The sequence below is a fragment of the Acomys russatus genome, chromosome 3 (genome assembly GCF_903995435.1).
Source record: "Acomys russatus chromosome 3, mAcoRus1.1, whole genome shotgun sequence".
Taxonomy (NCBI): domain Eukaryota; kingdom Metazoa; phylum Chordata; class Mammalia; order Rodentia; family Muridae; genus Acomys; species Acomys russatus.
In genome coordinates, this window is record NC_067139.1 from 4,992,733 (window position 1) to 5,212,892 (window position 220,160).

General features: G+C 41.9%; 1 protein-coding gene, 1 long non-coding RNA gene and 1 pseudogene across 10 annotated transcripts; all 3 read left to right on the forward strand.

The window, feature by feature from the left end:
• The first annotated feature begins 53,122 nt into the window (after positions 1 to 53,122).
• On the forward strand, positions 53,123 to 204,442 carry Vps41 (VPS41 subunit of HOPS complex). 2 transcript variants are annotated; one of them, XM_051168098.1, is made up of 29 exons: positions 53,123 to 53,176; positions 60,601 to 60,639; positions 79,828 to 79,932; positions 87,229 to 87,306; positions 116,053 to 116,127; positions 126,706 to 126,768; positions 129,387 to 129,452; positions 141,494 to 141,613; positions 142,672 to 142,818; positions 147,087 to 147,153; positions 154,055 to 154,152; positions 157,510 to 157,639; positions 159,441 to 159,556; positions 161,154 to 161,210; positions 166,276 to 166,337; positions 167,202 to 167,283; positions 168,400 to 168,492; positions 169,394 to 169,521; positions 170,688 to 170,832; positions 180,907 to 180,948; positions 181,524 to 181,574; positions 185,583 to 185,720; positions 189,959 to 190,013; positions 191,906 to 192,046; positions 193,678 to 193,814; positions 200,605 to 200,704; positions 200,808 to 200,852; positions 202,231 to 202,310; positions 203,867 to 204,442. In XM_051168098.1, the coding sequence occupies exons 1-29, from the start codon at positions 53,156 to 53,158 to the stop codon at positions 203,945 to 203,947; spliced, it is 2,562 nt and encodes an 853-aa protein (XP_051024055.1). In that variant the 5' UTR covers positions 53,123 to 53,155; the 3' UTR covers positions 203,948 to 204,442. The 2 variants fall into 2 exon arrangements, with proteins under 2 accessions (XP_051024055.1, XP_051024063.1); XM_051168106.1 differs by lacking the exons at positions 157,510 to 157,639; positions 159,441 to 159,556.
• On the forward strand, positions 70,564 to 73,723 carry LOC127208620 (uncharacterized). Of its 8 annotated transcripts, XR_007833106.1 has the most exons (4): positions 70,600 to 70,619; positions 71,182 to 71,241; positions 71,480 to 71,509; positions 72,372 to 73,723. It is a non-coding gene; the product is annotated as an uncharacterized LOC127208620 (long non-coding RNA). The 8 variants fall into 8 exon arrangements; XR_007833101.1 differs by lacking the exons at positions 71,182 to 71,241; positions 71,480 to 71,509 and adding an exon at positions 70,976 to 71,005 and having other exon boundaries at positions 70,564 to 70,619; XR_007833100.1 differs by lacking the exon at positions 71,480 to 71,509 and having other exon boundaries at positions 70,564 to 70,619; positions 71,182 to 71,211.
• LOC127187250 (60S acidic ribosomal protein P0-like) lies at positions 182,836 to 183,817 on the forward strand (annotated as a pseudogene).
• Positions 204,443 to 220,160: the final 15,718 nt, after the last annotated feature.

Genomic DNA, 220,160 nt, shown 5'->3' on the forward strand with positions numbered 1-220,160 from the left:
ACCTCCCTTTCTCCTGATAAGAACCTGTTCAGCAAGCACCTGGGATTTCCAGAATGCCTCTTCATGTAAATGAGGCATCTCAGTACCTTGTCCTTCCAGCCAATGACATTTGCCCACCCTTGATGTCTCCGCCTCCTTCCCAAAGTTCTATATAAGCCTACTTCACCCAGAATAAAATTGAGCTGTCCCTGCCCCCACCCTCCCCCGCAAGCCTCCCCAGCTTGGACATTTCTATTTGTTCTCATGAGGCCTTGAACCCACAGTTCATCACTTCTGCTCCCTTATCCCTGGGAACTGGTGGCCGACAACCCTGGAACAAGGGAGAGCCACAGGTGGTGCCTATACAGGGACTTGAACCCTGGACCCCCAACTGAACACAGGCATATTTTTAAAAGATCATCCACCATGATTAAGTTGCCTTATTTGAGATTCAGGAATGGCTCAACATATCTAAGTTGATAAATGTAATAAGTCATCTAAGAGGACTAAAAGACAAATTTTACATGATCATCTTAACAGATGGGGGGGAACAAGGCCTTTGACAAAAATCAACGTGTCTTCATTTTAAGAAATCCTAAGGAAAGTGGGACCAGATGGTAAATACCTCAGCATAATAAGAAAGGCTACACGCACACACACACACACACACACACACACACACACACACACACACACACACACATATATACACACACATACACACACACATACACACACACACACACCACACACACACATACACACACACACACACATATACACACACATACACACACACATACACACACACACACACACACACACACACACACACACACACAACTATAGCCAGTATCATCCAAAATGAGAAAAACTCAAAGAAATACCATTAAAATCAGAAATGAGGCAGGAATACCCACTATTCTCCTTTTCAATACAGTGTCTGGGGCATCAGCTAAAGCAAGAAGACAAGAGAACGAAATTGAAGAGATAGAAATTGGGGGGGAAAGAGTGAAGTGATCCCTACTGGAAGATGCTATTACATCATACATATGAGATCCCAAAATCCCATTCACTTTTAGAAATGATTAACATGTTCAGCCAAGGGGCACAATAAAAAATCAATTCATCAAACCAAACAGCAGCCTTTCTATATACTAATAACAAGCATGCTTAGAATGAGAAGAACTAAACTTTTCTGTCAGGTGTCCTGAAAACACTTCCACTTATAATGATCTCAAAAATTAAAATAAAACATCTAGGAATAAACTTAAGCCAGGGGATGAAAGACCTCTACACTGAAATTTAGAAAGGCACTAGATCATGGAAATACCTTCCGTGTTCTTGGTTTAGTAGATTTGGTATTGTCCAATGATCATCCTAGCAAAAGCAGTTTAAAGAGTCAAAGCAATACCAATCAAAATCCCCATGATAGTTTCTACAGGAATGAAAAAAAAAAAACCCTAAAATTTATATAAAACCACAAACTACTCTGAATACTCAAAACAAGCTTAAGAAAAAGGACAGTGCTGGAAGGGTTACTGCACCAGATTTTAAGGTATATTACTGAGCTATCGTCTTACAAATCAAATAGTGCAGGCACAAAAACACACATGTACAGCAATGGGATGTAATAGAAAACCCAGACATGAGTGCACAAAACTACAGATAACTGATATTTGACAAAATGATGAAAGGCAGCATATTTAGGAAGTGGGTTGGGGAAACTGGATATCCACATATAAAAGAGTTAAAATGGATGTAGCCATATTTATTATCTTGCACAAAAATCAACAAAAATAAATGAAAGACATCCGTGTGAAACCTGAAATGTTTAAACTGCTAGAAGAAAATCCGGGAAGTACCCTGAAAGATACAGGTGCATAAAAGGACTTTCTAAATAAGATTTCATTTGTTCAGGAATTAAGATCAGCAACTAATAAACCTAGTAAAACTAACAGGATTCTGAACAACAGTCGAAATAATTTAGTGGAAGGGAAGTCTTCAGAATTGGAAGGACTTCTTGTCAGCTATATATTTTGTATAACCAGAATATACAAAAATTTCAAAAGGAAAAGAGTCAAGAAAATAAACGACCTTATTTAAAAATAGAGCCATGGATCTAAATGGAGAGTTATTAAAAGAAGAAATAAAAATGACTAAGGAATATCTCAGAAAGTGCTCAGCATCAAGTAAAAATTACTCTGAGATTTCACATTACTCCAGTCAGAATGGCTAAGTTCAAGAAAACAACTGACAATAAATTCTGGCAGGCATGTGAGGAAAGGAAAACCCCCATTCTCTGCCTATAGAATTACAAACTATGGCAGCCACTCTGGAAGTTTCTCAACACATTAACATTAGATATACCATATTTCCCAGCTATGCCACTCTTTCGAAAACACCCAATGGACTTTATATCCTTCTATGGAGACGTTACTCAGCTGTGTTTGTTGCTGGCTCAGAGATTCACAATAGCTAGAAAATGGAAACAACTGAAATGTTCTCCAAAAGATTAATGAATAATAAAAATGTGGTAAATACTTATGCCACACCAGATGATGATGCTCCCCATAAGATCCATAAACCATCTAACAAAAACACCAATACCTGGCATGGGGAACTTCAGTTGGGGATACCCAAGATACTACCAAAACTTTATAGATAGTTTTGCCTTGGTTTCTTCCAAGAATTTGAAGGTAACACTATTGCTACAGACACAGCATACTTCAGAAACAGGAACTGAAGGACTCAAGATGCAACTGACTTGAAAGGCTCTTCCCTGAGGACAAGCTCCCATAGTATTTGAAGATGTCATGCAAGCTTCTGGGGGTGAAAGCCAATCAAGTCTTACATAGCTGTCACAGCTACAAATCACAACAATGACCACCCTGGCAAGGTATCCCCAGTGATGTATTTTCTTGGCAGTAACCAATAAGTACATAATTGGGCTTAAAGCTCTTCAATAGAAAATAACCAATGTCTGGGTCTGTAAATCTAGCTAGCAACCCATGGCTGGAGAGATCATAGGCTCTAGAGGAGAAACCTAATATTACAACTTTTCCAAACAGTATAATCTCTAACTGCATTCTTAATATTTGCCCTTATACCCACAGCTAAGCGTAGCTCTCATCTTTCCTCTTTTATGCCGTATGAAGCTTTCATATATTGACAGAATTCTAGAAGAATCCTAATTTCATCTCCAGTTATACAAATAAATTGGAGTTGTAGCTTTACATGTAAGTTATTAATTATTTAAAATAAGTAAGTTTATTTTTTAAAGGAAAATGAGATGTTCCTTGAAACCAGAGGAAACTAAATAAGAATCATCTCTCAAAATATATTAAGAACCCTGTATAACAGCTTAAGTTGCTCACTATATAACTCCTGAGTGCTCTTCACTTAGGATGAACTCTCAAAGAGGCAAATACAAAGCAATTGCCACACAAAGCAAAGGAAGTGGGTCCCCAAATTCCTTATTGTATGTTGCCATTCAGCACACAAAGCAACTCCCAGTTACTAGTGCAAACACAGTATGATTTTATGTCTGGTTTTGTGCCAATACCACGCAGTTTTTATTACTATAGCTTGTGATACAATTCGAGGTTATGGATGGCAGTTCTTTTATTAGTCAGGATTATTTCAGCCATCCATGGCTTTTTGGTTTTTTTGTTTGTTTGTTTTTGTTTTGGTGTGTGTATGTGTGTTTCCATTATTAAGCTGAAAGTTGTCCACTTTACATCTATGGAGAATTGTGTTGAAATTTCGATGGGAATTGCATTCAATCTACAGATCAGTTTTAGCAAGATGGACATTTTTACCTTACCAACTCATGAGCATGGGAGATCTTTCCATCTTCTGCTATTTTCTTCCATTTCTGTTTTGTTATTGTTGTCTATCATACAAGTCTTTTACTTGTTTGGTTAGAGTTACCCCCAGATTACATATTATTTGAGGCTACTGAGGAAAGTATTGATTCCCTGGTTTCTTTCTCAGACAGTTTGTCATTTTTATATGGGAAAGATACTTCTTTTGTATTGAGTTATGTTGAGTTGATTTTGTATCCAGCTACTTTGCTGAAAGTGTTAGTTTGTCAGATGTAGGAGTGTCCTAATGGAATTTTTAGGGACACTTATTTATACTATCATATCATCTACAAATAAAGATACTTTGACTTCTTCCTCTCCAATTTGTATGCCACTCACCTCCTTCATTTGTCTTATTGTTCTAGTTAAGAACTTCTATAGTATATTGAATAGCTATAGAGAGACTGGACAATTTTCTCTTGTTCCTGATTTTAGTGGAATCGCTTTGAAATTCTCCCTGTTTAAGTAGATGTTGGCTAGGGGCTAGCTGTAAAATGTCTTTATTACATTGAGCTGTATCCTTTGTTTCCCTAGTGTCTCCAGGACTTTATTACAAATGCCAGGTTTTGTCAAAGGCCTTTTCTGCATCTAGTAAAATGATCATTTGGGTTTTTGTCTTTCAGTTTGTTTATATAGTAGACTACATTTATCTGTTTACATATGTTGAACCATACATGCATATCTGGGATGAAGCCTACCTAATAATGGTGGATGATTTTTTTTTATGTGTTCTTGGATTTGGTTTACAAGTATTTTATTGGGAATTTTCTCATCTATATTCATAAAGGATATTCGTCTCTTTCTTTGATGAATCTTTATGTGGTTTGGGTATCGGGGTAATGGTGATCTCATTTAAAAAATGAAACCATTTTGTCTTTAATTAAAGATAATTTGACTTCTTCTTTTCTTAATTGTATCCTCCTAACCTCCAGTCTTAATTGTTCTTGGTAAGAGTTCAAGTGTTATCTTGAATAGTTATGGACAATGTTCCTAATTTTACTACAAACGGTTTTAGTTTCTTTCCATTAAGGATGATATTGACTATGGGCTTGTTGTAAATCATCTTTTACATTGGGATATAATCCTTGTATCCCTACTCTTTCCAGGACTTTTATCATGCAGGGATGTTGGATTTTGTCAAAGGCCTTTTCTGTATCTAACACTGTTTTGGTCTTTCAGTTTATTTATGTTGTGAATTATGTTTATTAGTTCACATAGCGTTTTCATCATTGTGAAGAAGTCAACTTAATCATTGTGGATGATCATTTTTATGCCTTCTTGAATTTTGTTTGCAAGAATATATTGGAATTTTTACATCTATGTTCATTATGGATATTAGCCTATAATTTTTTAGCTTGGGTCTTTGTGTGGATTTGGTATCAGAATAATAGTGATTTCACTGAGAAGAATGTTGAAGGGTTCCTTTAGTTTCTCCTCTTTGGAATAATTTGAGGAGTGTTGATGTTAGCTCTCCCTTGAATGTCTGGAAGAATTCTTCCCTGAATCCATTTTGTGATGAGCATCTTCAGTTGTGAGATTTTGCTTCTATTTCACTAAAGATTATGGGTCTGTTTCAACTATTCATTTTATCTTGACTTAACTTCACTAGGTTGTATAAATCAGGAAATATACCCATTTATTCTTGGTTTTCCAGCTTGTCAGAATACAGATTTTTAAAAGTATATTCTTACAATTCTCCGCATCTCCTTGATATCTTGTAATGTTTCTCTTTTCATCTCTAGTCTTACTAATTTAGATCTTTTTCTATCATTCATTTGGTTAATTTGGCTAAATCTTTGTCGAGCTCCTTTGTGTTAATTCTTTATATTGCTTTTTGTTGATTCCATTTTATTAATTTCAGTATTGATTTTGGATTTTATTTCAAGGTTTTATAGACACTGCACAAGTGTGTTGTTGAGTTACTAATATGAGATATCTCTTTTTTTTATTTTTATGCAGGCACTTAATCCCTTGCTTCTTAGAACTGCATTATTTGTATACCATAGTTTTGGGTATGTTATAGTTCTATTTTTATTCAATTATTTTTAAAAGTTCATTTTTTTTTTTTTTTGGTTTAAGTCGACTCAATTTTGATTCAGTAGTCCAGCTTCCATGAATTTGTTTATATTTTGCTCTTTCTTATGGAAATCCAGCTTTAGTCAGATAGGGGGTGTTCTGCTTTGTGTCCTAATATGTGGTCAATTTAGAGAAATTCCATGAGCTTCTGAGAAGAATATGTGTTCTTTTTGGCTTTATACAATATTCTGTAGATGTCTGCTGGGCCCATTTGATTTATGACATTATTTTACTCCAGTGTTTTTTGTTTGTTTGTTTGTTTAGTTTTTGCCTGAATGACCTGTGTCTATTGTTAAGAGTGTGTTGTTGAAGTCACCCATTTTCACGGTGTTATAGTCAATATGTGATTTTGGCTGCAGTGATGTTTCTTTGGGAAACTGGATATTTTTGTGTTTGGTGCACAAATGAATAGAATTATAATATACTCAAGGCAGATTTTCCCTTTAATGATTATATAGTGTGTCCTTCCTCACTTCTGATTAGTTTTGACATGAAGTCTATTTTATTAGACATTAAAATAGCCAAACCTTTTTCCTTCTTGGTCTCATCTCCTCAGAATAACTTTCTCCATCTTTTTATTTCTGTCCTTGATGGTGAGATGTGTTTCTTGGATGTAGCAGAAAGATGTATCCTGAGTTTTAATCCAGCCTGGTAGTCTGTAACTTTTTGTTGGGGAATTGAGACCATTAATCTTGAGAGTTATGATTGAGTAGTCTTATTAATTTCTGTCATTTTTCTATGGTATTGGTTTCTGTTTTCCTTTTAGTACAGCCGAGGTTTGAAGTTGAAGATTATAATGTGGCACGATTGATTTCTTCTCAGATCCCCGTTTTTAGCCATCAAATAGGCATTTTCTGTGCCTTGCCAATCCCTCCCTTTGTACCCATGTGCATCCTCATGACCTCTTCTATAAGAATCCCAGTCATGTTGGATTAAGTGTCTGCCCTGCCCTGCCAATAATTTTACCTTAATTATCTCATGGAATCCTGTGTCTTAATACAAATACAACCTATATTAAGCACACACCACAACAGTTCTTTGCTCAAAATTTTATCTCCCCAGATTTAAACTCTTCTCCATTGCTCATAGTAATTTATCTCTGTCCCACCAGGTTCTCTTGTTGGCCAGGCACTGATCTCTTTTTTGTCCCAACTCTGCACACACTGACTTTCCTCCAGGGAGGCTCTGATTCATGCTTTGCCTAGCTGCTTACCAATATTAAATCTCAGCTTGTGTTTCATCTGAAAAGACTGAGATCTCAATTTAGGCTCTCTTTCTTCATTGTATTTCGAAGTTTCATTTTATAGTGCATAGGTATACATGTTTAGGAGATCATTTAATAACACACATAGAATATCTATAAAGGATTGGTTAAGTTAACTAACTTAATTAAACTCAGATTAAAAATTTTAAAGTAATATTAACTTTTTACTTTGATCACACATTTTCCATTTCTAGTTCTCTTCATTCTCTTTAGTTGATCCAAATTTTATTCAGTCCTGTTTTGTTCTGCCTGAAGAACTATACATCATGTTTTATTATGCTAAAAAGAATGAATTCTATCAGACTTCTGGTATCCACAGTGGCATCAGTCATATTAGATTAAAGCAAGTATTTTCTGGATGAATAATTTTATGTTTCTGCTTTTTGCCTGTGTTGGCTAATTTTAACATATGTAGGGTGTATACTAATTTTTCTTTCCTTCCTGATTCTGGTAATTTACACATTTTTTTTATCTTTACAAGTTTAAGGCATGACAGATACAGGTTCTTTCAGGGAACCAACTTTTAATTATACTTATATTGTTTATTTATTTGCCACTTATTTGGAAGTTTAATTTTCTCCTTTCTTGAAACCTTTTCAAATTTAAACTTAGGACACAGATTTAATCATCATTCTTTTGATATAAGCACTCAGGAATACATATTTTCTCCTTTTTAAATTTTCTACTTTTTTTTTTAAATTTTTTATATATACATTTATACCATTACACATATATACAACAAACTAACTACAGCAACAAGAACTATGAAACAATCAGGATTATACAAATGTTACATTAATAGTGTTTTGGATATTTGTATTTGGAAAACTTGAAGAAAACATCTTTTCTAAAATTTTGAATGTAAAACAATATCTATCATATCTCATCTTTATCAACTTAAAACATCTATCTAGACCTAAAAACATCCTAACCCCTAAACAACTAAGCTTAATTGTAGGACTAAACTGTCTGGTCTTCAGCCCCACCAGAGACTTGAGAAGGAATAAAACTTAATTAACTGAGTGAACCAGAAGTGCAGGTTAGCAGCTTCCAAACTGAGAAAAATGACAGAGACAGTTCGCTGCATGAACAATCACCTAAAACTCTCTGTAACGTTGGAGCATCATCTTCAGCCTTCTGGCCCAATATATTTGACAGACATGTTTCTGAGGCAGGAACTATTGAGGACTTGCTTACCCTGTCATGGTAGAGTTTGGCCATTGACTCTGCCTGCATCCACACTTTCCCATTTTTAGGCAGAATTCTGTCTGTGGCCAAAATGTCCTCATTTTGTGCATTGCCACATTTGAAGCCATCTCCATAAGGAGGCTCATTGATGCTCATCATCTTCTTTGAGGTAGGCTGGGTGTTGCCAGGAGCTAACCTGTCATACTGTCAAAGACTCTCTAAAATGCATCTTTATATCCCATATTCTGTAGGTGTCTGGGGTTTTTGAAGACCTTATCTAACTATTTTACCTTATCTGTCTATAGAATCATATCCATCTGTTAAACCTAGGATGTGTCTTCTTGTGATAAAAATAGACTAGTAATTTGCATGGCCATGATTTGATCAACTACCAATTAACTTGTATCACCTAATTATCTCAGCAGCCCGCAAAAGCACTTTCAAAGTATTGGAAGTAAACCTCGTATCATAGTTGAGTTGTATGGGTACAATAATTCATATTACAGTAGAAATATATATAATGTGTGTGAATAACAATCTTAAACTTGAATTCTATATCAATGTATCAAATTAAACTTATTTTGCATCAATGTACAAAATTCTATGCCGGTGAATTAAAAATACCCTAGTGAGTAACAATTAAGGCGTTAAGCTGAAGAATAGATTCAATAATCTACTTTTTGTCCTATCACCCCTATATAATTCTAATTCCCTCTTCTTTCTTTTCAACTCCTATCTCCAAACTTAAGAAAAAAGATAAAGGAAAAGATAGGCCCCTAAGTTCAGCTATGTTTTCTCTCTGAATAAGACCAATAATACCTTATAACCAACTCCCAATGAAAATAAACATCGATAGCCCAAAAGCAACGAAAGCCTACCCAACCTCCCTTAAAGCAAATGGGGTGTCATTATCTTAAGTTTTTTTTTCTGGCTGATTTGAGATGAATAATACCTTTTCAGTGGCCCAAATAAATTTAGGGAAGATGGTTAAAGAAGCTAGGAATAACATTTGTGCTCCAGTTTCTAAATGTTGAGAAATTCCAGGCTTAATTAAAGTCCTTTGTGGGACAGTCTGAAATGCTGGACCAATTAGAATCAAAAGCTTTCTTTGAAGCTGTCCTGGGAACATATCTTCTCCTTAAACACTGTTCTGTGTATATTTCAGGAAATTTTTTTCTGATTGACCTCATTTTCTTCGTTGATCATGAAGTATAAATATGTTACTTACTTCAAATAGTTAAATATTTTCCAGACCCATATTTTGTTTTGATTTAATTTTGTTTGTTTATATAGATGTTTTGTGTGATCTCCGTCCCTCAATGTGGCACAGTAGAGAGTCTGAGATGAGATGTGCACATGTGTGCCTTGAAAAAAAAACCCAGAGAATGTGAAGCAAGTCTTGAAATGCCAAGTAGATTGTTGGCACATAGCACTGTCCTAATCTGACCTATCTTTTATCTCCCAATTTTTGGCTGCTTACACTTTCAACAGAAGATGATTAAAATCACCATCTGTAACTGTGGATGTATTTGTCCCATCAGTTTCTATTTTATGTATTTTAATTCTGAGATTGTTGTACCAATAGGACTTTTCTCGGATGTTGTTCTATACTTAACTCATCAGAGAAAGACCATTTTTTTTTTTAAATCATATGAATGAGGATATTTGGCCTAGTGGCTGGTTTGCCACATTTGAAGCCATCTTCTTAAGAAGGTTCATTGATGCCCATCATTTTCTTTGAGGTAGGCTGGGTGTTGCTAGGAGTTAACCTGTCATGTTGTCAAAGACTCTTTAAAATAATAAAAACATCTTTAAATGCCATATTCTGCAGGTCTCTGAGGCTTTTGAAGGCCATATCTAACTATTTTGCCTAATATATCTATAGAATTATATCTATCTGTTAAACCACAAAATGTCCTTGTTTCTGCCACAGACAGAATTCTGCTTAAAAACGGGCAAGCTTGGATACAGGCAGAGTCAATGGCCAAACTCTACCAAAACAGGGTAAGCAAGTCCTCAATAGTTCCTGCCTCAGAAACATGTCTGTCAAATATATTGGGCCAGAAGGCTGAAGATGATGCTCCAACGTTACAGAGAGTTTTAGGTGATTGTTCATGCAGCGAACTGTCTCTGTCATTTTTCTCAGTTTGGAAGCTGCTAACCTGCACTTCTGGTTCACTCAGTTAATTAAGTTTTATTCCTTCTCAAGTCTCTGGTGGGGCTGAAGACCAGACAGTTTAGTCCTACAATTAAGCTTAGTTGTTTAGGGGTTAGGCTGTTTTTAGGTCTAGATAGATGTTTTAAGTTGATAAAGATGAGATATGATAGATTTTTATTTTTATTCAGAATTTTAGACTCACCAAGATATGAAAGATGTTTTCTTCAAGTTTTCCAAATACAAATATCCTAAACACTGTGAATGTAACATTTATATAAATCATGATTGTTTCATGGCCTTCCTGCTGCATGTAGTTTATTTTATTTATGTGTAATAATATAAGTGTATATGTAAAAAAGAAATAAAATAAAAATGAAAAAAATTAAAAATCACAGTAATTCCTCAATATAAAGAAATGAAAACATATAGAGCAAAACATCATAAACTTTCTACCTTTGACTTCCTCCTTCTTTTCAATTTACCCTGCTCGTATTTAACTGTGTCAACCTTTTGAAAAAAAAAAAAAAAAAAAAAAAAAAAAAAAAGAGGCTTCATCTAAAAACCATTCTAAAACTCTAACCCCACCTTCAACTCTTATTTTAATGCAGGGTCAGTTTCACGTGGAGCTGTGTGTCTTTTTTAAATAATGAAAGTGATCAATGCGTAAAAACTATTTTTATTAAGTCTTTAATGATTTCATATGTCTCCTTCACCCATGTCCTTCCAGATCCACCTCCATTCCATACCGACATTACTTTGTGGCCTCATTTTAAAAAATCAGTGCATTAATGATGCCTAAATACTCAGGAATGTGGACATCTACTAGTGCATGTTAGATCTACCAGTAGCCACATTCTTAAATGATGGACCTCTCCTTCCCCAGCTGTAGCAGGTAGACCAGCTCCTCAGATGCAATGGACCTTCATGCCCATCTCCTCCCTCCATGCTGTGATCTTGTCTGGCGTGAGCTTGTGCTGATTGTATATTAGGTCACAGCTACTGTAGGTTCTTATGTATGACTGCTCTGTTATCCCCCAGAAAACACATTTTCCTTGTGGCTCTTACATACAATCTTTCTGCCAACTCTTTCCCAATGGCCCCTGAGCCTTGGAGAAGGAGGTTGTGATGTAGATGTTCCCTTTAGGGCTGAGCACTCCACGGTCACTTATTCTCTGCAGCTTATCCTGTCATCAGTCTCTGGGTTAAAGCCCACCTATTCCAAAAAGAAACTTCTCTGATGAAGGTTGAGAGATGCACCGATCCATGGGTACAACAGGAAGTCCCCAAGAGCCACCTTGATGCTATGACCCATTAACAGAATAATGATAGCAACTCCTCCCCTAGGGCCACAGGTTCTTGTTCACAATAGCCATGCAAGACATGGCCTCCATTTTCTTCTACGAGATTTTAAATTGGAAATTAGTTGGTTTCTCTCAAGACATTTTTGCCACTATTGCACCAGCGGCATGTTTTGCCAGTCAGGTTGCTATTTTAGTTCTTGAGGTTCATAGAAAACATGAGATTGATAGTTATTTCTTTTCTCTGGTAGCATGCATAGCGCCTACAAACACTGTGTCAGCTACTCAATAGCAATGAAGCTTGCAGGTCAATATCAACTTTATTTGTCCATCTTCTATGACTCAAGTATGGGATACCTTCAGGAGTAGAGCCTTATTGTGACTTTCTGGAAAAGAAGCTAGGAGCAAGGGCTCCAGCCTGTAGCACTCCAAGGTTCTGTGGGGCCTCAACGTCCAACAACTTCAATAGAAGTAATGCATTCCTGACATTGTGTATTTCTAATCCACCATTATCAAACTGGTTTCATGCTAAAGGGATGGTTCAACATATAGGAATAAACAAATTAAATAAACTACATGTCGACTAAATGAGAGAAATCATACAATCATCTCATTAGAAACAGAATAGGTCTTTGACAAAATCCAACATTCCTTCTTGTTAAAAGTCCTGGAGACCTTAAAAGTACAGAGGACATATATCAGGCAATCTACAACATAGTACAGGGCATAGCAAAAGCATTATACAACAAGCTTACAGTCAACATTATCCTAAATGAAGAAAAACTCAAAGAATTTCCACTGAAGTTGGTAACAAGACAAGGATGTGCACCCTCTCCATTCGTGTTCAACATAGTACTTGAAGCATTAGCTAGTAAACTAAGACAAGTGAAGGAGATGAAGGGGAAACAAATAGGGAGGGAACACATCAAAATAGTCCTTATTTGCAGGTTATATGATTGTATAATAAGACTCTAAACACCCTACCAGAAATCTCCTTATAGATGGTAAACACATTCAAGGACAGTGGCAGAATACAAAAATAACACACAAAAATCAGTGTCCATTATATATGTGTGTGTGTGTGTGTGTGTGTGTGTGTGTGTGTGTGTGTGTATACAGGCACACAGGAAAAAATCAGGTAAGTAATACCATTATACCATTCACAATTATCTCAAAAAATTAAAATATCATGGGATGAATCTAACCTGGGAACTTAAAGACTTGTACAACGAACCTGCCTCTTCTTTATGGACCAGGATATGAGAAAGGGTTTTGTACTAGAGTCAGGGTAAAGAACACAGAACCCCTAAGCACGTTGTGCTTTCTTCCACTATGCTCCACTAGTCAGCATAACCTGGACTTGACTATTCTATGAATGGGGTCAGTATAAATAAAGTGCTGAAGGCATTAGATGTGTGCTCATACATTAGGCAGCAAGAGGATTATTGAGTGAGCATTAGATTCTTTAAATACTGCTTATCAAAAAATTCTATCCCACATTTTAACCAAAATTAGTCAGTCCATAGGAGGTTGTTAATCACTGTTAAAATGAGGTCTCTTATATTGGTTCAAATTCACCGGCTCCTTATACTCACTAATTTCATTGCTACCATTGTTTGTCTTTCCCTTAGGAAAATGAACAAAACAGGAGATATCCTACTAGTAACTGTGCCAATACCTCCTGGTTATAAAAGATAACTTGGACTTTCTCTTTGCACACTCCCAAAGAACTGAGAGTTATTTTGTTGATTTTACCATTCATTTGAAGGTAAGCTTTGAAGTTCAACCTAGTGTCCTGAATCTCGCTTCATCCTTCCTCTTGAGGCAACTGTCAAAGAAATTGCATGAACTTATCTATTTCACACCTTAAATATTTATGTTTAAGAGAATTTGATAAAATTATTTTGTACAATCCTCAGATTTGTATTACTATATTTGTTACATGGGCTTTATTTATTTATAATAAACTATATACAGGAATAACAGTTATGAGACAATCAAGAAAATCATATGTAAAAGTTACATTCAAAATATTTATCTCATTTGTATCTGGCAACCTTGGAGAAAATACTATCTATCCTACCTAGATAGTGAGTCTAAAATGTTGTACATAAATCATCCTCTGTCATTATCTTGTATTTATCAACTTAAAAACAACTTTCTAGACCTTAAAACATTTTCTTAGCTACCAAACAACTTAAGTCTAAATGAAATTATAACTATCTAGTCTTCAACCGCATCAGAGACTTGAGAAGGCATAAAATTATTACTTAAGTAGGAAATGCAGCTGGTTCTGGTGTCGCAGGCCGGTAGGATTTGCTGCAGGAGGCAGAGGCAGGAGGATCTGGAGTTCGAGGTCAGCCTAGGATACACATTAAAGGGAAATGGGAGGAAGGGAGGAATAGGAGGATACAAGGGATGGGCTAACAATTGAGATGTAATATGAATAAATTAATAAAAAAATAAAGTAAAAAAAAGTAGGAAGTGCAGGCAAGCAGCTTCCAAAACTAAGAAATGACAGAGACAGTTTACTGCCTGGTCAGTCACCTATTCTCTCTATAACATTAAAGCATCATCTTCAGCCTTCTGGCAGACATCATTGTGAGAGAGGAAATATAAAGGACTTGCTTACCCTGTCATGGCAGACCTTGGCAGTCAGCTCAACCAGTGTCCAAGTCTTGTCCATTATTATAGCATATTGTCTGTAGAGCAAGCAGGGGCATTTTTGCCCAGTGGCCAGCTTGCCATTAATGAAGATATCTCCAAAAGAAGATTTTATGATGTTCATCATCTTTGTCGAGGTAGACTGGAGGGAGGTATTTCCGGAGACTAACATGTCTCAAATCAAAAGGGCTTGATAAAGAATACTTGTAAAATATAACGTTGAATAATTTGTTGTCTCATTGATCTTTCATTCTAGCATCTCTAAAACTGGGCTGCATTTCAAAATTGAAGTTGTCACAGTTTAATGGGGGAGGTTGTTATATCTCTTTATTGTGATTTTAAATCAGTAATAGATTATATTCTTTAAATAGTAATTCTGAGTATAATCACTTTGGGGCATTATTATATCGAGGAACTGAAATAACATGCTTATCACAAATACGAAAAAGGCAATAATGGATCTTGAATTTAGTGCCAGGGTATCAAATTCAACTCTTGAACTTATTACCACAGTAATACCAATAAGAGAAGTCTGGTGATGTGAACAAAAAGGTTCATGAAAGGGTCCCATGTCCAAATGTAGATGAGCACAAACAAACAAAAAAACAACCACAGTATCTGTAGTGTATCACATCTTTGCCCTTCTGCATCCTCTTTACTTAAACCTTTTCCCAACAGACTCACCCATATAGCGACTCATAAGCATCCTGGTTTTTAAATATCATTCACAACCACCCACTTCTGCCTTAAAACACAACTCTAATTACCTAGATTTAGTATATGAAATTGTCCTGTGTCTTGTGACACTTTCCCAGTTGTTGCACCCAAACACCACAAGACTGCTTTACTGATATTGTTTGGATAAGATCTTTCATATCCAAAGGATATGAGCTTTCATGTTCTTCCTTCTTAAGGTCATCTGCCCGGTGAATGCATACAAGCAACCATTGCATGTGCTCAAGTGGAGTGGCAAACACTTTATTTACTGGATTAGGGAGCAGGGTCACACAAGATAATCACAGGCTGAACTGCTGAGCTCTACCTCCTAGCCCAGCCAAGTATGTCTAGGCATATTTAAAGTAAAAAACAAACAAATAAGAGAGACAAATGTTATTAATAACTTAGCAAATAATCATGGCATCTTAGGGTGAGGAAATGCTTAGAAATGCTTCATTTATAAATAACTGTTGTCCGGAAATCACAGTTTAACCATTCCAGAGTAGTTTTACTACCATGAAACTTATTGAGGATGCATTTTATAGGAATGTATATATTATGATCTCAAAGACAAGATAAGTTTGGAAAGCTGGTCAAATTGTACAACATGTAATCTTATTTCACTATATTCATTAATATTTACTTTTCTGAGAGCAGAAATTTGACTATAGCCACAGGTGACTTTTTCTCTGTGTATCTTCACCACTTAGTACATTGGCAGACCCATGACATGGAGCAAGCACAGAGACAGTGAAGTTATGGTTTGACATTGCTTTGCTTTGTGTGTGAAGTTATTCTGAAACCAAAAATTATCTGTAGAAGGGATGGGAGGAGAGAGGTGAATACAGAGCTATAACTTGAGAAGGAAAGGGTAAGTTCTGGCATATTCCATTACATAGCAAGGTGATGACAATCAATAATAATAACATATATTTTAAATAGCTAAAAAAGGATGTTAATTGTTAGCACAAAACTGACAAATAGTTGAGATTATGGACTACTAAGTACATGATTTAGTAATTCACTCTACGAAGTATGCATGCACTGAAATTCCATACTGCACCCATAGATACCCTTAATTTTTTTATTAACTAATAAATTATTTTAAGAAAAAACAAGTCAGCTGGGCATGGTGGTTCACATCTTTAATCCCAGCACTCAGGAGGCAGAGGCAGGAGGATCGCTGTGAGTTTGAGGCCAGCCTGGTCTACTAAGTGAGTCTAGGATAGCCAAGGCTATACAGAGAAACCCTGTCTCCAAGAAAACAAAAAACAAAAACAAAACTTTAATATGCTCAGCAATTCATTCTTTTAGTTAAATAAAAACATTTTTGCTAAAGCATTTTGAGACGGTCAATGTAAGGCGAAGAGGCTTTTCCTGGGATCTACTAAGTTCAGCTTGCTTGGTTTTCTAAAGCAAAATGGCAATGGTTCAAATAAATGTCAAAAGATTCCATGCTAGGTTTCAACCCCTTTTATTGAATACTAACTTCTAGAAGGCCCTGTTCTTCCAGCCTCCTGGAACCACTCTTCAGTTTCAAACAAGGTAATTGCAATGTTTCTGGCACATATCGTTCCTCCTTTTGATGCTAAGGAATCTTTCCCACCCCTCCTCTGTCTTCCATCTCAGACTCTAAGCTTGGAGTCTCTTGCTTTTCATTCAAGGGAAATAATGTCACTTAGTTTGAAATATAAAACTAGCATATCTTTATTTGCCGGCATCTTACCTCTTTCCATTGTACCCTACAGATTCTATTGCTATATAGGCTATTGTGCTCTGCAAAAAGAAAAGTGTACCCTAAGAGAGACCTTTCCTTTTTCTGAGTCCTACCAGCTTAAAGTGAAAAGAAACAGTGAAACAGAGAAGGTGAGTAAGAAGGTAAGGAAGCACCAGAGTACATGAAAAAGTCATATCCCACTCTCCACTCAACTATGGAGAATGTCCTGTCCATTGGCTAGATCTGGGTAGGGGTTTAAAGTTTACAGTCTGTATTGTCCTTGGCTGGTGCCGTAGTTTGAGTGGGACTCCTGGGCCCAAATCTGCCTATCATAATGTTCTTCTTGTAGGTTTCTAGGACCCTCTGGATCCTTCTACTGTACTCTGGTGCCCAATATTTGACCATGTCCCCTGGAGGGGGAGACCTGGTGGCACTCAGAGGAAGGATAGCAGGCTACCAAGAAGAGACTTGATACCCTATGAGCATATACAGGGGGAGGAAATCCCCCTCAGTCACAGTCATAGGGGAGGGGAGTAAGGGGAAAATGGGAGGGAGGGAAGAATGGGAGGATACAAGGGATGGGATAACCATTGAGATGTAACAAGAATAAATTAATTTTAAAAATTTTTAACCAAAAAAAAAAAAAAAAAAAAAGAAAAAAGAAGGTAAGGAAGAAGAGGAGGAGGGGAAGAGAGGGGAGAGGAGAGGACAGGAGAGGCCTGGAAGAAGGGCAGAAGGGGGAAAGAATGAATGAATATCTTCTCAGTAGCATTATCAGTAAGGCACCTGCTTAACACAGGCCATCATGGAGAAGAAGTAGAGTCTGAAATTCATTCTAGAACCGAGCAGCATTCAGAAGAGATGAAAAATTTACCCAAAGTACATAATCTTCTGTCCCTGTATGGTGATCTTTATAATTTTCCTTGAAAACCATCAGCACAGACAGCAGGATGAAAATGAATGCATGTGCTAATTTTAATCCACACCATAGGGGATGTCACTTACCCCAGCCAGGAGTTTACTCTCACTATGAGATCAGCTAGTAATAAATTGGACTGTACACAACATGAGGCTGTGGAGACTTTTATTTTAGTGCTTAAGTAATTACGTTACTAGTTTAGATCCTGAGTGTTGGAATGGACTTATGTTGATGAGATCATCATATTGGTCATTAGTATAGATAGCATCACGAGTGGTAAAAGTAAGGTAACTGAGTCGCAAACATGGCAAAGCAACTGCAGAATTTTACATACATCCAACTCTCATGATCACTGACAAGCCCTCAAGCAAGCACAGTTAGTCCTGGAATAAAGAAACCACAATGGCAGAGTGCCTACCGACCATGCGCAAGCTGTTGAGTCACCTCCCCTGCACCATAAGAAGGCAAAGGGGGCTAATGGTTGTCAGCTGTCAGTAACCGGGTAAATTATCACTTCATCTTTGGACCGTTGCTACAGTTGGCTGTGGGAGAACCTCTATTCAGAGGGTTGGTAGATTCTTTTTCTAGAAACAGGAGCTGAACCTTCTTGGGACTCACAAGAGTGAGTTGTGTGATGAATTCTGTGTCTAGTTGTTTGTCCATAGACTTTGTTCTCAGACGGCTTTCTCTAAGATACATCAGAGAGTCTTAGCAGTGAGCTTTGGCTCTAGTGACTATAAATATCTACCACAAAGAAACTAATAAGTGTGCATGAGTTAACAGAAACCAGTAAGTGTGCATGAGTTAACAGGTGACCATGCCACAACTACGATAGTGGCAGCATCTGGTTCCCATCGGATGTCGCACAAGACTGGACACAGGACACAAACTTAATAACTATTTAATAAACGAGTAACTAGGGGCCACCATAAATCTAATTAGGCTGTTGGGGAGATAAGAATGAAGAAAAATAGATTTTATCTCTTCATTTTGTCACTTTGGTGTGTCAGATACAATCCTGGATATGAACACAATAGACGTGAAATTAGACAGGCTGACAAGATGCAGGCCATGCATTATCAAGGAACGCCTAAAGGAGATTCTGTGTTCAATGGACAGGGGTATTCACACACAAGCAGCAGTTTTATAAAACGGAATCTCTAAAAACCAAGGTAAGCTTCATAACTGCCTGATTTTTCCTTTTATAATAAGAGATAAAAATCACACAAACAAAAATTATGGCTTCTGCATGACCAAGGAAAGCACTAGGGGGGAAAAAAACTTCAATAGAAAGGCAAGATAAAATAAGACATTGCTTGAAAACCATAGATAAGCAAATAAGCATGTGAATGTTCAACAAACATTCTATAGTAGACTAACACCATTTCATCTTCTCCTTCTCTACATCAGGGACCCACCTGATTGCTGATGCTTTAGTTATAAAGTGTCTCTGTGGATCTGGAGTGGCAGCTCAGTGGTCTCAGTGGTTAAGAGCACTAGCTGCTCTTCCAGAGGACCCACGTTCAATTCTTAACACCCAAATAGTGGCACACAAACATCTGTGACACTAGTTCCTGGAAATACAATGTCCTCTTCTGGCCTCTGCAGACACCAGGTATGCAAACGGTGCACAGACATTTATACAAGCAGATAGTTCCACACATAATAAAATGTTCTGTTGAAGGCTCATGTAGAACTGGGTGTGGTGGCACATGGTTGTGATCCTAGCACTTTGTGGGAGGGTAAAAGCAGGAGGATCAGTACTCCATATGTTATACCGAGATCGCTCAGTATAATACTGAGATCACCCAGATCGCGAGACCCCCCAAAAAAAGACCACCGGGACTTGATACTGATGCAATAAACACAGGATCCCGTATTATGGGCTCAGAGCTTCAGATCACAATCCTTCCTGACGCAACAGGATAGGAGAGTGACCCAGAGCTTCAAAGGCAATGGGCTTATAAGGGGAAGCTGGGGTTGTGGGTCCCAGGAATGTCGACCCATAGGCAGGTTGGGTGGATGCTGGATCTTCAGGTGTCCCGTCCCTTCTGACCAGCAGAAAATAAGGACACGACCTTTCTTCTCCAGGCAGTTTATTCAGGAACCTTTTCAGCAAGCTTCTTCTTCTCCCACTCGCTCGCTTCTCCTCCCCCAACACCTCCGCGCCCCTTTATATCCTCTGCCTCAACCAATCAGCAGCCCTTACGTCGGTAGCTCCAATTGGTTCCCGACAAGGCGGGATCCATACGTCAGAGCAAAGCACGGCCCACAACCCAAATAAGGACTTGTTTACCAGGAGCAGAATTGCAAGTCATCCTGCCTGGCAGGTTGCCAGGCGCCATCTTAGCGAGGGCGATAGCTTCAGCTTCCCACATTCAGGGAAGTTGTAGGTCACAGGAATGTCGACCTTCAGGCAGGTTGGGTGGAGGCTGAGTCTGGAGGGGAAGTCTTTTTATCTCTGAGGAACATTGGTATCTAATTGTATATAAGCACTCTGGTGGAGTTTCTGGGGACTGCTGGCAGGTGTTGCTCCGAAAACACAGGGAGAAGGGTCACCTAGAGGACAAGTTCTCATACAGACCATCATTAACTGTAGAATATACATTATATATAGAATATGGCATTAATTTTGCCCTTACTCATAGTTTTCCTTAACTATATAGCAAGTTTGAAGCCAGACTGGGTTTTATGAGACTCTATCTCAAATTTAAGTAACTAGTTTACTAACCAATTTAAGTAACAAAAGGCTCCTCTTTGAAGGCTTGATTCCCAACTATAAATAACATTCAGAGATAAGCTTTTTGGAAGGCCAATGGATAACAAAGTCTTGCCTTTATCTGTAGGTTAATAAGCTGATACAGTCTCACCATAAATTCTATATTGAGAAGTAGAGCTGTGAAGGGTAGGACCTGGATGGAGGAAGTAGGCCATTAAGGAACAGTCTTTGAAGTATGTGATTCCATTGTCCTCCCTTTCTGTACTTCTTTGATTCCTGGGAGCCATGAATTAGGCCAGTCCACCATGGCACATGTTCCTGCCATGGCCCAGAAACCAAGGAAGCAAGTGTTCATGGGAAGGATCTAAAGCAAATGTTTCATTATTTCACATTTTCCCCTCTGGTGTTTGTTACAGTAATAAGAAAAGAAAATGACACAATGGTGAAAGGTCCCTCTTCAATTCCAGTTCTTCCAGTTATGTCTTTCTTTAGAAAAGGGTAACATGTGCTTTGCTAATATTGAATATTGCAAGCTGAAGTCTGTCAGTTAATTTATTGCTTTTGGATCTTTTTACAATGTGTGTGTGTGTGTGTGTGTGTGTGTGTGTGTGTGTGTGTGTGTATTTGTATACCATGGAATGCGTGTAGAGTTCAGAGGACAACGTATAGGAGTCAGTGCTCTCCTTCCACCATTATGCAGCTGAAATTAAACTCAGGGCATCAAACTCGGGAGCCAGCCCCACAACCTGCTGTGCCATTTCTCCTGTCCAGTTTTGCATTACTTATTATATTTCTTATTTCTACACATTTGGTATCTCCAACATTGGAGCTATTTCCAGGAAGTCACACCCTCAGCTTTATCAAATACCTGTATTTTGGGTAAGTCTGTAAATACTACATTAAAATAACACTTTAAAGTAATATATAAGACACACACATATACATATATACATACATACATACATACATACATACATAGGGAGGTTTTCTGTGTACTTTCCTCTCACTTCTCAAAATTCTCTCTGCAGAAATCAGTATTAGTAGAAAATAATTGTATTTCATCTCCAAGGCCAAGGTGGGCCCTTTTCTGCAGAGTTCACCTGGAATGTCTGCCATGCTAACGTGATGCTAGTCATTGCCTTACTCCAGTAGGATATGCAGGAGGATCAAGAGTTCAGAGCCATCCTGGGCTGCACCTTAGGCAGAGATTTGGTTCTATCATTAAAAGCACTCACCACTCTTACAAGAACCCAGGTTTAACTCACAGAACCCACACAGTGCCTCACAATCTATAACTCTACTTCCAGGGATCCAACAGCCTGCTGTAAACTCTGTGAGTACCAGGCAGGCATGTAGTCACATATCTACGCACAGGCAAAACACTCATACACATACAATAAAACAATTAAAAATAAAACCTTTCACATGGCTGAAAAGATGACTCACTGGCTAGCAGCACATGCTGCCTAATCATGAGGACCAGAGACTAGATCCCAGTACCCACACAGCAAGCTGGGAAAGTAGGGATGGGAGAACCGCTGAGCTTTCTGGTTTTCAGCCTAGCTGAGAGAACACAAGCCCCAAGTGCAGGGTGATGCTTTGGTTCAAAAGGGATAGAGGGAGAGTACGAGGGAGGAGGATTTGGTACCTAGCATATGCAAACTCACAGGCATATCTGCACATCCATTCACACACAGAAACACAGACACACACACACACACACACACACACACACACACAGAGAGAGAGAGAGAGAGAGAGAGAGAAATTTACACAAATGAAGTGAATCTTTTTAAATTATCGTTTACACAACTGCACTCATGAGCTTTGTGGTACCTGAGGTTGCCTGAGCAAGCTCTGCACAAGATCAAGATTCCATTATGGATAATGAAGGAGCTCAAGAGCCTGCACCCATAACTGAAGTGCTGTGGATAGTTGGTGGCTTCTTGGGGAGGGAGAGTCGGCTTAATTTAAGGGTACTCATTGGTAGATTAGCCATTCTCCAGTAGAGAGCCCCAAATCAAGGAATATGTGGATAGCTTAAATTAGACTATGTAGATTGTCTTTTAAAATGTTAAAAAGGAAAAGGAGAGAAAGGAGGAGGAGGAAGAAGTAGAGAAAGAGGTGGTAGTGGTGATGGTACCAGGAGGCAAAGTGGCACACTCCTTTAATTCCAGCACATGAGAGGCAGAGGCATGTGAACCTCTGTGAATTAGAAGTTAGCCTGGTCTACATGAGGAGTTCCAGGAGAGCCAGAGCTATGTAGAGAGATCCTGTCTCCAAAATCCAATTATTTTTTTAAAAGGCACAAACCTGGGTTGGACAGGGAAGTAGATTGGATCTAGGAGAAATAGGGAGTGAATATGATGAAAATACATTATATGAAATGATCAAGTAATTAGTTATAGTAAACTTTTTTTTTAACTATCTGTCTTAGAAATGAAGATTGACCAGATGCTCCTCTGTAAAGATGAATTGATAGGCGAATCGTGCAGCAGGAATTCATAAACAGTTGAGAATGTCATCATCACAGACTACAGGGAAGCAAGAAGATGCTGGTGTCAGGTCTTACATGCAAAACAACTGGGCAGGAATTCCAGTTGTGTCATGGAAACAGAAAAATCAGTGCTACAGACCTGACATGTGTTTGATCCTTCTGCTGTTTTAATGCCATTTTCAGCCTCTCAACAGAATAGATGCTGATTTTTATTGTGAGATGATATAAAATTGTTCCACAGAGCTTTAAAGTGACTTCAAAAGACATGAGATATTACATTTTATTCCTAAAGCAGCTGGTATAAAATGCAGAAATTGTCATATAGGACAATTTTCTAAAAGCTTTGAGCATGTGCTCTAGTCAAAAAGACATTTTTGAAAGTAGAATCATTAATTTCCTCTTCCCCACTCAAAAAGCATGTTTAGCATCTAATTAAATCTGATGCTGTACAGTTCCTTTTGCAAAGAGAAGTGCCGTGCTGGTGCTGGGGAAGGTAATGGGCAACAGCACACCTGTGTTCTCATACCATGAGGATAAAACCATCACTTTTAGTCCACTGTCATCAGTCATTTTCTTTCACACAATTACAGTCCAAGTTTATCAAGTAAATTATATGTGCTAAAGATAAAAGAAATTAGTCAATGCATGTGCTTTCTGTAAAGGTCATCTTCTCCTGTGAGGCCCTGGCCACTGAGATAGATCCAGCTGGCCAAGGTGACCTGGTCTTACTCTCAGTAGCTGCCCTCTGCTCCCTCACTCAAAATACTTTCCTTGTGGCCAGGCAGCGGTGGTGCACACCTCTAATCCCAGCAGAGGCAGGTCTATCTCTGAGAGTTTGAGGCTAGCCTCATCTACAGAGCAAGTTCCGTGACTACACAGAGAAATCTTGTTTTGAAAAAACAAACAAACAAACAAGAGCTGTTCTTGCATCCGTTGTTACTACTGTGGCTGTAACAAACAGCCTGTACTTGCACAGTGCCAAGTGATTCCAAAGATTATTACTCCTGAGTTTTGGCCAGTGTTGGGAGTTAATATTTCAAAAATCAGCTTTTGAGCAGGAAATTTGAAATGTTTCATTTGGTGTTTTAAATTTACATTTCCTTTAACAGAAAAATGTATCACATTTAACTCCTGTGTTTTGGAGGGATTCTGCTGGACAGAATTGCACCCCTCTTCAGCCATCTGCCACAACAGCATCTCAGTAATTCAAGTCCAAGGGTATACTATTTCCCTGAAAACTACACTAGAAAAACACCTAAAATCGCATACAGAAACACTCTCAGTGTCATTTGCAGAGCTCGACATCAAGCTGTTGACCGGGGGATGTACCAAGTCATTAGTACTATCAAAAGATGAACCTCCTATATTCATGAATGTCATCACTTTTGCCCTAACTCAGAGATGGGCTCCTTTTTTTTTTTTTTTTTTGGCTCAAAATGTGGAGATTTACCTGGACTTGCTCATGAGCAGCCATGCTTCTCCTACAGCAAGAAGCTCCCAACCCAATAACCTATGTGCAATCCTGGGCCTGTCTGCTTCCATCTCTGTGGGACATTGGGACCAGACACCCAGAACACACACCAGGGGCTTCTCAATCATGCTCATGGGTGAGTTAAAACTGTCTTGTATAAATTGTTCTCTCACTTTCGATTAGAACGTTTTAAAAATAACATATTTGTTCTTCAAAAATTGGCATACTCTGATAAATTTGATTTTTACGTACATACTTTCTTTTTTACGAAATCTCTCATGTTTTCTCCTGGTCTACAATTAGAAAGTGTCAATAGTAAGAACTAATGCCCTCACCTGTCTAATATTTTCTTTTATTGTTATGTTAAATTTTTATTTAATTAGATGTATAAACAACCTCTATGTGTTAGATGTATATTCACAGTTCTGCTGCTTTTTATTAACAAATAACATCGCAAACATCAAGTGGATAATTCCTCTTTCTCCATGTCTATGTGGTCCTTTTCGTCAGTTAACAAAATTTTCCACTATCACTTTTCCATTTTCAGTTCTTTGACAGTTTCAGAAATGAATATTGTGAATTTCAGTCTGTTCACAGCACCCTACTCTCTCTCATCGCCCTTCTGCAGGAGTCGTTCTGTCTTCGTGTCTCTTTGTAGCCCGTTGTCGTTATGAAAGAGCATGTGACCTCCAGGAGTTTCCAGGTGGTGTCTTTAGAATTTCCGGCGGAAGTGTCCACATCGCCCGTAACACGGATACTTAGCTGTCTTCCTTTCTTACTTGTATCCCTGCTTCTCTTTCTCTTGCTGTTCTTTGCTAAGATTTCAAGCACGGGGTTGAATAGGAGTCAGGGGAGTGGATACTGTTGTCTTATTTCTGATCTTAGTAGAAATGTTTCAGGTTTTTCTCCAGTTAACATGACGGTAGCTATCGAGTTACCATAACCTTTATGATGTTGACATATATTCCCACCACCCCCAGTTTATTTAGAGCTTCTGATCATGAAGTACTTTGAGATTTTTGTCAAAGGCCTTTTCTACTGAGATGGCCATGAGGTTTCTATCTTTTAGTATACTTATATGGTGTATTAAATGTAGTGATTTATGTCTGTTGAACCATCCCTGCATTCTGGAATGAAGATTGACTTGATCATGGTGAGTGGTCTTTTTTTTTTTTTTTTTTTAATGTCCTTTAATTCAGTTTGTAGTATTTTATTGAGAATTTTCACATCTTTGTTAATCGGGGAGCTTGATCTACAATTTTCCAGTTGTTATGTCTTTTTCTCTGGTTGGTCAAAATAATACTGGCTTCATAATATTCCTTTATTTTCTTATTTGATGCAATAATTTGAGAAATATTAGCTTCAGTTCTTCTTAGAAAATCTTGTAAAATGTTGAACTGCACCCATCTGGACCTGGATTTTTTTTTTTTAAGTTGAGAGATTTAAATTACTGCTCCAATGTTATTTCTTCTTGTATATCTCACTAAATTAATTATTTTGTAGCTGCTCCAATAAGGACTATAATTCAGTTACCAGTGACCAGAATAAGAAGCTCAAAATCTCCTGTAAGCCCAACTCTGGGGAATCTGATGTTCTGGTCTCCTCGAGCACATGCACATGTGTGTTTATGTACACATGCACAGACATACAGATGAATACAAAACTAAATCTCCCCTTAAAAAGTCATTTATTTCCTTTTGGTCTAACTGTCACAGGTCGCATATGTATAGAAATTCATCTGTTTCTTTTAGATCTTATAAATTTAAATATAAATTTTAAAAAATGTGTCCTCATGCTTTTCTGGATTTCAGTGGTATCTGGTCTCCCTTCTCATTTTATTAATTTGGTTCTCTTTCTTTTGGTTAATTTGACTATAGTCTATATTGTTAGTCATTTTGAAAAACAACATTGTTTCATTGTTTCTTTATATTTTTACTTCTTTTATTTCATTAATTTATGCCATGATTCTAACTATTTTCAATGTATTTGTTTTGTTTTTTCCAATGTCTTAAGGTAAGTCTCTGACTTTTTAAAAATGTAGGTACTGAGAGCTATAAATTTCATTTAAATAAATCTTAGCCTTCAAATCTTAGGGTAGTCTACTTTTTATTGCATGGGTTTTGATATGTTGTGTTGTCATTTTCATTCAATTTTAGGAATACTTTACCTCCTTCTTGGTTCTTTTAATGACTCATTCATCATTCAGTAATGTATGGTTTAAATTTCATGAGTTTGTATATTTTCTATAATTTACTTTACTGTTTATTTGTGGTATTAGCCCATTGTGATCCAATAGGTGGCAAAGATTTGTTTCAATTTTTGTGTATTGCTGTGACTTGGTTGTGACCCAATATGTGATCTCTTTGAGAAAATGTTCCATGGCTGCTGAAAAGAATACATATTTTCTGTGTGTGTTTGAGTAGACTAGTCTGTGGACATCTATTAGATTGATTTGACCTACCAAATAATCTAATTACAATACTTCTGTGTTTATTTTGTTCAAATAATCTCTGTAAAACACCTGGTGGTTGAAGTCACAAATCATTATGGTGTTAGGGTTAATCTGTGTTCGTTTCCCACAGTATTTGTCATATCCCTGCTTGTTTCAGTCCCATTTGCTTGGAATATCTTATTGCGTCATACTCTAAGATAGTTTCTATCTTTGATGGTGAGGTGTGTTTCTTGGAGGTAAGAAAATGAAGGATCCTATGTCAACTTGACACATGCTAAAATCATTGGAGAGGAGGAAACTTAATTGAGAAAATTGGTTTCTGGTATAATGTCTCCCTCTATGTTTCCTATAGCCTCCACAAAATTGAACTGTAGACATATCTATTAGGGCATGTTATTAGTGATTGATGTAGGAGGGCCTGGCCCACTGTGAGTGAATCCATCATTAGACTGATAGTCCTAGATTGCATAAAAAAAAAGTCTCAGAGCAAGCCATCGGGACCAAGGCAGTAAGCAGCTCTCCTCCATGGCCTCAGTGGCAGCTCCTACCTCCAGGTTCCTGCCTTGTTTGAGCTTTTGTCTTGATTTCCTTTAATGATGAACAATGATATGGGATCATGAGGCAAATAAACCCTTTATTTTCCAAGTTGCTTTGGTCATGGTGTTTTATCACAGTAATATTAGCCCTAACTAAGACAGATCCTGTTTTCTAATTGAATCTGCCAGTCTGTATCTTTTGATTGGGAACTTGAGGCCATTAATATTAGTTATTACTCAAAGGTGTGTATTGATTGGTATAATTTTGTTTGTCTTGTGAGTTTTGGTGTTCTCCTGGTTCTCTTTTGCTAACAGAGGCCTTAGTCTTGTTTATTTTTTTCCCCTGTAACCTCTTGTGTTTATATTTTTCTTCCTTTCAGTAGTATCCTGTGTAGTGATAGCTTGGTAGTCATAAATTACTTTAAAATACATTTGACATTGAAAATTTAGGAACTTTTTCTTTCTCCTTAATTTTTTATAGATAGTTTTGACTAGTAGTTTAGGGTTGTCAGTTGTAATCTGTCAAAATCTGAAATAAATATTTTCCAGCCTACTAGCTTTTTCAAATTTCCATTGAAAAGTCAAAAGTTATTCTGTTGAATCTGCCTTTATATGCGATGTGGCCCTTCTCTCTTGTAGCTTTCAAAATTCCTTCTTTGTTCTGTGTATTTCATGTTTTAACTGCAATGTAAGGAGTTTTTTTTTTCTAGTTCTGTCTTTTTGGTATGCTGTGTGCCTCTTGTATCTGGACAGCCTTTTCTTTTCCCTAAAGTGATAAACCAGAGCTTAGGGGCGTAGTTGTGGGCAATATCCCTATCTCCAAATGGTGAACCAGGACTTGCTGTACCTACATAGTATCTTGGCAATTCTGTCAAACATGTCCTCTTTGTTACTAGAGAAACTCCAGCAACTATTTATTCAATGTTTGCTTTGTTCTTATTTCTGTCATATTCCTCTAAAGTAACTAGAAATATTTTTCAGGTTCTCAGATTTCTCTCCACTGTAGTCTGATTGTCATAAACCTAGAAAAATTTGTGGTATGAGCTCACTTGGTCAAAATCAATATCTTAAAACAATGAGAATATGGCATGATGTGTGCTTCAGTGAAATATTTACCTAGGAGAATATATTATAAAGACAAATATGGCTACCATTTATTGAATGCTTGTCATGTGTTGGAACTCAATGAAAATCCTGTATATAAGCTGGGAATTGTAGCACCCAGGAAACTGGGACAGAACTGGATAGAGTCATTCAGAGCCAGTCTGGATAGAAGAGCCTAGTCTCAAAAATAATATAATATAATATAATATAATATAATATAATATAATATAATATAATATAATATAAAAGCATGGTCTCCCTAACTCAGACATCTCTTGTGTAGGATATTATATCATTTCATATTCTCCCTCTAACTTCATTTTCACAAGTTCTTTGTTGCTGTGCACTTTCATGGTTATATTGCAGGATCACACATGTGGTAAAAATTGCTGAGAGGCCCCCTGGACTGTTGTCTCTTCTAGGTGTATGAGAGCATAAGAGAAGAGTGACTTTTTAAAAAATCTATTTGGTCCTTTATTATTCTTGAGAAGCATGGCTTTTATTTATTTATTTTTTTTTTTTTATTAATTTATTCTTGTTACATCTCAATGTTTATCCCATCCCTTGTATCCTCCCATTCCTCCCCCCGCCCATTTTCCCATTATTCCCCTCCCCTATGACTGTTCCTGAGGGGGATTACGTCCCCCTATATATTCTCATAGGGTATCAAGTCTCTTCTTGGCTACTTGCTGTCCTTCCTCTGAGTGCCACCAGGTCTCCCCCTCCAGGGGACATGGTCAAATGTGAGGCACCAGAGTACGTGAGAAAGTCGTATCACACTCTCCACTCAACTGTGGAGAATATTCTGACCATTGGCTAGATCTGGGAAGGGGTTTAAAGTTTACCTCCTGTATTGTCCTTGGCTGGTGCCTTAGTTTGAGCGGGACCCCTGGGCCCAAATCTGCCTATCATATTGTTCTACTTGCAGATTTCTAGGACCCTCTGGATCCTTTTATTTTGCTGTTCTCCCATGCGTCTCTCATTTAGAGTCCCAATAGGATGCCTTCCCCTCTGCCCCAGTTTCCTGGTAAGTGAAGGCTTTTGTGGGACATGCCCCTTGGGCTAGTATGCAGATATAAGTGAGTATATACCATTTGATTCTTTCTGCTTCTGGGTTAACTCACTCATTATGATCATTTCTAGCTCAATCCATTTATCCACAAATTTCGGGAATTCCTTGTTTTTAATAGCTGAGTAGTATTCCATAGTGTATATGTACCACAGTTTCTTTATCCACTCTTCTACTGAGGGACACTTAGGCTGTTTCCATGTTCTGGCTATTATGAATAAGGCTGCTATGAACATGGTTGAGCAAAGTTTTTTTGTGTGTGCTGGAGCATCTTTTGGGTATATTCCAAGGAGTGGAATAGCTGGGTCTTGAGGAAGCCCTATTCCCTTTTTTCTGAGATAGCACCAGATAGATTTCCAAAGTGGCTGTACTAGTTTGCATTCCCACCAGCAATGAAGGAGTGTTCCTCTCTCCCCACATCCTCGCCAGCATGTGGTGTCGCTCGAATTTTTGATCTTAGCCATTCTGATGGGTGTAAGATGGAATCTCAAAGTTGTTTTGATTTGCATTTCCCTGATGACTAAGGAGGCTGAGCATTTCTTTAAGTGTTTCTCAGCCATTTGATACTCCTCTGTTGAGAATTCTCTGTTTAGTTCCAAGCCCCATTTCTCAATTGGGTTATTTGGTTTGGTGGTGTTTAATTTCTTGAGTTCTTTATATATTTTGGATATTAGACCTTTGTCAGATGTAGGGTTGGTGAAGATTTTTTCCCAGTCTGTAGGCTGTCGCTTTGTTCTCTTGACAGTGTCTCCTGCCTTACAGAAGCTTCTCAGCCTCATGAGGTCCCATTTATTAATGGTTGACATTAAGGCCTGGGCCGTTGGTGTTCTGTTCAGGAAGTTGTCTCCTGTGCCAATATGTTCCAGGCTCTTTCCCACTTTTTCTTCTAAGTGGCTTAGTGTCTCTGGTTTTATGTTGAGGTCTTTAATCCACTTGGATTTGAGTTTTGTGCAAGGTGACAAATATGGGTCCAGTTTCATTTTTTTACACATAGACCTCCAGTTAGACCAGCACCATTTGTTGAAGATGCTATCCTTTTTCCATTGAATGGATTTGGCTTCTTTGTCAAAAATCAAGTGACCATATGTGTGTGGATTCATGTCTGGGTCTTCGATTCGATTCCACTGATCAACCAGCCTGTTGCTGTGCCAGTACCATGCTGTTTTAATTACTATTGCTTTATAGTACAGTTTGAGATCAGGTATGGAGATTCCTCCGGAGCACCTTTTATTGTACAAGATTGTTTTAGCTATTCTGGGTTTTTTGTTTTTCCATATGAAGTTCAGAATTGAACTTTCAATGTCTTTAAAAAATTGTGTAGTTATTTTGATAGGGATTGCATTGAATCTGTAGATTGCTTTTGGTAGGATGGCCATTTTTACTATGTTAATTCTCCCGATCCATGAGCAAGGAAGATCATGCCATCTTCTCAGGTCATCTTCAATCTCTTTCTTCAGAGTTTTGAAATTTTTTTCATACAAGTCCTTCGCTTGCTTAGTTAGGATAACTCCTAGATATTTTATATTGCTTGTGGCTAATGTGAAGGGTGTGGTTTTCCTAATTTCTTCCTCTGCAAGCTTGTCATTTGTGTATAGGAAGGCTACAGACTTTTTTGAGTTAATTTTGTATCCAGCCAATTTGCTGAAGGTGTTTATCAGCTTTAGGAGTTCTCTGGTGGAGTTTTGAGGGTCACTTATGTACACTATCATATCATCTGCAAAGAGGGATAATTTGACTTCCTCCTTTCCCATTTGGATACCCTTGATCTCCTTTTGTTGTCTTATTGCTCTAGCTAGAACTTCGAGTACTATATTGAAGAGATATGGAGAGAGTGGGCAGCCTTGCCTTGTTCCCGATTTTAGAGGAATTTCCTTGAGTATCTCACCATTTACTTTGATTTTGGCTATTGGCTTGCTGTATATAGCCTTTATTATGTTGAGGAAAGTGCCTTGTATCCCCGATCTCTCTAAAACTTTAAACATGAATGGGTGTTGAATTTTATCAAATGCTTTCTCTGCATCCAAGGAGATGATCATGTGGTTTTTTATTTTCAGTTTGTTTATATGATGGATTACATTGATGGATTTCCGTATATGAAACCATCCCTGCATGCCTGGAATGAAGCCTACTTGGTCATGATGAATGATATCTTTGATGTGTTCCTGTGTTCGTTTTGCAAGTATTTTATTTAGCATTTTTGCATCTATGTTCATAAGAGAAATTGGTCTGAAATTCTCTTTCTTTGTTGAGTCTTTGTGAGGTTTAGGTATCAATGAGACTATGGCCTCATAGAATGAATTTGGTAATTTTCCATCCATTTCTATCTTTTGGAGTAGCTTGAAGAGTATCAGTATTAGCTCGCCCTTAAAGGTCTGGTAGAATTCTGCACTGAAACCATCTGGCCCTGGGCTTTTTTTGGTTGGGAGACCATCAATGATTGCTTCTATTTCTGTAGGGGAAATGGGACTATTTAGCTTGTTTATCTGTTCTTCATTCAACTTTGGCAAGTGAAATTGTTCAAGAAAATCGTCCATCTCCCTTAGATTTTCAAATTTTGTGGCATATATGCCTTCAAAGTAGGATCTTATGATTCTTTGAATTTCTTCAGTGTCTGTTGTTATGTCTCCCTTTTCATTTCTGATTTTGTTGATTTCAATACTGTCTCTCTGCCTTTTAGTTAGTTTGGCTAATGGTCTGTCTATCTTGTTGATTTTCTCAAAGAACCAGCTTTTGGTTTTGTTGATTCTTTGGACTGTTTTCTTAGTTTCTAATTTGTTAATTTCAGCCCTGAGTTTGATTATTTCCAGGCGTCTACTCCTCTTGGGTGTTTCTGCTTCTTTTTTTTCTAGGGCTTCCAGTTGTGTTGTTAAGATGCTTATGTGCGATGTTTCCAATTTCTTTTTAAAGGCACTTAGTGCTATGAATTTTCCTCTTAGCACTGCTTTCAATGTATCCCACAAAATTGGGAATGTTGTTTCTTCATTTTCATTGAATTTCAGAAACTCCTTGATTTCTTTCTTTATTTCTTCCCTGACCCAGGTGTCATTTAGCAGAGAGTTGTTTAGTTTCCACGTACGTGTAGGCTTTTTGTTATTTCTGTTGTTGTTGAATTGCAGCCTAAGAGCATGGTGATCTGATAGGATACAAGGTATTATTTCAATCCTCTTGTATCTATTGAGGCTTGCTTTGTGACATACGATGTGATCAATTTTGGAGAAGGTTCCATGGGGTGCAGAGAAGAAGGTGTATTCTTTCTTGTTTGGGTGAAAGGTTCTATAGATATCTGTTAGATCCATTTGACCCATGGCATTGGTTAATGATGTTATTTCTCAGCTTAGTTTCTGTTTCAATGACTTATCCTTCAGTGAGAGTGGGGTGTTGAAGTCTCCCACTATTATTGTGTGGGGATCGATGTGTGGTTTAAGCTTTTTTAGGAGATCTTTTACAAATGTGGGTGCCCTTGTATTGGGAGCATAGATGTTCAGAATTGTGATGTCATCTTGGTTGACTTTACCTTTGATGAGTATGAAGTGTCCTTCCTCATCCCTTTTGATTAATTTTGGTTGAAAGTCTATTTTGTTAGATACTAAAATGGCTACGCCTGAGAAGCATGGCTTTTAATTGGGCACATATGCTGGCATATTCTCTGGTTATTTCCCAGTGATCATTGACTTCTTGTATTCCTACTCAGAAATTATTTTCCTTTGGGTGTGCAAGAGATTCAATGTCTTGTTTGTATAAAACAGAATTTTTAGAAAGAGATTGAGTGACGCTTACGTGATTGGGCTACAAAAACTCACATACATATTGAATATTCACCATATTGAATATTCACTTGCCAGATCACTAAGTAAACGGGCTGAGGGAACTTCTAGCCAATAGCCAGTATGAAACAGAAGTGTTCAATCCAATCTCAGAAGAAAATGAATCCAAACTGAGTTCAGACATTATTTCTTCTCTACCAGATCTTCCATGAGACCACACACCAGATAAGCGTACACGTGAAATCTTACAAGAAACTTTAGACTGGAGGATCTTAAAGAATCACTCACCAAATTTGTGACTTAAAGATAAATGTTAGTTGTTATAAGCCACCAAGTTATGGGGTAATTTGTTATGTTGCAGTAGATGATTTGTAAAGAGCCTGTTGATGGTCACATAGAGTCTTAAGCAAAAATAACGCCTTCATTTCCGATGTCCATTTTCTCAAAGTTCAAGCAAACAACCTCAACCTCCTCAGTACTCTCACCCAACTAGTGTTGCAGCCACACAGATGGAGGAACATGCCTCTCAAATTAAAAAAAAAATACATGTTTTAAAAAAGGAAATACACATTAACCAATAGTTCTGGAAGAACTGTATTATCTACATGCAAAAGTGAAGTTGGAGCTTCATCCATATCATTTACAGAAATTAATGCCACGTGGACCAAAGACTTACAAAACAACGATTAGGTGAAAACATGTGCCAGGACTTTTTTGTTGATCATAAAGAGATGATATAAATCTCTTTTATAACTACTTCAAGATGAGATTGGAGCATTGTTGTGCCCAGGAAGGCTGGAATGATCACTAAAGAACAGGATGGGGGGCATCTGGTGTGCTGTACTGCTCAGGCTCTATGGGACCACGTAAGGCTAGTGAAGTGCAGGCAGCTTTGGAACAGGCTCAGGCTAGTCAGAAATTCCATCAAAGCATTTAGGGCTGGCAAGTTTGGAGCAGTTTGCAGGCCACAGTTAATAGGAAATCTTCTCGGGGAGAAATAGACTAGGAACCAAAGGTTAAGTTAAGGAGTTTGGAGAATTGTTTTTAATCTTGGGCATCTACTTGAAACTTCCAGGCCCATAATCCTTGTAGTTAGACAAGGGAAGTCCCAAGACCAGGGAAGATAGAGAAATCTCACCCTCAGGAATAGGCAGGGAGGGAACCCTAGGCAGGTAATTGACAGGAGTACTCATGTGGAGTTGGTTTGACCTGTGACAAATGGACTCAAGTCTCACGACTGCCTGAAGCTTACATGAAAATTTTTAAGTTTATAAAATGAGATAAAAGTTTTAGCTGGCAGTGGTGGCACATGCCTGTATTCCCATCAGTTGGGAGGCTGAGGCAAGTGGATCTCTATAAGTTTGAGGTCAGCCTGATCCATAGAACAAGTTCTAGGACATCCATACCTACATGGAGAAAACCCTGCCACAAACAAACATCGGACATATTCGCGTCACCACCATTTGTAATCTACTGAAATCCACATTGTAGAAAAAGCAGTAGACTCATGCCTTGAAGTCACAGTAAAGGCTTGGAGACCCAAAATGATTCTAGGTTTAAATAAGAACACTCTTCCCTCTGCCCAGAGGGCTTAATATAGAAAGTGAACAGAGATTTTTAGCAGGGTTGAGAAACACTTTTTTTTTTTTTGGTCTATACTTATAAGACAATCAAAGGAAAATTTAAATTTTGTGCTTGTGACTATGACAATAGTATCAGTGTTTTACCAGGGCTAAATTAATGGTTTACCAGAACTTCACTGGTTAATGTTAACATTGTGAATTCAGAAGTTTTAATCTAACAATAACATAGAAACGAAAAGATTTCAAGAAGTTAAAAAAAATTATAATCCTTAAATCACAGCTTAGCCCTTTACAATATGCACTTGCATATCTTGAGTTACTCTCTTAGACGTTTAACTTACTTAAACTTTAACCCTTTCTGCCATCCAAGCATTTACCATGGGATGTAAGTGGTTGATGATTGAGAGCAGTCCTTGTAAACTAAGTTTTGTTCTTATAAAGGAATAGTAAAAAGTTACCTTGAAACTTGTTTTGTGAGTTTATCTCTTTAAGAGGGAAAGTCTGTCAGCAATGGTGAACTCTGTTTGCCTTTCTCCTCAGCAGGAGACCCAGCAGCTCTAGAAAAGCCAGACCTGGTTTTTACATTTTTAATGAACTAATTAGGCAGCTGCAGCCTTGGGGAAGGAGTGGTCTCCTTGCTGCCTAGTGTGGCAAAGGAGGTTCCAGGCACACTTTTAGAGTCCAGTCTGGCTGGCAGAAGCCTGCAAAAACAAATGATCCATACATACCTCAGGGGAGCCAAATCAGCAGCTAGGTTTGGAGAGACCAAGTCCCCTGGAAAAGAGCTGCTCATATATGCCAATCCTGTGGTTTCAGCACAGATGAGTGAAAAATGATGCCATGGCTACTCCAAAGGATGGTTGACGAGGTGGGTTTATTGTAGATACAAGGTCAAAAACAGCCAGAGGCATCTGGAAGGCTCCAGACTGAACCCAGTCATAAAAGGATGGGATGGGGGAGTGAGAGAGGATGAAAAGAGAAGACAGAAGACTAGAGGAGAGGAGAGGAGAGGAGAGGAGAGGAGAGGAGAAGAGAAGAGAGGAGAGGAGAGGAAGATCAAAGACAGTACCTGGCAACCCAGACACCAAGAGGACAAGACCAAAGGACTGATAAGAACAATGGCTGAACTTATACAGGGATTAGAAGCTGGGGGAAGGGACAACAGCACAGTCTCAGTGCAGGAGAGTTGAGGGTAAGGGGTAGGATGTACCATCCAGGGACACTCTGTAATAGATAGGAACTAAGGAAGACTGGTGGCCAGAGTCCAGTTCCATATATTAAAGAGGGACCTCTGTTAGCCATTTGTCTTGAGTTTTTTTGAGCCCTAACACTGACATGCAGGCCTGTACAGGCCTTGCACTTAGCAAAACTGAACCACCAGGAGATGTGGGCTGCAAGCTTTTGATATGAAAGAGTGAAAGATTTGCTCTTTCCCATGAAAAGACTTGATTGGCTTTTTTGAATAATTCTTGGACTAGTAGGGAATTGAAGCCTCGCCTTTCGAAATGGTAAGTGTTTCATCCTTCGGTAGGGAGAATTATTCTCGAGGGTACTTATTTGTGAGAGCAGACTGAGGAAGAGTGTTTCTGTCTAGGCCGGCCATCTAAGGCTCTCCCAATTTCAAGGCATGTCAAGGCATCATATAACTTAGAAACTCAATTTCAGGTCTTACGGCGCTGTATGCATATGCATAGAGCTGTGCAGTTCTGGAGTGTTTCAGGAAGTAAAGGATGCAGGAATGAAGGAAGTCAACTGAGTGAAAGGTGGACCACTGCTTCCGTTTCCCATTTCATACTTAGACCTCAGCTTCTCGAAGTACGAGAAGCTCCTCCAGAGCTGGCCCGTGGACTGTTTTTTTTTGTTTTGTTTTGTTTTGTTTTTTCTTTTCTTTTTTTTTTTTATTTTATTAATTTATTCTTGTTACATCGCAATGTTTATCCCATCCCTTGTATCCTCCCATTCCTCCCCCCCCCCACCCCCGGCCCGTGGACTGTTTATCAGGTCTGCAGTGAGGTAAGTTCAGAAATTCAGAGTAGGTCTACAGATACTGTTGTGGTTGTTGAACACATCTATAGGGGTACTAGGCACATGTGTAAAGCAAGTACACCACACTCGATATGGTTTCCCACCGAGGCATATTCACCAATAACCAACCAAGGTGGAAATGTGAATATTGGTCAACAGGAGGCTTATTTCATCAGTGGTTAATTCTGCTCCTGTGCTCCTATCCCCACTCCAATTAAGTATAAAAAACACATTGCAAGATTTGATGCCAGACCATAAAGGCTAAAGACAAGCCCTGCCACCCAGCAGTAAATATTAAGGGAAAGATTTAATGTAAACAGCGGTGTATGGCAGTGCTGGTGGTTTCTTATAAGCTACATGGACTAATTTAGAAAGGGGGGAAAAGGCAGAGAAGCCTTCAAGGAAGTAATAACCCAGAGGTAAAAAATATTGATTAGGGAAAAATATTATCTTAATCAAAATATGTCTTTTAGCTGGAAGTTGTTTAGACTCCAGAAAGAGAAAACAAAATATGTTTCTAAGATTCACATTCTTTTCTACTCCCCCCCTTTTTTTTTCTTGTGTTGTTTGTTGAATAATGACCATGGCTATCGTTCTTTCTCAGGTCTTTGCTATATAAATCAAAATAGAGGCTTTAAAAATTCTGTGAGAACCCTTATTTATTAGTGTGATAAACACTGAGCAACAGTTACTATTTTCTAAATAGCTCCACATACACCTGTGACTTGTGGTGTTTTAAATTATATGTCCTGATAAATTTTGCAAGTCTGGCCACATGCTTGTATTTTCTTCTAATGAGAACTTGCTACTTCTGCTCTTTGTCACCTGTCTTCAGAAGCAAGTAATTCAAAACAGCTTTGCTTCTACAGTGTTTTGTGTCACATGGGAGCAACACCTCTTGAGTCGGCTTCCAGGTGTAAGCTTGACCTCTCAAACATTATGATTGGATGGTATTTCAATGTGCCACATATTCTTAAATTTTTATCTATCAAAATGCTGTGTGCTTATTGTTTGCCATTTGGACATCAAGTTGACCCATAGGAGAGATTGTCATCAGGATGCCTGGTCCCTGTCATGCACTCCATAGGTGAAGAAACCAAATCCCAATATGCTAACAGGAAAATGAGCAAAGTGACGGTGGTGTGTGCTTTCAGTCTATTCCCTCTGTGCCTACATACACAAAATTAAAAACTCATAACTCACCCAATGAATTTAGCTTTTATAAATTGATGAACGAACAGGGATTCAAATTGTTCTGGGACCAAATTCCCTTGGAGCCTCTAATTCCCATTTCCTGTATAAATGCTGCATCTCCCCCTCTGGCTTCCTTTAACTGGCCTATGCATTTCCTTGCTTTGCTCTGAACACATTTGCAAAAAAAGCCTTTCTGTGTTTCTAAAGAAACACAGTCCTCCCTGTGCCTTGAAAATGAGAGAGAAAGCTAAAAATCATTTTGAATCCATTTTCCCCTTATCAAAATATGCAGAGAGCACCCCCTGTTGGCTGCCTAGCAGCAGGCAACACACAAAGCAGTCTACCTAGAGATCCCTGGTGATTTGGATCCTGTACCAAAAGGGGGAGGGGAAATCAATATTTGCTTAATGGAAAAAAGCAACATTGATAGAGAAGGAAGTTTTATTCCCTAAATTTTAATAGGATCTTACAAGCACTGGGGAGGGAAACATGCTCTTATTTCTTTATTCTTTGTGTTTTAAGCTTAAATTTTAATCCATTTCCATTATTAGATATTTTTCTGAATAGAACGCTGAGGTGGGGCCCCCTTACATTTACATTTGTTCTGTGTGAGACCACTCTTGGTTATTTGGAGTGTGTCTTTAGTCTGTTCCAGTCAAAGGCTAGGAAACGTACCTTAAGTCTTGCACTCACCCCTATTTTTACCTGGGCAGTGAAGAGAGGAAAATGAGAGAGACATAAGCACATAGTTTTTGTTTGCTGTCCTGCACACTGAGTTATTAGGAACAGGTTTTCCTGTGTTTACCGTGCAGTTGCTGTGATCTTAGCCCTTTAGTTCTCCTGCTAAAATCTGAGCTTACTTGTCTATAATAGACCACAGACTTTTAATTTCATTTTAGAATAATGTTGTAAAAGTGTAATGCTATGTTTTTAAAATAACATTCTTTGCCAATCCTTCCAAATGCAGTGTTTTTCTCTAGAAAAATCTCTTCTTTTTGAGAAATTCAAATGGCTATGCTTTTAGCTTTTATTCTCAGCTAGGTCTCCACATGTGAATATTAGGGTGCTCATCAAAGGACGTGATTATTATCCTGAGACTTCGTTTTCTCTCTGTAGTAGTGCAAGTCATTAAAAAGTCCCCATGTTTCAACTGCCTCATCTAAAAAAGTCATGGACTTGATTGGTGGCTTAAGATAGAGGTATGTAGCCAGGTGCTTGCACAGGATGATGTGTGTGGTGAAGAGGACTGGTAAACGAGTGTCCATTGCATCCCAATTGCTGAGAAGGTCAGTGACCTGATTCATGGTGATGTGTAAGAGTTCCGCTATGTGCCTGATAGGCTAGGTCCTGATTCCATTGTGCCAATTGACCACATGCAGACACTTGTACATGTTGCTGATGCTCAGCTTTCATAGACAGAAACCCTGAGTCAGTTTTCCCAAGTGTTATTGGCAGCACATGGCAGAGCAGAGACAACTACATTCGTGCATCAAAGGACCACACACCTGGAAGGAAATGCGTTTAAAGTTTTAAAAAGTTGCGTCTTTTGACTTTGCTCCTTCATTTCTGTTTCTACGCTTTGAACAGCCTGGATGTCATCTTGAAGAATTTAGACTTTATCTTTGTTGTGTGATCTCTTCTGAATTGTATATTGGTACCCATCCTAGATAGTGCAACAACAGACTAAAGAAAGAACCCCATTCACATTCAGTTTGGGTAAGCCAAAGATCCTTGGGGATGCTTAAGGAATGTGATGAGGGAATGCGTTAAAAAAGCATGGGTGGGTCTCGTGCAGCACCAGTGTAGGTGACAACTCATAAAAACCGCATCACTCCACTCCCCAAATAACTATAAGCACCCACAGCGCTGGAGGAGTGTCTTCTCCCTCGGGCGACTCTTCACTGCATGTGTGACATGAGAGTCATTTAACTTCCTTTCTAATTTCATGAGCTTGCGGGGTGGGGGTGGTTCTTTCCCCACTGCAGAAGGGAAGATTACAATGCAGAGGAAGCCATTACACAGCAGTCTTACAAAGGAAAGTTAGTGGAATATTTTAACGGGGATAAAACAAAGTCGTGACTAAGTTTACAGGGTGTCAGGAAGACTTAAGAAGTGTGTGGAGGCATGACTTGGTGGATTGAGAGTCCTTGATGCTTTAGAGGAGGGCTAGGGCTATTTACCCAGCATCCACATAGCCACTGGCAATTATCCTTATCTCTATTTCTGAGGGATGTGACACCCTCTTCTGCCACGCTCAGGCACCAGGCACACACATGGCACACAAAAATACATGCGGGCAAGTGCTCATAGGAATGAAAATAAAGTTGAGTATTCTTTTAAAACTTAAAACACTAATACTTTTTTTTTTTTTTTACAAATTACTATGATTTTGTTTATCATAGGAGAGCGTGTAGTGAAAAGACATACGCAGTGTTTCTGACTGATGTTTGATACCTGTGTTCTAGTTCTAATGTGATGGCCTTAGGATATAAAGCAAAGCTGTTTTAAGAGAAGTAATAAATTAGAAATCAGAAACGGAAGCTTAATCCGTGGCCACAGGTAAGCCTTTCATGTTTCCAGTCTTCTCCTCTTTCATCTCTTCTTCCTTAGGATTGGTAGAAAGGTCTGAAAACTCTACACAGCAATGTGGAAAAGCCAACTGCCAACAGAGTCAGTCAGAGATGGGCAACATGGCTTCTGCCAACAGAGGAGCCAAGATTTATAACAATAGAGTATGGCTATAAAACAATTTTAAGTTGATAATGACATTTTAAGTTTACTGTCTGACCTTTGAAAGCTCACTGGGAATATTTCCCCTCATTGTGATATTTAATTAATTCATTGTTAGCACGTGGTAGGGTTGCTAAACTTTGATTATAATTTCTAGAGCATTTAGTTCTTGGTACCTAAACTTACCCTTTAAATTTCGTTTTAGGGCTAAGGACAAACTGGGAGGGGGCGCTCTGGTCCTGGAAGAAGTTAGTTGCCATAATCACATCGCTTTTCACTCTGGATCATGGGCTCATAAAGAAAAGCTCTAAGTCTAGGATGGAAAGAATGGAGAAGAAGTGCTCAAGGGCAGGCTGTGCTGTCGTTAAGGTACATCGGTTCAAGGAGAGACGTACCTGCATTGCCATTAGCAGCTGTACTTCTCGACTTCGAAGTGTGACTTAAAACTAGGGACTGGAGAAATGACCCTGTGCTGCTCTTGCAGAAGATCAGAGGTCAATTCCCTGCACCCATGTCAGGCAACTCACAGCTACCTGTAACTCCAGTTCCGGGGAATCCAGCAGCCTCTACTGGGCTCAAAAAAACAACTACACGCATGCACTCATGTGGGCTCAGTGGGCACAAGCACACACACACACACACACACACACACACACACTTAAAAATAATTCTAAAACTTTTTAGTGTGTGGGTTGTTATGTGACCTTCAGAAACAATGTGTGTTCTTCCACTTTTGAAGAATTCATTCCTGTCTTCAGTTAGGAAGCTTAGTCCCTTTCCTAACCAGGGAAAACCCCTCCTTCAGGAAAGTGGGGCCCTATTTCATCTATCCTGGCAGCTAGTGGCTTGGTTTTTAATTTCTTGAAACCTACAAATATGCTCTCTACTTTCTCTACTTTAAGTGCTCTTAAAGCTCAAAATGTATTTCTTTAGAAAGACTCACTGAGAAGAAAAAAAAAAAAAATCCTACCACAGGCCGTGTACTTAGGTGTCTCTTTCAAGCACCACTTAATGGCGCTGAGCTGAACTGTGGATCCGGGTTTGAAGTCTGACATAGCCACTCTCAGCTCTACAACCACAGCAGCCCCGGGAGAGTGAGGGGCTGTGGCTCTGGGCTAGGGCGTGGGGGCAGGGCATAGAGAGGCAAAAGGAAAGAAGACTGTTTCTGTGAAGGGGAAGGAACTGATAGTGAAGCTAGAGTGAAACCTTAATGAAGGATGCTGCCATCCGGCTGGTCAGAGAATAGAGACCCTGCCCAAGGCAGTCTGTTGCCATGGGAGAATAAACAGCATGCACCCGCGCTGGAATTTTTTTAGTGGGGGACAGGGAAAGAGAAAAAGAGTAAAACTTAAAATAAACAAAAAAAGCAATGATCTGCATTCTCTGTGAATTTAGTTCAATGTTCTCACACTGTCCATGTAGCTGTTCTTGCTCTGGTTCAGCACTGCTCAGCCTTTGGTTCCTGTTTCACATTTACTACAAGACAATGCTTAAATTAACAACTCCTATAGATGCATACACAAATAAGTGTCATACAAAACATGCCTTCTGAACTATTGTCTAAATAGATTATATAACGATGGCATATTATCAATACTTTAGAAAGGGAAGTCAAGATATTAGACACATTTCCTGCATGGAAGGATTCCAGAACTAACTCATTAAAACTGGACAAGTGTTCTGTCATACAATTCTTGGCATAAACCAGACGAAGATCCACCCAGAATCCTCCCTCCAGCCAATGGTGAGAACAAGCATTTAAATACACTCAACAGGACACTACTGTATGTCACTGGCGTTGGTGTACATGATCATTAGAGCTCAGATTGGAGGTCGAGCATTGTTCTATCTTAGTATAGGTGGCATGAATCAAGGGGCCAAACAAAAGTCATTTATTTTGCAAGAATATGCACCCAATTAAAGTTTTAAACCGGTGGGAGATTGCTGGTTGAAATGCACCATACACTTTAGGTAGGCCAGCTCTTGCAGGATCTGCTGTCTTGGGAGTTTTGTTGAGACCTCTTCACAGAACAAAACATTCTTCAAACAGAGAGAGGCTCTATTACAGGATGAAATGACTCTTCATCTATAGACACGTTAAAGGCATTGGCCAGTGCGCAATTTGCAGCACGGTGGGACGCAGAACACAGTTCTTTCCTAGGAAGGACCTTACATTGAAATGGCTCCAGGTTTGTGAAGACCACCCCTACCAGAGTCTGAATATTTCCTTCCATCCTGAGGCTAAGAATCTAAGAGTCTTTGATGATATTTGCAAATTGTGACCCGGAGTGTAAACCTCGAAGGTTCTCAGATTGTTAGAAGTAGAAGAGAACTGTAATGTATTTCCATCTGTTGCAGCAAAGATTTCAAACTATTGTTAGAGGGGTAAACAAAGGACTGAGCTCTGAGAGGAAACTGTACTTCATGTAGAGAGCGTCACTTTGCCAAGCTACGTGGAAGTCTTGGTTGCTTAGTGCTCTGTGCCCTTCGACAGAGCAGCAGAGGGCTGCTCATTCATGCACGTGCCACTAAGGAGAGAGGTGGATGTACACTGCCTTTAAGCCAAGAAGTACTTGTTGTCATATTCTTCTTGGTGTGATAGCTAGGTCTGGGCGCTAGCATTTGCCTGAAGGTGCTGCCCTTTGGGATCAGATCAACTAGGAATGGGAACTCAAGGCTAGACATCCTTTGACCTAGTCCCTGAATGACAGTTTTTCATGAACTTGAGAATGCTTCTAAAATGGCTCTGGAAGCCGGGCGGGGTGGCGCACGCCTTTAATCCCAGCACTCGGAGGCAGAGGCAGGTGGATCTCCATGAGTTCAAGGCCAGCCTGGTCTACAAAGTACATCCAAGACAGCCAAAACTACACAGAGAAACCCTGTCTCAAAAAAACCAAAAAATAAAAAATAAAAAGGCTCTGGCAAGTGGCCTGGCTGACTGTTCTTCTAAAACCCAGAAAGGAAGGTTTGGTAAAATAAATCAGTTACTGGCTGAAAATTCAGTTAGCCTCAGAAAAGTGATAAGTTCAGTTTTTATGAGTGCTAGACACAAGTGTGGGAGTATATGAGGAGAAGGGGAGAGAGGGTAGTTATGGCCAGCATCCAAAGAGCCGAGAACACAGTCTATCTTTATCTGATGAGAACTTTTTTAGATCCCTTGCTGCTGGGAACGAAGATAGTTTCCCTGCCTTCAAAAGCCCAACATAAGGATTAATAAGCGGAGACAATAATTTTGTATGTGGGTACACACCAGTTAGGGCTCTTTGTCCGATTTGGAAAATGAATTTGAACTTGTCTCAACAAAAATGTTTCCTATCATATCGGGCAGAAGGCAAACATCAGAAAATAGTTTGGTTTCTTTCAATCTCAATTCCAGTAATCTCAGGGAAAGAATAAAGATCAATAATGTGCATGGAGTGAGGGGAGGAGCTTGGTGGGGTATGGATCGTGAGGCAAGGGATGGGCTTGGTATGGTATGGATGCTGAGCCAGGGTATGGCCTTGGTATGGTATGGATGCTGAGCCAGGGTATGGCCTTGGTATGGTATGGATGGTGAGCCAGGGTTGATCTTCATGTGGTGTGAGTAATGAGTGTGGGCATGGTAGTAAGGAGAGAAGTCCTTGGGAAAAGGTGCTGGACAGATAATTTAGTAAACTGTCTCTATAAAAAAAATAATCAGCACAGAATGTCTTTGGCATTAGGCTCTTGGGAACAGAGAGGGTAGAACATTCTCGTTTGAAGTAGAGTCTATAGAAACAGAATGAAAGATGGACACTGAAGGAAATGCTTAGATAGGGCCTAGGGAGCAAGTGGGGTGGAGAGACAATAGAATGTACCTCAGAAACTCATGATGCACCTGTGGAGAGGTTATGCCACAGAACTACTTTTCTCAAGTAATTGTCACTTGGTCAAAATAAAAATGGAAGCACTGCTCAGAGCTAATACCCACAGGGAATTAGTTCCAGGAACCTCAGGAGTGCCCAGATCCTCAGATACACAAGTCCCTTGTGAAAAACATCATAGGCTTGTGCATAAGCCACACACATCCTCCTGTCAAACAGAAGTCAGTTTTTGCTTACTTATAATTCCTAATGTAATGTAAATGCTGTGAAAATTGATGTAAAATAACTTTTAAGGTTTTTGTAAAGACGTAAATCTTTTTTGTTTGTTTCTTTCTCTTTGGGATATTCTCTGTCTGAGGCTGGTTGCATCTACAGGTGCAGACCCTGAGCTGTACTACGTGAGCGGCTGATCTGGTTTACCCAAGGGCACTGGCCTGACTTCTCTTCCCCAGTAACTTCTCCCCACATCCTCATTCTCAGAGCTTTCTTGGCTTTGTTGTTTTCCTTGAGATGTGCACTACTTGAAGAGCTACAGCCTGAGTAGACGTGGTCAAATTAGGATTTTCCAATTGAAGGTTAATTTTACTGTGACAATAATGCCTCAAATGACAACTGGGACTCCTGCTGGTCACAGTCCAGCCTTGCTAGAGCAATGAAAGATAGGACACAGCAGAAACACAATAAAACAGAAAGCAAAACCCAGGGGTGGTTGAATTTTATTTTCATTGCAAACTACTGTTTAATCAAGGTCCAAAATCATTGAACTAACATAATGGTGTTTATTCCTTTAATTCGTTTTACAGTGACAGTAATATGCTCTGTTATGTTCATATCATCTGCAGAGTTAGCTGTGTTAGGATTAAATGCCTACCAGACTTGAATGTTTGGTACTATGTCCTTTAAAATAGGATGAGTATTAGGTTTCAATCCCTAACATACTGGTTATATTAAATTTTAGATAATAATTGGGGACAAATGTTGTTTTCAGTTTGTAGAAGAAAACCTTTTATTTTCCCCTCTTATAATTTTGTTATTTTATGTTTATGTCTGAAGGACTCAATATACATGAGAGAGAAGCTAGCTTCACCTACAATCATATTTTAACTCAAAATCCCACTGAAAAGCAGACCCTGTTTTGCAAATAGTATTTGGATCCAGTGGCAGGATGTGTTGAGTATTTTGTTTCAAAGTTTTGATTGAAAATGAAGGACTTTATTAAATAATACATTTTCCTGGCACAGTCAACCACCTGGATTCGGGACAGATTGAATTCATGCTTTAAAAAATTGTTTTGTGCTCTTCTGTCAAAAAATATGAAAGCAGTTCAATAAGTGGCTTGCAGACACACAGTCTGTGCCGTGAGCCTCTCAAACAGGTGGTCCCTGAAATATCTGATGGAAAGACACACAGTAGGAATCCTTTGATTATTTTACATTTTAGTTCTCCAAAAGTTGCATTCCCTAAAACTTGTTCCCTCTAGTATTCTAAATGTCATTTTAACATGTTCCTTCTTGAACACTCCATATCATCATGTATCAGTATTTAATGGGTCTTTACAAAGTATTTTGTGATATTTATAAAAGGCTTTTATGATGACTTAAAAGCATCAGTGACCAGGCTATATCTCGTTTCAACACATGCTCTTAAGGAAATATTTATCAATTGGTCAAGAGGAATGTTAATTAGCTATACTCAAAGCATAGGACAAAAAGTGTTTATAAACACTAGCATTTTTCATAGACTAAAGCTGAAATAGGCCCCACTAAATGAATATTTTAATTGATATAATATTAATTCAAAGTGAGCCTGAAATAAGACTAAATAAAGAAAGCAGATGACAAAGTTTGGTTCCATGTTTTTGTTATAAAACAAGTGGTGGAGCACGCCTTTAATCCCAGCACTCGGAAGGCAGAGGCAGGTGGATCGTACTGAATTCAAGGCCAGCCTGGTCTACAAAGTGAGTCCAGCATAGCCAAGGCTACACAGAGAAACCCTGTCTTGAAAAACTAAACCAAACCAAACCAAACAAACAAACCAAAAAAAAAAAAAAATCTTTAAACACAGAAAAAGAGAAGAAAGAAAAAGGGGGAATAGTTGAAGGAGAGGAGGGGAATACAAAGATGTCTGAAGCAATGGTGATATGAATGGAAGAATCACTATGAAGCAATGGTGATATGAAAGGAAGAATCACTAGGAAGCAATGGTGATATGAATGGGAGAATCACTATGAAGCAATGGTGATATGAATGGAAGAGTCACTATGAAGCAATGGTGATATGAATGGAAGAATCACCATGAAGCAACGGTGATACGAATGGAAGAATCACTATGAAGCAACGGTGATATGAATGGAAGAATCACCATGAAGCAACGGTGATACGAATGGAAGAATCACCATGAAGCAATGGTGATACGAATGGAAAAATCACTATGAAGCAATGGTGATATGAATGGAAGAATCACTAAAAGCTTTTGAAGTGTATTTCAAGTATAGGTTTTATCTTTCCAATTACATGTGTGAGCAAATATTATGTTTTTAATTAGAAAGAAGTGTTTTAAACTTCTAATGGGTTTACTCATTCTTGTTGGCATGGATATTAGGTATCTCCTGAAAACCCAGGTGGTGAAGGCTTGGTTGGTTGCCAGCCTAGTGCCTTGGGATGTCCTGGAACCTTTAATAACTGGGATCTAATGAGAGGTGTCAGGGGGTAGGGTGTGGCCATAGAAGGAGCAGTGGATCTTGGTCCTTTCTTCCAGTCTTTTGCTTCTGACCATGAAGTGTTTTCATTTATTCTCCCCTTAACCCTCCTGTGATCTGCTGCCTCATCACATAGCGAGGTGTGTGTGTGGGGGCGGGGGCTGTGGGAATGACACACCCAAACTGTGAACCAAAATAAATATTTTCTCTTTATAACTTGAGTATCTAAATATTAACAAAACAAAACAAAACACTAGAGGTAGGAAGTTGACACTTGACATTTCATGTAAGCTATATGTTTAAATAACATTTATAGTAGTGGAAGGCTTTCAGTGGGTTCCATTTGGGAAAACTAAAATGTGAAATAAATCGACATTTATTATTATCACTAAAGGTAACATCAATATTGTTGTCGCTAATTTGAGGGAAACTTAATTAAAGAAAGGCTAGAAAGGTGCTATTTGAAGCAGGCAGCATAATGTGTTGCTTGTCATTTGGGGTCATTTCATTCTAAATATTTAAAGCTGAAAAAGGTAACAATCTGATGCCTGGTATCATCTTCTCTCCAAAATAAATTGAACAGAAAAATAAAAATACCTTGAGAGGAAGGTCATACTAACAAGGCATAGAGTCTCAAGACCGAGGAGGTTTCTAGAAACTTCCACAGAGGCTCAAGACTGGAGAGGTTTCTGGAAACTGCCACTTTGTCAGAGAGGCTACGAGGCTGATCCTTTTTTAAGGTAACCTTCTCACTTCGCTGAGTTCTCATTGCTAAACTTAGAAGCACTGTTTCCTTAGGGTCAACATTGAAGCCATTCATATTGTTTAAAATGAGATAAGGCTGTTATGAGTAGAATGGCTATCATAATTTACTAAGTAACCACATTGTTTCAAACCCACAGGGACGACTTTTAAGACAGATTATTCAGGTCAACAAACCAGGCTGAGGTCTAACACGGAATAACAAGCTTCCGGTCGTATACAGGAAGAATGAGGAGTTGAGCAGAGTCTTCCCCTCAATAGCTTGAAGGGAGAGGGTGACTAAACAATGTGCATTAAAAAAAAAAAAAAAGAAAAGTTAGCAATCTGACACAGAATTAATGACTGTTAGGTCAAACATTTTCAAGCTTTAACCTATGAATATATAATGTGAGGTCATTATTGGAAATCAATTATTATTCAGTAAGCCACTCGAGAGGTCTCGAGTTATTCCGTTCTAACGAGGCCCCAGGTGGTCTGTGGAGAGTCCCGTGAGTAGCAAGAAGAAGCTTTTAGGACCTTTCAGGTAAGGGGACCTCAAACTTCCACAGGAGACAACTTTCATTTTGCTTGGTCGTCCAGAATGAACCTAGCCCGTAGTAGGTTTCAGCTTGGCGCGCTTGTGTCTCGTCACCTTCCCTGTGCCCAGTGGATCTCATTATACTGTGTTTTGCTACAGTGAGGACAGCAGACATGGCGAGCACTGTCGGAGGTGTATCTGGGCTTGGGTGAGCAGAGAATTGTTGCTCAGTGTCCGGCTGGTTGGTCTAGGTGCTGCTTGCTTCAGGATGGGAACAGACGGAGCTTGAGATAAAAGGTCTCACAGTTTAGCTCTTTTAGGATGATACCAAAGTGCTCCAGCCCTTTATCTCGTTGCTGTGTTAAGCAAGGCACAGGAAGCAGGCAGGCGTCTGAAACCAGCTGGCAGGCAGATGGAGTGAGACAGACACAAGCCCAGGTTAGTGCTTTGTCTGGGATGGGCACCAAGCTAGCAGCAGGCTCCAGAGGCTGCCAAGGCAGTTCGCCAATGCTGCCTGACCACCGGGTATCTGGTAGTAGTGGTTCTCCCCCAGAATAAACAGAGTCTCACATGGTCAATGTAGAGGAACACACGAGAGAACCAGCCAGCCAGCCTTTATTTATAATCCTTGGGCACTAGGGAGCGGTTTGTAGGTGAATGTTTCTGATTCGCTGGGACTAGGGGTGCCAAGATAATTAATCTACATGCAGTGGTTAGGTATTTCATTTACATGCAGAAGCTCGGGTCCTGGAACAAGAAGGAATGCACACTACTTAATTATGCTATGGGTGGGGGAAGAACTTCTAGATATGGTTAAAGGTCATTTGCTTAAGGCTAGGATCTCCTTAGCCTAGGGTGGGGTATTTCCTGGAGTCTCCAGGTGTGCTTCCTAACCCTGTAATCCTCCCTGAGGGCTATGTGATGCTCCTTAGAGTTTTTAGGGTTCAGAGATAGTACCCGGCTGAGAAAGGGAGATGAAGCTCAGAGGCTATTTGGAAACGTCAGACTTCAACCTCCGCAGCAGCGCCCCACAGAGAGTAATCTGCAGCAAATTTCAGCTGCTTCTTCAATACATCCCACAGCATCCTCTTTGAGAAAGAAAATGGTCAACCACTCTTCGTTCCCAGGAGTGGAAAGGCAGCCTACGGCAGACCAGAGCTGATGACTGGCTTCCAGCTTTGTTTGCTTAGAGTGTCTCACTGTGTTCTTCATTAGAGTGTTTCTAAGAGAGAAGCCCCGTAGTGAATGAAAGGGATGTGAACCTCAGAGACTATTTGCAAAGAACTCATTCAATACGCAAACCTAGAGCTCCAGGTGGGAAAAAAAAAAAAAACAAAAAAACAAAACAAAACAAAACCCAAAGACAGAGAGACAGACAGACAGACAAGCAGGCAGACAGACAGGAAAATCAACAATGAAATCAGAGCTACAGCTCTGGCTGCTTTGGGTGTTCAGAAGACCTTTGTTTTTTTTTTTTGTAAAATTATCTATCTATCTATCTATCTATCTATCTATCTGTCATCCCTCTATTTATTATGTATTTAGTGTGTATGTGTCTATGTTTCTATGTGAGCATAGAGCATATACATGTGGGTCTGTTCTGGCTGAGTCCTGAAGGTGGTGATGGCAAGCACTCTTAACCACTGATCCATATCTCCAGCCCTAAGAGAAGACTTTTAAGTGACCCTGCTCCAATTCTGCTGTTAGCACAAAGCCAGGGTGATAAATATATACTCTATCTCTGTCTCCCTCTCTGTCTCTGTCTGTCTGTTTCTCTCTCTCTCTCTCTCTCTCTCTCTCTCTCTCTCTCTCTCTCTGTGTGTGTGTGTGTGTGTGTGTGTGTGTGTGTGTGTGTGTGTGTGTATCAAAAGCCAGGTGGGGTTGAGAAGAATGCCAGTCTAGAAGGCCAAAGGACTGTGAAGTCATCAAAATCTGAGGGTCAGGCAAGGCAATGGATGCCTTTAATTCCAGAACATGGGAGGCTGTGATGTGTGGGTCCAAGGGCAGCTTGATCTACATAGTGATATCTAAGTCAGCCGGGGTTGCACAGTAAGACCTGCTCTGAAAAACAACAAACTTAGACAAATAAATAAATCATCAAAATTTGAGGTGGATGAAATGGACCACACACTGTTGTCCAGAACAAGACAAAACCTTTTTGGAAAATTCAGTGGTGATTTTCCCAGGAGCTAGCTCTCACCAAAATGGAATCGAACAGTAAAACAAGGAGAAAACCGTGATAACAGCCCTGCGTTTGTCCTCCTCTTTCTTGTCTGTGTTTGATCAAAGCAGGAGACTGACAGTTTGAAGAAGATGCAGCCTCACCGGTTTCTATGGATGCAGCTCACAACAGGAAAAGGGGAATGATGGCTTGTGAAGGAAATCAGAAGAGCAAAAGATTGAAGCTTCTTTCTATTTTTTGTGGAAACTAAACTTCGGGTTCCTCTGTGTCTGCTGTGTAGAGACTTGTCACATAGCACTGGCCTCTGATTCAAACAATACCTATCTTCAAAGGACATCTATAGCTACCTGTAAGAGATCATCACTGCTGGGCTTGGTGACTGTTGACTTGCCTTCATAGAAGGAGGTAGGGAGGATCCTTGGACCCTTACCTGAGCACCCAGCCACCACCTCTTCCAGCCTGTATTATGCCAATCTGTCCCAGTTGCACATGGCTTCGTATTTCCTGGGAGAGGTTATACATAGGCTTGGGGAGGGGGGAGGAGAAGCTTCCATCTATTGCTGTGGGTAAGCCTTCATCCAGTCAGGGTGAAAGCTTTTCAGTGCGAGTGATTTGGGGCCACATGTGATTCCAACAGCAGTCTCTCACCCACACCCTGTAAGAATGCTCTATAAACTCATTGGTTTCCCAGGCAAGCTTTAGTAGGTCTGAAATTCGGTTTGTCGTTGTAACCTTAGAAGGAAGGAGATGGATTGCTTAGGCTCCTGCCAGGGAGAAAGTTCTGGCAACAAGGTCTTTCTGTGGCTTCATGTCCATCATGAGTGTAGTTTGGGCCTGGGCTGCTTAATAACATATATAAGAAATTCTAAGTTAGAAATGACCTTGGGTGCTTGCTTGCCTGCGGGTGTCCAAATTAGCTACATGATGAGCAGACTGGACGACAGACCCCAGCAAGGATGGGAGGATGCTTAGGCACTTGGGAGAAGTCAAGGATCTGAAAGATGACATCATCATGACTTCTGGTGTCTGAGGAGTAAGAGTTGTGAAAGCAACTACTGGAGACTAAGGAAAATGTATCGTACTGAGCTTGTGACTGCCTACGAGGTTAGAATCAGTGTGTGCCCCTGGAAACAAAAAGGACACCGAGACATCCACCACATGTGGTCTCTGTGCTACCCTCTGTGACTTGCCAGCTACTGAAGATGCTGTAAACAGACTATGGCTGTCACTGGGCAAGGTAAGTGGATTCCTGAGGAATAGGAAAGATTTATGTCCAGAAGCACAGGGTATGGCCAAGTTTTCGAAATAATGATTTCCATATCTTACAAATGACAAACATATTTTATCTTGAAGATACTCAATGTAAATTTGGCAAATGATTAACCAGTTGAGATTTTAAAAATGTAAATAATTATATGTCAGTTGCTATTACTTCTCTTCCAGGGGACCAAAGTTTGATTCTCAAAACCTGTATGGCAGCTCTCAAATATCTGTATCTCTAATTCCTGGGGTTCCAATATGCTCTTCTGCCTTCTGAGGACATGAAGTTCACAAGTGTGCACAGACATACATGCAGACAAAGTATCTGTACAAATAAAATAAAAATAAAATTTAAATTAACAAGAAAGATGTCAACTTAAAGTACTAAATCTTTGTCAGAATATACATTATTTTCTGACTTTCCACTGCAAACAATCTTTTATAGTCACTATCCATTTAAAAAGGATGTAGGCAGGCACACCAAGAGCATTAGACTGAAGATATTTGATATTAGTCTTGGGCGTCAGACAGGGATGGATTCTAAGCTGCAGTTGTAAGTTTATTGCGATCTCTGAGGTACTAAGCTCTCACTGTTAACGGGGCTAAAAAGGATTGAGAGGACTAAATGACATAATTCATAATTTTACTATTGTAAGCCAGATCCTAGACTAAAAAATGCTTAATAGATACTACAATAGCAACAGAGCGCAGAATCACAACAAAATAAAATCTAACATCAACTGTAGATATACTGGGGTCTCTTAAGCAAGACTCTTTTGAGCAAAAATGAGAACCGGCTAAGGAATCGGACTAGTGTGGGAAAAACTACATTTCCCAGTAGGCTGTGGCCCACGAGCTGTTTTCTCTTAGTTCCGGGTATGTCATGTGACTCTCAGGCTGCGCTATGGCGGAAGCAGAGGATCAGGTAAATGCTGGCAGAACTAGTTGGGGCAGCCGGGCTATGGAGACCTGAGCGAGGGGTCCTGGGACGCAGTGGGCCGGGAACGAGTGAGTCCTGGTCGGACGAGTTGGGACGGTCCGTCCTCGCGCCGATAGTGCCGTGCACACCCGCCTCCGTCCGAGCTGGCCTTGCCTAGGCTGAGCCCTTCTGGTTTATGCTAAGTGGTATTTTTTAGAAGATGGCAAGTCAAGAGTGAACTGCTATGCAAGGCTTAAGGGATTATTCCTGTTGCTGCCCAGATTTAGGTGGCAACGTCCAGCCTACAGCTGAGAAGTGGCACTAAATTGTTGAGTAGGAATTCTTGCCTTCTTTTCACACAGCCGTTCTGAAAGCCACACATTAGGGCAAAGGACAAAATTAACCGAAACTAACAAAATAGACTAAGGCTAAGGCTAGAACTTGGAAGAGACCCCCGTCCTGCCCCCTTAAATTTCAGTTTCTGTCACTTCAAACATTAAATGGCCTGCCTGCCAGTTTCTGTGATATCCCTTAAGTGATACGGTGATGAGCTGTTTAAGTAGTGATTTTGTTTGTTTGGTTTTTGCTTTACCGAGACAGGCTAGGCTGGCCTCGAACTCACAGAGCCTTGCCTGCCTGTACCTCCCTGAGTGCTGGGATTACAGGTGTGTGCCATTGTACCTGGCTGTAGTGGACTTTTAACCATTCACATCCTGGCTTTATTTTGAGTATGCCAAAAGTTAAGGAAGAATTCGTGTTCGGTCATTGTGTTAACAACAGCCTCTTACTACCATTTGTGCAAGGGAAAGAGAATTTGCCGTCACGGCAGGTCTTGCTCTACATGACTCCTTCCAGCTGGCTTTTTACATTGAGGATTTCTATGTCTTGTTGAAATACAGCTGTGGTTTTGTAGAAAACCAAAAGTCCAAGTTCATTAAACTCTTAATTAGATCCAGTGTGATAGAAACACGAAGTGGCCCTTCTATTCCCACGTAGGCAGGAGAGGAGTATGTCAAGATGGTCTGATGTTAAAAAGTAGGAAACCAGGTAGATGATAACATGTTTGACTTTTGTACAGTGCTTTTAGGTTTAAGACCCTTTCACGCAGCATTTGGTCCTTCCCAGAGAATTCTGTGAGGTAAATGTTTATCATATAAAGCCTTGGTGACCTTCCCATCCCCAACTGTGGTAAAACAGTGTCCAGATGGTAATTGCCCAATAGGGCCTTGTCCAGCCACCCTCTTTTGAAGTGGAAATAACCCTTATCATCTTAATTTCCCTCTTATTATCCCTGTGGTGTTTTCATAGCTGATGTACTATTTAAAAGAACATTTCTTCCCCATTCATATTAGCGTAGTCTTTAAAAAGGCCAGTAGTCTTTGTCTGTTGCACAAAGAAACAAACATTCATAAAAGTGTTTTATGAATTCATAAAAATTACTATTTTAAAAACTAAATAAATTATTGTATTAATGTTATTAGTTCTCTGAAGATTAAACACAAATAGGGGTTTCTTATTTTATGGATTGATGCTGATAATATTTTACCACTTTGGTATTTCTGGAAATCATGACATCTTTTTTTCTTCCTGAGTACTTTAGGAGGTGGCATGTGTTAAATGTACTACCGTGACAAATCACAGAGGGAGGCAAAGCATTTTCTTCGTATCCTATCCAGCAAATGCAAAAATCCTTCCAAGATGAATAGCACAAAATTAAACCCATTGGCTTATCTTCCCTGTGTGTTGTGTTTTTTGATGATGGTCTCTGCTTTAATTTTATGAATAGCCAAAATGGTGACATCTGCACTGAGTTAACATTCTATAAAAAATTTACAGTTTAAAGCTAAAATCATTGTTTGAGTACGGATAAACAGATGTCTTTAAGTCACAATGAAAGCCTTGGTTTTGCTGAAAATAGAAAAAGTACTTTGTAAAAGTAACATTTGTGTTTTATAGTTCACAGAAAGCTAATAGCCTCAGTTCTCCCTGGAATTCTTGTAACCAGCAGTTTTGCTAGTTCTGGAACGATTTATAGGTGGCTTTCATAGTCACAGATGCCCAACAGTGTTTGTCCCGACCTCTCATGAATAACACTCTGCTTGAAGTCTGGTTGGTGGTGTATTTGTCTCCTACGGATTGCTGAGTCCTCAGAATGTGGACTATAGCTTACTCATGTCTATATCTCCCCAGGAGCTAGTAGTTTCCAAACCCCAAGTGTTGAAATGAATTTAATAGCGGGAGAACACTTATAATTGTCACATTGTGAATTCTGTTCAAAAGAATTTGTGTGAAGTCACTGAATCATATTTAAAATGTTGAGGTGTTCCTAGTTCAGGTGTAATATGGATCAAATTGTCTCCATTTCTTCCTCTTAGCCTTCACACAGTCTCACCCCCCTCCCCAAGTCTGCCACAAAATTAGCCATGGTTCCTTGGCTGGATGAGAGTCTTGTTTTTGGTTTCCTCGACAGCATCTTATGCATTAGGGGAGCCCGTCCTTACCGTGGTTTCGCAGATGGCATAGTTCGTGCTGATGATTATCTCCATGCAGTCAAAGAAAGATCAGGCTTCACGATCCTTCAGTGCATCTATTTTTTTTTTTTTTTGGCATGTAAATTTATTCTCTAAGACTTGTTGGTATGACATAAATCCATTAAAGTGGTTAAGGTGAAATAGTTAGCTTATGAACAAGACAAAGATTAATCATCCTGATCCAGGCTTGGCTGGGGCAACCAAGGTTGGGCTGTAAAGGAAAGTGAACGTTTGAAAATAGCCAGTGCTTTTCGGATTTAAATCTAAGGTTGGTACCGTGGATTTAGGGTCATGACCGTGACACTCATGTAGAAGCGGGAGCCCACCACTGTGAAGGTTTTCCCTGTTGAGTCCCATTGCCACCAGAGAGACCACTTAAGGCTGGCAGAACCATCAGGATCCCTGTGGAGTTGAGCCAGGGCTAAGTGGAGGGAATACGCTAAGGAAAATCTCACTGGGGATCATAAATCAAAAGGCAGGTGCCCATGACCTAGGAGAGGTTGGAGTGCCTTCCATCCTGGCATTGCTGCTCAGTTCCAACTGAAATTAGGCAGAAATCCTGATGCTATGTAGATGTAATGTGACTTTTATGAAGTTGGAAATACAGACTTTTATGGAGATGTTTCTGAAAACCATCTAAGTTAAATAACGCATCTGTATGTTACACTCAGGTGCTCGCTGTCATTTAGCAGTTTCTAGCATGGAGATGTGAGCATGCCATGCTCAGGGTTAGCTTAGTGTAGCTGGAGGGATACAGGTTTGTGGAGAGAAAGGCTAGATGTGTCTCCTGGGGTCAGACTGGATGTCACTTCCTTTGCCTGTCTTACTGGGGTCAGATCTGCTCTAGTGGCCGGCTGGGAGGCCACCGCTGGCTCACTGAGGTTGGCATTGATCAGTCTGATCTGTGATTTGGGGAGAAAATGTAAGTGGCATCTGATGAGTCTCTATCTCAGGGCCAGCACAGACCTTAGGTTGGTGAGGCTGTAGGTAGATGCTTTGAGGTTGAGGGATTGGTTTGGAAAAGAAAGGTTAAGTACTGACTTTATTATTGTTAAGCTTGCTGCCTAGACTTTGTGTGGCTCATCCACTTGTGCCAATGGACATCTTTGAGCCCATCATCCTTGCTGCAGCCCCTGCAGTGCGATTAAGTATATTGAGGTGTCTGTACCTTCATCCCCAACCATCCTCTCTGGAGCTTTTTACACCCTGAAATCTTACCTACTACTAACTCCCCATTCTCACATTGCTCTAAAAGCTCTGCTTTCCTTCTGTCTTATATCTGTACAGCCACGCAGTATCGGTGAGGTTGACTTACATTACACAGAGAACAGCACAGTCTTAGCTGACGTCTTCACGATTCCAATATGAGATTTCTTGAGGGTTAACTGTTGAGGTTCAGTCATGTTCCTTGTGTTTTCATTTCTACGCCTTTTTGTTTACTTTGTCTCTTGGACATTAAGTAGAAGGCTTGGTCAGAGAATGAAGCTAAGAAACTACTGGGCCCCACCTGATGTTTATCATGCATTGCTTTCTTCATGTGTACAGCAGTGTAGACGTGTCGAGGTTGTGGGTGCTAATGCTGACAGAAGGTTCTGCAGAGTCCTGAAGCGCATTCTTCTGCTCATGTCAGCTGCTGAAAATTCTGCACAGCCCGGTTATTCCTGAGATCTGCAAGCCTTGAGGCCTCAAGTTCTGGAACTGCATTCTTTCTGGTGTGGAGCAAATGTGAAATTGAAATTTGAGGTTCTGGACCAGATCTGTTGGTCAATGATTTATAGTGTTTTAATGAGGCACTCCCCTATTTACATGCATGAATATTTGAGTTGATTATACATTAAACACTGTTCGTAGGTTTAGTTTAATTTTCTGGAAGAGTAGCCAAATATTTTTTTTAGCATTCTAGCTATGGGATATGTTTTTAGCACTCCAGATCTGGGAAATCGGATTCTAGACACAAGTTTTTGTGCATGGCCTTGCTTTGCTGGTGGTGCTTAATATTCAAGGCATCTCAGGAGTCAGAGACATTTTAGAAACCATTAAATTCAACCTCTGTACCTCATTATTTTGACCTAAGAGGTTAGAGATGGTCAACTTCTTGTAGCAAACCTTTAATGTTATGAGTGGTGTATCATAGATGATAGGAATGAAGCCAGACTATGTTTAAGGTATACAGTATGGCATCATGAGGTGCGTATATGTATAAGTAAATTGGCTACCATAGTGAGACATGAGGCTACGTATCCTTTCTTGGAATTGTCCATACTGTAATGTAATCTGCTTTTTGGCAAAAATCCTTACAATTCATCGAATATTCCCTAGCAGCTATGGCCTTTGTTTTGTACCTGAGCTCTTTAGAACCCTCATTTCTAGGTGACTGCTGCCTTGTGTCCTGTGACCTGTATTAACCCATTGCCATCCATCCCTGTGTTTTGTAACCACTGCTTTATCATGTTCTCATATTTGTCATTTCCTCGTTACTGTCGCACACAAGAGGAGATAATGCGTCGGGACCTTCCCAGCTTCCCTCATCCCTGCCTGTCTGGTAGAGCATCTTTTCATGTGCTTATTGTCCAGTTTTAATGCCTTCTTTGTAGAGATGTCTATTTAGGGCCTGCTTTTAATTAGGTTATAGATGTTGTAGCTGTCGAGTCATGTGAAGTCTTTGCAAGCTTGGGAGGTTAGGCCTTTGTGAGATATACAGCTGACAGATATTTTTCTAACCTATAAGCTGTCTTTGTATGTTATTTGCTTTGCTATGCAGGTGGTTTTAGTTTAAGGGGTTTTCTTTTATTTATTTTTACATCTATGGCCTTAGTTTTTATTGTTGTTGTTGTTGATTGTTTGTTTGTTTGTTTTTGTTTGTTTGTTTTGGTATCCAAGATATCAATGCAAAAGCTAATGTCAAGTAACATTTCTATATGGAGCTTCAGGATTTTATACTTAACTTTGGGTATTTTGTCCATTTTGAGTGGCTTCTATTCTTTTACATGTGGAGACCTAGTTCTTTCAGCCTCATTATAAATGACAAGCCCTTTTCCATTGTTTTTCCTCAGGACCCCATGGGAAATTAGTGCTGCTTACTTGGATCATTTCTGGCCTCTATATTCTGCTAGAATAGTGACTTAATTTTAAAAGTAGAATGTGTAGAAGAAATAGGTGAAGATGGTAAGAGGACCCAAACCAGGAACTGGCTGGCTAGTGCAGAGGAGAAACGGTGGTGAGGGTAGGTGAGATGCGAGCCACTAACCTGACAACTAGCGCTCAAATGTTAGAAAAGCTGGAGAGTGTGCACGCGCGCGCGTGTGTGTGTGTGTGTGTACGCATGTGCGTGTGTGCATGCACGTGTGTGTGTACGCGTGTGCGTGTGTGCATGCACGTGTGTGTGTACGCGTGTGCGTGTGTGCGCATGTGTGTCTACGCACGTGTGTGTACGCGTGTGCGCGTGTATGTACGCGTGTGCGTGTGTGCATGCACGTGTGTGTGTGTGTGTACGCACGTGTGTGTGTGTGTGTATGCGTGTGCATGCACGTGTGCCTTGCAGATGTAAGAATAAACAGTTGTTTTGGAGGATTGCAGCTTCAAACTAATGAGAGTTCTAAGATTCTGAGTCATATTAAATAGAACAAACTACAAGCACACAGAAGAGATTTTATGGTTTACCCCGTTAATGACACATGTACAGTAGAAGTCTTAATTGCAGGTAACATATCCATTTTTCACACAGTCTTCGAGGACAAGGACGATATTTTTCCTTAAGACTTAAGCTTTCTCTAAAGTTACCTTTTTCCAAGCTTTTATTGTTTTTTGACATATAAAATAAAGCTGTTTTTGAGCATCAGATTTGCATTTATGTTGATATCTGTCTTGAATTGAGTGTAAGGTGCATCTGACTTCCTTTAAAATGTTCTTCTTTTCTTGAAAATGTTAGGTCTAACATGTTCCCTGGCCACTTCTTTTGTTGTTCTTGTTGTTTATTTCATGGGTTGTAAAATGCTTACATTCGGTGTCAGCATATTAGCTGTAACTTTTTATTGCTATTGATATCTATAAGTACGTTAAGTAAATCTTCATTTTGCTGACCTCTTTGAGGACGCGTGGCATCAGCAGATTCTTTCAGCGGACAGGTGAGAGATTAGCGGGACCGAGTCCATTTTTTCCCTTTTTGCTTTGTTTCCTCCAAAGCAGCAAGATTCATTGTGCAGCAAGGAGGGAAGTGTGCTAAGTGGAGGAGTTTGTCTTCAAGTTCCTGGTGTACTAAAGGCTTTATATTGTGTCTGATGAGTGCTGCTGGACGGAGATGCTTTTTACAAGGACTGTGGTAGAGTTGAGGTTGGGGCTTAGCTGGAGAGTGCTTACCTAGCACACGCAGAGCCTTGAGTTCAGTCCCTAGCACTACATAAAACCAGGCATGGTGTCACATGCCTGTAATCCCAGCATATAGGATGTTTGAGGAAGATGATCAGAAATCCAAGTTCCTCATGAGCTACATGGAGTGTTCAAGGCCAGCCTAGAATCCATGTGAGCTTGTCTCAACAAACAAACCCAAACCACCTCCCCTCCCCCGTCCCTTCCCAAACTTTTAGCAAGACAGTGAGTTTTGACTTGTTAACGTAAGAGATTTCAGCATAAGCTGGCTCACTGATGTGGTTGTCCCCCCATGCCGTTAGTGAGGTTTTACCAGGTGGATTTCCATTAATGTCATGTAGCCATGTCATTCGTGTTCATCCCCTGCCCCCACACCCGCCATGCCCATCTTCCAGGCTTGCCAGAGTAAGAGTTGAGCATGTGGGACCCTCTAAAATGCAGTTGCAAATGACTCCCAGAAAAACAGGTGGAGTACAATGACTCTCTCGCAAGTGTTTTTATCCTTCTGACCTCCTCTCTCCCGTGTGCTTGCAGGAAACTGGGTCTCTCGAAGAATCTACAGATGAATCAGAGGTAAGACGGCGCTTGCAGATTTGTCGCTCACCTTGATGCTGCATAGCCTTGCTTGGCAACATAGGCTGGCACTGTCAGGGGCTGGAAGATTAGAGAAGCAGGGCTGTAAAAACATGCTGGTTGTCATTAAAGCATTAAGTGGATTAGCTTAAACATAATAGAGAAACACAAGCATGCGTCCCTTCATCTTCTGAGGCAAAGGCACTAACCACTACACCATGGGCCTCTACCGGTTGTCTTGAGTGATGTTTTCACTTGCAGCTTTACATGCTGGGAAGACTGACATAAAGTATTACAAACCAGTCCCTGCTTGTTTTCACAGTTTCTGCATTACGGCTTTACGATATACATTTTCTCCAGTGGCTCTGAAGATTCTGCCCAGCTCCTCATAGTTGCTAGACAGGTCTGTCACTGCTGAGCCACAGTCAGCCCTGATGTTCATTCAGTTTCCTTTTTCATGAACGTGAATGGTCATTATATCCTATGCTCACTACACTTGTCTACCTATATTTCTTGAATTAATAAGATTATAGCTCATTTCTTTATAAAAGTGAAACTACTAGGATGCTTTTTATAACTCAAGGGGGATAAAATTGTTCTTTTAAAATTGTCGCTGCTTTGAAAGATTACTTTTCAAAATGCTGCATAAGAAACAGGCTGAACTCCAGGACGGTCAAGGCTACACAGAGAAACCCTGTCTTGAAAAACCAAAAAAAAGAAAAGAAAAGAAAAAAAAGAAACAGACTGAGCATAATGCAAATTAATTAGATTATAAATTGTGTGGATGCACTAATAGGCAACATGTTTTCTTTTAATTTTTCCTTTCAGGAAGGCAACTGAAAATGTATCTTGCTAACCTGCAAGAAATTTCTACCCGTGTGACTGTATCTATAATTTTTTCATATTTGGTCGATATATATATTACAAATTTTAAATGAATTTTGCTTTTCTTGTGAAATGATGTATTTATATATCTCCAGACAACGTCATATATATTTTAGCATTTTCTGGTCACGGCTCTTAACATTTCATTCTAGGAATTCTTAGGATTGTGAGACCCCAGGTACCTCATTTCTGAATTTTCTCATAAATAGGAAATGATATCTGTTAACTTTTGGTAGTGTGTGGCAGAACAGTTCAGATTACTGTTGTTGTGCTTGGAAATGTGGGATGAGAACCCAGAGTGCCCAGAAACATTGGTGCCGAATTAGGCAGCGCGTGAGCCGGTCCTGTCTTAGAAGAGGCTGTTGGAAGCCACTAAGATGTAAATCTTTTCAGATATCCCCTAGGATAGTAAGTGGAGTAACAAGGACAGTAGGCACCGTATAGAGCTAGCCCTCCAGGATAAGCGGAAAGCAGGGATAATACACCCCGCAAAGTAGCTAGGAAATCAGAAGATGCAACTCCAGGCTGATGCCAGAGCCGAGATGTACAAAGAGACTGAAGAACAGAGCAGACTCCACCTCACAGGACTCTCAGCCTTTGTGTCCTTGGCAGAATGTTGACAAGGGGTATAGCAGACATCAGGGAATCTCCAGGATGGTGCGTAAGACAGGCCAGGAGCATAGGTGGCAGTGCTGGAGGGTGCTGGCTCTGAGAAGAAGGGGGGAGGGGCATTCCTTAGAGGTTTGGTGCTGAAGGGAAGCATCAAAGTGGAAATTCCAAGTGTCCCTGAGTACTCATGATGCAATCAGGGGACCTGACGTACACAGCAGGCCATCCACCCAACCCACAACCTCAGGAATCCACCCAGGCCTTCCAGCCCCTTCCTCGGAGCCCTGCTCTTGCTATCCCCGGAAACCCAAGCTGCCTCACAGATATTGCTTACTGAAGCAAATTTGCTAGGTAAGCTCAGGTTTGAGGCCGCGGTCCAGCGTGGGAGAAATTTTCATGGGTTTCTTTATGCACCTGGAATCCTGTCCAGTCCAGGAAAAGCATTTTAAGGTGTCACTGAGGAGGCCGAAGAATCTTCTTTTCCCTCTATATTCCTGTCAGATTTTGTAACCCTTGAGCTTTGGAAGACAGGCATTTGCGTTATGTATTTGCATTTCGATATTCAGAGGTCCAGAACTTAAATTTTTTTTGCCAATAATATTAGTGTTTTCAACAATGTATTCAAATAAGTTGCTTGAAATTCCTATCCCTTCCTGAAATTCCACATTATATGTGATCTTGTGTTACACCAGGCTATCCCAAGGTCTTATTTTCTTAACTTGTGTGAGAATTTTATACATTGAGTACTGCATTGATATGACTTCCACACACTCTTCCTCCTCCAACTTCCCGTGTCCCCTTCAACTCCTCAAATTCGTGATCACTTCCTTAATTACCACTGTTGCATATATTACTGTTATGTGTGCATATAAATACAACCCACTGAGTCCATTTTTTTAAAGCATTGCTTGTATGTATAAGTGTTTGGGGCTGACCACTTAGCAATGGGCAACATAGCAGAGAGCCGGGCAGCCTCAAGGGTGCAGCAGGGGATTTACCAACAGCCATGTAGTTAGACTTAAGGCCTGTTCAGGGGGACAGACTTCATGGCTGGTACAGTAAGCCTAGCCAGCTACCCATGTCTAGTGAAGTAAGTCATGGGCCCTGGAAGAGAACATACTCCGGCTTCTCTCAGCCAGTGCAGTCTACAATCCTATCCGTATACCCTCATACACATATTAAGTGCAGCTCTCACCCATAGCAGGCTCTTGTTTTAATGCGTATCTGAGAAAGGAACACTATCTTCTGATGTCTGTGATTTTCATCAACTTTGAAAAGTGAAACCAAATGAAAAGAGTTTGCCAAGGGTGGTAGTACTGACATATTTGGGGGTTATACTAGTTGATCAAGGACCAAGAATGGAATTTTATGGATTAAAAATGTTTGTTTAAAAACCAATACATCAGTTTTAAGAGGGAATGCAAGGAGAGGGAAGCTCACAATACTTAGGCTGAAACACTGGGGTCTGCTTTGTGTGAGTGAGGGGTCCATTGGTCTTGTATGGTTCATACATACAACTGACAGATTTTGTCAGCAGTGCATTCCGTTGATGTGAGGTTTCAGGTATATCTTCAGCGTCTCAGCTCCTGGCCAAGACGTGGAGTGTCAGAGTAGCTAATTACTGTCATCTCTGTCTTTATGGTTTTGCTATTGTTTTAAAAAAACACTTTCTAAACATGATGGCTTCAAGGTAGTTTAGTTTTTTTCACAGTTCAGAGGCCATTAATAAGTTAAATATCTTAAATGTTTAGTATGAAACATTAAAATTAAAATGAATTAACCTCTGAAGCTATTCAAAATAATATGGCGAGTGAGAAATTAATCTTAAAATAAAATCAACTTCTAGAGATTTCTGCCACTTGGAGAGTTCCCTTTCAGCTTTGTTGAAGTGAAAACCAATCATTATGAGCAATCAGGAGTAGTTATTTTTAAGTTAGAAAATGCACTACACAGAATCATTTATCTCACCTGGCAGACAGAGATTATGAATCATTCACTGAAAATTAAATAGATTTAAAAATACATGTTAATTTTAATAAAAAGGTTTTTAGTAACTAGTACCTAAAATGGTAATTACCCTGTTTTGGGATTGATGGCTCTGGAGCAAAGAGCATGGGATAACAGTGTTCCATTTTTCTAGGTAGCTGCTAGATTAAAACCCTGCTCTTTTATTTAAGGAGCTATTAATATTAACTGTCTCTGCTGATTATTGCATCACTCGGCATAGATAAATATTTCCTTTGAAGCAAATATTATCCATATTATCCCTTTAGAAACTTGTAGAACTTTCTGGATGTAAGGATTTCGTTCTGTATTTCTGCCCTTCTTTATAGATAAGAAAGATAAATCTGGTATAATAATAGACCTTTGAATGGAATTTATAATTTCATGGCTTTGAAGAAAATTTATTTCAGACAGTTCAAGATTGAAGTATTGATCGTTCAAATATTTATTGAATACTAGGATACTACAGTGCACTAGTGTTTGATCAGGAAGGTAGATCATAGGAAGAATACTTAATAGGATATGTCAGATAATAAGAAGAGGTTAAAAACATTGTGGCTGGGGAGGTGATGGCCCCAGCCCCTGACTCAGACTGTGAATCACATCCACAGAGTGAAAAGAATGTAAGAATCAAATGAGAAGAGTTTAGCTTTAATTTTGGCTCTGGGCATACAACTCCGTAGCCTGCTAATCTCACCCTTCTGATTTTTAATGTTAGTCTAGTCACAGAAAGGATGCTTCCCCAGAGATATTTCTATCCGCATGCCCAGAACTTGTGAAAATGAGGTACTACAGAATAAGGAGGAGTTAAGCTTGCCAGTCAGCTGCTTTGAGATATGGAGATACCTTGGAGCATATGGGCAGGGTCAGGGTGATCATAAGAGTCTTTTCAGGGGGAACAGGGAGCCAGGTTCCCTGTGGTGTGGTGTGGCATGTTGTGTTGTGTCACTGTGTTGTATGGTGTGGTGTGTGGTGTGGCATAGTGTGTATGTGAAGGAGTCTGTCTGCCTTTGAAGCCAGGGAGCTTGAGCAGCTTTCAAAACCTGGGAAAGGAGAGCAAAGGAAAGGAGAGGAGCAGAGGAGAGGGAAGGGGAGGGGAGGAGAGGAGAGGAGAGGAGAGAGGAAAGGAAAGGAAAGGAAAGGAAAGGACTTTCCCCTTTTGCCTCTAGAAGCCCCTGCCCAGGGTTATTTGCTGTGAACTTCCTGCTACAGAATTGGAAGCCAGATGTGCATTGTTTTAAGGAGCAATATTTGTGATCATGCTGTACAGTAGTGATAGGAAACTAATGCATGAACTAATTTGATTGGATGACCTTGTCCTCACAGTTCTTCCATGTGGCTTATTTTATAGTTTGGGGAGCAAACTATGTCTAGGCAAGGGAAAGCATTCTGGAAACCCGTGGTATTTAAACTGGTTATCCAGGAATGTCATGGGAGCTATTGTAACGATGTGTCTTTCTGATGACTCTTCTCAACTGTTGTTTAGTGAATCATCTCACTTGATAGTTGGGGTCAAAATCTGCCTTTTAGAGGCTCCCTTTCTGCAGACTAAGAATGCTATGAACAATCTGCATAGCTCTAAGGTTCTTTTCATCCCAGGCTGATATTTTGTTTATGAAAATGAAGATTCCTACTCACCTGTCCTCTCACACTCTTTCGGAATGTGACCAACTTCTTCAGCAACCTCAGTGGACTAAGTTGCTCTCCCTGTCCAGAACCAGAGAGAGATTGGAGCGGGACAGCCCCTGAGAGAGCTTGATGTCTTAGGCTGTTGTCATCATTTTCAGAACCAAGGGACCGGGCAGTTTGGCTTCTGGGAGAGGCTCGTGGTTAATCGTAGGGCACAGTAGTTTCTCCTCTCCTTTGCCTACTGGCCAGGCTTACACTTAACTATGTTTGGAAACTTTTGTGTTTTCTTATTGATGCTCAGGGTCAAACCCCAGGACCAGAGCATGCTAGAGAAGTGCTCTGTCACAGAGCTGCATCCTGAGGTGAAGTCAAAGGCAATGTGTCATTGTTATAAGTGGTGTAGAGCAAAGAAGTAATGAGATTCCAAGCATTTATGTTCATTGGCTATTATGTTCTGGCAGTATACTAGGATTGGTAGATTCCAAGAGAGTACATGAGTTCTGCAGTGTAAACTTGGGGCACTACCCATGTTAATGATAATACTTTTAAAAACTGACATTCACTGGGTATTACCAGGTATACTTTGTGTATAGTTTTTACATTTAATGTTTATAAAATGTCCTAAGCACTCATTTATCATTCCTTTAAAAGTGAGGTGACTCAGGTTTTAAGATACTTGCCCAGCATATATGGATTGTGTGTGGTACAGCCGGCAGAGGAGACGTTACCTTAGGATCAAATGCTTGGCTGTGGATTTGAGTAGGTTGTTGGACAGCTCTCACTTTCTCTCCAACCTCTGCTTCTCTCTCCAGCTCCCGGTCTAAACAGCAGTAGTGAAAGTAGTTTTACATTTTCTTTAGTTTCATATTGTTAACTGCAGCTCCTGGGTTTCCCTATTATTTGAATACTTCCTTGAAAAATTGTTTCATTTACAGGATTGGGGCCCATGACTTTTCTGAATCCTGGGGGAAGGTGGGCATCCCTGGAATCAGCTCTCCCAGCTAGATCTCCGCACTTCAAATCAGAGACTGGGAAGAAAAGCAGCTGTAGGCATCATAGAAACCTTAGAGGGTGCTTTACTCTCAGATACCGAGACGGGAGGAGGAGGCTCCAAAGAGAGAGAAGGCCGCATTGTAATGTTGTTGTTGTGCCTGGGTGTACAGGTGATTGCGTTGTAAGGTGCTTCTGCGGGGCTGGCTGCCAGATGCTTGCTTACCTTTAGAGACGGAAGGTGCAGGTATGCATGCCTGAAAAGTACAGGTCTCTGCTAAAACAGTCATTTCAAGGCTTGGCACTTGTTCTTCTTTTGGGAAAAAGAGTATACATTTTAAACATAAGGTTTTTTTGTAAATTGAACTTGCATGAACTTTGATTTCTGTCTCTGCTAGAAGAAGGAGAGCGTCACTTCTATAAATTTGTTTAAAGTTCTAGTTTACGCTGCCTTTCCTCTTCTTGGCGCCTCCTTGGTCCCCTCTGTGTCTAGAGTGACACACACTCGAGGGTTTCTAGGACCCTGCAGCTGCTTTCTGAACTCCGGTCTGCTGTTACTGCCCACGTTTATTTTGACTGGTCTTTATTGGGTGCCCAAAGTTTTGTTAGGTGAAATTCAGAACAGTGGAAAGGCGCGAACCCCACTTCTCAGGATCTCGTGGTCACTAGGGGATATTGGGAAGAAAGGAAAAGAGAGTGATGTCGGCTTTAGTGGCGGAAATTGTTCTCCCGAATGGCATCTCTCGAAGATTGGGGAGGTTATTCCATATGGCTGGGAGGAAATGAAAAGCTTATTTGCTTTTCTCATTTTCCTCTTCTTCTATATATTCTTATCGCCTTCCCAATATAAAATAAATGATGAGAGTTGATCCTGTTTATGGTATGTGGCTTAGGGCACGGGAACCTTCACCTTATTTATTTATTTTTTTTTTCTCCTTGAATTGAGCATGAAATTCTGATACTCCAGGGCAAAGGAGAGAGCAGGGTTTATGAAGACCGCCTGACTTGTGCATCTTAAGCAGCGCTCCTCAATTATTACAGGCTCAACTTTTCCTCCCGTTCCTACTCAGAGAACTTGGGTAAGGAGAGAGGCTCCAAAACACGGGGACTTCAGTTCAGTCGATGTGGCTGGAATACTGTTGAACCGTGGCATTTTTATTTTTCTAAAAATAGCACAATATTGAATTTATTTGATAAGAAGTGCAGTGCACATTTGTTTTAGAGTGGGCAGATGTCAGAGCAGTGATCCTGTTCCCCTTTGACATGACACAAGGCAAGCATCCCACAGATGAAGACCAGGAAGCTCGAAGGAGCTTATTATTTGGTGTGTATTCTGTAGTTTTACCCCCAGAAGATACACATACATTTCTGGAGACAAATTGGCATTGTGCAGAGTGTTTTGTGATGTTTTTCACTTGCGAAGCATCAGGGTATTTAATCAGGGGACACTTACTAAGCTGGTGTCTGATTTTGGCACTGTGGGTTTTTTTTGAATTGAGCGATTTTCTTTTCTGGGACCCTTTTGTACATTGTAGGGTATTTCACACCCACCCTGACCTCTCACTGGAAGCTAGCAGTGGTAGCTTCTCTCCACATGCCCAAGTTTTGGCCACAGTGACACCAGGCCCTTACTGGGGAGCAGAAACCAGCCGATTGCAAGTCAGGTGCCCGTGCATGTTTTATGCGTTTAAAAAAATGTGTATTTATGAAGAGCCATGGTGACTTTTCTGTACGTTTGAAGAGCAGACCCGAGCTATCCATGTTAGTTTATTAATTCCAAATTTCAGTGTTTTTTAAGAAGTTCTTTTCATATCAGCAATATTGCTTAAAAGATGAAACTGTAACATCGTTTGCGTTCATATCCGAATGTAATTGCTTATCTGCTGGCAGCATGATAGAAAAGCATTCTGGAAGCTCTGACCACAGTTCTTACCTTATAGGCGGAGTCTGTTGTCTTCACGTCACTTTCCTGAGAAGTGTGGTCACTGAGGCAACTGTAATTCCTTGTATTTCTAGTGGAAATCAGAAATTACTCCTTCAGCTTCATTATGTAGTTTCCTAGCTTGATTTTGATACTGTAGAAGGAGCCGTGAGATCCGCTTTCTTATGAGATGCTCATTGTTTTCCATAAATAAAATGCTGCTTCTAAAATACAAATATAGTGCACAGCAGTCAACAGCACAAGGTGTCCTTTAAGGAGATCACATTTATTTTGCATATTTCGGGGAGGGGCTTTAGAAAGCCAGCTGAGGGCCTTAGCCCTTGGCTGACTTTGAGCTTTACCTGCAGTGTCTTCTCACACATCCCTTTCTTCACCATGAGTCCACGGTGCCCTTTCCAAAGGCTCCATAAATCTGAAGGAATCCTGTGTTGTGTGTACCCAGTTAGAGATAACATAGTTTCAAGTAAATGTGTATGTGCAGTAATTATGCGATTTTCATTTGTTTCGGCTGCCTTTGTTTATAATACTCTGTGGAAGTGCTAAGATCTCTGTCCTGTAAAATATTTTTTTTTTATGGTTTTGACTTTCAAATTGTGTTTTGATTAACATTAATTTCAATAATACCTTTAATATTTTCCTTATTTGTATATATTCTTCATTTTCTCTAACAAATTTTAAATGATCAGAAATATTAGCACATATCATGGATCTTTTATGAAGTGAATTATTGGTAATGAGAGAAAATTTAAAATGCAAATATTCTGAAATTCAAATGTCCTTATATTGGATTTCCATATAAAAAGTTACTCTTTTATATTGAACTTGTAAGAATGAGTACAGTTTTGAGTATTTTGGTTTTCCTCAAGGTAATTAGAGTTCTAGACAGAATGTCCTAGAGGAAGCAAACCTTTATTTTAGACTTTCATACCCCTGGTTGAGTATTGATTTGCTTTTTATTAACACTTGGTTTTTACTGTGGAAACTCAAGCTACGTGAGAGCAGGGTTTTGTTTTGTTTTTGTTTTTTTCTTTTAACAGTGAGGAATTTTTTGAGGATGTTAGTGTCTCCCTATTGTATCCAGCTTTAAAACATTGGATATTTATTAAAAGGATTTGCCCCTAGTCAGATGTAGCTGATGACAGGAAACCAGGTGAACCATTCATCTGATTAAATTTCTTGATGGTTCAGCCGAGGTGTCCTGTAAGGGAAGCTGTTCTGGGCAGGCCATCGCACAGAGCAGTTATGGCTGCTCGGTAGTGTTTACCTGGAGATGCTTTTCCAAGCTTAGTCTGGGCTTCCTGTGATTACCTCACCTCTCTTCTTAAGTATATCTAATGTCAAGTTTGATTTCTAAAGTTAAAATTGAATTTAATAAAAAAGGTGGTATCCAGAAATAAATACTTTAGTTTTTGAATAAGTAGTGGGAATAGAAAATGTAATGCTGCCATTTGGTCCACATAACCCTGAGGACTGACCCGAGGACTTGTGTATTCCAGCCATGTGCTGTACCACTGAGCTAAGTCTCCGTCCATTTTCAATGTTATTTTGGGAGGGTCTTGCTACATTAGCTGTGCTGGCTCAAACTTATGATACCCCTGCCTCAGTTCCTGAGTAGCTAGGATTATAGGTCCATATCACCAAGCCCAGCTAACATTCCTTTTTCCCTGTAAGTGAAATTCAAGTCTTTATTTGGGCCATAACAGTGGTGCACTGTATAAAATGTATTAATGTGTGAAACAAAGATTGACGAAATTAAACTAGGATAAAAATGTAGAATCCATTAGTTAGACAATTTTTTCTGATTCAAGGATTTTTAATGTGGAGAATGGTGCCGTGGCTGCAGTGTGAGTATACAGTCCAGGTGATGCTGCAGTGTGAGTACAAAGTCCAGGTGATGCTGCAGTGTGAGTACACAGTTCAGGTGATGCTACAGTGCGAGTAGACAGTCCAGGTGATGCTACAGTGCGAGTACACAGTCCAGGTGATGCTGCAGTGTGAGTACACAGTCCAGGTGATGCTGCAGTGTGAGTATCAGTCCAGGTGATGCTGCAGTGTGAGTATCACTCCAGGTGATGCTGCAGTGTGAGTATTAGTCCAGGTGATGCTGCAGTGTGAGTACACAGTCCAGGTGATGCTACAGTGTGAGTACACAGTCCAGGTGATGCTACAGTGCGAGTACACAGTCCAGGTGATGCTACAGTGTGAGTACACAGTCCAGGTGATGCTGCAGTGTGAGTACACAGTCCAGGTGATGCTACAGTGTGAGTATCAGTTCAGGTGATGCTGCAGTGTGAGTACACAGTCCAGGTGATGCTGCAGTGTGAGTATCAGTCCAGGTGATGCTGCAGTGTGAGTATCAGTCCAGGTGATGCTGCAGTGTGAGTATCAGTCCAGGTGATGCTGCAGCGTGAGTACACAGTCCAGGTGATGCTGCAGTGTGAGTACACAGTCCAGGTGATGCTACAGTGTGAGTATCAGTTCAGGTGATGCTGCAGTGTGAGTACACAGTCCAGGTGATGCTGCAGTGTGAGTACACAGTCCAGGTGATGCTACAGTGTGAGTATCAGTTCAGGTGATGCTACAGTGTGAGTACACAGTCCAGGTGATGCTACAGTGCGAGTACACAGTCCAGGTGATGCTACAGTGTGAGTACACAGTCCAGGTGATGCTGCAGTGTGAGTACACAGTCCAGGTGATGCTGCAGTGTGAGTACACAGTCCAGGTGATGCTGCAGTGTGAGTACACAGTCCAGGTGATGCTACAGTGTGAGTATCAGTTCAGGTGATGCTGCAGTGTGAGTACACAGTCCAGGTGTTGCTGCAGTGTGAGTACACAGTCCAGGTGATGCTACAGTGTGAGTATCAGTTCAGGTGATGCTACAGTGTGAGTACACAGTCCAGGTGATGCTACAGTGCGAGTACACAGTCCAGGTGATGCTACAGTGTGAGTACACAGTCCAGGTGATGCTGCAGTGTGAGTACACAGTCCAGGTGATGCTGCAGTGTGAGTACACAGTCCAGGTGATGCTACAGTGTGAGTATCAGTTCAGGTGATGCTACAGTGTGAGTACACAGTCCAGGTGATGCTACAGTGCGAGTACACAGTCCAGGTGATGCTACAGTGTGAGTACACAGTCCAGGTGATGCTGCAGTGTGAGTACACAGTCCAGGTGATGCTGCAGTGTGCGTACACAGTCCAGGTGATGCTACAGTGCGAGTACACAGTCCAGGTGATGCTACAGTGTGAGTATCAGTCCAGGTGATGCTGCAGTGTGAGTATCAGTCCAGGTGATGCTGCAGTGTGAGTACACAGTCCAGGTGATGCTACAGTGTGAGTATCAGTCCAGGTGATGCTGCAGTGTGAGTATCAGTCCAGGTGATGCTGCAGTGTGAGTACGAAGTCCAGATGATGCTACAGTGCGAGTACATAGTCCAGGTGATGCTGCAGTATGAGTACAAAGTCCAGGTGATGCTACAGTGCGAGTACATAGTCCAGGTGATGCTGCAGTGTGAGTACACAGTCCAGGTGATGCTACAATGTGAGTACACAGTCCAGGTGATGCTGCAGTGTGAGTATCAGTCCAGGTGATGCTGCAGTGTGAGTATCAGTCCAGGTGATGCTGCAGTGTGAGTACACAGTCCAGGTGATGCTACAGTGTGAGTATACAGTCCAGGTGATGCTACAGTGTGAGTACACAGTCTAGATGCTGCTGCAGTGTGAGTATACAGTCCAGGTGAGGTGCCGTGAACTTTCTCAGGGTCTTGTCCTCCCAGGATATGCTGACAAGAGGAGAGGCTGCTGGACGGATTGTCACAGAGAAGCCATTCATAACTTCATTATTTCCTGAAGTGATTTACTCCCTTTAGGTTCAAAATTCAGTAAAAGTGACCCTGAAATGACGTTTATTTTCCGATAGTGTATTAGAATTTTATAGGATGGTTTAAGGATCTGTAATTAAAAGTGCTATACACTTAGTGCGAATCTGTTTGTTGAGAAATTGATTCCTTTTGAAGGAAAGCTGCAAACTTTTCTTGTATGGGTAAATGTCACTCTATTCATATCTTCACTTAGCTGCAAGTCAGTATGTGTTCTGTTCCACCAGGTTGTCATAGCAACACAGTTAACTGTCATCTCAGCTCAGACTGTTGATGGTTTTATTTGTAGGTTTGTAGGATTATTAAAATTTAACAAAATTATTGATTTACTTTTTATTAACACAGAGTTATTTACCATGAAAGTTCAAGCTGCACAAAGGTTTTTTTTTCTGTTTAAATTTTTTTCCAAAAATTAAAGTGAAACTAGATATTAAATCCTTGTGATTAAATTTTTTTTTATTTAAAATGTAATATAGAGTCTGCAGGAGGAGAATAACCTCTGTGAATTGTAGTTTTTAGTCATTTCCTATTTTCTTTTTTCTGACAAGGAGGCAAGGAGAAAAAAAGGCCTTAAAATTCACCTTTAGCTTGCTTTTAACTAAACATAAAGGATACCTGTCAGGAAGCGTGAAATGGTACATAAAGTGCCTAATACTGAGGTTTCATTTTATTTATGGTTTTTGAAACCTTGTGGGAATGCTTCACTGAACTGTGTTGTAAAAGTATTTATTTTGGTATATTTATGTGGGAGAAATTACTTAGTTTTCACTTATAAGTAAGGCAGGCAAACCTTATTTACAGTAAGCTTATCTAATGGTCCGTGGATGAGTGCTTTTATGCAAAATAGTCGGGAGGCCAGAATTAGCTTTCACAGTGAGTGCACATTTGATGTCCACACTTGAGCAACATGTGGCATCTTATTCTAAGGGCTGCTGTTCGGGATTCAATTTGTATTTAACACACTTACCTCGCAACACACAGCTCACCTGCAGGACATCTAGTGTCTCCTCTAGAGCATCTCTTTCTTCCTGGGAGATGCAGAGGGTTTATTGGTTTTATAATCTTTCCTGTTTATTTTTTAAAGACTTGATTAATTAGCTGTGTTATATTACACGCTAAAATAGATCAGTTTGGGGATGTTATGTTTTCTTCAGCCTGGGTTGATTACTGTGAAGCACATTTTCATATTTCTGTGGAATACTGTGTATTGTAGTGTGTATTTTGTTGCTCTTAGTTCTTAGTCATAGAAGGTAAATAGTATGTGCACTATCCTTGGTGGCACAGTTACTCAACAGCTGGGAGCTTATGTGCTCTTGAACTTAAGAATGTTCATTAGTCTCCTGTCTGCAAGCATAGCAGAGTACCATTCATAGCGTCAGAGGTTGGCTTTCTCCCATGGGGTGGGTCTTGGGTTGGGGCCAGGCATTGGTTGGAAATTCCCTCAATCTCTGCTCTATCTTTATCCCTGCACATCTTGTAGGCAGGGTAAATTTTGAGTCAAAGTTTTTGTGGGTGGGTTGTTGTTCCCCTTCTCTCCACTAGGTGTCTTGTTTAGTTAGAGGGTATCCTTTTCGGTCTCTGTGGCCCCTGCTACTAGGAGTCTCTGCTAGAGTCCCTCCCATGGCCTCACAGGAGCCTACCCTCACTTAGGTCTCCAGTTTGTCACAGAGATGACCCCACATACAGTTTCTCTTTTCTTTACAGACCTTTTGTTCTCCTGCCTCCACTCTCCCCAGGTCTGATCTCCACCCTCATTTCTCTCTGTGGTCCCTTGCCTACCTTGTTCCTTCTCTTCAACCACTACCTCTGTCAGCTTCATTTCTCCTTCCACGTGAGATTTAAGCATCCTCCTTGTTACTTATCTTCTTTTGTTCTGTGCATTATAGTATGTTTATCCTGTACCGAATGACTGACATCCACTTATACGTGAGGACATACCATCTGTGTCTTTCGGGGTCTGGGTTACCTCACTCAAGATGGTCTTTTCTAGTACCTGTCCTCTGAGAGGCTCTACCCAGCAGCACCTTGAAACAGATGTTGAGAACTCAGAACTAAACATTGGGCAATGCATAGGAAGCCTTGTGGACAAGTGGGGGGAAGGAGAAAAGGACCTGGAGGTGACTAGAAGCTCTACGAGAAGACCAATAGAGCCAACTAACCAGGGCCTAGAGGACCCACTGAGACTGAAGCACCAACCAAGGACCATGCATGGACTGGACCTAGGTCCCCTACATAGATGTAGCCAGTGGGCAGCCCAGGCTTCATGTGGGTCCTGTAGTAAGGGGAGTAGGGGCTCTCTCTGACATGGACTCTCTTGCCAGCTTTTCAATTACTTCTCCCTGGTGGGACTGTCTTGCCAGGCCGCAGGGGAAAAGGACACACTCAGTCATGATGATCTGGGGTGGATGGGAACGGGGGCTCCCCTTTTCTGAGGAATAGGGGAGGGAGGATGAGGGGAAGGGAGAGAGGGTTATTCTGGGACGTGAGGAGAGATGGAGCTATGACCAGGATGTAAAGTGAATAATAATAATAAAAAAGAAGTTCATTAGTGTACATGAAATGTTTCTTTTAAATATTGTATCAATATTCTTGTAGCTGCATGATGCCCCTCCCCCACAGTCCTCATACTGTGTTGTTAAATATCCTGTGTCTTCTTCTCCTATACCAAATCATGGCTGATCCATACCTCCAGTAGAATATTGTGAAAATGAAGTGTGCAACCTTTGAGGCTAGGCCTATGGAAGCATAAGGCTGTATTTGCTTCTCTCTGGGATTCATTCACAGTGGGAGAAGCTGCATGCCTTTGAAGTATGCAGGCAGTCCAGGAAAAGGCCCCCCGAGTAAGCAAATGGATCTTCCCACCAAAGCCAACACCCCCTTGCCAGCCATTGTGTGAGGCTCGTGTCTTCTTTCCCAGAACTTCATTCATGAGCACAGTTTCCATCATGTCCCTCCTCTGTCCCCCTTCCAGCTCCCTTCGCCATCCCTCTCTCATATTCATGTCCTCTTCATGTATAAGCAATTGAGTCCAATTAGTGTTGCCCATAGTACAGGCATGTAGGGTTGACTTCTTGGGCACGAACCTGTCAGACAGCTCGTCCCTGAGGAGAACTGACTCGTTGTCAACTGCTGTCACCTGCTTGGAGATCTTCAACCAGGGCTGAGTCCTCCTGAGCTGTCCTCTCTTCATGCGGGAATGATACCTACTGTGGCCTTTGCAGGCATCCGTATTGCTGAGAGTGCATGGGTGCAACATCCATGCTGTGTCCAGATGACAGGAATTTGCAGATGGTCTCCTAGTCTTGTGGGTCTTATAATTTCTGTACCATTTCCTGAGATGTTCCCAGAGCCTTGGGGGTAGCCTTACGTGGCCACTCAACAGTTGCTTATTCTCTGCACTTTTGACTAGTTGTGTTTTTCTGTAATCATCTCTATCTGGTACAAAGAGAAGCTGCTTTGATGTGGGTGGGTCTGAGCTGCACTTATCTGTGGATATCAAGCCCGTAATATTGAGTGGGTCTTATATGCTGTCACATTAGCTGTTGGCTTTCTCTGAATTATTAGTGGCATTAGTTGTATGGGCCATGACTTGCTGGGCCAGTCATTATTGTAGTTTACAAGAATTCTAGCTGAGTAGAATTGTTGATAACTTCTCTCCTCAGGCACGTTCTGATGCAGTGAGAGTTATCCACTTGGAAAGGGACTTTCTAAGTTAGTACCAGCTTGATTTCTTCAAGTCCTGTGACCAAAGTGTATGGTGTCTTTAGCACTTGTTTTACTATTAAGTTCTGGGAGGCAAGCAAGAACAATGACAATTAGTCTGTATTGTTTTAGGGATTTCTTAGATGTCCCTGACCAACAACCGCAAGAAGGGTAACCCTTCTCTGGGACAGGGCTTTTGGTTGATTGTCCTTGGCTTCTGATGGGGGAGCATTGTCTATCTGTGTAAAATGGGTTTAACTATAAATATGTATAAAATTTGCATATATATACATAAGTGTGTGTGTGTGTGTGTGTGTGTGTGTGTGTGTGTTTAAGAAAACTCATAAAATAGGTTCTCTATGGGTTCTTAAAACATCCTTAATGTTATCTAGTCCTTGTCCTCACCCATCTGTCTTTTATAGCACCTGTGTTCTATTCCCCTCTCGAGCACTCTTCCCCTCCAGTGGGCCCATTCTATTTTCCTAGTGTCTATAATTTCTCCAGGTTATATATACTCAAACCTAAAGATTCAGAGCTACAATATACACGTGGGTCTGGGTCACCTCAATGAATGTAATATTTTTCAGTTGTATTCAGTAGCAGACGAAATATAATGTATTTTATTCATTAATTCTAGTTATTAGTTGATGAATTCTGTTCATTTTTGTTCATTTGTTGATGGGCATTTAGGCTGCCTCTCCTACCTAGCTATTATGAATAGAGCAGCAGCAAACATGGATGAGCAAGTATCTCTATGGTAGAATACGGAGTGCTTTTGGTGTATGCCCAGGTGCTCTATAGCTGGAGTCATGTAGTAGATATATTTGTAACTTTTTGAAGAACCTTCCCACACTATCCATAGTGGCTGCTTCAGTTTCCCACAAAAGTGAAAAGGGTTTCCTTTTCCCCATATCCATGCCCCATTTTCATGTCTTTTGTTTTCTTTATCTTAGCCATTGTGACTGGGATAAGATAAATCTCAAAGTCATTTTCCTCTGGATTTCCCTGATGGCTACAGATGTTGAACACTTGAGTCTGACAGTGCCAGCTTTGGTTGACATCTTCACTGTAACTCCCTGGTAGCTGTAGAAAGGGCTACACAGCTAAGCCCCCACTGAAGTGCTTTCTACAATTGTTAGGTAAAACAACATGTGTTTATTGTTTTAAATCAGAGTGTTTGAGCTCAGGTTGCTCTACAGCAATAGGTGACTAATACCTGTGCTAAATGAGCACATTTGGAGACATTGCCAGTGGACACCCAGTTGTGGTCATTCGTAGGAATAGCAATTGCAGAGGCTTCTGTTGTGTTGTATCGACTCATTTCATGGGACAATGGGTAATAGGTTGACTTATATACATTGAAATATAGCATTTGGAAATGAATTAGTATTTTTAGCTTTATCTCTATCCTCTTTATTTCTGTATCTTGAGGAAATGAGTAAAAACTTAATGATATTTTTAACTAAAAAAATCTATGTAATGGGAAAATTACATCTAACTTTTGGTAGGTTTTACTAAGTTTGGATGAAGTGAAATAGTTGATATTGAATTTCTCCCACACTGCTTCATAGATCCCATTCTTTCTTTTTGCTCACTAATTAGCCTTTCTACATGAACTTGCCATTCTTGGCTTGAAAGAGAGAGACTGGAGCCTTGCTTCCTGTGTCTTCTCTGTCTTTGGCTCTTCAACAGGAAAGCACTTATCACTGCCATTTTTCTCTTCCCGAGTCTTCTCTTTACATGTGCTCCTCACACAGTTCCATTTGTATTTCTTGAGTTGGAGAGAAGATGCCCTAATCATCCCAGTGATAGCTTTCAGTGCTGCTCCTGCCCAGTACAGTTAACAGTGTGGTGGTGAGGCCAGGGCCTTAAGAGCTCTTGATGCTGTCATGTGTTCCAGGACACACACACGTTTCCTCCTATATTGCTCCTCCACTTGTCCTCTCTGGACTGCCCTTTGGTGGCATACATGGGATATGAATATAAGCTCTCCATCTCATGAATCTTATCTTCGATATTGCTAAAGTTTTTAAACTTTAAGCCACCTGTTGGCTTATTCATAAAAAAATTACATTTGTCACTTGTACTTTCATCTGAGAAATTTTTATTTGATTCTTTTCTAGATTACAGTTGTTGGAAGAAGTATTCTTTTCATCAAGTTGTTCTTATGAGTTTATTTTTTGTTTTTTAAAAATATGATCATACTTAAAATATTTTTCGGCTAATTATAATATATAGCTTACTTGTTTTATTTTAATAAATTAAGTTTTGAGATAGGATCTCAGTGTAGCTCAGCTAGCCTCAAATTTGGTGTGATCCTTTTGCCTTAGGTGTCTCAGTTCTAGTACTAAAGCAAACCTAAGTCCTTAGATTTATTTCTGTACTCCTCTGTTCTTGACTTTGGGCTATTTGGTCCTATAGGCATAGTATTGAACCCTACATATTATAAATGAAAATTATACACACTCGCATAGTTTTCTTTCTACTTAGTAGAAGTTTGTGCATTATGTACTTTGTTCTAATCAGGAATTAACCTTAACAATTCTTTGTTGATGTTTTGGTGTCCCCTGTGGACCAAACTTTCCAGCTATGGTATTCACCAGGACATATTTTGCTTATGGCTCCAGAATTCTTAATTATTCTCAGTTTACCAGAGTGATTGTTTTCTTATACATCTGTGGGGCCTCCTACTTAGTTTTTAGTTTTACATTCTATCCATCTTTAAAGAGTGAATGCTGTGGGGAAAAGCAGCCATGTAACAGGTTTACTTTTCTGCTGCTTTCTTGCATCATGACTTAGATCTTTTAAGTCTTCAAATTTGTCACTCCGTCTCCATAGATACAAAGACAAGTTACTGCTTTCCCTGCCTACAGCAGTGGGCACTCTTTCCTGCTGAGCTTGAATTTTTAGCCTAGCAAATTCTTCTTGGAAGACATTATTTGTAGAATGTATTAATTCTCTGCTCACTTTCTCACTGCTCTGAAGCCTTGGCCTCTGTAGGTCAGGTTGCCTCAGTTGCTCAGTGCAGGCCAGGATGGATAGTGCTTCCCAGGCCTGTTCAGTTACTCTGTGTAGGAATTTTGGTATACTTTGTGATACTTCACTGTTAGCTAGAAGGTGACGGCCAGAAGATCATTTTTAAAAAGAAGTACCTGTAAGTAGATTATTTTTTTGAACTTTTATTTTAGCTAATTTTATACCATTGCAGTTCTTGGTTTGTCAACTTTGTTTTAAACTTACAAGTGTACAATTGTAGCTCCTTAAACCACACTAGTTTGATGGGTATACTGTATCACACAGTAAGGTTCACCATATAGTTATTTAAAATACAATAGTAGGTTCAAATATCCATGTTTTCAAATATTGAATTTATTCTACCAGTGAAATTATATATGTAATTAGCAAAAAGAAACAGAAATATTAACCTATATGCATAATTGTAGCTTTTAACAATGAATGAAAGAGCTGTCTCTTGTTCCACCTTAAGAACTGCATTTTAAATCATTCAGACAAAGCCACAGTGACTGCAGTGCTCCTCTGTTTTTCATGCAGGAAGAGAGTGAAGAGGAACCCAAGCTAAAGTATGAAAGGCTTTCCAATGGGGTCACAGAGATTCTTCAGAAGGATGCAGCAAGCTGTATGACGGTCCACGACAAGGTAATGCGCACTTTAAGGGGATTCCAAATGCCCAGTGTCTGATTTCTTGCTATGGCTAAGGTCTCACTGACCTCTTAAGTCCACACTAGGTGTTGCACAACACCCCCAGTCTGTTCTTGAACCCAAACTGTTTGTGGTGTAACAGTGGAGGCCATGGCTTCATCCGTTGTTCTCGTCTTCCCTGTGAGCCTGGGAGCGGATCCCCAGCTCTGATGTAGCCTTGGGCTTTATGCCTCCCACTTAATGCCTTTTGCTTCAGATTATGTTCCCTGATAAACAGATCTCTACATTCACTCAACGCTTTAATGATAATGTCGGTTCTTTTGTTTTTATCACAAACTCCCTCCTTCCGCAGGAGTTCCCTGCCTCCTTTGGCTGTCACGCCATGGTTGCTGAGCTAACTCTGCTCTTCCTCACTGATGACCTTGAGTGCTCCAGACTCTTTTACTTCTGTTGACTTTCACTTTATGGCTGCCTTAGTCACCGTATCCTATTGCTGTGAAGAGACACCATGGGGAAAGCATCTTTTATAAAAGAAAGCATTTAACTGGGCACTGGCTTACAGTTTCAGAAGCATAGTCCGTTATCATCTTGCAAAGAGCATAGCAGCAAGCAGGCGTGGTGCTGGAAAGGTAGCGTAGAGCTATATCCTGATCCCCACACAGAGAGATGGAGCCTTGTAGCTGGCATTTGCTACTTTGTGGGTTCTTTTTCTTTTACCCTTTTCCACCCTTTGAATTCCATAACACTAGATAGGAGAGACAACAGGATGGAAGGGAAAGGGTGTGACGTTATGGTTGGTGTAGAGTTCCTTGGGGTAAATTGGATCTTTGCCATCAAGATATCTAATTCCTCCTCTTCCTCCTTCTCTTCCTCCTCCTTCTCCTCCTCCACTTCCTCCTCCTCCTTTTCTTCCTCTTCCTCCTCCTCTTCCTCTTGTTTCTTGTTTGTGCAGGACTACTTAACAAACTGCAACCCAAAGCAGCCAACAGAATCCAAACACCAACCATTCACCCACTCACTGGGGCTCTATCTAGTATTTATATAGTCTCTGAAAAGTTCTTAGAGTTCCAAACGTCACACAATCACAGAAACCATCTGATGCCGGCAAAGCTATACCTCTGAGAACATGAGGAAAATCATAGTCAGTTGCTGCGTGGCAGCCCCATATTCCCACACCTGGGATTAAAATAGAAACATATTCTTATATATTTCTGTGTTTTTTTAAGAGACCAAAATTACAATATTCTCACTACAGGTCCTAGCCTGGCCTGGCCTTTGAAACCTCAAAGCCCACTTCCCAAACTTCCTCCAACAAGGCCACAACCCCTAATCCTTCTAATCCTTTCAAATAGTGCTACTCTGTGGTGTCTAAACTCTCAGGCATTCTCATCAAACCACTGCAGTAGAGCATCTCCCACTGTCATGGCCATGCTGTAGAGGATTTCAGTAACCGGAAGTTGATAATCTTAGGCCAGCAGCACACTGTCATCACATTTCGTGCTCATTTTCACACAAACATCATTCATGAGTGTGGAGTCCTAGGCTCTATTCTTTTATTTTCCTTTAATTTTTTTTTGTCCTTTAAAGTTGTTAGTTATCCTAAATCTGCTGTGGAGTCTCATGCAGTCACGCTTGCTTTTTTACTAGATTTCCATAACCTGTCTTTCCTCGCTCCTGTTGTCCCAGTCCACCTCCTCAACCGCTGTCCTTTTACTCTCATCTCTTTCCCCTGCCTCCCTTCCCCCGTCTCCTTTCGCTTTCTCTTAGCTTTCCAACAGTGCCTCAAACTCATGCTTTTGCTGCCTTGGCCTCAGGAGTGTTTGCACTACAGGTGTGCACCATGACCCCATGCTGTGTCATTTCTTTAAGAAAGTTGAAACAATGATTCAAGGTCATCCTCAGTTTCAGAGTTCACACCCACACTTACTCATAGGAGTTCAAGGGTGCTTTTGTCCACTTGTGTTCGTTTTCTCATAGATGTACTTGCTAACAATATAACAACTGAATATTAGCACTAGGTAGCCAGCAATCTACTTTGTATCTTTATAAATAACTTGGCTATTTAGACTGTTTAAGAGAAATGCTGTTCATAAATTATTTGATTTCTTTTGTCAGACTTCTTTTACTTGGTGTACTGTTTTGACGCTCTTCTATGTCATAGAGTGGATCGATATTTTATTCTTTACTGATGAATATTTTGTTTTATGGTCATACCATAATTTCTGTATCCATTCATTGACTGATGAACAGTTTGCTGATTGTAAATTGTTTCTCTTTTTGAGACTTCTTTATCACAACTGCCCTTTTTTGACCTTCTTGGTCATTTCTGGTGTTCCCTTCTCTTTCTTCTGCTTTCCTTTTTACGCCCCCCCACCAAACCCTGCTTCCTTTACTTACAGCAAATACATATTGGGGTCATCTTTTCCATGTGAACTTGCACCCGTTTGTGCTGTGTGAGCCCATTGGGTGGCATCGCTGTTTCCTCTGTGACCTAAGCCAAAAGTGACAGCTCGTCTCTTTTCCCAAAGCCATCCCTCTTGTCCTGTGATTGTGTTTTTTCTACGCTTGAGCACTGGCCTTCAGCTTCCTCCTTCCTGCACTTGGTACATGGAGGACTGTTCTTGATTTCTTGTCTAAACCCTTCTGCCACTTGTTGCAGTGTGCTGTGTTGTAAATACAGAATTTTCTAGACCCCTGTATAATTTTTCATCATCTAAATGAGGCCTGAGCTCTTCAGTGCAGCTTGTGAGGCACTCTAGGACTTTGCCTGTTGTGTGTAACTGAGCTTCTGTCTCATTGCTTTTTGCTGTGGGTGTGGGGCTGTGGTACCAATGTTTTGTCCTATTCTGCTTGTGTGCTAGATTCTTCTCCTCCTGAGCTTCTGTTTAGCCCACATTCATCATTTTCCCTGAAACTCTTGCACACACTGTGAAACAGGGTGCATTCTTTCACATTTGTGCTCTGCATTCCTCTTGCTAGCCCTTTTTTTGCCCGAGTGGCCTCCAGAGATTCTGATCTGATCGTGCGGTCTTGTCTGTTGAAACTTGCTGATTCCTGATGTCTTAATGATTTGGATCTGTCCACCCTTCTTTCCTCCTTTTCCAACTTTCATCCCTGTGTAATTATTTGGTGCTCCTTGTTAGTCAGCCTTCTCAACTGCACCACCAGCCTTTTCTCTTGGGCATGAATTAGATGGATCTTTCATCTGTGTAAAGCTGCTTATAATTTCCTGTCTCTTGTTATGGAACTTCATGCTGTTGAGCAAGTTGTTTCTGCTCTGGCCTGTGTGGGCTTTCTGATTCTTCCTTCCAGGGTTATAACATCGACTCCTCTTATTTCTGTGAATCTTAGAGGTACTGTCATTTTAATCATAGATTTTAAATTGAATTGCAATGGCTTATTTTTATATCTGTTTTCCTCAGTATAGCAAAATCTTTATGTTGCCTTTGCTCATGTTCTAAGTACGTTATAGTTCTTTTTATGTCTTTGTTGAATGATGATTTGGATGAATGAAATGGAGCGCCATGTTTGTCTCTTAGTCAACACCTTACAGAGCCAATGAGTTATGATAATTGGAAACACTGTTCATGCTGACATTTAGAACATAGACTTCCAGTTGCGGTCTGTACTTCTTAGTAGGAGAATTCCAACTGAGTTGACAGCATTTCAAGGTTTATGCTTGCCTTGTTTCTGCAGTTCTAGGAACTGAATGCAGGCATTCCAGGCCCGTGCTCTGCATCCCAGCTGCTTCCTTGTCTCTGCGTTTCAGTATTTATTTCTGTCCCTGACCACACGTGGTGTCTGTTTCTAGTGAAGCCTCGTCAGTTTCGGGACCTAACTCCTCATGTGTTGGAGGCTGTCCAGTGGCAGTACTTTGAATATTGTAAAATGCTTTGAGGAAGGCTGAACACACATACAGTGTGCGTCCTTTTCTTGGTGATTCCACAGACCTGCTCACAAACCCATCTACTTCACCCACATGAAGTTCAGTTGTGCACAGTGGAAGCACTGCACATAGTGGGTTAAAATGTCCACTCTCTGTAAAACAAGCCAAGTTTCATTAATTAAACATTAAAGGGAACATTGAAGCTATATTTATGGTTATGCACCCTAGATTTTACGTGTTTTCATGTAAACCCAGAAAACAAAAAAACAAACCAACAACAAAAAACCCCAAATCTAATACATAAGAAATTTTCATAAGATGTTTTATTTATTTATTTATTATGTATACAGTGTTCTGCCTGCATGTACACTTATAAGCCAGATCCCATTGTAGATGGTGTGAGCCACCATGTGGTTCTTGGGATTGAACTCAGGACCTGTGGAAGAGTGGCCAGTGCTCTCAGCCTCTGAGCTGTATCTCCAGCTCTCAGATGTGTTTTAATTATATTCACTTGCGCATGTGCGTATCCCCAGCTCTTCTCTTTCCATTCCCAGGTCTACTTCCCTTCCCTATCCAACTTCGTGCCCGCCCTCCCTCCTTCCTTCCTTCCTTTCTTTCTTTCTTTCTTTCTTTCTTTCTTTCTTTCTCCTGTGAAAGACCAAATGTGCTGCCCAGAAATTCTTGGGTGTGCAGTCTTCCACTGGAGCATGGTTAGTGTACCAGGGGTACACTTAGTAAAAACTGACTCTCTCCCAGGAGCTAACAGTTGCCAGCAGCTCATGGCTGGGGGTGGGATTGTGTGCCCAGTTCCAATGGCCATGATGGGTCTGGGCTGGCTTGGCCTTGCACAGACTTTGTTTATACTGTTGCAACTGCTCTGACTTGAGCTGTGCTCTGTCAGAAGATACAACTTCCTTAGAATTTTCCCCAACCTCTGGCTCGTACACTCTTTCCTTCCCTATTTCTGCAGTGACTCAGGAGCCTTGGGAGAAGCAGTGTGAGTGGCATACAAGTCCCATGTGGGGCCAAAGCATGCTGCGCATTGTTATCTGTGCCTTGGCCAGTTTTCATTGCGTTCATGTATTTATGTGTGTATGTGTTTATTTATGATGTCTGTGCATGTGTGTGTGATGGAGTGCATGTGCATATATAGGCATGATTGAGCCATGGTGTTTGTAGGTCAAAGGACAGCTTGATGGAGCCGATTCTCTTTGTACAGCCCATAGATTCGAGGGCTTGAGCTCATCGTCTGTCTCAGCAGCAAGCACTTTGACCCACTGAGCTCAGAAGCTCCTGGGTTTTAATGGCTAGATGGAAATAAAACTTGAAGGATTTGTTCTTACATTCTGTCATAGTGGAGGCAATCTTATAGTTTGCATTTTGGCTGGTTTTTAGGTTAGTCAAAAGCATTAGCAAAAGATTATATGAATTATCCATAATTTCAGTAATTAAATGTGATCAGCACATTAAACATTATTTGGAAGAGCATCTAGTTGCTTAATTTGAGACAGTAACATTCATTTACTATTCTAAAGTGGTTAGGTGTTTTTCTAAACAAAAGATAGGTTGCCCTACAAATAAACGAAAAAATTTCATAAATGGTCTAAATTTACTATATCTTTAGATTAAAAATACAAAATCAAAATTATATTTTACTATCTATCCTAAATAGTTAAAACCAGCATTTTTTCAAAAGAGAGAAAAGGAATTAATGTGAGTAAAATATCCTCTATTTATCCTCTCAATTTTTTATAAAATAAAACGTAATTATTTTTTAAAATGGCCTGTACAGTGATGCCACAGAGGGACACAATATTACTGCATTTTAAGGATCCAAACTCTCTTAGTTTCCTAACAAACTAAATGCAGAATTTATGAGGAGAATCGATACTGTGAGCTACTTGGGGTGCAGTGAGCTTTAAGGCCCACTCTTTTACCGCAGAACACCATCAAATGGCATATCGCTTGCCTTCGGTTACCATTTTATGTGGCATCTCCTATTCAGATACTGTCAATATCACTCTGAAGATAAAATTACAACCATTTGGGTCCTCTAGTTCTGATTAGAATGTTCCTGTGCTTTGGGGAAAACATTCCTGCTTGCTTTAAGTATTCAGCTAATTTCCCACCAGGATCACCTTCTCCCTTCTTTTGCAGTGCCCAAGCCTCCCGTTTGCAGCAGGCTCGCTGTCTGCCCTGGATGACTAATCGTCATGGCACCTGGTGCATTCAGGCAGGCCTGTGCAGCGGAATCGTCATCCCTAGTTATGTCTGCACACCTGATGTTTTATTAACCAGTATTGATTTTTTTACCCAGGAGACTTTTTTCTCCCTGAAAAAAGGCAACCTTGCAGGAGTGAAAGGCATTGCAGGGGATGAATTTCTAATGAGCCCCCTTTCCCCTTTTTGTAGCTCCTCTTTAATGTAGCTTCTTATTTTAAGTGCCTGAATTGAAATTTCATTTTTAGCAATTCTATTTTGATAAATCCCCTCAAATCTTGATTTTTGTGAGGTTATTTTTTTAAAGATTGTGCTGCTTGACTGAAATGCTTAGTAGTGCCTGTGAATTTGAGCATTTCATTACAGGCTGCAATGAAGCATGCTGGCGCGCAGTGAAATACAGAGGATTCTAGACTGTTTGAGTAATGCTTAGAGAAATGAAAAGGAAGAAAAATCTCATGTCGTATTTCAGGTAGTCCTTAAGTTTCTTCTGGCTTGTTTAGGATCAGTTCAAAGGAATAAAGAAACAGTGGGATGTGTGAACTAGCCTGATGCCATAAAATGAATATGTAGCCTAGCAGTTACTTAGTGACAGCAAAGGATTATTTTTGCATTGGAATATAAACATTTATGCTCAGTGTTATGTGGTACCATTTATAGAGATGTCCTATAGCTGCTGATACAAGTACATCTGAGGTTTTTCATCCCTCAATGTGGCTTGGATGTTTCCATTTAGAAATAATACTTTATTGTTGCTAAGCATTCCCCCCACCCCCATTGGACTGAAATGATGGCCCAGATTTCCACGTTTATCTTAAATTAGGGAGACTTTCTTAATCATTTCCTCTGACTTTGGGTTCAGCTGTAGCATGGTTGAGCTTTTACTGCTGCATTTTTAATTTACTGCCCCAGTCCATGAGGCATTGTGTACAGGACGCATACACACCATTAGCTGTCAGTAGATGAGGGTCCTCATGAGTCATGTTGACAGCCGGCTTGGCTATCCCTGTAAAATAGGCCTGGTTCTGTCATTTCCCCAAGCTGGAGCCGCACCTTTTCTAAGGAAAATGTGTCTTCCAATATATGTGGACATTTATGCACTAAATGTTTTCACTTTGAAAGATTGTTATTAAGTGTATGCTAATACACTGCATATTCATTAATTGACCTCTCTGCTTTTCTTGCAGTTCTTGGCACTGGGTACACATTATGGCAAGGTTTATTTACTTGATGTCCAGGGAAACATCACTCAGAAGTTTGATGTAGTAAGTATGTGGTGTAAAATAATGTACGTGTTAAGTGTCTTGCTAAAAATTTGTGATTTTTAATAGTCAGATAGCATAAGAAGATATTGATTAAATGAGAATATAAGTCTAAAATTTATAGTGTATTCTATATTCTATAGTGTATTTGAAGATAAACTAGAGAAAGTTCTCTGTAGATACAAGTATACGTATATTAACTTGACTGATGTGTGTGTGTGTGTGTATATTTTATTTGTGTGAATTTATATAATTGCAGGGTTTTAGTTCATTGTAGCCATTCATTTGACTTTGAATGGAGCATTAAAGTAAAATATATGTTTACTTAGGTTTAATTGGCAATGTGGAATGTTTAGATCTGTGGTTTTCATCCTTTCTGGTGCTGTGACCCTTTAATGCACTTCTTCATGCTGTGGTGACCCCGACCATAAAGTTGTTTTCTTTGCTATTTCATAACTGTAATATTGTTACTGTTATGAATCATAAGGAAAATATCTGATATTCAGGCTATCATGAGCCACAGATTGAGAACCTCTGCTCTAGATGAATTGTTATTAAGAAAAAAAAAATCCCACTTCTATTAACGAATGGTGCTAATTTCCATGCTCTCAGGGTCTGTGGGATCTTGTGTGTGCACCCCTCTTTGCTGCCTAAGCCATTTTACCATCTCATTGAGTTGCCAGATTTGATTAGAGCATAACTGATGGCGTTGGTGGGTCAGTCATCTCTTCTACTATATGCAATTCAGACACTCTATGTCTTGCTTTTAGGCATACACAGTTGGGACTTTTGGTATTGAGGATGAAAGAATACTGCATTGGAAGTTTGAATTTTGTGTTTAATGTATACCTTAAAGGCATTGGTAGTTTCTGGTTTTTGTGTAACTATGAAAATAGTTTTTGAGATTATTTTGAGGCACAGATGTTAAGGTTTTTAGATTTACTTATTTTATTTTGTGTGTGTGAGTATTTTGTCTGCATTCATATTTGTCCATCGCCTGTGTCCCTGGCTGCTGAGGAAACCAGAGGATGGCCTTAGATCTTTAGAGTTATAGACTATTGTGATCCACTGTGTACATTCTGGGAACTGAATCCAGGTCCTCTGCAAAAACAGCAAGTGCTGTTAACTGCAGGCCATCCCTCTAGTGGGGTGTGAGGGAGGCATGGAAGATACAAAACACAAACAGCACCAACAGAAGCCCTCAGCTCTTGTGGAGAGACCTATGGTAAGACAGTCAGTTTCTAAAGCCAGTGTGTGATCCAGGAGAGTCAACAGAGTGAAGGGGCCAGAAAGGGAAATGCGCTGCTCTGTCAGGGCAACATGCTTGTTTTTTCTCATAGTTGTCCTTTCTTTGGCAAAGGACTATATTCCTTACCCTCCCTCTCCGATTACTCTGGCTGTACATCTAAGCCTTTGGTCTTCCCACTGTGATCTGTTAACATGAAAATGCAACTGAGTAGCGATCTCTCTCTCTCTCTCTCTCTCTCTCTCTCTCTCTCTCTCTCTCTCTCTCTCTCTCTCTCTCTCTCTCTGTGTGTGTGTAGGGTAATGGATATCATGGGATGCATTACACATGCCTTTACAACTTAAAAAGGACGTTTGCCTGGGCAGTCTCTAACTCTTCGCATTGTTTAGAACTTGGGTGTTTGCCTGTGAGGTTTATAGTCATATATGTCTGTTCTGTTTCCAGAGAGCAGTCTTTGTGTAGCTTTAGCTTGTGCCTTCAGTTCTGTCTCCTTTTCCAGGTTATTAAATATCTCATCCATAAAATTGCCTGTACTTTGGATTTTGGCATTATGTGACATCTTTGAAAGCTAAGCTTCTGTAGTGGCTGGCTTTATTTTGTTTGTTTGTTTTTGTCTTTTCCTTTCTTAGGTAGATGAAGAAGATAATTTGATGAGTTGGTTTTTTTTTATTTGTTTATCCTCTCCAAGAAATTTGATAACTTGCCCTGGAAAAGTTACTTGTTTAAGGGCATGGCTTCTTGGTGGTTCTTGTCATATTAGACATTGTAGTGTCAAATACCAGTTGCTCATTATCCTTTGGAAGAAGTGCTAATGTCAGTTTCGGGATTTTATTTCCTTTTTCTCTGTTTTCGATGTGGTTGATTGGTAGGGCTCTGTGTGCCTCTTCTTTAAAACATTGCCCTTTGATTTGGCAACCATTGAGTAATACTTGCCAGTGTTTACATTGTTCTGTTCTTTTGGGACCGAGTCTCACTCCACAGGCTCCCACCCCCACTCTGTGTACATATTTGCATCCTAGGAAGGGTAGGGACTCAAAGGGCTATAACTTCTGGAGAGCTGGGGTTGGAGGTGGCAGTCCTGCCCCTGGCCGTGGTTGGCATATTTGATCTAGAACTTTCTCATCATTAGGAAGATGATAAAAGAATAGCAAGAGAGTTTGAGAAATTACTAGATATCGTTGGCTTGGTTTTTATTTTTAGATAAAAAGTAATGCAAACAAATTAAAATCAGACAAAATAATAATGCGTTATATATGTAGAATCTTTTACTTTCCTCAAGGAATGCATTTTCAACCCACTCATTGCATTGGTACTACTGCTGATCCGGAGAGCAGCATAATGAGGCCGCAGTGCTGACCTTTGCTGATGAGTAGGGCGTGGGCTGGCAGGTGTGGACGTGTGAAGGGTCACTTTACACATGTGTCTAAGGTGCTTCAGGTGTCTGAGCGGATAGTGCCCGTGTGCCTAAGCTGTCCTTCTCTCGCCTGTGTTCTATAGAAGAAAAAAACTGAGCACCTCAGTCCATATTTTTAAAAAAGTAATATTGCTTTTGCCATTAATATCACAAGAGGAATAATGTTCTTGGTGGAATCCTAAAGCTGAGCCAGGCTGCATGATAACCCAGCAGTTGCACTTTGAAAAAGTTAACTTCCAAGAAAAATGCATGCAGTACATACGTCCATAAAACTGTAGGCCAACACGGCCTAATTCATGATAGCCTCAACTGGAAGCAATCCAAATGCCCACTGGTAGTGGAAATGGATCTGCACATTGTGCTGTGTTATGAGCAGCAAGAACGAACCGCTTGTCAGTCGTGCGTACAGTGGTCTACCAAGCCACACAGCCAGTGTTACTCTTGAGTTCCTGCTTGGAATAAATGATTATAAAATACCATTATTCTTTCTCTTTAATGACCCTCATTTTCATGTAACGTATTCATTTAAGAATTACCATCAGAGTGCTTATTTTTTAAACAGTGGTGTGTCATTTCTGTGTTGAATATTTTAGAGCATTTTATGACACCAGATAAAGTTTTTTTGTTTGTTTTGTTCTTTACATATTAGTAAAAATGTGAAGACTCCATTAGTCAAACCAGACTTCTGTTTAGCAACTTTTGGTGGTTTTCATTTTTACTAGAAGTAGAGAGTGACAGGGTTTCACTGTTTCGTGCCGTGGAGGGGATGCTAGAGGAACAATTCAGAAAAACGTGGCCACTGAAGAAACGAATAATGGAATAAACAAGGGCTTCAAGCATTTTCTTTGACTGACAAAGTTTTTAATGAGGTTTAAAGGGTTTTCCTTCTATTCCAGGTACTTGTCTGTTGGTATTTCTAATTGGTTTTCACTTAGGGTTAAATTAACAGGTCCAGTCACACTTGCCAGTCATTAGAACTGTTTATGTTCACACATTAACAATAAAGTCCCACCTTCAAAATTTAACTAGTTTGAAATATTTTTATTTTCAGGAAAATGGATGGAAATCATGATAGTAAATGAAATAATTCAAACTCAGAAGACAAAAATTGTATATTTTTTTATATTGGAATAGATTTAAAGAATAAAAAAGGACTTGAAAGCATACAGGGCTCTACTTGGGTTCAGGAAAGTGACCAGTGTGAAAGGGTAGAGGAGCAGGAGAAAGACATAGTGGTGCTGATTGTGTGTAATGTGCATGATAGGCATGTCACAGCGAAACCATACATTTAGACAAAAAAATATGTAATGATAAAATGAAAAAAAGCTATTTTTTTGAGATTATAATAACAATTTCTTCTTTTCATTTTCTCTCTCAAAACACCTTCTCGTATACTTTGTCCTCTTCTTTCTTTCAAATTCATGGGTTCTCTTTTCCTAAATTGTTGTATCGTGTGTGTATATAATATATATGACATATATGCACATATATACACATATGTGTGTATAATATGTATATTCCTAAATATATAAACATAACCTATTCAATCCATATAATGTTATTTGTTTTTTTCCCTATAATGGCATTTATATGTACATGTTTTCCATTTCATATCAGATAAATAATTGGTATATTCTCCTGATCTCATCTTTCCTGGTTACCATAGTTCTGCCTAGGGTTGAGCCTCATGAGTTTCCCCTCTACATAATCATATCTATTGGTGTCATCCTTGTTCAGGTCATGTTTGTGCAGCCATGTTGGTGACACTTCATGGGTATACCTTCCCTTAAGAGCTTTAGATCATCATCTAACAAACCACAATACCAGGCATGAGAAGCCCTCATGTAAGTCGTTGGTCAGGCTTGCCCAAGAGACTTTCAAAACATTATAGCCTACTGCTATTGCCTGGCTGTTCCCCAGAGCAGGAAGGTAAGTCCCTGTTGCTGAAGACATGATTTTCAGACATGAAGCTCAGAGGTTCTCAAGCTGCAACTGTCCTGAAAGCCTCCTCTCTGAAAATTGTATTTTATGGTAGCAGAACGCACCATGCAAGCTTCAATGGAAGGAAGCAGCCAATAGTCTTGTCCAGCTATGACACCTGTGAACTACAGTCGCAAGGAGCATGGCATGATAATTTGAAGTGTACAGCAGCGGCACATATACCTGGCAGTAACCAACAGTCTCTAGCTGGACTTATGAACCACTCAATGAGGGGAATCATGCTTGGTACTGGAAACCTAGCCAGCTTCTTAGAGCTAATGAAGGCATGGATCTTGGAAGAAAACCTACAAGTACCACTTTATTAAACCAGCATAAATTGTAACTACATTCTAAATATTTGTTCTTATACACACAGGTAAGTTTAGTTCTCACTCTTCATTCAGAAAACTTCTCTTTGCAACAGACAGAGACATGTACAGAAAACCACAACTGATGAAAATTGTGCAGCCCAGTCCCAACTGATGTATCCACAACACAACTCATGCACCTGCGGCTCAAGGCTCATCGTGGAAGATGGGACAGAAATATTCTAAAAACTAGAAGAACAGGAAGTTTCGTTTGAGATTATAGCTCCTAAAAATGTCAAAAAGTGCCTCTTATTCCACATTCTTGTTCCTGATGGGGAGAGGTGGTGTAGCAATTTTATCTGAATAGAAACATTGTCTCTAGGATGGAGGAAGAGGGTCATAAAACTCAGAAAACTAAAGAAACTTACAAGGCTTAGGAAACTCATGAAAGAATTACAAGATTCACAAGACCTCTCCCCACCATCCCCCGCCCCCAAAATACTAACATTTGCTGGGGAAGACTGAATTTTCTCCTCTCAAGAATCGCTGATTGCCTGTTTTTCTTTACTTAGGGGTAGGGCCTTCTGAGATTTCCTCTATTCACAGGGGCAGCGCACTGCATGATACAGGAATAAGAAAGGACTTTATGAATAGGAATCCATCTGCCCAGGAATTAAGGCCAGGAACTGATAAGTGGTACCTCATAACACTAAAGGAACAATCAAGTGAAGAGGAAGCCTACAGGGTGGGAGAAAAGTCATTGCCATCTATGACTGTGATAGAGTGTTGATATGTAGCATATATAAAGAACTCCAAAAATGAAGAATCAAGAAACAAATTAAAATGGGCTATGAATCTGAATAGAGAGTTCAGTTTTATTCTTCAAAAGAAGAAATGAACGTGGCTAAAAAGATGTCTCAAAGAGTGCTTAACATCCTTACCAAATTCAGGAAATGCAAATTTACACCTATTTTAAATGTTTCGTATCTATTTGATACATTCTCTTCCCCAACTGAAAAACACATGGTGGTGAGGATATGGGTGAAGGAGAACCCACCACTATTGGTGGGATTGCAAACTGTTCTAGGCTTTCTGGAAATCAGTATAAAATATTCTCAAGAAACTGAAAGTAGATCTGTGATTTGACTCAGCTATATCACTTTCATAGTTTGCTTCCATTTGCTGTGACAAAGATCATGATCAAAAGCAACACGGGGAGGGAGAGGCGTATTTGCCTTACATGTTACAGTTGACCATCGGGGGAGCCAAGGCAGGAATTCAAGGCAGGAACCGAAGGGAGGAGTTGAAGCAGAGAACACGGAGTTTACCAGATCCTTGGTCATCTCTGCTGCTCACTGGATTGTTCCTCATTGGTTGCTCAGCTTGCTTTTTTATACCATCCCTAGAATACCTGTCCAGCTGTGACACTGACCCAGAGCTAGACCTTCCTACACTGATCATTAATCAAGAAAAGGTCCTGTAGACCTTCCTACGAACAATTTGATAGAGGCATTTCTCAGTTATGGTTCTTCCTCCCAAATAATTTAGCTTGTGTCAAGCTGACCAATGAATGAATGGATGAATGAATGAATGAATGAATGAATGAAAACCCAATTTACTCAGTACTTGGTATGTGCCTACCCACAACAGCAATCTAGGAACAATACTTCACCGAGAATAAAAGTTAATAGAAGAAAGGCATTCTAGACATAAAGGATGGGATGAAAAGTTAGGAACAAATACACACACACACACACACACATACACACCCCCCACACACACCAGAAGGTGACATGTGGATCAAAGTAAGTACAGAGAAGCTTCTAGATCTTGGATTGGAAAGGTGCATCCCTGGCCATGCCCAGGGTCCAGGGCTTTTCCATCCTCTCAACACATGCATGGTGATCAGTTTCCTTGGTGTGTGGTCCTTCATCTTGCCAGGTACAGCTCACTGTTCATATGTAAGGTCCCGGGGAGCAGAGTCAAGACTATGTTGTACTTCTCCATCTTGTTCCCACTTCTGCTGCTGCTATTGGGTGCCGGGTAAGCATATATTGGTTGATAGTACCATGTTTGATTCACACCTGTGGAGCTTCACTGTCCTTGTGTAAGCTTTTAGAAGACATCCGGAAATCAGGCCATGCTTGCTTGCCTGTGTGTCATTCACCCCTAGGTTTTTCACTGTATTTATGATCAGATTTCTGTCTACTTCAGTCTACTATAGAATGAATTTTGTCTCCCCTCCTACTTCATGTTTTGAGTCTTTAACGTCCGCTGTGATGGGGTTTGGGACTGAGACTGGAGTGATTAGATTTAGATAAGGCCTTAAGGGAGGGCATTAGAAACACCAAAGAGGCCTCCTCCCCAAGACCTGAGAAATCTGTGCTATATGAGTTGCCTTGACCTTAGTATTTTCCTAGGGTGTATCTGGCCAACTGATATGAGATGGGAACCTTTAACCTTACTTTTGAAATTAGTCCTCTTTGGCAATCACCTGTGCAGATTGATTTTAATCAGCTTTACACAAAGCTAGACGTATTTGGGAAGACGGTGTCTCACTTGTAGAATTGCCATCATCAGAGTGGCAAGTCTGTGGAGGCTTTTTCTTGATTAGTGATGATGTGGGAGAGCCTGCCTTCCTGTGGATGGTGCCACCCTGGGCAGGTGGTGCTAGGCTGTGAAAGCCACAGGCTAAGCCAGCTGTGGGAAGCAGGCCAGTGAGCAGTGTCTTTCTATGGCTTCAGTTTCAGTTCCGGCCTTGAGATTCTGCCCCAGCTTCTTCTCAGTGATGGACAGTGTGAAATGTGAAGTGTAAAATAATATAAAGACTTTCAGCCTTCATGTTGGTTTTGGTCAGTGTTTTATCACAGCATTAGAAAACAAACTCAGATACTAGTCAAAATAATGCTTTTTGAGAATTTCGTATATGAGTTTTATATTTGTACATCTCCCCTTCCTCTTTTTATTTCTACCCCAACACTTCCTCTCCAAATTCAAGGCCTCTTTTTCCTTATTTATTATTGTTTCTCTCTCTCCCCCCCCACCCCCTTTTATACACACACACAGAGGTCTTTTTTGGTTGCTCTGGGAATTCACATGAGTTGAGATGTCGAAGAGACTTTCAAAGATCATTCAAAGCATAAAGGTGCTGAGTAAGGAAGCCAGGAGTATGTGATGTATGTTGGCTTATGTAATCTCAAGCGTGTGTTTCTTGCCATTTCTCCATCAGTCTCCGTACATGTCTTAAGTGTTCCCATTGGGTTTCATCTCTAAATTTTAAAGGATGTTTTTGTTATTGGTTCTTTCTGTGAATGACTTCATGTCTGTCCCTGGACTTTGGCACTTGGCCATCATTGAACTGGAATGTACTTTTGACCTTGGGTTGTCTTCTTTAGCATAGAATCATCTCTAATCTAGATGAGCTCTTCTTTCCTTCCTGTTGATGTATAAATGTTGTTTGGAGGGTCATCCATCTTTCCTTGCATGTTTCAGCAAAGGAAACACTGCCATCTTTCCCTTCTCTCTTTGTCAACACAACCCTAAACATTTTGTGTTTCTTTCCAGCTTCTTAAATTGCATTTTTAGTGTTCATTCAAAATTCTTTGTCTACATAGCTTAATTGTCTTCTCTGTGTTACTGGTACTAATATTTACATTTTTGTACAAATTGTTTTTGTATCATCTACTGGAGTACTTAGCATCTACGTTTGATAGCTGTGAGGAAGAAAAGAAAAATTCTCCAAGCTAATATAGTCATGTGCTATATGATAGTATTCAGTGGTGGTGGCATATACTGCAGCACTCCTATAAAGATAGATTGCTGGGATTTTAGCAGACAACTTAGTACTATCATGACAAAGCCTGGCAACCACCTCTTGTAATGTTTTATATGACTTTAGTTCAAATCTGAAAAAGTCTATGTATCAGGACAGTTCTCCAGGTAATTAGAGTTTTATAGCTTTCTTCCGATACCAGAGTTACTACGTATACATGTGTGATTCCCCAGGTATTTTTTGCTCATTTGTCATACAGCCAGTGTGATATTGGAGTGATTATTCATTGGAAGAATATTGGGGATCAAGTCTAAGAACCTCTGCTAGCTCTCCTCAGTCAAAGAAGCCATGCTGTACACTATAGGTCTGCTGCTACCCGGTGCCTATCCTGAAGCAGATACAGGTTGTAGTGTGCTACTTTAGCCGTGGCATCATTAATTAGGAAGCTGGTTTTGTATCTATTGATATGATCAGAATGGTACATTGTTGGCCCCAATGTGCCGGTACCTATAATTCTTATATAAGACTGATTGACAGCTCTCAGACTCTCAAGTGCTTCCAGAACCTGTTTTCTATATTTGGGCACAGTGTTTTCAGCGATAAGAGATGTGTCAAATGAGTTACTTAAATGGGAAACTCTCTAACTTTTGATAAACGATGCTGAGGGAACTCACATTTCCAATTTTCTGCATTAAATATAATCTCAGGTTTGTGGATTAAGCATGGGTACCTTGATAACTTTGTGGCATCGAAGCATCTAAGTGAATAAGAAAACTTATTCGGCATTAGGCTGCTTGTCTAATTTAGAGTCAGGTGTAGAGCGAACTGAATATTTGACCCTTTTGTGGTAAGTGTGTTTGGGCAGATATGTCTTCAACGGCTAAATTTCAATAGTTCTTCATAGAAAAACATACCCTGGAACTTTCCCTATTTCAAAGTCGAGGTTGCAGTAGTTTTAACTTCCTAAACTATGACTGTGCTGTGAGATGGGTAGTAGCCTGGAACTTAGCTGGCTGCAGCCTGCAGACCATTTCCTTCTACAGAGAAAGTGTTCTTGGCTTACTTCTATTGTTTGTTTTTAATTAACTAATTGATTGATTAAGTAACTTTAGATAGTATCCTCCTCCCCCCTCTCCTCCCAGTCCCACCCTCCTTTTCCTCTCCGCCCTCCCTATTCCTCACAGAAGGGAGCCCCCCTACCCACCCACCCCCACCTCATCAAGTCGAATCAGGATTAAGTTTGTCCTCTTCCCCTGTGGCCTGGCAAGGCAGTCCCGCCAGGGGTTGGTTCTGTCTTTGGGACTCATTTATTTCAATTAAAGATAGAGAAAGCTCATGATCAAGGTGAGACTCAGGAGCAGTGATCACATTTGCAGGAGGAGACCCAGAACCCATGGCAAGTGGAATTGGGAGTTTTGAGCTTTGAATGGCTAGTTTCAGGTTGCCACAGTTGGCCTAGGCAGGGGCATGGATTCTTCTGTGAAATGGTATCTCAAGACTGAGGAGCAGTTTTCAGAGGGCATTTATCTAAGCACTTGTGTGTCCTCCAGGAGCTTGAGAACAGGAGAATAAACAGGAAAGGGCAGATATGAGACATGGTGACAGAGACCTACTTGACAGGTTTAGATGTCAAGAAGAGAGAGCTGTGTTTTCAAGAGATTGTCTTTGCAAAATGATTGACTTTGAAGTTTGATGTACTTGGGGAATTAGGTGAAACCAGTAGATCTAATAATTGATTTGATGTCATGAACCAGAAGGCAGGGCTTTTTGTGTGTGTGTGGAGAAGGTCTGCTTAGACAGTTTAATAGCATTTATTTTGAGTTTGTTTTATTTAAATAGACTTTCTTATCCCTGGAACTCTGACAGAATTCTTATATATTGCATGTACTCAAAATAATTGTATATACTTTTTCCTTAATCTGTTTTTCTGAGGGAATAGATTTCTTTTCTGTAGCCTTTTAAAAAGAAATTATTTGGCAGTAATTCCCAATTATCTTTTATACAGTTGAATTGTATATTAATTAGACCAGATAAACACTTGAAGCATATTTTTCTCCATCTCCATACTATGGAATCTTCGATAACATTTTCATCACTTGATTATCCAGTCCTTAGTTCATACTAACAAGATTTCATAACTTCTAGTAATACTGTTAATCTTAGCTCTTTAGCTTTCTGTTTTATTGGAAGGAAGAAAAAACAACATACTACAGCTAGGGAAAATGGAATAACACATATAGTTAAATTACCTTTTAAAATCGATATAGTTACAAAGAGTAGCCATGCCAAGTGTTAAGGGTCACGGAAGTGCTGAAGCCTCTTCTTCCCCTCTGCTTCTCTCTCCGCTCCTGTTCCCTTGTTTGGGATCAAACCAGGCCTCGTGCTTGCTGTAAAGTGCCCTGGCTGCAAGCTTTATCTCTAGATAGATGTAGAACTCGCCACAATGATGTAAAAATAACAGGCAGTGAGTAAGTTCTTAGGACATTAAATATAAACCCACGGTATGTGCCAGACTTTCTCGACATGGAGATGAAAACAAGTTTGCATACAGAGTCGTATATCAATATTCATATGAGCTTTTGAAAAACAGTACATTCCAACTGCAGACAACGTCTGTTGCCAGTCTTCAGGTAAAGAATATAAAATTCACATGTGGCATTTCTCATCATTGCAAAGGGAAGAACTATTTATGAAGACTACATGGTTACATGTTGTATGTTAGTACATGCAACAACTCTGTCATGATAAGGGAAAGAAGACAAACTCAAAAAGCCATATGTTATACAATTGCATTTATAAAATTATAGAAAATATATCAGTATACCTGCAGTGAAAGGAAGCAGACCAGGATTGGCCAATTTCATTGCAGAGAAGTAAGTGCCTTGTGAAGTAGTCTAAAAATGTTTTTCCTCATACCAGAAAAAGTTAATATATTAAGGTGCTTCTGAAGGATTGGTAACAGAAATGTGTGTGTCTCATGTACAAAGTCACAAAGAAAAGAAGTGAGCCCACTCATCGTTGTTTGGAGCTGTCAGTGCTCTGCGAGTGTGTTGGGTGGTCCTAAGCCCTAGAGCACAACTCTGATAAATATCCTTGCGTGGGTGAGCATCTTTAGAGTACATCCTGTCAGGTTGAGGGGACCAGGACAGATGCCATCAGGTTTCCCTAACAGGTTGCTGTGTTTTCCTGTGGTCGGGCTTGCCATGCTGTACCCAGCAGCACGGTGTGGCAGCCTGTCAGTCACCACTTCTGGTCACCAGCATTGGCCCTTCTCATGCACAGCCTCATTGCCATGTGGGTTTCTGTTGATTTAGTTTGTATTTTTCTGGCTACTAGTGAGGCGGTTTACTCTTGAGGGTGGTTCATACATCTTGTTAGTATGTATGTAATGTTCTAAATTGATTTGCACTTAAAAATTTATTGCTAACGGCAAATATAACAACAGTGGTGAAGGAACTCTTGGTTAGGGTGGGTCACGTAATGGCTCAGAATCAGAGTCATCACTAGCAAGTCAAATTCAATGGTTTTCAGTCTTAAAATAGGAGCGTGTTTTACTTTCATATTATCTTGATATTTTAAATGTGAGCTTTAATGGTCTCATTGACTTATATCTGCTTTGATTCTTTAAGTTTTAGAAAACCTGTAGTATGTTTGTGCCATTTTGTAACATATTATGTTAGTCTGTAAAAATCCTGTATTATGAGATGGCTTTGAGAGATGGATCAGTGGTTACAAGTACTTGCTGCTCCTGTGGAGGAAATGAGTTCCCTGCCCAGTACTCACCAGGGGACATTCAGTGCTGCCTGTAACTCCAGCTCCGGGAGTCTGGCGCCCTCTTCTGGCCTCCATGGTATCTGCACACAATAGCACACAGACAAAAATAAACAGTCTTTGAGAGTGACAAACTGTGTAGTTCATGTTTAAATTTCCCAATTATAGACATTTCAGTTTATATATATTTTTTGATTTAAAGACAGGTTTCTCTGTGTAGTCATGGTTGTCCTCACTCTGTAGTCCAGGCTGGCTTCGAACTCACATTGATCCGCCTGCCTCTGCCTCCCGAGTGCTGGGATTAAAGGCATGCGCCACCATGCCCGGCTTTCAGTTCATAATTTTTAATGAGTAAATATTTATCAGCCTTCATATTTATAGTTTGGCTATAAGTAGTTAAAACCTTGGAAAAAGAAACTGTGGTTAAAGCGAACCACACAGCCAAATGCGCTGAATTGCCATTTCATTGCCTGCACTTACCTGTGCTGTGTGGTTGGAAGCCACTGCCTCAGAATGCATGGAGAACTAGAAGCAGGTGTGAAATGACTGTAAGTGACGGTTTCCCCAGCATGATGGTCAGTTGTGGAGGTGCCATGTGTGGACCAGAAATAGACCAGCCATAGAAGATTCTGCCTTCTACCCCTGGCCTCATGTTCAAAGGCCATTAAATAAACCGCTCCCTCTCAACCTGTGTGTCGATATGTGTCTGTGTGTCAATGCATGTGCATGTGTGTGCCTGTGTGTCTGTGCATGTGTATATGTGTGTGTGTATCTATGCATGTGTATATGTCTGTGTCTATGCATGTGTATGTATGTGTGTCTATACATGTGGATGTATGTGTGTGTGTGTCTATTCATGTGTATGTGTGTGTATGCATATGTACGTGTGTATATGCATGCGTACGTGTATGTACATGTGTGTATGCATGTGTATGTGTTTCTGTGCATGTGTACGTGTGTCTCTGTGTCTATGTATGTGTACGTGTGTGCGTCTCTATGGATGTGTATGTGTGTCTCTGTGTGTATTCATGTCTACATATGTGTGTATGCATATGTATGTGTGTATGCATGTGTACATGTGTGTGTATGCATGTTTTTGTGTGGGTTTGTATGCATATGTGTGGAGGAATGCTGAGTGAATGTATCAACCATCAATAAAGCGCTGTTTAACCATTTTCCTAGTTTTATCTGGGCCCCTGTATAGGTATTATTTGTCCCATATCAGCCTGAAGAAGCTTTAAAAAGAGAACGCCGCCCCATTTCCCTTAAAAGGGGGTTGAGTAAGCTTTTGGGCTGCGGAGGTTTAGCTTCATTGAGAATTAATTGTGTTATTATTGGCTTTGTTCAGAGAAAGAATGAGGCTGAACTCAGGGATTTTTCTCTGAAAATATAAAAATATCTAAGAATGATAGGAGAAAAGGTAGAGTATTGAATTTACTCTTCAACTTAAGGCCTTAGTTGTTACTCACAAGGCTAGTTTTATTTTATTGGTATAGAATATTATATATTGATATAAAATAGGTTTATTTTTAATTCATTGTACTATTCAATTTTATTACAAGATTATACATCTTAGGTTTAATAGATAGATAAGGTAAAATATTTAGATTAAGTCTTCAAAAACCTCAGAGCCCTACAGAATATGGCATTTAAAGAAATTTTATTTGTTTGAGGATTCTTTGAAAATGAGACAGGTTGACTCCTGGCAACACCCAGTCTGCCTCAAAGAAGGTAATGAGCATCGAGGAACCCACGTATGGAGATGGCTTCAGATGTGGCAGGCCAGCCACTGGGCAAAAAATGTCCTTATTGTCTGCCACAGATGGAATTCTGCCTGAAATGGGTAAACTTGGATGCAGGTGGAGTTGATGGCCTAACTCTGCTAAGACAGGGTAAGCGAGTCCTCAATAGTCCCTGCTTCACAAACACGTCTGTCAGAAAAAGTGGGCCAGAAAGCTGAAGATGATGCTGCAACGTGTTAAAGAGTTTTGAGTGCTTATTCAGGTAGCAAAGTCTCTCTGTAATTTTTTTTTTTTTTTTTCATTTTGGAAGCTGCTAACCTTCACTTCCTATTTACTCAGCTAATTAATTTTTTATTCCTTCTCAAGTCTCTAATGGGGTTGAAGACAGCAAAACATTATAACATAAACATAACGATTGTTTTGTGGTTCTTGTGTATATATATTGTATATTGGTGTAATGATATAAATGTATAGGTAAAAGTTTTTTTTTTTATTAGACTAAAAGGGGGAATTGTGGAAGAATGCTGAGTGAATATATCAACCATCGATAAAGCACTGTTTAGCCAATCAGCTGGGCAGAAGGACAGAAAGTGGAAGGCGGGACTTCCTGGAGGGGAGGAGAAAAGTTTGACGGTTGGAGGAGGATGGTGGGGACTTGACGAGGACCGGCCCAGAGGTCACAGCGGCAAGTGCTTGGAGTATATGTATGTCATAAGGTTTAGAGTAGTGTGTTTAGTTTATGAGTAGATTAGAATCAGTTCAGACTCTGCCTGGCGAAGTGCTGGCAGCTTTAAAGTACATTTCAGTCTCCCTGTGTCAGTTATTTGCTTTGTAGGCCGAATGATACAAAATACTGTAACACATGTGTGTCTGTGTGTCTATGCATGTATATGTGCGTGTATCCACTTTCTTCATCTTTGAAACTGTATCACAGTCATACCTCAGAATTAAGAACAATCTGGGGTTATTCGAGCTAGTGAAGGACTGGAGAAATGATTAGTGTCAGAAAGCAGATCAGGAAAGAGTGACTTTTAACTGCATTTTATACATCTTGAAGAATATATGCCTTTTAAATTTATTCATGGAGCCGGCTTTAATGACATTCATTTTATATAAGACTGAAAAAGAAAGGGAAGGAGAAAGGAAAAAAGAAAACAGGTTCTGTAGTGCCTACACTCTGACATCATCAACTGCACTGGCTGCTCCAGTAGGTCCTTTGTTTAGCTGGGAGGGGCTAACCTTTATCATTTGGTGCATATAGCACTTAGTCCATGGAAGGTCTGGTGAAATAACTGAGAGAATTTCCTTTCAAAGTAAAGAGGCTGCCGCTTGGTTTCTAGCTTGCCTCTTCCTATTGGAAACAATTTGGAGAGCTCCTAATCTGTTTAGGAAGTGGCCTGCTGGAAGGCTGTTTGTACTGAGTATTATAGCAATAGTTTTATGGGGAAGGTTCAGCTGAATTTGTGGATTGTGAGGTGGTATTTCTTTATCATGTATTGAGAAAGTCAATTGGACAATCTTCACTTTGGTAAATGATTTGGTCTCAGATGTGTAAACTATATTGCTTGTCTATTTTTAGGTGAATGATTTTCACTAACTCTTAAATAGAACGGTGTTAATCTCTTGAATGTTTGGCGTTTAGCGTCACTGCTGCCACAGAGTTGAAAGTGGAGATGAAAACAGGAGAACATCTTTACTACTAATGGATTTTCCCTGTGCCAGTGATAGTATCATTGACTTGTATAGTGGGAAAACAGGAATGTCTGTGGGTGCATGAGACCCTCATGCCATTGTGAAAGGTGTCATGGACAGACACTGGGGGATCATTTGTCTTTTTGCATGTATTTGGGGTGGGGCAGGATCTCTTGTACCTCATGCCAGCTTCGAATTCTCTATGTAGCCAAACTTGTTTGCCCTTCTCCAGCCTTTACATAGCAGGTCCCTAGAATGTGGCAGTGCAAGGGTAGCCTTCTAAGGACCTTATTTTAAAGAATGGTAATATGTTCTTTATTCTTTCATATTTGTATAGTCTCAAGGATGGCAACTCATTTCTGCTGTCTTACTCTTAAGGAAAATAAAACACCATTCTACTGAGTGGTTCTGGGGAAAATAAAAACCAAAACTTGGTGCAGGCGGCTGTAGTGTTATATACCCTGTGGATGAGCTATCGCAGAAACATGGTGGGCTCTACACTATGTCCACATTTCTCCACACTCAGCTGGACATTAAAAGTAGTTTCTGTTTACTCCTATGCAAACTTATTACTTAAAGTAACCCAGATCAGCTCATTGAGAGGTATGTGTAGGTGTTGACACTGCAGGTTACTGTTGGAGTTGAAGGAATGGCATTTGCTTCCTGCACAGGATTCTGGCTCCACAGGCTGTCAGCATTGCTGTCAGCAGGGCCTCGAAAGGGGCAGGCCTTTTAGTAAGACAGGAAATTCTCTTTTCCCCTGGGATCTAGTGGGCCTACAAGGAAAAGTCTCACTATTTTTTATATAATTGCTAAAGAAAAAAAAAAAAAACCTCTTGTCTAATTGCAAAGAATCATCTTTTCTAGGCTGCTGGCAAGAGTCATCTCTTTGGAGGGCTCTATGCTTTTCTACCGTCAGTGTTTACTTCCATCTCGAGCATTTATCCCTGTCATCTGCCCTCATTGTCCTCTGTCTAGTCTCCCGGCGCTTCTTTTATCTTGTTCTCCCGTCCACTAGTTCTTCAGATTGCCACCACCCTTGTTCAGGCCTTTATTGAGTCTCGCATAGGTTATTGCAGTAAAGCCCAACTGATCTCCCTGTCTCATGTCTCTGCAAATCCATCCTTCACACAGCTGCCTGGGTAATCTTCCCGGTGCAGGGCTGGGCTTTCATTCTTCTTTTCATCAAAAGCAGCCAGTGGCCCCCGGTTGCTGGGGAATGCAGCTGCCCTTCTGGGTAGCGTGCTAGACTTTGGTCTTCACAGTGTTCTGTATTGCAGCCATGGTGTAGCGAGCTCTGGGTGGAGGGTGCTTGCCAGTGCCTGCCCACCTTCCCTGTGACATTGCTCTTACTACTAACAGGGGAAAGGATATGGATTTAATATTCGCTTAGTAATTGCTTTTTGTTCCTTGTTGCAAACATTCTCCAAATTTGTCAACAAAATCATGACAGGAAGGCATAGTGCAGCCCCGCTCTGAGTCATTTGACTTGAAGTTGATCTGGGATGTAATGTGTTAAATTATTGCAAGGAGGCTCAGCATGCTAGGGCCACAGACTGCACCCAGACTCGTCAGAGGCAGACCTGCTTTGTCCATTTTCCCTCTTAAATTCTGCGTATGTCATGTAAGGTGGTTAGTAGTAGTTACTGTTTTGTTAAACCAAGTCAGTACAGATCCTCCTTCTTAACTTGTTTGCAGCAGTTTGGTGACAGCCTTACTTTTTCTATTATTCTAAATTTTATATGTTTGGTGGCATTGCGTATGAACAAGGAAAATATTTGCTCAATTAAAAACCAGAATTTGTATCATACTTTACACAATATATGTCATCATTGAAAACTGAGTAGTATTTTATTTCAAGTTATTTATATTTGGAATAAATGGTTATCTGTTTATCCTTTTATCACAGTGGCATTTTTGTAATAAATTTTATAATGCAGTATTTGGCTTGTTCTCAGCAAGTCTTTATTGGCACAGTGGATGCTAGGAATAATAGTCCGTCTGCTGCTGCCTGGCTCACTCTGACTGCTGGAGCAGGGCCCTTTAGTTCTCTTTCCTTAGCTCACATACAGCGTTGGAGACAATTGTTCAAGATACAATGATGAGACTAGAATCAGATCATCTAAGATGTTCATTTGAGTTGTTAGGGAATTTAATATTGTTTCAGAGCAGTAGGATGCTGATGTGAACACCGGGGAACGTAAGCCACAGGTCTGGACTTGCTGTTCATCTACCTGGATCAGAGGGCGTCTGCAGACTTCCTTTGTTCTTTCCTTGAAGCTCTCTGTGTCCAGATGGTGAACGTCTGCCCAGTGTATGGACTTGCATTGGGTGCCGTGTGCAAGCCAGCCTTCTGCGCTGTTGATGGGGTGTGGCAGGAAGGGCAGCAGACGAAGTTTCACAAGAGGAACGCAGTCTAGGAACCAGCAGTACATGGCTTTCTTAGAGGCCAATCCCTTCCAGATCCACTCTGTTCTTTTAAAGGTTGTTGGGATTTAGACAAGGAACATCATCTAATAAGTCTCCTGCAGGCGGAAAGGCCACTCTGTGCCCCAGCTCTGCAGAGGTTGCAGTGTCCTGGCAGCACACAGCAGTCAGATGCGCTCTCAAGGCTCTCGCTCCTGGACACTGCACAGAGACAGCAGCCTAAGGTTTTAAGGGACTGCAGGAGCTACTAACAGCGGTGGCCTATGGTTTTCCAAGTTCACAGTACCCACATCTAGTCCTATGTCCTTATAGGGGAAGTGCTTAAAACCCTTCTTAAAGTTAAGGAAAATAGTACTTATGATATTCTGGTGCCCAGCAAACCCTTTTAAAGCATTCTCATGCATGAGGACAATTTAAGGTCAGCAATTAGCTTAAGATAGCAATGAGGAGCAAGGGTAGTTCTGACCCCAGCACTGGAAATTAAAAAAAAAAAAAAAAAAAAAAAAAAAAAAAAAAAAAAAAAAAAAAAAAAAAAAAGAAAAAAAAGAAAGAAAGAAAAGAAAAGCAGTGTTCCAGTGACAGGAAAGGGCAGAGTTATATTCTTTGTTTTCAGACAAGAAAACTTCTCCTCAAATCTTCTTTCCATTCCTCTCATTTCCACATGGGCTTTGTCTTGTTTTCATGTTATATGTGCAGTATTTGTTCAAGTTCAAGTCATGGACACTTATTTTCTGATGAGGTGATTCGATTTGATTTTTAAGTTACTAGAATGGGCTAGTCACTTTCAGTTGGCTAATTAAAAATAATACTTGAAGGGCTCAAAGATGGCGCAGAAGGTGCTGCACAGGTGTGAGGACCAGAGTTTGGATCCCAGCACCCATGGCACATCTGGGTGTAGCAGTGTGTGCCTGTGACCTCAGCTCTGATAAGAAGGCAGAGCAGGCGGATCCCTCCAGGTTGCTGGCCAGGTTCAGTGAGAGACCCTGTCTCTAAAACTTAAGGTGGCAGTTGATGGAGGCAGACACCTACGTTGGTGTCAGCCTTCCACATGCAAAGACAAGCACGCTCCTCCATCTGCGCACGTGCACTTACCACACACAGAAGCATATGAAGGAGGAAAAGAGTGTATCAGGTGCTTCCCCGGTAAATGGCGTTTTTACCGTGGACAGGGGATAGAGGCCTCATCTTCCTCCAGGATGTACCACCACTAGTGAAAATAAGTAGGAAGACGAGCTTTTCCCAACAATGAAAAAAAAGGGCATTTGCTTTTCACACATGGAATGCAAGTGTGACCTCCTCACTAGCTGTGACTAAGTAGCAATGAACTTGCCTGGTAGCTGTGCGGGTGTGGGTGCTAGCTTGTGTGTCTCTGAGAGCAGGAGACCGCAGGCCTGTCTTCTTTTACTCTTCACGCCACTCAGGGGCTGTGGGGCTGCAGCATTTGTGAAGGGATCAATGATCCATTTGTTAGTCAAAGGAGCCTTACAAATTATACATTAGCAGATTGATTTCTTAGGTTCACTGTTGGGGGACTGATAGCTTAAGGTGGGGTGATGAGGAGCGTCTGGGGAGACAGAGTTGCCACTAAGAACACCATTAAAAGCAGCTTTTGAAATGACCACGGATTTATTCCTAATTGAAGAACTCGCATAATCCATACTAAGTGTATTCATTTTCAAGTATTTTATGTTAGGTAATTGATTGTCCCATGAGGTGTACTTGTTAGTAATTTTGCCTTTTCTTTAAGAACTTGGCACCACATGTAGTGGACTTAGATTTAGAAGGTGTGAGTGTGCTGGTCCTTGCCCCCTCCTGTTTACTTGGACTCTTTGTTTTTTTTTTTTTTTTAATTCCATTAAGGAAACATTTTTGTATGTTCTATAGTGTCAGCTTGACATTATTGATTTTTGAACAAACTCACATATATTGTCCTGAATTCCAAACGTGTCTCCATTAGGAATAAGACTGCAGCTAATGGAGAGCACAGCTGAGTCCATTTCTCTCCGGTCGGTTTTCCTTTGGCCCCTCGTCATTTTCCATGTCTATTCCAGCATCCTGTTTTTGTAAACATGTACCCAAACTATGTCTTTAGGTATGACTACCTTTTCCTTTCCTCAGCTCTGAGTACAAGGGACAAATTATCCCACAAGAAGCAATACAGGGTCTCGTGCTTCTAGGGCCCCACCTGACTTTGTGGACATCTGCAACTCTCCTCCTCTTCGATGTTTCTTAACTGTTACAGGAATGTTGTGCAAATGGTGAGGTGCTGGTGGTCACCAACATGAACCATGTGCAATAGTTCATTTCCTGGTGGTACTGGTGAAAACTGATGATGATTTAGTTTTTGTTGTTTTAATCAGTTTCCTACATAACCTGGTTTTAAAGATGTTCATCTTTGCTTAAGAACGTATTAGCTACTTGTAGAAAACTTGCAAAACACAGGAAGGTGACACTCAGCTAATATCTCTTGTGTATGTAGGCGTGGTGTATGTGCATGTTTGCATGTGTGTGAGTACCACACACACTGGAGGCCTCAGGTTGACACTGTAATCCCACTTGATCTCTCGCCACACTATTCATTCAGGCATACAGAAGGGGCCATGTCAAAAATCAGCCTAAAGTCGAAAGCCACAACCTGGGGCAGGTCCAGGTGCAGAACTTCCTTGCCCTGAGGTTGTATGTGATGCACTCCTGGCCGTAGATGTTAGCTGACCAGGAAAGCTCACTGGATCCTCAGCTGTGAAGGCTTCGTGACCTCAGCCTCCAGGTTAGAGCTCATTCTTGGTGGCTGTGTCAGCTTCCCCCGTTGTCAAAGGAGGCTGCTCTTGTGATCTATGAGTCTTCCAGCCATGACACATAGCTTCCCAGAAGCGAGGACAAATGTCAGACATCTTTCGGATGAAGCCAGATACTTTAGTACATGGTACTTAAAAGTATTTATTTTGTCCAAAAGCTCAGTAGTACACGCCTATAATCCCAGCACTCAGGGAGGCAGAGGCAGGGGGATCTCTGTGATTTCAAGGCCAGCCTGGTCTACAAAGTGAGTACAGGACAAGAAACCCCATCTTGAAAAACAAAACAAAGTAAACAAAATAAATAAAAAACCCAAACAAAAATAGCAAAAAAAAAAATTATTTTAATTTTATTGTTTATAATTACTTAGACTACTTCTAGAAGTTTTAATACTATCTATTTCTCAGTCTCATGCAAGAGAAAACTTGTCATGGAAAGCACCTTTTCTTGATTCAAGTAGGAATATGTATTTTAAAAATTCTAATTCATATTCCAAACTACCTTTTAGAAAGGATTTCAAATTTGGATTGTGATTTCTATGTTCCTTTGGCCAATTAGGTACTTAAGAACTCATTGCTGCTTCTGCATGTAAGCATGCTCGTTGCTTTAGCTCTCGGGTGCAAGTTCGTTATTCGTAAATTTGATAGACCATAACCTTCATTTGCAGCTTTTCCTTTGTGAGTTGACTGTTTGCTTTTGATTTTGGAGAATCAAAATTGTGCATTTGTTCAAAATCCATTCTAAAGAAACCTTCAGATATAACAAGCCACAAACTCTTTTCAAGTTGTAGGATGAGGGTAAATACCTTTACTCTACAATACAGTCTTGAATTATTTTGAAAGTTTTGATAACATAGTAAGGAAATAGCTTAGATTCTTGCTTGTAGAGTTCAGGATTGTAGTTTTAATAGTAGATTTACTAGCTTTTCTCTCCCAATTTAATTTTCAGTAACCCAAGAACTGCCAGATGTGTGAATTTTACTTTAGTACACACATAGATGGAATGCCTTACTTCCTGAAGGAGCTGGTCCTCTTCCACTTGATTTCAGCTGTCACATAAAGTACTCACTAAGAAATCAGGGTAGACAGCACCTAGCTCTGGGAGTGAAGGAATGTTGAGTGAAACAGTAAAAGATAAACATAAAATGGGAAGACATCATCCTAAAACCTAGAGGGAAGTGATGCAGTACCTAACTTGGGAGGCTGAGGCAGGAGGATTACAAGTTAAAGGCCAGGGTAGAATCCATAGCGAGACCTTGTGTTGAAGAAACAAGGGCTAGAGATGCAGTTCTGTGGTGGGGTGTGTGTCCGGTGTGCACAGGCCCTGTCTATGCTCACAGGCCCTGTCTGTGCTCAGCGTCGGCGCCCCATTCCTCCCAAAGGGAAGAAAGTCTCAGCATGAAGAACTTTGCATCAAGATGGCCGGAAAAGCCAGGCTCGCACCCAGCACAACGACAGCAGAAGGAAGCGCAGCAGGCAGGGGAGTTTAAGGCAGAGGAACAGGCTAATAGGAGCACAGCATTTTGATTGCATTTAAAAGTTAATGGAAGCTTTAACTGCTACACCCTTTGAAATGCCAAATTATAGGGGATTTAAAATAAGTATACATTTATTTTACCTTCAAGGAGAAATGGACAAAAGAAACTATACTTGTATTGTGAAATTTTGAAAACATTTTAAATCTCTAATGGTTGGATAAACAGTAAGTATCTATGAATAGTAGTTAAATAATGTAAATGTCACGATTAAAGAAATATACTCTGAGCCTTTCATTAGCTCTTTTCCTCATTACTGTGACAAGTACCTCTCAGAAGCAGCTGCTGGAGAGCTGTTTATGTTGGCTCACTATGCAGAGAGTACCCTTCTTTACTCGGGGAAGCATGGGAAAGGGGCATGGGGGGAAGTTGCTTGATATGTGGAGCCAATCAGGAAGCAGAGGAAGCTCAGGCAGGAAGCAGAGCAGCAACAGGGCCTGTGACCCTGAGTCTACCTCTATGGCACTGTATCTGTGGGTGCCATGTCCAAAAGGCTCCACAGCCTCCCCAAAACAGTGCCACCAGCTGGGGACCAATGTTGAAAAACACAGCCTGTGGGGGACATTTCACTAACTACAAGCCTAAAATAGAGACTATGAACTGTTAATAACTATGGTATCGTAGGTTACAAAGAGAAATCATGTAAATACACAAAGCACATTGTATAAACAAAGTGCAGTCACACCAGGGTGAGTCTTCTGTTATTCTTTGCTTTCCATGGGTTCAGTCGCTCATGGCTGACAGTCTAAACCAGTGGTTCTCAAGCTTGCCAATGCTGCAGCCCTCTAATATAGCCCCTCCCCAACCATAATATTATTTCTACTGCTACTTCATAACTGTCATTTTGCTGCTGCTGTGAATTATAATTATCTGTGTCTTCCAATGGTGTTAGGTGACCCTATCCCAAAGGGCTTGGGACCCACAGGTTGAGGACTGTTGGTCTGAACATACTAAACTGGGAATTCCAGAAGAAAGTCAGACAGTGTAACTTGTGCACCATTCTGTACAACATGCTGACGTGTAGTTTCGCCTGGAGCGTGAGTTTGACCTCTCTGTGTCTTGCATCGCATACTCCCTACGTCTTAGTTGCTTAGCAGCTGTTTTGCTTGTCAGATGAGCCACCTTTTCCCTGTTGTTCCATGTAGGGTTCAGTACTATTAGCATTTTGGTTTTTTTTTGCGTCCTCTGAGCATTTGGAAACATTCTATACAGATGAGGGGACCTCTGTGACATATTGCCACCCTCAGATTTGCAGCAGGATGAACTGTGACTATTTAAAAAAGATAGTAATTATTATAGTTACATGTCTTCTTATTTTGGAGTATATAAAATGCTAATTAGAAAATACCTCATTGTATAGTTAATAAATGAATAACTATAAAATTATTAAGTAATACAGTAATATGTAAGGAAATTGGGGTAAAGCAATCAATTTTTTCTCTAAGGCATAAAGTAAAGATTAGTAAGAAATTAGTAAAATAGAAAACATTTAAAACCCACAGCAACTTGCTGGGAGCATTGTGACTGTTCCTGGGGTATCAATAACAAATGAACCATTCCAGTGCAGTCCAGCTTAGTGAGCCAGTGGATCGACGTGGCCACTTAAGGGAGTCATGGGTTACACTAAGGCAGCACTGTCTTCCTGGATGAGGACACACAAATGCTGCATTCCCTCGAGCCCCTTGTCCAGCCGACAGGCAGCGTGGCCCATGAAAGAGGGACGTTGGGAGTCTGGTAACACCTTGAGCTTTCCCACTCTTGAAATTGTCATTAGCATCTTCATGTTATGAGCCTTCACTGGGGGAAGTGTTTCAATCCAGAGGAAAAGGCAGGAGAATTGATGCTGTAGAAAACCACTCCAACCAGAGGAAAACTGCAGCCAGTAGCGTGCTGCTGTGTGCAGGTTTTCATTCTTGCAAATAAATATTTCGGTGCTGAAAATGTAATTGAGTGGCATTGTACATATATCACATTCAAAACAGTGGTTCTGATTTTGAAAATACAGATCATCCAAGTACAAGTAGAACGTTTGAGCAGTCTGACAATCGTGGCAGCAAAAATAAACACAGAAGAAAAAGAAAAGACCAGACCTTCTAAATAACTCACCAAAAACAATGACCCCAGACATTTTAAGACACCTTCTAAATTTCAGCTGGAAAAATTTAGTGCTTATCTTTTGAACTATAACTTTTTAAGTTATGGAGAATAATGTATGGTAGATGTGTATGGCAATAGCTTGATGGAACACGTTATTTTTATCCTAACCTAAAAAGTATCAATAAAAAGAAAAGTGTGTAATGAAACAGTAACAAAGTAAGCATAGCTATTAGTCCATGAGACGGGATTAGGGACACTTCCCATAGAGAGATGGCTTCTCATAAGGTGCCATGCTTCATGTGGAGAGACCGTTCGTATGAAAAATGCTTCATGCTCAGGATTAGGGAGTCCATATCATGAAGATAGCAGGAAGCCCCTGGTCATGGGAGGCACGCCTGGCAGCCATATGCAGTACTCATGATGAGGCTGGGGAGGCTTCCTCAGTGCTAAAGCTTTCAAGTCAGGAAGAGATGCTGAGTTTTCCCAGGCACTTTCTACATCCGCTGAGATGGTTCTGTAATTTTTCTCTTTTACTAATCCACAAACTAGTGTTACATCATCTCTGTGTTAAACCAGACTTGCAGGTTTAGAATACACTTGGCTTTGCTGTACATACTGGCTTTGCTAATTGTTTCTTCAGGGCTGTCCATTTTGGTCCTTGCTGGTATTTTTCCCATGATGCTGTTGCTGAAGTTTGTTACTCTGGGCTCTGCAGGCCCAGTACAGTAAGTTGAGGACACTTCCTCATTCCGTTCTCTGAAAAAATTTGTACAACTATAGTTTTTATTCTTTGAAGAATCACGAAATTAATATTTGTGTTAGTGAGCTTGTAGCTGATGACTGAGTAAAACAAGCAGTGTTAAGCGCGAAGGAGAGAAGAAAATGTAGGTGAAAATGGCAGGACAAGTGCTTGAGAAAAGCCAAGAGCATATAGAAAGTCCCGACTGGGATGCCAGGACACATTACATGTGGATTCTCTGACTAAACCAATATACAACTGAAAGGACCATGGCTGGACCAGAAAAGTGTCTCTGTCTATAGATAGTTATTGTATCATAAACACATTTCTCTTTGGAAGTAGAGGACAAATTAGTTGATAAATGCAGCTAGCTCAACTGGTACCTTTTTGCAGGAAAATAAAATGATTCCTAGAGGGATTTAAAGTAACAATATAATGAATAAAGCAGTAACCATCTTGGAGAAAAATAGGTGATGTGTGTGTGTGTGTGTGTGTGTGTGTGTGTGTGTGTGTGTGTTGTCTGGATGGTTAAAAATTGAGAAATATCTCTTTTGAAAGATTTTTAAAATTTTATGTGTATGAGTGCTTTGCCCTGCATGAATGTATGTGTACTTTATATGTGTCAGGTGCCAGATCCACTGAAACAAGAATTATGGACAGTTATAATCACCGTGTGAGTGCTGGGAACCAAACTTAGGTCCTCTGAAGGAGCAGCAAGTACTCAACCTCTGAGCCATCACTTAGTCTCCGAGAAATATCTTAATAGAAGAACATGTGAAGCATGTTTAAACTGGTACTTAATAGAGATCAAATTAATTGCCCAATAAACTGAAGGAAAAGGCTTAAGTTTATTTTCAGTCATGGAGGTGAATCAATGCATATTGGAAGGTTTTAAGTTGTCTCCTGCTAATAGACTTGAGAGGAAGCATTGTCGTCCATGCAGCTGTTATGTCCCCTGTAGTATTGTTAGCAGAGTGACGGTCAAGCTGGTTGTTCTGCTTCTGAGATACCATAGGATGCCTTAGCAGGTTGGTAGGCTTTGCATCACTCATTGAAACTGAAGCTTTGTTTTTTGCTTATGAGACATAGAGAAACCACTCCTTAGCTCACCACTTCCTTAAAAGATTGGGTGTCAGAAAAGAAATATACCCCGTTTGGGGGATAGTTAGTAAGTATGAGTCACAGACAATTTGACAGGCCATGGACCTTTTAGTAACAACAATCGAAGGGTAGAGTGTGCAGAACTTGGTACTCTATGGGATGAAAAGGTAGTTCTGCTATGTCACTTGCAGTAAAGGCTTCATCCTGGAGTCTTGGCACTCACTGGCTACATGCAGCCCTTGGATTTAATTTTGTAGGTGTAGAACACATTATGCCCTGGAATTTTCTGCTGCCAGATTTCAGTACATTTCAGTACAGTCATGTATGGTTTTCAAACCTTTGATATGTGTTACTATGACTGAGGAATTAAAACTTTTATTTTATTTAATTTTCAGTGATATAATCTTGATATTTTAATTGTAACCTTAGCTTTTTAAATGACTTAACCATTATTTTGGCCCACTAATACAGTCTTTTTTAATTTTTTTATGGTTTCTCAAGACAGGGTTTCTCTGTGTAGCCTTGGCGGTCCTAAACTGGCTTCAAAATGACAGCACTCTGCCTGCCTGTGCCTCCCTGAGAGCTAGGATTAAAGGTGTGCACCGTCACGCCCAGCTCTAGTATAGTTTTTATAGTCACTTGTGGTCAGTGCTCCTTTGGTCAGAGGAAGAAAGATAGGAGGCCACACCCACCCGTGAAGATATATTTTAAGCCAGTCATAACAGATGTTGGTTAAAATACACTTGCCAAGAGTAAAGTGGACATAAAATGTTGGAAAGGTCAGAATGGATGATGGCCATCTTGAGGAGTTCGTTACTTATCCCCCGAAGACTGTGGCCCAGGCCAAGCACCATGCTCTGCTCCCTGCCTTCCCAGCGCAGCCTTGCCCGGTCTTTGTGTTTCCCTTGTGGGCTCTGCAGTCCTTACTACCTGCTGTCCCTCCTCACAGTCATATGTCCTGTATGTCTTCTCTCATTGTGCTGGGATTCTGTGCCATCGGCTTCAGTTTACTCTGCTGTAAAGTGGACCACCTGCCTTCAGTGACCTTTTCCTTGGCTGACATGCCAGGAATTTTGTAGAGTTAGCTGATTTTTCTTGGACTACCTATCTGAACGTTGTGTGGGGACTTAGGTATCCAGATGTGAAAGGGTTCTGAAGCCAGGATACTGGGGAACTTGTCTCAGAAATCAGTCAGTGTGTAGCCTTTGTAAAGTGTGTGGGGCTTGTGTGCCCTGGCCTTTCCTTAGGGACCATGAGACACTTTCCTGTTGAAGATTCGGCATTCTGTTCTATGTATTTCCCTTTATCTCATCAAGAAGGCAAATGGGGCCATTTTAAATTCTACATGTGTGCTTTTGTCATTAACTGCTACAGACACGCTTTCCTTCTCTTGCTTTGCTGCTATGGAGCTTTGTGAAAGGTACTTGGAATCTGTAGTTATTTAGGAATCAAAGGAAAAGCTATGGTGTGATACTGACAGTGGTCACTGACTTTTGACTTTATTTGAAAACTCCTGTATGGATATTTTAGTTAGTAAACAATTGGATACATAGAAATATAAAATGCAGTTGTTATATTCAATTTTTGGAAAATATATCAAAAGTGAAATAGTCTGAAATTTGAAATTATTTAAAAGAGGAGAGGATACAAATAAATTAATGTTTTCCTAAACAAAATACTAAGCATAATTACAAATGAAATGTTGATGCAGTTGTTCATTAGGGAACAAACAGATTGGTGAGGCAAACTAAAATAAGCAAAAATGAATTTATATGTGACTTCCATTTTTATTTTGTTGTTGTTGTTGTTTTAATAGATTTTGTTTGGGAAAGAAAATTTTGAGGGTATAAAATAAGTAAGCTAGATGAACAGAAATGTAAGTAACATTTTCACTATGCTACAGGTATAGAAAGAACATTTATGGACATCGTGGGTTTCTGAGTTCACCCTGAATGTAGGGACAAAGCTCTGTTTGTTTTGTGTATTTGAAATGTTAACATTTTCATCTCAGCACAAAGTACACTGTAATTCATGAAGCTGATAATTTATGTCGTGTCTGTTTTACAAAGTGCACAGTCACCGAGTGTTGCTATGCTTTCCTAAAGGTTTGCCTTTGTTGTTTGTCTTTAACAGAGTCCTGTAAAGATAAACCAGATTAGTTTGGATGAAAGCGGAGAACACATGGGCGTGTGTTCGGAGGACGGCAAGGTAAGTGAGAAGTGGGAAGGTGCGTGAGCAATGAGCGCTAGGGTTTACCCACGCCGCTGATTGGCTGCTTTCTGCTTACTTTACACCTGTGTGCAGAGCCTTGATTATTCTTCTCCAGTATTGGACTTGCTTTTGATTGCTCATAATTAAAATAAAATATATTTTGCCCAAATGTGCCTTAGGAAAAGTAATTACAAGAATGTCAATAATCTAACTAGTATTAAGCTGATTAACAGCTGTGGCAGGGTGACGTGTCCCCTTAATCATTACTGCAGTGCCACTTTGACTTCGGTGACTAGTCTGCAGCTCTTGCAAGACAGTAGTTTAGTGCTTTTCTGCCATAAATCCACAAAATTGGATTTTGTGGGCATGATTTCTGTGGGCTGGTGGTTTTCATTTTAACACACAAGTTATGAATGTTACTCTTGAATTATAGAATCTTTTGATAAGCAATCATAGTTTATCAGAAGAATAAAGTGTCTTACAATGGCCACATTAAATAAATGTAAAATCAATATATGTACGGTTTTCTAAAAACCTGGCACCTACTTCCTGGACCCCGGACATACATCATCTGTGCAGTGTATAGCTAACAACTATCAGTGCTTCTTGCTGATGGTATGCTGTGACATTTAGTGGTTGTGATGATTGATTTTCCACTTGCAAGAATATCTTCTTTGTTTTTAAGTCGAAGGAAGTCTTTTCTAATGTTGGCTTGCAGTGATAAAATCCTAATATAGAGTATTCATGCCACTTCTCAAAAATAAGAGTTAAAGGGAAGAATGCATTAAAAATCATCATGTAAATTTATGCATTCCTTAGTTAATAGAGATTTCCTAATCTAATTTCATACATTTTAAGTGATTTTAATTCAATGGGCCATTAAGATGAGTAAATTAAAAACAATATGTTCAGTGCAAAAGAGGTTATACCCATTTCTGTCTATCAACAGTGCTACACCCATTAATCTGTTAACAAAAGCAACACAAAATTCTCCTGATGTGCACAGATGCACTTTATTTATCTCAGCTTCAGCTTGCCCTTGGTTTTTTGGAAACATAATTAGATTGCTACTCATTTAAAAAAAGGACCATCAAAGTTCAAAGTAGTTTGTGAAATTCTGAGATGAACACAAATGTTAGGGGTTGGTATAGGTTTATGTGGAAATTGAAAAGAACCATTTTTGTACATGTATTTGTAAAGAAAATTAATGTTAATTTTTTTTTTTTTTTTTTTGCTTAAAGGACAATAATTATTTCTGAACATATAGCAGATAGCAGTTTCTTTAAACTAACTGGACAAGGAAGAGTGTTCGTTTTTTTTAATGCAAACATTCTTTAAGGATTCCAGCTCTTCCGCTGTTGAAGGAATATTAGTAATATTGCACAGCAGACTCTTTCAGTCACTCATCTGCTGTGTAATGTGATGGCCTGGGAGTTCCCGTTTCACCCTTCTGCAAACACTGTGCTTTCCTGGCTTAGAACAATGTCTATCTGGCTTGTTTCTGTACGGTTCTGTGATGTACTTGAAAGTGTTATTTTCATACCTTTTATTAGCATTGATAGAATTGTAAGGAAATAACCAAGCACATGTAATTTTGTAATTCAGCCAAGCCCCGCAGCCAGGGTTGTGAAAATGTGGGAGACTGCATAAATGCTATATAAACTTGTGAGTTACCGTAAGCCTCGAAGGACCTGCGTCCAGGTCACCTGTGTCTTTGAGTGGTTGTTATGGTTCCTAGTTTTCATTGGTTCATCAAGCTCATGACAACTGGTTACATTTACATCACTGCTAAGCTTTGTACTTGCCCTGTTGTAAAGCCCTCACTCTGATGCTCACTCGTGTGTTTGGCTTGTGCTCGGTTCTTTCTCATGGCTTCCCGTGCTGAAGGTCTGCATTTGACACATGAGGTGTCCAGAGTGTTTGTGTCTGTAGCTTCGTTTTGGTGTCATGGATTTATAGACAACTTTCAGGATAAGGTTTCAGGACAGGCTTTGTTTCCTCACCTGTGAAGGATGCCTTCATCCGGAGTATACAAAACAAATTCTGGGTTGATAGATTTTTCTCTCAGATTTTAGAGATAGTGCCCTCCCTCTTTATTCTGACACTTTGGAGCATACCTGCTGTCAGCCTACTTCTGCTTTCTAAGGAACCCCTTAAAACAACTTTTGTCCTTCATAGCTTGGACTAATAATAACAGTAATAACAAAAGGAAAAATAATAAAGATGACTTTTGTAATTTGGTTGCCATGTTACATCTAGTTATTATCTGTTGTCATTAATTTCACTGGAACACTGTAACTCCTTTTGATCCATGTATTAAAGTATTGTCTTCCTTTCAGGAAAGTTTACTTCAGTTATAATTTTGATTATCAGTTCTATTTGCTTTCATTTCTTCAAAGAAATTTAATAATATGAGGCTGGAGGCAGTATTGCTTAGAGGCAGAGTGTAGCTGTGTTGCAGCTGCCTGGGCTGCACTCACTCCGCTGCTGCCGTAGTGGTGGAGGATTGCCTGGTCTCCCAGGGGCACAAAGGGAAGCCCGCAGGGAGGGAATCCGTGCTGTATGTTAACCACTTTTATTTCCAGGCTTTCATTTCTACCCCATTGCAGTGTGAACTCTTCACCACTTCCATTATTCTACCTAAACTTTCATTTATGTACCAAGATTAATGGACACACACTATCTTAAAAATGGACAGCTTCTAAGAAATATTGGGTGTACTGAACCACCCCTGACATACTTGTTTTGCTGTCATGCTGGTCCTGTCCTCCCATTTCTCTGAGGTGGGCAACTTCCTTACTTGTTTAATTGTTTTTCTGCCAGGCTTTCCTTCCTACATTAGTTTTAGCCTTCTCTCCCCCTTTAGATGTGGATTTGCTTGCCATTTTGATTTGTGAGTTTTTCTTTGGGTATCAGGGAGTATGGTCTAGGGATTCAAATTTGAATCACACTGCTGTGTTCTGTGTGTTGTTAAGTGTATTTCTCCATGTCTGAGCCTCAGTTTGTCTCCCCCTTTGTAAATTGGGGGTGATCACAATTCCTGCTGGTGGCTGCGGTGGGGACACAATGAATTAACTGCAGGCACTTGGGACAAGGCATGGTGGAGAAGGTCCACATGGTGGTTGTTAGCTGCCCTGATAGTGTCAGTCGCCATCAGTCTTCACATCGCTCTGCTCTAACCTCAGAGATGGGTTTCCTGTTGTTGAAATTTCCAAACAGCCTTTTGGTTTTCCTTTGGCTTCTGCACACTGTTAGGGCATGTTTAAATGCATTGTTTTTCTCTCCCTTTGATTCTGTGGAATGGTATTCTATGATTTTTAAGACATCAGATATGTTTCAGTTCACGTTCCCTCCTAGTTTAACTGGAGCCATGCTTGCATGCAGCTTCAGTGCCTGGCTTACTCTTGAAGCGCCTGACTTGATAGATTTGAAGTTGTATTAGTTACTTTCTGTTGCTGTGATGGAACAGTGACCACAACTTGCTGGAGAGGAAGCAGGGTCCTAGCCTGTCAGTGAGGGAGCTCAGAGCAGGAACTCAGGTAGGAACCTTGAGGTGAGAACTGAAGCGGAGACCGTGGAGAATGCTGCTCACTGGCTCCTGCCCAGCCTGCTGCTCATGGCTTTCTCAGCTTGTTTTCTTATGCAACCCAGGTTGACCAGCACAGGCCTACCACTGTCTGCCATGTGTGCTAGGCTTTCCCACATCATGAGTCATGGAAATTCCTCCCAGACACGCCAGGCCAATTGATGGGGGCGGCTCTTCACTTGAGGTTTTCTCTTCCCCAGTGACTCTTGTTTGTGTCAATTTGGCAAAAACTAACCAGCGTGGAGGTATTCTAGGGTCACTCACTCTCTTGCATCCAAAAGAAAGGCCTCAGATGAACTAGATCTTTGACATGTGGAATTTGGTGAAGTGCTTTGGTTGGAGAGAAGTTGAGGCCTCTCATCTGACGCTCTGCGTTGATGAGCAGGATGGACAACAGTAACCTCTCCTTTCACTGCCCAAGATAAAATGGCAGTTCACAAGAGGGCCCCTGGCTTACCGTAGGACCTTTTGTTATTTGGAAGCTGGGGGACTGGTACAGTACTTTGGCCACCTCAGTCATAGTTCCTGTATATGTGGCAGGCTACCACCTGGTGGTACAGTTAGCAAATAACTCAATTCCATCTCCTAATGTTAATAACATGCCCTCCAGTTTCATCCATAAGGGAAGGGAAGGGAAGGCACATGGTCCACATCTCTGCAATACTCAGATGGCTCTGTGGGTGCTCATGAGAACTCTTGCAAGACTTCACAGGAGAGGTGCTATAAGTTACTTTTTGGAAATTCTTTTGTTTTTTAATAACTTTTAAATGTATTCATTTTATACCCTGATTCTAGCTCCCCTCCCTCATCTCTTTCTGGTCCCACTCTCTGTTCTTTTTTCCCCTCACCCCCCCCCCCCAGTCCTCAGAAAGGGGGAGCCCTCCTCCCTCACCATCTGACCCCAGCCTATCAAGTCTCATTGGGACTGCCTACATCGTCTTCCTCTGTGACCTGGCAAGGCCGCTCCTCCAGGGGGAAATGATCAGTGATGGGCAACAGAGTCCATGCCAGAGGCAGCCCCTGCTCCCCATATTATGGGACCGACACAGAGACTGAGCTGCCTATCTGAGCAGGGGACCTAGGTCCTTTCCATGCACGGTCCTTGGTTGGTGCATCAGTCTCCGCAGGACCCCTGGGCCCAGATTTATTGGCTCTGTTGGTCTCCTTGTGGAGCTCCTGTCACCTCCATGTCCTTCTATCCCCCAGCTCTTCCATAAGACTCCTGCCCTCTGACAGAGTTTGGCTGTGAGTCTCAGCTTCTGCTTCGGTCCCTTGCTGGGTGGAGTCTTTCAGAGGACCACTATGGTAGGCTCCCATCCTGTTCCCTCTCTTCAGCTGCTTCAGTGCCTGTTCTGTTTGCCCTTCTGAAAGAGAATTAGTCATCCCCCCTAGGGTCTTCCTTGTCACTTAGCTTCTTTAGGTCTGGGCATTATAATATGGTTATTCTGTATTATATGGCTAATAGCCACTTGGAGAGTATATTCCATGTGTGTCCTTCTGAGTCAAAGTTACTTCTCTCAGGATGATCTTTTCTAGATCCATCCATTTGCCTGCAAATTTCATGATGTCCTTGTTTTGATAGCTGAGTAGCATTCCATTGTGTAGATGTACCAGTTTCTTTATCCATTCTTCAGCTGAGGGACATCTAGGTTGTTTCCAGATTCTGGCTATTTCGAATAAAGCCGTTATGAACATAGTTGAGCAAATGTCCTTCTTGTATGGTGGAGCATCTTTTGGGTATATTCCCAGGAGTGGTATAGCTGGGTCTTGAGGTAGAACTATTCCTAATATTCTGAGAGTGCACAGATTGATTTCCAAAGTGGTTGTACAAGTTTGCACTCCCACTGGCAATAGAGGAGTGTTCCCCTTTCTCCACGTCCTCGCCAGCCTGTGCTGTCACTTGAGTTTTTGATCTTAGTCATTTAGATGGGTGTAAGATGGAATCTCAGAGTTGTTTTGATTTGCATTTCCCTGATGACTGAGAAAGTTGAACATTTCTTTGTTCTCAACCATTCAATATTCCCCTGTTGAGAATTCTCTGTTTAGCTCTGTACCCCATTTTCATTGGATTTCTTGGTTTGTGGGTGTTTAGTTTCTTGAGTTCTTTATATATTTTGGATATTAGCCCTTTGTCATATGTAGGGTTGGTGAAGATCTTTTCCCAGTCTGTAGGCTGTCGCTTTGTTCTATTGGCGGTGGCAGTGTCCTTGGCCTTACAGAAGTTTTTCAGTTTCATGAGGCCCCATTTATTAATTGTTGATCTTAGAGCCTGAGCTGTTGGTGTTCTGTTCAGGACATTGTCTCCTGTGCCAATGAGTTCAAGGCTCATCCCCATATTTTCTTCTAACAGATTTAGTGTGTCTGGTTTTAAGTTGAGGTCTTTAATCCACTTGGACTTTAGTTTTGTGCAGGGTTCATTCGTTCCTTTGTTCATATTCATTTTCATTCTCTCTCTGCCTCCCTCCCTCCCTTCCTCAGTCTCCCTCTATATCCTCTCACATTCTCACGAGAAGGTTTTGTGGCAGATTGTTAGATGTCCTATGGAGAATTTTCAAAGAATACTTTCTGTTGTGACCTTTAATTTTATGATCTTTGTCTCCACCTTGATCTTTCTAGACGCCAAACCTCTGGGCTGTTGTTGACTAGATTCCCATCACAGATTAGTGTAATCTTCAGTGACCAGGAGCCACATCAGTAACGAGGGATGCTAGGGACGGGTGTGGAGTGTAGCCTGTGCGTGTGTAGCTTAGGGCATGACATCACTGAAATGACACATGGCACCCCTAGCTTTACAGAGCACCTCAGTGCTGTCACTGATACTGTTGGGATCTCATATATGAAGGCACGAGATTTTTTCATGTGTTCCTGTGTGTCCACTTAAGCGTCCTGTTAATAATAGTGGACCACTTTTTGTTTTGTTTTTTGTTTGTTTGTTTGTTTTTTGTTCTTGTCTTGATTTTAAGAAAGAGTCTTACTCATTTTGTAGCCCCAGCTGACCTGGAACTTGCAATTCTCCTGCCTCAGCCTTCTAAGCACTGGTGTTACAGGGGTGTGCTCTGGTTCACTGAGGTCTCATTGCTCTGTGGTTACTCTTTCAATGTTCTTTTTTTTTTTTTTTTAAGATTTATTTATTTATTATGTATAGTGTTCTGTCTGCATGTATACCTGCAAGCAAGAAGAGGGCACCAGATCTTATTATATAGATGGTTGTGAGCCACCATATGGGTTCTAGGAGTTGAACTCAGGACCTCTGGAAGAGCAGCCAGTGCTCTTAACCTCTGAGCCATCTCTCCAGCCCCTCTTTCAGTGTTCTTTAAGTAGAAGAGGGCGCTGTGTTTCTGAGGCTTGTCAGGGACAGTCCTGAGGGCCAGGGCCTGCTTCCTAAGAGCTTCTTTGCCTTTGTTCCCCTTGCATTTCTCACAGTTGGCCTTTCATTCTAGTAAATAGGCTCCAGTCAGGATACAGTGCTGGCGTCTCAGGAGACAGTTGATGTCTCACGGACCTTCAAAGTCATGTTTGTTTCCATTTGAATGAATAATCTCTTCCCTTTTCTCTCCTCCTCTGAGAGCTCTCTTACTTCAGACTCAGACTCCACCTCCTTCACAGTTTGACCATTTTTAATCTTGGCTCTTATGTAAAAAAAGTACTTTCCTTATTTGCAGATTTTAGGTTGTCTGGTATGTTATCTTAAGGGAGGATGAGCCTTGGAACACTGAGATTCTGGTCACAGCTCTTGTCATTAAGGACCATAGGCAAGTCTGTAGTTATCAGCAGAATCATCTCTTGAAAAAGCACATTGATGTGACTCTGGCATCCCCAGCAGCAGCATGGAGCAAGATCCTCAATCCAGGTTGGATATTGTCAGTTGTAACCATTGCAAATATCATGTCAGCCCACCAGAAAGGAGTGCAGGCTGTCTAGGGGGAGCCTACCTTGGTCCTCTGGAATCTAACTCCCTATCATAGGAGCTGAGACCAGTTACAGGGTTAGAGGTGATAATGGGCTGTAGTACTATGTGACCCAGGCTGTTGTCAAGATGTCCCCCTGGGAAGGAAATTGATGGAGTTGGGAGCTTCCCCTGCTACTTCAGCATTCACCCTGAGGCACATCACTAAAGAGGGCCTGTGCTGATCTCCTCCATCACGATTCAGTGATACAGGCCCCACCTTACTGTGTGGAAACTTGCTGGCCTCTGTCAAGCTTCCCGTGGTGAAGAAAAGGCCTGAGTGTAGTGCTTGACGGTCCCGCTTCAGAAGCATGTATAGAAAAGCACCAACTCTCTACCCTCTCAACACTGAGAGCCAAGGTGGCAGTGCCATGTGGTTGCTGTGCCCAGAATCTATTCTCAGACTGTTCAGTGTGTCACATTACGTCATGTTCATCTTGGGCTCTAACAATTCTCCTACAACTACAGGAATAGTTGTGATTTGGTTAATATGCTTATTTGAGTCAAGATCTGTGTTTGCAGCCCCAGACTGGCCTCAGGGAACTCGCCTACTTCATCTTCCTGTTTGTTGGGTTATAGGCATAGGCATGTCCATGACACTGGCTCAAAGATTTTATTTTGTAATGTATGAATTTGTCTTTTAAGATAATTCTCTATCGGAGCTTGGAGGAATAAATCATTCACAACTTATTAACATTAATGCAAGGAAAAAAAATGAGTTTTCATAGTCTTTATCAGTACAGAAAATGAATTTGTTATTTAAAATATCATAAAGAAGTATCATTAGACTGTTGATTTAACAAAATCCTCTTAGACTGGGCAATCTTTGACAACAAAACCTTATTTCTCACAGCACTGAGGATATGAAGATCCTGGGGTCAGTGTCAGGCGAGGAGTGTCCTTGCGGCTCCCAGAGGACCCTGCCACAGTCCTCCCTAGCGTGAGGTGTGCACTTGTGTCCTTAGTGTCAGAAAGCAAGCAGGCGACAGTGCCTATTTAGCTTCTTTCGTTTCTGTCACGGCGACACTGGGGTAGCATTCCTGAGGGAGCATCCTACCAAATGCCTTCCCTCCTAATACCAGCACTGTGGCCTTTAGATTTCAACAGAAAACTTTGAGGGCTAGAATCATCCAAACCAAAGGCATATGCAAATGGCCTCATGGTGACTTCCTACAATAGTAAAGACGAAATCCTATTAGAGACTAGAAAAGGAGCAAGCCCATCACAAGTGCTGAGGTAGTTAAGTAAGGGTCCCAACAGTGTCAGCTGTTTCCCTGGTAACACTGGCTGGTTCCCATGCTCTTCCTGTTACAGTAGAAAGTCACAGAGTCAGTCTGTTGGGTCTGGAGAGATGGCGTAGTAGGTACCAGTTGTTGCTCTTGCAGAGGACTGGGTTCAACTCCTGGTGCCCATGCTTTGGGTCCCAACCATCTGTAACTCGAGTTTCGCAGATCCGATGCCCTTTCTTCTGACTTCCTCAGGCATCAGGAATGCGTGTGATGCACATACGTCGATTGAGGCAAAACACTCACATACATTTAAAAAAAAAAACTCTCAAATGAACCAAGTCTGTTAAATATTTTTGTCCATTAAATATGAACATAAGTATAACCTGTGACTTAACATCCCCACCCCTTGTTATATGGGCCTCATACAGAACCAGGAGATTTGTAGAGAAAATCTGCAGAAGCACCGCACTGCTCATAAACGTCCTGATCTGGTGCCAAAGCAGGTGGCTGTCAGTGGAAGGGGAACATGAATTGTGATGTAGTCACACATTGCAAACTTCCCAGCGGCGGCCAAGAGCCAAACTCTGTAGTGCGCATACGGCTTACAAGGGCAGTACTGAAAAGGGCAGCAATACAGTGGCACGTGCTTCCGTTCGTGAGAAACTTAAATGGCAGTGTGACTGTGCACGGCAATAGGTCCAGGCCCATGGTGGGATTCAGGAAACCATCGGCTGAGAAGTACAGTGGAGGAGCTCCTTGGATTCGGTTTCTTTTTGTTTTCTTTCTTTCCTCCCTCCTTTCCTCCCTCTCTCCCCTCCTACCTCTGTTTTCTTTCTTTCTTTTTTGGCTCTTTCCTAGGCTAGACACAGGCGCCTGGTCCTGCAGCCTCAGCCTCTGAGTACGAGGGTTATACAAACATCTGCGTAAACTCTCTTTCTGGATCTGGCTGATGGGTGAAGAGTCAAGTTTATGTTGCAAATTATGTGAAGCCAAGATTTGCATCCTTCATGTTATATGTATTAGACCTAATTCTGTCTTATTGCGTCTCTGCTGTGACCGATTAAAAAGCAGTGGGGAAGTATATCTGAATGAAGTGGCTCATGATGGCTTGAAAGTAGCACTGATGAGGGGCAGCAGCTTAAGTCTTTGATTCACACACTGAATAGATTCACTGTAAGATCGTAAGGCCTCATTTAGTCTGTTGTCTTGCCACATTGATATGTGAGTGTGTCTGTACATGCGTGTGAGTAAGTGCCTCTGTATGTGTGTTTCAGTGTGTGTGCATATTTTGTGTGTGTGTGCATGTGTGTGTGTGTGTCTATAAGCCATATATATATATATATATGTATAACTCGGAGATGTTCCTTTCTCTTTTGGAGGAAAACAGTTCCATCATCCTGTGGGAAGTTGATAAAAGAATGTTAGTAACTTGCCCACATCTATTTCATTTCTGAAAGTTGGCATCTGTTAATGAATCTGCAGAGAGTAAAGGGAACTCTGTCCATGTGATGCTTGTAAAAGCTTTTTATTTTCATTTTATGTATTAAAATATATTTGCACTATTTTCCCCTTTCTCCCTCTACCTCCTCCACGTACCCCACCTAGGTGCCAAATTCTTTTAAAATGCTTGTAAAAGCTTCATTGACATAAAGTACTCTACACTGATAGAATAGTTTGCACCAGCTACTTCATAGGGGTCACAGGGACTTCAAATCATTGGAATGTCTCACATTGTTTTTCCTTTCTTTTTCTGTGCTGACTTGGCCCTCTCTGTTAGCGTGATGATACACTGACAAGCTCTGTTTACTTCTCAGCTGCAGGTATTTGGACTGTACTCCGGAGAAGAATTTCATGAGACTTTTGACTGTCCCATTAAGGTAAGTATTTAGCAAATTTTCCCTCATGAAGGAGTTTTTTCCCCTAGATGAGGATGACTGTGGTAATGGAGACACTGTTACACAAATATCTGTTTAGTTCATGGTGTGCAGGTCCCACTTGAATGCTGTGACCAGCCTCAGTCTGTGCTCTAGGAGCTCTGAGTGGATTAAATCATACACACATACACACACACACACACACACCATTCTGACTCAGCTGACAGAGTCAAAACAATCATAATAAGATCTGAGCTAAAGGAAGTCACGTTTAGCTGCTTCTTTGTGGTGGTAGTGCGCTTTGTTTTTTAGTGATAGCTTTATAGATTGGGTGATGTGTGACAGGTACAGATGGGAGCTGGCCTTCCATATGGAGGAGCATAGTAGAAGTGGAGAGGCCAGAAAGTTCCCACTGTCCAGGAAGTGGCAGAAAGCCTTGCTTAGATGTACATGAGGGGCTAAAGAGGCAAGAAAAGGCAGAGTAGAATCGGCTGGAATTTGGTTTCCATCTGATCGGTTATTAAGTGCCTAAGAACAAGAGTGGTGTGATAGAGCTTGGCTCTACGGTGACTATCCGCAGTAGAAATGGCAGCTCTGCTGGATCAGAGCCCAGGAGAGCAGCTGGCGATACCTGCCATGGTAAAGTATCTGTTGTACTCTTAAAGGAGGTGATTTTCTCTCACATGCTTATTCAAATATTGATTGACCAGTAGTAAAGGATAGATAAGATCTGACACATGTTTTAGAAAGCCGACTTTGCCAGAAAGCAAGGGGATTTAAACTGGAGAGTCGCTGGAAAAGAGACAATTTAGAAGGCTGATGTACTGTACTGAACAAAGCACTAAGGAGCTTAGTAAAGGGAGCAATCTTGAGTGTCCAAGATGGAGAAATGTATTGCGACAGTTGTCAAGAGGTAGACATTGTAGTCTCAGTGACAGCGTGGCTGAGTGAAGTCAAAGATGGCGGTACAGAAGGTGAATCCAATGTCTTGCTCTAGTAATGGCTTGAGGAAATCACCCCAATTGTATTAGGTAATAATTTGAGTGAAGGCATTGAGAAATTGGCTAGGAATTTAGAGACCTGGGGTACATCAGGTGGTTTACAGAGGGTTTAGGAACAGATGTTGGCCTTCTCGGTGGAGAGTGTCCCTTAAACACAGTTAGTAATTAGAAGTGAGCGAGAGGAAGCCGTTTTAAAGGATATTAGCCACTTCCAGCTACAGTGTGAAAAGAGAAGATTGATGTTGATATTCTGGTGCTCTCGAAAGACTGCAGTGGAAATAAAAATAGCCACTAGCCTGAGAGGCAGGCCTTAGAAAGACTGGAAAAAAAATCCAACTGGTGACTGGAATGTCTAGAAGGGAAATGGCAGCAGTATTAAAGGCAGCCTGGAGAGGGAACGGACTTTGGCCAGTGTTTCCAATGGCAACTGTAAGCTTGCTGATGGCTACAGCAGAGCGAGTCCCAGGAGAGGGAGTCAGAAGCACCAGTAAAGTTCTTTCAAGACACTTGTTCATAAAACTGATATTATCTGGCTGATAGAAAGAAGGGCAGTGTGCAGAGAGAATACCCATAGACTGTGGGTTAATGGTCAGAGTGAGGAGAGAGAGAAGGCCAAAGGAAACAGTGCTTGGCAGAGGAGCACTGAACAATGGCATTGGCAGCTTAAGGAGGGAGGGAGGGTCTGAGTTCTGCCCATGAACGAGCCAGGCACTGGGAGGGAGGCTCAGCGCAGTAGAGGTCAGCGTATCAGCCCCCCTGGCTATCTTTCAGGACCTATGTGGGGCGCAGGGAGGGTATCTCTATGGAGAGATGCGCGTTTATGTTGTGAGAGAGCTTGCAAGGCTCTCAGAGACTGTGAGATTTAAGGGGTGTAATGTGTGTTTCTGTGTCAGTAGTTAGGATGGGTTAGGGCAGAGCTGAAGAGAACACTGAGCTAACAAGTAGGGATGTTCACAAAAATGAGAGGATGACAGTGTAGAGAAATCTATTAATCTGCCATTGGAGGAGGGAAATATATTAGTTAATTATAGAAATGTGAAACGTATTCAGCCAAAAGTTAGAAGTTTCGGGTATCATGGAGAGTTGGGGATACTTGTAAGGGAGAAACTTAATACAAAGAGAGCTAGGCTGGTGGGAGCCCCTGGAGCCTCTCGGCTGCCTTTCCTCCCTCTCCCACCTTGTGTTCATGATGCTCTCTGTGACCATAGAGCCACCAGCAGGAGCAGTGGTGGCGCAGCCTCCCGAGAGACCCGCGTGCAATCTGCTTGTCTGTGTTGCTTCTGTGCAGTGTACTTAGTTGCAAATGGTTGAGACATCCATTGCACTTCCTTGGTCCATTCCCCCCCCCACCTTCCCACACACATATGTTTAGGAGAGGAGTCAGCTCAGCACCACTTACTCAGCCAGAAGCTAGAACCCCTTCATTCTGTGTAGCTTTGATTTTGATTTTATCACACAAGAGCAAGACTAAGAGGTCTTTATCAGTTGCAGAGTGTTCGGAGAATCATTGTCCCTGCCAAGACCCAGTTTTTCAATCATGTGGTCTGTAATGGACAAAAGGCTATCACGTGCTTTCACCTGTGACTTTTAATCCAGGCTTGGGTACTTTTTCTTTTGTAGATTATTGCTGTGCACCCACAGTTCGTGAGATCCAGTTGTAAGCAGTTTGTGACTGGAGGGAAAAAGGTAATGCTGTGTGTCTCTGCGAGGGTGTGTGGCCTGTGACAAATGACGATGTAATAAAACTGGGAGACTTTGATCGCTAGGGTGCTTGCAGCTGGTTAGCTCAGCTACCTTCCTTTGAAGTTGGTAACACCTGAAGTGTAAAAATAATGGCCCTTCCACAGGGATGGGGGTCGGGGGAGAAAGAAAGAGAAAAAAGAGAGGCAGCATTTAAAAATAACAAAAGTAATTGAATTAGGCATCGTTCCTGTCTGTGACAAACATGTGTGGCCTGTGGTGGTGTAAGGAGCATCACGGCTGCTCTTTGTTGGCTGTTTACGGCGTTGTGTGATTTCACTGCTTTTCAGAACAGGGAGCAAGTGAAGCCTTCCTGAACAGCTTTCTGTTTATGGAAACAGCAAACCCTAAAATTAAAGAATCACGCTGTCTGTATGCCAGTTGTTTTCTTTTTCTGTTAACCAATGTTTTTAAAAATCATTTTTATAACAAACACTACCAAATAGTAGAAAAGAAAATATTGCTTTGGCCTTAAACAGAAGACAGTCTAAGTGACTTCAGTAGTGACTTGGCTGTGAGTTGATGACTTTGAGACTTGCTTCCTAAAGCATCCAGAATATCCCACCGTGTGAGTTATTTGTCCTCTTCTCGTACTCTGGTAGTACATGGAGTGAGGTGCCAGCAAAGACCACCGCCCATTCCCTCTTCTTTCTGAAGGCTATGTGGCAGGCCTGGGGAAGATCACACCGGCTCTGGTTCCTTCTTAGGAGCTACCCTCTGCCACCCACCTTCTAGTTCATGCACATCATACAGAATGTTTATGTTGTTATTAGTAGGAATCATAGGCCTAGTCTGACATTCCCTGCTTGAGACAAAAATACCTTCCTTGTGTTTGTCAACTTTGAGAAATAACTTTAAAGCCCCTCTTATTTCATTATTAAACAGATTTCGTTTGCATAAATTCATTTAGCTTTGGTCGTGACCCATGCACTCCATTAAAATCAGTTAGGATGCTTTTACTAATACTTGAATTTAAAGAGTAGCTCAGAGATTAGGTGCTGGCTGAGAGTCTAGCTAGCACTCAGCAGCAGGTTACATCCCAGCACAGGTACTGCCCTTTAAAAAGTCAGTATAAATTTTCCAACGTGCTAGGAGCTTTATGAAACATGTATATGTCCTTTACCTTCTTTTTTAAATTAAAGAAAAAAATTTTATTCATTTTACATCCTGGTCATAGCCCCATCCCTCCTCTCCCAGTCCCCCCTCCCTCTCCTCCCCCTCCCCCTATTTCTCAGAAAAGGGGAGCCCCCTTTCCCATCCACCCCAGCTCATCAAGTCACATCAGGACTGAATGTGTCCTCTTCCCTTGAGCCTGGCCAGGGTGTCCTGCCAGGGGGAAGTGATCAAAAAGTTGGCATCAGAGTCCATATCTGAGACAGGTCTTCCTCCCCTTACTAGAGGACCCACATGAAGCCTGAACTGCCATTGGCTACATCTTTGTAGGGGCCTAGGTCCAGTCCATACATGGTCTTGGTTGGTGCTTCAGTCTCCACAGGCCGCTCTGGGTCCTTGTTAGTTGGTTCTGTTGGTCTTCTTGTGGAGCTCTTGTCACTTCCAGGTCCTTTTCTCCTTCCCCCCACTTTTCCATAAGACTCCCCCTTATCTTAAGAGTGTAACGTCATACACTATTGATTGGTTTCCTTGTGTTCCTCTAGTTTGTTATGTAAATCTACACTTGGCAAAAAATAAAATGTTGCATTTTTTTCATAAATTCTGATGACATTTTTAGTTAAATGATATTTTTATAATTTATTGGATTGGTATGGTTGTAGAAATCTCTAGAACATTTCTTTCTTTGGTGCATACAGTATGTACTTTAAAGATTGCCTGTGCTGCATGGATTTTGTATTATTGCTTTTTTGTTGGAAACAGTATATTTAATTGAAGATATGGTTTTGTTTTTTATTTATTTATTTTCTTATTTTGATACAGAGTACACTAGATTGGCCTTGAACTCACAGGAAACTCCCTGTATATACCTCTCCCAAGTGCTGGGATTAAAAAGATGCACCACAGTGTCTGGGCTAAGAGATATATTTATTGTTTTGCTTTTAAAATTATTTTATGTGTATGGATATTTTAGCTGCATGTCTATCTATGCACCATTACCATATCTGGGCAAAGAAATATATCTTGTTTTTTTCTTAAGTATTTTATGTATATGGGTATTTTTGCCTGCATGTATATCTGTGTACCACGTGCATGCCTGGTGCCATCAGAGTCCAAATGAAGGCATCTGACCCCTTGAAAATAGAATTACAACTGATATAAAACACCATGTGGGTATTGGGATTTAAACCTGGGTCCTCTGGAAGAATCGCCAATGCTTTTAACCACTGAGTCATCTCATTAGTCCCTTAATTTTTTTTTAATAAGAAAAGGTTTTTATAGCTAATATTAAGTAGTGACTATTGTTTTTTAACTTTCTATTGATTTTTTAAAAGAATTTCACATCATGCACCCTAGTCCCACTCATCTTCTGTCCCTTTGTATCTGTCTTCCACCATTACAACCGACCGCCAAAAAAAAAAAAGAAAAAGCAATAATTTAAAAAAAGCAAAAACTCAGTACAAAACAACACACCCAGACAAACACACACACAGAAAACTTGTCATGGAAACTGTATTATATCACACAGTATACCCTTTTGTCCATGGATCGTTACTTGTAAATGTTCATTGCAATGTCTAGTTCAAGGCCTCTGGCTTCTGCTACACTCTCAGTACTGGTTCGTCATGGGCAGTCCTCTCAGATACCCTGTTGTTGTTGCCCTGTGTCATGGAGATCCAGCAGTTTTGGATCTGCAAGACCAACTCATTCACACACTCCAGCAGTTCATCAATAGAGTAGGTGTTGGGATGTGGGCCAGCTCGAAGCCCTGGACCTGGGTAATAGCTGAGCTGGTCAGCCTGCCAGCTGTTCCACACCCACACCACTAGGGCAAGCTCTCCAGCACTGTCAGGGCTAGCTCACCCAATGCCACAGCCAGCCAGTGGCAGGGCCAGCCCTCCCAAGCTCACTCCCTCAGGGCCAGCTCACCAGTTCTCCTACCATAGGGCCAGCTCTCCGGAGTGCTATAGCCAGCACTCTGCTGCTGTAGGTGGCAAGCAGGGAAGGGAGCATGGAGAACATTATTTTTATTTAAGTGTATGTGTGTTTGTGTCTGGGTGTGTGAATACAAATGCCCACAGTGGTCAGATGTGTTGATAGATAACTTGGTACTGGAATTCCAGGCATGTTTGAGCCACATGACATGGGCCTAAACCAAACTCAGCTTTCTGCAAAAGCAGTGTGTGCTCTTAACCCTTGAGTTTTCTCTCCAGCCCCCTTCTTATAATTTTCCTTCTGACAGAGTCTCATCTTTCCATCCTGACACCCTGTTGCTCCTCTGGCTGTTTGTACTTACAGTATCATTCCCCACCAGTGATCATGTCCATTTATGTGGTGTTCAGTGGTACAAGCCTTAGATCATTATCAGCGGTCATCTTTGCTAATGAAACAGTCTCTCAATCCCTCTCTAAGATTATACATGGACTCTGTTGCCTGCTTTTTGGTCACTCTCCCCTAGTGGGGCTGCCTCACCAGGCCATGGGGGAGGAGGATTCGCTCAGTCCTGATGCGGCTTGATGAGCTGGAGTGGGTGGGTGGGGGCTACCCTTTATTGCAGAATAGGGGAGGGGGGAAGAGGGAAGGAGTGGGTGGGTGGGGGCTCCCCTTTAGTGCAGAATAGAGGAGGGGGGAAGAGGGAAGGAGTGGGTGGGTGGGGGCTCCCCTTTAGTGCAGAATAGAGGAGGGGGGAAGAGGGAAGAAGTGGGTGGGTGGGGGCTACCCTTTAGTGCAGAATAGAGGAGGGGGAAAGAGGGAAGGAGTGGGTGGGTGGGGGCTCCCCTTTAGTGCAGAATAGAGGAGGGGGGAAGAGGGAAGGAGTGGGTGGGTGGGGGCTACCCTTTAGTGCAGAGTAGGGGAGGGGGAAGAGGGAAGGAGTGGGTGGGTGGGGGCTACCCTTTAGTGCAGAATAGGGGAGGGGGGAAGAGGGAAGGAGTGGGTGGGTGGGGGCTACCCTTTAGTGCAGAATAGAGGAGGGGGAAGAGGGAAGGAGGGGGTGGGTGGGGGCTCCCCTTTAGTGCAGAATAGGGGAGGGGGGAAGAGGGAAGGAGTGGGTGGGTGGGGGCTACCCTTTAGTGCAGAATAGGGGAGGGGGGAAGAGGGAAGGAGTGGGTGGGTGGGGGCTACCCTTTAGTGCAGAATAGGGGAGGGGGGAAGAGGGAAGGAGTGGGTGGGTGGGGGCTACCCTTTAGTGCAGAATAGAGGAGGGGGGAAGAGGGAAGGAGTGGGTGGGTGGGGGCTCCCCTTTAGTGCAGAATAGAGGAGGGGGGAAGAGGGAAGGAGTGGGTGGGTGGGGGCTACCCTTTAGTGCAGAATAGAGAAGGGGGGAAGAGGGAAGGAGTGGGTGGGTGGGGGCTACCCTTTAGTGCAGAATAGAGGAGGGGGAAGAGGGAAGGAGTGGGTGGGTGGGGGCTCCCCTTTAGTGCAGAATAGGGGAGGGGGGAAGAGGGAAGGAGTGGGTGGGTGGGGGCTACCCTTTAGTGCAGAATAGAGGAGGTGGGAAGAGGGAAGGAGTGGGTGGGTGGGGGCTCCTCTTTACTGCAGAATAGGGGAGGGGGAAGAGGGAAGGAGGGTGGGACCAGGAGGAGAGGAGGGAGGCGGCTATGATCAGGATGTAAAGTGAATAAATTAATTAATTTAAAAAGATTATGCTTTCTCAGTGTTACTCCTCACATTCCTTTCCTTATATTTATTCACAGTGACTTTTAAACAGCTGGCATGGGCCAGCTCCCCCACTTTGCCTCACCCATGCCACCACACAGCAGAGGAGGGGCCAGGCAAGCTCTCCTGCACTTACATACCTAGAGTTGGCTCACAGGCACCCCCTGACACCAGGGCCAGTTCTATGGTGCTACCTACAAAGGTTATCACTATTTTTTAAGTATTTGAACACATAACCAAATAAACTTACATTCCAAACAATGCACACTCATTTATACCAGCTATGTGCAAATAGCTTACTTCATTGTTTTCTCTGCCAACCATTATTTTTTCAGTGTCTTTAACTATTAGAAATTTTGAACATTTATATTATCCATGTCCATCTCTGTCTTTGTTAAGTATGTTTGGTGACATTCTTTGCTCAGGGCATTTTTTAATATAATAGAAGCCCTGCCGATGAAGACTGTCCATTTGACATTTATTGTCAGTTCTAACACAAATTATTGCTGCTTACTGAGAAACCTGAAGCCTTATTACCAATATTGTCTAAATATAGGATAATATATCATATTTGAGTTCAAATAAGGCAGGGGAGATTGAAGTAGACAAGGAGTGATTACACATGCGTATCTCATGGATCTGAGTCTGTCCAAAACCCATCAGTTTTGCCAGTTCTGTAGACTACCAGTGACTAACTATGGTAGCTTTATGCCCAGTTAGTGTCAGCCTTTCATAAGGATGGTAGGGAAAGTGATTAAAACAAATTAAGATGGATTCATTTGATTGGCTTCTCTAAGTGGGGTCATGATCTTAAGGTTTTTCTCTCCTTTGTTTTACATAGAACTATGTGAAGGGTTTATTTAAACATGCAAACCCAGATACCTTTTTAAATTGTTTTTTTAAATTCCTTTACTTTTGAGATTACTAATATGCTTATATAATTCATCCATTCCCTTTCACCCCCTCAAACCCTTCCTTGCTATTTTTCAACTCCATGACCTATTTTTCATTAATTGTTGTTACATAAATATATACATATGTGTATATGAGTGTGCCTGTGTCTGTGTGTGTACACACCAGTGTGTGGCTATGTGTTCCTAACTGCAGCATTCTTAGTTTTATATGATTATTGTTACATATGCAGTGTTACTTGTGTATATTTTTCAGGTCTTAACTCTTGATATCGAATTACCAATTGATATGTTAGTCCCTGGGAAAGACTATTTCTCCTGATCTCAGCATCCTTACTTTCCTTTCTTTCTTTTTTTAAAAATTAATTTATGTATTTACTTTATTATATCTGGTCATAGCTCCAGCACTTGTGGAAAAGTGGGGGAGAGGGGAGAAAAGGATCTGGAGGTACATAGAGCTCCGCAAAAAGATCGAAAGAGCCAACTAACTGGGGCCCAGAAGGGCCTGCTGAGACTGAAGCACCAACCAAGGACCGTGCATGGACTGGACCTGGGCCCCTACACAGACATAGCCAGTGGGCAGCCCAGGCTTCATGTGGGTCTTCTAGTAGGGGGAGCAGGGCTGTCTCTGACATGGACTCTGATGCCAGCTTTTTGATCGCCTCCCCTTGGTGGCACTGCCTTGCCCAGACCATAGGGGAAGAGGATATGCTCAGTCTTGATACAACTTGTTGAGCTGGGGTAGATGGGAAAGGGGCTCCCCTTTTCAGATAACTTTCTATATTATGCAGATTTATCAGGTTTTTTTTTTCATACCCTTCTTGCCAGGATCCCCCTTCAGTGTCCCTCTACAGTTGAGATGCTGAGCAGGTAAAATTAGAGGATTTTGTTCTTAACATGGGACATAAGTTCAGATGTGGGCAGCTTTTATGTTTTTGTTTTTGTTTTTTCCCCTGCTGCTGAAGCCCCAACCTCGAGATACATCCTTAGGTGGCTGCACCTAAATGTGAGCCCATCCCTGTTAAGTCTGGTGATATGGATGGATAAGAAGTGTCCTTATAGTGGCAGAATTATTAATAAATGTTAAAATCATGTCTCAGGCTTTTGCAGTCATGAACTCGCATCAGTAGGTATTACAGATGGCAGTGTTAGAGAGCCTGTTCCCGAATGGGTATGATTTGGTAGCCTTTCGGGGCAGTTGGGTTGATCCACAGATTTGTATCTGTAATCTGTAAACTGCTCCTCGTGGTACCCGTGGTATTTGGCATCATCTTTTCATGCTGATTTCCTAGTTTGAAGCTGTTGGTTGCTACGCAGACTTTACCTTTCAGTTTAGTTTAGTTTGCAACTATCAACATGTCCACGTAGTTTCCACAAGATTGGTTAGCCTCCGGGGCGTGACGTCATGTTCTCTCAGGTGTTTTCTATAGAGCACATCGCTGACCAATTAGGCTGTGAGACTTCTTCTATGCATAGGTGCTTTATGTGACACCAATATTGGGTCTGCATTTGACTTCTTTTAAGTATGTGAAATTACCTCTAGAAAAAGACGTTTGAAGGATTATAACATTTCCAGAAATTAACTAGTGTGTTTGAAGCAAGGATATACTCGAGATTGTCCCCTTTTCTTGCTGTGTTTTATTATCTGTCTTTGTGGAGATTTAAAAAAAAAAAAATCTAAACACCTATTGACAATGTTGGATCTGAGTCAAAGCAAGAAGAGGAAGGCTCCCACCTGCTCACGTGTGAGGTATTGCACATGGCAGTGTTAAACTGTAGGGCTGCTCATCCCTGACCCTGTCAGAAGTATAAGCTTCTCTCTGCTGTGCACAACCAGCACCTTCTCCACAATGGCTAATCTTTCATTCACTTTTTTTTTCTATTTTCAGTTATTAAAGTGTGTGTGTGTGTGTGTGTGTGTGTGTGTGTGTGTGTGTGTGTGTGTGTGTGTGTTATATGTGCCTATGGAAGATAGTCATCTGATACAGGTGCTGAGAACCAAGTGATTCTCTAGGAGAGCAATGAACACTCTTAACCACTGAGTCATCTCTCCAGACCTTGTTTTCTATTTAAAATTTTTTATTCCTGATCTTTCTCAAGTCTTTAAGTCCCGTAACGGGACCTCATGTCCTTAATGCCCTTTGTCTTGTTTTTCTGAGACTGCCTTGCTAGGTTCTGACTTGCTGAGATTTATATTTTTAAGAGTCCCACCATACCATTATCTTTTCATTGTCCAGAATCTCATCTGACTTACCAGAGGTTGTCTTTCATGGAACCTGTTTTTCTTGAGCCCCTTGGTTCTTCCTATAGAAACATATCTAGTGTCTTCCATATCTGCTTCCCATGGCTTGATCCCTCTGCCCCAGTCTTTTCTGCTTTTTTGTCTGTCTCAAATCAAGCAGCATTGCAGGTGTTGAGGAAAGCTAAAAAGTCACATCATCCATAAACTTGGAAGATCCTGAGCTGATGATGGAAACACGTCCCTTTCCTTTATCGGGGAGAGTGGCAATGGGTAATAATATCACTGGGTACCAGAAACCAGGCTTTATTGCAGACTGCTGGGGATCTTGGCACAGGTGTGGAAGGTGCTAGGGTGTGCATCCTGCACCACTTTGTAGTGAAGTGTTAGATACATCTATCAGCACAGAACATAGAAGAATAAAGTATATTGCTGGTATGTGAAGGCTCCTATTGAAATATAAGTACTGAGAGTGCTGACTGCCAGAATGTGGATTTATGGGAAATAAAGCCCTAAAATACTTTCTCCAGCAACAACAAAAATATAGACCTCTTGGAAGCAGCTTTTCCTCTCTGTGTACTTAGCTCCCATTGAGCTTAAATTGCTCTCAGTATTGGGATAATGACAATTCGATAATACAGGATGTGGAAGACAAACCAAATAAATTAACCAGCTGCTTTTAAGGCTAGTTCGTTCAATGACTTACCCCTAAAATGCTTTGTAGAACATTCGTGCTCAGTAGGTCTCTAGGCAGTTTTATGACTAGAAGAAAGAAATGGATTTTATTAAATGTCAGTGAGATAGGGGCAGATAGCTCTGTGGTACTTAAATTAGTGCAGAATGTGTGTAAGAAAAGTAGTTTATCTTTCTCTAAATCATGAGTGCAGAACTTTCCTTGGCATTCCTCCTCAAAAATGTGTTCCTACTCAAAATTCCCATAGATTAGTATAAAACTGTAAGTGGAAAGTGCACCGTTTGGAGCTAGTCCTGCATGAAGCTCTGTGCCCATGGAAGGACAGTGATAAAATGGGCAGCCATTACCTGCACACGTGTGAAGCGGAGTAGCATGTGAGCTTAGAAGCTTCAGCCCATGAGTGCGGAAGAGGAGCCGGGCACAGGGTGCAAGGGAGGAGCTGGTCAGGTGCAGGGAGCCTGAGATGTGAGCACCGTCAATCCGGAGAGCCAAACACAGGGCGCATCTCTGTCCCTCAATGAAAAGATCAGCAGTGGCTTAAATGAAGCGTGGGAAGACCAACACTAAAAGGAGTTTTCAACATTTTGATAAGCTTTGTAAAAGTTACATCCTCTGCCCTAGGAGTGGGTGGTAGCCCAACGTTGCAGGAGGTGGACACCAGCTCAAAGGAGTAAATCCCTTGTGACAGGGAAGGTGTGTTAATTGTGGGAATAGCTTGAGGGTCTTCCTTTAAAAATTAGAGGCAGCACAGATTCCTGTGCTTTCAGTAGTTTTTGAGGCATTGGGAGCTACAGATGGGCTATATAGCTGAAGAGAGACTCCGGGCCATTACATAGCTCCACCAATTGCAAACACATCATGTATTGACAGTGAGAGGAGGACAATGAGAGGAGCGTCTAGCAAAGCAAAAGATGTGGTCCTTTCTCCATCAGGGAGAAGGAAGGATGCTCAAATGATAGCCAGAGCCAGTGAGGAGGGTAGCTTAACTGGACTGTGCCTTTCTGTCTCCATGAAGCCTTCACCAAGGAGCGTTGCTCTTCCCGTTGCATGTAAACAGAGCTTACAGGGTTTGTCTGCACCGAGCCTGACAGGGCCTGACTTCTGACTTCTTGTCTCCTTCCTTTTCTTCCTGCCCTCTCTTAGAACTCCTGGAAACAGGACAGGACAAAGGGAAGCTGGAGGCCAGCTGGCCTCCGCTTCTCCTGGTGACCCAAACAAACTGACGGTGGCAGAAAGGACGGCCTGGAGGGAATTATAATTTTGGTTTCATCATAGTAGCTCTTAATGATTTTCTGAAGAAATTGATAATATATTTTAAAGGAAGTGATTAATTGCTTATAGCTCTTCACCTAGAGATAGAGCCTTGTGAGAGTTCCTCCATCCAGTCTTCCTCAGGACTCCTAATAGAGTATGCAGTCCCAGGCAGTCAGCTCTTAAAGTCACTTGGCAGCAGTAAAGAGACTGAGCAGGTCCTATTTATATGGTGGTGGCAGCGGCGGTGGCAGTGCATGGCTGTGAACGTGCATGCACATGTGAGTTGTGTTATATGTGTGTAGCAATAATTAAAGAAGAGGTCATAAAATTGAGAGGAAGTCGAGGAAGGGGAAAAATGGAAACCATGTAAATACAGTTCTCATAATAATCTCAAAAAATCTTTTAATTAAAAACAAAGAAGTAGAGGTAGTTTCTGCAAATTAATTCAAAAGCACATTTGTGTTTCCTCTTAAGTTTTCAGTGAGTTTTTATTGTTTCAACTATTTCCCTAAAAATAAGACAGTGGACTTCATCCTTATTAATACTAATATATGCATAATATATACCTAACATATATATGGACTAACTTCTGGATTTTTTTTCTCTTTCCTGCTCTCTCCTGGAACTCCTAGCACTAGGACAGGACAGTGGGAAGCGGGAGGCCAGCTGGCCTCTGTTTCCTCTGGTGACCCCAAGCAAAGTGATTGTAGCAGAAGGGACTCTGTTATTATAAAAATAATGTGAATATCTAGAGAAGTATCTATATAAGATTTTCTGTCCACTTTTCTAGAATTATGATAACATTGCAATATATGGTTCATATTCCTATATATTCTATGTTAATAAATATTTAATACAGCGCTATTCACTCATATTTTATTTAAGGGCAACATAGAAAATACTATTTTGTATTTGTTTTTATTTACTATGCTAGGTATCTTTATATTTTTAATATATATGTGGGGAGAGAGAGAGACGGGGAGCGGGGGGAGAACACACTAGTCTTGGCTTTAATCAGTCTCCACATTGTGCTCAGCATGGTCTATTTGTGGTTGTCATATATAACTTTATTGTACTTTTTACTTACTGCCTTATTCCACAGAATTTCTAGGTTACCCCTGATGTTCCCTCCCCAGTGCTTTGGACATGGTAGGAGATACACAAAACACTGAAGAGAACTGAAATAGGAGTTTAAATTTCTCTTTCCATGTATGGTGGTACCTGCTAGGAATCCTAGAGTGTGAAGAGAGAGGGATTGCAGTCCTACACCTCTACAACAGGATTGTAGGCCAACAGTAGGGAAACTTGTGTCTGCCGCATCCCAGTTCCCTCATGGCATCTGTTTTGAGCACTAGCGAACAGTGGGAAAACACGCATTTCTGCATGATGTGCTGTCAGTAACACATTTTATAAATGTCATTGCTTAAAGAGTTAAAGTTGGGTATATCAAGGAAAATATTTTATTAATGCATGAACTATCAGAACTATGTCTTCCTTAGGATTAAGACATTTTGACCAGTTATATTTTATTTTAAAATTTCCAGTGGGATTTCACAATAGATTCTACTCTTTATACAGAGCCTAGCTGCTGTGGAATGTTTGAAGACCATAAATCCTAAAGCAAATGGTCCATACCTTGTGATTTGATTTACTGTTCAAAAAATACTGTCAAATTATTTGCTTTGGATTAAATGAAAGAAAAGCTGACTGTTTCCAACTAAAGCAGTTTAGCCTGTGATGACTATCATGTCAGTGAGAAACTTAAGAGTCTCTCATTTCCCAGTTTACAAAATGAATTAGTTCCTAGTTCTGTATTTGAAAAGCTTTCCTGAAGCTGGGTCCATGGAGGCATTGTTTGCGCCGAGTCTTGGTGTTTTGGTGCCATCTTGTGGCTGGGACTTGTCATACCGCAGTGCTCAAATCTGATTTAAGTAGGCATCCAGGCAGTTCAAGATACATAGGAGATTCTTTCCAAAAGCAGGGTATCTACTAAAAAATTAACATAAAAACATTGAAGGTGGATTATTTGTCATTTGGTAACACTGACACACAGAAAGGGTGAGTAAAGGGTCTTCCGTGTGACTCTGGGTGTCTGAAAGCCCGTGTTTTGCTGTGTCCTCAGTTGCTGCTGTTTGAGCGGACGTGGATGAACAGATGGAAGTCTTCCGTCCTACACGAAGGGGAAGGGAACATAAGGAGTGTGAAGTGGAGGGGACATCTGATTGCGTGGGCCAATAATATGGTAAAGGCACATGTCTGTCTCTCTAACACTTGTGCGGTCTCGGAAGGGTGCCAGATAGAAAGGCCCAGGGCAGAGGAGATAATAGCACTGTTCTGATAGACACAGTGACTGATACCACACCACAGCTCAAGGAGTCTTGTCACCTGGCCTTTCCTAGCCCAGTAGTTCCCAGCACATTGTAGACTCGGTTTTGGCGTAAGAATCCGAGGCACAGAGTAGCCAAGAAAATGAAAAGCCATCTTAATAATTGAAGGGCAGCTTTAGGCATGTGCTCTGGAAATACATTTATCTGTTGCCCATGGGCCACTGATAGAAGCGAGTGAAGAATATTTTTGATTTCTCCTTTACTCCTAGTAACCATAGGCCAAAACACAGCCCTGCCTTTAAGAAGTGTAGTATATTTTAAGTATTGCACTCACTTAAAGTTTATCTAATATAAAATGGGGTCTGGATAAAGTTTAAAAAGTAATCTTTTTCATATATGTGATATTTTCTGAAATTTTAATACACAGATAAGAAAATCAGTTCCATTCTGTTATGGTAAAAGTCATCTGGGTCCCACCGTACTATTTGGGATTTTCTTTACTTCTCATGGGTCACAATGAAAGTAAACAGCCATGGTCTCCAGGCTCATTCTGAGCTGGCAGCATGCTTGGTGTTTCCATTCCAGCATTTTAGCTGTCACATGTCATTTTCCTTGAATGGGTGGGTTTTCAGAACCAAAGCCTTTCTGAAAAACTAAAACTTATTCTTGTGCAGACTAAGTGTTCCTTTAGAAATGGCTGCAGCCTGTCAGGTTGCAAGCAAGCTTGGTGTGCCTGTGCAATGTACATTTGTGTTGGATTTCCATTACCCATGCCATGCACTAATCACACAGCCTTGTCCAGAAAGGAGTGTGGAGTTCAATTCTGGTCCTCATAGGCTCTGCATAAAGCAAGACCATGCCTTTGTGTGGTTCCTGGGCATGCCCACTAAACACCATTAGTGTTTTGAATAGCACACCTATTGATATGCCCCTTCTCAAGAATACAAGATGCATAATGTTGATTGTTTTGTAGGGTGTGAAGATTTTTGACATCACCTCAAAGCAAAGAATCACCAATGTTCCCCGAGATGACATCAGCCTGCGCCCAGATATGTATCCCTGCAGCCTCTGCTGGAAGGACACTGTGACACTCATTATTGGCTGGGGAACCTCCATCAAGGTGGCTAGCTGGCCTTTATATTAAATGCAAAATCACTATAGATTCGTTGAGAGTGGTCTGAAGACATGATATTCATGAATAGTTTCTGGGAAACTTAATATTTTCACCTGAACACCAATGATAGGCAGTTTGTTTGACAAGTACAGATTTTAAGATGGGCTTTTCTTTTCTCTGATGTGCAACATAGTTTCCTTTTTATGTTCTCAGGAGGATGCTGTATTTGTTGCTCTCTGTTTCAGTTTCCCATAATCACACTGCAGTCCCTTAGCTGTTGATGGATCGTGCAGGCAGTTGGTTTTGGTGGTTTGGTCCAGGTGCTCATCTTCATAGTCCCTTTTCTTTGTCTTTATCCTTGAGGATTAGTTTCATTTGGGTCACTGATGGTAGTGAGGTAACACTAAAACTAAAATAATGCTGTATGTTTCATAAATTAATGACACAGAGACGCTGGCTCATTATCTAGATGATTAAAGTATTTTCTGACATTTAATTACGTGGCCCATACTTGCTGCTGCTGCTGCTGCTGTACTTGATGAAGTATAGCTGATTGCCAGAAGGAGCCGGCAGCCCAGTCAAGCCCAGTCCCCTTTATTCCACGCTTACCAGTGCTTAGATACAACAATCGCAGAAGTTTAGAGCTACAATACACAATTTAAAAAATAAACCAAGATTTACCTGATGTAAAAATACATATGAGGAAGTATCTCAGCAAGAGTTTAACAGTGTAGCCTTTAGCGTCAGGAAGACCTGGGGATGATTCACCCTTTCCACTTACTTCTTAGATGTGTGGAAGGGCATAGAGCCTGGAATATTGTAATGGCTTATAAATGTTACCTGTTCTTAAAACTTCAGCCCTATAAGGGGAATGAGAACCCCAAGTAGAAACAGAAAGCATGGCAGTGGCTAGCGGCTCGCTACCCGAACCAACACTGTGGCCTCTGGGCCGTTGTCTGCCAGCCCTCCTCACAGCTGTCACGCACATACTCTTTTAAAATCTAACCTCAAGTGCTTATTTATGTGGGAAAAATGTGGTTAAGTTCAGGATGGAGAGATTGTCCTGGGCTGTCCATCTCATTTTCTTAGTTACTTTTCTATTGCTGTGACAAAACACCATGACCAAGGCAACCTGTAAAAGCGAGTGTTGAATTGGGCTTATGTTTTCAGAGAGTTAGATAAGCAACAGACGTGAGGCTGGAGCAGCCAAGAGATCACATCATGATCCCTGAGTAGCAGGTGGAAAGATGATGTGTGGGAGCAATGCAGGTCTTTAACAACCCCAAAGCCTACCCCCGGTGACATTCTACTTCCAACAAGCCACACCTCTTAATCCTTTCCAAGTAGTTCCATCAATTGGGGACCGATAATTTAAACACATGAGTCTCTGGGAGGCCATTCCTCTTTATACCACCACATTACAGTCCCTGCCCTTTAAGCTCATGACCGTAACATAGTGGTCCAACTTCAAAAGTCCCCATGGTCTTTCCATTTCAAAACTGTTTAAAAGTCCAAACTTCCAAGTCTCTTCTTTCAAGGCAGTCACTTAATTGTAAACCCCTGTAAAATCAAAAGTAATTACATACTTCCACAATTACATAATGGCACAGAGTATACATTACCATTACAAAAGAGGAATAGGGGTTAGTAAAAATAATAATAATAATAATGGACCAAGAAAGTTCAAGACCCGGCAGGGAAAACCCCCAAGCTTGCTGTATGTCCAATGCCAGAGGGCTTGGATGGCTCTGTCCTTCCAGATTTGCTGCCTGCAATACACTTCTCTCTCATAGACTGGTTCCACTCTTACGTGCAGCTCTCTTTGGCACGTATCCCTTGGCTCTGGCATCACCAACATCTTGGAGTCTCCAACACAATCCCGATTCACTTTCACAGTTTCACAAAATGGCCTCTGAAGGCCTCTTGCTCTTTCAGGACCTTCATCCAGGGACTGCCCAACCACACATTCCCTGGCCTTAGCAGCTCCCCTTAACAATGGAGGGAGACTCCACACCTCCTTTACCAGTGTGTGCTTCATGACTGTAAAGCCAGAACCGCTGGGCAGTGCTGCCAAGTTTGGTGGATGCTTGAGGTGGAGCCTGGCCACAGTTGCAGCAGCTTTCCATTGTTGTTGCTGTTTAGAAGCAGAGAATTATGAGGCTGTTTACTCTTACAGATGGAAGTTAGCCCGAGGGCACCCTGCCTTTATTCCAGTTTGGATCCGCCTGTCCTTCGTCACTGCATCGCTTTCAGCACACAATATTTTGGTGCTGTTTTCCTCTTTAAACTATACATTATGTATTTCTTTTTGCCATGCTTGTTCTTTTTCACTGTAGACCCAAGAGTGATTACTAATAGCCTGGCAATAGAATCAATACTAGGTTGCCTTGAAGTCTGCTTTGCCAAAGAAAGTAGTCCATTGCTTTTTCAATTTAGCCTCATGCAAATTCTTAGGACAAGGACAAAATGCAACTCTTTGTTTGCCAAACTATCAAAAGACTGGTCTCTATCCAAGCTGCCAATATTTTTCCCTCTGAAGCTTCCTGAACTGTGCCTCCACAGTCCACATAGCTCTCAGCACTACTTCCAAGATCCTCCTGGTACTGCCCAGTTAGCCCAGCTTGCAGCATCAATCACCTTCCTACTCCAAAGTCCCAAAGTCATCCACATTGCAGCAAAATACAACAGGGCAGGTTCGTCGCAGCGGTATCCCACTCCTTGGTACCAACTTCTGTCTGCCTTGTTTTTCTGTTGCTGTGATGAAACACTCTGATGAGGGCAGCTTATAAAAGAGCTTTTAATTGGACTTACGGTTGCAGATAATTCAGAGCCCATCATAGCATGGCAGCAAGCAACAGACACGTTGGCTGGAGCATCTGAGAACTCACATTTTGGTCCACAAATAGGTGGCAGAGAAAGAACACATTGGGGATGGTTTTACAAGTCTTCTGAGTCTTCAAGGCCCACCTCTAGTGACAAACCTCCTCCTACAAGGCCACACCTTCTAATCCTTAGCAAATAGTTCATAAACTAGGAACAAAGTATCTGAACATGTGAGCCTGTGAGGGCCATGTTCATCCAAAGTAACCATCCTAGGGATACCAGGGTGGAGGTGGACAAGGAAGAGGCTGTTACACAAGAGAATAGTGTGTTGCTTCTGCAGTGAGCAAACTGGCCAGGCATAGATTCTCTCTTAGGGCCTACAAGGAAGTGCTGCTGTCCTGCCCACACCTCAAGCCACCTGACTGGGAAACTGATCAGACCTGTCGCTTTAGATCTATAAGTGAATGAATGCATATCTGTTTAAAACTGCCGCATTTGTGTAATGTGTTAAAACAGTCATAGATAATGAATGCATATTCTCTGCTTAAATCACAATATGCAAATTTTATGTCATTATTCTATTTTATTAGGGATTTTTTTTTTTTCTTTCTCAGACTAGGTCATATTTTGAGCATTTCTCAGTTCAAAATCTTACTGAGAAATCTTGGCTAATAGAAGCAACTAGAATATGTGTTGGGGGAGTGAAAGTTTAGGGGATAAATGCATTTTTAGTTGCTGGTTTACAAAATACATATTTCTATGTCAACTTTACATGTGTAATTTGAAACAAAGACAGACAAACTTTGAAGAACGTGCATATAGTAAAAATGTTCTTCCCTCACTCAGTGGGAGACTACTCTCACCTTCCAGGCTATACACCTATGGGATCATAATGGGATGCATGCTGACTGCTGACGCTGTTGGACAACCATAGTGTGCATGTTCTACCAGAAACCCCTCCAGCATGTGTCTGCAGTCTTTACGTAGAGCTTCAGAGAATGGGCCACTAGAAACAGCAAGTCTATATAAAGCCTTTGTTATAGACTGTAACTTTATTGGGCTAATGTTGGGGAATCTAAATAATGATTGTTATAGCTTATTCAAACTAATTGCTTAATTTATTTTTTACTTTTAAGTGTATGCGTGTTTTTCCTGCATCTTATATGCCTACAAGGGTGAAAAAAGGGCAGTGGATCCTTTGGAACTGGAGTTCAGAGCTACAGTGAAAGTTCTGAGCCACCATGAGGGTGCTGGGAACTGACCCAGGTCCTTTGCAGGAGCATCCAGTGCGTGTCTGCTGCGTCATCTCCCAAGCCCCTCCAACCCATTCTGTCTTTTATGACTTAGAGTAGATTACATGTACTCCACTGTTGGGAGACATGATTCCCTTTTAAAATGCTATAGAGCATTTCTGTCATATCTAGAGAATAACATGTGAATTTCTATTCCAGATATGCTCAGTGAAGGAACGTCATGCCAGTGAGATGCGGGATCTGCCCAGTCGATATGTTGAAATAGGTATGGGCCCTCCCATATCTCCTGTAATGGTAAAACTTCGACAAAGTATCTGGTTGTCAGGTGGAAAGTGAAGGCCACGTCCTCCACCAGAGCGTATCTCTTGGTATTTGCATAAAAGGGGTCCAGAAAGCCTTCAGGTTCTGGAAACTCACTGGGAAAACCCTTCTTTCCCCCAAACAAACAAACAAAATATCTTTCTCATAATAACACTGTAGTTGGCTTTGAAATCAGATAATCATAGATTTGGATCCTGGTTTAATATTTACTGCCAGGACCTCAGACAGATTTCTGCTGTTTTAATATTCTCATGTGTAAAAGGTGAGAAAGAATGCTCTCAGGTGGTTGTAAGGAGGGTGAGTGCATGTGTGCATGTACCTAGTACAGTACTGACTCTTGGTCATCTTCACTTGAAACTTCTCAGTACTCATTTTTTGTTACCATAAGCTTGGCCCCATATTGGAGCATTACAGCTGCCTTCTTAGTGGTCTCTGCTCACTGTGACTCTAAGCCAGTCTCTTCTCACAATAGAAGTGCAGACCAGATCGTGTAATTGTCCCTCAGTTGTCCTTTCACGTTGTTCAGAGGATAAAGAATGCTGCAGAGGCTGGTGTTGCCCAACCCTGTCTCCAGCAACAGCTCTCACTGAGCCTGTTTGCGGTCTGTGTGCTACAGCCACAGCGACTTTCCTGCACAGACCTGGGCTCTTCCTTCCCAAACTGTGTCGAGAACATTCGTCTTGCATCTTTTCTCTTCACCAGCTTTTAATCATACCTTGGGCCAAACATTGCTTTCCTGAGAAAACCCACTGGTCCTGCTTGACTGGACTACGCCCACACATTCAAGTGTGGGCTCTCTCTGCCTCTGGCTCTGTGGCTGCATCAGTTCTTGAGTTCTTGATTATTGGTACGTTTCTGTGTCACGTCAATGCAAACATAGGCTCATCTGTTTTTGCTTACTTTCTTGAATGCCTAGAGCATTATAGTAGATACTAAATACTACATTGAGATTAAGTGCCCCTTGGAATCAGCTACATGTTTCATGTACCAAGTGTTATTTGCCATTACATTGATGAGGAAAAATAAGTCTTTCCATATTAAAGTTGGCTGTAAAATGTGCTTGTGCCTTTGGATGGTGGGTGGCATGGAAGCTGTTTCTGTAGCCAGAGGAGGCTCACACCTGCAATCTCAGCACTCAGGGATCTGTGGCAAGGTGCTTGACACAAGTCTGAGATTACCGTGGTTACGTAATGGGCTCAAGGCCAGCCTGGCTACAGAGTAAAGCAGTGTCTCAAGAGCACAGAGCAGACAAAGAAGAGCAGAAGGAACCCCCATCTCACAGGGGCAGGCAGTGTAGCCCCACCTCACAGCCAGAGGGACCCAGGGAAGGACCACCTGCTCTGACATGTAGATCCAAACCCCTAGGTAAGAATTTCCCAAACACTACAGACCTCGGCACACATCAACGGAGATGCTGTGTGTCTGTTTGCTAAACAACTGAATGTGATGGAAATGCCCAGGTTCCCCCCGCCCCCGAAGTTTTTTAAATTTTGGTTGAGAGAAGTACCTCATTTAGAGAAATGAAATTATGTTTTTCCTTATTTCATTCTTAGGTCAGCAACCTGTACTTTTGCATGCTCCGTGTTAGTGAGTCTCTGCAGCACACATGCCTTGGGGAGTTTGCTGTGACTCTGTCCTCCTTTCAGGGGGTAGAGAGCCACTGTGATTTGGTTCATGACTTGTGTTTAGCTCATACACTGAGATGATTTTATACTTATGATAAAAAGAATAATCATTTGGTTTAGACATTTTTACCCAGCATGCCTTGACTTTCTCTTTTTCTTTTATCTAAGCTTGAATATTGTTATAATGAAGCATCCTTGTTACATATTACAGATTAATGTACCAGATATCAACTAGAGAATCTGGGATTAAAATGAAACCTAAGTTGCCTTAAGTGGTCTCTGACCTGTGTGTTACTATTGGCTCGTTTGTTGTTGTTGTTTGTTTTTTTGTTTTGTTTTGTTTTGAATTTTCCTCGTATTTAGTCTGTTAGTCAGTCTCTTCAGTTTTCACTTTGGGGTGAAGTGATTTGCTATGTGTGAAGCATCGCATCACTTTTTACTTCAGCGTGTCTGCTTCTGAGCAATCCCTCAGGCTACTGACGTGCTGATTCCAATAGTGTTTTCTCTGACCACCGTGGTCAAGCAAGTGTCCAGACGTAGTGAAAGCTCTCTGGGCACAGTTTGCTCCTGCTTTGGCCTGCCGACTGAGAGCGGGGATCCTTTGCCACAAGACTGCTGTAAAGGAGCGAGAATGCAATATGAGAGACTCACAGATAACTGTTCTTCTTTACAGATTGGCTTTTGGGGAGGGACCAGAAGAGATGGTGGAAATTCTGTGTCCTGCAGTATGCCTACCCTTACGCTAAAAAAGAGAGTTCTAGAGAGGGCAAGGCACTCTGAGCACAAAGACCTCAAGTCTTCCACTGCTGTCCTTGGTGGGGCAGTATGTGTGTAGCTTGTGTTCTCTGTGTTGTCACTTAGAGTGTCCAGCTGGGAAAGTAAGACATTGGAGTGTGACACCTGCTACTCCTCTTCTGAGGAGACGTTAGTTGCTGATCTTCTGTGTGCTCAGTGCACCAATTCTTACAGCATATCTATGCTGCTTTCTGAGTACGCTAGAGTGTGGAGGCCTTTGCTACCATGTTGGGATGAGGCGACCATGTGGCAGTGCAGTTCCTACCACAACTGGTGTTCTTCAGCAAAACGCTGTGTATGGAAACACAGCACACTGCCTCGGCCCCAGAGCCTTCTCTTCAGTTCTAGATGCCCCTGATCTCAGGTGTAGGCTCTGTCTTCTCTGGCACAAGTTTTCTCTCAGCCTTCACTTCCAAGCCTTTGATTTCTCTTTTGTGGACTGTAAAACCCAACAAGTTGTTCTTTGTGACTCATCTTTTCCTGATAATCCATTTAAATGTGTGCTTCTGTCTAGTTAAATTTGTAAACCACCTCTTTCGAAGTAGCTTTCCTTTAGAAAAAGACAAGACTTATTAAAAGTATTAAAGTCATTGTTCTGTGGTGTAGAATGGAATATCAGGAAAGATAAACTTTATTGGCCACTGTTATTTTTGAAATACAAAGCCAATAATTGCTAGAAGATATTTTACAAGATTAGTCCATATGTGTTTGATATTCTGTGTATGTTCCATAGGAGAATAAATACAGCAATTTGACATTTCTTCCTTTATTTATGTAGAAACATTTGTTCCTTGTACCTGTGTGTATTCTAGTACCATGGTCTCTAGCCACCCTTTCTTTACCTTAGCATTAACGTGAAAGGTGCGCAGCACTTGTGAGATCTAAACACACTCTTGTCTTAGTGGAGAATACTGAAGAGCGTGGTTCTCGCTGTGCTGTTGTAGGACACAGTATCTGCGGGCACCTCACACACTAACGCCTCAGCGAGTGAGGCTTCACGTGGGATTTTTTGTTTTTGACGTGTTTCTACTTGTAGGTTTTACGAGAGGAATTACTGGGTGTCAGAGATACAGCAGTTACAACTCTCCACCGTGGGTCACACCGAGTGTTGCTGTCATGGCAACTGCTGTCTAAGCAGACTGTGGGTGGTATGAGGGAATGATTCAACACAAGGGATGTTTCAGCTTTATCTAGACGTTGATAACTCCTGTGTTTCTAAACTCTTAACTGTTAGTTGTTGTAATATACTTCTTCCTTGGTACTCTAAGTGATCATTAACTCACAGTTGGTATTGTGATAGCTTAGTGTCTACAAGTACACATTTACCACCTGAAACTGAGATGAATGCCTACAGCCTTCTCTTGTTTTATCCTGAACATATTAGTGTTTTCCATGATCTCAAAGATCATGAACTCTCCATCTTGTTTATGTAAGCACTGCAGATTAAGGAAATCAGGATGTAGAGTGAAGATTTGCATAGGGCATTGTCCTGGTGGCTTTGTTCTGTACCTTAGAGCTAGGTTGTTGTTGTTGTTTTAAAATATCAGGCCTTGATGTAAATTTAGTTACCATTAGGAGACATTGCTTCATCCTATCTCTCAGTTGGGCAGGCCATGTGATCTACAGAGAGGACAGTACCTCATAGCTCAGGGTCCACCACGCCTTGGATATGCTTGCACAAGTGCACACAGGCCTCCTCATGGCCCTCATGAGGAGGGTTTCTCTGGCTTTTCTGAATTTCGTTTTTTGCCCAGACTAGTGGCAAGGAAGCTGTGTAGTTGCACTTCTGTGACAGCATATGATTAGTGAGACAGCACTCAACTCCATTTGTGTGAGGACACTTGGAATAATGGTCACCAAATTCAATTTTTAGTTTCCTTCCTTCTAGATGGGTGAGATTGCCACCTTCCCCCTAAGTGATCCCAGTGTGGACCCAGCAGATCAGCAGATGTGCACTTCACTCTCTCATGTCTTCCCATACTCACACCCTGTGCTCCTGCGTCTCTGGAGACCTTTGCCCTGTCTACACTGCACATTCCCTTCTCCACGCTGTGGTTGAGGTGGAAACGGTTGTTAATGAGCTTCCTTGGACCATTTCCCATGCTGCCTCTTATCAGAAATGTTTTTATGTGGCTCCATAAGACAATGCTCAGCGCAAGCTTCCAAAAGGAAGAAAAACGTTAGTGGCAGAGCTAGGCCAAAGCACCTGTTGTGTGTGAGGAAACCAGGCAATGACAAGGCGTAAGAGCTACTATCCACGGTAGCTGGGAATGGTGGCACACCTATAACCCCAGCATTTAGGAGGTGGGATGAGGAAGACCAGAGCTCAAAGACATCATCAGCTACCTAATCAATTCAGAGCCAACCTGGGCTACATAAGACCCTGTCTCAAAACTCTCACCTATTGTAAAGTTTATATTAGTCATTTTTGGTCAGCTGTTTTAGGATAGAAGTTAAATTATGAAGATGATTATAAAGATAAGCAAGGACTAGGAAAATCAAGGAGTCTGATGAACAAGAAAGAGAAAAGAAGAAAGATTCTCGCGTTCCTCATTCCATCTGTATTTTAGATTGTACCCCTTCTCTTGTTTCTTTTCAGATGAGAAAACTTTTCACATTGAATCTAAAGTAACTGGTTTAATCCAGTTTAGTGGAAGTTATGATTCAGTTTCCAGACTGTACAAGCATTCAGTATCACCTCCAGCATGACAAACTGAGCTCTCCCAACTCGAGAAAAGAAAGTTTTCCCACCATAGATGTTAATCAGAGTGCAGCCAATATCCATTGTCAGAGGCAGCCTCAATTATGAAACTTCCGACCAGTGGGAGAAGTCCAAATGTGAGCCACACACGAGGGAATCTCACCTCAAAACTCAGTCTCCTTAACTGCTGCCAGCTTCTGGTCACATCAGGGAGCCGTCAGAATCAGCCATAGGAGTATGTGTTTATATTTCCCCCATATAATAAGTAAATGTACTCCTCCCCAGCATTGGGGTTCGACATTGTCCTTCATGCATGCCAGACAAGCAGTGTAGCACTGACCTGTGCCCGAAGCCCCCCTTTAATGTTTCGCCTTGAGGCAGGCTCTCACTAAGTTCCATAGGCTGACTTTGAACTCGTGCTATACCCCGTAACAATCCTGGAGCTGGTGACCCTCTTTTCCTGAGCCTGTGGAGAGCTGAGGTGCAGAGCCGCACTGCCAAGCCCGGCAGCACTTTGTGTGTGTGTGTATGTGTGTGTGTGTGTGTGGTTGCGTTAACTGTGTGAGCACACTCATCTGAATTGGAACCTCAGGAATCCAAAGAGGTTGTGGGGTGTCTTCCTCTGTCACTGCCTTAGTGCCTTAAGACTTGAGCCAGACTGCCATTTTAGTTAAGCTGACTGTCCTCCCTGGCCCCAGTCCTGCAAAAGCTGGGACTATAGACACGTGTGTTCGTGCCTGGCTTCTGTGTGGGTGCTGTGGGTTTAGACTCAGAGCCTCATGCTTGCACAGTCCAGCCTTACACATTCGGCTGTTTCCTTAGTGTATACTTCTTAGCTCATCATTATCATCATAGTGATAATAATAATAATCCTTTTTAAGTTTAAGTACATCAATACTTCTTAACTTTCTTTATATATAAGGTATATAAGTAAGATGTTTAAATAAAATGTCAAAAGCCAAAACCAAAGTAATGTTTTATAACAACAAAAGCGTCACGTGTACTGTTTGCACCACTGTACTTTACCTATGAGAAAGAAAAAGGCCGGGTGTGTGGGTGTGGTCGTACACACCTCTCTAATCCCAGCACTCGGGAGGCAGAGGCAGGTGGATCTCTGTGAGTTTGAGACCAGTCTGGTCTACAAAGTGAGTCCAGGACAGCCAAGGCTACACAGAGAACCTGTCTCAGGAAACAAAACAAAACAAAAACAAACAAAAGAAAGAAAAACCTACACTCAAACACTTCTTAAAGTTAATGTTATTAAAGATAATTTTACTATTATTATTAAAGATAATTGATGTCAGGTTTTATTGTTTTCAAAAGTCTGCATGTAATGTAATGACATTCCTATTTAAGTTCTGTAGCACAGTGAAGCATCACATTTGCCATATAGAGGTTCTTGTTTGTTTGTTTGTTTGTCTGTGATGTCAGTTTTGAACCCTGTGTTTCTGCATGTCTTTCCTGGGACAGACTGTTGTAAATCGCTTTCCATGCTGGCTGGTGAAAAGTTCTTTAACTTAAGCCACACTTCAGTGCATATTTAGTATAGTATCATAATTCAACACATACACTGTGTGTGTCATGATCACACTGGGGAAGAAGCATGTATTTCCATTCCAAGCATTTTTCAGTGCTTTACAGCATTCACAGTTGCTGTGTCTTTGCCATCATGTGCACTTTTTTGCTTCGTATAATAGTGAATCCTTTCTACCTTTTGTTTGCAGTGTCTCAGTTTGAAACTGAATTCTACATTAGCGGACTTGCACCTCTGTGTGATCAGCTTGTTGTACTTTCCTACGTAAAGGAGGTTTCCGAAAAAACGGTAATTATCTTCTCCCCAGGGTCAGAGGGATGTGGAGGAGTTGGCTGTTAGCATCGCACCCAGGTCAGGCTGTCTGTCACGGGAGATTGCTGTAATCTGAGCAGAACTTTCTGGCTTGTGAAATAAGCCTAGCGGAAATTACCCTGCGGACCAGCATATGTACCTTCAGAAATCACACTCATTGCCTGGCTTTGTTCCCTTTCCTATACAAAGAAGAAAGTCTGGGCTTTTTTGGTTTTCTTTTTTGGTTTTTTTTTTTTTTTTTTTTTTTCTTCCTTTCTTTTTCATCAGTTGCTTGATATTTTCGTTGAAAGAAATAAAGGATTCCTCATGCTAAAAGGCAAAGGAACTGAGCTGACCTTGTGTTTGCAGAGATGACAGCCATGAAGCTGATTGCTGCAGCAGCAGGGGGTTCCAGGCACCAGAGGCAGTCACTGCTAGGGTAGCTCCTCCTTGCCTGGAGTCCAGATGCACCTGTTTACCTCACAGAAGCTGGAAAGTTCCAAGTGCCTAAAGTCCTGCTTTGAAGGAGATTGTTGCTCATTCAGTTATCAGTGTAGGTGATAGACGCTAAAATGTGTTGCTAACAAGAAACAGCAGAGAAAACCAAATTTAGTTCTCATGGCATTGGGATGAAACTCTCATCTGGGATTTAGTGATACCTAGGCTCCCTTTAAAGCCCAGAGCAGCATTGTTCCAAGTTTGCCTATTGTTCAGGGGCCCCACCCGGACTGGGAGAGCGGCAGCCTCAAGGCCTGAGCAGGGGAAGCTTGTTGTAAAGGATTTCCTTTTGGGTACTATATATAAAAGAAATTGCAATTGATTCTCTGGCTCGCTGCAGTCAGCGGGCAGGTGGAGTGTGCTTTCCCTGTTGTACCCTCCTCCTTCTCCTTTTCTTCCTCCTCCTCTTTTTCCCCCCTCAAATGGCAAGAAATAGAATAGGTGAGAAAAGCCCAGGGAGCCCTTGTTGTGAACGGTGGCTGCACTTGAGCCTTTCTCTGAAAGAACACTTGCATTAGGAAGCCATCACTATAGTAACTGAGGCTCTGGGTGCCCATGTTGCTAGGCAATGAAATGCTGTAGACTTAAGTGAACCCTCAAACCTCCTAAAATCAATAGGGTTGGCTTCTAGCCCTATTGAAGGACATCAGTTTATTATTATTTTATTTATTTTTTGAAAATACAGAAAGGCAGAGGCTCCTGGGGGAGCAAGAGTGGTGCTTTCTGATGAGGAGTGTGGGGCCGATTGAGGATGCGAAGGAAGGAAACAAGGGAAGAAGCAATAACATTGGGAAGGGGGAGGCCTAATAAACAACTGGTCAAAAAATAAAATAGGAAACCTGGGAAACCGGTGTTAATAAAGAACAGAAGCAAGGAGAAGCCTCAGGAAGGCCATCCTCACAGGGCAGGCCACATAGCATGCCAGCGTGTGGACACTCACTTCATATAGCGTCAGTGTGTGCGCTCAGCCCCTAACCATGGAGTAACTGAGCAAAATCGGGGCCAAAGAATGACAACAGGCTTAGGGTACACCATTACCCAATTCTATTTTCACACTGAAAATGTTTCTATTAGATTTTTATTGGCTGTTTCTCTTGGCTTTTCATTACTCTCAAGTGTTTCCTGCGTGAAGCCTTTTGTGTGTCCACCTGTTCTCTACCCCTGTGGCAGCTACTGCTCCTTTGTGTGACTCAATTGTTCTAATCTTTACTCCACTCCACATACTTGGCAGGGACCCCATCACTGAACTACATCCCTAGCCATCAAAGCTTTTTATATGATCTAGTAAATGTCACTATTTTTCATCTTGTCATGATTTTGAATTTTTTTTATCATTTTTATTGCACCAAGATTGTAAATACTCCTATTTTTTTCTCTCTGTTTTTTGTTGTTAAAATTAGATATTTTTTTACCATTTTTTTTTCAAAGCTCAGGGAAAGTGTGGTGTATATCCCCTGTTTTCTTCTTGTAGGTGATTGTTAATAGCTGTAGCCCCACTGTGAGATAGAAAGCTGGAACAATGGATTCTTTGTTAACACATGTGCTTAGAGAGGTCCACTTCCACTGCTTTATGTAAAGACAGAGCTTCTGGGTTTGTTTTCTGCCTTATTCCTCTCTCCTCCCCACTCCATACCAGATCCAAGCGTGTGCACTGTTGCTCCTTTGCTGGTTGATGGCATGTACCCTTCATGCCTGCAATGCCTGTATCCCCAAAGCATAAGAAAGAGAGAAGGGCCCATTTGATCCAGAAGGCCAAGGCTGACCGGGGGACATCCCAGCCCTCCCACGGACTTAGTTAATTTTAATCTTACTTTTGTAGCCGTCAGTCTCTCTGTCTGTAAAACTGAGAATGATAATGCTTAATCACTTTCCAGGCTTCCTTTGAGAACCCAGCCGAGTGATCTACGTAATGTCACCCATGGTCCTCAGAAATGTCAGCTCATCTTTCCCCTGTCATGAACTAGTGCTTCCCTTTCAGAAGCTGTAGTCACTCGATATTTATGCTAATTATAGTCAAGTAAAATTGAGAATTTAATTCTCTGTTCAACTAACCACATTGCGTCGGCAGCCGCCTGCAACCATGGTCTTCTGTACCAGGTGATGTCATGCAGGCAGTTTGACCATCTTGACAAGATCTGATTTAGTGTTGAATTTAATCTTTCCGGCATTGCTAGTAAGTTTCCTCATATTGGCAGTCGTTTGTAAGTCTGTTTTGCCTTTCCTCATATTATGCAGATGAGCTGTAATGAGTTTGTGTGTGTTCGTCACTTTTCTCGCTGCTGTGATGAAATACTGGGCAGCTTAAGGAAGAAAGGTGTTGTCCTATCTCACAGTATGGCAGTACAGCCTATCCTGGAGGGGACTCTCGGTGGCAGCTGATGACGTCACTTCCGCCAGCTGGCAGCAGAGGGAGATGATGCTGATGCTTGGCTTGCTGTTTCCTTTTAGTCCAGGATCAGAACTGGGATGGTACTGCCCACACTGGGAGTGGGGAACTCTCCCTTGCATGTTTTAACTTTCCTGGACACATCTTCATATTCATGCCCAGAAATATGCTTCCATGGTGATTCTAAATGCCACCTAATGGTGCTACTCCAAACGCTATCAAGTGATGAAGATTCTCATCAGCTACCACTGCCTTAGGATTGCATTCTGTGGTAGGGCTGTTCATAAATACCACAATTTCACAAAGAAAGAGTGCAAAATAAAGCACGATTGGGTAGCCGTTTGTGGCAAGCTTTTAGGAAAACTTGTTTGTATACCTAAATGATAAATTCAAAATAAGTATGCATAGCTTGTTCCTTTGTGTAACCTGCAGAAGTGCCGGTAAGCTGCACCCTCCCTGTGTTTCCTCAGGAAAGAGAGTACTGTGCCAGGCCCAGACTGGACATCATCCAGCCACTGCCCGAGACTTGCGAAGAGATCTCATCCGATGCTCTGACAGTCAGGGGCTTCCAGGAGAATGAGTGCAGGGATTACCACTTAGGTGAGACAGCAGAGGTCTGCTTGTGCGTCTTCTTACACTTACTCTGTTGCCTTTCTATTCAGCTCACACAAGGGAATGTAAACACAGGTGCTGACCGGACTGTAGACAGTACCTGGGCTGTCCTGTGGCATGAGAGCCTGAGTTCTAGACTCAGAAATACTGCATGTCTTGTCTGAGTGTACATATAAAAAAGAATGTTCTGGGAAAGGAACCAAGGTGAGAAGTAGGTTTATTTTTTGTCCTGTTTTTTTGTTTTTCCTTCTAACCAGCTAGTCATCTAGCTATGTTTGCCGTGCTGGGAATCAAACCCTTGGCTTTAAACATGCCAGGCGAGCACGCTGTCCCTCCGAATATCCCAGCCTTGTCCTGTCCCTCTAAGTGACATTTAGCTTGGCCTCAAGCAGCATGACTGGAGGTTTTTTGTTTTTTTTTTTCCCCTCAGTCCAAACTTTATGTTCCTGGAAGGTTTGCTGTGGGTGGCAGCAAAGTCCTTCTGTTGGGAACTGAGTAGTGACAGATGGAAAGGCCCCCACTGCAGCACTAGGGACTGCGGGATGTTGGCAGAGTGGGTGGACGAGCGCGGGGGGCAACTATACGTAGTCACTCACTGCTCAGGAGCAGAAGGGGAGCTATGGCTCTGTATTCCTGTCTAGGAAGTCTTGTAAAATACATCGAAAGTGGGGGAGAAAAAAACCCACTTACGCACTTTAGATACTTCTTCCTGCTTTATGAACAACAGACATCTTTTTTAAAAAATATATTTTATTAATTTATTTATATTACATCTCAGTTGTTATCCCATCCCTTCTCCTCCCATTCCTTCCTCCCTCCCATTTTCCTCTTACTCCCCTCCCCTATGTCTGTGACTGAGGGGGACCCTATATGCTCATAGGGTATCAAGTCTCTTCTTGGTAGCCTGCTATCCTTTCTCTGAGTGCCACCAGGCCTCCCCATCCAGGGGACATGGTCAAAGTCAGACCCCATTCTCTACTCAACTGTGAAGAATGTCCTGTCCATTGGGAGATTAGACATCTTAGGAAAATAATTCTAGTTTCCATGTGAACAAAGAAATGATGCAACACCCTACATGCATCTGGCCCTTCTTACATGAGCCCTCTAATTAGTTAAAAAACTGTACGAGTTTATAAAAAACAATTGTGATTCAGAGCCAAATGTATACAGTCTGAGTATTTTGCTCAGAGCACTCGGTTGTTTGCTTAGAAACCCTTCGGAGCAGGTTTAGTAATTGACTTCTGCAGGGAACGGTCAGCATCAGCCTCCCAGAGCTGACATGACAGATTGTGTCCCCAGGGCTTGGGTGTCTGTCATTTATGCATTACATAGCCTTGACCCTGGTGAGGAGAAAACATTTATTGTTAACTGTGGGATATAATTGTTCTGTAAGAAAAGAGCGGCTCTCTAAGTGTCCATAAATAAAGTTTATAAACAGTAGATAAAGTCCAGTATGCACCAGCACAGGCAGCTAGGATTCTGTTTCTTTGAAGTCGGAATGTTAAACATTTTAAGCCTACCTTATTTGTGTTAGTTTGTTTGTAGTCTTTTCTTCTAGCTGTTTCTCCGTCCCTCTCTATTGGATAGTGTGACACTGTGGTCCATTTCAGAGCAGTCTATGCTGCCATTCTCACCCTCCGTGGCTCTCCAGAAGAGTCAAGCACACTTGGCTGCAGAGGTAGATAATTGACTGTTGAGTCTGAAATTGTGGCCTAATTACATCTCCCAAAACTATTGCAACTTTGTAATATGAAGTCACCCAGGCTGTCCTCTCTCTCCTCCCTTCAAGAGTACTCTGAAGGGGAATCACTCTTCTACATCGTGAGTCCAAGAGACGTCGTCATCGCCAAGGAACGGGACCAAGATGATCATATCGACTGGCTCCTTGAGAAGAAGAAATATGAAGTAGTTTTGATTTTACTTTCTTGAAAGTATTGACTTGTCTGAACATAGAAAAGAGAAAAGATTTTTTATAGTAAATCTTTCTTATTGAGTTAGTGTGCTCCAAACCAAAATCTCTCTCTCAGAAATCAGAGAACAGAAGGCATGCTGTTCAGTTGACCGGCTTTCCTGTTGAGGGGTGGGTTGGGAAGATTGCGTGGTTCACAGAAGGGGAGTCAGTAGATCTGATGTACTGAAGGTTTTGTGATTCTTTTCCTAATAATTTTTTTAAGGGTCTTCTCTTTGGATCTATTCATAAAATTGCTCATTTTCCCATATTTTGTGTATAACAGAAAGATACCAGATTTATTCTTAGAGTAGTTTGAGCTCATTTGGGTGGACCAATGCTGTCCACTTCACTGAGCCATAGTTTAGACAGGCTTAAGTAGTGTAGAAACATGACTGACTTTAGGATTTAAACAATAACATTTTACACAATTGTAATTGCTGCTGAGATACTTTGTTTCTTAGAATGACTCTGAATGTTCTGTATGACCATCAGCAGAAAAGAACAGTTACTAGTTTACCTGGAAGGACTGGGGCATTTTTTATTAATTTGTAACTGGTGCCCTGTTGTTATATTTTAATACCTGGTATATAATCAAGCTATTACTATATTGCTTTAGGTTAAGTAATTTTTTAGTGTTTCTTATATTTACTTAGTTCCTCCTTTGTATATGTGTGTGCATCTGTATGAATGTATGAACATGTATGCGTGGGTACTTATTCTTGTTTATCTGTACAGAGGCCGGAAGGTGATATAGTGTGTCCTCTTCCGCTCTCCACTTCCTTCTTTTGAGGCAGGGTCTTTCAGTAAATCCATTCTTCAAGTCCTCTCTGCTAGGCTAGAAGCCAACAATTCTAGCTGTCCTCTTGTATCACCACCCTCCGAGCCGGTCTTACTGGCATTTGGAGAGACTCCGGGCTTGTTACATAGATGCTGGGATTCGAACTCTGCTCCTCACGATTGCAAAGCAAGCACTCGGAAATGCCGAACCATCTCTCCAGACCCTAGATTAAGTAACACTTTATGAAATTAGTTTATGTGTTAAGTATTTGTTAAACTAATACTTGTAAGCTTTCTGAAATAAAAAGATAATATGATTTTCATAAGCTTAGTTGTAGACCTGAAAACAGATACATGCAGTTTACATTTATTGAATCATAAATGAAAAGTGTCCTTTGTCAGTCTATGTCACCCAGATTGAAAATGACAGGTACCCTTTTTGCTTGAAGTCTAGGAGATTTTGTTATTCTTTTATTTGTATATGAAATATGATTCCAGGATCTTAATGTGGGAACGAATCAAGTGGAAGTGAAAAAAGTCTTCATTTTGGTTGAAGAGCTTTAATTTTAATTCAGTGATGTTCATTCAACTATAACATTGAAATTCCAGTGCCTTATTGGATAAAAAAAAACTCAGGAAAATGAGGTTGTACTTGTGTAGTTTAGAAGTTAAAATGTAACACATAGTTTATAACTGTACTTCTTTTCTCTCCCACTCTCTCCATTTTCTCTTTTCTCTTTTCATGCCTCTTACTATGATGCTGTGTAAACTTAGGAAGCTTTGATGGCAGCTGAAATTAGCCAACGGAACATTAAAAGGCATAAAATTCTGGTAAGTGCAGCTTCATTATTTGAAACCTAACTGTTGTTACTAGCTCATGAGGAACTGGACGATTTGAAAGCGACACGAATCTATTCATAATTTGTTTTGAGCTAATTCTTTTACCTGGGAGGGCAGAATATGTCATTTTATCAAATCAGTTTCTGCTTGTAAACAAGAGACTTGAACACCTGCTAGGATGTAGCTTTAGGAAATTTGGAAACCGCATTTGTACAATGCCCTCTCAATACAGAGCTCTCCGGGTGAACTTGTGGCAGCCTCTTTAAATCATAGGTAAAATCACGTTATCACAAAATGTATCGAGCCTGGTCTCTTCAAACTAGATTGCTTTGGTGTGGCCTTGATAACAAATTCAATTCCTTTTGTTATGGAGACTATTCTAGGAAATCAAATACATGTTTATTACATTTTGGACTCTGGGAAAGCACAGTGGCTAGAAACGCATTTCTTTGCTAAGTGTGACAGTGAATGTGCAGGCAAACACCTGAGGCGAACGCACAGTCTCTGCATGGGAAGAGTCCTGTCCTTACACATCACATAACCCTATTTACAAGTGAATCCTAGAAACTTAGCCTTCTGTGGGGAGTTGGGTCTCTGCACAAATTTCTTCTGTTACTTTCTGCATCCTAAAATTCTTTGTAAAATTGCACATACACAAGCCTTAATTCATAAAGAATGTATAAGCAAAACAATAAATAAAGAGAAGAGAGAAAACTCGCCATCTTTTAGGCACAATTGAAGAGAATAGAAATTCTTTTTAAAATTTTTTTATTAATTTATTCATATTACATCTCAATTGTTATCCTTTACTTGTATCCTCCCACTCCTCCCTCCCTCCTTCTTTCACCCTATTACCCTCCCCTAGGTCTGTGACAGAAGGGGACATCCTCCCCCACCATATATGGTCACAGCCTATCAGGTCTCATCTTGGCAGTCTGCTTATTCCTTTCTCTGGGTGCCCCCAGGGCTCCCCACCAAGGGGAAGTGGTCAAATAGTTCATGTCAGAGTCCATCCTAGCTCTCCACACAACTGTGGAGAGTGTCCTGTCCATTTGCTAGATCCAAGTAGGGGTTCAATGCTTACTTCATGTATTGTCCTTGGCTGGTACAGTAATTTAAGTAAACACCCCTGGGTCCAGATCTGCCCATCATGATGTTCTTCTTGTAGGTTTCTAGGACCATTTGAGTCCTTCTACTTCCCCATTCTCCCATATTTCTCTTACCTACAGTCCCAATAGGAGGTCCTCGCATCTATCCCAATCTCCTGGTAAGTGGAGATTTTCATGGGACATCCCTTTGGGGCTAGTGTCCAATTATAAGTGAGTATATACCATGTGAGTCTTTCTGAGTCTGGATTAACTCACTTGGGATGATTATTTCTAGCTCCATCCATTTGTCAGCAAATTTCAGGATTTCCTTGTTTTTAATAGCTGAGTAGTATTCCATAGTGTAAATGTACCACAGTTTCTTTATCCATTCTTTGACTGAGGGACATTTAGGTCGTTTCCAGATTCTGGCTAGAATGAATAAGGCTGCTATGAACATCGTTGAGCAAATTTTCTTGTTGTGTGCTGGAGCATCTTCTGGGTATATTTCAAGGAGTAGAATAGCTGGGTCTTGAGGAAGTCTAATTCCCAGTTTTCTGAGATAGCACCAGATAGATTTCCAAAGTGGCTGTACAAGTTTGCATTCCCACCAGCAATGAAGGAGTGTTCCTCTTTCTCCACATCCTCTCCAGCATGTGGTGTCATTTGAATTTTTGATCTTAGCCATTCTGATGGGTGTAAGATGGAATCTCAGAGTCGTTTGGATTTGTATTTCTCTGATGACTAAGGATATTGAGCATTTCCTTAAGTGTTTCTCAGTCATTCGATGTTCCTCTGTTGAGAATTCTCTGTTTAGTTCTTAGCCCCATTTCTCAGTTGGGTTATTTGGTTTGGTGGTGTTTAATTTCTTGAGTTCTTTATATATTTTGGATATTAGTCCTTTGTCAGATGTAGGGTTGGTGAAGATCTTTTCCCAGTCTGTAGGCTGTCGCTTTGTTCTGTTGACAGTGTCTTCTTCCTTACAGAAGTTTCTTAGCCTCATGAGGTCCCATTTATTAATTGTTGACCTTAGAGCCTAGGCTGTTGGTGTTCTGTTCAGGAAGTTGTCTACTGTGCCAATGAGTTCCAGGCTCTTCCCCACTTTTTCTTCTAACAGATTTAGTGTCTCTGGTTTTATGTAGAGGTCTTTAATCCACTTGGACTTGAGTTTTGTGCATGGTGATAAATGTGGATCTACTTGCATCTTTCTACATGTAGACATCCAGTTAGACCAGCACCATTTGTTGAAGATGCTATCCTTTTTCCATTGAATAGATTTGGCTTCTTTGTCGAAAATCAAGGGTCCAAATGTATGTGGGTTTATTTCTGGGTCTTCACTTTGATTCCATTGGTCCACCAGCCTGTTGCTATGCCAGTACCATGCTGTTTTAATTACTGTTGCTCTATAGTACAGCTTGAGATCTGGAATGGAGGTTCCTCCGGAGCATCTTTTATTGTATTCTTTAGCTCTGAAGAGGGCCGGGCTGGGGTTCTCGTGGTATATCAAAGGTACAGAGGTTAGAGGAGTTTGCTTATATGGGGCAGTTGAATGGACTAACTACATAGGTAGTTTTAAAATTTTACCGTATAGGTAAATAAAGCTAGATTGCATTCTGAAGGGGCACATGTACTTAAAACTTGGTTCTGCTTTTAGACCATGCACAAGACAGTTTAACCTCATTTTCTATGGCAGATAAATGGAGAGAAGATGAGAGTAAGGCCAGCTGGGATTAGGACCACTTAGGAAGAGCTTTGGTGTTGTCTGTGTGAGGCCTACTCAGGACCGTATGAATGGAGATGGGCTGGCGGAGTGCTGCCAGCAGCAAGCATGGCTGTCTTTCCTTGCCTTTGGAGATGGCCACCTGTGGCAGGTGTGTAGCATGGGAGAGAATTGGGAATGCAGTCATTTAAGGGGAAATGTGTACAAGACACACTGAGAAACGGCAGCAGAAGGCGGAGCACTCAAAGAGAGAGAGAAGCACATTCAGAGGAAAGGGAGGTAAATGCTTATGTAGTTGTCAGAGCAGGTGAGAAAGCCAGACGAGCTGGTGGTAATACCCCCCGGTGCGGTAATGCAGTGCAAAAGAGTTTTCTGTTTGTTATTTATTCTCATTGTGGCACAGAGAAGGAAAGTGAGCAGGCAACTGTAAAACACATTTGAACAAAGATTGAACAGGAAGGACTGTGAAAACTCACAGAGTGCTGCAGTATCTGCTGATGCTTGTAGTATTCTGTAAAAAAGAGATGTAAAAATGCTTGTGCTAGGAGAAAGCGTATATAGAGTAGGAGAAGAGGGAGTGGACAGACTGAGTGACTCAGTGGCAAGGTACAGACCTCGCGGATAGAGGCCTCAGCTCTGAAAACTGGCAAAAGGGCTGGTGAGGTGGCTCAGTGGGTAAAGGTGTTGCCACCACAGCTAATGACCTGAGTTCAGTCTCCGGGACCCACATGGTGGAAGGAAAGAACCAACGTGCACAAGATGTTCTCTGACCCCACTGTGGCATGGAAGCATCCACACATGCTCACACATGCAGCCACATATAAATAGGCACACACATGCACACACAAAATAAAATTGTAATATTAAAAACACTGATAGAAAATACTCTTGGATACTAAGACCAGTGGTCTGATTTTAGAAAAACCCTGTAGACGTGAACTATAATTTCCCACATAGTAGTCATTAAGGAAGATATTTAGTAGTCTAAAAAGGATGGTATTTCCCCTGCTTCCATTAATTATGCATAGAACTTTTCCCCCAGCACATTGTAACTCCTTATCAGACATGCACAGATAATGCTGCTGTCCTAGAGGAAGTGCTGTGTATACCCGTCAGGTGTGGGCTCCATCTCCTGGCGTGGACCTTAATTCAGATCAGACGCTGGTTGGCTCCTCCCACAAGCTTGTGCCCTCATTACAGAAGCATCTCTTAAGGCAGGTCACCACTGTAGACTGAAGGGTTCCCGGATGGGTTGGTGTTGGCAGTTCTCCTTCGGTGATTCGCAGAGTAGTTTCTCATACCAAGAATGCTAGCCAGTAGGAGAGAAGGCTCCAGGTGGGCACCAGCTTGACATCTCTGTGTTCAGTTAGTTGTGTAGGTGTTATCTTCAGCTGTGGGGTCTTGCTGTCATTTTGTGGAGAGCAACTTACAGCTTTGGCAACAGCCTGGGTTGTTTGAGGTTCCTATGAGACCCTTTTGGCCAATAATTCAATTAGATGTGACCCAGTCCTGGTACTGGAAGCTTCATTTGGTATTGAGAGATGTTCAGTTGGGGCTGTGTCTCCTCTATTACTTGAAAAATGATTTACATTACCTTCATATATGTATATGTGTTAGGAGCTTCTACTGCACTAGGTTTCCATAGTACCATTTCAACGGCCCTTGATTTTAACTGTTTGTCTCTGTATCGCCTTTAGTACAATAGCCTGCCACATCATCTTTCTTACATGTCTTTAGACTTCCTGTGGCAGTTCAACAGAAGACACTGGAAACAGACTTTTATATCCACTGACAACTTTGGGCTGTGTTTCTAGTATCATAGACTTCGTCTGTAGCGCATATCTGAGAGGGATAGGCTAGATTTGCACATGGAAAAATGTTTTAGTTTGCTTATTAAAACTTATATAAAGCAAATGCAAGTGCATTTAAATGTAAGTGTGCTCAAGTGTAACATCACCCAAGCCTGACACAGGCAGGCTGGAGCAAGTGTAACACCACCCAAGCCGTGACACAGGCAGGCTCAAGTGTAACATCACCGAAGCCGTGACACAGGCAGGCTGGAGCAAGTGTAACACCACCTAAGCCGTGACACAGGCAGGCTAGAGCAAGTATATCGTCACCCAAGCCGTGACACAGGCAGACTGGGGCAGCGGTTCTCACAGGACCTTCCCCGCCATGTCTGCTTAGAACGTGACTCTCAGCCCTTCAGTGCTCTAGTCTTGTTAGTAACTGACTTTGTTCCTTCCTCTAGGATATCGGGCTAGCATACATAAACCACCTGGTGGAGAGAGGCGAGTACGACACGGCTGCACGGTAATAATGACCTCCTACAGTTATTTATGACAGTTTGCTATTGACTTTTTTCCTTATCTTTCTAAAAGCTATAAGAAGGTCTGGTGTAAGACACGGTCCTCCTGCATGGAGTTAAAGGACTATGTGAACTGTCCGGAGTGTAGTGTCACCCTGCGCTACAAAACTCCAGTGCCAGTTCTCACAGCACAGCACACAGTGGGCAGGCAGACTGCCTGTTGGCCTTGTTAAAGGAGACACAGCTGAGCTACAGTGTCCTCACCTTCACCCTGGGCACAGCAGATCTGCCCATAGCTCTCAAGGAAAGCACACGTGTGCCTCTAGTTTCTAGGGCCAGTCGTGCCTTTGAGAAAAATCCAGAACAAAGTACTAGACAGCTCAAAGACAATGGTTTTCACAAAAGTGTCGTAGTTTCATGGAAGTGATAAAGTCCGCAAGACGCCTTCAGACCTGTCTTCAGGGATCTGAGTTTAAGACTCAGCCCTGTATGTTATGCTGCAGGCTGGCAATGTGATTGTCATCCATTGCTTAAAGCTGACCAGGAAGGGCCTGGCCGTTGGGATGTAGTGAGTTTCCCTGCAGAAAGTGCAAACCAGCAGTGCTCTCTGGATAAAGAGGAAAGCCAGGGGAACCTGTCTTCTGCGGGAAACCTGTTGTTTCCACAGCTGGCTTGCATAGCTTTCTCATCCATCCCAAGTATTGTCCAATGAGTAATGGCGGCCCCTTCATGTTCACCGACACTGAGACGGGCCTGCGGGGGCTCTGGGGAGAGGGCTCCCTAAACTGCCAAGAATCGTCCACTTACTCTATCTCTTTATTTTCATTTCATTTGCATCTTATTTCTCCCTGTGATGTTTTTGCTGCCAGAAAATGCCAGAAAATTCTTGGGAAAAATGCATCCCTCTGGGAATATGAAGTTTACAAATTTAAAGAAATTGGACAGCTTAAAGTAAGTTATTTTTATCTTAAGCCTTAAGGTTTGCATGGAAGATTATTAAAATTGGAATAAAACTGAGACAAAAAAGGCAGTTCTTGGTTGGAAAGTATGTATTATCTTGAAAGAAGAATTAGCCTGTATGTTTTATCTGTATCAAATGTATACGTATCCACCATGCTACATCCATGATTCAGGAACTGTGTTTAAGCATGTTCATCTTCCTTTTAGTGACCTGGAGAACAGTGGTGATTTCATTTAGTAGATTTTGTAGCATAACACACTTTTTAAATTTAGTCAATACTTTTCCTCTCTCTCTCTCTCTCTCTCTCTCTCTCTCTCTCTCTCTCTCTCTCTCTTTCTCTCTCTGTTTTGTTTTTTCTTTTGCTGTGTTGGGCTGAACTGAGGGCTTCAAGTGATGTGCCATTGAGCTCCTTCTCAGCACTCCAGCAACCTGTGTCCCATAGGAAAACAGTTGAATATGTTTCACTCTGCAACTATGATGAGAATTTTTGCCACTTTATTCTGGTTTTATACTTGAGTACATACTGTATACCAGTCTTTTTTTTTTTTTTTTTTTTTTTTTTAAGCATTTAAAGGGTTTTGAAATTTTCATCATTAGTGAACCTTTGGAATACTTCATTGAAGTTAAGAATATCCTCTTGAATTTTTTATCTAATTTTGGAGGTTATCTTACAAAGAAATGGGCTTTGTTGTGGCATTGTCACACACTTGTGGTGTGCTCACATCATAAAAAGATTGGGTTTTAAAGTATTGGTTGATGTATTACATGCAGTATAAAGGTAAAAGAGACAGGAAATAGCTAGCAGGAATTCTCCTAATTATTTAGATTTTCATTATTTAATCAAGAAAAAAGAATAAAGGTTAATGAAATCATTTTTGTGATATTATTCATGCATTCTCTCTCTCTCTCTCTCTCTCTCTCTCTCTCTCTCTCTCTCAAATATTTTGTAGCCTATTGATAGATAACAGAGTTTATTTGATCTTTTCTTAGTGTTCCAAAGTGTCCTGATACCTTAAATTTTTACGGTTAAAACTGTACTTTTATGTTTGCCTGTTTGGGGTACAGTTGTCTTCCCATTCTTGAAAGGACTTCCTCTTGCCCCACAGGCAATTAGTCCCTATTTACCACGAGGGGACCCCGTTCTGAAACCACTCATCTATGAAATGATTCTACATGAATTTTTGGAAAGTGATTACGAGGTAAGGGATTCTCCCACAATCAAAGCTTGTTCTCAGTGTGTGATACAAAATCTAGAAATTTGATATTTTTATAAGAGATTTAAATTATATCACTAAAATTATCCTACTGAGTCATGTCCTATCTAGAAACATTATGAATGTGGCTGAAGCGAGTCAACTTGCCTTGACTCTTGGGCTTGGAGATGTTCTCTTGTGTGTTTTGTCATGTCTGTCTTATGAGTACCATTGAGAAAGAAATATTTTCCTTGTCATTAAATTACATAAATAATTTGAATATTATCTTCCATTTTTCTCATGTTAAGGATTAATTTTAAATGAGTGATTGACCATGTAATGAATCAAGTAGCCGTGTTCGTAAGAACTGTTTGCCAAAATTATGTCCGTGAAAAGTTTTGTGCTGTTAAACACCAGAGATTAGTTTGCAAAAACTGGAAGCAAATGGTAGAACCCTAAGCCTGATAGTGTACACTTGTCATCTCAGCTTCTCAAGAAGCTGAGGCAGGAGAATGTAAGTTTCAGTCAGCCTGGGCAACATAATGAGGCCAGTCCCCATCTGTCCTCGGGGGTGGCGAACCACCTCTCTAGAGTGCCAATTTCTGTTTTGCAAGTCAGGAAGCTCTCTGAACCTTGGCATGTTGGACATATATAACAACTTCACTGCATAGCATGATGGGTAATAGAGAGGCAGGAAACCCCAGAGAGGCCTGGAGTATGGGGACTTAACATCCCTCCCTCATGGGCAGGGGCTGCAGCTCTCTGACCGAGCTCCTATGACCCACTAAGTTTCTATGGCCTGCATGAGAAAGGGTAAGGAGCAAGAGACAGTGGGTCAAAACCCAACCGTGACCATCCCAGGATCCTACTGTGCAGTGTCCTTTGTCTGCTGTCTTCCTCTGGCCAGGGTTTTGCCACGCTGATCAGAGAGTGGCCTGGGGATCTGTACAACAATTCGGTGATAGTCCAAGCAGTCCGAGACCACTTGAAGAAGGACAGTCACAACAAGACGCTGCTGAGAACACTGGCAGAACTGTGAGTATGTTTGTGTTTTAGTTCTGGCACTCTCAGAGTAGGGATGCTGCCTTTTGTTTTCCTGTGTCTACTCTTCTAAGACTCAGATGGGTGAGTAGATGACAAATGTGTGAAGCTGCATTATAATGTGACCTTGATGGCAGAGGAGTGGTGTGCTATGGGTCCTGGTAAGGAGATGGAAGGGGACCAGGCTTCCTCGGGCTCTCCCGGTGAGCCAGGCTCTGGATTCTATTACTCTTAAGTCTGCACGTCTGTTGCTTCTTCTGAGCCAGAGTCTTTATCTGTAAAATTATAGTTCACATTTCACTATAGGGATACTTTTAAACTTGAACATTAGGGCTCAGCAAATGAAGTTTGGTGAATATTTCCCCTTTATTGGGCACTCCCATCTGCCTTAGTGCCATGGAGGAGACACAGAGAAGAGCTACGCCCACAGGGGGCCTCATTCTGAGGCACCAAACGGTGTACCACAGACCAAGGTCAAGAAGGAAGGCCTGCTGCACCCCTTCCTCAGTACCCACAACTCTCACACTTCCCTCACTCATTGTTTCTGTAAGATTCCAAGAAAAGGATGCATGGTGGCTTGGAGGCCAGGACCACATTAGACTTGGCACAGGGGAAGTCATGATTGTGACATTCTGTATTAGAGCACGTGGTGTTTTCTATCGGAAGCATTTTTCCGGATGCTGCTTGCATTCTGTAGTGCTGTTTATCATGAACAGCAGGATGATTCCCATTCAACTGGCTTTCCTCAGCTGCATGAGGGGGAGCCTTAGTGTGAAAGTATTGCAGCTTCTGGAATATTGCTCAGTTGTCAGCTGAACACTGCTTACAGGAACCGAGGCTGATTCCTCTGTTGCTTAAAAGGAACATTTCCTTCATCTTGGACCATAGCTTCATTGTCTGGGGTATAGGTTTCGATACAGTTTGAAGGCTGAGGCCACAAGAAAGAATATTTATTACTTGAATATTAACCATTCTTGCAAATTTGGTGAGAAGAAAGCCAGGGTTCTGAGAAAGAGCGCATAGGGATCATGCAGCGAGTGCTTCCCGTAGTAAAGCTAACTCTTGTCTGTGAACAACTATTTTAGCCTTTAATATTATGAAACATCTCTGTGCATTTTAATTATAACCATTAATGAATATTAATTTTTTTTCATTATCAGGTACACCTATGACAAAAATTATGGCCATGCTCTGGAAATATACTTAACGTTAAGACACAAAGATGTTTTCCAGCTGATACACAAGCATAATCTTTTCAGCTCCATCAAGGATAAAATAGTCTTATTAATGGAGTTTGATTCAGAGGTAAATAACATTTCTCATTACTACGTATCAACTGTTAACCATTTAAAGGTTTAATCAGCGTCCACCTGTCTACGTGACTCATATACTTGACCATACGCTGGCCATGCTTAGAACTCTCTGACCCCAAATGCATGTGTTTTTTTTAGCAGCTGGTGTTTTGAAAGCCTTCCTTTGCATAGTTGTTGGGAGAACACCATTGCAGTTTAAGGCCATGCACGTCCCTTGTGTTTGTGGCAGGAGAGCGCTGGGGATCAAACGTCGGGCCTTGCACACAGTCAGCCCAGTTCTTCCGCTGAGCTGCATCCCTTTGCCAGGGTAGTGCTTTCTGGGAGGTGTGTGTGCTGTTCGTTAAAACCGTTCATGTGATTCCTGAGAAGGAAAAGCAAAAAACCTAGTCTATACTTCAGCTTATTGAACTATTGTAACCTATATTTCAACATGAAATCTTAAGTGAATGTCTGTTTAGAGTCTAAACTTTAGACCGTGTTCTAGTGTGCATTTTACAAAGGCTAGAGCCCTACGGAACTTGAGGGAAGCAAAGCAGGAGCTCAGGGGATGAATCTGGAGTCAGGAGCTAAGGCAGAAACCAGGGGGGGCGGTGCTGTTTACTGCCTGGCTCACTTTCTTTTACACCCTCCACAGCTCACAAGAGATTCTCTCTCTCTCTCTCTCTCTCTCTCTCTCTCTCTCCTCTCTCTCTCTCTCTCTCTCTCTCTCTCTCTCTCTCTCTCTCCTCTCTCTCTCTCCCATTTTCTCCCTTCTCTTTCTCCCCTCTTTATCTCTTCTGGTCTCTCCCTTTCCCTCCTTCTCTTCCCTTTCTTTTCCTCTCCATCTCTCCCTGTTCCTCCCTATCCCCTCCCTACTTGTAAAAAGGAATCTAATTAAAAGCACTAATGATTAGAAATAATGATGGTCATAAAACACATGGCTTTTGTGTGGAAATAAGGTAAAAAGAACACGCTACAGGCTCCAGAGGGTGAGCACATTTCCACAGAGACACTTCCCGACAGCCTGTTCTCAGAGATGCTTTCACCTGTTTTTATGTTGTGAGTCTCAGTTGGGACTAGAGAATCTACAGAGACTCAGGCAGCTCCCAGGCAGCTGAGGGAGGCGGGAGGCGGGGAGTGATGAAAGCATGTGATTAAAGAAGGAGAGGAGATGGCAGCCCAGGGACAGGCACACTTTGCTGGATCTCCAGGAGTTGATGAAAAGAGTGGAAAGGCAGCAGAGGATCACTGTGGTGTTGAGTATAAAAGACCAGATAAACACATGTGTGTGATGCTGAGCTATAAGAAAACCCCCAGACTCTGACCCGGAGGAGTGAACAAAGCAGCAGGAACGGGCCGAGCTCGCCCTCCTCTGCTCCAAGTCTGCAAACCACAAAGAGAAGGAAGCCTCCAGAAGCAAAAAGAGCAAAACAAAGTCAGAAGACCTGTAAGTTGCATGGAGCAGACACTAGGAAATAACTACCTGGGGCGAAGAGCAAGCAGTCCTAAGAGAGACTAAATCACACCGCAGTGCTGGGAAGAGTGGCAGGAGAATAGAAGATGTTGTCTTCACTGTATCTGTGACCGCTGCAGCAGCCTACTACCCATCAGGGCGTTTGAGCCACAGCACAATAGAACATGGGAACCTTTACACAGGTGATCCGGACTGAGATGGAGCAGAGGATAAGCCCAGAGACTGACAGTTTAACAGCCTGAGTACTCATAAGGCAGGCAAGCTTGTCCAGCAAAATGGCAGATGGAACTATGGGACTGGCAGAAATTCAACCCAAGTTACCAGTTTGAACTCCACGGAGAGACTTCGTGCCAACCCATTTGGCAGAGCGGGTTTGACCTGTAGCTATAACAAATAGCAGGGCCTCCATCGCAGGGCCTTCTCTGAGCAGACAGACCCCACAGCATCCAGGATGGAGGAGATACTAATACTATAGCATTTCTCAGTCTACTTCTATGTCCCTTGTTTTTTTTTTTTTTTTTTAACAAAATGTCACTCATGTATGTAAATAATTTAACTGTTTACTCTTCGTATTGCACAATTAGTTTTTATGATCGTTCCTTCTATTTCTGCACTTACTCTGTGTTTTCGTTAATGTTCCTTCTAGCTGTGCCCTGTATATTTTGGCTGTTGTTCCATCTTATTTTCTTTATTTTATCTCCCATCCCCTTTTCTCGTTATTTCTTGTCCATTAATTTCTATGTCTTTAATCATCTTTAGAGTCTGTTTTCTATAACAGTATCCCAGTCCCAACTACCTCTTTCTATTTACTTTCTCCACCTTTTTTCTTCTTTTGTGTTTGTTTTTCAGCGTTTCACTATGCACTCCTGGCAGGTTTAGAACTCACCGTGTCAGCCAGGCTCCAAGAGCCATGTGCCTCTGCCTGCTGAGTGCTGGAGTTAAAGGCAGGTGCCACTAGGCCTAGCCTTCTGTCCGCTCTCTGTTGCTCCAACTCTAATCCCTAGTCTTGCTCATCTTATTATTTTTCCATGTCAACCATTTTTAATATCTTAGTACATACCATATTATCTGTGGCCATTTATTCCCCCAAAGTTACCACCAAGTTTATGAATCATAGCAAAAGGAAGAGAACCTCAAGTTATAGTTATAGTTGTTGTTTCTCATCATCTTGGCAGAAAGAGATGGCTGTCCAAACACAGGAGGCATTGAGATGCTGAACTGACATCTCCAGGAGGAAGTTCCTCGCATCGTGCCGAGTTACAAGGGGCACCTGTTCTTTTCACTATTACTGTGTTTGCACAGCAGACCTGCCTGTCACTCGTGGTTGCGTCCACAGTTAGTGTCGAGCATGTGGAGCAGTATTCAAGCTGCCTCATGGCCAAAGCCTGTGGACTGAGGCTACAGCTCCTGAGGGCATCTCCTGCTTAGGAGGAAGCGATAGCGCGACAGGCTAGTCCCACACAAACATTCTAGAATCCGTCACTGAGAGACAACCCGCCTGTGTAAGTCCCAGTGCAAAGACACAAGGACTGTGAAAACTCAGACAAGGGTCTCAAAACTAAGAAGACAAACCTCTGAATAAAGTGCGAGAGGACGCAAGTGAACAGGTGAATGGAGTAACAACATAAACACAGAATATTGAAGAAGAAATTCATTAAAGAGCTTGAAATAGTAAAAATCTCAAAAGTTTGGAAATAAAATTTAAAAGTCAGCTTAAAAACTCAGTAGAAGGTCTCACGAACATGGAGTCATCAAGTAGGTGACAGAATTGGGTCTTGTAAATTAGGTAGATGAACTAAAACATTCACACAAAAACAAAGGAAAATGACAAATTGTGAGCACAATAGGTGAGGTCTATGGGACAACATTAAATTACTCAAATCATGAACATATGAGAAAAATAACTTCAGGCTGAATGCTGAGATGGTATGTTAATAAGGCCATGCATAACATTTCCCAAAGGGAGGGAAGATGCCCATACAGATACAAAGTTAATTAAGATGATAGACCAGCAAGACTAGCAGAGACCTTTTTTGTATCATGTTATACTGTTAAAAACACTAATTATGTAGAACAAATAGAGGGTTTAGAAGCTGTACAGCAAATATGAATCAGGTTTAAAGACAGACCATCAGAATGACAGCAGGAAACTCTTTAAGATGGGGATACGTGTAGCCCAAGCCCTGGCAAGTAGGAACTACCAAAGCTGTCACTCAAACTGAGAGAGAAAGAAACCTTTTCATGATAAAAACAAAGGGACTGGTCACCACCAAGTCAGCATTACGTCGATTCTACATGTTAGAGAGAAAGGCAAGCGTGTCCTGAGTTCCTAGGAGAGAACACAGTGCAGTAGAACATCAGGGACACAAATGAGACACCCCCAAACAGCAGGCATTACAAAACAACCTAGTTATAGCCATTGATACACACTTTCCAGTAGTCAGTCAGTATTGATGGCTGCAACTCACCAGGCAAAAGACAAGATTAGGGCTGGTTAGATGGCTCCTCAGGTAAAGGCACCTGCTACCAAAAGGGACAACCTGAGTTTGATCTCAGGGAGCCACATGGTGGAAAGGGCGACCAGTTCCTGAAAGTTACCCTCTGACCTACACACACACACACACACACACACACACACACACACACACACACACACAAACACAAACACCTTAGGTGCAATGACAAATAGAGTCTTAGGGCAAAAAGATAGAAAAGCGTATGCCAAACAAATAGAACTTAGAAAGCAAGCAGATCACGCTGTGCTAACGTGTAACAAAATAAACTTCAACAAAGAAGAAATAAAGTTACTTCATATTCAGGGAAGTCCATCAGGAGGAGTTAACAATTCTGACGAACATCTGCACATTGAACATCTGCACACTGAGCATCTGCACACCGAGCATCTACACACTGAACATCTGCACACTGAACATCTGCACACTGAGCATCTGCACACTGAACATCTGCACAGTGAGCACCTGCACACTGAACATCTGCACACTGAGCATCTCAACACTGAATATCTGCACACTGAGCATCTGCACACCGAGCATCTGCACACTGAACATCTGCACACTGAGCATCTGCACACTGAACATCTGCACACTGAGCATCTGCACACTGAACATCTGCACACTGAGCATCTGCACACTGAACATCTGCACACTAAGCATCTCCACACTGAACATCTCCACACTAAACATCCGCACACTAAGCATCTCCACACTGAACATCTGCACACTGAACATCTCCACACTGAACATCTGCACACTGAACGTCTGCACACTGAACATCTGCACACTAAGCATCTCCACACTGAACATCTGCACACTGAGCATCAGCACACTGAACACCTGCACACTGAGCATCTGCACACTGAACATCTCCACACTGAACATCTGCACACTAAGCATCTCCACACTGAACATCTGCACACCGAACATCTGCACACTAATCATCTCCACACTGAACATCTCCACACTGAACACCTGCACACTGAATATCTGCACACTGTGCACCTGCACAATATCTGCACACTGTGCACCTGCACACTGAGCACCTGCACATTGAGCATCTGCACACTGAACATCTGCACACTGAACATCTGCACACTAAGCGTCCCCACACTGAACATCTGCACACTGAACATCTGCACACTAAGCATCTCCACACTGAACGTCTGCACACTGAACACCTGCACACTGAGCATCTGCACACTGAACATCTCCACATTGAACATCTGCACACTGAGCATCTGCACACTGAACATCTGCACACTGACTATCTGCACACTGAACACCTCCACACTGAGCATCTCCACATTGAACATCTGCACACTGAACATCTGCACACTAAGCATCGCCACACTGAACATCTCCACACTGAACATCGGCACACTGAGCATCTGCACACTGAACATCTGTACACTGAATATCTGAGCACAGCTTTATGAAGCAACAGCACTGGATGCAAAGGCGCAATCTGAGCAGCACAATAATAGTGCATGACTTTGGTGCCTCGATGTTATCAATGCACAGGCCATTCTGATGAAATATTTAAAAAGAAACAGGTAAGAGGAAAGTGACATTATAGAGCAAAGGGACTTCTCAAATATCTACAGTGTTTTCACCCATGGACTGTAGAATACACATTCTCAGCAGTCGTGGAGCTTTAAAAGTAAATCACATAGAGCATAAAGCAAGTCTTAACTGATACTAAGAAATTGAAACTATTTATTCTGATCACAGTGGAATAAATCTATACATCAATAATAACATACAGAAACTATACAAGCGAGTGAGGGTTAAATAACACATTATTGAATAATGAGTGGAGTACCACAGAAATCAGGAGGGAAAATAAAACTCCCTACCATCAAGTGAAAATGGAAACCTAGCATATCAGAACATTGGGGATAAAATGAGAGTCATTCTGAGAGGGAAACTTACATGAATAGGTGCTTACAATAAAGACACCAGAGATCTCACATAAATAACTTAATTGTTCATGCCCTGGTTCCTAGAAAAATAAGTACAAGTCAAACCCCTATTCAGTAGTGGAAGAATAATAGACTACAGGAAAATGCAGCCTAGTGGCTAAGAGTATTTGCTGCCCTTGCGTAAAGCTCAGGTTCATTTCACAACACGCACACGGAAATCCATCTCAGTCTCACTCCAGCTCGGGGCTCCAATGCCATCTTCTTGCCTCCATGCATATAAGTGGTACACATACATGCATGCATGCAAAACATTCACATACATAAAATTTCAAAATCTTTCAAAAATCAATAATTAAATTTAAATGAAAAAATCAATACAAAAATTATGAAACATGACTTGTTTCTACTAAAAAACTTATAGCTAAACTAATAAAGAATAATTTCTAGATATGTACATAGTAAAGTTAAACCATAGGGATGTGAACAGATTAAACAGCTGTATCAAAGAACATGAAATGATTGAAGAAATAAAGCAGCTCCCGAGTATAAAAGCCAACACTGGGGTGAATTCACGTTTCAATTCTGTGATACCTTTAATAAAAAAAAAAGAAAGAAAGAAACTAAGACTACCCTTCAGACTCTTCTATAAAACAGAAAGGGAGGGAACCCTGCCCACCTCTTTTTATGAAGCTGCCATTGCCCTGATTCTATAACCAAGTAAAAACATACTTAAACACAAAATACAGTTGCAGGCCAGTCTCCCTGTGGTGTTTAAATGCCAGAGATCTCAGTGTAATACTTTCAAATTCTGCTCAACAGAAAAAATATTTCATCAGAATCAAGTTGATTTCGTTCCTGGAACACAAGAATGGTCCTGTAAATGTAACGTATTATATGTTGGCCGACTTAAGGACAGAGATCGCAGCCTCACCAGAGGAAGTGGAGAAAAGGACCCTAGAAGAACATCTGAAAAAGCTCAGCATTCATTCATAATAAAACAAAAATAGAAATAGAAGAAACGTAGCTTACAGTAATAATGACTAAATGTAATAGACCTATAGCCAACATACTATAAAGGGAGAAAAAAAATCCAAAGAAAAATTGGGTATAAGAAAGATCTCCTAAGTTTTCCATTTAATAGAGTGCTTGGAGTCTTAGCTGGAACAGTAAGACAAAAAAGAAATGAGAGATTTGGAAAAGGAAAAGAGCAAAGCACCTCTGTTTGCAGCGATGCATGCGCCTATATGTAAGAGATCCTCAAGATGCCACCAAAAACTCTTAGATCTGATCACAACTTTCAGCAAAATAGCAGGATCCAAAGTCAACATGCAAAACTCAGTAGATGTCTTGTATACCAGTGACAAGCATGCTGAGAAATAAACAAAAACAAAAACAAAGAGCCTTGGAATAAATCTAATCAGGAACGTGACAGGCCTATTGTCTTAGTCATGGCAGCTCTTAGAGAAGAAGCATTGATTGGGCCTGGCTTACAGTTCCAGAGCTTTAGTGCATTGTCCTGTGTGCACCGGACACGGTAACTGAAAGTCCTGCATCTGGGGCTGCAGACGTCAGGAAGAGAGTGGGCCTGGGTTGGGCCCTTGAAACCCTAAAGCGCACTCCCAGTGACGTAAGGCCACCCCCACTACAACAAGGCTACAGTTTTGAGCCTTCTCTGGTAGTGTCACTCCTTGATGACCATATATGAGCCTATGGGGGCCATTCCTTTTCAAGCCAGCACACCTCTAGAACATGCATTTTAAGTCACTGGAGAAAAGACTATAGACAATGAGACCTCGAGTCCTGAATCTGAGGAATGACTGCTGTGAAGGTGCCGATGGTGCTGGGATGGATGGTCAGATGGTCAGCACCACATGCTCTAGAATCACCTAGGAGATAAGCCTCTGGACCAGACTGGGAGGGGATTTCTGTATGACTGAGGTGGGAAGGGCCGCTATGAACATGGGTAGCATCATTCTGTGCACTGGAGCCCTGGACTAAATAAAAAATAAAATGCTCAGGCACTCATTTCTCTTCCCACACTTTGGGTGTAATGCAACCAGCTGCCTTAACCTCAGGGTCCTGCAGCCAAGAATCCTCTGCTGTAATGTGCTGTAACCTCAAAATGTGAGTCAAAAAATCCCTCTCTCTCTCTCTCTCCTTCCCTTCCTCCCTCTCTTCCTGTCTCCCTTCCTTTCTTTCTTCATTCTTCCTTCCTTCCTCAAGTTGCTTTCATCATGCACTTAGTCACAACCAGAAGAGTGGCTAGCATCATCACCCCAAACAATGCAGATTCAGTGCAATCCCATCAAAACCCCATTGCCATTCTTCATAGAACTAGAAAAAAAAAAAATCACAAACGACTCTGAACACCTAAAATAATCTTGAAGAAAAGAACAATGTTTATGAAACCACCATACTCAGTAAACTTACCCTAGAGAGCCAGAGTAACAAAACCTTCACCGTCCTGGTACCAAACCAGATATATAGGCCAGTGCAGTAGAGTAAAGCCACAGAGCTGCCACCGATTTTTCAACAACAATGCCATGAAAGTATATCGAAAGAAAGACAGGCTCTTCAACAAGTGGTGCTGGGAAACTGGGCACACACATGAAGAAGACAGAAGTGGTCCCATCCCCAGCTCCCACCCTGCACAAACGTTAGTTTAACATGGGTCCAAGAAAAACCTGAAACTTTGAGAAAGGAAAGCACAAGTTGACATGTTAAGCTTTAGCATAGAGGGATATTCTGAAAAGGAATCTTTTTTTTTTTTTTTTCCTAGTCAGTTGTCTCCTCCCTCTACATGAGTTCCAGGGATCAAAGCCCAGTAGTCAGGATTATTGAACATGTGTGTGCCTTTATCCCTAAGCCAGCTTGATGGCCCTGCAGTTTGAGTCGGAATGACTAAGTAATGGCTCTGTGCTGCAAAGAATTGGCTGCAAAGTAAAGCCTACGTCCCCAAATCCTATTGTATTGTTTTCCAATAACAAATAATTAGGGGGAAAGCTGCAGCCTTCAATTTTAACTACTACATTCCACCTTCTGGGGGGTGGGGAGTGCCACAGTCCTGTGACATCGTGGACCTGCAAAGGACTCAATAACTCAGAACATAAAACTAAGAATTAGCAGGTGGGATTGTATAAAGTGAGTAGGCTTCTACACAGCAAGGGAAATGAGTCAGGGGATGGCTACAGAGAAAAAGATGTGGTGGGATACATGACGAACCCAAAGAGGAAACGCTAAGAAAGCAAGAAGTCCAGCCCAGTAAACAGACTAATAGGATAAACGAGACAGATGTCCAAGTGGCCAATGTACATGGAAAATAAGCTCATCTTTAGCCATTAAGTAACTCAGATTCAAAGTGTGTGAGGAGGCCCTGTCACCTCAGAGTGTCTGTCATTAGGAACACTGAGGAACATGCACATGTGTGCACTCACACATACAAATAAATAAGTGTAATTTAGAATTAGTTACATTTCCCTTCTCCATTTTCTCCTGTGCCTTGAAAGCCTAATTAACATATGCACCTGTGGGAAAGAGACGGCTGAGCTGAAACTAATTGCTACTCAAAGAATTTGAGCCAAAGTTAAGGTATCGTAGCTTTCTGGTTAGAACAGATCTTCGGACCAGACTTGAGGGTGGTAGCAGAGTCAGCAGGCTCCAGGCATCCTACCTGCTGAGCTGCCATCCCACTGCCTCTTGTCATAAGCTAATTAGTGTTTTATGACTGTGATAGGTGGTATTGGAGAGTCCACTGGTTTTATGTATCAGGGTATCAGGCATTGCACGTGTTTTCTGTGGTTAACCTGCTCACAGAAGGCCAGCCCTTTGCTCACTTTTGTGAGTGTGGTCAGGTGGTGTTCTCCAGAGCTACTGAGGATCCCACGGGCATGCAAACATGGCTGAGACATCGCGGAGCTACAGCATGCTGCTAATTTTGAGTATGTTAGGAATGTCTACATTTGGTGAAAATAGAGCAGTGCGGCATTTTACAACATACAAAACACACGAACCTCAGTTGGGGACACATTTGAATGTACATTCCTCTGCAAATGGCATTTTACGTAAGGACCATTTATGAAGCTTGGAGCTTCTTAAGTATAAGAAATAACTGGACTGCGTTTTGTTTAGTGTTCTTGTGTGGCAGACAAGTGACTATGGCTGTGTTTATATTTCAGAAAGCTGTTGACATGCTTTTGGACAATGAAGATAAAATTTCAGTGAGTCTTTTTTATATGTAATAGATCTGTTCCCTGTTGCTAATAAACACCACAGACTGGGCACATGTAAGAGAAAAGAGCTTTACTTGGCTTATGGTCTGGTCCAAAGAAGAGGCTGCACTTGGTGATGGCCTTCTTGCTGACAGAGTGGTAGGTTATTGGGTGTCACATGACAGGAGACAGGCGGATGAGCCATGTGAGAGGTCAGCTGCGCACCCTGGAAGAAGGAAGGCAGATAGGTACAAAGCATCTGTGGCCAGGCTCGCTCTTTTAGAATTGTGTGCTCTCATGCAGCCTTACCAATGCAGAGTCCAGTTTGACCCCCTATATATATCACTCACCTCCCACTAAGCCTTCCCCCCCCCCCCGAAAAGAGTCCCAGCACAGCTGAGAGATCACATTAGGACTCAAGCATGGACTCGGGGTTTGGTGGGAAACAAAGCACATTCAAACCATAGCATGTGTGCCTGGGCGAGGGTCTGCAATACTGTGCCCACAATAAAGTACATCAGATAATTTGTAAGTATGATTGTCTCCTTGTAACTGCATTTTAATTTTTTCTTTTTTTTCCTTAGATTAAAAAAGTCGTAGAAGAATTAGAAGACAGACCCGAATTGCAGCACGTGGTGAGTACTAGTCTCTTCCGCCCTTTTAATTCAGCAGTAGACAGTGCCTGGGCATTGGCTGAGGAGTGTCCTTGCTCGAAACTTTTCTTGAGGACACTGCTCAGACTGGAGTTTTGACCACAGATGGTGTCCAGAAATGTAACACATGCTGTGACTTTGTGGCTACAAATCAATCATAGCACAAGGGGTTGAAGTTCGATTTACAATTGAATTGGGGCTTTAAAAAATAATACGTTCTGTTTTGCTATTTTCTACCATTCTGTGCCTGAGAATAAGTGTCTTTCCTCTGTAGTTGCTATTAAATATAGTCACGTCACAAGTCACAGCACAAGCCAGTGCTGTGCACTATAGACTCTCAGCCCTCCTTTTCTGTATCCAGGACCATAGACTGATGAAAGAACAGATTTGGAGTTTTCCCCCACACCCTCACTGCAGCTAAGCCTAACTCTCCTGTATAGGTTTGTGTTATGAAGGCTGTTAGTCTCGATTCCCTCAGAGGCTCCTTTGATTGCATGTATCATGTGATCTAGAGGAGAAAGTAGGAGTAGTGTCTTGGGTTTCTGTTGCTGTGCTCAAACACCATGGCCAAAAACAACGTGGTGAGGAAAGGGTTCATTTCATCTTACAGCAACTTTCAGGTCACATCCCATCCCTGAAGGAAGCCAAGGCAGGAACTGAAGCAGCAGCACGGGAGGCTGCTTACAGGCTGCCCCTCCCCCGGATTGCGCTCAGTCTGCATGCCCATGCACGGGAGGCTGCTTACAGGCTTGCCCCCCGGAATGCGCTCAGTCTGCATGCCCATGCACGGGAGGCTGCTTACAGGCTTGCCCCCCGGAATGCGCTCAGTCTGCATGCCCATGCACGGGAGGCTGCTTACAGGCTTGCCCCCCAGAATGCGCTCAGTCTGCATGCAGAAACACGGGAGGCTGCTTACAGGCTGCCCCCCGGAATGCGCTCAGTCTGCATTCTTCTACAGCTCAAGACCACCTACAGGACGGCAAGGGCCACAGTGGGTGGGGCACTTTAACATCAATCATTAATCAAGAAAATGCCCCCCAGATTTGCCTACAGGCCAGTCTTTTTTTTTTTTTTTCCCAACTAAAATTCCCAAATATATTTAGGTTCCTGTCAACAAAAACAACCAGGACAAGGAAATATTTTCATTAGGCTTAAAAAACGTACGTAAGGCTCTCACCAGGCGTCTTCATTAGAGTGACATCATCTTTAAACCCTGCGTGGCAACCCCTGATGCACCACTGTGATGCCCAGGGAAGACAGGGCGACCTGGAAGTCCAACTACTTCCTTAAGATCATCCCACTTTTGGAAGATTATCCAAAATATTTTATTGTGGGAGTGGACAGTGTGGGCTCCAAGCAGATGCAGCAGATGCGCATGTCCCTTCGAGGGAAGGCCATGGTGCTGATGGGCAAGAACATCATGACTCGCAAGGCCACCAGGGGCCACCTGGTAAACAACCCCACTCTGCAGAAGCTGCTGCCTCACATCCAGGGGAGTGTGGGCTTTGTGTGCACCAAGGAGGACATCACAGAGATTAGGACATGCTGCTGGCCAATAATGTGCCGGCTGCTGCCCATGCTGGTGCCACCGCCCGCTGTGAGGTCACTGTGCCAGCCCAGAACACTGGTCTGGGGCCTGAGAAGACCTTGTTCTTCCAAGCTTTGGGCATCACCACTAGAATCTCCAGAGGCACCATTGAAATTCTGAGCGATGTGCAGCTGATAGAAACTGGAGACAGAGTAGGAGCCAGTGAGGCCACAGGGCTGAACATGCCGAGCATCTCACCCTTCTCCTTTGGGCTGCTCATCCAGCAGGTGCTTGACGATGGCGGCGGATATAACCCTGAAGTGCTCTGACATCACTGGGCAGATGCTGCACTCTCGATTCCTAGAGGGTGTCCAAAATGTTGCCAGCATCTGTCTGCAGATTGGTTACCCGACTGTTGCCTCGGTGCCACCCTCTATCCCAGCGGGTACAAGAGGGTCCTGGCTTTGTCTGTGGAGACTGTCTACACCTTCCCTCTTGCTGAGAAGGTCAAGACCTTTTTGGTTGATCCATCTGTATTTGTGGCTGCTGCCCCTGTGGCTGCAACCACCACTGCTGCTCCTGCTGCCCCAGCCAAGGCTGAAGCCAAGGAGGAGTCGGAGGAATCAGATGAGTTATGGAATTTGGTCTCTTTGACCAGTCACCTCTCAAAGCAGCCAATTCAGCCAGCTTAATTTGAAACACATGGAACTCAAGGCTTACTTCTCTTTAAAAACAAAACAAAACAAAACACCAAGCCATACCTAAGGAAAGGATTGGGTGGCCATGGGGGTTTATGCCAGTGGAGATCCCTTTGCTTGGAAAGTGTAATATTCCACTCAAAACTCAGCTTCTGTGCTGACGCTCAGCAGGGCTCATGGATGGCGTTCGTAAGCTGGGCATACTGTGCTTCTGTTTATTGCTCAGGATTGAGTGCAGATGCTGTCAGCATAGTTTTCATGTCTAGAAAAATCTCAGAATTACCTGCTTATACCAGCAAGGCTCCACTCTGCTGTCTGTCTAAAAAGTTTGCTCATTTCTGACCCACTTGTGCTATAAACAGAATTAGGGGAAGCATCACTCTGCGACATTGTAGCCAGTGAAAGGTGGCAGATAGTCGCTAAAATAGCCATCCACCACCTGGCAGTGCACTGTCTGTGTTACCAGCGACAGGTAAGCACCTCCTCAGGGAAAGCAGCCGCTGTGCCTGGCCACATGCAGACCCCACTGCAGGCAGCCAGTCAGCAGTCCTCGGCAGACCCCAGCCCCACAAGTGAAATCAGTTTGGCTGGTCCATGTCCCCTTCTTGCCCCAGAGAAATGTGAACAGCCCAAAGGATGACTCCTGAAGTACATCTATAGGTCTTGGCGTGACGTACAGCAGTGAATTCACAGCTGGGGCAAAATGAGGCTCTTGATCTATTCGAACCAATTCACCTGGTCACAAACATGCACGGTCTGAGTGTGCTTTCTGCGGTTAGTGTGATCGTGTCTTCCTTCCTCTTGTGTTTGTGTGTAACTTTAACACTGAAGATCCATTTTACGTATTACATAGTAAACTCAATCTTTTTAGAAAGAAGAAAGCGAAAAACACTGCCTTTGTAGTCCCAACTATATGAAGCAACTGTACTCTTTTTATTATTTTTGTTTTCTGATGCCACCAATATAGGTACCATTAAATTGCATAATGATTTCATTAATTCTCTAAAACATGGATATATGGAGTATGTAAGAATTAATTTAGTTTCTTCTCTGGATTTTTTTCTTAAACAGTCTGTCATAACACTGTGCCTTTTCATGTAAAAGAAGAAAAAATTTAAAGACATTTACTTTTATTTATGTGTGAGAATGTCTGGCCTGCATGTTTGTAAGTGCACTGCAGGCTTGTTGGTGTGCTTTGAGGCCAGAGGAAGATGTCAGATCCCCTGTAACTGGAGCTATGGATAGGTGGATGTTAGGAACCCAACCCAGTCTTCTACAAGAGTAGCAGTGCTTTTAAGCACTGAGCCATCAGCCCAGGCCCAAGAACAGAATTATTGTCATCTAAACTGCTTCTCGGGCAGTTGATTTCTGGGACAAATAGATGATAATATTAAGATTTACCATCATTAATGTTTGTGTAGTGCTTAGCATACACCAAGCATTTTTCTACACAAATGCACAAATGGCAATTGCTTTATAGTCATGATGACCCACCCAGTGATGTTTTGTGCATGTGAGGATGCCAAGTCACAGGGTGTGTCACATCATTGTCACATCATTGTCAGTGGCAGCCAGGCCAGCCGAGAGCTTGAGAATCTGTTCCCCAAATGGAATGTTCCTCCCCGTTCCTTATCACTTACAGGTTATTCTTGCAGAAGACCACATCTCTTTACCTCCACGGGCAGTCAGCAGCCGACGCAGTACAGCCAACCAAGTATTTTGTCCTTCTCATTCTGACGTTGTGGCGTATCTTGTTCCCTTTAGTATTTGCACAAGCTCTTCAAGAGAGACCATCATAAGGGACAGCGCTACCATGAAAAGCAGATCAGTCTGTATGCCGAGTACGATCGGCCAAACCTGCTTCCCTTTCTCCGAGACAGTACCCACTGCCCACTTGAAAAGGTAAGCCGCTGACTCCCTGTTTAGACACAACAGACATAGCCGTCGTTTCGTAAGCCCCTTGTCAGTCTTCTCTTGCTCCTGTGCTCATCCTTGTTCAGGGAAGGCTGCTGTTGAGTGCAGTGGGTTCTGCTGGCCCATGGTGGTGAGGAGACGGGGTCCTCTGGATTAGACTTGGGGGCAGGGGGTAGGCATTCCTGTGACAGACTTAATTGGAATAAATATTTAATCCATGACAACACTACCAAGCTGATAGTTCCCACTCAGGTATCAAGAGTTTGTGTCTTTGTCTCAGAATTAGGGTGCGGCAGGAGCATGACCCTGAGAGTAGAGACCTCCTGAAAGCAGGGCAGTTGCTAGTCAGGGGTCCAGTTTGATAACCATAGGTCCAGCCTCCATCTTCCCTGAGCATTTGCTGTTGAGCCTCTGTGTTTCTCTTAGCACGCCCCAGTCAAAGCTGCGACGTGTGCCACATTATCACTGCCTCTGCTGCTCTCTCTCCCCGGCTCTCCTGTACGTTCTTAGAGTAAGGACTTTGTCTACTACGTTGGATAAAAGTATCAAAACACTGCTTGGCATTTTGTACCTCTCTAAATGGCCTTTCATTGTGGGTCACTGAAACTTCTAAATTAGACATTATTTCTTTATCAAGATCGTTGGTGGCAAATCTAGTTGCAAAACCACGTTACTCTGTCTTATTCAGGCACCCAGAGCTAACTTTGAAACATACTCATGTCTTACAAATTCATGAACGATCCCCATCTTTTTTTCCTTAGAAACAAAAATTCTGTATGCACTGAATTACCTCTGAAACTCTGGTTAATGTTTACCATTGCCTGGGGAAGCTGCCCGATGACAGGTAGATCCCAGTAGTGGACACCCCAGGCAGCTGGTGGTGAGTAGACAGTGGGGTACAGTCACACCTGCTTCAGCTCAGAGGCACACAGTGCACGTGGCCTCTTCTCCCAAATGCAGAATCTGAACATCCCCTCCCCAGAATCCTCTCATTTCAGAGGACATATTCCTCTGCATTGGCTGTTCTCCATATCCCCTGTTCTAGACTTCAGTAATTGCTGAGAGAAATGGTGATTGCAGAGGGGCCACTAGAAATCTTAACAGTATTCGGGTCTGCCTTATTTCTGTGGCGTGAAACCCCAAATCCATGCTAATCAGCCAGAAAGTTTGCAGCAACTCTGATGCCAGGACATCAGAAGCCTGTGAGGGTCCCAGCTACTCAGTCACAGAGCTCCAGGATTTAAAGTCACCACAGTTCCTAAACTCAGGAGGCAATCGGAAGTGCTTTATAGAAAGAGAGTGACAGACTTGGTAAGAGTTTCTAACAAGTACCACGGTTTTGAAGGACAGTGTGCTCTTTCATTCATCCATCATGTTCTTCATACGTCTGTCATGCTGTCTGCCATACACTGTGGTTTCACTTGCCTGATGTTACTTCATGTCCACAGAAGGGCCATCTGGTACCTGACAAGCTGAGATGGGGGTGTGAACAGCACAGCTGCAGGCCAGGCCTGGGAGTGTGAACAGCACAGCTGGAGGCCAGGCCTGGGAGTGTGAATAGGGCAGCTGTAGGCCAGGACTAAGAAGCTGAGAGCAGGTGTAAAAGCTAGGAACCTCTCATTTTTCACTGTGCCGAGAAATCATTCTTCAGGTTTGAAATGTTTATTAAAACAAAAGTTTTCCTTAGCTTGTAAGTAGAGCTGCAAACCTGACTGTGGTCTGTAATTTACAGATGTGATCCTGATGCTGCTTAAGAGATGTTGCAATCATTACAGCTTTGGCAGGTTTATAACTAAATATATAATCTTATATTAAGCAACATTGACAAGGTGGCAGGGTGTATAATTTGGGTGAACACACTGCTAACACAAAGTTGATAAAATTTCACTAAAGGATTTAAAGAAAGATTAGCTGGCTATGTCAGAGTCAAGGCTAGACAGGAGCCGTTTTTCAGTTACAGCTGACATTATTCTTCTGAATACCTGAAGTCTCCGTTTCACCTTTGTTCTGGATCGAGAAAAGGAGAGTTAAAATGCTACCTCCACATCTTTTTTTATCCAATTTCTGTCAGTTGTCTTACTTTGCACCTTTGTTTTTCCTAAAACTCCCTCCTCACTGTGTGTGTGTGTGTGTGTGTCTGTCTGTCTGTCTGTCTGTCCATCCATCTAAAGTCTTTCTTCTAGAGATATCACAGTGTCTAAACATTCAAGACTCTAAAATAAGGATGATGTCACATTTGTGTCAATAATAGAATTTTTTGTCTGGAAACACTTTATTTTTATATTTCACTAAAATTCCTAGATATTTTTAGAGTCTTATCACTTTTAAGGAGAATAAATTAAGATACTGTTAGACTCCATTTATAAATATTCTAATAACCCAGGAAATTCAGATGTCAAGGACTGGGTGCTGTGGAAAACTGGCCTCTAGCACCTGTTGATCTCTCGTAACTGTGGTTCCTGGCAGAAAACCTGCACAAGATTTGGGTATATAAGCAGTAACAGTGTCAGGTGGTATGCTCCGTGTCCCGTGACCATCCTTGAGAGCACATAAGCAGTTAACATACTGAGTATCAGAAATGTGGCAAAATGGTAAAAACTCTAAAAGCTACTTAGAGTAAGTGGCATCTTTCTCTACTGGACCATTCAAGTGAGGCTCATTTCTGGCTCAAATGATACATGTGATTTGAAACATCCTGGTTTCATCCTGGAACTAGACTAAAGTGATGCTCTTTTCCCTGGTGTGTGTGTGTGTGTGTGTGTGTGTGTGTGTGTGTGTGTGTGTGTGTGTGTGTGTGTGTGTGTGTGTGTTTTTAATTTAGGTCTATTGATCTTTGTGACCTGCCCCCCACTCCCACCCCATTCCTTACCTGGTTTAAATATATAGACTTCAAGAAAATGTTAAGCCAAAAATGAAAGTATCAAGACTAGCTCCTGCTGCTGTCTTATTTCCTAATATAGATCCCAGAGCAGAAAGAGATGATTAACTCAGGCTGCTCTTTTTAATGGCTTTGATTCTTATTTTCAAAACAACCTGGCTGGCTTGTAGTTCCCAATTAATTACTTTAAACATGCAGCCCAGTTCACTTGTTCTGAATCCTTCATTGTCTCCCCATTTGACAAAATGCTCACTACAGACCCACTGTGATCCCAGCATTGTGCTAAGCATGGGGTTTGGTGAGCACATGGTCCCTACAAGAGAAATCAAGCGACTAATGGAAGTGGCTAGTTATCCTACTGATGAAGAATTGTGAAGCCACATGCAGGATGAAGCTGGAGGAATGCCTGGGGTATCTGGTCCAGTGTGGAGTCTCTGGCACTATTTATCTCCAGTCCTTTCTAAGGTAGGCAGTAAGGAGCGAAGAGAAAGCTTCAGGAAGAGGGGCCCTGCAGAGGTGGCCAGGAAGGATAAAGCCACATTAGGATGGCTGGACTAGGCTGCGGCTCTTCATGAAGATAATGCACGAAGGAGTCTCTGAGACATGGTTTCCCTGGTGAGCGGCACCTGATTCAGATGCTACCTTTCCATGAAGCTTGTCACAGGAGAACAGCATGAATTCAGTGTTGCTTCTCCGTGCACAAGTCCTCCCCTCTGCACTGTGTCAGTCATGGACAGACATGTGGCCATTTTTCTGTCACCCTACTTGTGCCCAAGAGCCTTGAGTGGACTTGCTGTCCTGTCTCCTGCTTCTTTGTTCCTTGGCTCCTTCCTTTTCTCCTTCAGTGTCATAATTAGATGTCCCTGTTGTTCTCACCTTTGCTTCCTTGGTTGAACCTGACCCTTCAGCATCCAGCAGGGAGAGCAGAGTAAATATATGTCATCTGATTTAGAATGGCTGCGTTCATCAGTATACAGTGCTGCCTCGTACTCTGTGAGGTGACAGTTTATACAAATGACTAACAGTTTCATTGGAAGCAATGCTGTAAACATCAGGCATCTACAAGAGAGAAAGTTTAGTAGGAAAGCTGCTTCCACCATTGCTTTCTGCTCTGCGTATAGAGTGCTGTGAGGCTCCCTGTGCACTCAGTTCAGTTGTGTAGATCCAGTAACTCTGAAAGGTGAGTGAATGCAAAGGCCCACAGATGTGCTTTGTTCCATTTTATCTTTTTAAGGAAAAAAAATTTTTTAAAAATCTTCCAAGTTTGTAAGTGGCCTTAAGTGGCTCTCATAATACTGTTTTCTTGTTTGGTAGTCCATAGTAACATTTCTCCCTCCTTTGGTTAAAGGCTCTTGAGATCTGTCAACAAAGAAACTTTGTAGAAGAGACAGTTTACCTTCTGAGTAAGTAACATTTGTTTATTTTAGTCCCATAAATGAGGAAATGCGGTGATGATTTGTTGTAAAGTGTGTAAGGGTGGACAAAGTGACAGACATTCAGGCCTACTTTGTAGAAAACTGTAACACAGGGAGAAGAGAAGGCAGAGCACAGTAGAGGAGGAAGAGTTACGGGAGCCATGCTCCTGAAAGAACATGCAGCAAATGTGTACTGAAGGAAGCAACAAAGCAAACTAAAGGGTATCACATTTCATAACACAGATTAACATTGTAGATGGGCTACAGATTTTGTTTTCTTTTCCCCACTAGTTTATAAATGGCTAATATTACCACACATTGGTATGAAACAATTCATATTTTCAAAACTCATATCTTTAATAACTAGAATATGGGGCTTTGGAGCAAGAAAAACGTGATGTGCCCTGGCTCCCAGAGCTCCCTTTTCCTCTGGCGCCTACCTCCAGACATGGCATAGCATGTGTAGGACATATCCCAGGAAATTGGACTTCCCTGTCTTCCAGAATGCATGAGAGTGCAGCAGGTTTTACTGAGGCTCTCATGAGGAAGCTGTGCAGGTGCTGGTGCCATACAGCACAGATGAAACGGGAGCCATCTCTGCCGTCATTTATCTCCCTGCCTGCCTACCATGTTTCCTTTCACACACCACTCACTGTTATTAGCTCCTTTGACATTTGTTGAAAATTAACCCAAGTCTGCAATTCCTGTGTACAGAGTGGCTCATTCATGGGTGGACAGCATCACCCTAGTACTGTCCAATTACAGGAACTGCTTTCCGTATGCGGAATATTTGAGGCTGTGGTTTCTACTTGAGCATGGCTTGGGGCTCCTCTAAAGAATTCAAAGAGCTCATCTTCTTCTTCCAGCAGTGTGCTTCCGGGAAGGGTCTGTTTGGATTGGTTTTTATCATAATGTCTTAGGAGCAGTAGATGACTTGATTCATGACCCATTACTGGGCCCTGCATGAGCCACGCAAGGCTTTCTACGTGAGCTCTAACAACAGCTTGTGGGCATTAACTATATAAGAATTTGAAATCCAAGAGAATTATAGACCTATGAGAAGGAAGGCAGAACCCAACAGACCCAACAAATCCTGTTGTTCAATTTAATGGCTACATGATCTTGCCATGTTACAAATACTGTATTTCCTCTTCTACTAAAAAAAAAAAAAAAAAAGTAATAAGTAATATTAAGGCCAGGCATGGTGGCACATTCCTTTAACCCTAGAACTCAAGAATTGGAAACAAGCAGATATCTGAGTTCAAGGCCAACCTGGTCTACATAGTGTTTAAGGCTGGCTAGAGCTGCATAGTGAAGCTCAGTCTCAAAAAAAAAAAAAAAAAAAAAAAGGAGGAGGAAGAAGAAGAGGAGGAAAATATTCAGTATTTTAGGCTAGATACAAGACTCAGCAATTAAGAACAATTGCTGCTGATCTTCCAGAGAATCCAGAGTCAGTTCCTAGCAATCATATGACACATTTGGCTCACTGCAGTTTTCTAACTCTGGTTCTAGGGGATATGATCTTCTGGTCTCCATGGGCACTAGGCACATACATGGTACAGAGATATACATACAATGAAGACACCCATATGGATAAAATTAGTGATAAAATATAAATACAAATTTGTAAAAAAATAAAGTTGCGGTATTTTACTAAAGCATCCTGCCTAGAATGGTAGTGAGGTTAAATGACATCGTTCATGTAACAGCATCTGTGAGTACTGCGCACAACGCGGGCTCTCAGTAAAGTGATGGGAAATGCTAGAATCACATAAAAAAGTCAGCATTAGTCTTACCTATTGAACTTTGCAAGCCAACTAAGAAATACGCCGTTTCTCTTTAAAATGAATAAAGCATTGCACACCTCCTCACCCACCTAGGCCGAATGGGAAACAGCCGAAGCGCCCTCAAGATGATAATGGAGGAATTACACGATGTGGACAAAGCCATTGAGTTTGCCAAGGAACAAGACGACGGAGAGCTCTGGGAGGATCTGATTCTATATTCCATCGACAAGCCACGTAAGCAGAAAGGCCGTTGGATTGTAGATCTTTTTGTCAGTCTAGATTCCAGCCAGTTACGTGAGGGATAATAATCTCAGAATACATCAGGCTGAAACTGTGGCCAACTGGGTTGGTGGAGGGACCCACAGGGTGGAGGAAACTACTCCCTGAAGTTGTCCTCTGACCTCACACATGTGTACCCAGTGACACACGAATGTACCTCTCTCTGTGTCACACACGTACGAAGCGTTCTCTGGAGCGAGTGTCTCAAAGTGGAGCGATGAATAGCACACACACACACACACACACACACACACACACACACACACACACAAATCAATATAAGGTAATAAACAAATAAATGTAATAAAGCTTTAATAGTGCAGCATCCTCTCTAAATCCAGGAGTGGGAGCTCTGGGGGTTGGGGTTGCAGTAGTGCCACTTTCCAGCCCCACTTCATCAACACTGACCTGGCTTCCTAAGCGCTGCTGCTTAGCTGGGCCACCTCCTGCTGCTTTGTTGTGATTTGAGGGCAGGTGTCTTTAAGTTAGGGGGCTCTGTTCACCTGTGTAGGCTTCGACCTTTTCCAAACCTACTTTATGTGGGGTTCCTTAGTACTTACACCTCCTTTCCAACCCACCTAACCTATATGGGAGAGAAAAGAGGTTAGTGGGAACAGGAGAAGTAGACCTTGTTGAATTCAGTATCTGGGAGTGATTCCCCTGGTGTAGTAGGCAGGATTTCAGCAGACCAGCAATTCCACCAAAGTTGCTGCTGGAACCCAGGGCCCCAAAGTGTTCTCTGGAGTGGTTCTCTCTAGGAACATCTCGAATTGGAGCAAGCGATGAACAGACAAATAATACTAATACCCAAAATGTCCCCACCTCCTGTTTTGGGCATATGTGTATGTGTGTGTGTGTGTGTGTGTGTGTGTGTGTGTGTGTGTATGTATGTAAGTACACACACACACACACACACACACACACACACACACACATCCTCTAAGAGTCTATGCTAAGATGTGTTTGAGCTGGCAAAAACCAAGCCCCCACACGAACTGGTTCATCTTCTAGTGGATAAACATCACTGATTTCTTATAAATCTGTTCTCCACCCCACACTTGGGATCAAAACAAAAACATGTTTATATCCACTACACACATTTAAGTAGCTTAGATCTAAAGTCAACCTCGAAGACTTTCTCCAAACTACAAGGAATCTAACATGGCTGTGGTTTGAGTTCGTTACTCATGAGCTTTGTGGCTCTGGATAAATTAAGTACCTCATTTTCTCTGTCTGTAGAAGAAAAGCACAATATATGCCAACCTTGCAAACATTAAAGTACGGAATAGCAGAGTGATCACAAGTTCTCCATGTTAGTTGCACTATGACGATAAAAACCATTTTGAGAGGTGTTATTTCCCTTTTCTTAAAATGTTCTCAGTTTCTCCTTTATGTCCTAGAGGAAGCTAGTTCTTAAGAGTGCGGGTTAGACTTCAGGAGGATTGGCTCTTGAGAGCTTAGAAACTCACCCTGCTTGACCCTCAGTGAAGGTTGTAGACTCAGATACTTTGGATCTAAAGGTGATTGAGAACAAATAAAGTGCATTCTGCTACTGCTCATGTGTTATTTTACCTGGTGTTTTGCAGCATTTATTACTGGCTTGTTAAACAACATTGGCACACATGTCGACCCCATCTTACTGATCCACCGTATTAAGGAAGGAATGGAGATTCCCAATTTGAGAGATTCCTTGGTGAAAATTCTGCAAGATTATAACTTGCAGGTAAGCACCCTTAGACAGATGAGTGTCTGAGTGAGTGGGTTCACCCATCTCTAGATAAGTTTTTCTAACCCACTTAGCTGCCTGGCAGACTTTGCACTTTGGTATTTGGAGACCTGTTCATATGTAGAAACTGAAGCATCCTCAGCCTCAGCAAGCCGCCATATTTACTGTTGAGAAGCGTTCTTCACTGTGCGTAAGTACAGCACAGCACTGAAGAGGCCAACAGAGTAGTGACAAAGACTGTTTGAACTGATCACAAAAAATGTTCTTAGAGGAAATAAATATTGTGTCCAATTGGGAAGAATAAAATATGTCTTTACATACTCAAATAATTATCCTTGCGGCCATTGAAGGTCTCCATTGTCTGAAACATGCCTGAACACGGGATCAATTCAGTGTTTTTCTGACTGGTACAGTAATGCTATTTATTGGACTTTTAGTTCAAAATTTGTGATAAGAAAATCAGTACCCAGCCAGGCATGGTGGCGCACACCTGTAATCCTGCACTCAGGGATGCAGAAGATGGTTGATCTTTGTGAGTTGGAGGCCAGCCTGGTCTATAAAGCAAGTCCAGGACAGCCAAGGCTACACAGAGAACCCCTGTCTCAAAAAAACAAAAAAGAAGGAATGATATCAGAACCCACTCTTCTCATAAAATAAATAATATTCTAGTTTCTACACATCCTAGCTTTTTTCTTTAAAAGAATTGAACAATAAGTTTGTCTCAGAATCCTTAGGTATCCAAAACTATTTAAAATTCATTTACTAACGCACAGAGGAAGAGGATGCAGGCTAACCTTGTGAGGCCTGATAGACTGTGATCAAATGGTGATTTAGATGTCTAGGGCAGGGGACAGGGCGAAAGAGGGAGGAAGGGTAGGAATGGGAAGATAAGAGTGAGGGATGACAATCAGGATGTAATGTGGATAAATTATAATAAATGAATCTTTAAAAAGAAAAAAAAATACATTTACTTTTAAAATGCAGACTGTCCTGTCTACAGTCACTCGAAAGCACGTGTTGTAGCTGTTGTTATAGATACACTTGCTTTTCCGGAAGCAGTATACATTTTTCAGGTGGTAAGAAGAAAACTATAGTGCAGATTTGCCAGGTCACTTGTCATTGTGAGGGGCGTTAAGTATAGCACTGCCCGCTCAACTCAGGGTGATAGCACTAAGAATCAGCGAGTACCGTGAGGGGTACGGTGCCTGTTCCACAGTGACGCTGTTACGTTAACACCCTATAGTCTCGGTGAAGGTGTCGAAGAGTGGGCTGGGGGTGAAGGTGAGAAATTAAGGAGCCAGGGTCTTATGGGATTAACCAAATGGACTCTGGGAGATGGCTGGTGCAGACAGGGGAACTAAAAAGGAAATGCCAGCATCTTCCTGGTCCTTAGGGAGCTCTGGCGTGACTGGAAGGCAGCCTTGAAAGAAGAAAGTCTTTTCTGTAGATTGGGGAGACAGTCCAGAACCTTCGCTTGGGAGCGCAGTGTAGGGATGGGGTTAGTTACAAAGTATGTGTTATGTTAAGGCAGAGACCAAGGCCTCATTCTGCAGAGCCAAGTCTTATGCTGGTGGTTACACCCAATAGCCTTGGAGGTTTTCAGATAACCCTAGAGAGATTATTCAAGGGAGAAAGAAAAGGGGAAAGAGAATAAGAATCTAAGAACTGACTAATAGGGGGAAGCGGGGAACAGAGAAGTGCCTACTTTTGACAGCCCCCTACGTATACAGAACAGTGGTCTAGACAAGGAAGCCACCATCTTGGGCTTGAACATGGGCTTTGGGGGAAGTGGTGCCAGTATACAACCATGTAATCCCCTGAGTAACACTGATAGTACCCTGTGCCCTGGTGGCCTGCCTGTCTGAGGTGGAGCAGCACATGCTGGAGGCTTGAGTGTCGTAGGCCACTGTGGCACCTCTATCTGATGCTGGCTTTCTTACACTGGTCTTGGAGCTGGCTTTTGGGGTAGAAACCATGCTTCTGTTACCACGCCCCTCCAAAGATGATACCCAACAGAAGCCCCTGGCAGTGCTGTCAATCTCTCTCTCTCTCTCTCTCTCTCTCTCTCTCTCTCTCTCTCTCTCTCTCTCTCTCTCTCAGGGAAAGGCTGCTAATTTTTTAAATTTTTCACTTATAATTTATTCACATTGCATCCTATTACCCCCTCACTTGTATCTTCCTGTTCCCACCCTTCCTTCCTCTTCTGCCCTATTCCCCTCCCTAGACCTCTGGCGGAAGCGGAACTTCTCTCCCGCCATGTTAGTGGCCGTTTGTTTACCTACTTTGCTAAACAAGCTATTGGGATCATGGTAAAAATATCCCAGTCTCTGTGGACCCTTGGCAGCTCGCAGAAGGTTTATCACAGACATACTTTTACTTCACCGTATTGTCATTATTTTTTGTTTCATAAAGCTGTAACTTATGTTCTTGTCTAAAATAGTAATGCAACTCCATAAATCCCCCAAATTTGAGGGAAGTGTTAAACCCCATGAGTGTCCACGACTCCCGTGTATGAGGTGGGGCATGATATGAAGTGGTAGACACGGCACGCGGAAAGGTCCAGGGTCCTGCGTCACAGCGCACTGCCACACCTTCCCAACGGTCTGCTTAAACAGGCTGGGCCTTGAGGACAGAGGGTTCTTGTTTGTTTGTTTGTTTTTGTTTTGTTTTGTTTTTCGAGACAGGGTTTCTCTGTGTAGCCTTGGCTGTCCTGGACTCACTTTGTAGACCAGGCTGGCCTCGAACTCACAGCGATCTGCCTGCCTCTGCCTCCCGAGTGCTGGGATTAAAGACATGCGCCACCACGCCTGGCTCGGACAGAGGGTTCTTTAAGGGGAGACATATACTGCAGCATTTTGAAATAGTGTGGGCACTGAAATGTGCCGGCCAGCTGTTAATTGAAAGAGAGGGAAGTAGTTGTGGGGAAACTTGAACAGCTCTGATGTTACCATTTCCTACTTTCTGACCTAACCATTGAGTGTGTCCACCACCTCAGATACAGGTGAGTTAGGGAAATTGGAGTCAGCACTTTTGTCACTAACCACTTTGCTTTTGCCAGTCTTATTTGACAGACATTTTAGGTCCATACTGGGCCTATAATTAGCATTAGCCCCATTGCTTAGAGTGAAAGACTGAGGCTCCAGAAGGTTAATCATGTGCTGGTGTGGGGAGATCCTGACCATGTTTAAACTCAGGCCCTCAGAGGGAAGGCCATGCCGTCTTCATCCAGGACCGCATTAGCCTAACAAGCAGCCTTAAACATCTGCCATGTAGGAACACTTCCCCGCTTCTCTCTTTGGCAACACTTCAAGAAGGACAGAGAGCCTGTTTGAAATTGTTCCTAAAGAGGCAGGAGCTGTGGGGACGTAGCCCTGGACTAAGCCCTTGTGTCCCTTTCGTGATCGGAGGCCTGAGCCTGTAGAGGTCAGCGAGTGATGCGGAGTGACGCCTCCTTCCCCAGCTGCACTCTAAGCATGTCCGGGACCACAGAAGCATCTTCCTGTACTAACATTTGCTGAAGGTGTGGCTTGCTCCCTAAAACTGAAGACACAAGTCAAAATTCACAGAAATTAACAACTTCTTTCTTCTTGTCTTTTTTGGGGGGAGGGACACAATTTTCATTTTCACTCATATTATCTAACCTGACTGTGTTTTTCTTTAGATAGTTTTTACACTTGCAAATTCCTGAAATAGGATTTTATAAATTATTTCCACATGTAAGTGATGTCGATGGCCTATGCCAGGCCATTTGTCTCTTTCTTGATCCATTCAGTTCATATATACTTTGTGCTGTTACAAGTTAAGTACAGCCTTGGTTTTAAGGTTTTGTTTTTTAAGCTGAAAAGAAGACCTTTGAATTTATCTTTCCTATTTTTTCCCCTCTCTGTACTTTGTCATCTTTAAAAATAGTCAAACAAGAGTAAAACTTTCCAAGTAGAATTGAAGTTTCACACAACACAAATGACCATGGCCAGGTTGGAAGTGAGAAAAATCACAGGGCTTGGAGGCCAGGTAGCTGGCATCTGTATTCCAAGGCCAAGCACGTGCAAAGTGAACAAGGCGACGCCAGCAAAACCCCGGTGCTGAGAGTCTTTTCAAATAGAAACTGCAGAGAGTTGCCAGTGTTTCTGCACTTCCCACAACAGCTGTTTCTCAGGAGCCATAGTGATTCCCCTGACGTGTGCTTCTGAGTTGCTTTGTGACCTGCCTGCGAGGCCGGAGTTTCCCTTTTATTTTCCATGGGGATGTGCTGTAGAGGAAGCAGAAAATGAGGAGCAAATCTAAGGTCTCCTGTCAGGTGGCAGCACCATAAGTATGTTCTCATTTAGCTTCCCCATAGAATATGGGCATTGATTGTACAGTTGGAGCCTGCTTCTTCAGAACAAATGATGAAGGCAGGTGGAGAGGAACAACGATGGCTGAGAGGGTGAGGGAAGAAGCTGGGCCTTTATGTGGATAGTCTGGGGAGATTAGAAGGACATTCCATAAGGAAGAAGGACTTCTAAAAAGGTAATATTGTTCCCTTGAGCAATGTCAATAAATTTTTTTTTTTTTTGAGATAGAAACAGTGTTAGGAAGTTGAGGGAAGACAGCATTTTTTTCTTAAGCCAGAAGAATTACTAAGCCAGGTTGATAATAGTGACTCTCATTGACTACGAGGTCTCATAATACAAAGATCTTCCCTTTAGATCGTAGGCCTGTCCCTTTAATATGCTCATCACTCTGAGAGGCCAGACCCTCCACCCTGCAAGATGTCCCTGGGACAGCTAGCCTACTGTGCTGGGATTGTATATGCCCTGTCCTAGTACCGGGTTCCTTCATGTTCCTGTCCCCATGTTCACTTCCACAACCTCCCAAAAGAAAACAAGAGTCAGGTGTTTTCCTTTGTTTGGGGACTTTTTATGGTTGTCCTCTGCCTGCAACTCCATCCATGTGTGAAGGGAAACCTCTTCTTCCTCCTGAGACTCCATTCATGCTGTTGTCCCTGATGTAAGGAACTGACCCTTTCTGATAGTCTTCCCATTCCATCATCGCTTCTGTGCTCACAATGCCCTTTTCATTAATAAAATCCATTCTATGTCCACTCCACTCATGAGTCAAACTTACCTCTTCTTTGGCTTCTGTTTAACAGTTCAAACTGGTTTTCAGTTCTGAAAGTGATGGCAGAGGGAAGCCAGCACAAAAGAGAGAGTGCTCGCACAATGGTGCACCGTGGGCCCTCCATCACTGGCCTCCCTTGGTTGTCTGAAATCCTTGTAGATATTGGGCCAGTAGCCTCTTCTTTTCTCATAACTACCTTTCCAGATCGTGTCGGTGGCACCTAGAATTTCTCATATTTTTTTCTCGCATAGAGCCTTGGGTGTTGATTGAATTAGCCAGAAAGTATCACTGCAGTGGTTCTTCTCAGGGCCTCTTGACTCTTGGGGTGACAGACAGTGTTCCTAGCAAATACTTTGTGAGCAGGCAAGGTGCACCTACTTAGAAAATGCTAGTTCTCAGGCTTTGCTGCTTCCCTACAGCTGTGGCCTGTGTCTGTCCACAGGCTGCGCCCTCCACCCATTACTGCCCAAGCAGTGTGTCCTGGCCAGTGTCACATCGCCTCCTGAGTCCCACACTGAGCTGAGACTGAGCTTACTAGTTGATGTTGGAAGCCAAAAGCCTCATGTACCCCTTCACCAATTTTCTGAAAGTTTGCCCACATCGATATTTTATAGATAACTTTCTTGGTGTGTTGCTTTTTCTTTCTGTATGCTGTGATGATTTCTATTAAAAACCTTAACATCTTTACTAAATAAAACAAAAAAATACTACATTCTAGTAGCATCTGACAGGGAAGTTATTCTAAGCAGTATGTCACACACCAATAAACCTAGCATATGGGAGGTTGGGCCAGGAAGATATCTATATAGAAAGATATATTTTCATAAAAAGGGTGAAAAAGGAGGAGGAAAGGCCCTCCACAAGTAGAATCAAAATAAATGTAAGAATATTAAAATCATGCAGTCTTGCTTGTCACAGCCAAATACTGGAAGTCACAGGGGCAGACTGTGTCATCAGTTCTGGTCAAGAATGTGTCACATGTCTGGGAGCAGCCTCTAGCTGGAGTCACCCAGGCTGGTGTCCTTGGCATTTGTGTGGAAACTCAGGCCATTGTGTGTGGTTGCTATGGAGGGCCTTGGTGGCTTGCCCTGACTCCCATTCCCAGTGGTGTGAATTCACACTTGAGGAAGAAAATCACACATCTAGGTTTAGAACTGAGAGTGCCATCACTGTAAAGAAAGCCAAGGGGCTCTGGAGCACACACAGTGACCACAGGCACAAGTCAGTCACAGGCTTCTGTGCACATTTCTCATTTTCTACTGCCTTGCTCTTGATGGACCCAGTGCATTTGTCAGAGAGTCGGTGGATTTATTAAATGAGAAGATGGCTTTGGAATGACAAGTTTTTGTCCTGTGCAAAGATCTGAAGGTCGGACTCTGTTAGTCATTTAAGAACCAACATGCCAGCAAACAACCATGGTCTTCCATGGCAACCACATACAAAGTACTGTGAGATAGCAATAGAATTTTAGTGCAAGGTCTTTGCAAGACTTTGAAGTTTGTATTCTACTAATGCCACAAAGTGGTCATAAAAGAATAAATGGCCAAGAATAATGCCTGGCTTACTTGACAGTGTTTGGCAGACAAAACAGAGACTGTAAGTGCCTCTGATGTTTTCTGATTCCTCGGGTAGTCACTCCCAATACTTGAGTTACTAAATGGCCTTTCTCTTTAAACATGTCCATTAGATTCTGCTTCGGGAAGGCTGCAAGAAAATCCTCGTAGCTGACTCTTTGTCGTTACTGAAAAAAATGCACCGAACCCAAATGAAAGGTGTTCTAGTCGATGGTGGGTAAAACTGAAATAACATTGAGAACTCCATACCATGCTTTCCAGTGAGGCCAAGCAAATGGAAATGCGCTTAACCTGTAGTGTGTGTGTTTTCTTACAGAAGAGAATACCTGTGAAGCATGCCTCTCCCCCATCCTCCCCACAGGTAGGATGCTTAGAAGGGAAGTCACTTCACAAGCACATGGTCATCATGAGTGGAATTAAGACGCAAAATTAGTTAACGACTGCCTGAAAATTCTATGGCTTCACAGTTGAAGGATTTCAGCCCATTCCTGTTTCTGTAAATGTTGGTGCTGCTGACAAAGCAGGGGATATCTGCACCTGGGAGCTCTGCAGGAACCCACAGTGCTGGCCCTGCCATGGCTTCAGAGCTCAGGGAGTGGGGGCCTGAAAGCCAGTACTTCCAGCAAAGTGGTGCTAAGGGATCCAGTGATGGGCTGTTCTTTGAGAAGCTTCAAGAGTAAAGCAAAGCAGATGAAAAGTTACCATCCATCCACATATTTCTGTTATAAGTGGAAAGATCCATATGGGTATCTGGCGGCAGAGTTGATGAGCATGTTCATCTTCACTAGAGTTCTAGTTGCCGGGACCATAACCCATCTTAATGGAAACTGACTCACTCAAGGATAGAAACTTCTGTCCCTTTCTTGGTAGATTGTCATAATGATAAAATGTTCTGTTTCAAAAGATAATTCAGACATGACAAAAAGCAAACTCATAATTTGAAAGTCAAAATCAAAGCATAGTTGTCAGTATTCTATTAATATGCAAATTCAGCATGGAAAAGCACAAAGGTGTGGCTGCTCCCAGGTGCCTGGTGGTAGGAACTGGTGTTAGGAACTGTGCATTCCATCGCACAGGAGCAAGGGAAGTTGTTCCACACACGCTCTGTTCCCGAGGAAGCAGGTTTGGGTTTTCAATGCTTCTGCAAACCAAGGCTCTTCAGATTGTGTTTTGGTGGAAAGAGGCCACAAATTCCCTGTAAAGTTCCATCCTCAGCCTCTCCTGTGGTAGGCGCTAGGTTTTACCAGAACTAATCTGGCCACACGAAAGAAGCAAATGAGAGGATGTGACAAAGAGAAGTGTAGGAAATGCAGAGAGCCTGGGGTCCTGACCCAGCTCTGCCTCTGGCCTCAGTGAGAGACCCTGGCAAAGGTAAGGTGGACTGAAAACTTTCATTCAAGCTACAATCTTGATTTCAATCTGTGGCAGTTAGAACTGTGGTCAGGACACACCCAGGGACACATACATTCTAGTTTTCAAATAACCATCGCTACATCTGCTGAAAACTGTCCCACATTTGTCATCTTGATAACTGATGCTGAGGCCAAGAAAGTGGACTGTAAGTTGTAGTTGGTAGCATGGTGATTCTCCATTCTCCCTAGCTCTTCACTCCTCCGGGTGCGTCCGTAAGCACCCCTCTTCAAATGCAGCCTGCTGCTGGGAAACCCGCTCAAGGCTGGCTTAACCGTTTCCCAGGCTGCTGTTATGCTGAGTTCTCTTTCTGCCCTCACCCCCTGCAGACGCAGCGAAGCCCTTCAGCGTGGTGGTCTTCCATTGTCGGCACATGTTCCACAAGGAGTGCCTGCCCATGCCAAGCATGGTAAGTTCTCAGCCCAACACCCATCAGCCAAAAAGAAGTAGGCATAATAAGAGTGAGCACGGCCAAAGCCCACATCCTACGGCCCTGGCTTTCTTAGCTCTAATAGACAACTTGGTTCTGTGCATCTTGCTGAATCCCAGGGCTCTGCGTCCCTGGATTGAGCCATCCCTGCATCAGCAGTACTGGAGAAAGGCTACATTTTACTAAGTGTACAGACTTTTCCTTCTCTGTATTTATTCCCTAAACAAAACAGTGTGACTGTATACAGTGTCTCATTGTGTTTGGTATTGCAAGTAACCAGAAATATCTTAAGTATAAGGGTTATGCATAGGTTATTTGCCTTTGTATATAAAGGTGTTCTAGTTTGCTTTTTTGTTACTTTCATAAAACATTAACAAACCCCAGCTTTGCCAGGAAAGGGTTCATTTGCTTATAAGTTACAGTCAATGGAGTGGAGCCAAGGCAGGAACGTCAAGGCAAGAATGAAAGCAGAGACCATGGCAGAACATGGACACTTGCTTGTCCAGCCTGCTTTCTTGCATGCCCTAGGCCTGCCTGCCTGCTGGTCATACTGACTGCAGGCCTTGACCCTCCCACCTAAACTCTTAATTAAGAAAATCCCCTCATAGACTTGCCCACAGCCCAGTGTAATAGAGGCAGTCCCTCAGCTGGAGTTCTCTCTTCTCTGATGGTGTAACTCTTGTCAGATTGAGAGGGAAAAAATTGAAAAACTAATCAGAACAGAAGGAATTGATTATCTGTGGATTCTGGTATCTGAAGGAAGTCCTAGAGTCTTCTGTGACCAGCTGTCTTTTTTTTTCCTATCACACTGGCATATTGCTTACTTTTCAAATGTGACATTTACAGTATACTATCCTTAACATAAAAGCATGCCCAGTTGAGTGAATTCAAGCTATTGACTTGACCCCTGGGTGGGCTGTAAACACTATGAAACCGGTGGTGGTGTTTTCTCAGCCTGCCCTATATGGCATGCTGCTATTACCCCAGGCTACACAAAGCTGGTTCTGCTGTGGTGCCAACCCTCCCCCGCCCCCGTGCACCTTTGCATTTGTGTGTAAATGTGCATGTGTTTGTACATACATGTAGGCCAGGTGACTGCCTCAGATGTCATTTCTCAGGAGCTGTCCCCTTTGTAACAGGCTCTTCTCACTAGGACCAAAGACCCACTGACTAGTCTAGGCTGGCTGACAGGAGCCCAAGGACCCACCTGTCTACATGTGCCAGCACTGAGGTCACAAGCACGCGCCCCCACATCCATTTCTTTGTTTTGTTTTGTTTTTTAACATAGATTCTGGGCCTTGAACTAATGTCACCATGCTTGTACTTTACCAACTGAGCCATCTCCCCAGCTCCTGGTGTCCTTTGCCTTGCAGAGCGCAGAAGAATGAATCCTGTCTGAACCAAAAAGTCTTCTACAGAGCAAGGAAAGATGCTCATCGCTTCAGAGCCCTCGACTCCCTGAGCCATGCTACCATCCTATTTCTGAATGGAAAAGCAGATGGTTGTTTTAACCCGTGCTTTTTATTCCTTTTCAGAATGCTCCCGCACAGTACTGCAACATCTGCAGTGCTAAGAACCGTGGACCGGGAGGGGCCATCCTGGAGATGAAAAAGTAGTCCTGCTGCTCGCCAGCCTCCCCTTTGCCGCTCTGCTCCAGGGGGCTGATGGGCCCTAGAAGCCGTGCGGACCCCAGTGTGTTCAGGGCTGCCCAGTGTTCCACATTGGGTGTCACTGATGGAGAAGTCAGGGCTGTTCCCATGCCATGAAATATTTGGACTCATAATCAGCATTTCATGGTTTGTTCATTTGGCTCACTTAGCGAATGAAAACCCAAGTCTCAGAATTCGAATTGACTTTGTTAGATTGTCACACAACCAGGCATGAAGCCCACCGCTGAGACCATCACCACCCGCTGTCAGCCGAAAGCTCTACTGGTAACAATTCTGGCACTCCTGGTTTCACTGTTTATGTCATCAGCTGTGGGCAGCCTCCCAATATGCATTTAATGAAACACTGAAAGCTGTCACTCACTCAGTGACACATGGGAATACCATTAGCTGATGTTCTGCAGCTTTATGTTTGCAGCTTACATGCCATGCGTCCTCACTAGTAGAGTCGTCTGGACCTATTAGGCACATGGTGTTTGTTGAGTGAATAAATGTCCTTCTCATTGTGAAACCTTTCGTGTGTTGCAAGCAGACTGGTGCTCTTTCAGGAGCGGAGGTGAGCTTTGCACCTTATTTCCTGAGGAGCCATGGCTGATAAGGCAGGAGGAAGCCAGGAACATCATCAGAGCTAAGCGGGTCCCTCCAGAGAAGTGGGAGGTTCAGATGGCCAGAACAGACATGAGATGTGCCTCACCGCCTGAGGATGGGCTAGGGGTGTCCTCCTGCCTCGACTTCTTGTTGTTCTTAGCATGTCCAGCTTGATGTAAAGACGCTGCTTAATAAGCTGTGTCACTTCCTTTACTGTTTAAAGCAGGAACATGTTCAGAAAAACTCACAGAACTTACGAATTGAGGGGCGAGGGGACTAATTCCAACACATTTTACTTCCAAGGTAAAATATACTAATTACTAAATCACATTTGGACAATAAACCCGAAGTGCAGAGGAAAGAGTGGTAAACTTGCTTCATTTTTTTTGTTTGTTTGTTTTTGTTTTGTTTTGGGGGGGGGTCTTTCTGTGTAACCTTGTCTGTCCTGGACTCACTTTGTAGACCAGGCTGGCCTCGAACTCACAGCGATCCACCTGCCTCTGCCTCCTGAGTGCTGGGATTAAAGGCGTGCGCCACCACTGCCCGGCACTTGCTTCATTCTTAAATAGTTGAGCTGAGACACAATAATAGAGTGGGTTCATTCCATTTTTCAAAAGCAACTTTGAAAATCTTGTGCTGTAAGCAAGGAACACCACCTGGGTGGTTTTTTATTTTGAAAAAACTATGGCAGACAATTATACTAAAGGATAATCAATCCATTCCACTATTTTTCCTTTATAATGATTTAAATATAACTAAATAATAAGATTCCTAGTTATCCACCTTTGCAACATGTGAACAGCCTGTTAAAACAGATTTGAAGAAATGTGTTAATGGTTAAGAGCACTGGCTGTTCTTTCATAGGACGTGGATTCACTTCTGAGCATCCACATGGCAACTCATACCTGTCTGTAACTTTAGGTCCAGGGGCTCTGACACCTTCTTCTGGCCTCTGTAGGCAGGGGACATGTGTGTGGCACACAGACACACATCCAGAGGAAACACAAGTACACATAAAATAATTCAAAATTTTTAAATAAATAAAATGTGTCTGAGGCAAGGTTGGCCCACTTGTCCTTGAGGCAAACTGTCCTGTGTGTGAATCATCCAAATTCAAAGTTAATTTCTTAGTGACAGCCATTGTGTTTTTGTTTGTTTGTTTGTTTGTTTGTTTTAACCAGAATTTCCTTAATAGCTTATACTCTTCATTGAAAAGCTTTTCAGGCACTCGCAGTCAGTTGATTGTCACAGTGTCCTAATACTATAAAACAAATCTTTGTAGAGTAACTGCCATGTTGCACAAGCCTTAGCCAGCCTGTGGCCATTATGAAGACTTCTTGGTTGACTGCCTGTTTGCCTGTGAAGGAACGCGGAGGCTCAGCAGCTCGCCACGGGCCAAGGCAGGAGTTGGTGTACCAGCTGGATTCAAACCCAGCCAGTCACAGCCTGCCTCGGGGTGCCTGCTCTTACCCACTGCGGATGTTTTCACACAAGTGGTTAGCTGACCTGCTCTGTTCAGCGTGTAGAAAGAGAAAAGTGTTGATGATATTTCCACACGTGACAGAATCACTGGCGGATCTGAAGAGCAAGCAGTGGAAAGATTCTAGAAGCATCAAGCCACCCGCACAGCCTAGCTGTGGCTGCCCTGAAACCGCTGCCTACTTCCACCAGGGGGCGGCTGCACCCAACAGTGTGAATCATGATGGTGTGTAAATAAAACATTGTCCTGTTTCCCTGGTCCACATGAAGTTCTTGGTTACCTTAAGAAATACTGTGTAAGCACATATGTATAGGGGAGGCTTTTCTATATGCCCAATACAGAATCGGTGTGTTGTGGCTTGTTATTAAGGCCCGGGGTGTTAATACTACATTTCATATTGTACCGAGTTTCACTTCCTATGCCTGGATTCTTCTATAAGGGCTGGCGTCTACAGTCTGAAGAAAGATACTTTCCTAGTGTGGGACAGGTTTGGATGTGAGTAGGAACAACGATGTGACACTAGGAAAGACGAGAGAAGGGAAATCAGCCTGTAACAGTTCTCAGAGAACCAGCCACTGTCGAAGCTCTTCGTGTGCACCCACGTGGGGGTTCAGAATGCAAACATCATGCCATCGCCCACCAAGCATTTCAGGGATCCTTGTGTGTGCAAGGGCTTGCAGGCTTTGGTTAGGTCTTCACAAGGCATTACAGTAACTACAGCCCCATGTCTCACTCCTGCGTGGTGGCTGCATGACTTTACTTATGGGCCCTTTGCCCTTGCCCTGCTGCTGTGCTCTGCTACTCAGTCTGCTCAGACAATCCCCCTCCCCCTGACCTTGGGACACTGTCTAGAGGCATTACCCCGTGCTCTATCCAGCACCGGGATCTGTCTGCCTTTGACAGCTTTATGGTTGTCTGTGGAGCAAGTGTATTCCATTATCCATTCCCAACTGGCTCTGGCCATCAGACCTTGCACTAGCTGTGGTGCATGGGGAATACAGACTTGGTAACCTGCTTGGTCTTTATCCATACTAAGAATGTGTGGAGATGGGTGGAAGAAGATGGACATTTGTGTTCAGTGACTGCTGCTTCTCAGAGGAACCAGAAAGTGAGATGGCTTCCTTTAGTTCCTAATTAGCCCTTCCCTACTAACAAGCTGGATCCTAAAACAGAGGGCGCCCACCCTCAGCCTTTAGTGCTGCAACCTGGCCACTTGAGCTCTCAGATTTTTAAGACAGTGGAACTGGCTCCTGCATTTTTTATTATTATTATTATTATTATTATTATTATTATTATTATTATTATTATTTTATATATTTGGAGGATTTCAAAAGTTGGGTCTCCTAGCAGCTATCGACTAAGTTTTTAAGAATGTTTCTGAACCTAAAAGACGTGCTTTTCCTTTCCTGCTGTGGACCCTTGCCCTTGTTTCTATCTTACCAAAAGCAAGGGGACTATGGCTGAAAGCCTGAGGAATAGCAGTAACCCATCCTGATTATAATATCTCCATGCCAGCTCAATAAACGTCCAGCCCCAGTCCCCTTCCCTTGTCACGGCCCCCTAGGGGCTGGGTGGTGCAGTAAGGACAGAAAACATCTAGTTCATTTTAGTTTCTAGATTCCCTACTGGAATGACTCCAGACGCTAAATGAGTGAGTGAATGAAGGAGTTTATTTGTGGCAGGGGAGGTAGGGAAAGAAGTTTTTGATTTCTTGCAGAATTCTGTGGTGAGTGTTGTGAGTTGTCTGCAGGGCCCTCTCTGCCTCATTTTCTCACCCCTGCATTACTCTACCTCACCCCTTTCTCTCTTGGTCCTCACTATCAATGATTAGAAAATAAATGAATAAAGTCTTCCCTGGTCTACCTTATTTCTCTTAGAATGGGCCCAGTTTCTCCCCAAGTTCAGTATGGCTAAAGCCTCACACCTTTCCCCGCCTCGGCCTCCTGTCCCCGTCCGGCCTTCACTGTTTCTCGCCACCTCGTCACCTTCCCCTTTCTCTTGAACCCAGATTCTCATTATCAACAACCGTGTGGGTTTTAAGCCTTTCCTCCCCTTTCCTTGCTGCAATGTCTCCATTTCTGAGTTTTTCTGCATACATCCTACAAGTTGCAGGACTGTTGATGCCACACTGTACTTAGCAGGATGAGAAAACGGTGAGGTTAAGTCTGAAACTGTCTTCTCCCTTCTACAAGAAACTGTAAGTCATAATTGGAAAAGCAACCCTGCTTCCATATTGCTGGTGGATCATAGGGACTGAAGTTGAAGAAGGGGGCAATACAGGGACGTCAAACCCTCCTGAGGTTGAGCATGGTATTGTGGGCATGTGGGTCCAGCACCCAGGAGGCTGACGCAGGAGGTGAGAATGGCAAGATACTGCCTCTTTATAGCAAGATGCCGTCGCAAAAGCTAATGCCTTTCAGAGTCCTTGCTGCTAAGCAGAGCGTCAGGGTGAATGAGCATTGCCCGGAGCTCTATGTAGGATGGAGGGTCAGGTACTCTCCTCAGTAAGGCGAGAATTGAGAGATGAAGGTTTAGTTAAAAAAAAAAAAAATGGATCAAGGTGAGTGATTAAAAAAAAAGTGTTTTTAAGAAAACGTGACTATTTAGTTACTTCTTACACTGATGTGCTTCCATCTCCCCAGACATTAGGTCAACCAGGGCATACAATAGTCATCACTAAGCAATTTCCCATATCCTGGACCCTGAAAAGCAAAAAGAAGAGACTAGCAGCACGGGATAGGATCTGGGATGAGTGTGAACAGGTGCCCAGGCCCACAGTTAGAGCAAAAGATGGAAAATGGGAGAGGGTGCAGCAATTCTGAGATGTCTTTGCAAAACACAAGAGATTAAAATCCTCGAATCAGTTCTTTATGAGCATGAGCAATCTGGATGGCTGTAGGCAGGTCCAATTGCTCATTCATATCTGTGCACAGAGTACAAGCTTATAATTACATTTTGTCACCAAAAGTTTATTCTATTCTTAGTGTGTCTCTTGTTTTAGATTCATCTGTAAATTCTGAATTCTTAATTATTGCTGTAGACTGTGTCCTGTCCACAAATAGAAAATTTGCTGGTGACATTAGCGTGAAAGGAAGGAGGTCACGCACAATAAAGCAGAGTGACAGGCACCTTATCATCCTATCATGCTTAATGATGTAGCAGAAGTAAAGGGAAAAGTTCTCTAATTATGGTCACAAAAGTGATTTGCCAAAGTGGATTGGGAAGGATGACCTGCCCAGATGAGGAAAGGGGAGGAAGCAGAAGCATTTTGTACTAGAGACAAAATCTTCCACACCTCAGTGATGAACATCAGCTATTAACATTGCTACCCATCACTTGCCTGAAGTGTCAAATGACGTCATAGTATCAACTTGGGAAGATTTCGACATCAGTAAGTAAGATGACGCATGGAATGGCTGGCTAGTACTGTGAGCAGGGAAAGCACACAGAGCCAGCGCTTAGGTATTGTCTGCACTTGAGGGCTGTGCATGTGGCTTAGTACTAGTGCTTTCCTAGCAGGTGTGACACTCAGGCTTTGATTCTCGGCACTAAAATAAATGAATGTTGCTGCCATATGTAAAAGGACTCTCGCCTCTACTAGAGTTGGTTTGTGTAATTAATGGAATATAGCAGAAATAGGTCTATATAATTCTCAAAATTGAGTAATGAAGGGCATTGAAAGAAGCCAGATCCTGCAGAAAGAGGTCATGAGGAACTGACACCCCACCTACAGCGAGCTCTGTGTGTGAGCTTAGAAACCACTGTCCAGTCCCATCAATCTCCAGGCTCTAGAGTCCCAACCAACACCCTAATTTACACATGCCAATGAGCAGCATATCCAAATCACCTCTAGATCAAAAATGATGGTGATAGCATTTAAGCTGCTATGTTCAGGGTTCATTTGTTATACAACAGTCGGCTGCTATCACCTGACCACAAATTTGAGCCATCTATCTGTTAAAAAAAGAAAACTGTGATAATTTTAATAGATTATTTGTCCTATTTACAGAGAGAAGCGCTCCTGATTTAGCAGGTGAGAATACTTCTTTGGTTTAGGTGTTTTTAAAAAACAGATCCGACAAAACAGAAGCAGCTAGGAGAGGGATAGAATGTGAAAGTCATGCCACTTAAGAAATAGTGGAAAAATGGGACAATGCAACATTTTAAAGTCACAAAATCTGAGAGTGCTACATTTTAGAATTTAGAAATTTGTTATATAAGAGGAGATACTTCCAGGTGACGTCAAAACAACTGCTGAGATGAACTGGTGAGAGCTGCAGCAAGAGAGATCCTGGCTCAGCCTAAGATGGCTTATGTTGGGCAGTGCCCATCTAAATATGGGGGCGCTTTGGATCCCAGAGACACTGAGGGAAAGATTGGTAACCATCTAGCAGGCTGCAGAATGTGACACTGAGCTGCCCCCAAAAGAAGTTGGTCTCCCAGCCCCCACTGTACTCTAAGCAGGCCTAACTCCCCAGAGAAACAGTAGAATTAATCAGCTACCATTATTTTTGTGCTCAGATCCTGTGCCCATCTAGTGTGTGTCTGAATGCCCACAGCTTGGGCCACCTTACTAACTCGCCATCTCTTCAGGCCCCTTTCTCCTTCCCTTCCTCCTTCTGCCGGGTACCATCCATGTGCCTCACCCATCTGATTACTGCAGCTTCCTTTTTAAAATTGTTTTTGGTTACATTAGTGCACTCAGCCTCTCCATCCCCCCACCCAGGATAATGCTAATTCTTGCAGAGCTGTCAATAAGTAATATATATCTTGATTTTTTTTTTAAAGAAAAGGTGAGTGTGAATGTTTGCATGTGTTACGGGCAGTATGGTGTCCCCCCAAATTTGAATTTTGCAGTCTCAACTTGACTCCTTCAAATGTGGCTGTATTTAGTGATACAGTCTCCCTACATGGCATGACCTTGCAACACCAGGGCGCCACAGGAGGCCAATCCATCTTAAATCTCTCTTTCCATAATGCTGTATTGTCAGTAGTACCAATATTTTCTCTCTGGTGCAGTGGTGCTAGGTTTTCCCACCAAAACATGTACTGAGGTTATATCTTGAACTGTATTTCTACTTAAACATTAAAAAGCTCAAGAACACAGATTTCTCATCCCCAGATTCTGAAAGTTTTGGTTTTTTGTTTGTTTGTTGTTGGTTTTGCAGGTGTAATTTTTATTAATTCATTCATATTACATCTCAATAGTTATCCCATCTCATGTATCCTCCCATTCCTCCCTCCCTCCTACTTTCCCCTTACTCCCCTTCCCTATGACTGTGACTGAGGGGGACCTCCTCCCCCTGTATATGCTCATAGGGTATCAAGTCTCTTCTTGGTAGCTGGCTATCCTTCCTCTGAGTGCCACCAGGCCTCCCCATCAAGGGGACATGGTCAAATGTGGGGCACCAGAGTTCGTGTGAAAGTCAGACCACACGCTCCACTCAACTGTGGAGAATGTCCTGTCCATTGGCTAGATCTGGGTCGTGGTTCAATGTTTACTGCACATATAGTCCTTGGTTGGTGCCATAGTTTGAGCAGATAGATTCTGGAAGTACTGTTAAGAAGCTAATATTTTGTATAGGATGTCATCCTAATTGGAATTTTATTATAATCTCTGTAACAATATTTTAGGTTTCAATCACTTAAAACCATGAATTAAGGTTTCTGTTCAAACCACATACTATAAAAAGGTAGGCGATGGATCAGTTGTGTAATGGCAAATAGCAGCGTGGCAAACCAAGCTTGCCCAAAGCTCTATTGCAAGGAAGCTTGATGCTATGACATCAATAGGGCAGTGTCCCCAAGAGGTCCATGTGCTAGTCTCGGTCCCTATGGTGGCAACGATGGCAGCTGAATCGTAGGAAGGAGGGGCTAGTGGCTCTGTGATTTTATAAGATGTGAAAAGCGTGTGTCAGCACACTTCAGTGACCTCACCTGAATGCCCCTATGTGGCTGCTCGGTGTAAGATACAACACTACAACAAATTCCCCCACCCCTGCGTGTGTGTGTGTGTGTGTGTGTGTGTGTGTGTAAGCCTGTGTCAGCTATTTCATAGTGACACAAAGTTGAGTAACATGATAAGTTTGAGCCCTAGGTTTTTGCTAAGGCTCTGTGTTTCTGAAAAGGACCCTTGTGCAGCCTACAGAGAGATCAACTTCCTGGAGGTACTGTTCCCTGGCACTGGCTTCCTGTGTTCTGGAGAGCACATTGTTGCTGGGAGTCCGGCTTCAGAGGTAGGCAATTTGTGCTCTGAACTGGGTTCTCCAAAAGTACTTCTTAATTACAAATGGTGTGAGCTGAGGAGCAGGGCAGCACCTCACTTACTGATGTTATGGGAGGAAAGTGGTGACAAGTAAAAGAGGAAGAGTATTGCTTTTGCCCTCTAGCTAACTCCTGCACATCTGCCAGCACCTCTTCACATTCGCCCAGACGCCCAGTAAATGGTTTTCATTGCAACTTAGACTTTGAAGACTTTAAACCATTAGAATAATTTATTTAATTTCAACTTTCTACTGTCCTATTGTTATTTCAGTGGTTATTTTTAACTCTTGTCTATTCCCAGTATCTACGTAATATACATAAAGACTAGGAGGATAGTGTGGATCTAACTTTGCTAAAGCCCCAACCTGTGGAGGCCCAAAGCAAGCCAAAAGCAAGAAAGAAAAGTCCTCTGGAGGCCTGACTGCTGGGCCAGTCTTCACGCATTTTCTCCTTCCTCTCTGTTCACTTGCCCAGCATATTGTTGCCGTTGCTATGGCAAGAGATGCAGGCACGGCAACACTGACTGTGTAACCAGGAGGTAAGGAGTTTGCACAGAGCATGGAGGGAATCAAGGTTTCTGCACGGTTAGTCAGAGGATGGAGCAGCTCACTGCACTTAAAACTTCTATTTTCAAGAACTTGGGGGTTTTATGGGTTGATAATTTCAGGGTTTCCCCCTTTCTTTTATGAGCCCCCCTCCCCAGCCCCAGTTCTGTTTGAACCAGCTTGAACATTTCTGACGTAGCATATCCTAGTTTACCAAGTGTCTGCTCAGGTGGGCCGTGAGCATGTTCCTCTGTCCCTCTGGATGTACGTAAATATTTTGCCTTGTTTTTAATATTTATGAGACACTATGACGGCAAGAAACATGAAGGCTGATCAAGAGCCACCATGAATACAGTGGCAGCAGTTGGATGGGTAGCTCTGTGGACTGTTGATTGGCCATGTTCAAGGCTCTGTCCTCACTATAGACTTAGACTTTCACAGACACATCTTCCAGGTCCATGCACTATCCCCTATGATAGACATCATGACCATCGGAGATTAGTTCTATTGCTCTCATTTAGCAAAGACAGAGACTAACACTTGGCGATATGAAATGACTCGTCAGCAGTCAAGAATCCCAAGCACATCAGTGTGACATTTTACCCCTTCATGTCCTATACGTTTGGGCTACATTTTTTTTCACCTGTGTAGAATTTCATTCCCTTCCCAGGAAGAGATGGGAGAAGGCACACTCCACTCAGGGACCCCTAGTTTTAAAACCCAGGTGTGTAAATTGCAGGAAGAAGGCAAGGACACCCTGGGGGGTCTGCCTCTGGGGTAGCTTTGAAGTGTTCAAATGGACCCAAAAACTTCCACCTTTCTACCACATTGGATTTTCTGGGTTTCTCTCTGGAAGCAGAAAGGATTGCTCCCCTTATCCATGCTCAGATAAAACCAGCTTTTTCAGGAGAGGGACTGGCTCGAACCTCTGTCCAGAAAAACCCCACACACCTGCACTGAGATTCTATCCCACCACAGGATGAAAATGATGACTAAAAGCTGAGGGCTGTTTTGTGTGGCACCTCTGACTGAGTCTAAGTACACAATGGGCTCTCAACATTTGTTTGTTTGTTTGTCTATATATTTATGGTATGAATGATCTCCTAGGCACTGACAGAATTTTGTCAATAGCTGGCCCTTGTTTTTAGTAATTATGAGACACTATGATGGCAAAGCCTTCCAACTTTGCTAGCCAAAATGAAAATGGGGCCAGGACATAGAAGAAAGATTCAGTTGCATTTCCCTTGAAAAAGTGCTCACACACTGGCAGGAAGTCTTCCAAAGAATATCCACAAAGGGACTAAATTATTGCTTGATTTTTTTTTTGGCTTGATATCTTTCTTACCGTTCAGTAATGCCTCAGTCCTATCTGAAATATCTTTGATTCTCTGCCACATAACCTTTAGATGACCCTATTTTCAAGGTTGCACCCTCAATACATAGACAGTTAGGATACTCCTTCAAGACCACTGGGGCATATTAGATTTGTAGTTTCCATCCCAAAGTACCTACAATTTCTTATATTCATTTAATATAAAAAAATGACTTTAATAACCTCAGCAGCCTGGTCACTGGCAGCATCCATAGCCAAGAGTTTATGAATATCATTTTTCTTTGTGGCCACAAAAATAATGGGAGCCTTTTCCAGTAGCATATATTGGAGTCTTGAATGGAAAGACATATTGGCCACAAGAGACTTTAGCAAACACTTTTCCTAGAAACTCATTTACAGCCCATCTGAGACAGAGTTCAGACGGAAAGGAGCCCCTTTCCAATGGTTCCAGAGAATTTCCCATATCAACTGCGAGTGGCCTACGTTGGTTCATATGTATATGGTTGAAGTCTGCTGTTGAGAGAGAGCTAGTCACATCCAAACCATAGAGACAGGGAGTACAGAGGCTGGAATAAGGGAGGGAACTAAGGCCAATGCATTTTTAATCCTTGTAATCTGCTTAGACCTATTTGCTAAAACAAAACCTCAAAAGCCTCCCAGGAAGTTTGTTCCATAGCCCTACATCCTCACATCTCTATGACTACTGTGTTTCATGTACCATGCTGTGCGGTCAGATTAAAAGACAAAAAAAAAAAAAAAAAAAAAGATAGTCTAGACCTTAAAGAAATGAAATGGTTTTTCTCAAATGGGAACTTGTAAAGAGAAAGCCCAACAGCACACTTCAAACAGAGAAAGCAATATAGATAGGTTATGTCAAAGATGCTCTCAGGGCTAATGGAGCGAAGGAAATTTGAAGCTGTCTTTGGGATTTGTACCTTCTTCATGTTATCAAAGTGGGGAAACAGGGAGTGTGAGCTCCAAGCGTGAGAGAGCCAGTGCAGCTGGGCCACGGTCCCTGAGTCCAAAGAACTACTGTAAGGTTCTGGAAGTTCTGGGTGTACTGTGACAGTGGCCCTGTCACTGCAGACTGTGCTCACCGTGACCTCACTGGAAGCCCTCCATATTGCAGCATCTGTCCACAATTGCCAAAGTGTTTGGAGAGAAACAGTAGAAGACTTTTTTTCCCCTCTGGATGTCTCCTAATCTCCCAAGAACATTTTCATTGGCAGAATGTAATAAGAACCTGGCTGCCAAGGGATTCTGGAAAACGTACTTTGCAGACTCGTGGGCCCAGTAGTATGAGACCCAGGATGGCAGATGTGGAGCTGACGTACAGGGAGTGACTAAAGAGCACCGCGGTGTGAGCAGATGGTTGTGAAACAGCATAATGCTAGAGCATAATAAAATCTCTCATCTGACCCAGACATCCATCGGCTGAGGAAAGAGCTTGCTAAGTCAGTTCCAAAGAGATGCACATCAATCAATCAATCCATCCATCCTTCCTTCCTTCCTTCTTTTTTAGAAAGTATTCTACCACCTACAAAAGAAGGGATCTAGGTAAAACAAAGGATAAGAGGCAGCTCAGGAGGGACACGATAACGTTTGTCACATCATGTGCAAGATATGATGTGGGACAGATAAAGGGGTTAAGTCACGCATAGCTGGACATGGTGGCTCACAACTGTAATCTCTGAGCGCAAAAAGCTGAAGTAGTTGGACCAACTATTGCTGCCTGGAGAAAGTATTTTAGAGTGACTAAACCAAACTGGCTTCCTACCCATAGAAGTGGCTGTTAGCCACACAGGTGCAATACAGACCTTTAGAACTTTGATTTTCCTGTAGGAAAGATATCCTTAGTAAGGATTGCACACTATACTCACAAGTTGAGTAGGCTCCTTCACTTGTGGGGAGCTACTATTGGCCTTCTTGCTGGATGGAAGGGTGCCCTGGGACTCAGAAGCCCAGGAACCACACAGCTCTGAGAGGAGGCCTCCTCAGCAAAGGTGCTGCAGCTCCCAGGGGAGGGTATCCCCAGCTGAGCTGAGATGCTCCAGAGCCTCAGTCAGCTCCATGTCTTCTCTTCTTCCCTTCCTTTCATCTCTTCTTGGCTTCTTCCAGTGACAGAGTCACACGAGGCAGCAAATCTCATAGAAGAGAGTTGTTGGAAGGGTCCAGTGTGTGAGGAACAAACCCGGGGTTGGCTGGCTCTACTCCTGGGAGAAGACAGCCAGGAACTGAGCAGACACAGCCTTTATATAGAATGTCTTAGCAAGTGGAGCATTCTAGGGCAGAGACTTCCAGGGTGAGGATTGGTGGGAGTTCAAGTCCTGAGCCTGGGGGAGCGCAGGGATTGGTGGGTTTTCCTTCTCAGGGATTGGCAGCTTCTTGTTCAGATTTTTCACCTAAAATTAGCATAATCCTGAAAGGGTCCTACTGAGAAGCTGGAGGTGACTTATGTGATAGTTGCAGAGGCTGGAGAGGCTGTTATCACAGTTAGAGAGGTCTGAGGGAAGGGCTGGCTGCTGGAGCTCCTCAGGCAGGTGGTGGTGGTGGGGCGCTGGCCACTTTCTCACCTTGAGGGTCTACAAAGTTTACAAAGGGAGCCCACTTCCCTGGTACCTGAGTAGGTATGAATAGCCAACAGCTACAGCTCTTAAACATTAAGAATGGCACATCTGGGCTAGAAGAAAAGGGCAAGCTATATAGTACAGAGAACAAGCAATTGCTGGATGGAAGAGGCTGATGCAGTAGGTAGCTGCATTACAGCAGACTCCACACAACCAGCCAGTAAGAAGCAAGACTTTCCGAAAGAGTCTCTGTCTAACACTGCAAGTGGAAACAGTAGCTACTGTGCTCTGCTTCATTATAATGGCTCCCTTGCAAATTGACTTTGCAGAATAGATCATCTTGTCATGATCTGATACCATGACACATCTAAATCCTATAAGACAGAAGGGCCTCAGCACCACATCACTCTGAGAATACCTGCACTCATTCCCTCACCACTTGATGGGGTGCTTTCGCTTTGTATGAAAAGCTTTCTCATCTGCTTTCTTACTGTGTCCAGAGTTCCTTTTCTGTCAACAAAAGAGGCTAGCCATATGGGTCTAAGGGCCCTTAATTCATCTGTGTGTCCCCAAGACATCCTGAGCTCTCACACTGAAATGAGTTGTCAATCTGGTTCATGCATGCCCCCCTCTTATTCAACACTACCACATAATTTTTAAGCAAGTCTTTTTGATGTTTTGTTTTGTTTTTTGAGACAAGGTTTCTCTCTGTGGCCTTGGCTGTCCTAGACTCACTTTATAGACCAGGCTGGCCTCCAACTCACAGAGATCTGCCTGCCTCTGCCTCCCAAGTGCTAGGAATACTACAGGCATGCACTACTGTGCCCAGATTTTGAAGCAAATTTTACGTGTCTTTCTGGAAAACATTGAAGTGTCAGTGGTTTTATGTTGATGTCTTTAATCCACCTGGACTTTTGTTTTGTGCAGGGGGATAAATATGAATCTATTTGCATTTTTCATTTCCTCTCTATAGGCTTCTGCCATGGCCTAAGGTCTTCAATCTGTTTGGCTGCATCTTCCTGTATTTGTTTATGGATTTTATTCGTTTCCTCCATTATCATCTTCATTATTAAGGATTTGAGGTAATTTGTGTGTGTGTGTGTGTGTGTGTGTGTGTGTGTGTGTGTGTGTTTCAGTTGTGTTTGAGCTCCCAGGGTTGAATTCTTTGGGATAAATGGGTTCTGGAGATGCCGTATTATTTTGGCTTTTGTTGTTTGTAGTTTTGCGCTGGCCTTTAGTCATCTTCCTGTTTCTGATGTTGGGAGGTAGTTTCCGTTGGCCATTGAGAGCAGTTCCTTGGTGATCATTTATAGGTTGATGCCTCTCACCTGTGGGGATCAGGGAACCCTTCCCTGTATCAGGCAGGTGACCTGAGTTCAGCTCCTAGGGACTTTGCTCCGCACCCTAGGCTCCCCACTGGGCCAGCAGAAGCTGGTGCTGGGGCTCTGAAGCCCAAGGTTTATTCTGAGAGAGTGTAGATGCAGCCTCTCATCTTGCCTTTGGCGAGGCTTTGACCACTGGGGGACTGGGGCCTTGGTTCAGTTCGCCAGAGAGTTTGGGTACCGAGCACTAGCTTGTGGCTTTTTCCATTGTTTGTTGCCTTTTGTAAAGACATCAAAGGCTGCCATTTGTACCAGCTATGGAGTTGATGTGTTTAGTGACAACTTGACCTTGTAGTCTTGCTTAAGGAAGTTGAGTACACCTTCAGAAGAGATCCACTAGACATTTCCATAGAAGATCTCAAGATGCACATTGACCAGACTTGGGCTTGCGTTTCATGCTTTGATTTTTAAGAAGTCAGAAAAGCCTGTGTTGCTTTCTTTTGAAAGGAGCAGTTTGATTTTCTCAAACTTTGGTCTTATCATGTCGAAAGACTGCGATAATTTGTGATATAGGAAAGATCTTTACAATTTGCTTCCTCCAATATTCATGAGAAGAACAACATAAGGACAATAGATGAAGAATTATAAGTCAATGGCCACTATGACATATATCACATGCTTTTCTATAGCATAACTGCCTTAATGATGAAAGCATGAAGGTGACAAGCTCTGGGAATACCACATCATCCCATCTTGATCTAGTTCATTCTTAGAACCTATATACCGGACTCTAATGAACACCAGGTATGAATCTGAAAACACTGAGTGATCCAAACAGCAGGCTTATCATATCTTCTGGCAGCCAGTTGGTCTCATCCATCAGACATATGAGAAATGTGAGGATGGCCATGTCTGGGGTCCCAATTCAGGAGCTGAGTCTGACATTCTCCTGCTGAAAGGATAAATTATTATGAGCCCTATGGGTAGCCGAGATCCCCAGAATGGGACACCGAAACCAGAGTGGAAATACTGCTTAGCTTGTTATGACAAGGCAGACCTGGACGAAAGCATAGCTGACCCAGCACCTGGATTTCTCCCCAGTGCTCCAAGGGAACACTATGAAAAGGACAGAAGCAACATTACTAAGTCTCTGCATATGATAAAGCTGTATACACGTGTCTTAGTACAGGACCACTTTAGTTATTTTCATGTGTCAGACTATCTCATTTTCAGTATATTCACACTGCTGGGCAGCTATCACCACCATCCAGTTTCAGAACATAAGCAAATACCAAGCTCTGAGCCTGTCAATCAGCACACCTTGCTCCTCCTCAGCCACTTGTAGCCTCTACTTTCCGACTCTGTGAGTTCAACTCCACCTCCTTAGGAATTTTGTGCCTTATTTTAATTAGCACAACACCTAATGGAAGGCCCAATCATGTTGTGTCATGATTTAGAAATTCCTTCAGTTTTAAAGCAAAATATCACATACGCTTACACACACACACACACACTATATTTTGTTTACCCATTTATCGCTGGATGGATATTAATTGCTCTTATGTTTGGGCTATTATGAACAGTACTGTTAAAGACATCAGTGCACAAATAGTTACTAATGACTCTACTTTAAGCTCTTTGGAGGGTATATCCAGAAGTGAAATAGTTGGGTGAGGAATAATCCTGTTTTTCATAAAGTAGCATTTTAAAATATATTTTATTAATTTATTCATATTACATCTCAATTGTTATCCCATCCCTTGTATCCTCCCATTCCTCCCTCTCTCCCATTCTCCCTTACTCTCCTCACCTATGTCTGTGACTGAGGGGGTCCTCCTCCCCCTGTATATGCTCATAGGGTATCAAGTCTCTTCTTGGTAGCCTTCTATCCTTCCTCTGAGTGCCACCAGGCCTCACCATCCATGGGACATGGTCAAATATGGGGCACCAGAGTTCGTGTGAAAGTCAGACCCCATTCTCCACTCAACTGTCCTGTCCATTGGCTAGATCTGGGTAGGGGTTCGAAGTTTACTGCACATATAGTCCTTGGCTGCTGCCATAGT

Bases quoted from the DNA above. Each gene is read 5' to 3' on its own strand.
- Vps41 (XM_051168098.1), top strand. From the start codon at position 53,156: ATGGCGGAAGCAGAGGATCAG. The intron at 60,640-79,827 runs GTAAGACGGCGC...TTTTTCATGCAG, and splicing joins AATCTACAGATGAATCAGAG to GAAGAGAGTGAAGAGGAACC. The intron at 142,819-147,086 runs GTGGCTAGCTGG...TTTCTATTCCAG, and splicing joins GCTGGGGAACCTCCATCAAG to ATATGCTCAGTGAAGGAACG.